The sequence below is a fragment of the Gopherus evgoodei genome, chromosome 2, assembly GCF_007399415.2.
Source record: "Gopherus evgoodei ecotype Sinaloan lineage chromosome 2, rGopEvg1_v1.p, whole genome shotgun sequence".
NCBI classification, from domain to species: Eukaryota; Metazoa; Chordata; order Testudines; family Testudinidae; genus Gopherus; species Gopherus evgoodei.
In genome coordinates this window covers 165,872,321-166,160,678 of record NC_044323.1, presented here as the reverse complement: position 1 = coordinate 166,160,678, position 288,358 = coordinate 165,872,321, and the positions used below count along the sequence as shown (strand labels likewise).

The following is a 288,358-nucleotide window of genomic DNA, read 5'->3' as shown; positions in this document are numbered from 1 at the left end:
TGTTTCCCTACTCTAAAAAGCCCAATAACCTAGAATCATAATGATCATACTGCACAATTTTACTGTTTGTTTTCAACTCCTCCCCTCCCCCCGCCCCCTTAGGTCCTCTGGATACACATTGTTTACTTTTATGGTAACAAAGGATTGTTTTATTAGTTTTGGTTCCACTTATAACCATAATTTGATGCACCAAAAGGAACTAGATAGTAATATTAAACTGAGCAGCTAATGTTGCTTTATTCCCTAATCAAAATAGCATGAATCAAATCTTCACATATAGTGGTAAGTCTTTAGGCTACAATTTAGCAACTCTAGTCATCAAGATTTTTTAAATTTAAACTAAAGTATTGGCTATTGATTTATTGTTAGTGTATTAGACTATCACAAATAGAAATTAAAAAAAGAAACTAACAAATGGGGGTCTGATTGGATCAATGGCGTTTACTTCCATGACACTGCTCAAAATGCAATTTGGGACAATAGATACTGAAAGGCATCACCATCTAATGGGACTAATGAAACGAGCCCGCGACCTCAGTTCAGTTCTCAGTGGACCATCTGCAAACACTATCAAAACTGGCACATGAGTGGCAAAGTTACTGCAGGGGTTGAGTTGACTATGCTACTAAATAGGGCTGATAATTCCAGTCCTCTAGCATCAATCACAAGCACTAAATAAACCTGAACATTACAAAACAAAACATCAGATCATGGACTACATGCTCTTTCATTACCCTGTTTCCTCCCCGCTTCTACAGACAGACATGGTTCTGAGACTGGGCACCATAGGAAGGGAACAGCTCACTTCACCACATGGCCTCCTGTCCCAGCAACCCCCAAAGAAGCCCTTTCATATGGCTACAGACCTGAGGATGGGGGGCAGGGCCGGCTCTAGGCACCAGCTTATCAAGCAGGTACTTGGGGCAGCCACTCTGGAGTGGGGCGGCAATTTCAAGGATTTGGCAGAGGGTCCCTCACTCCTGCTCGGAGCGAAGGACCTCTTGCTGAATTGCTGCAGATCGCGATCACGGCTTTTTTTTTTTTGGGGCAGTTTGGGGCAGCAAAACCCCTGGAGTCAGCCCTGCTGGGGGGGGCATGCCATGAATTTGCATATTTCTGCTGTCACCAACCTGAGGAGGAAACCAAAGCAAATGATTGCATCCAAAAAATCTGTAGGGACTTTGCACGGATCCCTCCTACGCACAATGGAAGGCCCACACAATGAAATTCTGGGGAGAAGTCAGTGGTCAGGCATGTACTTCTGCAATAGGTGTGCTGTCCAGGAGCCACCAGGCAGCAATGAGGAAGAGAGAGGACTCTATAGAAAGAAGATCCATACAAGCATCCTGTGATCTGCGTGTTTAGGAGGTAGGACCCCAATCTCTTCTATCTGAGGGAGGGCAAGCTCTCCTTTCATACCAAAGAAGAGTTTGGAAGAAAATCCACAAGTTCCACAGAGGCTAATGGGATCCTTTCGTTGTATTAAAGAGATATTGTCCATTTGACAGATATTTCTTTCTGAAGTTTTTGTATCACTCCTTGCTGCCAGGGACACTTGGGATTGCAAATCAGCAAGGAAAAATGCTTTCCTATATCTTTCAGGGTTTTTTTGGTTTTTTTTACCTTGTGCATTTGATAACATTTTGTGTATAGTCATTTTCAGTGATTCACTGGTAGCCAGCTAAGTCCTGAATTAAAGCCTATTGAAACCTTTCCATTGACTTCAGACCAAACCTCCAGTATGTCCCTTTCCCACTTGCAGAAAAGATCCTATAAAGACAGGCTTGCAAGCAGGAAATCCATTACAACTTTAAGGATTCAAATATCAAATAGGACACACTATTTAAAAGCGCTCCCTCAGAAATAGAATTTGTTAAAAAGTTACTCTATTTAAAAATCAAGTAGTGTCCCTTTAATCTTGCAACATCAGCTTCAAGACATTTCATTCAACTAAGTGTTTCAGACACTGTGTCTACATACTCCCCGATACCCAGAAGGGCTGTCTCTTGTATCCCCTGAGGCACTTGGGGAACAAGTGGCTGAGACATATTTAAATACATAATCCCTAGCTTTCCCAGAGTTCTTCCACTGGCTTCACAGCTTCCATCCTTGCATTAAAATTGGTAAAATATCATTAGAGGTGCCAGCATTAAGATATATGTACATGCACTGGTACATTTACATCAGCAATAGTGGTTAGCTGCCATATTTGCATTGTCACCTATGCATTATACACTGTGAGTTAAACATTTCAATGAAATCTAGCTCTTTTAGCAGCTGATCCTGGAAAGCACTGACATCCATGGTTGCACCATTGCACACTGTAATACTATGTTGTTTTTATTGGCATATGCTGAAATATGAGGAAATATGAAGGGAACTGGGGTGAAAATCTGTCTGGAGATTGGTCCTGCTTTGAGCAGGGGTTGGACTAGATGAGGCCTCTGAGTCCTTCCAACCCTGATTATGAAGGAAAAAAATTTTCTAGTGAGTGTATGGCCTTGGTGCCACTCAGGCGGAGTTAAGGGCTGCAACCTTGGCCACAGCTGGGCAGCACATAATTCCTTAGGTGTAGGAAAGCTCTGCGGTATGCCAGATTCAAGTGTGCACCTTTGTCTCAGTGTTGAGGAGGGAGCCCCTTTAGTTCTGCTGTGTCATTTCTTCCCTGGCATAAGGTCCACCCTGTGTCAGCACTGTCATTTAGACCTGCATGCCTGACAGTACTGATAAGTTACACTGGGACTGGCCCCTCAAGGCAGGGAGCTTTCTGACCACCAGATCCTCTCTCTACTGTGCTGAGCAGAGCTCTAGTGCAGCCAGGAATATTGCCCAAAATTTTAGGTTACCCTTTAAAAACATAAGCTTTACATTTTTAGAGGAGCGTTTTAAGCTCCTATGACTGGATATTTGGGCCCCCATTCTACAAGGGGATGTGCAATAGGGAAAGCGATGATGGGACTGTCTCCTGCTTACCAGGTTCATCACACTACGTTTCCAGGCTGCTTGGCTTTCTTTCTGCTTCTGTCTCTTGGTGCTGCTTCTCACGTCCCCCAGTCCCCTCTCGTACCCAAACATAGGTCAAATTTCTGAGTGCTTTGGATGTGTCTTTGTTTTGGCATGAGCCATGGTCCTGTGTTTAGAGTCAAGACCGCTTACCCATTTTATCCACCTGTTTAAAATGGCTTCTTTACATTTACCTGAACATAAGGTAGCATTTACATTCGATCCCTAACTAGATTTACCCCAACCAAAACGGATACTCTAGTAGTCCTATAGAAGTCAGGCTACCCATAGTGCTTATAAACATCAGCATATGCATAAGTCATTTGCCGGATCAGGGCCTCAGCTCAGTGTCCAGTTCAACTCCTTCAAAGTCAAAGAAAAAATTATCTCTGAGTTTATGGGAACTGATCACACTCCAGTAAATTGCTTGATTCTGAAAGGTATTCAGCCTCTGCAATTCCCATCCTAAACATCACTGAAGTCAGACCTAATTTATAAAAATAAAATTGCTTAAATATATTTAATGCAAAATAAGGGAGCCCTTGAAAGTACAATAGAAAACTTTGGTTAGGTTTTTTTTTTTCCTTTAAAATTAAGAATATTGGTGCTTTCATTCACTAATCTGAATATAAAACCTGACAAAAAGAAGTTTTATTCAATTTCAGCACAAGGTCTTTGGCTCTGTGACTCACAACGCACCTGAGGCAAGCATTTAAAAATGTAAATGTTATGTTCATTTGAATACAAAATAATTATCCAAAGCAGATGCTTAAAAGGCAAATTGCCATTTCTGTCTTCACATTTCCTTTTGTTCAAGTTTTTTTTTTAAAAGGCATAATTAGTTAAATGCCATTATGGTTGCAGAAGCATTACTAATGATGCCTGGTCCTGTTGCAAGAACTTTGCAGGTACTCCTCCCCCATCCAAACAAGGAGAATGTCTCCTTTCTTCACAAAACCAAATTAAATGGGCTTTCTGTGGAGAATATGGTAGCTCAGTCCACACTCGAAATGTGAGCTGCACTAGCCATTTTTTAAAAGCAAAATGATGATACTCAGCTCTTATATAGTACTTTTCAGCCATAGATTTCAAAGTGCTTACTATCTTTTAACGTATTTATCCTCAAACACCCTTTGAGATAGCCCTTTCCTATTTTACACATAGACAACTGAGGCATAGAATGACAAGTGACTTGTCCAAGAACACACACGAAGGCATGCAAAAAGGGATTAAACCTTCATCTCCATGGTTAGTATCCTAACCACTCGACCATATTTGATGTCTAGGGATAACCACTACTGACACACACATTTTTAAAACACAACTATCTTCATTTATACTACATGCTATTTTAAATAATGTGTGCGCTAGTCCATTTTCTAACAGAACACACTTTGCCAAACCTAGACCAGGTTTGCGAGGGTTGGGGTGATGTGTAGAATTCAACCTTCCCTATCATCTTGGGTTGAGTAATGTTCTTTGCATTGGCTGGAGATTTCAAAAGGATCTCTCTTTACCTTGCATTGCAGGTCTCTGGCTGCTTGGCACAGAGCTGCATTATGCAGTCTCTATTTTTTTCATGCTAGGTAGATCATAGAAATGTAGGCCTGGAAGAGTCCTCAACATCCTAATCGATCCCCACACACTAAGGTATATTTAATCCTGTCTCAGACGTAGCATTAGAAGAAATCTCTCTAAGAGAGACCACACACTTTCCAGGCATGAACATGAAGAACAGCAACTCTGAAGGAAGGCTGCAGGGCTGTGTTGAAAGCACAGAAGCCTCTGATTTGCTTAAAGAAGGCACGGGACATACATGGTCCTGCTCTCAATCTGTTTGTACGCCAACGCTTAATAGACTGGTATAGCAGTCTTGCTCAGAGATCCCCTGCTAACTCCTGTTGTGGCCTCGCTGCCTCCAAAACATCACACAACCAGTCCCTAAGGATTCAGTGGTGTAGCATGTCTTGTGGGACTCTCCACATTTAGGTTAATTTTATCTTTATTAAGCTATTGCATCCATACAATGTAATGATTCAAGCTTTTCCCTCAAGTAACAGAGAGGAATTGTGTTGACGTCAAGGGGCCAGAAACAGGATAGAGAAATACAAAATATATAGGGTGAGGAAGAATTGTGAGGGATTAGAAAGCAAGGAATGGGCATGTGAGAGGGAAGCATCATATGCACAAAAGAACAATGCAAAACAGTAAGAAAAGAGTAAAATCTAGTTATGTAAATTCAGGTAAGAATGAGCGTAATCAAATCTTATTCTCCAGGACATAAACTGATTTCACTGACTGCTGCAGGTAAAGTTCCCTTTCTACTGTCTTACATTTGCACCATTGCTCAATTGGCTAGATGCCATGTAGTGGTGGCTGGGAAAAAGGTTGCCTTCTGCTGCAGCACCTGGTACTGATCATTCCCAGAGTCAGGTTAAGAACTGTGGTTGTTGTTTTGTTTTTAATTTCCACTAAACTAAAAAATTGTTTTGGGTCAACCCAAAAAATATGCTGAAAAATATTTAAAAATTCGTAAAGTAAAAAAATGACTTCTAATTGAATGAAATATTTAATCTAGCCCAAAATTAGAGTGATTCGATTAAAAAATTAAAAAGGCTCAAATAAAATTGAAGAAAATTTTGAAGTCAGTCATTCAAATAGGAAAAAAAAGCAAAACATTTTGCTGCAGATTGTTAAAATGAAACTCCCTCCAACCCATCAAAACAAGTGACATTTTCATGAAAGTCACAGAATATTGTGGTTGACCTAAATCTGCATTTTTTGCCCAAAAAAGTTAGGTTTTTTTGCCAAGTGCTACTCAGGATATAGTAGTGGATGGAACAATGTTGTGATCCAATATGTCAGCTCTGCTATACTCCTGTAAATCCCCCTGTGGGGATCTGACAGAAGATCCAGTAGGTTCTTTCTACCAGGCAAGTGACCCCCCTCTTATTTTTCTTCTTCCTGATTGTGAGATAGAAATATACTGCTTACTGTCAAAAATCTATGGTCAAGGTGAAAGTTTGTCTCTGGCTCCAGGTATGTATGATTCATAGAGAGCAGAAAGTGTGGGCTGGACAACTGGTGGAGATATTACTTTAAGCATAATTTCTAATGCAAGACATTTAGGGCTCTATTTCCCATTTACATGCATACGTTTGCTCAGACCATTGTCTGGGCAGAGTTCCCAAAATATTCTTCATGACAGGTACAATTTTTGGCAGGTGAAACTTTTGAGACCCCGCCCCCCCATACCTCCTTTCTTTGAAAATGCTCAGCAGGAACAGACAACACCAACCCGTTACTGCACTCATAGCCATGAAATTGAGTGATGCAAAACACTTCAACATTTGGTCCTTAATTAGATTTGAACTAAGCATTAAAATGTTAATGTCAGGCCTAAACTTTTAAACTTAACAATGCATTTCTCTAGTTGAGAACTGAGGGTGGAGTATTTTACAAGAGATCCAAACTTCTCAATTCTAAGCATGTAGAGCAGTGTTTCTCAAACTTGAGACACCACTTGTTTAGGGAAAGCCCCTGGCGGTCCAGGCCGGTTTGTTTACCTGCCACATCTGCAAGTCCAGCCATTCTCAGCTCCCACTGGCTGCTGTTCGCTGCTCCAGGCCAATGGGAGCATCTGGAAGCGCCACGGGCTGAGGGACAAGTGGCATCCCAAGTCTGGGAAACACTGATGTAGAGAATACAGAGAATAATAATTTCTCTCAGGGTATTTATTTGTTTTCAGTCTATACGAAGTGAATAAGAAATGACAATGATAAATTAGAGATAGGCCAGTTTACAGAGTTCTCAAAGTCACAACTGTCGGAGAATGCTGGCAACAGACACCCTTTGGGGAATAACACAACAATATAATAGGAATTAGAAGCCGCTTAGCAGTTGACATTTGCAGACAGTTGTTTAGAGTGCCATGGGTAGGAGGACAGACATTATACTAACTTTCCACTGGACAGCTACCAACGGCAAGTTATGCACATTTTCCATTTTGTCCCAGGTGGTACTGACTGTGCTCATTTTCACCTCAGGGAATGAATGCCATATGGTAACAGGAAATCATTTCATTCCATCAAGGTACAGGTCTCCTGTGAAGCAAAAATACAATTAGAGATTCAGACAGTACTACGTGTACTGTATCAATACCATAGCAATGTCTAAGAAAGGCCAAAATACATATTTTCAGATCTGGCCCTGCAGTGAAGTTTGAAATGAGGGAGATACAAGAGATCTCAGTATTGGATATATAGTGGGAATAGTAGCATTATAGTCATTTCTGAGACACTGCTATGGACAGTCCACGGGAAAATAATTGGACACTGCTGATCCCTTAAGACATTCGAATTTGGTCTCTGCACACGTCTTTTCATTTCTGAAAATTAATACTAGTTTGGACAAAGTGATTTTAGGAAAGACAAAGACAAAAACAAACAAAAAAGATAAACAACCCAGTTAGGGGAGCTCCTTATGGAATATTCCAATCTGATTGTTGGAGACACTATCACCACCAGAAGGAACATTTTCAGGTATTCCTGATTGGGGTTAAATATTTGTAACGCCCTGCAGCTGGACTGAACAGTTCAGAGAGCTTGGCCTATGTCTCCTGTACTTAGCTGTGCACTGCCCATCAGATTCAAAGGAAGAATAATCAAAGCATGAAACATTCCAGTATGTGTATATATGAGAGAGAGAGACACACACAATGGAAATAAGAAGTTTCTCATTTAGGGAGGGATTTCAGATGTCAAAGTGGTCCGTGGATATTTTCACATATTTTTAAGCTGTTCTAAAAATAAGGATGGTACTTTGAAGGCTAATGCTGATGAAATTTAACTTTAAATGCCAAATATAAATAAAATACCATAGGACCAGATTATTTTTGGATTGTGGGGAGGGGAAGGATAGCAGGGAAATAAGGAACCTCTCTTTCCTTCCTTCCCCTAAACCTCCATTAACTAGTATGTGCAGCTTGCATAAGTGCCATCTACAAGTGTATTCCATATGCTCCCCAAAGAGGCCTGGAGTATGGAGTCATAGGTCCATCTCTCAATGGGCCAGTGACTATGTGTGGAGGGTGGGGAGGCAGCAGAGTATGCTGGGGTGTATAACAGTTTGTGTGCTGCACCTGTGCACAAGGGAGCTTCCAGGGGTAATCTGCCTTCTTGTGCTCTTTCTAGGGCAGTGCAGCTCAACCCCATCCTCAACATAGATTTCTGTTTCTGAGCCCACGTTTAGGGCTAAACTGGATTTCTCTCCTACTTTCTCATCCTGTTTGACACTAATGGAAGGAACAAAGCCAATTCACCTTCTTGTTTCAGGAAGCTTTGTGGCCTGTTGCCACTCTGTCAATCAGTAAGGATGCAGAATGGTTCATCTCCCGTGCCCAGCACCCTGAAGAGAGCAGCATGATGGAGCACACATTGAAGATGCAACGGATGATGTACATCAGCTCATTCCAGAAATAAATCTATGTAGATACAAAAATTAACTCAATTTTAATTCACTATCAAACCCAAAATATTTTAAAGAGGCCAACTTCTCCTTTATGTTACTGCAGGAATTTTAATGACTTTATGTTAATGCAGCTAAGGAGAATTTTGCCCAATTATTAAAAAACAAAACAAAACACAACAACGGGATTGAGTCTTATTTACAGTAAGGCTCCTTCATAGCACTCTGTCATTGTTAAGGGGGCTGTAAAGTGAAAATAAATGTCATGTACGTATATTCAATTTACACCCAAGTTCCATTCTATTGTCCAGACTTTCCTAATTTAAAAAAAAAAATTGTTTTTGTGTTTTTTTAGTCTGATGTTCTCACCCAGTCTTAAAAGAAACAAAGCCTGAAGAGGACTGTCTCTGTTCATGAACAATAAAATGCTCGCTTACTTATTTTCTGATATCTTCTACACGCTTTTATCAAGCCACGCCATGAGTAACAATCTCTTATGCATTCAAAAATAAGAAGGGAGTCTATAACACTGTTTCAAAAGCAATACTGACATTGTATTGATTTGCTATAACTGGAGCATGTGTAATCATATGTATTATAATTAAAAACAGAAGAAGGTTAGTGGTGTACTTGGTGCATTCTGGTATATAATGATTAGAAGCTAAAAACTGTCCTTTAGCCCTTTGGCTAAGAAGAATGACAGAACCAAGGCTAGTATGTTGCAGAGACAGAAACATTGATATTTGAATGGAAAGTCTAGTATCTATTATACTATGATGTGTGATAAACAAACGATTGTATCACATATATCAAAAGATTATTTATACTCATGATCTTCTGTTAAAACCATGCGTTGCACTGAAAAAATATTTTTGTATTGAAGCACTTCTAATTTAAGTTTAAAAAAAATTGCAAAAGGTTTATCCTTCAGCGTTACTCTTATTTTCCAAGTCTGGTAAGATTTGTCCAACACCAGATGGAAGCTTAAGTGAAATACATAATTAAATAAAATCTGAAATAACTTAACTATGGATCATAATGTCTACTGTAGTGACATGAGGAATTTGATTTCCAGCATAGATGCAAACAACAAATATGCCATCCAGCTAGAACAACAGGATACTAAAAGTCAACCTTTATGTCGTATGGAAGTTGATGGAACTTAAGCATATACTTAAACAGGTGCTTAAGTGTTTTCATGAATTGAGGCCTGTGATACTACTTCCTGATAATATAACAAATATCAGAGTACAGTGGCCTAAAGCGTAAAGAACTGGACTAGGACTCTGGATCCTATTCCAAGCTGTGCCCCATGCCTGCTGAGTCGACTTTGGCAAGTCACATCCTTGCTCTCTGCCTCAACTTCCCCATCTGCAAAGTGGGGATAATGCTACTCACCTCCCTTATAAAGCACTTTGAGATCTACTGATAAAAAGTGCTATGTAAGAGCTAGCACTATACTAAGCTAAGTGTTTCAATTTGAAGTTGGATCTGTACACCCAAATGATTAATGCATAATCATCTGGAAAAGTTGTTACTATTTATTCACCTCTATTTTAAACAAAGTGAGAGAGGAATTTTTAAGCTATGGATTTCTTTTTACTTCATTTGTGCACTTGTATCAGAGCCCTGACAATTCACTGTGTAACAGAACCCAAACACTACCATATTGTTGGTAACAGTTTGTGTGAGAAATTTGTTTACTAAAGGACAGTTTCCAAAGCAGCTTTGGTACAATAGCCTTCAGCCAACAAGTCCCCAGACATGGATTCCATGACATAATGGAACACCTCCTGGCATCTTGTTCAGATCTATTAGGTCAATCATTTGCATTTTAAGTAGAATCTAAATATGTATTGCCTCCAACAGACTGGAGCTGTTACAATTTACTTGGTCAAGAATGCCTTTTATAAGTACTCCCCAAATAGGCATTTACATTACCTGTATTTTTCAAAGTCCATGACTGGATATCTACTCAACAGATCATAATAGCATCCTAGCTGGGTGGGGGAAGAGAGTGTGTGTGGGTATGGGGGGGGTGTGTGGTTTGCAGGAGATTAATCTTGGTCTGGTTTTCCCCCTTGAGTCATCCATCTCCTCTGCCAGTAAGGTCTTCTTGATACCCCTGGAATCAGGTTTCTTGCAATCACCTGAGGAACCATTCAGACTCTGCAGTCAGGGCCTCTGCAGAGTTCAAACCACTGTAGGTGTTTCTCCAAAGCACGATGTAGTTCCTCTGTAATGCTACACTGTCTGGTAAAGTCCCTTGTCTGGCACCAGGTCTCCCCAGGGCTTGGTAGCTTGGAACCTCTTCCCTCCTGAAGTATCTTTCTCTTTCCCAGGTTCCCTTCCTAGTGAGATGTCTAATCAGCTCCCCTGAGAAGTTGCTTTCCTCAGGAGCTTTGTCTGTTTTCTAGGGCTTCCTGACTGAGCCCTTATAACTCTTTATTAGTCCAGTGTGCCGTAGCTAATTAATTGCTGCCCAGTCATCTAGGCAATTAACAATGCATAGGTGGAGTTGGGTTGACTCATTCTCTTTAGTGGAGCCTGTCACACCTAGGCTGGATACCTGAACCACAGACTAGCTCACCTGTGACAGGTTCCTTTAAATCTATCATGATGTATCTTTTGGCTGCACCTTTTAAAAAGAAAACAGGTAAAACCTGGAGCACATTACAACCAAATGAATGCAGGTGACACTGATATGTTGGAAAATACTATGCAGTCGGGCAATTCATTCATTAAGCTGTTACTCCCCCTTTAATTCACTACATTGGGCTAGGTAGTGCAATGAACTGATTAAACTCCATGCACTGGTTACTAATAGACAGAAACAAAAATGCTCAAGTATGCATCATAGGCCCTGGACTATTCTGCCTTAGCACAAAAGGTAAATGCTTTTGGAGTAGGAAGATCTGAGTTCTCTTCATGCTATTGCAGCAGCAAAGAATCCTGTGGCACCTTATAGAGTAACAGACATTTTGGAGCATGAGCTTTCGTGGGTGAATACCCACTTCCTCAGATGCATGCTATTGTTGGCAAAATGTTTATGGCTATGTTACAGATCACAGTGACAACTCTGAAATTCCCAGATAGCCACTGATTTGTTACACTGCTCCAACAAAAGTAATGCTACCTACCATATATGTGCTGCACAAGACTCAACCTTTGTTACCACTGCCACTGGGTTAATAGTTCATAACAAACATAAATGACCCTCTTTATTTTGTTCATAAATTGCGAAATTCACAGATTTAATCATTCTTCTAAATTGTTCACACACTTCAGAGCATTTGCAACTACTTCATTGTGAATATTCAGAATGTGAGCTACTAGTTACAAGTGCTATTAGTAATGTTTCTTCTGTTCCCTGATTTGATTAGTTTAGTGACCAATAGTTTGAATTTCAGATCAACATGAGAGTGGAATTAAAAATTCACACAGCTGTAGATTACTTATGAACTTAAACACAGGCTTTTAGCAAATGCTTGAGCACTCCAGCTTCAAATAATTTTTCATAAATATTTGTGCTAGTAATATTGTCCACTGGGGGTAAGTCCACCTCTGTGCAGAGAATCAACACAAGACAAATGCCACAATTAAGTGCTCTAAATAGATATGTGAAACTTTAGAGATATGTATGCCTTGTGCTGGCTTCCTGCACAGGGATGAATTTTGCCTTACAATGTTTATGGAAAGTGAATAGAAAAGGGACATGAGTGCAACTGAACCAAAATTGTTTACAATTATATGAATATTTTGCCAAAACTGTTTTGTTATGTTCTTCCTGTTCTAGTTATCACCCTCCTATCACTTAAACACACAGGGCCATACTCATCCATGGTGTAACACCAATTATTTCATAAAGGATGAAACTGGCATATACACTTTTAATATGGTGAATCTGGAAAAATAGAAGATACCAATATTTGTGTTTTTTGTACATTTTATGCATCATTTATATTAACTGTTTTTGTAATTATGCAGGTTACAAATATTTGCATAAAGTCATCCTCAGCCCATTAAAGAAATGAAGTTCAAAGCAGCATTTCCTAGGTTTCAGTTAATTTTGTTCCCATTTTGGCAGGACAGAAGCTGGCTATGTTTCAATGTTTCACACAGCTGTCCAATTAGAACTCCCCTGGAGTGATAGGCAGTAATTAAATATAAAGGGAGGTTAATGCTGAGCTTGGCAGTGCTCTCATTGATGGTAATAGATATGGGCAGCTCCATCACTCTTGAGGACAGATGTGATTTTTGGTCCCTTCAATTTTTCTGTGGGCATGTGCATTGATGCTACACTTTTCATTGACTATTTTAAACAGCACATTTATGTCCTCAAAAAAATTGAAGAGAGTTTAAGTTCTCAAATTAGCAAACAGTAATGCTGAGGGCCTATTAAATATGAGATAGCTGACTACAAATTGATCTAATTACTTAAAAGGTATTAGCAGGGAAAACACAAATGTATGTTTTAATATTGCTTAAAGAGATTCTTACCAGGCCAGCTGTATTGTGACTGAGTCTACGCCTTCAATTTAATTTTGAGAAATAGTGGTGCTGTGTGAGAAGTTGCACATGTAAAATGGAACTCACAAATTTTGAACACTGGGGTGGGGAAATACATTTTCCAGGAGTATTTTGATCTTACTTTGATCAAACTAAGCAGTTTTTTGTCAGCAACACACATCTTCATTGAGAGGAAGGGTCGGCTCGCCTCTGCAGTTGTGCACATGGGCATTTAGAAGCACAGTGTTTACAAACCGAACCCCAGGCATTTCAATTACCCCCACCAGCAGCTCACAAAGAGAATGCATCCAGCAGGCACAATGTCTTCTGAAGTTCTCTTAAGGTAGTAAAACTCTACACATCCCATTTTTAAGAGCCACTATCTAGTCCTTAGCCTACTGCTTTTCCCCCTCCTTCCACTAACTACCACTTAGTTTTCATCTCAATTAGCAGACAATTATTTATATATAATTTCTCCCGCTCAAGAGTTTCATCATTTTAGAGCAACTCTCTCTTAGGACTCTAGAGATACTAACCCTTTCGTATTGAAGCAAATGTGCAAAAGTCCCATTGACTTCCAAAAGATCGGACCCTGACAGCTAGTGTTATATTTTGTAGCATAACTATGATTTCTCTTGCAATATTCCTTCTATTTAAAAAGACAAAAGAAATAGACTAGGGTCTTGCTTTTCCTAGCAGAGTGGCAGAATATGGAAGGGAAGTGAAAGAGACTAGGGAACTTTAAAGTGACTTACTCTTCATCATCTTGCAGAAATTTTATTATTTTTTACTTAGAATCTATATTTTATTGGCTTGATTCACTACAAAATAGAGCATACGGAATACAATATAGAAGACAATGACAAAGGCAACGGTAGTGGTGGATTACTTAAAAAATCAACAACAGAGAAAATGCTCAAAAATAAAAACTATTTTTGGGTTTCATTTAATGTTGAGAAAAAATATACAACAAACAGGCTCTTTTGGCATTTTTTCTTACCTTTTTAGTTACTGTCAGCTCTGTATTCCCCACAATCCTACGAAGCTTCCCCCCGGAAGCTCCTGTGCTATTGTTCAGTACCTGATGGTGTAAAATAATTTATATGAGATGACAGACTACATAATCTAAATGCTTCCAACATTTTAGTCCTTGGGGTTTTATGGAGATGTGCCTCAAGTAGCAAAACATCCATTACTTGAAGTTAATTGTACCAAACACAGTATTCTATATTAAAGAAATAATGCTGCATTCTAAAGTCTCAAACTCATCAGAACTATTTTAAGTCTTCTTTTGCAACATTGTAATTTCTGTCTATCTTTATCATGAGGTACTCACTCACTGCAGGGGATGCCTCCTCCTGGCTGCTTTGGGGAATAGCTCTCTTGCAACTCCAACACCTCCCCCTCTGATCTCTCAATCTGTTGTCCTCTCTCACACTCTGAAACCCATCTCTCATTACCAGAATTGACTTCCTCTTCATGACTTGGCCCTCTGGCCAGACTGCTATGTGGTTTCCTCTTCCAGGGCATAGAGTCTCACTGGAACTGCTGCCCAAGCACTACCACTCCTTAAGTGGCTAGTAGGGGAACCCAGATCCACCCACTACTCTGAGTTCAGCTCAGGGACCCTACAATATACAGCCAAGGTCTTGCTGCTCTGTCCCAGGACTGTTTCCTACCCCATTTCCCACAGACTTTCTTCTCTACTCTTCTCAATACTCCCTTCCCGCAGGGCCAGGTCCTTTTCTTTCCTTGGGTTCCCTCCTTCCCTTTCTAATGAGCCACAAACCTCTTCACTATGGCCCACTTTCTGTTGCCAGTTTCCCAGTTTTATATTAGCTCAGACCACACTTGCTCATCTGAGCTTCATCTTTCAACCATGGAGTTGCTCTGCACATTGCCCCCACCCCAAGCGCCAGCTCAACTGCTCCTGTTGTCCAGGAACCGCTGCCAATGTGAGCTGAGGGTGCAGTACCTGTAGGTGCGGGCACCACAGAGTCATGTGGTCATGCTTCCTCTTAGGAGCTGGAGAGAGATGCTTACAGCTTCCTGGGGGCTGCCCAAGGTAAGTCCTGCCCAGAGCCTGCACTTAGCACCCCCTCCTGCACCCCAACCCCCCGTCCAAGCACAGAGTCCCCTCCAGCATCCCAAACCCCGGCCCCACCCCAGACTCTGCACCCCATCCATAACCCTCAGCCCCCCACACTCCAACCCCCTGCCTCAGACTAGTTCCCCCTTCTGCACCCTTAACCCTAATTTCTGGCCCCACCATGGAGCCCGCATCTCCCAGGCCAAAGCACATACCCCCTCGCACATCCCCACCTCCGCCTCAGCCCACAGCCCTCTCCCACACCCAAACCTAGTATCCCAGACTGGAGCTCTCTCCTGCACCCCAAACCCCTCATCTCCAGCCCCACCCCAGAGCCTGCTCCCCCATCCACAGCCCTCATCTCCTCCTGTACCCAACACCGTATTCCAGTCCATAGCCCCCTCCGGCACACCAAACCCCTCATCGCAGCCTCACCCCAGAACCCATACTCACAGCTAGAGCCCTGAGCTCACCCCCATCCCACACCTGAACCACATGCCCCATTCCAGATCCCCCTTCCACATCCTGAACCCGTCCCCACCCCAGAACCTGCACCACCAACCCAGAGCCCATTTCTGCACCACAAACCCTTCATCTCCAGCCAGACCCCAGAACCTGCACCCACATCCAGATCCCTCACCACCACTTCTCCCTGCACCCAACCCCCTGCCCTAGCCAGGTGAAAATGAGAGACAGAGCAATGGTGGGGGAGAGCAAGTGATGGAGGGAGTGTGGATCATGGCCTTGGAAAGAGGGTGGAGAAGGGATGGGGCAAGGGTATTCGGTTTTCTGCAAATAGAAAGTTGGCAACTCAGGGCTGGTGTGGGGTGAATACCCCATCATAATCTTTAAGTGACATTCTTCCTTTGATATATTGCATCATGTTGCATGAGTCATGCTGATTTACATGCAACAGGCAAAGAGAGAAGAACCCTTGCCCTCCCACATCCCTCTGAATTCTACATTTAAAGAAAGCAGCAACTTAGTAAGGGCCACATTCTAACAGAGTTATCACATTGAGTAACCTGACCTGCAAAGAGGCCTATTGCTTTCAGTGAGTCTCCTGGTGGAGTATGCCAATACTCAATGTGAGTAAGGTGCATCTACATGCTCAGTTAGCATTCAGCAGTCCAGGGTGTAAATCTACAGTGATCTAGTCTGCCAGGCAATAGTAACTGGTTGTGTGAACCTTGATATTGCACACTAAAATACTTTAGTGCGCTTTGACATACTTTTGTTTCAAACAGCAGTACATTATGATGCACACTGGATTTTTAATGCATGGTAGGTGGTCCAATGCATGACAGACTTATGCACTATACATTCACACCCCACTTTGCCACACACTATGTCTCCATGGAGACAAGCTGTTTGCATGACAGAATGTGAGCCCTAAATCAGGTACTCAGTAAACCGAGGTTCCTATAGTTAATATTTACATCTCTGGAGAGCATAGAATTTGATCTCCAAGTTGTCAATCGTTCACGTTAACTTGGTTACCCACATTTCCACCACACTTTTCAATGCACTTCTGGTGTTTAACTTTTTCTGTGTCCTCCATAGTTAGGGGGAGGGATAGCTCAGTGTTTTGAGCATTGCCCCCCTAACCCAGGGTTGTAAATTTAATCCTTGAGAGGGCCATTTGGGGATTTAGTTAGGGATTGGTCCTGCTTTGATCAGGGGGTTGGACTAGATGACCTCCTGAGGTCCCTTCCAATGCTAATAGTCTATGATTCTATTCCCTCGGGAGCTATTTTGTCTTGTAGCAAGGGCTGAAATATTCTCTTGGAGTAAGCATCTTGTGCTAAATAGATGTCTGATGCAACTCCAATGAAGTATGAATTTGGTCTCAGCACATCTCTTTCCTCAGTTGTGGCCATTCTCCACAGGAACAGTTTTCCTCAATAGTCTGAGTACCCCCACGTTGCAAATGGCTATTTTCAATGAATTTTAAAACATCAGTCAACTGAATACCTCAGCTGTGAGTCATTTACCTGAGATAACACAATCCATGACAGCTCACTATGGAGAAAGTAATGTGCATTTCCAGTGGCGTGCTGAAAATGTCTTATTGCTTGTTTATGTGTATGTTCTGGCGAGACAGGGAATAGCAAACTTAGAAACATAAAATATAAAACTTTTTTTTGGAACAATATTTTTGGTTCCTTATTCTGTGGCAGTAATTTCTCCATAATTTATAAACTAGTTGATCCTGAAAAAAATGATTGCAAAAATGGCACCAAAAGGTTCTTGTCCCTCAGTGACTTCCACATCAACTATACTCAGTTTACAGATAAAGTTTTTTCTAACTGCCAGCCCTGGAAATTCAACCTGGGGCCTGAGAATCAAGCTATTGATTCTTGGGCTGGCTCCATTATGCTCTCCATTATACACCTCTACGTTCATTCTAGGGCCCGTGGCAAAAGTCTTTGATACAAAAGTAACGGATGTTGCAAAACAAGTAAGAAAGCAGAAAAAGTGTGAGGCTGGTATTGTTATAAGGCAAGAGTTATCGTTCATAGGGTGCATTTTCTGTTCATCTCCATATTTTCAAATGTTTGTGTTCTTTAATTTTAACCTTAACTCTGAATTTCCTGTGATTTTTGTCTCTTTCTCAACATAACTACAACATTCTTGTGATTTTTTTTGTTCATTTTGTTTTCGTGGTTGCTGTGAAATGACTGATAAGTACTTTCCTAGTACGCTTCTCCTGTGGACAAGGATTGACTATGCTGATGGGAGAATCTTTCCCATTGGCACAGCTGCAACAATGCAGCTTTTTAAGTGTAGACCTGCTTTATATTTCGGCCTGTGGATTCCTTTATGTTTCTTGAACATCTTTAGGCACCTGCATATCTTTGCAAAATTGTCCTCAACAGCCAACATTTACAGTGCTTCCTCCTAGAATGTAGAATATTTACTTCTAAAATTGTCAAGGGCCTTCTGGATACCTTGTTTGGTGCATATGGAATGATTTTTTTTTCTTTTACTTTTCTAAATCAAGGAAGTTATAAACTTTATTGTTTTTATGTACCAGGAAAGAAAAGCTTTTATAAAAAAAACTTTGAATAAATATAGACCTCAGTTCAGGAAAGTACTTGCCTTAAAGCATATACTTAATTGGTGATCTTCCTGAAAACACCATCCTGGCTACCATGGATGTAGAAGCTCTTTACACCAATATTCCACAGGAGGTTGGACTACAAGCTGTCAGGAACAATATCCCTGATGAGTCCACAGCACATCTGGTGGCTAAGCTTTGTGACTTTGTCCTCACCCACAACCATTTCAGATTTGGGGACAACTTACACCTTCAAATCAGTGGCACTGTTATGAGTACCTGCATGGCCCCATAGTATGCCAACATTTTATGGCTGACATAGAACAACACTTCCTTAGCTCTCGTCCCCTAGCGCCCCTCCTCTATTCGTGCTACATTGATGACATCTTCATCATATGGACCCACAGAAAGGAGGCCCTTGAAGAATTCCACCTGGATTTCAACAATTTCCACCCCACCATCAATTAGTCCACACAAGAGATCCACTTTCTGGACACTACAATGCAAATAAGTGATGGTCACATAAACACCACCCTATACCAGAAACTACTGACCGCTATACTTACCTACATGCCTCCAGCTTCCATCCAGGACATATCACATGATCCATTGTCTACAGCGAAGCCCTAAGATACAATTGAATTTGCTCCAATCCCTCAGACAGAGACAAACACCCACAAGATCTTTATCAAGCATTCTTAAAACCACAGTACCCACCTGGGGAAGTTAGGAAACAGATTGACAGGGTGAGACAGGTACTCAGAAATCACCAACTACAGGACAGACCCAACAAGGAAAATAACAGAACACCATTGTCCATCACATACATCCCCCTGCTAAAAGCTCTCTGGCGCGTTATCAACGATCTACAACCTATCCGGAAAATGATCCCTCACTCTCACGGACCTTGGGAGGCAGGCCAGTTCTCGCTTACAGACAACCCCCCAACCTACACACCACACCACGGAAACACAAACCCAGAAACCAACCCCTGTAGCAAACCTTGTTGCCTACTCTGTCCCCATATCTACTCTAGTGACACCATCAGAGGACTCAACCACATCAGCCATACCATTAAGGGCTCATTTGCCTGCACATCTACTAATGTTATATATGCCATCATGTGCCAGCCCTTATGCCATGTACAAAAACATTGGCCAAACTGGACAGTCCCTTTCTAAAAGAATAAATGGACACAAATTGGACATCAGGAATGGTAACATACAAAAGCCAGTAGGTGAACATTTCAATCTCCCTGAACATTCTATGACAGATTTAAAAGTAACTATTCTTGAACAAAAAAAACTTCAGAAACAGACTTCAAAGCGAAGCAGCAGAACTAAAATTCATTTGGATATTTAATACCATTAATTTGGGCTTGAATAGGGACTGGGAGTGGCTGGCTCATTACAAAAGCAAGTTTGCCTCTCCTGGAATTGACACCTCCTCATCTATTATTGGGAGTGGACAACATCCATCCTGATTGAATTGGCCCTCTCAACACTGGTTCTCCACTTGTTAGGTACTCCCTTCTCTTCATGTGCCATTATATAATGCCTGCATCTGTAACTTTCACTCCATGCATCTGAAGAAGTGAGGTGTTTTTACCCACAAAAGCTTATGCCCAAATAAATCTGTTAGTCTTTAAGGTGCCACCAGACTCCTTGTTGTTTTTGTTTATACACACTAACACGGCTACCCCCTGATACCATATACTTAAGTGTTTTCCAGCACAGAGATTCTTTTCTGAATCTAGTCCATAGTGCAGTCTACTCATCTATAATGTTAGTTCTGGAAATAGTACAGTCTCATAACAGCATGTCAAAATATCTCTGGGCATGTAGACATTCGTCTGAAAGGCTGTGCTTCATTTAGACAAAGAGGTTTTGCTGCTACTTGGTTTTGATGAATACCAGGAGCTTTGGGGTCCGATAGAAGCCAAATCTCCAAGAGTGTGAAGCTGTTAGGGTCTGTTTGTATGTCAACAATTTATTTTCTTTTATATTTGTGCTTGGGATCTCCCCACTCCCTAGGGAGCCAATTATGGGGTAGAATGAAGTGAGAATTAGTCTTTCTATGATATTTTAGTTTTTTGTTGTGAAAATACTACAAAATCAGATTTTGACCCAATAAGTTATTGGGAAAAAAAAAGAAATACTGAGATAGTTGGGTTCTATTCAGGTTTACAAGAATATAGCCATTTTCAATTATATTTGGATTAACCTGAATACTGCTGCACTGGGCTTTACTGATGTTTCTGTGAATCTTGCATGCCAGTCCTAGAAGCAATGTAATATGAGACATGGGCTTTTCTCTGATCACTTTTACTAAGAGGTTCAGTAAAGTGCAATCAATCAGGAGGAACTTTCTGAAAGAAAGCAGCAGTTTATCTTGACCTCTAGAGTGGCTAAGAATTCCTTTTGCACTATCAAATGCTGTCACAAAGCTATTGTTGACAGACAGCGTAATGCCAGCTTCAAGATGCGCAACATTTCCAATTGTATATATTTGCATTCTTTTACAGCTTTGCATAGATTGCAATATGGATTTGTGGTGCATCTGTGTTTGAAAAATAGGTATTATGGCATGGAATACACAAGCCTAGTAAAAATCCCTTATGGCATATCTCAGCATGAAACAGTACACCCAGAATCTGCACGTTTACACTGTCATTTTATCTGTGGCTCTAAGTTGATCTAAAGCTTTTACATTTATAGTATTAAAATAGTAATTTGAAGCCAAATCCTGCTCACGTCACCCAGACTAATAATTATTTATTATGTTGTGTTGCAAGACTGTCTACAAGCCTCAATCAGGACTTCATTGTGCTAGGCACTGCACATAATAGATAGCCCAAGCCTGGAACAGTTCACAATCTAACTGTGATATGAGATACAATACAAGCCACACACCTGAGGTTTTGGGCTTGATGCAGGAATCACTTTCTGAAATTCTGCGGCCCGTGCTATGGAGGAGGTCAGACATGAACATAATGGCCCTTTCGAGCATTAAAAATCTATGAATCTATGGAACAGATTAATACCACATACAAAGGGAACACAAGGCTATAGTGAGACAATTATGACCAAATAAGAATCATAAATAGTCCCACTTACCTCAAAGTACTGCCTATCTGCATGAATAAATCAACCACAATTTGTCTCTTGCTGCTTTTCCATCAAGGACAGCTATACTTTCGAAAACCTTTGTTGGTGACAAAGGTAAAGGTGCCTTTTCTGACAGAACAAGTTGACCATAACTACATCTCCTGGCAGTGGAAATAGAGCTGTCAGGATATTTTATTTTTCCCCTTTGTCAGCCACTGTACTACATATGCAGCACTATTCAAAATGCTGCTCTAATGCTGAAGTTCCCATAGACCATTTGCTGGTGCTCCTGCTGCGGTGCATGTGGTGTGTTTTGTTTTGTTTTTTTGTTTTTTCTCTTAAAGGCTTCAAATCATTTCAAGCACTTACTGAATAAGGCCATAAAACAGATGTCACTTCTCAGGATTGCTTGAGCAGCAGATTTCCTTGCAGTTGTGAAAAATATGAATGGGAGAGAGAATATTCTGCTTCCTAGCCTTATCAAGAGGTTTCTTTCTGTTGTCATTTCACTTATTGTTTTACATAAGAACGGCCATACTGGGTGAGAACAAAGATCTATCAAGCCCAGTATCCTGTCTTCCGATAGTGGAAAATGCCAGGTGCCCCGGAGGGAATAAAGAGAACAGATAATCATCAAGTGATCCATCCCCCATTGTCCATTCCCAGCTTCTGGCAAACAGAGGCTAGGGACACCATCCCTGCCCATCCTGGCTAACAGCCATTGATGGGCCTATCCTCCATGAATTTATCTAGTTCTTTTTTGAACCTTGTTATAATCTTGACCTTCACAACAACTTCTGGCAATGAGTTCCACAGGTTGACTATGCATTGCATGAAAAAATACTTCCTTTTGTTTGTTTTAAACCTGCTGCCTATTAATTTCATTTGGTGGCCCCTCGTTCTTGTTTTATGAGGAGTAAATAACACTTCCTTATTTATTTTCTCCACACCAGTCATGATTTTATAGACCTCTATCATATCCCCCCTTAGTCGTCTCTTTTCCAAGCTGAAGAGTCCCTGTCTTATTAAACTCTCATTATACAGCAGCGGTTACATACCCCTAATCATTTCTGTTGCCCTTTTCTAAACCTTTACCAAGTCCAATACATATATACTTTTTGAGATGGGGCGACCACATCTCCGCACAGTATTCAAGATGTGACTGTACCATGGATTTATATAGAGGCAATATGATATTTTCTGTCTTCTTATCCATCCCTTTCATAAAGAATCCCAAATTTTGTTCGCTTTTTTGACTGTCACTGCATATTAAGAGGATGTTTTCAGAAAACTATCCACAAAGACTCCAAGATCACTTTTTTGAGTGGTAACAGCTAATTTAGACCCCATCATTTTATATTTAGAATTGGGATTATGCTTTCAAATGTGCATTACATTGCATTTATTAACATCAAATTTGATCTGACATTCTGTTTCCCAGTCATGCAGTTTTGAGAGATCTTTTTTGTAGCTCTTCGCAGTCTGCCTGGGACTTAACTATCTTGAGTAGTTTTGTATTATCTGCCAATTTTGCCACCTCACTGTTTACCCCTTTTTCCAGATCATTTATGAATATGTTTAATAGGATGGGGCCCAGTACAGACCCCTGGGAGACACCACTATTTACCTCTCTACATTCTGAAAACTGACCATTTATTCCTATCCTTTGTTTCATATCTTTCAATCAGTTATCAGTCCATGAGAGAACCTTCCTTCTTATCCCATGACTGCTTACTTTGCTTAAGAATCTTTGGTAAGGGACCTTGTCAAAGGCTTTCTGAAAGTCTAAGTACACTATATGCACTGGATCCCCCTGGTCCTCATGCTTTTTGACCCTCTAAAAAAATTCTAGTTGATTGGTGATTTTCTATTACAAAAACCATGTTGACTATTCCCCAACAAATTATGTTCATCTATGTATCTGACAATTTTGTTCTTTACTATAGTTTCGATCAGTTTGCCCAGTATGGAAGTCAGTCTCACCAGCCTGTAATTGCCCCGGAGTCACCTCTGGATCCCTATTTTAAATATTCATGTCACATTAGCTATCCTCCAATCATTTGGTACAGAAGCTCATTTAAATAATAGGTTACAGATGACAGTTAGTAGTCCTGCAATTTCATATTTGAGTTTCTTCAGAACTCTTGGGTGAACACCATCTAGTCCTGGTGACTTATTACTGTTTAGTTTATCAATTTGTTCCAAAACCTCCTCTAATCCACCTCCATCTAGGACAGTTCCACAGATTTGTCACCTAAAAAGAATGGATCAGGTTTGGGAATCTCCCTCACATCCTAAACCATGAAGACTGATGCAAAAAAATCATTTAGTTTCTCCGCAATGGCCTTATCATCTTTGAGAGCTCCTTTAGCATCTCGATTGCCCAGGAGCCCCACTGGTTATTTAGCAAACTTCCTGCTTCTGATGTACTTAATATTTTTTTTTTGCTATTACTTTTTGAGTCTTTGACTAGCAGCTCTTCAAATTCTTTTTTGGCCTTCCTAATTATATTTTTACACTTCATTTGCCAGAGTTTATGCTCCTTTCTACTTCCCTTATTAGGGTTTAACTTCCACTTTTTAAAGGGTGCCTTTTTGCCTCTTACTGCTTCTTTTACTTTGTTGTTTAGCCATGGTGGCACTTTTTTGTTTCTCTTACAATTTTTTTTTTTAAGTTGGGGTATACATTTAAGTTGAGCCTCTATCATGGTGTCCTTTAAAAGTTTCCTTGCAGCTTGCAGGAATTTTACTTTTGATGCTGTACCTTTTAATTTCTGTTTAAGTAACGTCCTCACATTTCTGTAGTTTCCCTTTCTGAAATTAAATGCCACAATGTTGGACTGCTGCGGTGCTTTCTCCACCACAGGGATGTTAAATTTAATTATATTATGGTCACTGTCACCAAGCGATCCAACTATATTCACCTCTTGGACCATATCCTGTGCTCCACTTAGGACTAAATCAGGAATTGCATCTCCTCTTGCAGGTTCCAGGACTAGCTGCTCTAAGAAGCAGTCATTTAAGATGTCAAGAAACTTTATTTTTGCATCCCTTCCTGAAGTGATATACCCATGTGCTCCTTTGCACCTGTCGGCTTTCCCCCCAGCCCTTAGTTTAAAAACTGCTCTATGACATTTTTTAATTTTAAGTGCCAGCAATCTGGTTCCATTTTGGTTTAGGTACAACCCATCCTTCCTGTATAGGATCCCCCTTTCCCCAAAGTTTCCCCAGTTCCTAATAGATCTAAACCGTTCCTCCCTACATCATCGTCTCATCCATGCACTGAGACCCTGCAGTTCTGTCTAACTGGCCCTGTGCGTGGAACCTGAATTTTTAAAATTCTCTTTAGCAGATTCGTTTTAACCCTACCCCGCCCCCCACACACACACACTCCGACAGAAAAAAAGGCTCTAAAGCTAGGTTGATAAGTGACTAAAATGTTATAAGAACAGTCTAATAGCACTGGGGGAAATATTCTGTCAGAGTGATCCAGTTATGTCTATTTAAGTTTTTCTAGATTATATTTTATCTTTTCCCTTTGTCCACTTTTCTTTCATTTTCTTCAATTTAATCTATTCACTTATTATTTTTTGGTCAAAACTGGTATACTAATGGATGGAGAAATGTTGTAGATTTTAGGTCATATTAAAAAGCTATGTAATAGATGTGGTTCAATGATGCCATAGAGACACCTAAAGGGTTCCTTTGGCCAGGATGAGATTCACATCACTGAGGGCCTGTCTAAAACCTCATGCAAATTTGAAAGATCACTTAGGTCCTGAAGATAAAATTCTCCTCTGTGCAGAGGGCAGGCACAACACCTATGCTCCACGTCATCACAAAATAAAGATTTTCCTTCTGTTTTTTTTTTAACTTACTACTCTTCTATTTTTCTCTTTGCTGCCATGCTAGCAATTGACTTGAAGCATGTTCCTTCTTCTTTGTAATCTGTGGCAAAACTATCATTCACTTCATTTTCAGCTGGAAAGATTCCTACTATACGTCTCTATTATCAGCTTCTACAAAGTGATGTCCTCATGTCAGTGCCTATTCTATGTAATCTTATTCAGTCTATTAAATATTTTTTTAATTATGAGAAGGGAAGTTGCTCTGCTTTCAAAAATGGGGAGGGGAATTTACATCCTCACACCATTTAAGGTAACATGCTCCTTTTGCATAGCCTCCCTTCACTGTTTAACACTTTACAAACAACTATTTATGATCCTTTTTTAATAGTGTATTAAAAGTTGCTGAAGATCTACTACCCGCTCTGTGTTGGCGAGTACGGATCATAGAGTGATGATGACCTGATGATGTATTATACTAATATATCATCGGTATGACAGTACTCTGATGGACGAGTAATACATCTTCCAAGGAAAGCTCCCAAATTAGGGGATGTCTGGAAAAACCTACTGTTTTTTCTAAATTTATTATTTAAAAGTTTTATAAATATTTTAAAAATTCAACTCAAGTTATCAATTTGGGCAGGCAACACTCTCAAACAAAGGTAGTGAACTTTGTATACTTTACCTGCCACAACCTTGAGATCTATTGATTCTACAGAACCTTACCTCAGAGATGACATAAAGCCATTCCCTTGACATGCAACGTAATGTGTTGCATGATGCAATAAATATCTCCCTATAGAATTTCCCTGGCAATTTAATAGATATGATAGATATTGGTAGATGTGTTAGATGTTTTTTAATATTCTGATACCATGGCAAATCTTTTTCTTTCTTCCTTCACATTCTTTTCCATTTCTACCACCTTTCAAGTATCTCTATTTACACCTTTTTGCATGTTGAAAATCAGACCAACCCAACAATTCTGTTTAGGGTCTTCTGTATTTACACTACTGCTAACTTCCTGGGTAAAACTGAAGTCAAGGGAAGTTTTTCCATTGACTTCAATGGGCCACAATTTCATTCTATAACTTAAGTAATTATCTGCATTGGATTAATTTCTGGTTTATACAAAGGTTACAGTTCTGTAGATAGATTTTTATTTAATCCTCTTTCCTATCCACTCAGAATTGAAATGATCTGTTCATAATGAGCTTTATGTTCTCATGCACGAATACATTGGGTAATATAATATTTTTTTTAAGAAGAAAGCCCCAGTGGTCTCAAAAGAGGATTTTTGCTAACTGATGGTACAGTTTGGCCCACTGAGCATATGTGCTGGCTTTCCTATGTGCTTCAGAATTTAGAAATGCTGAGAGATTGACATCTTCATCACAGGCCAAACTTGCCCACTTTACTCACATGAGTTATCCCATTGACTTCATTGTGAAACCAACATGATTTTCGTTTGCAAGTTTTTGAGTTTGTGAATATTAAGTAACTCAGATAATAATGCATGCATCCGACGAAGTGGGTATTCACGCACAAAAGCTCATGCTCCAAAACCTCTGTTAGTCTATAAGGTGCCACAGGATTCTTTGCTGCTTTTACAGATCCAGACTAACACGACTACCCCTCTGATACTCATGTAATAATACTAATCTGAAGGAAGGCTATACAAAGAGAGTAATTAAAAGGTCTCAGATGCTGGATTTAGGAGATTGAGGTTCAATTCTTAGTTCTAGTTCTGGCACAGATTTCTTTTGTGACCTTGGCTAAATCACTTTCTCATATGAGGCTCATACTATAATGACAAATGCCACAGAAAAGCTGCTACAAATAACTAAATAAAAATATATAGACTCCCTCTTTTAGAAACCAGAGGCTCAAGATACAATCATCATGATGATCTTCATCATTATCATTGTCCTCACTAAGAGATAAAAAAAGACATCAGCTGGCCAGATCCAGACCATGATAGTTAGTATAGACTACAGTAAATTAGTGTGAAAACAAAATGAGACCTTGGCTACAGGGGCTACTTTTTAATACTAGTAAAAAGTCAAGTACTTAGAAATTGTTGGTTACGGTCTCTCTCTTTATACTATTCATTTTGTTTGAAATACTGGTTAGGTTGTCTTTACATTCCTGCTTCACAGGAAGAAATCCTAATAAATCAGATTTGTTTTGTATTCATGTAAACTTAAACTCAAAGGGGATCATGTTGTAAAACACAGATGGTTCAATAAATCAAGCTGAAGAGAAATAAGTAAAACTGAAACTAGAAAAATATAATCCTACATATTCCAGTTGTACTGTTCAATAAGGTACTAACTGTAAGTTACTTTACAAAGCAATCATTATTTCAAATTATAATTGTATACAATAAAATAATTGATCAGCTTGATAGATGCAATATGTCTGTATTATTGTCTATCAGAAGAATAGGCATTTAGCAAATTATAAATGGAAATTCAAACCACATAGATCGAATATACTTCTTGCTAATCATCTTAACTAAAAACAGTTGCACCTATAATTCTAGCCTCTTACCTTATCAGATGTTATTATCTATTATCCTTATTAAATTTGTATTGCTGCAGCAAGCTTAAATTATTTAAGAGAAACCGTGCTTCATTTAGTTTAGCATCATTATTAAATTTAAAATCTCTTTAGCAGAACCAAAAATGGATGTAAAAATTCTCTAAGGAAAGTCACACATCATTTGAGAAATGATTCTTGAATAAGAACAATCAGTTCACTCTTTTAAATGAGTTCTGTGCTTAGATCTTGCATTTTCCCTTGTACTGATATGTCAGCTCTTCAGAAGATTTGTATTTTGCTTCTGAGTAACTAGAGCATGTGTAAGCCTTTATTTAACTAGAGCATGTGTAAGCTTGTTTGTTTGTTTCACATGGAACTTGATCCTGCAAGATGTTGAATGCTTCAAAGAAATGTTGAGCAACCTCCACTGCTGTTAAAGTCTTTGGAAGTTGGTGCACTTGATGCTTTTTAGATCAGCACTTTGCAGGGTCAAACCCATGGAGGAAGAATTTACATCTCCCCTATTGGCATATTAAAGATATGATGCTCAGGTTCAGTTTGGATAAATATCAACAAATTGAGATGCCTACCTAACTTATATAGACTTGTTGGGACAGCACATGTAGAACGGAAATTGTGCAAGAGTAGGGATGGTTGTGAGATTTCCAGCACTTGGGAATGGCCTTTCTCACCATATTTTATCATTCCTGGGTCTGATCTCAGACAAAAATAGACAAAATTTATTCCATTATCAGAACTTAAAAAAAGGTTCAATTTTAATTTTATTCTTAAAACATTGAAAAGAGAAGAGGATAATTGATTTTCCAAACCTATATCAATCTTCCTATTAAAGAATATGTCTTTTGTATGACAGAAGTTTCAGCTAATAAAATAATTTGCTGGTTATTCTCTTCTTCGTTCTCGCTTCTTCATCCTTGTGGGTGAACATTCCAAAGTCTGGACTTTTTCTTCCAATCTCTTTCACTGCTGGTCACCCTGACCCACTGATATCTGGTCACCCTTTTTGACTGATTCACTAATATGATGTATTACAGCCTCCATAACAAAACCACTCTTTGGTCTGACTTCGATTACTTTAGGATTTAATAAAATAATACAAGTCAGACCAACGAGATGTCTATTTGTGGAAGATGCAGTATGAAAATCATGTTACCTTTGATTATAAGAACAGGAAATTGTGTTTCATAGAAACAAGTTTCAGAGTAGCAGCCATGTTAGTCTGTGCATCTGAAGAAGTGAGCTGTAGCTCACAAATGTTCATGCTCAAATAAATTTGTTAGACTTTAAAGTGCCACAAGTACTCCTGTTCTTTTTGTTTCATAGAAGTAAATCCACATTATTCTACGTTTGAGCATTAAAATTGCCCTGTACAATAACTATGCAGGAGCAGATCCTTCTGTTAAAAATATTGTTAGCAGATACCATATTGTAATGATGTACACTCTGAGCCCCTCTTATTTGGCCCCTTGGCCCCTCTCCTCCATGAATCAGGGACACTTCAGTCTGGTGCCATACCCATGTTCTTTATTCATGATCAGTTTACCACCAACAGGTTCCAACTATATACAGGCTTTACAACTGCTTGGCCTACCACAGGCCTGGCCAGCAACAGACTAGGAGGATCCTACTCTTCTGAGCCTAACCTCCTGCTCTTAGTCTCCAACTCCGCCCCCCCTCCCCACGCACACACATGCTTCCTTCCAACCTTACAGCTCCTACTAAGGAAAATATAGGTGGTTCATAGGGTTACCAGGCAAACACAGGGTGGTTCACCAGCCCCAATCCATTCTCCCTGATTGGGGCTGGAGTGGCAGGAGCTGATTAAGGGCTTCTCCAGCAGCACCCTGCCACACATACAAAGAGGGCATACTCTCCTCTCATGACTGACTGTGAAGCAGTTGCTATGAAAAAAGAATATAACACATTTGCAATATTCACCACAGGAAGCAACATTAATAAGATTAATTGTAGTTATCCTGTAAATAAATACACTTCTCTGTTAAATATTAAGTTTCGTCTCTTCTGAATATTAAAAACAATATTAAGAGTATAAGATAAAAATTCAGATTAAAATAGTATGCAAAATTTTCCAAAGATGGATGTTGAGGAATGATTTTCTGTTTGATGTGTACAGTACCAGCATAATAGGACCTTAACCCATGATTGGAGTTCCTAGGGGCTACCACAGTTCAAATAAAAAAATGATCTAGAACAGGGATCAACAACCTTTGGCACGCAGCCTGCCAGGGTAAGCACCCCAACGGGCTGGGCCAGTTTGTTTACCTGCCACGTCAGCAGGTTCGACTGATCGCGGCTCACACTGGCCGCGGTTTGCCACTCCAGGCCAATGGGGAGTGCGGGAAGTGGCACGGGCCAAGGGATGTGCTATCACACTATCACTTCGAGCCATTTCCATAAGGAATTTTAGGACTCTTTTACACAATATTAAGAACTTGTATTGGTATTTGTGTATGTGTAGGGGAAGTGGGTGGGCAATAGCTATATATCTACATCTACATCCTTCTGTCTATAAAAGCCAGGATCCCTTAGTAACATGAGTCCAGCTATACAGGCCTCAAAGGGAGAGAACAAAATATGTTCTAGATCCTCAAGAAAAAAATTATTAAAATTGCTTTTCTATTTAAAAAAAATGAGATTTTAAAGCTCTATCACTTCATGACCTACAAGGTTAGAGATAGAAGATATATTCCATTGAAAAAACGCAGGCCATTTTCTACTTCCATTTTAATTATCTGACTACCTCCTAATAATGTTTTATATGCCAACACTCTTCTGGCCCCTCGATATGCAAATTCCATAGGCCCTGATACTCAGTTAGACTCATTGGGCAAAGTTTAGAGATGATGTATGAGAATGTGTAGGTTCCATGTTGATTTGTGATGTTACTTCAAGGGATTTCAACTGATTCTAATTTACACACAGAAGTACCTTTTCCAAATCATTTCACCACTGCTGATGACAAATCTTTCATTTTTGCACCTACATATGAGTTTCTCTCATTTATCAATAGCTATTTTAGTGCTGTGTTTCCTTGTTCACCTTCCTTACACAAATATAAATCCCCCATTGAAATCATTGGGAGTTGTATCCATGCAGCTGTAAGCAGAGTTGGGCTCTGCAACTGTTTTCCATCATAAATTGATGCCATCATTAAAAAAAAATTCAAAATGATTGAAAATAACAACCATTATTAACAAATTATTTGATTTGACAGTTTCTAGTCACAGAAGTTTAGATGTTCTGGCTAAAAAGCATTTTTCAAAAAAGAGCTATGCTTTTTGGACTGGATTTGGACTGGATTTCAGCAGCTTTTCTGGTTTTGTGAAAGCTGTGACCCGATTACTTTGCTGACATTCTGATACAAACCTAGAATAATAAGATACTGAGATTAACAGTTGATTTATACTACATCGACTAGGGAATCCAACATCAGATTTCAAGCCTGTTCCTGCATACTTTACATAGGCAACACATCTGTTGGCTGAAAGGGTCATACAATAGCCAAAAGTTTTACAGCTAGAAACACCTCTTAAAAACCCGCTTTCAGATAATCTTTAAAATTGAAATGAGGGACTGAGGCAGATTCCCAAATGCTGTTGGTTCCATATTCTCATGATTGCAACAAGAAATGCGTGCTCATTCACCAACCTAAGATGTGAGAGATGAATTTGTCACTCACTTTAGATCATATCCTGGGAAGATGTGGTCATGGTTTGAGCACATTATAGGAATGTAAGAATATTGGATCTTAACATTAAGATTCATAGAAAAATCATTATCGGTTTTTAGTTTGCATCACGTTAAAATACACATTCGGTTATATTACTGTGGAAATAATTTGAGTAATAACTTCAACTATTGCAGAGCTGTCACAGAGTTGGACCTCAAGAATAAATCCATTTATTACTCCACTTTTATGTGGTTTTCTCAGGAGTTTTCTTTTTGGATTATACAAAGATTGTGTGAAAATGTGTTCATGTGACCATAGCTGTCAGTAATCAGTAACATATATGGTAAAGACACAGTTTCTGAGCAACGTGTCTATGTTACATTGTGTTCAGTTGTATCAGGTAACAATGCGCTACTCAACCCAGCATAATTCAATGTTTATGTTGTTACTTATTATTTATAAATAATAAAAAAATCAGGACTCCAAACAGAGATCTCGGTCTGATAAGAATAGCTGAACAAATGTTGTTTAAAAAAATACAGTTTTGTGTTGTACATTCAAGTGTTCGCATCTCTACTTGCAAATTCCTTAATGTTCAAAATCAAGGACAAATTGCAACATTTGATTAAGCTTTTATATTGGCAATATTGATGGCTGTAATGTGCATTAAGGAAATCCTTTATCAGAGTCATGCATATTTTTCTGTACATTAGCATAGGAAAGATACGTAGAGATGAACTAATACCGATATTAATATTTAGCATTATTTGTGCAGTGTTAGCTTACAGTAGAACATCAGAGTTATGAACACCCTGGGAATGGAGGTTGTTCATAACTCTGAAATGTTCATAACTCTGAACAAAACATTATGGATGCTCTTTCAAAAGTTTACAACTGAGCACTGACTTACTATAGCTTTGAAATTTTACAGTGCAGAGGAAAAATGCTGCTTTTAACCATCTTAATTTAAACGAAACAAGCATAGAAAGTTTCCTTACTTTGTCAAATATCTTTTTTTAACTTTCCCTTTATTTTTGAGTAGCTTACGTTTAACATAGTACTGTACTGAATTTGTTCTTCTTTTTTTTTTGTCTCTGTTGCCTGATTGTGTACTTCCAGTTCAAAATGAGGTGTGTGGTTGTAACTCTTGTGTATGTAACTCTGAGGTTCGACTGTATATGACAAACCTGCATGGGTTCAGAAATTTTCTTCATTACATACAGAAAAAATGGAAGCTATTTCCCCAACACTCCTCTCTAGAGTGAAAACTGATTCTACTTATTTATGTATTACTCCTGAACAAACACAAGACTAAGATTGATCATTCTAGTGCTGCAGTATGTCAGCTATAATGTGTAAGACATAATTATTTGGAACTTATTTCACTGGACAAAGGGTCACAACTCAGTCATATTAACAGAGCCAAAATATAGTTTATGGGCTTCCTCAGGAGGGGTCACTCCCACAGTAACAGCTGCAGGGCTGCTCTTGAGTCATGCATCCCCCCATCTCTTGAAGACTCTGCACCAAGACTCTACACCATTGCTGTATTAGGCAGTTGACTTCTCTGTGTAAAGGGTAAGCTTTCAGCTGATTAACAAGCAGGAAGACAGTGAGAAGGAGACTGAGCACCACAGACACTGGAATGTATTGAAAGCAGCTCTAAAATGGGAGTGTCAGAAGGTAACAGGTGCCCCCTGGGGCAAATATAACCCCACCAACACCATCCTTCCATGAGAATCCCTTGTAATTACTACTGACCCTCAATCCATGAGCATCTTCTTTGAAGGTTCTGCCTGAGCCCTCCCAATCTTTAATAGTTTGAAAACACAGGAACCACAACACAAGGGAGGCAGGATCCAAGGAGTGAGTGGTTGGGGCATGAGTTTGCAACCTACTTCAGTATCTTTCTGATATGGGCTGTGGAGCAGCTGAAGAGCTGTTTGTACTCTCAACACACTGGTCTGACCATCCTCCAGATAGCTCAGGCCAGCAAAGAGTAACCACATGCAGGAATAAGAGGCCTGAGTGCTCCTTGTTCCAGTATCAGGACTGGCTGTAGGCACCAGCAAACCAAGCACGTGCTTAAGGAGGCACAGTTTCAGGGGCGGCATTCCGTCCAATTTTTTTTTTTGTTGTTGCTTCGGCAGCTGCGCTCTCGGAATTCTTTTTTTTTTTTTTCACTTGGGGTGGCAACAGACCTAGAGCTGGCCCTGTCCAGTATAACAGGGGCTTGGGACTCGCCCTCAAATACTATATTTAGGCTGATTCTGCAGACCTCTCACAGGCAATAATCACTACTTAAATCAATGGGAACTTCACTGTAGATTTTGAAAATATATTGTATCCATTCAGGCCCAACCTTCAGCCAGGCAAAGCCTGCCCTGTAAACAAGAGTAGCTTGGCCTATTCAGGGATTCCAGAATCCAGTATGAGCATTGTATAGATGAAGATATTCCCTCCTCACTGCTTCTGACTGCTCTTTCTGAGTGTATGCCAATAGAATAGCTGAATTTTACATAAATCATGTCTTTGGTTATATATTTTCTTATGTTCAAAAATTAGCATTTGGGTTTTTTGCCATTTGAAAATAAGAAATGGAAGGAAATAAAATTCAGTAGATCAACATGAGAAACAGGATCTTTCTGAAGGTTATTACTAGTGGGAGTGGCAAGAAAGTCAGGCTCTGCCTTACCACAAAGTAGTTGAAAATAGTTCCCTCAGAACAACCAAATTGGAATGGACTGTTCAATCAATATTAATGTATGTTATTCATCAGAGTTAATCGTTTGCTTTTTTCCCTTGTAGTGTTCAACACAGGTAGGTTTTTTCTTATCCTCAGTACGCACTTCATACTCCTGCGAGAATTCTGCACCACTGAGCAATGCAGAATTTTGCAGAAATTAATGCTGTGCATGCAGAATTTCCTTTCCCCTCCCTGAAATGGGCTGCAATGCTGCTAGCCATGACTAGGGTCCACTGTACCCAGTAGAGTCCAGCTTGCACATAGAAGACACTGCTGGGGGGAGTCTCCAGCATGCCCTGAGGGAAGGAGAGAGTGGCACGCAGGAAACTCTGTGCAAGCCTGGGACCGAGTGTCTGGCTGTTTCTCCCTTGGGGTCCCTTGGCTCGGGGAGTAGGGGGAGGAGAATGGGTGTCTGGGCAAGGGGGCTTCCTGCATCTGGAATCTGGGGAGGAGGGGTTTTGGGTGTGTTGCCTGGGGAGAGGGATTGTGGGTGTCTGTCCCCCCTGGCTGGGCTCTGGGTGAGTGGCAGAAGGGGCCAAAGAAACAGAAACTGGATTGTCATAGGGTTTTCTTTAAATCTCTACTCCCAGAAGAATTTTTGTGTGTGTCTGTATTGTTACAGACATACTTGTTGACAGATATTTTGAAATAAATTATCAAAATAATTGAAACTGGCATGATTATGTAGTGTTATTTTGACACATAAAATTTGCAGAATTTTGCAGAATTTTAAAATATTGAGCACAGAATTTTTACTTTGTTGGTGCAGAAGCCCACAGAAGTAACTTCAATACTTAGCAAAAGTTACAGAATTGGGAGATGGGCCAGGAAGAGGAATCAAAGACTGCATACATTTATGATTTTGCAAACTTCTTTGAAACTGATACAGTAAGATACAATTACATTAAGCTCAGTATCCTAAGTTTAGTGTTTGTGTTCTTCATTTTTATATTATCATCATGCTGTAATTTTGATGATGAAATCTTACATGGTCTGTTCACTGTGTGAAAACTAACCCAGTCTTCTTACAGAGACACTTTCTTGAACTTTAATATGATAAATTAGAATAATAAAACATTCAGAATGCTTTTTAGATGGATTGTTTGGCTTGTCTCTAAACTAAACTATGGACTCGTAACTTCTGTAGCTCTTTAAATAAAAATGACTGAACAAGTTTAATGGATGGCTAGTTGAGCTTCCTTTGGTCAAAAAGTTAGCCTAAACTTCTGGCTGTCATGCAACAATCCTTGTTTTTACTTCACTGCAATCCTATAATTCAGAAAGAAGAACATTGTTCAACTGGACAGAAATAGTGGGCTATGATCATGCATAATATAGACACAATAACTTGGTAGCTATACAGAAATGACCTGAAGCTGTATTTACTGCAATTTTGACTTTAATCCTGTGGAGTAGCATTCTAAATTGCTTAGAAATCTCAAAAAAAAAAAAGTCATTATAATTCATACAGAACCTTCATGTGGATATTTGCTTTTAATTATTCACTGTCTTTTACTATCAGCTCATGTTTTTAATTAAGATATGCATAATATATCAAATTTCACTAAGTGTCTTTCAAGAAGCTTTGATGATAATGCAGTACAATGCAATGGAAATTCTCTGGTTTTAACAACACCAAAATGACACTATTCTGGAAAATATTTTGGAGTGCTTGATTTATTTTGGGGGGAGAGCATATCTGAGTATTGATAATTAAGATGAAGATTCTCATTAACTGAAGCAAATGCTAAATGGCCCACGGGGGTGCATAAATAATAGGCTCACTAATAAATTGTAGTATACTGAAGGTGAGGAAAATAACTGGAACAATGCTTTTGCAGATTTACTAATTACAATAGCTTCCAGCAGTGCCATATCAACCTTCAAAAAACTATTTCCGAAAGTGTTTAAGAATAATTATAGCATTTTTAACTGGAATTGCTCAACCTGCTTATTAAAATAAAAATAAGCAAAGTAGCTGGTATAATTTTGTGGATTCCTGGTGGCTATCTACTTCACAACTGAAATAGCTCTTTCCTAAAAAGGCAGTACTTCTGAAAATGAAATCCATTAATATGCTTACATTTTATTCTAATCAAGTACAGCAGTTAGCAAGTGCTTTATTGTTACAGCAAGATGATTTTGCCATTATGAAATTTATCATTCAGGAAACAGTAGATCTCATCAGCACCTCTAGTCTTTTTGCAATGACAGCTCTAAAAAAACATCTAGAGTTGGTACAGATCTTTTTTACATAAGTAATTGCTGAACAGTATACAATTTAAGGTCATTTATCAAAGACATCTGAAATTATGTGACTGAAAACAATCATCTATCAGAGAACTTTTAAATAAGCTTTAACAAAGTTTGTAAGTAAGGTTTAGTGAGTGGAAATGGAATAAATGAGAAAGTACTAAGTTTGTTAGATGTAAACATTTAGCTTTTCCCCAACGTTGTCCCACACATTTAGTCTTACCTGACTGAAACATAATGTATATATCTGCAATATGTAATGTAGTTTTCAAAAATCTGATTATTAAGCATCACTGCATAATCATGAATGGAAGATTCAGACTGGTGCAAATGTATGCTTACAGTTATACCCTATGTATTACAAAACAGAAATAAACACTTTGGGAAATAATACAATTAAATACTCACACAGAGAAAAAAAATCACTATGTTCCAATAACTCTATGGTCATTGTCTCTTGATATGGTGTAACTAAAGTGACTACACAACCAAGATTCTCCCTTACCATTCCGGTATCCATAGACTCCAGCAACACCACTCAATCCATTCAAACACCATGGGTTAGAGAGCCCAGGCTACCCGATTCACTCTCCTAGGATTAGCTGGAAGTGCCACCATAACTATCCAGTGCACATCCCTTCCAGAAGTTTCAGATTCCCAGTCATCCAGGAATGCTAGCATATCCACTTACATAAAGGAGAGCAGAGAGGCAGGGTATGCAGCTTCATTGTACATTGGACAGCAAATGATTAGTAATTTATACTTGCCTCTAGTTCAACAAATATCAGTTCGCATATCACATGACAAAAATGTCAAGGGGTCAAGAGATATCTAATAAATCTCTTATCCCTATGCCCAAACAGCCTAGGTTCTGCATGCTGCATGGGCAGGAAGACTTCAAGAGACTCCAGCCCATAGTGGCAGAAGCAGTCAGGGCAAGAACTTTTCTTCAGGAGGATTTTCTTCAGGTTAGACTTTCTCTGTCCTGTGCTGACTGGCTGATGGTCCAGTCCTATGCTTCCCTTATAGTCTCTTCACCTCAATGTCATTCCTCTTACCATTTTCTCTCATACCCTGTTTCCTGGGCCTCCTTCCTTTCAATGTCCTTTCTCCTTTCCCTTTAGCTTATCCTCTCCTAACTAAACCCACAAAAAGAGAAAAGGAAAAAAATATTGCCATCATATTGTTCACTCTGCTTGTGTGTTCTACTCTATCCTCCACCCTCTGTGTCTGTCTTCTCTGTTTAGACTGTATGATCTTCTCTTTGTTCTGTATTAATGCAGCACCAAGCAAAGTAGGGTCCTGGTCCATGACTAGGGCTCCTAGGTATTACGGCAATTCAAATAAATCATCATCATCATCATCATCAGTGCACCACCTGCTGACAAATCTGGGGTCATTTTTCCAGCATGGAGCCTGGATCCCAAGGATACAAGAATCTTCTTTTAATCTGACCTGTCATCCTCCTAATATATAGTACAATAAATCACCTCATACCTGATGCAAACTATTGCAACAGTATATTATCATGAAATATATTATTATGCAAACAAACCTATGAAAATTTATATGCTCAGCTGGACAGATTAAGTTTCATGGAACTGCTGGCTAAGGTCTCCAAAACTTGGGGGAGGGGGAGCAGAGACATGAGGACTGAGTTAAAAGTGGTGTTGGAACCTGAACAGAAATTTTGCTGAGCTCCTAGAGTGGGATTTGTAAATTTATGTAGCATTGGTTTAACTCTTGAATGTACATGAATGGAAGTACTACCATAGAGTTCAATGCAGAAGAATTAAGCATATGTTGGGAGCTTTTGATTATCCTATCTCTCGTGCTTAGTACTCTCATGCTTAGTGTTAGCTTTCCTCGCTAATAACTTGTTTATCCACTCGCAACCAGTGTAACTCCATTGACGTCAATAGAGTTACACTGGTGTAATATCACAATCAGCACCTAAGCCTCATTTTGAAACAAGGATTCACTGTTAATGGGATATTTTAAAATATTTCATTGGTATTTCCATATAAATATAATTTTCAATTGGAAATTACACAAAGAAATGGAATCGCTATACAAAATCTATGTATCATTAATTAGCGAACAAAAGAACAACTGTGGCCTTGGCAGCTGGACAATTATTTCTCTCTGTGAATTCAGTAAAAGATAAGTACATTTCAGAACTATTTTTCCAAACAGGACGTGTTTTTGATAGGGAAGTTTTTCTATCACCAGTGTTTCCCAAATTCTTTTATGCCACATGTGTCCAAAGAATCTTTACACGCAGACAGATTGTAAGAAATGTCTCTCTCTGTGTCAGGATGTTATTTCAGGATTGTAAACTAACACAATGGATGTACATTACATATGAAGTAAAATGTTAACAAAGAGATGTGAAGGGAACACGGAAAGAGCACACATGAAAAACAAGCTACAAGCAGTTATCCTATCTCTGAAAACAGACAATGAACTTTTGCGGTATATATAGGAGGCAAAGAAGACATCCCACCTCATCTTGCTTGTTTACATTCATGAAAACGGGATCTCAGCCAACCTTGGTTGGAAACGTTTGGTTGGAAAGAGTTTGCGTGAAATAAAATTCTTTAGGCAGGAGGTTAACCTGATAGATAAGTTTACTCTCTAGAAAGCTTGTTATGATTTTGTTTTATATGTGACCTTTTGTTTTCAATATCCTTATTCACTATCTCCTGAATTTCTAGACTTTGATAATAAACTTATCCTTGTTTTCACTATACATATATATCAGTGTCATGGGGTTAGCAAAGTGTTGATCTTGAGTTGAATCTTGCAAGCAAGTGTGTATATTATTCCTTTAGGGACAGCAGATGTGGTATTTCTGTCAGTCAGTTCCACTGGAACCGAACGAGAACAAGAAAACCAGTTTGAACCAGTATTTTTACATGTACTGAGTCCAACTTTTACCATAATTTTGTTCTTCCTATTGAACCTGAACTTGCGGGAGGGAGGGAATATGTTACCACTTAAAATAAGGTACAGCATTTTTCAAGTTCAGTGTTTAACAAAAAAAAAAAGGCTGTGATTTTTTCCCATTATAAAACAAGACAACAAAATAACATATAGGCATGTGATTGCTACTAGAAAGGCCTGCCCCAGTATAATAAGATGAGAATGAAAGTAGGAGGCCAGCCCACAAGAGTAAAGAGGCAGAAATGAAGCTTAGGAGCTGCTTACACATGAGGATCATAAGACAAGACAGATGTGCTTCATAACTGGAGTCAGATGGAACTTTTGTGTACAGCTGGAGTAAGGACACACATGCTACAACTTTTCTCTTTTGCAGGGGTATTCTAGACTGGGAATGTCTACTCCTCTTGCCTTGGGAAGTGAGGCTTAAGAGAAAACAGGAATCATCAGGTCCCCTTTCTCTCTTTTTAACCTCATACTTAAGTCTCAAGGAGTGAGAGTTCCTTCCTCTTTGGTGGATTGCTCTAGGCTCCTTGAACTTTTCTCCACAGGCCAGTGGCTTCTCCCTAGTCCAACACTACTAGTGTATTAGCGAAGTAGTGGCAGTGGCAAGAAGTCTGAGAAACAGCTTGGAATTTGGAAAGGAGCAGTCTAGAGTCAGAACAAGCTCTGTGAAAGTCTGTAAGTTAAACAAACTCAAATGGATAGGTAATGACTCAAGATCACCCTTCTCTGAACAGCTTCTCAGACTTCTTGCTGCTACTTTGCTAAAACACAAACATACTTGATCAGATTCTGGAAATATGCAACTGGGCTGTGCTGCTGCCTTTGGCTAATTTATAAAAAATATATTTCTTCTGTGATTTATTACAGTGCTTGAGAATTAATCTTGGAAAGAAACCAACAGAAGCCCATAAGAAAGTTCTTCAGATATGACAGCGGACAAAAAATCAATTGGTTGAGTTGGGGAGACAGAATTCCATTGAATCATGTCACAGAATTATGCCACCAACCTGGAAAGGCACATTCAAGGACACCACCCTGAGGTGTATGCTGCACTTTCTTTAGGAAACAAAAAGAATTACAGAATAAAAATAATGAAGAACCACAATATGCATCCAATCCTGATGAATCTACACCCAAGAAGGCTCCTACAACAGAAGCTACTATGGACTCCTAATGATAACTAGGTGATCACAATAACAAATGATGAAGCTACTTTGCGCATTGGTTGACTAGAATTAGTCGCTGTAAATGGAAGACCATTTAATATAATGGAAAATTTAGAATTTCACAGAATTTTGGCCCCATTCTGGAAGGCCTGGGGATAATCATTTCACTGAATGCAGAAAATGTATGAGGCAAAGTTGCCATTGTAGCAGCCACCATTCAGGAGAGGATCAAAAAATAAATCAAAGGAAGACTAATTTCATTTTGCCACATGATTTGACTGGTTCTCTTTTAGGGATTAACGTTCAGTATATTGTTTCAGGACAAACTTCAGACTCTAGCACTGAAAGAAATCAAGGAAAGAAATTCCTCCTAATATTTAAATATTCTTAAAGTTGTTGGTATGTATGGCATATCGTATGCATATGGCAGGTGTATGATATATCACATGGCATGTATCCAACAGAAAATGAAGCAAACATGGTGAAAGCAGTGAAGGTAATAACTGAGGACCAGGACACTGAACATGAAGAAGAACAAATTCTGACCAGACACTGCTGCAGGTAGCAATGAACCAGGGCTTCTTTAAGAACCAGGCCTCAATTCAAGAAAGCATTACTATTCAGAAAAGCACTTCAACACATGCTTAACTTCAAGCAGCTGTTTAAGCCTCATCAAAGTCAATGAAAAGCAAAAGCACCTGCTTACATTTAGGATTGGGTCAGTAGGAATCAGGACTCTCTTGGGAGCCATTTCATTTTGTAAAGCAAAGAAAGATACCATAGAAATAATAGGCTAGATCGCCTTTTCTCTTTCTATTGCCTGTATCTCCCTTACCTACTGCTTTTCTGCTTGAGAGGGAGAACATTTGAGACCTCACTAATGATTGCAGAAAGAGTCCTGAACAGTGGCACATTATGAGCTCTGTATCTCTCCAAACATGGCCAAATCCTGGTCTACAGCATCCTCATGACAATTGCTCTGATGCCACAGGGACATTCAGTACTTAGATTTTGAGCATGATATAAATGCCTAGATTAGCACTCACCCAACATCTGCAGGCCCAGCATATAACTTGCTTTCTGCTGAAAACTCGACTTTCCTGCTGACGTACACTATACATAATTAACTGAGGTTTTTTTAGGTGTTGAAATACAGTACAAGTCTGTAAATGGACATGGTGTGGCTAGATCACTGGCTCCCAAATCTTTGCCATGGAAATGTGTACCATACTGATCAGTGCTCCTCTCATTTTGTGTGGTACAATCAGTGTGTTCAGCACTAGATCTGCTGCTGCACATAGATGTTTGTTTGTCCAAAACCAGATTATATCAGTGCTATTTGGAGTCTTCAGGAAAAAAAGAAAAAAAAAGATTTTGATTAGTTCCCATTGCAACAAGATAGCTTAATTTGAAGAGCTAGCTCAGTGCTGACTTTCAAAATAGCAGAGAAAGCAATTAATGTTAACTAAATTGAAGTGGCACCTGCTGTGCATGTTTTGAGCATGCCCTTTTTTCAGGCACTTAATTCAATTGGCCAAAATGAAAATATTTGATGATGTAGGAGGAGACGCATTTTGGAAACATATATATATTGCAAAATTCTACTTTTCCTGACAGTTATTTAAACACACTGGAATGGATCCTCAGCTGGTCTAAACTGACAAAGCTCCATTGACTTCATCAGAGCTAAGACAATTTACAACAGTTAAGTATCTGCCCCATTCATTTTAATAATGAATTGTAGGATTTGAGCTGGAGGAGGGGCAGCGGAATCTATGGAATTTTTGTCTTTGACTTCAATGGGAGAAGGAGAAATGAAGTTAAGAAGCTCTCAAGTGCAAATTGATCTGGGATATAACCACACTGAGTTCCATGGAGTGACTCAAAAGATGAACTTTGATCTAAGTTCTGCAGGCATATTATATTCTGCAAAATATGTTCCAGTTATAGTTACCTTTCTTGCAAAAAATGCCATTTTTTTAAAGTTTCTTTTTATATCTGTTTAATTAGCCAGTCTACATAGGTCACGGCAGGTCTCATCTAATGTTCATTTGCTTAAACACACATACATACACAGAGGATCAGCATTAATCCTTATCTGAAATTGCAACGCTTTAGCTCTAGCTAAATCTTTCTTTTTCTTTCTTTCTTCTTTTTTTTTTAATTGACTTCAAAGGTGAAATGTCATTGATATACTAAAAAATTAGGGTGTTTCTGATCATGGATTTACACACCTAGCCATACGTATTATAAAACTAGTTTATGCATATTGATTAAAATAATCTGATAGTGACACAAGGAGAGACTCACATATATGAACCATAAAGCAAATCTCTCAGTGCAAGGAATAGGCGTGAAGTTTAAATAACCTTAAATGTTAGATCTTGGGTGCAAACTTTTCCACTTGTTTACAGCCCAATGAACCAATATGAGCCACCATCTTGCAACACAAGGGTGGGAATGCAAGTCTGTGGGTCACTCATGTCTGAATTTTCTCTGTGCAACAGAAAGAAGTGATTTTTCTCTTCTTATGGACAATCCATTGCTAACATTCTGCTGTTGCACCATAAAATAAAAGCAATGGCCAACAACATGCAATGCCTTTATTTATATATACATTTATTTATTCTCTCAGACCAGAAATCGGCAATCTTTGGCATGCGGCCTGCCAGGATAAGCACTCTGGCAGGACAGGCCAGTTTGTTTACCTGCCGCGTCCACAGGTTAGGCCGATTGCAGCTCCCACTGGCCGCGGTTCGCCGCTCCAGGCCAACCAGAAAGTGGCACAGGCTGAGGGATGTGCTGGCTGCCGCTTCCCACCGCTTTCCTGGCAGATAAAAGTGTACAGAGCAGGTAACCACATGTTTATTCCATAATTACCTGGGAGGGGGGCTTTTACCATCTCCCCCTCTTTCTCCATCCAGGTCCCTCCAGCAAATCCATTGTCAGGATCTTACCATACCCAGGGGCTTCCACCAGCTCCTCCTCTTGCAATAGGGAGGCTTCAGGATCAGACTTTTAAACTCCTCATCCCCAGGGGATGAGTGAGACCGTGCTGACCCTTTTGAAGCAGTTTTCATCTCCCTCACTCCAAGTCATAAATCACAGTTTCCTTCATTCATTCATTCATTCAGCCAGACAAATACCACCCCTCCACCCTGCTTAAAGATGCAGGGCTGTCATTCTGTCACAAAAAGTGTTCTCCCATGGAAGAAAAAGAGACAGTGACTGTGTTGTGTGGGATGACAGTTCTATGTCTTTAGTTCATTCAACCAAAACTGCTCATGTGAATGTATTACACTGCATATTTATTAGAAGATTATGCAAGATTTTACTGAAAGGTTAGCTGTAGGAACATTTAGGAACGAATTGTACCCTCAATTACACTTGGGCAACCTACTGAAAACATCAACCAAGTTCACATTTCCTGGTGAAGCAATCATAAGTGTCTGCCCCAATTACATTATATTGGTAAAACTGAGGGCAGAATTGCCCCCAAACTCTCAGCTGGATATTAAAGATCCTAACCTGTTCAGCATCAGATTGCTGCTCTTGGTCCATGAAACCCATATGCAGCAGGTAAGTAAGGGCTAGTCTCCACTGGCAATGCTAAAGCTTTAACGTGGCTTGTGTGATCACGGCAGACCTCTGGGAGGGAGCTCTGACAGCGCTCTAAAAAACCTACCTCCCTGAGAGGTGTAGCTGTGCTCCCAGCACTGGTACACTGTTTACACTGGTGCTTTACAGTGCTGAAACTTGCTGCACTTGGTAGGGTATTTTTTCACAAAACAAAACTTCAGTGGATCCAAACATTTGACCATGTTACTAAACTGATGATCTGACTTTGCCAAAAAAATCACTATGAGCAGCTACCTACTATATTGAAGTGAATTCAGCCTGGATCCTGTAGGTCCAAATGTACAAATTATGCTGGTTAGACACCTAAAACTTTGTTTGTCCTATGAAAGGTCATTGAATTTAAATGGTTGGTTAAATGTTTCACTTTAATTTTCGGAACAGTTCCATTAGGTCTTAGAAGTCCTTTTATTTCTGTAAATTCAATTTGGGACTGAACTAATCAAGCTAAGCTAGCCACATCAAAAATCCAAAATATAAAAAGGATTAAAAAGAGGTCTGAAACCATCTTCTCTGCCCCTTAAGGACTGTGTGGGAGGATGGGATAATTTGTCTATCTCACTGCATTACCAAATCAGTGGTGATGGAATGAACTGCAGATTGATGATCATGTCTTTGAGCAGAACACTTTTATATTTAATTCTTTCATCAGTTTGTACTAGCTAATTATGTGTGAGGAGTTTTATTCTTTGCTTTCAATGACTTGCCAATGTGTGGGAAGACAGCACAGAAGAATGGAATACTTCTTTTTAATTGCTCTCAGCACTGAGCTCTCCTTTGGGCATAGCTGGGATCTGTGATAACTTGATTCTCATTGCCCCTGCCTATACACTCTAAGACAACCCAGTTAGAGAATACTAGTCTACTCTCCAGTTTGGTTTGCATGAATTCTTCAAGATACCAGTTCCATTATTAAAAACAGAGGTGATGATAAATTACTGGCAAGTTGGAAGCTTTGTCATCCACTTTGTTGCACATGGTGATCAGTGGACAGTGATGAACTGAAGTAATATAGAGGGTATATTCTCTATGGTAGATTTAAATTCATGGCCTAGAGTTCATAAGTGTTTTATATAAATAATTCTTGGCCTAATTTGCTGTGTTTGCAAATTATCTCTTCAGTGAGCCAGCTGCAGGAGCAGGCAGTAATGGCAAATGATACCTGAATCAAAATATTATAAAGTCTTACTCTAGCCTTCTATTTTCTATAAATTTTAATTTGGAAAAAATATAGCTCTCCCATGTTTAAAAGTCAGTTTAACAAGCTCTGAGTTCATTATAAATATTTTTGTAGCACCAAGAGAAGGAGGGTAATAACAATTTGTGTGTATAACTTATAGTGTTTTGGACCCTTGCTGCAGGTACATCACTTTATGTATCATATGTTGTGCAAATGTTGGTAGCTTACTCCCAGCCTCACTATTATTAGCCCATGAGGCATCCATTTAGCAAGGTGTGAAAGTCTGAAGGCATGAATTCTTTTCCTGTAGTGTCCATGTGGCAGATGTTTGCATGGACATGCTGTGTTCAACAGAAGGATGAATCAGTAAAAATACTATTGCATAAAGGTGTAGACTCCAATTATTCCAATAACATTGCTGTTCTTTAATATTTTTTGTTCATGAATGATACGTACTCTGATCATGGTTAAAATCTTCAAAAGTGCCTAAACTGACTTAGAAGGTTGAGATCCATTTTCAAAAAAGTGAACAAGCCAGTTAGGACCTAAGTCCCATTGGCTTTCAATTACATTTTGTCTCTTAAGTCATTTAGGTTCTTTTTGAAAATTGTACTCTTTATCTCTCAAGCCTTTTTCTTTTAGCATTTTAAAATGTCTGGCTATTATGAAACTAGTGCAGGCTTAGAACCTTAAGATTTCATCACACCTGAAGGAAAAATATCTTTCTTAAAGCAGGAATCCAATATTATTCACTGGAATTACCTAGTGCAGGGATTTGCAACCTTTGGCACATGTCCAGCACCCTGACAGGCCAGGCCAGTTTGTTTCCCTGCCACATCCTCATTTTTGGCCAATCGCGGCTCCCACTGGCCATGGCTCGCCTTTCCAGGCCAATGGGGGTGGCAGGAAGTGGCAGCCAGCATATCCCTCGGCCTGTGCCGCTTCCCACTGTCCCCATTGGTCTGGAGAGACGAACCGTGGCCAGTGGGAACTGTGATCGGCTGAACCTGCAGATGTAGCAGGTAAACAAATTGGCCCGGCCCACCAGGGTACTTACTCTGGTGGGCCGCATGCCAAAGGTTGCTGATCCCTGCAATACAGAATGGAAGAGGAATCATTGTGGGTAACACAATCTATTATTTTTTATTAGGAGCCCTTGTAGGCCACTGGCTAGCACTCAGCTGGAACCTGTAGCATATGTGCTAAGCAGATCTGGGGTGCAACCCCACCGATTCTTAGACCATGGCTTCCTACGGATGTGGCACATATGTCAGTGCAGTGTCCAGTATCCTTCTTTTCCAGTACTTGGGTATGAAGTGAGCATGTCCTCCAGAACTGAGCGCAGTAAGTAATCTACCTATTTTCTTTCTCTCTCCCATTTGCCCTTGCCTTTTGCATCAGGCCAGCACATTAAAAAAAAAAATAGACCAAAGTATCTATCGCAACTTTATAATGACAAAAAAGTAAGTAAACAAATATTTTTGACCCTTCAACACTTTCAAACAGTGACACAATGGAGGAATCCTTATAAAGTAACAGCCTTGAATTTATATCAACACATTTTAATTAGAGGCCTAATGAAATAATATTTTATCAAATTATGGTGGACTGAAACTTACAGGCTATGACAATTATAAAGAGTTAATTGAAATTTTGAAATTAGATTAAAGTATATTACATTTTATTGACAAAATAACAAATACAGCTGCTTGTTTATGAATGTTTAGGTAATTAATTCTTTGTAAAGAAATCAGTAGTCTATTAAGAAGTTTTGAGAGAACAAAGTTATCAGAAGTATTTCTGAAATTGCTCAAATAAAATGCTAATTACATCAGTTTGTATTATCAATTTATTAGTATTCAAAATGAAAGATACAGTGTCATTTTGTACTGGTATTACATGGAAGTTTATGTCGCTTGCCATGAAAAATCATGAGTAGCAAGAAGCATGTAAACTCTTTGATGGTATCCTAAATTGATTTAGGCCCTAATCCTAAACTCGGATGTGTGAAGGTGATCTTTTGCCTCAAGTTGTGTTAAGTACAGAACCAATATGGAAGAAACCTGTCCATTGGATGAGCTGTTTTGAAAATCCCACCCATCGGGCACTGAATAAGCGCTAGAGCTTAAATCCTGGTCCTGCTGAAGACAATGGCACAACTTCCATTGATGTCAGTAAGCCAGGATTTCACCCTAACAGTCTCCGTTCAAGTCAGTGGTAAAACTCCCATTGACTTCAATGAGATTAGAGTGGGTCCAACCCTGAGCACTTTGGAAATCTCACCCAGTATGTAGGGCAGGGCAGCAGAAAATAACTTGTGACTAAGAAAGTTTTTTTGGATATTCCAGGGCCTACATTCAGCAACTAACTTTTTATGCTTTTGTTTGTTTGTTTTTACACTTAAGTTTAGTTAAATTGTTCTCCAGCAAATTATTTTGGATTTAAATTAAAGTCGTTCTCCTCCTTTACTCCTGTGCTCCAAACCCATCATTTAAATTGGCCCATATAGAGACTATAGTGGTGAACTTTGGACATTTTAAATGTAACTGAAAAGCTTTTTGTATCTCAGTCAGCACCTTTGTTATTTATCCCATGACTGTGGCAGTTAGATGGATGCTAGGACAACTATCCTGCTGTGGTGTTAATCAGATGAGAAAGACCCTGCTGGGAGTTGTGGTAATTACACTGGGATAGCTCATCTCTTCTTGAACTCTCTCCAGGCCTTCATTTTTTTCCTAATAGCAACAGTGATGCTAATTAAAAACAGATGTTAATTATGTCAGTTTATCATGTCCCTCTTCCTTGACAAGTTAGTTTAATGGTAACTATCAATGAACAAGAACTCTATTGACATCTTTTTCGGTTCAGTGATTTCCTTCCCACTTTCGCTATTAACTAACTCAAGCTTTTCTATGGTAAGAAGACAGAAGATTTTCATATATATTCTCCTTGTTTACTGATATTCAGTGAGCATCTGCTTTCTGTCCACCTCCAGGGTGATTTACAAATCATTCTATTGTAATTATAAATAATTTGGAATTCAGATAACATATTTGCTGTATTTTTCTTCTTGTATAGCCAAGCTCAGAAGTTAGGCATAAGGCAGTGTAAGTAAAAAGCTCCTACACTCACTCACTGAGACTGCCTGTACATGTGTGTAAGGGAGTGTAAGTTGGCCTTTCAAAGATCCTATTGAAATCCTATTGCAGGTCCACTGCAGACTAAATATGTCTAACTTACATCACCTAACACATCACTTCTGAATTTGGCCCTTATTTTCCTGATGGCAATGGAATTTAGATTAGTCAAGGATCTTTTTTATTAGATCATCTACTACTGTTGATATTTATCACATGACACTCAGTTTTGCAGTCCTTATGTGAGCAAAACTCTCAATAATTTCAATAGTAGTTTTTGACTTAGTAAAGTATTCACAAACCATGCCAATGAAGACATTCTTTTGTTTTTGATATCAGAGCTTTCACTCTGGGGTTACCATTGTGACGGCTCATGTGAGAAATAGGTACAGAATCAGCTTCATATTTCTTGATTTAGGACAGGGATCAGCAACCTTTGGCCTGCGGCCTGCTAGGGTACGCACCCTGGTGGGTCGGTCTGGTTTCTTTACCTGCTGATTCTGCAGGTTCAGTCAATCACGGCTCCTACTGGCCATAATTTGCAGCTCCAGGCCAATGGGGACTGCGGGAAGCAGCATGGGCCGAAGGGTGAGCTCGCCACCACTTTCCACTGCCCCCATTGGCCTGGAGCAGCAAACCATGGCCAATGGGAGCCACGATCAGCTGAATCTGTGGACGCCACAGGTAAACAAACCAGCCCGGCCTGCCAGGGTGTTTACCCTAGCAGGCCACAGGCCAAAGGTTGCTGATCCCTGATTTAGGACATCAAAAGAATTTCTACAGTGACCAACTGAGATTTCACAAACACAGGAATAGGGATCTGATCTTATAGCTGTTGTTCACATGTTTAGTTCATTGGCTTCAGAGGAATTATTCTTATGAGTAATGACTTCAAGACTGGGTCCTATGGCCACCTAGGATGAATAATCAGCACAAGTGGATGAACTCTTTAAGATTAAAAGATCCTATTGAAATTTCAGGCAAATTTCTTGAGTATAGTCCTGTAATTAAAAATATGGAAAGAAAACCTCCAAGTTCTTTGTCCTTGTCATACACCAATTTCAGTATTCCAGCATTTGCATATTGTCTTTCAAGATGAAAGATTCCAGGGACCTTTACTCAAAATGTCCATCTTTCTTTCCATCTTCCAATTATCTCTACGCTGGTTATCACATATCCATCAACATTGAACAAATGTTTAATATAGGAAGTCCATACAATAAGGATTGAAACCCAAGGGGCAGTGTAGACAGGGGCTAATGCTGCTACACCAAATGTTTTTCATAAAATCTTTTATTAAGGCAAGAAGAAATAATTCTTACAAAAGATACCATAGATGTATTTTTTCCATAAGCCTCTGATTTATTTATCTTGAACTTTGTGTGTATGAGTAGCAGTGTTAGCCCCTATCCAAATTCCAATTTGGGTAAGTCTGCCCTGGGGTTTCAGTTAGATATCTTATGGCATGTACACTGTTAAGCAATGCAGATGGACAAACAAATAGACATTTCATGTAAAGTCTTTTGGATGAAAGATGCTGAATAAATGCTATGATGTTGTTTTTTGAGAAGGAAAAATAAACTGGAATCTTAGAGGTCTTTTGCCATTACAGAAAGGATACAAAAGTTGTGATTATGTGCAAATATGCAATACAGATGTTAATCCACCTTCCTAACATAAAGGTTTGCATTAGCATTTCATATTAATATCACTACCAGTTTTATGTAAATTTAGAGTCAGATTATTTTAAGATTTTCCTCAAATTATGTCAAATTCAACAATGTAAGTGAGCTGGGGCTTCAGAAGAACAGGCTATGCCCTTCAAAGAGAAAATCGGAAGTAAATAAGACTAGTTATTAAGAATAAACTTTTCAAAAGTGCCTAAATAATATAGAAATCGAAGCACTATTTTCAAAAACACCTAAATCCCATTGAAAGTCAGTGGGCCCTGCGCTCTTAAGTGACTTGGACACTTGTGAACATGAGACTCCAGTTTCTAAACCATTTAGATGCTTTTTAAAATGTTGTCGTAAAACTTTTTTCAAAAAGACACCATTTCTAATCTTTGACATCAGCTTCATTTTATTAGTATTTCAGTCCATATTTTAAAAAACAAACAACAAAAAAATGGAATGAAATACTGTTTTAATTGAAGCTAATGGAAAAACTTCCCTTGATTTCAATGGGATCAGGATTTCATACATGGAATCTGGTCCTTTATTACACTATATCAGTTTAACAATGCTATAATGTCATTGAAAGAAATAGCATTATACCAGTGTAAAACAGGGCTAGTGAATCAGACCTATGGTTGCCATCTGGGCACATATTTTTTTTTTACATACCATTGCTTTTTAACCATAGAATTTACATACATACATAGTGAAGCCAAGTCCAAATGTGTTTTAACATGTAGATATTATCCTTTGAGTGCTGAAATGGCAATGCACAAAAATCTTGAACACCTGGCACTCAAATTGAGACCCTGTCTGAAAATATCCCTTTAATATCAGTTAGTGTCCAATCAGCCTTAGCAAGTCACCTACAATCTTGCTGATTTTTTCACAGTTCAAGTAAGCATTGAGCACCAGCTTATTTTCAATTAACATGTCAAAGCTGAAGGTAAATCTTTGCCTGTAACAAAGTTGAGTTTTCCAGAAAGCAGCTCATCAGCATCTAAACAAGAACCATTTCTCAAACTTATTTTCAGGTATTTCAAGAGCCAAAGTCCATTCATGTTTGTTACAGGGAGGGTTGGTGTTTGTTTTTTGTTTGTTTTTTGGAAGACAGAATATATTGAGAAACAGATTCTAGCATGGTCACACTACATGCTCTTTAAGATTCCACTAATTGGAAATAAAATGCTTTTAGTGGATGTTGCTGCCACTGTCACCATTAAAACTTTTTTTTTTTTTAATCTTAGTTAAGTAGATAAAGTCTGCTCAGTGGATACAGTATCCCCTTCTACATCCCTATGCTTGCTATGAAAAATACCTTCCACACAGACAAGACAAATGATACCTTAATGAACACTCTTCTACAATCAATTATTTAAATGAAGCTGTATTATGACTCTGTAATGATCTATGCATTTATGAATCAACTTGAGGCCCTTCTGAATCTAAAGTTTCATTGGTATAAAATTGGCATCTAAATTCACCAGCCAATTTCCAAGGGTTAGTATGGTTGATATCTGTTCTTTCAGGTGATATTTGGTACAATCTTAGCACTTTTAATTAATAAATTGGTGAGAGTTGTTTGTGACTAATTTGCTATAACTAGTGACTATTTGCAGTAATATCTTTCCTGAAGAAAGTGTCAGCTGGCTGCTCCTGAAGCAGTTCTGCTACTGGAGCTCTGTCGGCTTTCCTCACAACTCCTTATCAAGTCAGAGAAGACAATTAGTTTGTTCCAAGCATGTAAGGCTAATAACTGTAAAGTCAGGGAAATATTTCTGACCTCTTTGTTATTTAACAATATTAGTATATGGTCAACTGTAAAATTTCAATCAGATATGCATCAAGGCATGAGTTATAGTATAATAATTCACACCTTATGCATTTAGTGGCATTCAGCCTATAGCCTTATCCCTAGCAATTCACATGGTGTGCCTTATTATACCATAACTCAAACCTAGACATGTTTTATTGTTTAAATAAAAGATTTACTATAATGCATTAATCTTTATCTAATAAATCATTATATCAATTTATCCAGGGTGTATGTTCATTTTTTACCTTATCCAAAGCCCATTTTACCCAGCTGGAGTCTTTCCATTGACTGTAATGTGCTTTGGATCAGATTCTTAGATTGTACATGTTATATGACCCATAAGGAATATGCTAAAATCCTACTTAAAAACAGTATTCTAACAATGGTAAACACAACAAAATATTAACAAATCATGGATTATTATATATATTTATCTGCACCATTCAGAATTAACAAGGCTGTACTATGCTCTATCATCGATTTCTGAGCATAGGAAAGCCCATCAATGATGTTTACACCATTTTCTGCTCAGTGTCATTTGTGACACACTATAGAGCTAATGATTAAAAATCAATATGATTGATTAAAAATCAATATGAGCCTTTTCATCAGCAACACCCATATTCAGAGCAATAACTATATCAGCCATGTTAGACACCTTCAAATTCAATGTTTGTATATTGCAAATTGTATCTTCTGAAAGGAACATGTTTCAGATTAATCTGTTTGACAACCCCAAAGCCAAAAAGTGGTTACTGATTATTTTTAAGAAACTGTAAAAAGGTTTATTTTTAAAATGATATGTTGAAGTTATGTGGACCCAGATTCTGACATGATATCCACAGGTGATATATGTATAAGATTATTTCAGCCAGAAACTGGTCAAGGAAGAAGTACTAAGTCTGAAAAGAGTTTAGTTATGGTGAGTTCATACAGTCAACATGACATGAGGTGAGTTACAGTATATTTCATACCCTTACCTCTCATTCATATAAGGGTATGAAATATACTGAAACTCACCTCATGTCATGTTGACTGTATGAACTCACCATAACTAAACTCTTTTCAGACTTAGTACTTCTTCCTTGACCAGTTTCTGGCTGAAACAATCTTATTTTGCCTGTCAAGGAAAATGCATGTTGGTCACATCCAGATCAGCTAACATGGTTGTTCCACACGTAAGGGTAGCATACTAAGGCTATGTCTGAACTGCACTTTCATCATTAAAACTTTTGTCACTTGGGGGGTGTAAAAACACACCCTTGTGAATGATAAACATTTCAACAATGAGCAGCACGAGTGTAGACAGCGCTTGGGGGTGGTTTTATTTTGTCATAAGGAGAGCTCTCTCCTTGTGACAAAGAGCTGCTACACAGCATACCTTAAACGGCACAGCTGCAGTGGCACAATGTAGCCAGACTAAGTAAGTGATGTTGTTCCGTTAATATAGACTACTATGAAATTTTCCACTCATGAGTTTGCATTCTCAAGAGAGCTAAATTTGGCTCTCAGTATTCATAATGGAATACCAACATTAACATCATTGTTTTTTTTATTATTATTGTTTAACTGTCCAAAGATTTAATGATAATGGAGCAACTAGTTACTTTCCATGGCTTTTAGTTTTATCAACACTGTGAACAGCTATTATAAAAAATGTTATGGTGGAAATTAAATCATAATGACTATCCTGAAAATGTATTTATCTAAAGGGGTGGCCATTACTATGATAGCCCTGAAAATATCTCCTACCCTATAAGATATTTCACTGTGAAACTTACCTCCCCATATCAAACACATGCAAGAAGACTCTGTATTAAAATAATGGGATTCTGGAGTTCAGCTCATGAAAACAAAGGAATTCAGACTTGATGCAGCAGCTCTTCCTGTCTGTGTCTAGATATTTCAGAGATACAAGCAGTGGACTATGTACATTACACATGCTACAATGCTAACGCAGGGCGTGACACTGAAATGGAACTCTCCAATTTGCCTTATCTCTTACTGTTATGAAGTAAAGTAAGACAAACAGTTTTAGGCCTATCCTGGGGTGTCTATGGCCTGGCCTACACTACGGGGTTAGGTCGAACTTAGCTGTGTTAGGTCAATTAAAAATGAATGTGTCCCCACAACCAACCAGGTTCTATCAACCTAAAAGGCTCTTAAAATTGACTTCTCTACTCCTACCTGGCGAGGGGAGTGGAGCTAAAATCGATTTTGCTGGGTTGAATTTCGGTCAGTGCAGATGCAAATCGACGGTATTGACCTCCAGGAGCTATCCCAGAGTGCTCCATTGTGGCCACTCTGGACAGCACTTTGAACTCTGATGCACTAGCCAGGTACACAGGAAAAGCCCTGGAAACTTTTAAATTTCATTTCCTGTTTGGTCAGCATGGCGAAGTCAGCGGTACAGGTGACCATGCAGTCCCCCCGGAATCGTAGAGCACTCCCCATATCATCTCTATCCCTGAGGTTATCACAGATTAAAAAGCGAAAAAAACGCAGTTGTGATGACATGTTTTCCGAGCTCATGCAGTCTTCCCGCACTGACAGGGCACAGCTTAATGCATGGAGGCATTCAGTAGCAGAGGCCAGGAAAAAATTAAATGAGTGCAAAGAGAGGAGGCAGGATGCAATGCTGAGGTTAATGGGGGAGCAAACGGACATGATGAAGTGTCTGTTGGGGGAGCAAATGGACATGATGAAGTGTCTGTTGGAGCTGCAGGAAAGCCAACAAGACCACAGACCCCCGCTGCATCCACTGTATAACCACCTATCCTATTCCCCATGTTGCATAGCATTCTCACCAAGACAGCCAAGAACACAGGGGGGAAGGTTCCAAGCACCCAGCCACTCCACTGCAGAGGATGGCTCAAGCAACAGAAGGCTGTCATTCAAATAGTTTGATTTTTAGTGTGGCTACAACAAGCAATGTGGCCTTGTCCTTTCTTACTCCTCCACCCCACCCAGGCTACCTTGTCTGTTAGCTCTTTTTTTTTTAATTAATAAAAAAAGAATGCATGGTTTAAAAACAATAGTTACTTTATTTCAAACGGGGAAGAGTGGTTGGCTTAAAGGGAATTAAAATCAACAAAGAGAGTAGGTTTGCATCAAGGAGAAACACATACAACTGTCACACCGAAGCCTGGCCAATCATGAAACTGGTTTTCAAAGCCTCTCTGATGTGCAGTGCACCTTGCTGTGCTGTTCTAATTGCCCTGGTGTCTGGCGCGAAATGTTTGTCTGCCGTTGCTTTCACAGAGGCAGGGGCAACTGATGACATACTCAAAACCACCTGCGACAATGTTTTTGCCCCATCAGGCATTGGGAGCTTAACCAGAGTTCGAATGGGTGTCGGAGACAGTGGGATAGCTACCCACAGTGTACCACTCCGTAAGTCAATGCTAGCCACGGTAGTGAGGACACACTATATCGACTTAATGCACTTAGTGTGGATTTATGCAATAGACTGTATAAAATCAATTTCTAAAAATTAACTTCTATAAAATTGACCTAATTTCATAGTGTAGACATACCTTATGTCTACATTTCTCTATTTCAATAAGCATATATTGATTTATTTTGGCTATTTATTATATAAAAATACAACAGAGATCATTATTATTTTTAAGACAGTAGAATCTAGAGGCTCCACCTGTGATTGTAGTCCCCATTGTATGAGGCACTTTATAAACACTTGGCAAGACACAGTCTCTACCTTAAAAAGATTACAATTTAAACAAAGAGCAGGAAAAGATATAGAAAGCCTCTGCATGATTCCTGTATTCACACTCTACACAATATTGTAATAATCTTTGTACAATATATGCACTGTGAGGCATCATTTGAAAACTAATAACTCACTGGTCAATAATATGGTAAAATGTATGTAGCAGCATTATATGTAAAGTTATGAACGTAAACTGAAATTATAATGAAAAGTGTTTACCAGACAAATCTGGGGATCAGGTAAACCTGTTTCTCAAAGATAAAGAACAAGCAGACACCTCTTGCCAAGTGTCATCAAACTTAACTGGCAATCACCTGTCAAGTGGTCATTCTTTGGCAAGGAAGGGGAGCAGTAAGAGATGGATTTGCATTTTGTAAAACAAAAACAAGGAACCTATTTCACCATGAGGCTCCATCCTCCCAGCTGCAAGGAACTTTATCTAGGGGTAATTACAGGAAAATGCATTCCACAGGGTGACTGGATTATAAAAGTGAGGGCAAAAACACCCAGATATACTCTCTCTCTTTCTCACCCGCCCATCCCTCCCCAAAAAGACAAAGGAACCAGCCCTTTGGAGTTGGAGAACTTGAGAATTTGGTCAGCTATGTTGCTGGGAAAACGTGGCAAGAATTTTATCTTGAAACATGTCTAATTTGTTAAATGTTAGTTACTAGAAAGAATTTTATCTTTATTTCTCTTTACCATTTTTGACTTTAATGCCTTATACTTAAACTCACTTAAAATGTATCTCTTTCTAGATAAATAAATTTGTCCTATTCCTTAATCAAAACTAATCCAGTGTTGTGTTTAAACTGAATTGTTTGGTAATTCCAATTAAAGTAGCAAACTGTTGTACATTGACCTCTTAGATGGGCAACAAACCTCTAATCAGATGCCAGAGGTGTCATGAATATAATAGGCATATTTTGTTGTTTTCAACTGATATAGCTTTATTAATTTAGGACCTGCACCAATTTAAATCAGTGGAGGATCTAGCCTATCATGCCATCCATTAAACGTATATAGAATCATAGAACCATAGAATATTAGGGTTAGAAGAGACCTCAGGAGGTCATCTAGTCCAATCCCCTGCTCATAGCAGGACCAACACCAAATAAATAATGCCAACCAGGGCTTTGTCAAGCCAGGCCTTAAAAACCACTAAGGATGGAGATTCCACCATGTCTCTAGGTAACCCATTCCAGTGCTTTACTGCCTTCCTAGTGAAATAGTGTTTCCTAATATCCAACCGAGACCTCCCGCACTGCAACTTGAGACCATTGCTTCTTGTTCTGTCATCTGCCACCCCTGAGAACAGTCGAGCTCCATGTTCTTTGGAACCCCCCTTCAGGTAGTTGAAGCCTGCTATCAAATCCTCCCTCAGTCTTCTCTTCTGCAGACTACATAACCTCAGTTCCCTCAGCCTCTCCTTGTAAGTCATGTGCCCCAACCCCCTAATAATTTTTGTTGCCTTCCACTGGACTCTCTTCAATTTGTCCACATCCTTTCTGTAGTGGGGGGACCAAAACTGGACAAAATACTCTAGGTTTGGCCTCACTAGTGCTGAATGGAAGGGAATAATCACTTCCCTTGATCTGCTGGCAATGCTTCTACTAATACAGTCCAATATGCTGTTAGCCTTCTTGGCAACAAGGGCACACTACTGACTCATATCCAGATTCTTGTCCACTGTAATCCCCAGGTCCTTTTCTGCAGAACTGCTGCTTAGCCAGTCGATCCCCAGCCTGTAGCAGTGCATGGGATTCTTCTGTCCTAAGTGCAGGAATCTGTGCTTGTCCTTGTTGAGCCTCATCAGATTTCTTTTAGTCCAATCCTCCAATTTGTCTAGGTCACTCCGGACCCTATGCCTACCCTACAGCATATCTACCTCTCCCCTCAGTTTAGTGTCATCTGCGAACTTGCTGAGGATGCAGTCCATCCCATCATTCAGATCATTAATAAAGATGTTGAACAAAACTGGCCCCAGGACCAGTCCCTGGGGCACTCCACTTGATACTGGTTACCAATTAGACATCGAGCCATTGATCACTACCCGTTAAGCCCAACAACCTAGTCAGCTTTCTATCCACCTTATAGTCCATTCATCCAGTCCATACATCTTTAACTTGCTGGAAAGAATACTGTAGGAGACCATATCAAAAGCTTTGCTGAAGTCAAGTATATCACACCCACCACTTTCCCCATATCCACAAAGCCAGTCATCTCATCATAGAAGGCAATCAGGTTGGTTAGGCATGACTTGCCCTTGGTGAATCCATGCTGACTGTTTCTGATCACCTTCCTCTCCTCCAAGAGTTTCAAAATGGATTGCTTGAGGACCTGCTCTATGATTTTGCTGGAGACTGAAGTAAGGCTGATCAGTCTGTAGTTCCCCAGGTTCTCTTTCTTCCTTTTTTTAAATATGGGCACTATGTTTGCCTTTTTCCAATCATCCTGACCTCCTCTGTTTGCCATGAATTTTCAAAGTAATGGCCAATGGCTCTGAAATCACATCAGCAGACTCCCTCAGCAACCTCGGATGCATTAGATCTGGACCCATGGACTTGTGCATGTTCAGCTTTTCTAAATAGTCCTTACATAATCTCTTTTTTCCTCAAAAATAAAAGTCTATAGTGTATTCCAAAAAGTTCATGTTCCTACCAAACATACTGTGCTGCATTATCATCTATTCAGGAGTAATATAAGAGATACTTAAAAAAATTGCTATAAACATGTAAGAACACATTTCAGCTTCCCTCTAAAATTATGAGATACTGTTTAATGGTGAGATTTCCAAAGGCATAAAGGGTGCTCATGCATTGAACTCCCACTGACTATCAGGATCTGCCCTTTGGGGTTTTGAAAATATTACCTTATATTTCCAGGGTTCTTCTGGTAGACTTTTGGGAACAGTGGCTACATGGCTAGAGTGAGACCACAAGCATAGGCAAGCAAAGATCTTGGGACTGAACAACTCAATGGGTAGATGTATCTTAAATAATAAGGTGTTCTGGGTGATTAATCAGTCATCAGTCTCAGCAGTGAGATTATTTCTTTTCCTATTAGTCTCTGGCTGCTTTACAAATAGTTGGTCACCTTCCCCAAGATCAGATGGTGTATCTTTTCTTAAAGTATATTTTGCAGTATCTTGGTCTTTTGCGTGTTTTATCATTTATTTGTCCTGTGGTGGCTTAGACAGAGAAACTTAAAGCAATGTTGTTTTCAATGCCATTGGTCAATGCATCTGGTGTAGATCAATAACATCGTAAGAACTGGCACAATAGCACTCATTTTAGTGGTACTATCTCTTGGACATTGTGCTGATTTTTAAAATCTATTTATGAAAGCTGTCCCTTAATCTCTCAACCATTTTGTTTATCTGTGTATGACACTGAAGTATTCCACAAACAAATTAAACTCCTGACTAGAACTTAGTGGAAAAAAGGAATATCTTCCTGTGAAAAAAAATTGTGGTTTTGAAAATAAAATCAGAAAATCATTCTGATGAAACAATTTTGACCAGCTCTACTCCTGTGCCCAAAAATAGGAGCCCAGAATCTGATTGGCCTTTCTTGGAAATGCTTTGAGCCAGTTTGTCAGACTTCTTATTTTGCACCACTAAAGTTGGCATAGCCAACCAATGCCGCTGCCCCTTGCAGACACTAGTGTTGTGAATGTGGCCATGGGAAGTGTTTCTGGGTAGAGTTGGAATGGAATGGAACTACCATCTGCTGGAATAGCCGTACAAATGAAAGCAGCCAAAGGTTTTTTGGGTTTTTTTTTTGTAAGACAGATTCTGGTTGCCCATGGTATGCACAAGTCACCTCCCCTCAGTTAGCTTCTATATCAAGCAGAGCCTAGTCAGATGTGAGGATCTATAACACCATTCACTAGCTGATGTTAATATTGTAGTAAAGGGTGAGTGAATTAAGCATTCATCAGTAATTACTAAGGGTAGTTATTTGCCATGGGGAAAAAAGTAGATCACTCTCCCATAATCCACTATGCGAAACATATAAAGCCAGATCCTCAGGATCAGCAAAAATGTACAGAACAAAAGATGGGGGTGATGTGAAAAGGTGGCACAACTTGATCCTGGAGCTGTAATGTGCATTTTATACTCCCCACACTGTAGTCCAGAACCCAGCGGACTTCCCCATTCCTTGCAGCATTAAGTTGTCTTTTATCAGAAACACTAGAACATTCATGAGAACTTTATTATGACTCTGACTGAGCAAGGTACTTAAGCATATTTTTAAATTTATGAACACGGAAGCCAATGGAACACTGACATGCTAAAAAATAGGCATGTTTTAAATATCTTGCCCGAATTGGGTTCAGAGTTTTGTCTGCCCGTTTAGATAGTTTAATATGCCCATCACCATGGCCTCCGTTCTCAGTGCATTGTTTCAAACACAAGAATGTTGCTACAGAGCTCATCACATTATTGTCAGCATTATTGTCAGGCAACCTTTTGTCATGCTGTATGAATGGAAACTCTGGTGTTGTGTCTGGATGATGGGTGTTCAACTTGTTGGATAACCTTGCTAAAGTCTGATTTTGGTAAGCGTGCAACTCTATAAAAGCATTCATCATCAAACTGGCTGAAATTGGAGTAGTATGATGGTCATAGAATATCAGGGTTGGAAGGAACCTCAGGAGGTCATCTAGTCCAACCCCCTGCTCAAAACAGGATTGAACCCTAGACAGGTTTTTACCCCTCTTCTTTAAATGGGCCCCTCAAGGATTGAACTCACAACCCCAGGTTTAGGAGGCCAATATTCAAACCACTGAGCTATTCTTTCATCTTTAATAGAAACTCACATCCACACATGTGAGTTGTGCAGCTATTTCTTGTTCTTTGTGGACCACTATAGTTACAAATACTCATGGGGTAGATCTCTGCACTTCTGTTCTAGCCTCCAAAATTCCTCCTCTATCAGATTTCGGCTAGGAAAGGCAATTTTTCTATGTTATAAGGTACAGAAATCATTGTCTGAGTGAAAGGTTGACAAAGAAGGTAGTCTTTTAGCATACCTAAGCCATGAAATGTGATGTCATGCTTAGCTAGCAGACTATTAATTTTATCAAACCTCATGGAGTTTTGGTAAATGATTACATTTGCCAGTTTTGCCAAAGGATATTGGTGATAGTATAGTCAAGCATCTTTCCATATAATCTTTTTGAGAGTAATGCACACTTTCTCCCTTTTTTGTTTTGAATAAATCCAGTCTTCTGGTAGCAACTCCTTGTTTCCATGCACTCAATCACTTTTGGTGGTCAGAAGTTTAGTTTTTTTTGTTTATAATATTCTATTTAGAACCAGTTTATTCTTGTATGAAGTTTGAGATAGCTTTAATCTACAAGATTTACAGTTTCCCAAAAGCACAAACTGTCTCCTTGTGTCTACTAATTGCACAGTCGTTTTGGGGCTGGCAGTCCAATTTGATGGATTGTGTATATGAAAGTTTCATCCTTTTCTTAATCTGATATATTTTGATCAGACTTCAAATCAGTTTCCAGTACACGATGAAATTTTTGAAAATCTGCTTTCTGTTTGACTGCATCTTCTCTGAAGTTCTGGAATTAGAAGATTTGTGATAATGACATCATGTATCACATTGATTCTTGCTCTCACATACATAGTCACAAATGCCAAAGAGGTTATTCCTTCTACATGACACGCTCCTTTGTGAGTACATAGTTGACCACACAATAGCAAGTCTCTTCTGACATTAGTAATGACTAATCAACGAATTGTCTTTTTTTGGTTTAATTTGCATCTGTAATAAGAAACTCAGTATTTCTTGGCCAGGTAAAAGACACATCCAATCTTATATTATGAAAATTTCACAAGGGGCATTTCTGTTCTTAGTCTTTTTAACAACAGTTTGGTGGATGTGAATTGCTTAAGCTCATCATCTATATCAGGGATCGGCAACCTTTAGCATGCGGCCTGCCAGAGAAATCCGCTAGCAGGCCAGGACGGTTTGTTTACCTGCAACATCTGCATGTTCAGCTGATTGCAGCTCCCACTGACTGCGGTTCATCATTCCAGGCCAATGGGGCTGTGGGAAGTGGTGACCAGCACGTTGCTTCCCACAGCCCCTTGATGGGCCGCGTAACAAAGGTTGCTGATCCCTGATCTATATGTTGGACTTTTCATGTTTAGGCTATTGTCTTCGGATAGTTAACACAGTTATTTCTTGATTCGGCAGTGTGTTACCTTTTAGATCTAAAGATCTGTCATGTTAAATTCTATTTTGGTAAAAATATGTATATATACATTTAGGTCTTACTGAAAGACCTGTTTATATCTCCTGGCATGTCATCAGATACCTCATATAGTTTTGGTCCCAAGCAAATAGCAGAAAATGTCCCTTTTTACAGTCTTTAGTGGTGTCATTGGCTTCTAATGGTCAAATTTTCCAAGTCACTGATGCCATAATTCAGAGACAATTGATGCATCAAACTGAGTGAATGAAGGTATTAGCTTTATATGTTACTCTGTACTTTTTATGTCCTTTATATGTCCTTCAGGACCCAAAAAGCTCTTCCTAAGCTCAATAACTTGTCTCTCTCACCAGCAGAAGTTGGTCCAATACAAGATATTAAATCAACCACTTTCTAATATCCTGGATTCAACATGGCTACAACAACAATGCATACAGCTCTGTAATATTGTTCCTCTTGGATAAAATTTCGTTAGTGCAGAGGGCAAGAATTCAGGGCCTTTTTACAATGTGATGATTTTTTCATCCTTGAGCCAAATTCTGGATTCAGATTCACAGATGCAAATTTAGAGTTTCTCCTGTGAAGTCAATGGAAATACTGTGCTCCACAAATTTACATTGACATAAGTGAATGTAAAACCTGTCTGTGACATCAAAAGCTACATATATGAAAAGGCAATTGATCTCCCTTGACCCGACAAGTTTTGAGAAGAATTGCTGTTTATGTGCAGTGTTATCTTGTCGTTGGCGCAGACCAAAAAGTATAAATTATGACAATGTCTTCTTTGCTGGCAGTTACGCTCTGGTTACCTAGTAACTACTCCAGTGTTGCCTAGCGCTCTGTTTTGTTTATATCCAGTTAATTGTTTCTGTATGGCAAGGTGACTTCTTCTATAGGGTAATGGAAGGTCCCTATGTTCTTTATCAAGCAACTTTGTTTGTAATTAGTAAAATAGGACTTTTTGTTTCTTGGCTGGTTTATATATTTTGGAATCGCTTTGAAGCAGGAGAGATAGAGGTCACTTAATAGTTGGTGTTTCTTGTTGGGTTCATTATGGCAATATTATTTGTTTGATTTGCATGAGTTCCCTGCAAGGTGTTAGCAAGTTGGTTTGATTTCTAGAGGCTATATTTTTCTGATATCTTTATTGCCAGTTGTTAAATCCTTGACTGATATTTCAGTTCAGAAGGCCTATGAGTATGTTGCTTTTCTTCATGACACATCATAAGGAATTGGCTGGTGCATAAGTATAATGGTATCTTCTAATCAATATAATAAGAATTTCCCTGCTGTGTGTCACTGGCCATCTACTGCTAGCAGTGAACAAGGAAATGAGCTTTTGAAACAGTACCACCAGTATGCCAGTGTGAAGTTCCAGGTATCTATAATATGCAGCATGCTATTCCTGGTGTTCATAGATTTGCTGCAACATCCTTATTTATTATATGAATATATTGTTGATGTACTTGCAGTTTGCATTGTCTTCGCAGAAGCTGTTTTGAACACATATCCCTTTAAGATGTCCACTAAAGATTACATGAAGACTCCTGGTCAAAATTATTCCGCATATATAGGGACAAATTATCTCTCCCTAGTGATGCTGCACTGAATTGAAACATATTCTTCAATTCAATGGAGGGACACCAAAGATAATTTAATCCATACTGGCATTCATTAATCCTTTATAAACACTACAGAGAATTCTCCCAACTACTTTCCATGCATGTTTGTATGTCCTTTCATCAGTAATGATCACTAACATGATCTTCAGGGACAGAGATTTCATATTGGGAAGCACATGAGGTCCTGAATGATAGAAATCTGAACCATCAGGAATCTTTGCCCAAATCTCGAAGTGAGACCAAGATGAACCTTTCCTGCAGGTCAGTGTAGTACAGATAAATAATTCCCTTTAATATTTTTTTTCCTTCTGCAACCTACATTTACTGATTCTGACAAAGAATGGGAGTGAAACTGCCAAAATTCTTTATGGTACCTCTGACTTGAACAGAAGGAGTAATTACCAGCCACCTCCTGAGAGAGTGTTTTCTTCTGGGATGTCCTACACATTTCCCAATCGATAGGGATAGCTTGCAATAAGCATCCAAATCCTTATGGTGCTCATCTGAAGCAAATTACTGAACCTGCAGTGGTTTATCCATTGCTAATGAGAGAATTAAATCAATACATTTGTATGTATACCACAAAGGATATTGGCAAAATCCTGGTCACATTAAAGTCAATGGCAAAATTATCATTGTCTTCAGTCTGGCCAGGAATTCACCCATTGTACAAAATCAAATACTGAATAACAAGATATGTGGACCAAATTATATTGCTACCAGTTGTCCATACTAAAAGTTCAGCATGACAATAAAGTGGACTCTACAAAAGGAGAAGTTTGGAGTACAGAGCTTTAAATAAAACTCAGAAGGGTTTGCAATTGGAACTTTCCTATCTCAGCTTAGAAGCTATTTGTGGAACATATATGTACAAAATTAAAAAACAAAACAAAATAAAAAGTCTTAGTGGTTCGCCAAGACCAAATCTTAACACTTTGAGCAAAATTCAGGTCTTTGCTCTTCTCACAAAGTATCACTTCCAGGTGTAAATGAAGCAAGATTTTGGCCCTGTCATTGTATCTAATCATAAATAAAGCTTTTTCTTCATTCTTCCTACATCAGTGATTTTCTGTCATTTATCATAACCTTGCTAACTCCATTATTCAAGACTTTGGCATTTTGATCCATCTGTCCTCAGTCAGCTTCAATAGATTAATTATTGTAATCCTCAGCCACCCAGGTTTTTCTAAACATTCCAAAATTTCATTTTTTAGCCTTTAAGCTATTTCATTAACCTGGCCTTTAATATTTATTCTATCCTATTTTTAGTTATATCAATCTATATTCACCATACTGCATATATATGCGAGGCCTATTCTTCTAATTATTTGGTAATAATATTGCTTCATCTTCAGATCTCTTTCATCAAACCAGTTTGACTCCACTAGATCAAAGACTTTTAGCAACTGTATGCCTTTGCAATGCCCTTCCACATGAGATGAGTAACAGTGGGTTGACTGTATTTTCCAGTCAAAATTAAAAACCCATTCGTTCAGCTTGACTTATGCTTAGCGACAGCTCTGTGTATTTCTCACTATGCAGTGAATACATGAAGGACACGGTAAAAGGATGCATTGAATTATATTCCTTTGTATGGTAAATGTGATTGGAGTAATTACCAGTGTCCGAGTTTTTATCCTTTTTTCATTAAAGCTGTTACTATGCCAGTGATGGAGATAAATAATACAAGGTTTTTATTAGTGTCTGTCTTAGTTAAAATGTGAATGGCACAAAGAGCAAGCAGACAGCAAAAAATACAAAATAAATAAAACATTAACACTTTTCTCTAAAAAAGAAAAGAACTGGTGTAAATGTCACTAATGAAGAAAGAATAAAGGAGATTTTAATTATCTCGGGGTCCTTAAATGTAGAATGAAAAAGGAAATTGGATGTTTGACCGAAAAGGTAGAAATCAGACAAATCAAACACTGTTTTATGCAGTGAAACTATATGACTTAAAAAAAAAAGAAGAAGAGCTAGCTACATCAAAAGAGATTAGACTGTGTGGTCAGACTTTGAATATGAGGTGCCAGACCAGGTGTAATTTGTTTCTAAGCTGTTTGATTGCAGCATAGGTGGTTTAAATTTCATTTGTTTGAACCAGCCCCAGCCAGATCAGTGTATTCTCAACTTGCGTGTCTGATTCCTGGAATGTATTACCTTCTCTGGTGCTAAGTACACTTTGTATATCACCTACAATAATGCAAAGTATTGCATATTGCCACAAAGTGGATCCATTGAAAGGCTATACCTATTTTACTTTTAAAAGTCAAGAACCTATTTTGCTCTGTTTTTAATTTTGAGAAGGATTCTACAGATCAGGAACTGGCTATAGAGCTGCTTTTCTCTTGATTACCCCGTTGAAATGTATCTCATGTCAGTAATAAACAGAAATAAATGCCATCAATTGGTAGCTGCTTTTGTGAAATTTCTTGGTGGTCTCAAACATTTATTACTGAGTAAGCATTCACATGACAAAAAGCACCATTGTCATTGTATCCAATCCAGATTCTTGGCCAGGACTTTGGAACAAATGAAGGAGATACTTTTCCCAGAGTCTTGTATTAGTCTTGTATTGGACAGTTTAATCAGGGATACCCTCAGTGCAGGACGATGAATAAAGCTCATAGCTATGTATCTCATTGTAAGATCTTACTCCCTTAATTTAAAGATGGAGACATAACACCCTTAGCAGAGAGAACCAATGATAGAATGAGCATCAATTTCCACTTCCAGAAATCATCTTACCAGAATGAGATTGAAGCAGGTTTGCCAGATACTCTGTGTTGTACCTGCTCCATTGATAAATCAATGTCTTTGATCCCATGGCTGTCATGTGGGCACCACCATATTCACTCAAAATATTTTTACAAATGTGACTCATTTTTCTTGAGTATTATGTTATTTCTGGGTCATCACTGGTATCCAGGCCCAATTTGCTAAACATTACTAACTCAGCATTTGTTCAACTGTTGGGTAAACTTGAAGGGCCAATTGACACTACTCTGGCAGTGTAAAGTGATTTTAAAGTGGAAATAAATGATATCTACAGCCACTTTTCACTGCTAGTGTTGTGTAAAGAGACCTCACTGTAGATAAGAATTCAGGACTAAGTAAATGGACACAAAGAGGCATGAAAAGAGCCACAAAAGCATTAAATAGGTTATTCAGTACTTATGTATATGGTTGATTTTTCATCATCTCTGATCTACTGTATATGAAAAACAATGTTTCCAGTGATTTTATTTTATTAAACTGACAGTAGTCGGTCTGATTCAGTAGTTCATGCCTATTCAGCCTAACATATACTGAAGGAAGTGTCTCATTTTCATAGGTCTCAGCTATAATAGAATATCTAAACATATCTATGAGGTATTTTTATTTATATCATTCTATTTCCAAATTTGTATTTAGGCAACCACTTAAGCAGGCTGATTTTTGGAAGTGCTGAACACCTAAAGCTCCTATTGGGAGCTATGAGTTCTCAGAACCTCTGAAACCAGACTATTTTCATAGGAATCTAAATCCCACTGTACAGCACACACACACACACACACACACACCCCGCTGGCTAACCCAAAGGAGTAAATTCAAGAGAATATTCCTCTATGGAGACCATGCTTAAGTCCAACACATAGAAGAAGAAAACGAATTTTATGGTGTCAATCAAACCACCACTGAGAAACAAATTTTTATTGTCATTGTCTCTGAGAGCTAGTATCTGGGTTTTTCCCAAACCCACAGTGTATTTTAGTGATAGCCATACAACACAATTCTCATAATTTCATATGCCCTAATGGTATACATATTTAGATAGAACCATGGCTTTTAGTGGATCATAACCTTTCCCCTGCTACTTCACATGGCATGCTTTATATGCAAGATCACAATTATATATAAATGAGGAATACAGGTTGACAGGGCACTCCCCCAAGGTATAGAATGTCACATGTCTAATCCACTCCTTTCACTTGTGATTTTGCCAGGGAAGGACAGATTTAAAATGCAGTCGCAGCGAGAGTGGAGTCCTACTGCATTACTGCATATGAGATGTGCTGAATCATTACACTGTGCAATTCCCAGGTCACATCCCCTTCCCAGGTAATGCTGCCTACCTTTGGACCTGTGCTGATTATATGCAGGCTTCTAAATGGAACAGATGTTGTGGCTGCTTTTTCTGTCTGCAGCTGCTTTTTGGGCTCAGTTCCTGCTCTGGTGAGCCTGAGGTTATATCAGGAAAAGCTGAATGCAACTCTATACCTGCAGTTATGTATCTGAGGGAGGGACAAATGGAAAATCACACAGATTGCGGTCTTGCATCAGTTTTAGCAAAGGAGATGCATTTTCTCTGATAGAGGTCTTAATAGAACAAGGGAAAGCTGCAAAGGCTTCTTGGAGTCTTCAGAGCTACAGAATTCCACCTGTCCGAAAACTTAGGGCTGAGACAAACCTGTGACTGAAAAAAAGCTTCCCTTAACTCAAGTCAAAGAGCTTTCAACACTTAAGTCTAGGCCATAGGCACCTGACTGCAGAGAAACTCATAGACTCACAGACTTTAAGGTCAGAAGGGACCATTATGATCATCTAGTCTGACCTCCTGCACAATTCAGGCCAACTCCATATAAAGGGCAAAGGAAGGGTAGGATCTTTGGTGAGGTTCCATTTGTTGTTCTTCTCTATATTAATGCACTGCCATACTGTACTTTGAGAACTGTACATCTGGTTTCCAAAACTCTTGTTCATCTCCAAGACATGCATATCCATTACAGGTCTTCTCTGGTTTAGTATTTCATGTGTTCCAGTGGCCAAGTCTACACTACAGACTTATATTGGTATAACTACATTTCTCAGGGGTGTGAAAAATCTACCTCCCTGAGCAACATAGTTCTACTGACCTAACCTACAGTGTGCACCGTGCTATGTCGGCAGAAGGGCTTCTCCCATCAACATAGCTGCCACCTCTCGCAGAGGTGATTTAACTATGCCGACAGGAGAAGCTGTCTCGTCAGTGTAGGATCATCTTCACTTAAGCACTACAGCGCCGCAGTTGTATCGGTGCAGATGCGCTGATGCAGCATTTTAAGTGTAGACCTACCTATGAGAGAGAAACTGGTGGTGTGAAATGTTTTTCATCCTTAATTTATGTTCTGACAAACATAATGGCCTGCAGACATTTGGATCTGCACTATAGAGATATTTCCATCAGTGTTGGAGGGATTTTGCACATTGGATCCAGAAAAGAAAAAGTCTGGATCTAATACATGCTTCATTAGAATAGACACCTGTCCTACTAGAAAGCAGTAACACTTTGTACTTATATACAACCTTTTGTTGAAGGATCTTAAACCACTTTACAAATGTGGGCCAAGATTTTCAAAAGTGACCAGTGGTTTGGGCACCTCAGCTATTGGGAAACTCACCTTGAGAAGAATCTGATTTTCAGATAATGCTCAATTAGTCCATCCTACTCCTTCTAAAAATCAGACCCTTTTAAATCATCTCAAATTGAGAAACCAAAAATTGAGGCATCATAAGTCACTAGGCAGTTCTGAAAAATCTTAGCTGCTAGATATTATCAAACCCAAGATAATGATATGGAAAATGAAGAGCCAAAAGGTTAGGTAATTTGCCCAAGGTAATGCAGGATTGACTGATGGAGTCCTAATCCCCTACTTTAACAACTACACTATGTTCCTTCTCTGCATAAAAACAGAGCCATAAAATCCCGCTGAAGAAATGGAACCCACCAGTTCATAACTGTTTATAAATACTGACACTGGAAATAAATAAATAAATAAAATAACCCTGTACTACTCCCGATTCATTTGCATGATCCATTGGCCAGCTGGTATGAGAAGCATCATTAATGAAGCGTGAGATTTCATGCTGTTTGTCCACCCAGCAGGAGATTCACTTCACCTTATGGTGATTCTCTTTTAGTAGCTTCTAAAGCCAGGAAAGTCCATGTGTTACAAACACATTAAAAGTAAGATATATATATATTACTTGGATATCGCTAACAACTATCATACCATTTGTAAGAATGACTGCTTTCAAAAGAGCATTGCCCTATGAAATAAAGTACAGAGCCACGCACTGTGAAGGGAAAAATGTAAAATCAAAAGAGGTTTGTAACAGCTATTTTTCAGAAAATTCTCTCTGTGATAAGAAATCTGCACTGGAAACAATTAGATTTTACATATTAAGTCACTACCAGATGGCACCAAAAGCATTTAAAAATAATTTTAAAGAACTATTTTCTACACAGATGAATGTATATGAATGCATGTGAATATGTATGTCAGACTGAGTTTTTAACCATGCCGCCATAAATTTTATATACTCTTCTAGTGTTCTCATTAAATTTACTAATAAGAATTATCTGCTACCTTTGTGCTGCAGATATAACATAATGATCAAGGTCAAATAGCAAATCTGACCCACAAGACCCCTACTTTCTGCATCTCTGCCTTGCAACAGACTGGATTTTCTGTGGTAGGTTCAGATAAATTACAGAATGGAAGATTTTGTTGAATTAAATATGAAAATGAACAATACAATCACAACTAAAATTTAACATATATTTCATAACTCCTCCAAACTTCAATTTTCAAGATGCTGCTGCAGAGTTGAGTATTGAAACTGCATACCTGAATTACAGAAATTGTCAGAGGAAGCTGGTGGCTTTGGTATTTGGGGGACAGACAGCTGGAACTTTCCAAATCTGGGGAAGATGTGGGAGGCAGTTTGCATTTGTCAGATAAACATATTAGTTGGATATTATAAGGATCAGAAGTGAAGCATTTAAATCATCCTAAGCATGCTTTTGTGTAAACAGTCTACTAAAATGAATAGGACAGTTCACACTTCTTAGAACTAGTGTGTCAGTCTGTCTGCAGACTTAGGAATACATCACTGCATTGGTTTACACTTGTTTCACTGCACTCGGAGTGCAGGGTGCTCAGTATAAATTACAGTGACATAGAGGACTATACTGGTAATAGTAACAGGTGTTATATATACACAGAAAAGCGGAAAAGGGACAGCAAGAGAGAAACCCTAAAACTCTTTAGAAAGCAAATGTATATAGAAGTGGAGATTTAAATAGCCTTGTTTAAATGTGGAACTATTCGTGCCACTGATATGGAGAATGGGCATCCTTTAGCTCCCCAACAATGAAGCCCCAGCCTCACAGTGGTGGCTGATGCAGAATCAGGTGGACAGGGCAGGATATCACTTAAGCTGAACCTCATTCCACCCTTTCACCAAAAGCCAAAATTGTGCAGTTTTTTTTTCCCACTCCCCCTATCTCCCACTGTGGGATTTTTCAGGAGGTGTGATTTGGCCCTAAAGTTCAAATTGGAACAAAAATAAATCTGGGGACTTAGGCATAATTGGCTGACATTAAGAAAAGGAAAGTTTAGTTCAATTACTTAAAAATACAGAAAATACAAATCATTTTAATGGAATACTAATAACCCACAAGTATTTCATACCTTTCACATACAGGGAGTATGGGCTAATTGGCACATTAAGCCACAGTTCTGCCATTGCAGGTGCTATGAGGTCACACTACCAAAAAAGCAGCTCAAAAGCATAATGCTGCACAACTAGCAATGAGAGTGTGGCATATACTTCCCTTTATGGCCTGTCATAGTCCCACCTCCTCCCCGTCTACACAGGCTAGGGCTAATGATCCTGCTAGCCATGCTGCATCTTTGCAATCCTACTGTGCCTGATCTTTGCACTAGAGGTGCAATGGAGGAACTGGGTCCCTGAGTCCTTAATTTCCTTTGCACAACCAGGCAGGGGGTGGATGCAGTCTGGCTCTGTGTTTATAGGTTTCACTCACTCAACAGTTTTTTGCTCCAACAACTCTACATCAATATTGCAACAGGTTTTAAAAGGAAAGAGGAACAATAACTTCTTCAATTGAAACATCAGGGGAAAAGAAGTGGAATCTGGAATTTGAATTCGGCGTTTGACCAGGATGGAAAGGTTAATTTAACACCCCTGTTATTGTGAAAAGTGGCCTGAAATCTTAAATGAGATCTTGGTTTACTCCTCCTTAAACTGCTCTAAGAATACATATAGGTTACTCATGCTATGGTTACCATAATACTAGATTAGCCAGTGAATAATGCTTTCTTTGGGTTATTTTGCAATCAGGCACTAAAACAGAAAAGATTTGAAGTAAATTGGAAACACTTTATAATAAGTAGACATTAACTAATGGTATATAGTAATGATAAAGTCATTCCTATGGAATTACATGCTACATCCAAAAGAATGCATTATGTATAATATTAATACAATACATATAAAATGAAATAATAATGATGTGCCACCTACTTAATTTGAGTGATTAAGTGGGAAAAAGGGTGCTGTAGAAGTGTTTTGTTTGTTTTTTTAATTATTATTATAAAGATTTATCATCACAAAAAAAGTAAAAGAAAGAATATATTGGAGTTGATGAGAATCATTTGGTGAGGTGGGGAAGTCCCCTAAAATCCAGAGCCTCCTTAAAATGGTTTGTTCTTGCTGTGAATGCTTTTGAAATAATGTAGACACTGGACATTTTGTTGTAATGATTTAAAAGTTAAGCAATCACTTTAAAAGTACATCTGAATTTAAAAAAAAAACTGAATCCATGCAAAACTATTGATTTAAAAGTGTAATTTCCAAAATCTACCCAAATGACAGACCAATAAGATCTTGCACATAAATAAAATCCTTAATAAGGGTCCTTTTGTATATGTTTTCTGCTATCTAACTCTGGTCTAGATTCAGAGCTGGATTAAAGCACAGGCAAAATAGGTCCATTCCTAAGGTCCTGAATCTTGGAATCACGTGTTTATGCCAGGCTACATCTTCACTACCCACCGTATCTGCGGGTAGCAATCAATTTCTCGGGGATTGATATATCGCGTCTCATCTAGACGCGGTATATAGATCCCCGAACGAGTTCCTATCGATTCCGGAACTCCACCAACCCAAACAGCGGTAGTGGAGTCGACATGGGGAGCCACGGACTTCGATCCCGCTCTATGAGGACAGTAGGTAATTCGATCTAAGATACTTCGACTTCAGCTACGTTATTCATGTAGCTGAAGTTGCGTATCTTAGATCGATTTCCCCCCATAGTGTAGGCCAGCCCTCAGAGTCTCAGACTACATCTACTCTTGGAGCTGGGACTGTGATTCTCAATTTGAGTAAACATACTCGTGCTAGCTCTGATCAAGCTAGTGCACTATAACAGTAAAATAGTCATGGTAGCATGGGCCATGGCAAGTGGCAGCATGGGCTAGGCACCTCAAGTACACACTCACAGGGTTTAGGCGGGCATGGCCGGCTCCAGGGGTTTTGTCACCCCAAGTAGCCAAAAAAAAAAAAAGCCGAGATCACGATCACATTCGCGATCTGCGGCAATTCAGTGGGAGGTCCTTTGCTCCGACCGGGAGAGAGGGAACCTCCGCCGAATTGCCGCCAAATAGCTGGACCTGCCGCCCCTCTCCGGAGTGGCCGCTCCAAGCACCTGCTTGCTAAGCTGGTGCCTGGAGCTGGCCCTGTGGGCAGCTTTGTACTCAGAGTGGCTACCACATGCCACTCCCCATTCTACTGTGGCTGTGCTACCATTTTTAGCATGTTAGCTTGATGCAAGCTAGAGAATCACACCTCTCTCTAAGTGTAGACATAGCTCCAGTTTCCACTTAAAATACTGAGAAAATACTTTGAGCCATTACAGCTTGAAGAAAAGTTTGAAACCGTGATCTGAGTGTAACTGATGCAGTAATGACTACCTGAGTCTGCAGAAAGCCTGAAACAAGAGCTCGAAGAGCTCTGAATTGTTCCATGCAACTTCCCAGGTTTTAACATCCATTGCTCGTGGGGGCCCTGCTGGGTTCACCCCAGCACAGAACTGAGTGTGAGGCAGGAAGGTGAGATTGCAGTGGGACTGCTCACTCACCATCCAAACAGATACAATCCGTCTGGCAGGACAAGTACTGGGGGCCTCCCTACTTCTTTGGAAGAGCAGACAAGGGAACTCCTGTCCCTGCTGCTCACATGAGGAGCAAGTCCCTGCTATCATTGGGGATGAGGGTGAAAAGTGGGCCATGTGCCTGTCTGGGAAGGGAGTGGCCACCCTACCAATACCACCACTCCAAGTCAGAGGGCTCCATGCTATGGTACACATAAGGTCCTACATTGCCTAGATTGTCTCTCTCATGGAAAAAAAAGTAAAGAAAGAGACAAATAGGAGACAAAATCTCCATGCTACGGCTACGCTGAGTTTTCCTGGCACTCTCCATGCGGTGAGAGTCCGTAGAAGAATGCAGATTTCTGAAGCTGCATCCTCTTTCAGTCCTGCTGATCATATGTCTTTGGGGAACCCCTGCTTTGCAGCACTAGGAACATCCCATAGCAATGGGTGCTGCTCAGAACCCTTCATTGATGTTACCCTGAGGAAGGTAATACTGACGGAGTTTGGACTTGATCATCTCCCACGCAGGTATCCCATACAAAAATCCAGCAGCAGAGCAAGGGGATGATGTTGTGGAGAAAGCAATTTCCCAGCTTGGTCCTTCAAAACTATAGAAGGGTGTTTATAGAGAGTTGGGGGCTTGGATTATCTTGGACTCTGATCCCTCAATGAGCCCCAAGCAGGTGGATCACTGCTCTGGATACACTTCTTAACCTCAGTGTGGTTCCACTTGGGCATGGTGCTCCACTTGTGGAGAACTCCTTGTAAATTCAGGATCTAGGCCACTACAAAGAACACTAAAAAAATCTAACTAATCACTAAATATTTAGTATATTTATGTCCATTTTCAAGGATATTTTTCCCAGTGAGTTCAGATAGATTTAACAATTCATGTAGAACAGTTTCCCCTTTAATATCCTTTATTGATTTTGCAATAATTATATTTCTAGATATTTATTTTACCATTGCCCCTTGTGTAGGAGATTTAAACTTTAATTTAATTTGCATATGAATTTAAAGCATATAATCTAGAAATAGCATAATAAAAATGTGATTTTAATTACATAAATTTTCTTCCTTTACTGAAAGGTTATTTTATTTTTTTCCACTTATTTTCATTTATAAGAGAAAAAGAGCAAAGAAGTCTGTAGGGAGAAATCCCCTATTTTTTCTCTATTGGCCTTTTGCCCTAAAACCCAGTGTCAGGGTGCCATCTTTCAGTCTGAAAAGGTTATATCGCTTCCTGTGATAGGTCAGATTATAGTTCCATATCAGCCAAGAAGTTGCCCATGAGCTGCTTGAGAGACTGCCTACTTCCTTAGTATCCCCACACCATAGGCCTGTGCATAGGTGACCAAACCCTAAAGTTGTGTGACTACATCAGAATGTCAGCTTTCTTTTTTTTTTTTAAATGAACAAAGTTTCTAAATGTTATGGCTGTGGGAAAAAAAGCTTGAAAATGAGACTTGAACATAAACAATACAGTGACATCCCAGCTCAGAGAACTCTGGACCAAGGGCCCAATCCTGCATGCACTTATTACTGAGAACATGATATATGTTACACACGCTCCCGAACACACGCCCCTATATTAGAAGAACATTATTAAGATTGCAGAGTCAAACACTCAAAAGTTGAGAAAATGCCAGAATGAAGGTTTCCTGTGCAAACTGAATTCAGCCCCCATGTATCCATTATGAAACATTCTTTAATTTCATTATCACATACTGATTTTCTTCTGGACACTCGCCAGCCTTCAATCCTTGTATTCCTCCTTACTTCCCCAATTTCCTTGTCCCAATCTACTCCCCCTGCTTCCCCAACTCCTCTCAGGTCACACTCTTGTCCCCTCTGCATTCGATTCAAGTGGCTTCCTTCTCCTCTCTGCCTGGGCAACAGGAATGGGGCATTGAAAGCACAGAGGAGAGAGTCTCATATTATCAGTTGGCCAACAGCAGCCAAGAATTGTCACTGCAGGGACAGTCCTGCTGAACACTGCACTAGACCATGCTTAGTGTCCACAGAATCTTTGAAGTATTAAATTATAGGGCTCTAGCAAGTCTTTACTGAGCATGCACAAACTGTAATTTTTCAAAGGCTTACAACTTGGCCAATTTGGGGCAGATATTAATAGGAACAGCAAAAGGCACATCCCTGGTACAAAGACCATTCCCCTGCCAAATTACAAGTCTCTGCTCCAAAGAATGGGGCTGCCAAAGCTTCTCAAAGAAAAAAATCAGCAGAATTTTTAACATAGGCAAAACAATGAATTTTTCCCTAGCCTTCTGCTTTGAACCAGCTGGCTTGTTTTGGCTGAAATTTTCCTGAGAAATTTAGCCTGAAACTTATACATATACAGACATACATTGAACTGTTGAGATGTTTATGTGTGCAGGGACTGTGGTGAGGTGGCTTCCCTCTCTACTAGGTGGTTCCAAATTGTTACAACCTGTGTGGAGACAGGCATTCATCCAGGAATCTCTTGAACACACACCTCTCTTTCAATGCCTTAATTTGGATGTAAAGAATCCTATTGTCATTGCAAAGCACACACAGTGGGGGTATGGCATACATTCAAGATGCCTGCAAGGAACTCTATTTCCATCAGCTACAGTTTTACAGCTCCTTCAGCCTCTCCTCCTTAGGTCCAGATTAAAACATTCCCTTTGGGCCCTGGCCTAATTGTATATGCAGGAGGCTCATAGACACCATATACACATGCTACTTCCTGGGCTCCCAGTCCCAGTAGTTTCTCTGTAGCAGCAGCAGCAAATGCCCCTTCTGCAGTCTGCAACTTCTCTCCTGCAATGGCAATCATATCTCCCAATCAGGGGATTGTTAGCAACACAGGATGGATATTCTGCCAAATGACTAGCCAAACAGGGCTTGGAGTGGTGGTGGGCAGAAAGGCCAGTGTTTCCTTTTTTCTGACCCTTAGCCAGGGAAGGTTCAGGTTAGGGCCAGACTTCACAACACTGGGTGGAGAAGGAATAAAATAAATCTCTAGTAATAATGTGTACAGGTGCCCTGGCAAGCCCCTGCACAAATTAAGCACTGGGTCTAGGTAAGAGTCCCAGGATCTGCTTCAATAGGGGATCCTCTAGTGCCCTTTGTGGAATATCTCTGCCTGCCCCAGGAGGACAGACAAGCTCTCTTGCAATGGCACAGTTGACTGAGAAAGAATCATAGACTGTCTCAGCACAAAGATTCATAGGCTATGCCCACAGACCTACACGGGCAAGTGCAGAAAGAGTGATGACATCCTTGTGAGGAACTGAAAAAATGCATATTTTTCATAATGAATATTATTTGTCACTCAAGTATCAGAGGGGTAGTCATGTTAGTCTGTACCCAGAAAACAACAAGGAGTCCAGCAGCACCTTAAAGACTAACAGATTTATTTGGGCATAAGCTTTTGTGAGTAAAAATCCCACTTCTTCAGATGTGTATTGTTGCTTGATGGAATCAGGGCAGACTCCAGCATTTTTGCCGCCTCAAGCAGAGAAAAAACAAAAACAAAAAAAGGCGATTGGCGGCACTTTGGCGGTAGCTCTACTGTCACCGCTTCATTCTTCGTCAGCAGGTCCTTCCCTCCGAGAGGGACTGATGGACCACCGCCGAATTGCCGCCAAAGAGCGGGACACGCTGCCCCTTTCCGTTGGCCACTCCAAGCACTTGCTTGCTGTGCTGGTGTCTGGATCCGGCCCTGGACGGAATGCATAGTTAAACTCAAGAGGCTGTAAGGTAGTTATTAAAGCATCCAAGAAAGGTAAACCAAAGACATAAGTTTAAAAAGGTGGTCCTGGCAGGAAGGGAAGGGGACAGTGATCAGAGATGCTGGCCAGGAAGTGTCAGTGAAAAGGCTGTATTCAGTGTTGTTGCTCCCAGGATATTAGAGAGAAAAGGTGGAGAGGTAATATCTTTTATTGGACCAACTTCTGTTGGGGAGAGAGACAAGCAGGCCCGGCGCTAGGGGTTTGAGCGCCCTAGGCAGACAGGAATTTTGCCGCCCCGCCTAATTTGCTTCAGTCTTCTCACAAAAAATAACAAGTAACCAGATGATTAGCAAAGTTACCATAGATAATACATGGGAAGGAATGCAGATCAGGATAAGTAAAGAATACATCAGAGATCTTCTGGCCAATTTGAATAAATTCAAATCAGTGGGAAATGATGCTATTCATCCAAGCATACTAAAGGAATTAGCTGAAGAATCTCAGCGCCACTGTCAATAACATTGGTAAACTCATTGTCAAGGTTCCTTCACCACTCTGAACTTTAGGGTACAGATGTGGGGACCTGCATGGACACTTCTAAGCTTAATTACAAGCTTAGATCTGGATTTCACTGCCACCACCTGCAAGTACTACTTTTTTCGCTGGGTAGTCTTGAGAAACTTCACCAATTCCCTGGTGAACGCAGATCCAAACCCCTTGGATCTTAAAACAAGGAGAAATTAACCAACCCCCCTCCTTTCTCCCACCAACTCCTGGTGGATCCAGATCCAACTCCCTTGGATCTAAAAAACAAGGCAAAATCAATCAGGTATTAAGAAAAAGGCTTTTAAGTAAAGAAAAGAAAGGTAAAAGAAAACCCTCTGGGAGAGATTAGCATACCAGCTACTCTCACAAACAACAGATTCAAAACACAGAGGATGTTCCTCTGGGCACAAATTTTGTTACACAAAAAAATACCCAAATACCCAATTTTGATAATTCCCTAATGGTACCAAGACAAGTTACAAAGAAAATAAACATAAACCTATTTATCCCTTTCTAAAACTTACTACTCTGATAAGAGGCTGGTTCCTTTATCTTTTTCACTCGGCTGAAACTGAAACTCTAAACAAAGGAAAACTTCTCTCCTTCCTTTTGAAACATCTTGTTCCCCCATTGGTTCCTCTGGTCAGGTGTCAGCTAGGCTAAGTGAACTTCTTAACCCTTTACAGGTAAAAAAGGCATTAACCCTTAACTATCTGTTTCTGACACTCATGGATAACATGAGATGTCATAGAAGACTGGAGAGGGGTTAACTTAGTGCCCATCTTGAAAAAGAAGAAAAAGAAGGAGCCGGGGAAATATAGAGCAGTCTGCCTGAATTTGATACCTGGGAAGCTACCAGAGTAATGTATACAATATTCAATTTTCAAATACCCGGAGGATGAAGGGATAATCACTAGCAGCCAGCATGGATTTACCAAGGACAACTCATTCCGAACAAGCTTAATTTCCTTCTTTGGCAGGGTAAATTGTTTGGTGGATAGGGAGAATGCAGTGCACATAATATATCTGGACTTTAGCAAGACTTTTGGTCCAATCCCGCATGACATTCAGATATGTAAGGAGAAATGATGGCTTGATGGAACTACCATGAAGTGGATATATAATTGATTAAACAACTGCAATTAAAGGAATGAGGACAGATTGGAAGAGGGTCTCACATAGGGTTCCATAGAGATCAGTTCTGGGTTCAGTGTTGTTTAATATTCTTATTAATGACCTGGATGTGTAGGAATAGAGAGCATACTGACCAAATTTGCAGATGACACAAAAGGGGCGGAGGAGGGGCGGGGAGGAAGGGTTGGCAACACTTTAGAGGATAGAGGTAAAATTCAGAGGGATCTTGATTAATTGGAGAACTGGGATATGTACAAGAAAATGAAATTCAACATAGACAAATGTATCATGCTACACTTTGGAAAGAAAAAAACAAATGCACAAATACAGAATGGAGGATAACTGGCTTGGGAGCAGCACTGGTGAGAACTCGGATTCGTGGTGGATTACAACCTCAACATGAGTCAGCAAGGTGACGCTGTTGCAAAAAAGCAAATGCAATTTTAGGTGGCCTTAACAGAGGCATTAACAACAAATCCTGCATCTTGGGGTTTAAAGTAGATGATCCTTGCAGTCCCTTCTAACCCTATTATTCCGTGATTCTACCTGAGCTGGGGCACTCTTTCCCAGGTGAAGTGCAGACATACCGAACGATGCACAGCACCAGCATCAGGGAGCTGAGTGCCCCTGCTCCCCTGCCTCTGAAGCCCAGAGCACCACCTGCCCAGCTTCCTGCTCTGGCTGATTCTTTTACAGAACTGCAGGTGTCTTCTGCTCTGAAGGAGAAACAGCCCTTCCACCATCCCTGAAATGACACAGCTTTTGTCAGTCATCTCACTCCCTGCCAAGCCTGGCTCCACTTCTGCCTCTGAGCTCTGACGGGGCTGGGCCAGAGGAGGAATGAGGCTTGGGATACCCCAATCTCACACCCTCTCCCCATACAGAGGAAATATTATAGGAGTGGAAACATAGATCAGGCCTCACAATATTTCCACTTCAGGGACACTAGCCCCCACAGTCCCATCTCCCCGCAGATCCAACCTCAATTTAATTAGTCACAGTTGGTACCTAGAGTCTGTAACCCAGCATCTAGTTTGAGATGAGAGAATTGTGGAATTCTGCTCCAGGAAAGGTAAAGACCCAAGGCCTAATATCTGTGGGGGATACACTCAGAGACATCCCAAGAAGGGACAGTGTGTCTAGTATAGTAACTGCGACTATAGTAACCCAGCTAGGGCCTTGCTGTAGGGATGCATGAACCTGGGGTAGGCAAATTTGGGTTCTGATCCCTCAGGTTAACTGTTCAGTATAGACATAAGTGTCTTTAGGAGGCTAAGTTGCACTTTCAAAATGACTTAGGCACTTATTCTTCTAAGTCCCAGTGATCACCTAAGTGTCTACATTCCGCCTCTCTTGGTCACTCACTCTCCCGCACCCTCACTCACTTTCACTGGTCTGGGGTGTGGGAGGGGGTCAGAGCCTCAGCTGGAGGTGGGAGTGATGGGGTGGGGCTGTTAATAAGCGGTTTGGGGTGCCAGAAAGGGCTTCAGACTGGGGGCGTAGAGTGGAGGGATTTGGAGTGCAGCAGGGAACTGCGGGTTGAGACAGGGGGTTGGGGTGTGGGAGGGGGTGAGGGGTCAGACTCGGGGTGCAGGCTTTGGGGTGGGGCCAGGGACAAGGCGTTTTGGCTACAGGATGGGTCTCCAGGATGGGGGACGGGGCCGAGGGATTCAGAGTGCGGGAGGGGGCTGCAGGAGGGGGCTGTGGGAGGGAGTGAGGGCGCCGGCTGGAGGTGCAGGCTCTGGGGTGGTGCTGTGGATGAGCAATTTGGGGTGCAGGAGGGGGCTCTGGGTTTGAGGGGGCAACTCAGAGCTGAGTCAGGGCATTGGGGCACAGACTTATCTCGGGTGGCTCCTGGTCAGCGGTGCAGTGGGGCTACAGAACAGTCCCTGCCTGTCCTGTCTCTGTGCTGTGCCCAGGAAGTGGCCAGCAAGTCTGTTGCCTAGGCGGGGTGCCAGGAGGCTGCATGCGCTGCTCTTGTCCACTGGTACTGCCTCCACAGCTCCCTCCGTGGCCTCCCCCAGTTCCCTCTGCAGTTCCTGACCAATGGGAGTATAAAGCTGATGCTCGGGATGGAGGCAGTGAGCGGAGTCCCCTGGCCCCTCCAACTACTAGTTGGACCTGTTGGCTGTCTCTGGGGCTCAGTGCGGAGACAGGATAGGCAGGGATTACCCTGCTTTAGCCCTGCAACACCATTGACTGTACTTTTAATGGCCCAGTTGGCAGTCCTTACCAGAGCCACCAGGGTCCCTTTCCAATTGGGCCTTTCAGTTGAAAACCAGACAGCTGGCAATTCTACACTTGGGGCTCCTTTGGCTGACGGAGGGGGCAATGGGTCACAGGGCTCAAGACACGACAGGAGGGGCAGAGCTGGGGCTAGCCTCCCCGAAGGGGACTCCACCACCTGTCCATGGTGCTTAGCAAGTGAGTGCAGTTTATAATGATCCCCTCAATCAGGTCATGTGATGCACAGTTCTGCTGCCCTTTAATCATACAGTAACAACATTTTCTTACCCCTGCATTCAATATTAAAGTGAATTATAACCCCAAATCAGCCAAAACTGATAACTTTGGCAAAATATGTCTATCTGCCGAACACCAAAGCAGAGTAGGGTCATCTATGCAAATACGGTCTGCTCCTTACTTCTTTTCCCCCAGTAGATCAGTAGATGTCAGGGGAGAGCTCATTTATACCCTGCTTACGTTACAAAGCTTTCAAAAGGGGATTTTAAAATCTTTGTGTTCTATTTGCTATTTAGTTTAAAGTGTTCTGAGACACATTGATTAAATAAAAAAGGACAAATCCCCCTAATTACATTCATAGATAAAATGTGAATTGTAAGACATTTTGAACTTTGCTTTAAATACTGCATATTAAAAGAAGGAGCAAATGGTCATTTTGATTGTGGTTCTTTCCTCTGAACAATGATGGACCTAAATTCATGTTAATTTATTCCTGTGTAAACTTAATACCCAGATAAATTAAGTATGTGTCCTCAGACTACAATTTTCCATTTAAATTTTGATCTACATGAACATTCATTGATGTCACTTGTACATATTCTGCTAATTCAGTGAATCATGCTCAGTCTACTTAACACTGGAGTACAGACAATGTTCCCTAAGAAGAGAAAATTGCTTAAAACTCAAATTTAATTTAACAAAACTTCTGAAAAGAAACAGTAAGTGGACGCATATCTGCTATCATGAAAGTATGCAGATTAATGAATTAAACAATAACAACCTCCTACTTTCCTTATGTAGGTACCTAAATAACACCAGCTAAATTTGAAAATATATGCAGCAAATGCTTATATACAGAAGCCAAAATCCTGGTTTTCTTGAAGTCACTAGCCGCACTCTGTTTTGATTTGACAGGAGGTGACACAGAAACAACTATTTGCATAAAAATCTATGTGATTGCATGTCTTTGTTCCTGTTTGCATGCATAAGTTGCTGATTTGCATATACAAATAAAGGTTCTACAGTTGCTTGCATATTTTTATGGGTACAGTTTAGGCACCTGCATTTGAAAATGTGGCCTAAGGAATCTATTTGAAAAAGTTGGAAGAAGGAAGGTACAGTAGATGATCCAGGATCCCATTTTCTCTTAATGCTCCTACATCTTGCAACCCCTGTGTGAACTTCATTATTGCTGCCCTTAAGAAAACAGAAGCTGAGCTCTCTTTGTTGTGGGATGGCTACTGTGATTGTGGCTGAAATTGCCCTCAGCATTTGGTTTGTTTCATCTGAGGTCATGCTGATATTAGCGACTGAATCAGTGGCAAGTTTGTGCTGCATGAGAAAATACTGCAGCTGAAGAGGAAAAGCAATAAAATGTCACTACTGCAGTGCCAAGAATGACAGTAGGGGGTTCTCATGCTCTGACATTGGTCTTTTGATCACTAATGCCAGCAGGAAGGAAAGGGACCTCCTGAGACAAAAAGACCTAAGTCAAAAAGTTCTACCTAACCTATTAGTATGCTTCCATGTTTTTTAGAGAGAGGGCTGTGCTTTATGAAGATAGCTAGGAGGGTACACTAAAAGAGTTCTCACTGACATCTAGACTTCTGAAGGTACAACTGGGAAGAAATTAAAGTATGAACTGTGGAATGGTATGTGGAAGAGTCCCATTAGCAGCAGAAACAGTGTGCTTCTGTTGCAGCAGGTGATGGAAGCTGCAGATGGAGCAATATGTGCAAGGTGATCCAGCCACTGACAAGCTAGAGGAGGTCTGTTGGAGGCTCCTGTGAGGCCCTGTTAAAAGAACCAGAGCTTGTGCCCCAGGAAGGAGAATCTCAACTTTCATGTTTTTTAATTAAAAAATGTAAGTTTCTAGCTCTGTTCTTTGAGGAGAGAGACTTGAAAATAAATGTGAAGTGATGTCAGTGAAACTGATGTGAAGTGATTGCTAAGCTTGAAAGGAACAGACCGACCTTTTTTTTATTATTATTTTTATTTTTTCCCCAAGCAGGAGACTTGGGAGACCTAAATATTCCAGAATAAAAGCTTACATAACATCATAACATACAATTTAAGTTTGGGCTGTACCACATCCACAACAAGTCTTGTTAATGCTCCCCAAAATTCTGAGGATGCAGAGTGGTGGTGTTACCTCAATTTCCCTAGAAACCAACCCATGGTTACACTTATATTGGTTTTATTAAATGTCACTACTGGATCAAACAGAAAAGAGATGGAACTAATTCATGCATGCACATATTCATTGCATTCATAGCTGCATGCATTCACACACTCACGCAGGCGGAGAGTTACCGGGGACAGCAGAGGAAGCTGAGAAGCTGAAGCATAGTAGATCTGGTGTGTCTGCCTGCAGTCACGGATGCGGGCCGGCAAGCACATCAAGAAGCAGGGGGCTTGTGTACATGCCTTCTTCCTTTTGCTGGAACTGGGTGGTTCCTGTCATGTATGCTGAGTTTTCCTTTTGTGTCCGTCATGGAGAAGCATTCTCAGACCTTGATCCTTTCATGCATACCAGGTTCTTCTTCTCTTTACAGCACCCCGTGTTTGCTTTCTCAGGGCAGATTACATCAGACACATCTGTCTCTGGGCTCTTTTATCCTTGCAGTTTCTCTCCACCCAGTCCCACATACACTCCCTTGTTCACACTCCCTTATCTCCCACACACACTCTCTTGTTCACACTCTCCCTGATTGCGTGATGGAATATTGCAAAGCTTGAAGGTTATACAAGTGGCAACTGAAAAGGTTATAAAGCTTGCTGAAGTTACAATATGTAAAAGGCTATTTTAACATTGACTAAAAGTTACAAAGTTTGCAAAAGGTTACAGAACTTAATGATCATACTAGCAATGACTGAAAAGTTACAAATCTTACAATCGTATTCTATTGGATTGAGTGGAGGCTTTACACAACAGGTGTGATAATGATGGCAAGGCCAGATAAAGAGACCTCCTCAGGAGTGCATTCTTATACACAGGTACAAACAAGTTACACATCAATCCAGACAAATTGAGGTACAACCCCTTTATGTATTAGGGTGCCACCTCTCACCTGATACATGTTGGTTTGAACAAAACAACTTTATTCATCATATTATCCTTTTGACCCTGTCTTTGGGACGGGTCAGCATGTTCCTTGTTATCTGTGTGGAATGTACTAGTATCAGAGTGTTCTTGGTACCATCCTGGCACATGTTTATATCTTTAGTGTACAGAACCTTTTAAGTATGTGTGTTTTTGCAACATCAGCCCTCTTCTTGCCAGACTATGAGCAGGACCTACCTCTTGCTCACAGCTTAACTTTGCTTTATGTTAAGGAAATCTTGACCATTACTTTAGTTCAGGCCTTAGGCCTCACACTGGGCCTCTGATACAAGGATTTATGTTTCAGGGCCTCATCTTACCACAGTCACTAATGTAACTTCCAAAGTGTTCCTCTGAAGACCCACAGCTGCCATGCAAATATTGACCCAGATCCACCCTCTTTGGCTTGTGCGTGCTTACAGGATCACTTCCCATAGTGGCACTGATGCAGAATGAAAATAAGATTAAAAGACTGGAGAACAGAGTCCAAGTATAGTGAAACTCTGCAAGTATTAGGCCTCTCAGCTAAAGCTTAATTCAGTCATCATAAGTCAATGGAAACATTGCCATTGAGTTCAGGGGATTTGAACAAGCTCTAAGAGAAAGTAAAGACAATGTACCAGATTCTTGCTCCTTGCTCTGTCTACTAGAGCTTGTTAAAAAAACAAAACAAAACAAACAGAAAAAAAAAAACACCACTTGTTCTTCAAGGAAAATTTTGAAATGAATTCATTTATTTTCACATTTCCCATGATTGTTATTAAAAGAAGTAAAAAAAATAAAGGAAAAATTGTGTTCAGACATCTATTATTCCCCTTTCCTCTTCCTTATTTCCTCTCCTCTTTTCCAGGGGGAGAAAAGTGGGAGAGGACAGAAACAGGGGAAAAAGGAGAGAAATGGGTGACCAAAAAATGAAAAACTATTCTTCACAAACATTTTCATTTAAACATCATACAAAAATAAAAATAAAAACCCTCTTTCCACAAAAAAACAAAACAAAACAAAACTGAAAAAAAATTTCAATTGAAAATTTTCAACCAGTTTTATTGTCAATTTTGAAAGCCAGAAAGTTGGTATAACCAGCTACCTGGGAATTTCACCTGTGGGAGAAGAATCTGTGTGTGGTGTATGCAAGGAGCAAGGCTTTAGTTCTATAGCTGTTCCTGTTTGCCAGAATGATTTGTTGGGACTGTGGGTAAAAACGGTTCAAATCAGGGCAGCCCTTTGACTACTCTAACTTACATCAGGAAAACACTGATTCCTGGTAGATCCCAGAATTTGAGGACCACGCATTTGGACTATGGCTAAGTTTGCCTCCCACCCAGTTTGGATGCAGCTTAAAATCTATATCCATGTATTTTGTTAGTAATATATACAAAGAATCTGTGGACTGAATGCAGCTGTAGTGAGACAAAAATATAAAGTCTATAGCACTATGACAAGAACTTCCAGAAGCTAGGCGGCCTGCAGGAATCTCAAAGGAATTAATTATTCTGAGATATAACCACTATATACTTTTTTTTAACTCTGTCACTGAAAGAGTGTATAACAATGTGAAATGTAGAAAAGAAACTTTTGTTCAAAAATTATATATTGCATATTTTCCAAGATTGAAGTAAACACTCTAACCCTGGTTTCTTGTTGCCCTGCAGGTCGTATAGTCATTTACACCTGTATAAAATGGATAGAAAAATCTATCTAATTAGAATGAGACTTTTTTAAACCTATTCTGCACTTACATTGCAATGGTGTAAAGGACTACAGAAGCTGCAGGACAATGGAGCATCTGTCCCACTCATCTGAGGTTGCATAGGATAATTTTTCATTAAAAGAAAAAAAAAACATCTCTGCAAAGAGCAGGTAAGACTCTCTTGTATTTCCCAAACTTCAGGGACACATTCAGTGAAAGGTATGTTCATTCGAACAGGTTAAAAAATCAAAATGATTTTTTGAAGGAAAATGTAGTTTCAGTAAAAATCACAATTTTCTTTTGGAAAGTTTCAATTTTGCTGAAATTTGATTTTTTTGAAAGGAAGTTGAAAACAATATTTTGTTTCAGGTCCATTTGACCTTAATTGAAATATTTTCGTTGTTGAATTGACCTGAAATATTTTGCCTCAAGTCAATGCAACATTATATTGCATATTCCAATGGTGCTGTTTTGTCTTATGAGGTCTGTAGTTCAGGCACCTTATCTTCCATGGGCAAGGCTCCCTGACCAGGCTACACCTTTCATGATACAGTTCAGAATCTTCTCAGATGAGTTGCATGCTGCAAAATGGGAAATGTAGTCTGGCATGGGATTCTTGCTTATAGAGGTGAATGGGGGCATCAGGTACTCAAACTACAACTCCCAAGAAACAATGTGTTACCAAAAAGAAAGCAGTTTCATATTGAACTGACTGTTTCAGGTTTGGGGAAGTTCATTGCTTTGTGCTATACCGGATGTCAGGCTAGATGATCTCAATCTAGTGTTGGAATCTATGAAAACAAACTGAAATTTAACATTTTGATTTGGGAATATTTCAATGTTTCATTTCAATTGAAAATGCCAAGACAAAATGTTTCATCATTTTTTTTTCAGAACATTTGCTCTATAAAATGTTTGCTAGTTCAGCTTTTCATCCTTGATTGACATGAAAGCAAATATTAACATATTGGAAATTTTGGTTCTAATGTTCATCTTTCTGCTTAGCCTATCCTTTACCTTCATTGCCATAAGTATGATATGGCAATCAACATATGGGACAGAATCTATGAGTCCATCTTTACATGAGTGTTAATAGAATGCTGAAGTCAGAATTATGCAGTTACTTCAAAAGAGAATTAAAGTCATGGAACAAGGTGCAATTCATACATCTCTTTAGCTTTCGAGGCATGAGGTATCTTCACAGGCTAGACCCAGAGAGTGACTGGTTGCAGAGAACTATTAGTGAGTTTTATGGATATAATTATTTATGTTATTCTACTTAAACCAAATAAATAAAAGAACAACTATCCAGGGTCCAAGAGGCCATTGCTGTCATTTCAAAAAAACAATTTACAAAATTTTCACAAAACTCATAGCAGCACATTTCCTATTCCACACACATTCATGCACCTAAAAAGGTCCACTTCTGTGAGAGATTCTACTGGTTCCAGAGATATTTCCCACTTATAATAGTGAAGAATTCCATTTGAAATGTTGAAATCTTTCAGCGCATCTGCTTTATTAACCCCAAGACAGCAAAACACGTAATGAACAAACATCTCATCATTCAGATTCAACAAAAATACACCACAATCACTTCTGCCTTCCCCAGAGATGGGCTCAAATAGAATTATGTGCATCTCACATAGCCATTCCATAAGAATGAAATAAATATATCTCTGATGCAACTGATCAGCCTAAACCTAAGACCTGGTGCTGGGGCCACCGTCTCTCATGCATCTGTTGCAGGCAATTAGTACACCTGGGTGTGTGGATGTAAGGAAGAGGAATGTAGTTAATCAGTCTATTGTTGCTCAATATAGAAATATCATTATAAAATCCTACTAAACTGTTGACAGTAAACGATTCTCCTTCACAGGTCTTGGGACACCGTCATATTCCTTTTGTCTCTGAGGGCAGACTGTCAAGACGTGCCTCACTGAAACTTAACCTCAAACCACGGGAGGCAATGACTGGTCAAGGACTTGGGGAAAGTGTATTCCAAACATCAGATTCAAAGTGTTCCCAGTAGAGCTGTATGAAAAGTAATTATCTACACATTATGATTTATTATTCTTATTCTTGTTGTTATTACTATTATTATTCAATGAAATGGAAATTTTTGAAAGAAATAAAAAACTGAAAATGTTTGGATTTAGCAACTGAAAACCAAAATGTGTGGGGAGGAAAGGAGATTGAGGGAGTTCAGGTTCTCAACAAAAACTTTAAGAATTTATATGAAAATGAAAAATGTTCATCATTTTTAGGGATTTTTTTTCCTGACCAGATCTAGCAGCTAAGTCCTATGATATAACATGGCCATGGAATCCTGAACTGAATTAGAAAAATCATCATCTATAAAGATTTACATTTCAACCAATCCCCCTTTGGCATATGTTGCACCAAACTTCACCTGAAACCAACTGCCCCTAAATCAATTTTCTAGCATCATCCAGCTATATCTCAATTATACATTCAAAATTGAGATTGTCATCATTTATCAAAACATGGAAAATTGATGATATCAGAATCATTGACCAACCCAAACTGAAGGCCAAGAGCCTTTTCTGATCAGTTGCATCAGAGATATATTTATTTCATTCTCTCCCCCTCTCCTTAGGAACCTACCACCATTTCAGCAGGACGAGCAGAGTCTGGAGGAGTGACAATACAACTTCTATCTAATTCTCATAGCTATCTTCCTGAAAGAAAAATTGTTGAGTCCTGGGATGGGGATGTGAGCAAAAGGGAATAAAAGCCAGAAAAATGCACCATCAACTAGTATTTATACAAGTAAAAGATATTCTAGTATATTCAAAATAATTTGAGATAGAAAAGTATTATTCTAAAATCAGTTTATTGTATGACAGTGAAGTCCTAAACCCCAGGTGTACTGATAGTAATAACATCCTATACTTATTTAAATAAATGGGCTTCTTCCTCTAATCACCCTGACCTGAGACAACTAATAGCTGTAAACCCTCTTAATTACTTTCTAGGATAGGATTACTCTCACCTGACTGAGTAAACTGACATTTTAAATTCCTTCTTACAATATAAAAGAATGTGTTATATTCAGTTCCACATTCCTAATGTCCCAGTGCTTGGCAAAACCATATTGTGGATTTTATTCAAAAACACTAAGAGAGGTGTGTAGGCAGATATCCCTAGATGCAGAAATAGTGAGGATTTTACTTTCAAAGCCTACGTCTACACTACAGCATAAAATCAAAATAACTAAAACCGGTTTTATAAAACCGATATTATAAAATTGATTTTATGCGTCCACACTAGGGCACATTAATTCAATGGTGTGCGCCCATGGTCCGAGGCTAGCGTCGATTTCTGGAGTGGTACACTGTGGGTAGCTACTGTAAAATGATGAGGCCAATAACTTCGATTTCCATCCACACTAACCCTAAATAAATATAGTAATGTTGATTTTAACGTTACTCCTCTCGTTGGGGAGGAGTACAGAAATCGATTTTAAGAGCCTTTAAAATCAATTTAAAGTGTGTTGTAGTGTGGACGGGTACAGCGTTAAATCGATTTAATGCTGTTTACATCGATTTAACTGCGTAGTGTGGACCAGGCCAATGAGGCAAGGAAGCTTGTGCAACCTTACTTTTCTTGAGAAATGTAGTAATACAGATGCCATTTGGACTTGTGTCAAATTCATTTGCTGGTGTACAAACCTTGCCCCAAGCTATTTTATATCTTTAGATTCACATTTTCAGTGAAAAATCACACATTGGCTTCAGAGATTAGCTCTGTTAAATGAACATGCTGTGATACAATTCCTGAGACTATTGTAGTGGAGATGTAACTGTTAATGTCAACAAAAGTTGAGAGAGGGCACAATCTTGTTACAGATGCTAGAATTGTTTAACACAGGATATAGTCCATGTGAGTGTTCAAATGTCTCCAAATAACTCGTCAGTGAACTTCAATACTGACAAGACACCCCTGTAATTATAGAAATATGCATCGATGAGTGATATTCTTTCATGTTGTATTCTTTTTCCACTCAGAAATTAAAGACTTAGGGCCCCAATCTGACAAGCACTTATACCACTACACACAAGAGATTAGTCTCATTGAAGTCACAGGAACTACCTCTGTTTGTAACAATGAGAATGTGAATAAGTAGTTGCAGGATTGAGACCTAAAAATTCATTTTAAACAGTTAGGTACATATCAAAATTAGTAGTCTTCTATCCTCTTTCCCTGGTTTCTGATCCTATAAATCAATCCAGTCATATTTCACTGGCAGGGCTTCTCTGTTGATTTAAACTTCTTAACAGTAAAATCTATTGGTCTCACAGGAAAACTGACTCCTGATGAAATCCCTGTAGGAAAGAGTCAATTATTCACAAAAAAAGAGTTCTCTCCAGATAAAAACTTGTAATACTAATACTACTAGCATCATGGATATCCCCTGCAGTAATATATAATTCACAGTCTGTCAAGATTCTTTCCCCACTTTGAACTTTAGAGTACAAAAGTGGGGACTTGCATGAACACTTCTAAGCTTAATTACTAGCTTAGATCTGGTAACTCTGCCACCAGCCAGAATTTAGTGTCTGGCACACTTCCTGTTCCCCCAAAACCTACCCTGGGGAACACAGATCAAAACCCCTTGGAACTTAAAACAAGGAGAAATTAACCATCCCCCCTACTTTTCCCCCCTACCAATTCCTGGTGAGTTCAGACCCAATCCCCTTGGATCTTAAAACAAGGAAAATCAATCAGATTCTTAAAAAGAAAGCTTTAATTAAAGAAAGAAAAAAATAAAAATTATCTCTGTAAAATCAGGATGGAAAATGCTTTACAAGGTACTCAGATTCATAGAGACCAGAGGGACCCCCCCCAGCCTTAGATTCAAAGTTACAGCAAACAGAGGTAAAAATCCTTCTAGCAAAAGAAACATTTACAAGTTGAGAAAACAAACATAAGTCTAATCCGCCTTGCCTGGCTATTACTTACAATTTTAACACATGAAAGACTGATTCAGAAAGATTTGGAGCGCCTGGATGTATGTCTGGTCCCTCTTAGTCCCAAGAGTGAACAACGAACAAAACAAAAAGCACAAACAAAGACTTCCCTCCACCAAGATTTGAAAGTATCTTGTCCCCCTATTGGTCCTCTGGTCAGGTGTCAGCCAGGTTTACTGAGCTTCTTAACCCTTTACAGGTAAAAGAGACATTAACTCTTAACCATCTGTTTATGACAGAGTCAAAAATTATGATAAAATGGAGTTAAGATTGAGAGTACATAAGAGTGGCCATTACTGGGTCAGACCAAAGGTCCATCCAGCCCAGTATTCTGTCTTCCGACAGTGGCCAGTGCCAGGTGCCACAGAGGAAATGAACAGAACAGGTAATAATAAAGTGATACACCACCTGTCACCCATTCCCAGCTTCTGGCAAACAGAAGCTAGGGACACCATCCCTGCCCATCCTGGCTAATAGCCATTGATGGACCGATCCTCCATGAATTAATCTAGTTCTATTTTTGAACCCTGTCATAGTTGACATAGTACACATCACTATGTGGGTAAGAATAAAATAAAAGCAAACAAAGAGTAAATTAGGGTTTAACATAAAATAAAATAAAAATACAAGGATGTTGTAATTAGAGCCTGATATTTTTATTCCCCTACAATTTTAACCCAGGAATAACTTAACAGTAGCCACAAAATAAATAAATACAGTTTAAAAATAAAATGGCCATATAATCAGGTCCTTAAAAATATACTGTCATTTTGTAAACCATAATAACATGAAAGGACTCCATGCTCATAAAACTAAACAGGCTCATTATTAAAGAACTATTCCCCGAGATGCTACAACTGCAGCTATCATTCTTGCTATATGCAGACAGACTGGTTTTGTGGTGTGGTATCACCTCCAAATACTTCCCTACTGCAACCAAGTTCCATCTGATATACTGTGAAATATTAAAACTGTGAACTGACTTTTTAAACAGGGATGGTTGAAAAAGTTCCCTAACACCACCTTTTTATTTTTCAGTAGAAAATTAAGGGTTTTGATACAACTGCAATTTTAATGGAAATTTTCTACTTTCCTAGAAGATTTTTGATTTTGCTTTTTTAAAAACAAAAAAACTGAAAACTGAAACATTTTAGAGCAAAAAAGAATGACCATCTTTGTTTTTTAATGAAAACTTTTTTCTTTGTTTTTTCCACAGAACACAGTTTATGACCATCTCTACTTTCAAGAGTAAAAAAACCCCACAATTTACAAAATGTATTTTTAAACAAAGAGGTTTTGTTTTTTGTTTTGATTATTTATTTTATATTAGTGTGTTTTTATTAGAATCAGCATAGCTTCAAATATGCATAACTCTCTAAATATACTTATCGGCTGAGAACAAACCTACCAAAATTCAGCCTAAAAAGTAAGACATTAAAAGTTATAAGCAGCTAAAAATGACTTCTTAGCTTGGAAATGTTTGTAGAATTAAAACAATAGGGATTAGTGTGCCTATTATGTATATACACACAAACACATATATAATTAATACACATAAAACTTTGTTCTGAGGCACTTAGTGTTACTGCCCATACAACACACCTCACAAACCTGCAAAAGTAAGAAAATAAATCACATAACATTTCATTCCTTCCTCTCCTCTATCCACTGGCATATATCTTCCCATTACCACAACTGCCATTCACCACAGACACAATGCAATCTTAACTCTATCCCCCTTTGCCCTTTACCAGATTATTTTCCCGCTGAACTAGTCGTTATGGATGACTGCTGTAGTAGCTGGTTGCATCAGGAAAGGGTAGTTTGGTCCAGTACGAAGCACAGTAGGAGAGTGACACAGTGTGATGGAAGGCTGGTAATCCCCAGGGAGGCAGAGCTAACATTGTGGTGCATAGTCTGTGGTGTACTGTAGTGGGCATATTTCTCTATGCACCAAAGGGTTTGGAGCTCATTCCAATTTTCTGTGGGAAAATGCTCCCTGTGCTCCTCTTGGGTCATTGCAGTTCCACATCACTCACAATCCAGGGCTGGGCCTACAAGGTGCAAATTAGTTCTCTGTGAGTAGTCACACTGAAATCAATGCTATTACTTAGATGGTAACATACTATCCTGTACAGAGGGTAGAGGGTATGGCTACGTGGCAACTATGGGGTGTGATTTGTGAGTGGGAGCCACAATCGGCTGAACCTGCAGAAGCAGCAGGTAAACACACCAGCCTGGCCCGCCAGGGGTTTCCCTGAACAAGCAGTGGACCGGCTTTGAGAACCACTGGCCTACCTTACACCATGACATCTTCGGATGCTCCCCCAGCTGTTGTTTGAAGGATGCCACCTGATTAGTTAAGGCACAAGTAGAAAGACTTATTTTTTATTACAAAATATAAAAAGAAAAGAAAAGCCTTGAACACTTTTCACTGAGGGATCTAACAATGTGATGTCTCATTGCATACAACATTCTTCAGTCTCTCTTACTAGCATATATTTCTTCTTTTGAAGCTCATACTGTGTCAAAATGCTGCTTTGTGTATTAAGAGCTAATAATTCATAATATATTCCTGTGTGAGAAGAGTGCACTTTCACATTACCTTGAACAAGTAATTAGATTGAAAGTGATGATAATGACACATTCACAACAGTAGTATTAAAAAAAGGAAAATGGACTAGTCTTTCAGTGGTACAGAAAAAGCTTGTAATTACTTTGCCATAACCAGTAGGTTTGAATAATAAATGCTACTATTACAAAGTGAACTTCACAAGCTATTTTTAATTTTAAACATAACTTTTATTAAAAACATATAGCAATGGACAGTGTTCCAACACTGATTTTTTTTCCATCCTACTTTATAAAATATTACATTACACCCTTTTTCTTCCATGCTGATGCTTCAAACAGAAGGCAAGGCTTTTTGTTTGTTTCTTTGTTTTTTATTTATTTACAGCCTGAAGCTACATAAACTTGAACTCATCAGATTTCCAAGTTAAGCATGGATAAGCCAGCTCATTTTGGGGTGGGTGAATAAGCTGATGTTTAGACAACACTTATATTCAAGGTGTCTCAATTAAATCCTTCAGAGGGTTGCAGTAGACCTCTAAATAAAAATATTCAGATAGGAATATCTGATTTTTCACTGCTCATTCCTGTTGCTTTTCCAGGATGCTGTTGAAAGTCTTCCAATGACCATTCTAGAAGAAAGGTCTTAGCATCGACCAGAGCTCCTTTCCTAGATACTTGTAGAAACAGGGAGATCCAATAAGAATTTCCATTCCTTTGGAGGGGATCTGTGATAGCTCTCACTGTCCTGTTGTGTAGTTCCTGGAAAAGAAGCTGAGATGGGCAAATTTTCTCCTTCTCCCAAGTGTCTAAAAGAAGTGGAGAGCTTGTGTGGTGGCTGATGAAAAGTGCATAGCCACTGAGGCAGAGTTATGAATGCATAATCAACACTCCACTTTTATTCCTATGATTCTAACTAGGCAGAAAAATAAAAGCATGAGGTATTCATTCCTTTGTGTATCAGCTGATATCATCTGTTTCCATCTAGATGGCTGAATATTGCCAATAATCTACAAATATATTTTATTTCTCAAATTGTGAAGTCTGTACTTGGATTGTGACCTCTTAGCAGATAACAGGGAGCTGTGGAATAGAAGAAAGGGAGAATATGATAGGTAGGAGACTGAGGCAAAAGGGAGGGAAATATAGTGGAAGGAAATATAGTGGACTAGTAGAGGACAGGAGATGATTTGAGGACTTCAATAGCTCAGACATAGGTTAGGGGTTTGATACAGGAGTGGGTGGGTGAGATTCTGTAGCCTGCATTTTGCAGGAGGTCAGGCTAGAGCAGTAGTTCTCAAATTGTTGTACTGGTGACCCCTTTCACATAGCAAGCCTCTGAGTGCGACCCCCTTACACATTAAAACACATTAAAATATATTGAATACCATTATAAATGCTGTAGGCAAACCAGGGTTTGAGATGGAGGCTGACAGCTCGCAACTCTCCATGTAATAACCTCACAACCCCCAGAGGGGTCTTGACCCACAGTTTGGGACCCCCTGGACTAGATGATCATAATGGTCCCTTCTGACCTTAAAGTCTATGATTCCATGGTTCTCTGAATGGGGAAAAATGAAGGGAATGTGAGTGGGGCAATCAACTGTTCTGTCTAGCAAGGGAGGGAGATAGGCAGGATAGTAGAGTAGTTCTGAACACTCTAGGGGATAGGTTCGGGAAATTGAATGCCCTCCTTGAAATTCAGAAGGCCAACATTTGTGTGTGTTTTTAAGTTTGAATTTTGAATCTGAGAGGATCACACAGATATTGGGGCAGGTGGATTCCCATTAAAGGTGAAAAAGAATCATAAGGCAGGTAAGAAATGATGGGATGTATTATCTTTATTTAAACCTCATGATTTTTAAGACAATTGTAATTTTTTTGAGTCTAACTCATAATTTTTGGACATGTAGGGTTGGCAATACTGTGTGTGTGTGTGTGCGCTATACAAGTATATGGTCTACATTTTCAAAAGTGACAGGTGAGTTTGGTGCCCGACCCATGACACCTGAGTGTGAGTGCTCAGTAGCTTCTGAAAATCAGTTCTCTTTTAAAGGGTCTCAAGGGTCTCAAGATGAATCTGCCACCCAAATGACACACTATACATTTGGTGTATACAACCACATAACACAATACATTTCATGTATTTTTACTCTCCAAATACAACAAAAGTCAGTTAAAAATGCATATAAGTAGGTGATTATGATTCTTTTTTGTGAGAAGGGGAAGTGTGTCAGAGTTATCTTTGAGAAGCTGGATTACTGTCTGGGCTGAATTAACCTATCAAGTAGTTATTTAATGTCTGTGAAATGGTAATGTGCCAAAGACTGCATGCTTCTCAGGAGATCTTGATTTGGACTTTATCACCACAAACAACTTTAGGCAACTTCACACAAAGTGAACAGCAAGGATTTATGTTCCCTTTACACAAGCTACTATTATATATTTTAAGAAAAATATTAAAAGCATGTATTATTTTTCATTAGGCTAACGCATGACATTCTGGTTTAAGAATATGGTAATCCATTGGTCAAAGCAAATCAGTGACGCAAAAAATATAATCAAATTCTTTACTGATCATCTAGCCACAGACCTATCTAATAAGATGGGTGAGCTAACACCAGTTTCATTTTTCAGAGGCCAATTTTTGGATCCAGGGCAAAAAAAGCTACCCACATACTGGTCAGCAGTGAGAGAACTATTTATTATCTGAAATCATAATCCCCAGGTCTCAAAGGCTTGATTCCAACCTATGTTTTCCCATGATTTAGAGACTATTACCCAGTCAGCACAGATTGTAGACCATTGACTCTGCCTAGATGTTCTCACTCCATAGTATTCCATTGATGGTTTTGTGATATCTGGTACACCAGCAGATGCAATCTAAGACAAGATACAATTGTGTTGCTCTGGCCAACTCAGCTAGGAGTCTATCTAGAACTGAGCTCATAAGGATTCCACCTTATTTACCTGTGGTAGCATCTTGGTTTTCCAATCCAAAATTTTATCTGCACACTTGCTGCCTGGATAATACAACAACCACCAATAGATTGTCTCCTGGCATGTACTTAGTCCTTCACTTGATCTTCATGGATCAGATAAGACACTGTTGACATCTTCTCTAGTCTTGAGATTGTAGATGAGCATCTCTCCAATAACTAGATGTGACTGGGGGTACGTATATGCAAGTCATTTGGTTGAGATTCAATCTAGATAAAACTGAGGTACCTCGGTGAGCTAGCAGAGCAACTAAAGGATTTGGCTGAGGTTACATTGGCCTGAGGGTAGACAAAGTGAGACAAAGGGAGAATTCAGGATACTGCAGAAGAGGAGAAGGTAGTGTGAGAAACTGTTCAAATTTTTTTTATATTCTACAATCACAACAGAGCATATTTTACGAAGATAATAATATACTGTACTCAGTGTACCAAAAATATTAAACAATATAGTTAAAATATACAGTACTGTTTTTCTCCAAAGGACTCCAATGCATTCAAGTGCTGTGATACATTGTGGCAGGACTTTACGGATTGTTTCTGTTTGGAAAGTTATTAGTGGTTTGAAATATATTCCCTGTATTTGTACTGCAGACTGGATTCTGACAACATGTCTACCAGACAAATGATTATCAAATCATTCCAGACATTAGTGACCCTTCCGCACAACAGTTATAGCTTACCAGGTGTCACTATTACAGTACAGACTCTTCAGAGTCCAACAAACTGCAGACTATGCAGGAAATTCTTTTAATTCATATGATCTCCTCTTTATCTGCCCACAAACTTTTTTCGTATATAAAATCTCCAATTACCCACTAAAGACCAGCAAAATGGTACTTCTGGCCTAGCTGCCTTGGAAGCACCTAAAGGCCCACCTGTATTTTGCATAGGAAGGAGGCTGAGAACAAAGGAATAAGAGGAGAGGAAGACTCATGATAGATAATCAGGGTGAAAATGGGCTAATGATTGGATCTGTGTATTGTATTGCATTGTATTCTGTTCAAAGACAGATATTCATGCATTGTTACATTTGAGAAGTTAAACATACAAAAAGAACAAATATATACATTTGTTTTGCTTTTGGTTTCAGAACTTTCTTGCAAGTCAAGTTTTACCAGACACATTTTTTTTTTTTACATTTGAATTATAAGAGAAACCTCTCAAAAGTAGGGCTTATAATGGACATTCTGACAAGCCTTTAGTAGCCTATAGTAGTTCAAATGGAATCACTATACTTACTACAAGTTATTCTTTGTTTCCTAGATGCTAAGCTGCAAGGGAATCTAACCTGAAGACTTCTTTTTTTTCTACAGCAACCTCTGCTCTATGTTTGACTTAGCTTGAGAGAATTGAAAAGAATTCACTATATTAACAATCCATGCACTAAATGGCTAGGTTTATGCTTGAGGTAATGCAACAATTTTTATACATATAGTGAAGACAGTTTCGTAGTAGTGACTGGATAAAATTGTCATTGAAGCTTAGTAACAAAAGACCTCATTCAACATTTAGGAACAATAATCTTTATTTAAAGGCTTAATATCTTTAACTGAATTGACCACAATATATTTTTGCTTTAGAAATTATAGGCTTAATACCCAGAAATGGCATGGACTCGTAGCAAATGATAGAAATTGTTGTTCCATTACTTGTGGAATATTTAGAATAATTGCTGATGAAATGTGGAAAAAATGAGGGGAAAATTGTTGCTGACGGCTTCCCTGTTGTAACATGTTATTTTGTGTTAGCTATCACTTATTCTTATATGCTACCCAAAGCTTTTGAGTAAGGTGCTTTTTTGTTTCAATTCGCCCTACTGCTACAGCACATGTAGTTAAAATTTTCAGTTTTGTTCTTTATTTTGTTCCCAAGCATTTGTCTGTCTTTTTCAAGGGATGTGAAGAACAAATAAGCTCAGTAATTATAGTACAGACTTGTTTATTTAGATTGCAGTTTCTTTGGGCTTGGGCTGTTTCTTACTATGTATTTGTATAATGTTAAGAACTATGGGGCCTTCACCTCAGTGGGAATGTCTGGGTGCTATTGTAATATAAATAATAATAAGTAATCAGCACAAAATAAGAAGAAAAATAAGAAATGGCAAGAAATGGGGAAACTACTAGGCTCTGAGCATCCATCTATGGGCACTGTGGTTTGCAACTGCCCAAATTGTGCTTCAAAATGCAAACAGCTGGGGTGCATTATCATTGCTGTAGCAGCCTCAGTAAAGAGACAAAGTAATTTGGCCTCTGCATATAAAGCTGAGAAGAGCAGTGCTGGAGGACAACAATGCAGCATTTCCAGGTCTCTCATGGATAGCTGACATAGGCAACAAAACAGGGTTTTCTAACCTCTGTGGTTATTTAGGGAAAATTCATGCATGTAAGTATAGGTGTCCATTGGATCCTACTGTTGATAAAAGAATTATTATTAAACGGGCAAGCTGCACAGTACTGGAGTACTGACTGATGTGTGAGAGAACAGAAGGCACATATCAGTTCTCATTCTTCCATTCTCCCAGTGCCAGGAGAAATGTGGCCACAATTAAGCTGCTGACAGCTTGCAATGCTTGATCTCAGATCAGCAGCATGGTCAATTGGATAGAGCAACTAGGCTGGGAGCCTAGACCTGGTCTCTTTGCCTAGCCCCATCAGTGATCTCCTGGATGACCTTTGAGATAATTTGAGACTTCTCTGCATCTTTGTTTCCCCTCCCACCTTTTGTCTGTCTTGTGGATTTAAACTTTAGGCTCATTGGGATGGGAACAATATGGCCCCAGTTCAGAGGAGGCCTCTCTGTGCTACCCCAATATAAATAAATAATCATAATAAAGGTCAGCACTGAGGATTCAGGTACATGTTAAAGATCATGATTGGCATCATACAAACCTGTGGATAGATTTTCTATATGTTAAGCAACCATGTTGTTTTGTCTCTGTCAGCCATCTTTGGGAGCACCTAACAGTGTACTGCACTACTGTAGCTGGCCCTTCTCCTGCGAGATGCAAGACAACTATCTGCTCCTATTACAGTCATTGGAAGTTGTGTGTGCTCAATAGCTCTTGGGATCTGGCAACTGTTAATGTATTTTATATTGCTTCCACTATATTGTACACACGGTACGGACCACAAAACTGCTGTACCTCAGACTGGGACCAGGATGATCTGGTCTCAGATTTAGATTGCCTAATATATGTTCCTCTCACTTTTCTTTTTCACCTCTTTATTTTTACCCCTCTGTTAAATTGTCTTCCCTTCTGAAATCTCTTTCCCTCTTCTTTCCAATTTCAAAAGCATTTACATGATGACAGAATATGACCACAGTTTTTAACTGCATTTTAGTAAATAGTCTATGGTGTAATTAACTTTGCTTTAAGGAAGTTTGATATGTGTATGGATACACTAATAGTGACAATGGTTCTGGATTTTCCATTAACCTTCTGGAAAATATTGAGGTCTCAAATATGTTGGAGTTCAATTGTATATTTATAAAATCACTATTCTGATATTCATAAAGGATGACTGAGATCATTAAATAGGTATTAAATATGGTAATCTCCTCTCAAATTATCCTGCTGGGGTTAGATTAATTGCTTTCAAAATGTCTATTGTTCCAAAAATTAATTACATATGGCTTGATTCCTCATTAAGGAAAACACCTATTAGAGCCAAGAGGAGATGGCTGGGGGTAAAGATGAGAGGATTGGGCTCTACACTGGGCTTGATTCTGTGCAAAACAGGGACACTGAACTGCACAAATTTAAAAAATGATGTTATGGGAAAGAATTGGAGCACAGGATTACCCCAACTGCATTAATGAGAGTGATCCTACATAAACACTAAGTTACTCCTGCCTAGTAGCAGAATTCAGCCATAAGGATCATTGACTCCATATAGCGAAATCAATAGCAACACTCCTTTTGGCTTGAATGGGTCAGGACTGAACTCTGGAAAGGGAAAACACAGCAAAGCATTTTAATTCCATCTGGAGATAACCCATAAACCCATGTCTCCTCAGACAAACTCATTCTCTCTCCATGTTTCATCCTTCTGTACCCTTCAAGTAAACATACTAGTAACCCCAAAAATTCAAAAATCAGGATTCAGGGCCCAAAATATTCTGAGGTTGACTTAAAAATCATGATAAATTTTAAACAAATAGTAAAACATCCATTTTTTTTACATTATTTCCATTCTGATTTTTGAGACTTTAGGGTGCATTTGGGTCACATTTTCCAGCTTTTCTTCACAACTATTAAGAAGAGGAACTAACTAAAATATGAAAAAAAATGCCTAATCATTTGACCACAGGAACGAGGGCTTTATTAAAAAAACAACAAAACAACAACAACAACAACAACAACAGCAACAACACTTCAAATGCCACAAGACTCACAATAAAATCACCAGAGTTGGCAACATTCAATATGAGAGCGAATTAACAGTGGTTTTGACATATACTACCACTGCAGGGTGGAGGACTTCATCCAACTAATCTTCTTACTGACATACAGGAGTTGCACTTGCAATGGTAGTGAAGAAAAACAGCGTTCTGCACTTGGAAGATTATACATCTGTATTGATTCTTTACATACTTAGCAGCCGGAAGCCAAACAGAAGAGGGCTGGGCAGGTACTGGACAGAGGACCTTATTCCCCAGTAGATTGAATCTTGTGTAGTTATTCCTCCTCCCCCCAAGCAAAGTGGGGGTTAAATGCTATTAATTTGATTTGGTAGCATTTTTATTTGCACTTTGTACAAAGCACAGCAGAGTCAGGCCCAGCAGGTCTGCAGTGATACAAACAGAGACAAAGTCGCTTTAGGGATAATACTGTTTCCCTTAGATTGATAAAGTTCCTTGATTGCTTGATTTCAGACAAAAACATTTTTTTTTTGCCATTCTTTACCATTGTCACATGACATACACCAAGAGAAGACTTTCAAGATCAAGTCTATGAAGTCATGGCAGATGAAGGTTTCCATGTGTATTCAAATGTTTATCCAAACTGAATCTCTAAACTTTTTTCTTGAACTTTCATAAACCTTATGTTTGCAATGTTATTATTGCCATGTCAGTCCCAGCATAGAGATACAGAGTGGGTGAGGTAAGCTTGAAAGCTTGTCACTCTCATTAACAGATGATGGCCCAGTAAAAGGTATTACCTCACCTACCTTGTCTCTCTAAAACCTACCTGTCAGATTCAATTAAATTTGAACGGATTCAACCATTCCTGAATATAAGGACCTTGAACTAGATTTTCAAAAGTATTTAGGAGTCTAAAGATACAGATAGGCGTCTAGTGGAATTTATAAAAGATGCCTAACCTGGTTAGGTGGCTAACTCCTATTGACTTTCAATGGGAATTAAGTGCCTAAACTGTTTAGTCATTTTTCTAAATCCCACCATGTACATATCTGCATCTTTAGGCTCCTAAATACTTTTTTTTGTAAATCTGGCCCTCTATTCTATAGCTAATATAGTTGCATAATACCCAGGGAGACCTGATCATGTATTGGGATACACAAAACTGTGGTTCACCTACCTTGGATACAAACCATTGGGTTCACTATTTCCAATGAGCAAAGCAGGCTACATGAGAGAGCAGTGAACATCTCACATACTGTGTTGGGCTGCCCAGGACTTTTGCTGAGTATTTACACAGTCCCTCCCTACTATGCCCTGAACATTAGGAAAATGCGACTTCTTGGAGTAGAGAATGGATTCAGAAACCTCGAATCAAATTATATTATTAACTATGTTGTACATGACAAATAACATTTTAATGAAGTTCTTTCAGCCCTATAGCAGGAGCAAATGTCTTTACAGTTTTCTCGTCTGAGGTCTGAGGTCAGGGAATGAAATGGCACTAATTATATCCAGCTTTAATGAAACTGAGCTCTCAGAAAGTCAGTAAATACAGAGTTAAAGTACAGAGAACTCAGTCTGAACTCTACATACTTATGCATATGCCTTTATATTAACTTTCTCTTTTTAGCTTTATATTTGCCGTACCATTCAATGTCTTTTCTGATATAGCATAAATATAGTACACCAACTACATGCAACATGTTGTATCTCCGTCCATGTTTTGGAACAATCAATAATAGTGAAATGATAGAAATTATTAGAGTTTAGTTTGCTTAAAACTCTGTACCATTGTCTGTTTTAAATAGTTGGAACTTTAAAACTGCTTTACTGAGCCTGTTGAAAATTGGCTCCTATTTACATATCATATATGTTATTTTTAATCTATTTGTAACTTTTTCTTTTGAGATATACAGTTTCTGATGGGAACATATGGGAAGATTTTTCTTCTGCACATATGTACCTAAAAAAAATGGCAAGTAGTTGCATGCCAACTATCTATCTCTGGGCTGACACTGAAGATTTAGGTTGTCTCAAGAAAATTATGAGAAACAAAAGATGCATGTGTACATTGGGGATAACTGTTGGAATCAAAATTGGAACTTAATCTTAGCAATTACAGTCACTGCTGTGTCTCTGATAATCCAAATACATTAAAGTTGTAGACTTACCAGCCTGACACCAACTGGTCCTGTGGCATATTGTTATGTATGATTTACATTTTATGTTTGCTTTGTTTTAAGCTGGTAAATGTTGCGTGGTTCTTTTATAACATTAAGTAATCATCTTTACCATGAGCTGACCTTGCTCCTGCTTCCTCCCCATCCTATCATGCTACTTTCAGGAGTTTGTAAACGGTTTCAGTACTGTAACTCCCACTCTGAGACTGGAATGGGGGTTGCTTTTTGCATAGATGTGCAACGGGGTCTGCTGGTTTCTTATTTTCTCTTTTTTTTTTGCCCCTCTCCTTCTCTCCCCTCCTTTCCCTTGAGTACAACACAGAGGGCCAGCCAAAATCAAGCACTTGTCAAGTCCGATTTAGCAGTGTTCTGTCAATCTTAGAGAGGGAGAAGTCATGTTCCCCTTAATTTCTAAATCACTTAATGCTTTTTACAGGAAGAGACCAGAAGCCTTGGAGAAAAGCTAGGAGAAGAGCTAATTGTTTTCTCTTGATATGATTGACTAGGAGACTATATGGAAGAGCTTACATGCAATTTTTAAATTAATGGTGATAACTCAATCTGGTTTCCTTATGCTTCACAGAGCTTTATGGACTTTGGTCAAAATGTACAGTGCTTGAATGAAAAACAGTTGATCAGTTTTGCTCTTGCAAGTCTGAAGAAAGCTGTTATTCATGTGCTTCTTAAGTGTTCCATTCTCAGAATTTTCTGCAATTTTTCCTCTATTAGAGGAACTTTAGAGATACCTTATACAATATCTCTTAACACTGAGCCTACTAAAAAGCTCATGAACTGCACCCTATATATGGAAAAATGTTACTAGCAATGACTAACCTGATTTTCCCAACAGATCTCAGGATAACTGTGGGAATGCAGAACCATGGACTCTGCCTCCCCATGGGTTATTCCATTCAACATTCCAGAGGGGAAGCTAGAGTAAATACTTTTGTGTCTCAAGGTCATGTTGTGTCCCATTGTGCTCCTCTGTTGCTATATACACAGGAAGGAGTGATCTGGCAACTGGGATGAACTATGGATTAAAATAAGTGCTTCCCTTAAAAAAAAAAGTTTGCATTTCATCATCATAGAATCATAGGACTGGAAGAGACATTGAGAGGTCATCTAGTCCAGTCCCCTGCAATCATGGCAGAACTAAGTATTATCTAGACCAGTGTTCCCCAAACTTGGGATGCCTCTTGTTTAGGGAAAACCCCTGGCGGGCCAGGCCAGTTTGTTTACCTGCTGCGTCCGTGGGTCTGGCTGATTGCAGCTCCCACTGACTGTGGTTCTCTGCTCCAGCCCAATGGGAGCTGTTGGAAGCGACGCAGGCTGAGGGATTGGTTTGACATGATTTGTTCTTGACAAAACCATGCTAACTGTTACTTATCTCCTTATTATATTCCAGGTGTTTGCAAACTGATTGATTAATTATTTGTCCCATTATCTTGCCAGGTACTGAAATTAAGCTCACTGGTCTGTAATTCCCAAATTGTCCTTAATTCCCTTTTTATATATTGGTACTATATTTTCCCTTTTCCAGTCCTTTGCAATCTCTGTCATTTTTCATGACTTTTCGAAGATAATGCTAATGGCTCAGATATCTCCTCAGTCAGTTCCTTGAGTATTCTAGGATGTATTTCATAAGGCCCTGCTGACTTGAAGACATCTATCTTGCCTAAGGAATTTTTAACTTGTTCCTTCCCAATTTTAGTCTCTGATCCGACCTCATTTTCACTGGCATTCACTATGTTAGATGTCCAATCGGAACTAACTTTATTTGATGAAAACTGAAATTAAAAAAAAAGCATTTAGTACTTCTGCCATTTCCACATTTTCTGGTATTGTTCCTCCTTCCCCCTCATTGAATAATGGGCCAACCTGGGTTTTGGTCTTCCTCTTGCTTCTAATATACTTGTAGAAATTTTCTTGTCATCCATTCTAGCTAGTTTAATTTTGTTTTGTGCCTTGCCTTTGTAATTTTGTCTCAACATGCTTGTGTTATTTATTTATATTCATCCTTTGTAATTTGACCTAGTTTCCATATTTTGTAGGGCTCTTTTTTGGGTTTCGGATAATTGAAGATCTCCTGTTTAAATCAGGGTGGTCTCCTGCCATACTTCCTACCTTTCCTACGCAGTGAGATATTTTGTTCTTGTGCCCTTAATAATGTCTCTCTGAAAAACTGAACTGTTTTCCCCATTACATCTGCTTCCCATGGGATCTTACCATACCTTGCCATATCTTGTCTTACCTTGCTTCCCATAGGACCATGGCAAATACCAATTAGATGTGGTCTTTGTGTAGCTGAAATGGCCAAAAGCTTCTGTGATCATGAGATTAAAATAACTAATGAAACCACATGATAGGGCTATTCTGGTATCCTGCATGTTGGTAGAAAATGTAAAATTGGTGCATTAATTTGAATTTAGATTTGCCAAAGCAAGTAAATATAAATAACACACCAAGAGACTAATAAATTAGGAGTAAAAAATGATTGAACACAAACCTTTTTAACATAGCAGACAGCCTGATTCTGCATGGTGGTTTGTGCTCTCCACTCCCGCTGAAGTCAGCAGACACTCAGAGCCTCACAGGACTAGGCTTATTATGAGTTTTTACTACGGTCTCCAACAAACAAAGCTCAGTATGCTTTCTATTTAAAAAGAAGAAGAAAAAAGACTTGATTCCAGAAAGGCTTCACAAAGCAACTTCTGTGAAATACGGCCTGGCTTGAAATCAAAGCAAATCCTGCTGCACCCCTTGGTACACATTCTACTTTCCTATGTATATTGCTGCTGACTACTCTTCCAAGGAGAAACCTATTTTTTCTGCCTCCTGGGGTATTTTTCAACAAGTTATAGCACTCACATAGATTCTGCTCTTGCTTGCTCTTCTTTTATATCAATATGGAAGTCCTCCAAAACCTTTTCCTTCTTGTCTTCCTGATTGATACTTATCCCCTTTATGGTATATTTTATAAAGCTTTTTAGCATGTGTATCGTCATAGTATGATGTTCGTATTAGAAATTGTCTATTTTTTTTAGTGTATAGCATTTTTCCGTATAGAGGTTATTTTGCTGTATTTTGAAAAATAAAAATATATGAGAAAGAACAGGCTAATATAAACTGTGTTGTTTGTTTTACTCAGAGCTTAAATATGGCACCCTTTGAGAACCAGCCTTTCCCACCTGAGCACTGCATGCCTGGTATTGAGTTGGGCTATGGATGTCTTTAGCCAAGGGGCTAGATCCTCAGCTAGGGTTGAGGAGCACTTTGTGGAGTTGAATGGGAGGAGGATACAGACATGCCCTTGGGGCTTCTCTGCATGAGGCTAGTCTAGCACAGGTTAGTATACTCCCAAAAGGTATAAAGAATGCTGAGTAAAAAGCAGCCCTGCCTACCCTTGCCAAGCATGTCCCTGTTGGCAACCTGTACAGGGGTCACACAGGAGCCAATATGATGGTTCTACACCTCCAAGCATCCTGGCATTCAGGGAAAATCTCACACATGCTGGAGCCACCAAGCTTAGGGCTGCTTGTGCTAGTGGAGCATCAAAAGCACATGGCATATGGCCCCAAACCGGGGCCAAGATGTCCTATCCTGCTTTGCTATTGACTGAACACATAATTCCGTGTAACTAGTGAAGACAAGAATCCTATCACCTAACTTTTTTCAGTATTTCTACTGTTAATTAAAGCAGACAAAGCATGAGATAAAAGTGCTTATTAAAACTTTCCTTGTTTTCTACATGTTTAGTCAAGATATATCAATTGTTTTTTTGTTTTCACCTTTGCTTTCAAAATAATAGGCCAAAATCTGCCTTCTGTTACACACATGAACGCACTTACTTCAGTGGAGTTGTATGTGTGCACATCATAGTGTGCATATCACAGAGTAGAAATTAGCTAATTTAGGGCCCAGCTCAATTACCATTGAAGTTAATGGAAAGACTGTCACTGATTTTGATATGGATTGGATCAGGTCCTTAAGAATTTCAAATGGGATGTCTGACAGTGAAATGGGTCATTAGAAGCAGCCTGCTGTAAACATAGACTTGATGATTCTCAGTCAATGGGGGTGGGTGGGTGATATTAAGGAAGAATCTATTCATAAGTAAATTATTCTTTGTTCTTTAAAGCACTCAGTTTGGCTGGTTGATCTACACAGGAACATGAGACATAGGACCTGAAGGGATCTCCTGTGTCATCAACTTCAGCCCCCTGCTATCATATCAACCCCATCATATAATCCCATTCATAGATTTAACAAGCTCCATTTTAAGACTCTGTTTTAAGACTAAGACTAGCCCTCACTACCCCTACTCCTCTAATAGTAAGAAACTTTCTCATTCCCAGCCTAAGTGTATTCATGGCCAGTCTATACCCATTTGTTCTTGTGTCAACATTGTCGTTTAGCTTAAATAGCACAGCCCCCTCCCTGGTGTTTACCCCCTGATATATTTATTGAGAGCAACTGTATTCCCTCATAGCCTTCATTTTGCTAGGCTAAATAAGTCAAGCTCTTCCATGGTCCTCTCATAAAATAGGCACTCCATTGTCCTGACCATCCTAGCAGTCATTCTCTGCACCTGATCCAGTCTGAATTCATCTTTCCTGAACATGGGTGACCAAAACTGTATACAGTATTCCAAATGAGGTCTTACCAGTGCCTTGTACAGTAATCAATATCCCTACATCTACAGGAAATACTTCTCCTGATACATTCTAGGATTGCTTTGGCTTGTTCATTTTATGTATTTATTTATTTATTTTAAACAGCTGCACCACACTGTTGCCTGACAGTTATTCTGAGTTCTACTAATACACCCAGGTTTTTCTGGTCCTCAGGTGTACAACTGAGTACCATTCTATTGTACCACAATGAGCCCCTGGCTTACAGCAGAAGTTCTCATTGCTAGTCCCTTAATGCATGACCTTGACATTTGGACTATTAAATTTAATTTAATTTCTATTACTCCAGTCCTATAGGTCATCAGATTTGCCCTATATAATATTCTGCTCCTCCTCTGTATTGTCATCTTAACTCTGCTCTTTATTTTAGTAAAGTTTCTCTGCAGTGATGAGCAGATTTTTTCTCCTTGAAAAATCCAAACCAATAACCCAAATACTATTTCACAAGTATGAACTGGTGTCAGTACTTATATATGAGTAGAGCCCTACCAAATTCATAGCCAAGAAAAGTGTGTCACAGACCATAAATCTGGTCTCTTCCCCATGATATCTGGTCTTTTGTGTCCTTTTATCCTATACTATACAGATTTCATGGGAGTGACCAGCATTTCTCAAATTGTGGGCCCTGACTCAAAAAGGAGTTGTATGGAGGTTGCAACGTTATTTTAGAGGGGTCATGTTATTGCCACCCTTACTTCTGTGCTGCCTTCAGTGCTTGGTGACAGGAGAGCAGTGGGCTGTTGGCCGGGGGCCCAGCTCTGAAGGCAGCACCCCACTAGGAGCAGTACAGAAATAAGGGTCGCAATAACATACCATGCCATCCTTACTTCTGTGCTGCTGCTGGCTGCAGCTCGGCCTTCAGAGCTGGGCTCCCAACCAGCAGCAGCCACTGCTCTCCAGCTGCCTGGCTATGAAGGCAGTATTGCTGCCAGGAGCAACACAGAAGTAAGGATGGCAATACCGCAATCCCCCTTACAATACCTTGCAACCCCCACACAAATCCTTTTTGGACCCTACTATCACAACACTGTGAAATTTCACATTTAAATAGCTGAAATCATGAAATGTATGATTTTTAAATTCCTATTACCGTGCAATTGACCAAAATGGACTGTGAATTTGGTAGAGCCCTACATAGGAGGTACTTTTGCATCTCTGCATTTGAAACACAAGTACACTTCTAAATTAGCCAAAGAGTAGGAACATAGGCCTTTTGTGCTGTGTCAGTGGTGCTCCCCATAGACATTTGGCTATTCCGCTGTTGCCCTACACCATCCCCACACACCCTGTGAAAGGTATATTTGCAGTGTGGATGGACCATATTCTGCACCAATGATCCTGACCAGTAACAGTCCTTAAGAGGCCATTACAAGTTAATAGTCATCATGACTTGTGACAGTGACTGAAATAACCCCCAGCTGTCTCTGGCTGAAGCCACTGGCTGCCCAAGGGATAAGGGAGTAAAAAGATTGGATGCAGAGATGGGGTTTATATTTATATTTCCATTAGTTCTGTGGTCTATTGACGCTATTATCTGATGCTTCAGACGTAGGTGCAAACCAATCAGAACATATCTAGCTAAACATGTACTGCTATACAGTGGGGGAGGTAGGAAGTGGGGAACAGAGATTTCTTCCTGTCCCCTGTAGGTAATCAGACGGCACTGTGAAGCAGGAAATTTGTTTATCCTTAGCTGGCAGAACTATATATCAGTAATTGTGCTAAAACTCTTAACCATGACAAGTGAAACATTCTTAATAATGTGGCATTATATGCATTTGAGGTACAATAACACTCCCATCATTTACTAATCTCTGTAAATGAATCTAATGCTGTAAACTTGGGAATAGATGGGGGACCTTCTTCACCTTCTTCTTCTTTCAACTTCAAATCTTTTGTCCCTGCACTGGCACCACATAATATCAAATTCTTCAGTGTTTGTGTGTGCACAAATGGCATTGAATCACAACGATAGATAATGTGGGTACATCTTTTCTCCAGATGATTTACAGGTTACAGACATGCCTCCACCTTTATTATTAAAACTGAAAACAGATTAAACTGGACTGATTAACTGAGACTTCAAACCAGGAGGCTCATTCTCTCAAAAGGGGGTCTTTGACAAAGCCCTCCTTTCGGTAGCCTCCCACTGCATTCACTTGCAAATCACTGTATGCCTGACAAAGCCTGCACTCCCCCCAGCCCCAAACCTTCTCATGTTGAGCACTGCGGCTCCATCAGCAGCAATATCTCTCTGTGTGAGGGATGTTTCTTATTAATCATGGGCACTGAATGGAAACCAATCAGATAGAGAGTCCCTTTGGCTTCAGCTCCCTGCCTGCCTGAGTTAAAAGTGATTCTGGGAGAGAGGGAGCCCCAGTTAGATGCAAGTACATCCAGCAGTGGAGATACTATAACAGGCAGCAGAGGGAAAGCAGGCAGAGAAGCAGCACTGAGCAGTGCATCACAGAGCCAAGCTAGATTCACTTTACATTGGTGAATAAGGTAAGAGGATTAACTTACTTTAGCCTTGAAATTACTGGCAGCTAAAAGTGGAAACTTTTCTTTAAAAGAATTTGTTCAAAGCAGTAGTGATCCTTGATTGTTACCTTTTCTGTTCAGGTTTGGTTTATTTTATTTTCTGGAATAAGGGGGGGAGGAGAGGGATTTTAAGATGTTATAAAAAAATATTGTAATAGACTACTGAAAGTTGAAACACAAAACTTGCAATGCCTGGTTAATTTTCTTGAATATTATAACATATACATAGAGACTGCTTTATGTATATTAGGAAGCTTTATGCTATTATACGGTGTCAACATACAGGAAGTTCTATTTTATTTGCATTTTAACAGTATATCCTAACATTTTTAAGCAGGGTATTCTCTCTCCTTTTCTGAGTGTTAGCTGCAATCCCCCCTATCTTTGACTTCTATTTTTATTGAAAGGTTACAGTCAGAATTATTTCTAAATACAAGGATAAACAAGAAGCAAGTTTTAGCCATTGATTTGAGTGAGAAAAATCCCTATCTCTATAGAGCAATCTATATCTCTATATGTAGTTGATACAGCAGAAAAAAATGACAGTCAGTTAAAATGACTGTTAGCATAAGGTTCAGGGACCTGGAGAGGTAAAAGTAATGCTCCTTGGGATATTCTGAGCAGCAAGTCAAAGACAGCCAGCTTAAACTATAAGGCTACTTCCAGAAGTGCTAACTAACTACCTAGCCAACATGATATTTAGAAACAGCAAACTGGATAGAAACCAAGGCAGAAAGAATGAACGGCACAGTTGATATTTTGACTTCAAAGTAACCTGCAGAATGCAATTATCTGATAAACAACATTTTTTACACATACAAGAAACATGCAATCACATCAATTCAATTTCAGTGAGCATACAAGTCTCAAACAAAGAATGATGAATACTAATGTTAAGGAAATCAATATTCCTTGCAATAATGTAGTAGTGTGAATACCGTAGCAATGTGCATACTGTACCAATTTATCCTCTTGCAGACAGTTGAAGATAATGAGTCAGGATAATAGAATAGGAGCTCCTTTAGGGTAATATCCTTTTGCAGCAGACAAGTTTACAACCAGGAGTCCAATCCTGCTCCTAGTAAAGTCAGTAGCAAAACTGCAGTTGACTTTAATATGAGCAAGTTCACGCCCCAGAGCAATGTACTTTACTTCAAGTTTCTTATGACACAGGTAAGCCATGCACTTAAAATAGCTTAGCTAGTAGGGTCAAACATCTTCCCTATTAATGATACTGGTCATAATAGTGGAGTTTGTTGAGGACAGGTGTGGGTTTTTTTTTGCCCCTATAAAGGATATTAATTAAATTTTAAACATGAATAGATATACAATTAAACATTTAGACCTTGTGCTTTACATTTTGTTGTTGCTATTTAGAACCTCATCAGGTGGAATGTAGTAAATGTAATAAATGTGCATTTGGTGCTATACATGGAGATATGGCATTTCAATATATGGTACTGCCATGTGGATTTACAATCTAGTAGTTTGGATTCAAGGTGGGATTACATAACATATTGCCACCTACTGTAATGTTTTATTAGCAATAATATAAGACTTTTACATAAAGAGGCATGTTATGCAGTCAAACAATTATAACAAAAACATGTCCCTTAAAAGATGAATAATGCTCATCTTAAATGAGAAAAGCATGTCTGTTCTATTTAATATTGTAAACCACCAAAGTTATACCCAATATAGTTATCACATCTCTGTTTTTCTCTTGATATGTTTGGACCAGACAAATATTATTTCAATAATCACAGTTAACTGTTATACATTTGGGTGCATGAAGGGATAACACCTATTATTATTTTAATAAAGGCTATAATAGGGATATTAATAAAATGCAATGTGTATTATATAGGTACAAAAAGAAACTGAAAGACAAAATACAGTGTGGCAATATAATATCCTAGTCTCTGTACATTTTATGTTAAGACTCCTTCATGTTTTCTGCACAGAAGCTTTATAACTTGCCTGGTGAATTGGCCATTATGAATAAAGACCAAAATTCCAGATATCCAGACTGCAGGATAACAGCTTATTTATAGAGGTGTGCATAGTTTTTTCATCTGAATGCTTGTCAACAAGGATGTTAGTTATGTTGGGCTGGCAGAAATACTCCATGATAATTAGATCAACCAATGAGAATAATTTAGTTCCCCAATTTAGGTGCCAAACAGAAAGTAATTACTTAACTCAGACCGCATTCATAAGGCTATGAATAGATCCAAACAACTTACTAGTAACATCTGATTGTGTCTGGAAATCCTTAAAAATTGAAATGGTTTCTGAAAACCTAGTCAGCCACTAGGTCACAGGTATTGAGCTGGCAAAAACTGTATGATGTGGGTGTGGTAAATAATATGGTTCAAAATTTCCTCTGAAGATCAGTTTGTTCAGGACATGAAACGTGGTAGATTAATTTCAGTTCCATCTGATGAATACTGCCAACAACTGGCATGATATGACCCTTAAAGGCACATTATTTCTGGTATTTTGCTTTGATTCTAGGAGGACACAAAAGTTGTAGCAGCTGTTTTAAAATACAGAACGGCTATCCTGTCTTTATTTCTTCCTAATCAAGCTTCTGCCAAGTGCTCAGTGATGTGGTATGTCCTTATTGGAAATAAACACTCTGTTATGTTCAAAGAGTCATTGTGTAAAAATTCTCACAGTTCATGAAGAAACCTTGTGCTCATGGAAAATCAGCTGAACAAGCCTGGAATTGGGATAGTATTGTATTAATTCCCCATTTCCTCAGTGTGTACTACTTTTAACTGTAGGATGCTACTGAAACAAAAACCTACACAAAGATGTTTCTACTCTCATCAGAGTGCCTTCTGAATTTCTAGGGCTTGCAGCAGGTGATATATGCAAATGGTATCTGGAGTAGCACAAATATTTGAACATGAATAGGGATGTCTGAATGGAAACTGACTGCATTTTGTGTGTGTGAGTTTATGAAAAGTAATTTTGGGAAACTAAAACCCAGATTCCCTCCAAAGGAAGAAATAAAGTGAAGGGAAATGACTCACAAATCTGAACAAACAGAATAAGAGGAGAAGCAGTCATTCCTTTCACATTTAAACAAATATCAAAATGATAGCAAATTTTGCTGTAGGATAAAAATAACAGATTATTGTGTTGTCGTTCAGGGATCGATAGTGGTAAAAAGATCTATACTTAAAGTCCTCTCACATTAGAAGCCCACTATATTTTTGTCTTGAGTGACTAAACAAGAAAGTACCATTTTGATCAGATGACTGTTCATGTCAATTCTAATGGACCTAAGCTCTGCTCCTTGGGATTCCATGGAATTTAATGAGAATTTTATCGCTGACTTCAATAAAGGGAGGATAAGGGCCACAGAAAATACTATGTATATATAGGTACAGCTTAGAAGAAAGTTCAAGACTGAGAAAGTGCTAGAGACAAATAATTGTTCAATCCTGTATGGAAAGGAGTGGCATGTCTCATTTTCTAATAATAATAGAGAGGAAGAATTATTCAGTGTTTATGACACTAGCCTAAGATTTGGGAAATCCAGGCTCAGTTCCCTGCTCTGCCGCAGACTTCCTGTGACAGTTCAGGCAAGTTTCTGTGCCTCAATTCACCATCTGTACAATGGGGATAGTAGCATTTTTCTACTCAAAGAGTTGTTGTGAGAATAAATACTGATAGATTGTGACGTGCATTGAGATCTATTAGTGAAAAGTACTATAAGTTTATTATACTGACTTAGCTCTTATATAGAACTTTTCATCCATGTATCTCAAGGGGCCTGACAAAACAAGAGAAGTAGCACTATCCCCATGTTACAGGTGGGAAGACTGACACACCAGAAGCTAAACTGACTTGGTCAAGATTACACAGCAAGTCAGCGGCAGAGTTAGGAATGCAAGCAGCATCTCCACTCCAATATCTTATCCATTACAACATTGCCTTTACATGATAAAAATCTTCTCTTTAATTATTATATTGTCTCTTATGAAATCTATTATTTCAAAACAATGTTTCTATAGCAGCAATATGGGAATGCACAGCAACTTCCCACGCATGACACAGTATGTATTCTGAAACCAGTGAAATGCAGCTTCCTATTTAGATTTCATACATTTTGCTAACAGGGTATCTAGAATATAAGGGACATCTTGCATTTTAGACCCAATTTTCCCTGTCCCAAACATGGCATCATTGTGGCTTTGTTGTTATAAACTACTGATTTCAAAAATGCCAAATTATAAAGACTCAAATGTGTGAGTGTACATTTGTCGGCTATTAAATGTTATCCACATTGTTCTGACCCCACAGTTCTTACTCAAAGGAAGAAAAAAAACATATGTCATTGTACAGAGACCCAAATTTTCTCTCAGACACATAAAATATTTGTAAATGGCTCATTTAAGCACCTGGAAGAAGAGCTGTTGAAGTCTGCACAGTGGTCTAACACCACTGAAAGAGAAAAAAAGTATAGGTAATGTATCCATGTTTGTTAAAGGAAAATGAAGTTATCATTAACTATACCAGTAGACCTTCTCAATATTATTCTTAGGGGCAAATACTCAGCTGGTACAAATCATAATAGTTCCATTGAAGCCAACTGACATCAGTTTACACCAGCTGAGTATCTGCCTCTCAGTATCTATGCCATCTGACAGTTTATACAGGCGTATTTCATTTATCCCATTAGTTTTGGAAATTGAAAATCAATTTCACGGGTAATGAGTTGATCCAAAACCCCACATTTTCTGCTGATGAATAACACACTTTTTGGCATGTCTTAACAATAAAAAATCAGTGAGTCTGAGAGTATAACTGTTCATAAACACAAATTAAAAGGCATACCTTGTATCAGACTCTAAAATCTTCATATCAAATTATCAGCATAGTTAATATCTTCCATTTTCCCCCTTTCTCCATCATTCAATATGTTATTCACCTCTTGATGAGGAGGTGAAAGCCATTCATCCATTACATCTGATTTGAGATAAAAGACATAATGCCTAGATATTATGAAAGCAAATTGGATTATTTTAAAATCCAGCATTTTCATATTATGATATGATCAGAAGGTGCTAGTCAACTGGTGAGATATAAATTTAATGAATTAACATAATCCCAGGTCATGGGTGGAACTTGTCATTCTTATTGAGCCAAGCATGGTTCAGGCAACATCCTGGAAGGAATGATTAAAAAAAATCAAGTTTAGGTGAAAGTAGGCACCAGACTAAAATAGGTTTCCTTAGTATTTTAGAATGCGACTTCTGTCAAACAGTGAATCTATTTACTTATTCATGCTGCTCTTCATCATAATTTGGTAAAGCGAATATCCCATTTGATATTATCAACACATGCTCGCTTTCTTGCTTCCTTTCCTTCTCATCTACCTGTTTTGTCTGTTTATTTGAATGTGTCATCAATGAAACCTGTGGAAATCAATCTGACCTTGCATTACCCATAGCCTCTTGTAAAACCTGTTTTTTCAAAAGCAGGTTTCTATAATCTTATTTATCAGAAGGCAATATAGAGATTCTGCCAGATTCTTCAGCACTTTCTTGCATTGAGTAGGATTTAGTAATCAGAGTAGTCCCGCTGAAGCCAATAGAATTACCTTTGTGAGTACAGACCAGACATTGTAAGAAAGAGTTGCAGAATCTGGCTGTTTAAAATGACCTCTCATTGACTAGAATAATGCACGATCCTGTCACATGGAGTAATAATAAATATCACATTGTGGAAGATATTTTTCCCCTTTTTTTCAATATCTGAAATAAGTCTAACCTTTATATCCCTATGCAAAATAAAATAAAATAAATAAATAATCCACAAATTATATGAGCCTGAAGGAAATAATCAGTGCAAGACAATAATGTTTATTTCTGATCCTTTTTTATTATATTCATTATTATTATTATTTAGAATCTATATTGTGGTTAGTGCGTAGGAGCCCAAGTCAAGGAGCAAGACACTATTGTGCTAGGCACAAAGCCAAAAGATGGTCCTCTGCCCCAAAGAGTTTACAATCTATGTGAGACACCTCATATTTCATGTCTAAAACACATTTTTGGTGACATTTATATCTTTCTGTAGAAGGCAGTGTGGCCCAGTGGATTCCCAACCTTGTCACTTCTTTTGTAAAACAATTTGAGTTCTATAGGCATAGCATGTTAGAAAGAGCTAGAAATCTATTTTTTTTTATTATTTTTATTATTATTAACAAGACAAGGAACACACATCACTTCAAAACAGTGGTTCTCAAACATTTTCATAGCATGGATCACATTTTAATACTGAGATTGCTTCAGGCATCACCTACCCTTTCATTCACAATCCCCCAGGTACCTCCTTCCTATCCATGGTATCATAACATCCCTGTGGCAAACATGCAACTGTCAACATGTCAAAGGAATATTAACAAAAGTATTAAATATACTTTTAGCTGCCTTTTAATATAATTTAGTATCTGGGAATAAGGACAGGTAGCACCGGCCACATGTGAGCAGGCAACTTTCTGCAAAGCACCTGCAAGTGCTCCATGACCCACCAGAGAACAAGAGACCACAGTTTGAGAACTTCTGCTTTAATGTGATTATTCAGTAATGGCAAAAGTGTCCCTTTTGGGGGTTGCAAGGTTGATGAGAAGGGGTCTGTCAGCACCAGAGATTCATTATTTATTTGGAACTCAATACAACACAAGGATGCTTGTCTTGGCTTCTAAGCACCCTTTGCCATTAATTAAAATATTAATGAACATTAGTGCAAATATGCCATTCAAGAATCATTACAAAACCTAACAAGCACTACATTCTGTCTTGCCTCACCATATACCAGGGTTTCTCAAAAAGGGGTCATCGCTTGTGTAGGAAAAGCCCTTGGAGGGCCAGGCCAGTGTGTTTACCTGCCCCGTCTGCATGTCCATCCGCGGCGCCTCTGCTTCCAGCAGCTCCCATTGGCCCAGAGCAGCGATCGATCCACTGCCAGGGGGATCCGCGATCGGCCGGACCTGTGGATGGGGCAGGTAAACACACCGGCCTGGCCTGCCAGGGGCTTTCCCTACACAAGCGGTGAAAACTGCTTGAGTAACCCTGCCATATACCCTACACCACATCATAATCATCAGTCTACGCACACATTAGTGAATTATCCTTTCCCATCTGGAGATCAGTGATTGAGCCCAAATTATGGCACATCCTAATAACTAGTGGGCATTAGCACATTACCAAAATGCCACACAATTTGATGTAATTCTTAAAAAGATGAATCTAGGTAAATAATGGCTCAACAGTGGGCTATCAAAGTTGCTATAAATCAGGACTGAAACACCTTGGCATTCGAGTGCAAACCCCTGCCAACATCGTCTCTAGTCACTGCTACTTTCCCTTTTACAAAAAACAAATTAATGGCTACATTTGAACAAGATATGTCCCAAATAAGAGCCTACGCACTAGTTAGCAGCCCCATATTGCATATGCCACTCAGGTATTTTGTGGCTAGACAGACACACCAATTTTAGATAACAATAGTTTTCCCTGAAACCCATTGATTTTTAAATGATTTGTTTGAAAATTACTTGTAGGTTGAAATGTACCCAATGGCTCTCCAGATATTCCATTGTGCTCTAACACAGGTTATCGGCTATCTTTAACTCCTTGCAAAGCTGCACAAAAATGGCTGATAGCACCATGTTAGTGATGTTCTCAAGTTATAAAGACAAAATCTGTACTGTAATGACCCTAAACACTTCCTTGCAGATGGAAAAAGGCATCTGTATGGTTTTTAAATTCTTAACCAAGAGCAGTATTTATGCTCAAAGTTTACATTTTGTCTGGGATTGAATTAAGGCATAGGCACCATAGGCCCAAGCCTAAAGTCCTATTTATTATGATGGAAAATGAGAGTTTCTTTCTTTCTTTCTTTCTTTCTTTCTTTCTTTCTTTCTTTCTTTCTTTCTTTCTTTCTTTCTAAGTAAATTCCTTGCTTCATGGTTTTGAAGAAAAACTTGAAAAATATGAACCAAATGTAACCAATGCAGTAACATCTGCTTAGACTGCAGACAGCCTGATACAACAGCTCTGAGAAGCACGAACTGATGCACATATCTCAATAGGGTGTTATCTCCAAGATCTACTGCCCTGGAGGGCCATGCCAGCACTGTCCCTACAGGGAACTCTACACGGGGCAGGAGAAGAAGAGAGCATTGGGTACTTCTTCACCCACCAAAACATATACATCCAGGCTACTTCAGTAAATAATAAGAGGCCCACCTCTTCCATTCACAAAGGGAGGAAGGGGCCCTGGTACCTCTCCTAAAGGGACAGGAGAGTACCATGCCACTGTCTCCTAAGAGTACCTTCGCACTGCCACTCCAGGAGTATGAGAGCAGCTCTGCAGGGGTAAAGCCACAGGAGGCCTCAAATTGTCCTGTGCCTATGGTCCTGGATTACCTTAATCCAGCCCTGATTTCGGTGCAGTACTATGGAATGCTGCACTATTGTAGGGGCTAAGTGATCCACTATTGAAAGCTTAACAGCTAGACAGTTTGTCTACACAGTGTTTGCATCAGTAGTGCCTGAGCCTCTGCTTTATAAAGTATGAAAGCTGCTATGTAAAACATTCTATTAAGGGATATAAGTAAGGGGAAGATTGCTGCAGTAATGGAAAATAAATGAGCCAAATAAATTTTCTGCTCCCCTCACCTCAAGTTGATTAGCACAAATTAAATTTCATGCTAGTCAGCCTGAGCAGTTAGTAGGAAAGAAATCAATCCTGAACTTCTGGTGACTGTGGTAAAAATATGTTTGTAATGTATGCATGGCATGTAAACCATGCATGTACTTGCATCATAATCCACTGGCATGACAAAATCCCTATGGAATATATCCTAGCCAGGATCAGACTATGGTGAGATGGCTAGTTGTTTTGGGCTAAGGGAAAAATCTGCTTGCTACCTCAGGTGTGCAGCCTTGAGCAGCAAGCCCAGACTAATAAATATCAAAGAGGAAATCCCAGGGGAATAGCTGCTCTGCACACACTATCAGTGCAAAAGGAGAAAGTTTAAAAGATTAATAACACAATTTGTTAATAATAATACCTAGTTCTTATATAGCACTTTTAATCAGTAAATCTCAAAGCCCTTTACAAAGAAGGTCAGGATTATGATCCCCCATTTCATACATGAGGAAATTGTGTCCCTAAGAGCATCTCAATGCCAGATGATACTGTTGTCATGATATTTACCCCAAAGATGGTATGTAATATATCATGTATAAACTAATAAATCACTGATTATTAATATTCTTGTGTGATGTATGTATGGTTAACCCACAAAAATCTTTACAGATGTGCTGGAAATATGAGACTAAAATGTTTTTAAACCTGACACTTTGCGGGGGGGGAGGAGGCTGATAATCAGATTTTCTCCAGCCAAATAAAAGAGGCCAATACCGCAGAAGCATATATTTTAAAGGTTTACTGGACTAGAGAGAGAGAGATCGCAAACCCCTAGAGGAGAGGTTCCCAATTTGGTTCACGACTTGTTCATGGTAAGCCCCTGGCAGGCTGCAAGACATTTTTTTTACTTGAGCATCCGCAGGTACGGCTGCTCGCCACTCCCTGTGGTGCACCGTTTGCTGTTCCTGGCCAGAGAGATCTGCGGGAAGGGGCGCAGGCTGGGCCACTGCTTCCCGCAGCTCCTATTGGCTGGGAATGGTGAACTGCGGCCACTGGGACCCACGAGCGGCCGTACCTGTGGGCAATCAATTAACCAAAGCTTTTTGCGGCTTGACAGGGGCTTACCCCGAATAAGCCATGAACCAAGTTTGGGAACCCCTACCCTAGAGTTAGCTACCTCTTGAGGAAACAAAGAAACCAGCACTATCATTCTCTAAGGGTGGATCCTGGCTGGAATAGCCAGCCATGCTGGAGAAGCTGCTGTAAGTAGGGAAGACATCTTGAACAAGAACTAGAGCCAATTAAGTTAAGTTTTAATCTTAGAAGCACATTTTAGTTTCATTTGTTTGTAACCATTTTTATATTTATTCTTTCTACATGGTATCACTTAATCCTATGCCTTTTTTGTTAATAAACTTGTTCTACTTTTTTGATAAACCACTCGGTGTTTTGTTTGAAGTGGAGGGTTTGTGAATCCCAGCTAATAAACTGTTGTATACAGTCTCTTTAAGGGTGCTGGAAATTCGATAAAGGTTTGCGAGAGAGGCTGAGTACTGCAAACAGATGTCTGGGAAATTTGTGAATTAGAGTTCCCTGACTGTTACCTGCTAGGCAAGGTTTGGATGGGCAGAGTCCTGAAGAGTTTGCTGGCAAGGCAGACAAGATGATGTCTCAGGAAACTGATACATAGTTTAGCAACAGCAAAGCTGGCACTTGCTGAGGTGGTAACACAGTGGCTCACAGGTCTGGGAATCACTAGCACAGAAACTGAGGCACAGAGAGGCAACTTGCCCCCAAAAATATAGTAGACCAAGTGCTGGAGCTAGGAATAGAACCCAGTCTTCTGCCAGTCCAGTTCTGTATCCTTTATGCCATACTGCTTGGTCAATAATTGGACTGAATATATCCTGACTCATCACAGCTAGCACATCATCTACTCCAACCAATAGGTTAGTTCTGAATCTGTTTCTTAGAGAGGTACCAGTGACTCAGGCTCACTCTAAAGAACAATGATGCAGTATGGATATACCTGAAAAGGTTCAGAGATAAGCATCATTAATTCTCCAATTTCATATCATCTCTGCGAAACAACAGGTATTTGCTAAATCCCTATCTGAAGAAGAGTGAATTCCTTCCACTTCATTTCCTCGAGGGGCCAGTCAGGCAGACTGGTCTCTTCTTGTGGTGAATTACAAATCTACTGCCTACACCTTGGTGCACCCAGAGCCAGAAATGTCTGTGTTATTTTCTACTGAAATGCCCTTTTAAAATTTGAATGCAAATGTTAGCAAATGACCAAGACAATCTCTAATATTTTGGTGGTCCTGGGAAGAAAGGAGGGAGAATAGTAACCCATGCAATGTTGTTTTTTTTAATAATGTATTTTATTTTTCTGTGACTCCTCCCAATTAATTGCAATTAGATTTTTCTATGTAATAAAAACAAGGCAGGTGACATTAATTGTGTTCCTATTTGGCAAATGTTTCCATCACAAAACACACCACTGGACTGTGGGAATATCAGCAGAGATCAATACACAAATAGACCTGCTAAAACTGGTCCACAGAGATCAAGACTGAGACATGATGAATAGCGTAGGAAGCTATTAAAGCTGGTATCTGTGCTATACTATATCTTGTTCCCTGGGTAAATAGAGGATTATAGGCATTAATAATAAAAAGCTATCCACTACCATCTGCATTTACCAACAGTCATTTTCTTATGTGCAGCTAAAAGACAATCACACATTCCTCAGTCAAAGATACAAGGTAGGAACACATCACCCCAAAGAAATGTCGATGTCCAGGAACAATGTCATATCCTTGTCCTTCGGCTGACCCCACAGCAGGCTACATACACAATGAGGAGCAGTCTGCACCCCCCTACACACACACATCCAGCAACTCATCGAGGGACTGATCTTTATTGAACTCCCTCTGGGTCAATACATTTCCTAAATATTGTGCCATTTAGGAACAGACATATATGAGTTATAAAGCCTATTTTGTAAAAATAGTGACGTGTTAGCAATGTAAAACATAACTACATCATCTGCTATTAAATCTGTGCTCAGAGATAGAGGTGGGTGGGGTAGGCTGTGAGGACCACCAGGTGTTTTGTGCTGGTTATAAAGAGCATGGTTTGTCAAAGTGTAGATTAGCAAGCTTCTGCCATGTTGCATTTATCCCCACTGAGAATAACTGGCTGATGAAAAATAATAATCCTTTAATATCAAAAGCATTGCCCTTTCTTGAAATCAAAAGTAATTGACTTTTATACATTGGGAAACAAAGCCAGAGAGCCCTTTTCTGCTAAAATGGTGTAAATGGTGTAGAGAAAACAAAAGTAAAATTTTAGGAATTTGCATCGGAAAGAAACTGCTAGTAACTGGGATTATCATTATCAAGTGTTAAGTGAATATAAAAATGCATAGTGAGACCACTTGGTTTTACTGCTCAGAGTATGGTAACAGCCTGCATTAGGGATTAAAATTTGAAAAAAATTGTAGGTGATTAAATGTATACTGCAGGTCTTATCTCATATAGTCAAAATATAAATAATAAACTAGAACAATTTAAAGATTTGTTTTACTAAATCAGTTGCACCAAAGACACACAGTAGATTTGTTTAAATCATGAGGAAATCCCAGGTATTACTCCCTGAAGGAGGAAAAAAAATCTAGTTACACTGAAAGACCAAATCTTCAGTCGTAAGTATATTTGGTGAATTTAAAGTTATTAAGTCAGTCAGTGAAATAAATGAGTAGGGTCATGCAATAGTGGATAATAGGAAAAAAAAATTGTCTGCATACAAAGAAGCAAAGTAGCACCAAAAAGCATTTGCAGCTTTCAACAGAGGAAAGCATCCAACAGTTTCAGGTAAACCACATTTGCTATGCAATAAGAGTTACAATGTGAAGATAAACACTGATAAGCTATTGTTCAAAATGTATTTGCTTATTTCCTCCCCCCAAAATGTGGAGAACTAAAATTTCTCAAAACGATGATACCTGAGGGAAAGCTGGAGATAAAGAAAGAAATAAAAATGTCTAGTGATGATCAGCATCATTTCATATTGGATTAATGGTTGTTGATAATGTAATTTTAAAAATAATTAAATTAACTTCCACGCAGCATAGGAAAAGGAATGCACACCTCATCCATGAAGGTCATTTGGGTATGGGCATATGCAAGAGAGAACCAGAGGAATACATTAATGAGTCCATATGAATAAACAGATTGCAGATATGTCTATGAAATATTCAGTATGTCACATATTGATCACAACAATTTAAAGGACTTTTATATCTTCACCAAGTACCATACAGCCTTTGTGATGAGATTTTCTTAATGAAACAATGATTCATTATATGAAATGTATCTCTGTGATGCAGGATTTCTGAAAAAGTGCTTTCAGATCATGATCCTCAAATAGATGATGCAGAAAAGCTATTACAATTGGACAGCAAACCCATTTGCCTCTTGGGATGTGAATAACCCAGTGAGAATATGACAAAGAAGCAAGCAGGATCTTCACAAGTACTGCTCAAAGAATATTCTCTTGGTCTGCAGATGAGAAGCAACCACCTAAAGGACATACAAGTCACTTTGACCATGTTACCCATCTCTTTAAATTCCTCCTCTGGCGCCTCATTTTCTTCTGCATCAAACATAATCTACTTGTTTTCACTTTCAAGGCCCTTCAGTGTCATACTTCCTCTCACCTCTCATTCACTATTCAGTTATCAACGATTGCCTCTGATTGTACCTATGATGTCAGCCTCCATTGCCCACTTGTTAAATTTTCAACTAAGTACCTTGATGCTTTCTCCCATGATATCTCACAAGTTTGGGATGTGTTTCCCATAAACATCCACAAAGCTACCTCATTAATGATCTTGAAATCCTTTCTCAAAACTCTCCTTTGCCATAAAGCCTACATAATAACATAAGAATCGCCATGCTGGATCAGACCAAAGGTCCATCTAGCCAAGTATCCTATCTTCCGACGGTGGCCAATGCCAGGTAGCCCAGAGGGAATGAACAAGTAATCATCAAGTGATCCATTTCCTGCTGTCATTCCCATTTTCTGGAAAACAGAGGCTAGAGACACCATCCCTGCCCATCCTGTCTAATAGCCATTGATGGATCTACCCTCCATGGATTTATCTAGTTCTTGGGTCTTGGCCTCTTATAATCTTGGCCTTCACAACATCCTCTGGCAAAGAGGATCACAGGTTTACTGTGTGTTGTGTGAAGAAATAATTCTTTCTGTCTATTAATAATGCTGTCTAGTGATTCCATTTTGTGACCCCTAGTTCTTGTGTTATGAGAAGGAGTAAATAACACTTCCTTATTTATTTTGTACACACTAGTCATGATTTTATAGACCTTAATCATATCCCCCCCCTTAGTCGTCTCTTTTCCACGCTGAAAAGTCCCAGTCTTATTAATCTCTCCTCATGCAGAAGCCGTTCCACACCCTTAAGCACTTTTGTTGCCCTTTTCTGAACCTTTTCCAATTCCAATATATATTTTTGGAGATGGAGCAACCACATCTGCATGCAGTATTCAAGATGTGGGCGTACCACAGATTTATGTAGAGGCAATACGATATTTTCTGTCTTATTATCTATTCCTTTCTTAATAATTCCCAATATTCTATTCACTTTTTTGACTGCTACTGCACATTGAGTGGATGTTTTCAGAGAACTATCCACAATGACTTAAAGATCTCTTTCTTGAGTAGGAACAGATAATTCAGACATCATCATTTTATATGTATAGTTGGGATTATGTTTTCCAATGTGCATTACTTTGCATTTATCAATATGGAATTTCATCTGCCATGTTGTTGTCCACTCACTCAGTTTTGAGAGATCCTTTTACAGCTCTTTGCAGTCTTCCGGGGACTTAAATAACTTGAGAAGTTTTATATCATCTGCACATTTTACCACCTCACTATTTACCCCTTATTCCAGATCATTTATGAATATGTTGAATAGGACTGGGCCCGGTACGGATCCTGGGGGACACCACTATTTACCTCTCTCCATTTTGAAAACTGACCGTTTATTCCTACCCTTTGTTTCTCATCTTTTAACCAGTTACCAATCCATGAGAGGACCTTCCTGCTTATTCCATGACTGCTTACTTTGCTTAAGAGCCTTTGGTGAGGGATCTGGTCAAGGGCTTTCTGACAACCTAAGTACAGTATATCCACTGGATCACCTTGTCCATGTGCTTGTTGACCACCTCAAAGAATTCTAGTATTTTGGTGAGGCGTGATTTCCCTTTACAAAAATCCTGTTGACTCTTACCCAACAAATTATGTCCATCTATGTATCTGACTATTTTGTTCCTTACAGTTAATTCAGTGATGTAATCCACTCTATAGTGGTAAAATAATCAGGAGACCTTCCACATGGAGGGTCAGATTGTCCCCTCTCAGGATAAAGGGCAGAGGAATGATCCCAGTAAGGGAAATTTCTGTAAGTATTTCCTCATGGGGATCTCTCACATTGTCCTTTGAGGAAGAGGGGCACAGCTTCTGTCTTCACCCAAGAAAAGGGTGGGGGTCCCCAGCACAAACCTTGTGCATCTGTGGGAAGCCATGACCATCAATGTAAAGGTCATGTGTTTCTACACTGGTTTGGGCTCCTGGCAGGGGTCTCCCACCTCCCTGGCAGTGAAGCTCCACCTTCAGGGACTCTTCCTAGGCTGTAGAAACCTCCTCCTAAAATTGAAACGTATTAAAACGGGAGGGGGAGAGGCGCTAATATCTTTTTTTTAGGTGAGGTACACACATGACTAGAGGACTGACAACATGTGTCACCACTCCCAACCTCATCCCATCAACTCCTCCCCCTCCAACAATGCAGATCCCAGACATTCATTAAGGATTTCACTAGTTTCCATGTAAAAAGAAGGTATGCATGTGAAGGCCTCCCTCTTCATATGGATCTAGTGAGGTATGAGCCACCTCACTAGATCCATATGAAGAGGGAGGCCTTCACATGCACATGCACAGCCAACTCAGAGAGATGAATGGCACTGATGGATGTGGTCAGCTTGCTGTTCTGATTTTTAAGAGGGGACTCAATATTGTATCATGTTAATATTAGAGTTGCTCATTCTGCAATAGTTTTTCTTCTGGTAACTTGGCTTTCTGGCCAGGTCCCCATTTAGCCCACCACCTCTGGGGTTACAGAGTCCAAGACCACTGTCCAAATGCCATCTCCAGAAAGTGGTCAGCCAAACTCTGTGCCAGTGGTGAATGCAGGTCCACCTGCTGTACTTGATTTGGGCCCAGGAACCCTATGAGCCGGCAGTCCTCTTCTGCTCAGTGCCTGTCTCTCTTGCTATGTCCCTGGGCTCCTGACTACCCAGAATCTCTCTTGAGAATGTAGTGTTGGTAGGAAGCTTCAAAAAGTCAAAAACAGACTCCAAAGTGAAGCTGCAGAACTGGAATTAATTTGCAGACAGGATACCCTCATATTAGGCCTGAATAAAGACTGGGAATGTTTGGGTTATTACAAAACCTAAACCTAATTTCCTGAATACTAATTTATTCTTACTGTTACTCACACCTTCTTGTCAACTGTCTGTAATGGGCCACTCTCTTACCACTTCAAAAGTTATTTTTCCTCCCTTGGTATCCTGCTGTTAATTTATTTATCTTGTTGATTGACCTCACTTGGTAAAGCAACCCCCATCTTTTCATATATTTATACCTGCTCCTGTATTTTCCACTCCATTTATCTGATGAAGTGGGTTCTAGCCCACTAAAGCTTATGCCCAAATAAATGTGTTAGTCTCTAAGCTACCACACGGACTCCTCATTGTTTGTCTGTGAACTGTTGTTTTTATCAAACACACCATGCAGCACCATGGAAGACCTTTAAAATGATATGTAAATATATTGTAAGAGAATCAGGAATGAGTGATGTACAAACCAGCCAGAGTTTGCTTCTCAAATAAATTTTTAAACCAAACCTACATTGTAATTCATCAGTTTTCAAAAGGGGCAACCAAATGTCCAATTGACAACTCAGGGGTCCATCCTGTCACCACCCCCTCTTTTGTTAAAAGTTGCAGGATACCTTTTCTTATCTATAGGGGTATTCTGGAGGTCACTAAAAGTAGGAGTAGCTCTTAGGAGAGAACAAAGGGAATCTCCTGAAGAAGTTAAGGAAGTACTATACATCTATCTACTTTTTTAGTGTATTCCTAAAAGGCAGACACCATTGTTTACTGGCATCCTAGCTGAAAGAACAATCCTGGCTTATGTTTGGTAAATTTCTCAGAGTGTGGGTAGAGATTTGTGGATACAATTTGCCTCAAAGTAAAGTCTCATTTTAGAAATAATAATACTTGATACTTCTGTAGCACCTTCCATCCAAAAAAATCTAACAGTGCTCTGTAAATATATATATATTATATATATATATATTTGGCCCCACAACCACCACCACCTCTGGTATTATTTTTCTCCATTTCAGAGAAGGGGAACTGAGGCAGAAAGAGACAAAGTGACTTTTTCAAAGTCACATAAGAGGAGTCTGGCGTAGTCCAGAAAACCAGAAAGAGCTTTTGACTCCCAGTCCTCTGTCTTATAATAAGATAATGGATATTTTTTCCTTTCATTCAAGTGTGTTTGACATTCAATGTGACTTTTTCACACAATTCTAGTTAAAACCACTAGATCAATGAACTGGTTAAATTATTAGTACTGTGTTGCTTGTCTATATAAATACATAAGAACAAAAACATCAAAGCAAAATGAATGTTTACACTGAAAATACAACAAAAACAGTATGCAAGTATACAGGCACATAAAATTGAAAAATAAAGCATAATGCTATGGCTCCCCCTTTTGGATAGCAGATATCTAGTATTTATTTGTAAGAAAACTCCGTATATTCTCAGCACCAAAACATTATACAAGCATCTAAGTTTTCCTGAAATACTATTTAATGACTGTGGAAGACAGAGTGAATAAAACACATGTTTTTATAACAGTTTCTTGTAAAATGTAATCATAATGCACACAGAATTTGGGCACTGAATAAAAATAGACATGCTTTTGCCACTTAGTGTTTTGACTACATTTTCCATGAAATGCTTTAAAATATTAGTACATGGTAGCAACTGTAAAAACTGAAAAGTAACAGATCCTATTTTTCCAACGAGGTCTGTGTTGTATTTCAAAATAAGAGTGTCAAGGGAATATATATGGGGAAACATTTTTCACTAACTTACCTTTCAGACCAATATATATAAGTCTATTAAAAAAGGCAAATTTTCTCCCTCTCTTAATATTTTGTCTTATCTACATCACTAAAACATAAATCAACTGGAGATTTTTGGGGGTGACGGGAAGGAGGCGAATACAGGTTTGATAAAATGTGGCCAGGTCCAAAGGCCCCTGAAGTTTCAAAGAGTTCTGAGTCAGTCCCTTGAAGAATTACATTAAAAGACTGCTTGCTACTTAGCATGAATACTTATTATTGTAAAATAAATGGCCATTTAGAAAGGAAAAAAAGTCAAAATGAAGTTAGAACTTAATAATTTAAACTAAGGGCCAATTTCTGGCCTCAGTGAAGTAAGAATATGAGCTCCCATTTACCTCAAGTCTTCACCCTAATATTGTGACAGAACTACCAAAGCATAGAAATAAAAGGGCCTAATTTGATCCTTAACTTGCATTTTGGGTTCCTAGGCTTTGCAGCACACCACCAGACTCCTGCAATAAATATCTAAACATAGTTATACATATAAGATGGTTCACTAGATTCAATTTTCTAAATTTCCAACTTTCTAGTGCTGTGTGTGAACTAGGAATGTGAATTTTTTTGGCAAAAATTTTATATGAAAAATTTGACCTTGTTTCTCATCAAAAATTTCAACCAGCCTGAGTGTCAACTAAAATATTGGTGTTACTTTCTCTTTGAACTTTTCCACTTCTGCTTTCTGATTATTCTTATAGAAAATGTGTGTATGTACATAAAAAGACACACCTTCTCTACAGCATGTTAAAAGATCTGTGTAGCACTGTTTATTATCCAGATATCAGACCACACTACTGAACATTTAAACTGAACATTTAAAGGTCATATTATTAAAGAATGTTATAGATTTATATCTTTTACTTTTACAACATTACATCATTATGATTATGTCACTATATCATTACCTTCACTTTATTGCATTAATAATTCAAGAGACATTAGCCAACAGGGCAATAACATTTCAATATACTTTATTATTTATTACTAATTATTTAATAGTAATATTTATTACAAAATGTTATGTCATCCACTATTGTGATCAGGCAGCTTAAGGTATTTTCTCTGCCATGAACAGCTGCTTCTAGTTAGTTCACTCAAGTCCTTTAGTCCTCAGCTTGGAGACTCCTATTTAGGAACAATTAACGCTCTTTTGGGACAACTGCAGTAAAAGCATTTCAATAGCTTCTACTGCTTAACCCCTGCCTGAAATCATTATATTCTATAGTGACATCAGGATTTGATGCAGCAGAAATGGTTAGGATGTCACAGAGGATGGGGACATCACCCAGGTACTGCACATAAAAATATCCCTTCCCATGGAAAGCAAGGAAAGAGATAATCTGTCTTAACATAATTGTCTCTTGTACTTACCTATGTATTCCCCTGATACTTCTATCTCTTTGTACAAGGCTAATTACTCTATGATGTTTTAGGCCTGGTTTACACTTAAAAACTCTAGCAACCTAGACACATTGGTCAGGGAAGTGAAAAATTTCACTCTCAGGTCAACCTAACCCCTGGCCTACCAAGCTATCATGTCTCAGAGAGGTGGCTTAACTACACTGATGGAAAAACCTTCATGATGTAGGAAGAGTCCACGCTATGGTGCCACAGTGGCAGCATCATAGCTGTGCCACTGTAGTGGCTATAGCGTAGACATGCTCTGAGAGTAGCTAAATGGGCCAAAACCACAGCTAAAGATTAGTGTGATGGAGCAGGATTCTGACATGATGCCTGTAATGAGGCGGCCTGGCTCCCCACCGCTGCAGGGAGGGACGGGTCTCTACAGACTCCAAAGTGGGCAGAGTCGCTGGAGCCTGCGCCCGCCCTCCAGAGGACAAGGCGCAGGGCAGGAAGTATAAAAGCCCAGCCCCAGGGCTCAGAAGCTGCCTGGCCAACGGAGAGGCAAGATGCTGATGCCCTAGCTCCTGCTGGGTGACTCCTGCCACCTGCGACCGACCCGAGGACTGGCCATATCTGTGGAGACTGGACGCTGGAAGAGCCCTTAAGTCTACCGGTACAAAGGGACCCCGAGGAGCTGTCCAGTTTATTGCTCGCTCAGTATCCCGAGGAGCCCATGGTGTGGGACGCTGTGGAAGACGCCGCTGAGACACAAGTACCAGTAGAGGGGGAGGTTGGAAGTAGCCTGGTGGCAACCAGCTCTAGTCTGGCTGCAGCACACCCAGAGCCAATGTCAGTGTGTTGCGGCCAGGATCCCCACTGACAGAGCAGCAGGCTGCCTGCTGCTGTTAGGGCCCCGGGCTGGCACGCAGAGGAGTGGGCAGGCTTGCGTCCCCCCTGCCACCCAACTCACGACTCGCAGTCTCCCCCTCGCCCCGACGCTCAGGCCCAGGAGCCTGGACTTCTTAAACTACTGAACTGTTTGCTCAGCCCCTGTGGATCTGAGCCCCTGAACTATTGTTTGTTGCTCCGCCCTGATTTAGGGCCTGGGCTTAATGTACTGAACTGTTTGCTCAGCCTCTGCCTCAGGGTCTGAGCCCTGAACTGTGGTTTTCTGCTCCACCCTGATTTAGGGCCTGGGCTTAACATACTGAACTGTTTGCTCAGCCCCTGCCTGTGGATCTGAGCCCTGAACTGTGGTTTGCCGCCTCGCCCTGATTTAGGGCCTGGGCTTAAACTATTGAACTGTTTGCTCAGCCCCGGCCTGAGGGTCTGAGCCCTGAACTATTGTTTGTTGTCCCGCCCCGACCTAGGGCCTAGGCCTCTAATACAAGACTATTGGCTCAGCCCCTGCCTGAGGGCCTGAGCTCCTGGCCGTTTCCTGACCCACCAGGCTAATTCACCAATGCATCGGACTCATGTAGTGAGGCGGCCTGGCTCCCAGCCACCCCAAGGAGGGGCGAACCCCCAACAGTGGAAGTTTACAATGCCTTTAACCTGCTATGCTGGTGATCCGTGGATGTGTGAATGCTCATAGCCTGGGGGGATGCTGTGTTGTGTAAGTGCTCTTCATCACTGGTAGATCACCCTGACTTTGATCCTCTCTGGGTGAATTAAGATGGTTTTGGGTCTCAGTCATGCTGGTGAGATGGAGCAAAGCAGCTGCACTGCACTGGGGAATGTGGCCCTGTTTTCCAAAGTGTGTCAGAGAAACCAAACAGGGTTTAACGCAGTCATTGTCTTTGTTTTTTATTGTATTTGACTCTGGAGGGCAGTGAGAGGCAGGAAGACAGATAAATCTTGAATGACACCACTAAATTAGTGGAGGTACTCTGGATTCGTACGGGTAAAACAGATCAGAAGTTCTATAATAGCGTAGTGGAGATCAGAACCTGAGCTGGAAGTTCAGACTGAAGTACGAGAACCTTCAAATCTGGCCCAGGAGGGCAATGGCCAACATTTGTTTTCAGTTGTCATGTAAAGCCTATTTGGTGGTCTAGATGAAAGAGGTAGTAGTCTCAGTCCCGCTGCTAGTGAGCAAATGTCCAAATCATAAAAAGATATCAGTGCAAGTAAATGCAGTCTCAGCAGCGAGGTCAAGGATTAAATGGATAAGAAGACTGATATATTGCCTCACCCCTAGAATTAATCCCACCTGGCCAAAGTTAGAGCGTAACTCTCTACACAGGTTTTTATAAGGTCATCCATCACCGTGGCATATGAGAAATTGACGGGGCAGTGTAAGAAGCTTGCACTAGTGGGACCAGTGCTATGCCTATGGCTAAATAGAGAACTTCATTGTTCAGAGTTACCAATTTGGCACTTTCAGTAGGAACTAGATTAAACAAACATCTGAACTTGTATAGCTGAATTATAAAAGCTGGCAGCAAGGAGTGTGAGAAAAGCTGAAACAACCTGTACCACAGGAGTACAAGCAGTACTATTATTAACACTGTCTGTGATAAGGATTTGCTGAGGTACTGTAATTTTCTTTTATGAACTACTGTCGGTGATAGTTGTAGGCTATTACAAGTTTTCCTCTTTGTAACTCGCTTTTAACAAAGAAAAGAAAATGCACAAGTCATCAGAACAATTATTACGAAGATGATTTAATTCACATTTGAATTTGGAAGGGAGTTATGATAAAGATTCATTCTGGACAAACATAAGGACACACAAAATCTCAACCTCATATTTATATAGACATTCCCTACACTATTGCTGTAAGTGTCAGTAAGTGTGTTGGGTTCTTGGAACTATAGGGCCAAATCTTCCACTTTGGCTGATGTCTATTAGCATACATGAGGCAAGTGGGGAAAAAAGTAACTTTAAACACATGGGACTGCCTGAGGCCAAGTCAGCTCCAGGCACAGCTTAGAGCAACCTCATGTAAGAATTTATAGACTATGAACAAGTCATCTCTTTAACTTCTCTCTGTTAAGCTAAATATATTGAGCTCCTTACATCTTTCATAATAAGGCAAGATTTCCATCCTTTAATCATTCTCAGGGCTCTTTTCTGATTCTTCTCTTAATTTATTAAAACTATTCTTGAATTGTGGACACCAGAACTGGACACACAATTTTGGTAAAGGTGACAACAGTGTGAAATACAGAGGTTAAATAACCTCCTTATTCCTGCTCAAGACTACCCTGTTTATACTTCCAATAATCACATTAGCCCCTTTGACCATAACGTTGCATCAGGAGCTCATGTTCAGCTGATGATTCAACACTGATCCCTGGGTCTTTTCCAGAGTCTCTTTTTCCCAGGATACAATCCACCATCCACTAAATGTGGCCTACATTCTTTGTTCCTAGTTGTATGATTTTACATTGGTCATACTGGAAAACACATTGCTTGCTTGGGCCCAGTTTATCAAGCAATCCAGATTGCTCACTCTGTATCAATAACCTGACCTCCCCATTATTTACCACTGCCCCAATATTTGTGTCATCTGCAAACTTTATCAGTAAAGATTTAATTTTTTTCCAAGTCATTGACAAAAATGTTAAACAGCATAGCATAGGACCAAGAACCTTTCCCATCCCACAAAGAACACACCTATTCGATGATTCCCCGTTTACAATTAAATGTTTGAGACCTGTCATTTAGTCAGCTTTTAATCCATGTAATGTGTACCATGTTGATTTTGTATTAACATGGTTTCTCAATCAAAATGTTATGTGGTCCCAAGTCCAAATGCCTTAAAGAAGTGTAAGTATGTTACATCAGCACTACTATCCACTAAATATGTAATCTCAACCATAAAAGATGTCAAGTGAGTTTGACAAGATCTATTTTCCCCAAACCCATGCTGATTGGCATTAATTATATTACCCTCTTTTAATTCTTTATTGATTGAGTCCTTTACCAGCTGTTCCATTATTTTGCTTTGGATCAATGGCAGGGTGACAGCGTATAATTACCCAGCATTCTCTGGTCACACTATATGCCAGAGGAGAGGATGGCACAGAGCCAGCTTCACCAAATCTATATCCCAGACTGGAAGGCAAGAGATAGGTGAAATCTGAAGCTGCCCTGGTAGGGCTAATTTCCTGCACATTTGTATCACCAGAAGGGACTAGACTAAGGTGGGGAAGAACAAGTGTCAAGATCTGGAAAACACACACACAATGAAATAAATTTAGTAACATTTTAACAACACTTGAGCTCCGAAAATACAGTGTTGCCATAGATGACTCTTACTGCTTCATGCATACAGGCTGACTTGGACAGACAGATCTGGAAAATAGTGCTCTGTACCTCTAGATGCTGCTCTGTTTTGTATTCTGGCAGATGGAATGTTATGATTAGATCACTATACAGATACAAAATTTATATCCACAATTGATCTGTGATCCGCCAACATGGTCTGCGGATATCTGTGGATATAAAGCAGATATCCGCAGATTTGCAAGTCTCAAGCTATGCTGTTTGTTAGGCACAAAAATGCCTTACATAATGCAGGGTATCGATATCAAAGTGCAGACAACCAGCTTATGATTGATAAGACCTGTCATGTCAAGTAAAAGTGATATTTCTAAAGAGGAAGTAATAAGAAAAGGATGGGGGAGGGAACCTCTTCTGTTGATGCAACATTTCTTTTTCCTCTTTGTTCTGAAAACTGTTCCGTAAACACCATAAAGCTGTTGAATTTGTAAATAAAGTATGGTATACAAATGTTGGGCTGCCTAATTATATGATAAGAGTGAAATGTGTTCCCTGTGGAGTTTAATCAACACCGAAAGATCAAAGGAGGACAGTCAAAAGACCTTGCTTTAAAGGTTTAAAAGTGGTACATTTTTAATTTCCCCTCATGTTGATGAAAAGGTGACCCTGTAAAAAGGATTGCTAATGGGAGTTAAGGGTCTTTTTTAAAGAAATGAGGGCCTCCCTTCTGTGATTCAGCAGGCTGCTGCCTCAAGAACAGTTATTTTAAATTATTCTTTTTAACTTAATGTAACCCCATCTCTCTCACACAGCAGATCTCTGTAAAGTCTGTGTCAGTAACTACTGGGTTTCATTCACTAACACTCTCAGAGTAGGGTAAAACTGTGTCCTCCCACTCCTCAGAAGGAATTCACTGTTGGGAAGGGAAGATGGTGTTTTCACCGCCACACTCTTCTAAGGATTATGCCAGTGGACAGAAAGCCCTTGCCCATGGGAACTATTCAGATATGAATCAGCATATCCTCCTGCCATCTCTACTCACATATGGGGCTATAGTGGCTCAGTGGAGCAGGGACTGAACTGCTGCAAGTTCCCTCCAGGGGGTGGTCTAGCAGCAAGGGTCTGAAATCTTGTATAAGCAAAAAGAAGTCAGCATATTCTATGGCTGAACCTAGCCCAGTATCTCCACCTAGAGTGTCTCAAGGACTTGTGGTATTTTTAAATATAATGCTAACTCTGTCTAATTTCAATAATAAGATAAATATTTATTTTAATAACCCATTCATTATGGATTTATTTGCCTATAGATGTGGCTATAGACATTAATTCAATAGACTTTCTAATATTTCAACACAGTGCTGCGTTCACAATAGAGGGCAAATTTTTCAAAAAAGAGTTCATCTCCCATTTAAGTACCAAAGTAAGGGGACGTCTATTTAAAACAGTTCAGCAGCACATTGAGTACTGAACTCCTTTGAAAACCTGGCCCAAAGTGTCACAAGTAAAGAGTGAGAGATTCCGCTCACCTCAGAACAACATAGCACGTGTTAGACCCAGTGTCATATCCCCGCTCTGCCTGATCTGGGGCAGGAGCTTGAACCAGGATCTATCATATCCCAGCTGAGTGTCCTAACCAGCAAACTATCAGGATCAGGACTCTCAGTCTTTTCTGTTGAAGCTCTTCCACTTTATATAACTAATTAAATAGCCCCTGGGCCAGAGAGAAGGATTGGCTCTATAGCCCAAGTTCAAGTCCCTGCATCTCCCAAGGAAGTACTTAGCTATCAGGGTAGGTTTCACACTATTAAAACACTTTTGTTTTCTGATGAATTGGCATTTTCTGAATAAAAACTATTTTGTCAGAAAATTACTGACCAGGTCTCGTCACAAAGGGTGCTACTGATGCTGATTGTTCTTAAAAATCTGGCCCTTGTTGAGGTACCTAAATAGAACAGAGCTCTTCTGAAAAGCTGGTCTCAACTGTAGGTGCTGAGCACTTGAAAATCTGGTCTTTAATTATTTGGAATCATTTGTTCATTAATCCCCTTTCCACAGAAGTAAATGGCAATATTTCCACTAACTCCACTGGGTATAACACTAGCTCATTAATACTCACCGTCTATGATAACCACCATTAAATCTATTTAAATTCTACTTTTCTGTCTCCCTAAAGCCCCCAAAGAATTCTGCGAATGCCATTAGATTTGGCTCATGTCAGCTAGGCTTCTTAGTGCACACACTTTAATTGATTATTTTTCCCCCTTTTTGTTCTTGTTAGTATTTTCTCCATCCTTTATATTTTGGAGAAAAGAAAAAAGATACGACACACACTCCACATGAAATCTACAAATATCTTGCTCTTTAAAAGTCATACTGATCTCAGATCTAATTCTACAGCCTTTACTCATGTTAGTAGTTTCACTGAAGTCAAAGCCAGGGATTACTCACATGAGTAAGGGCTACAAAATAAGGCCCACACTGCAGTGTATTCTGTATAAAATATGTGTCCGAGCTTTGCAGTTTCTTTGAACCTTTACGAACAAGAAGTACATCATTTTTAAGTAAAGACTTAGGAGAGACTGTCTAGTGCTTCTACTGCAGATAAATATGCACTACTTTTAGTCAGCTCAGATATGATGGACCATACTTATGCATCTATATTCCATTATTTTTATCTTTTCATTTGGAATGGAACTTTATTTCAGTGACAACAAATGAAACAAACTATTCAGCATGCTCTATTGTAAAGTTGCCGAAGGTTAGAATAGACGCATATCATGCTTGTGAGTGACTGTGCAGCACTAATTAAATACATTACCATGGTGATTGCTATAGTAACATTTAAATTGGCATCATTGCTAACAAATCCCTGCTATTGATCCCAGCAGGCCTTATTTCACAGTATGCTTCAAGAATCTAAATAGAATGTTTTACATTCAAAAGACTTTAAGAAATACCATTTTTTTCCAATTGCTAGTGTATTAAGGAGAATTATGTCTTTCATATGAAGGTAATTCATTTACCTGGAACCCCCTTAGGAGTTGATATCAGACTCATTCACGGCAGGGGAAGATTTTAATGATTTCAGGTTACTTCCACAGACCTCTCAAACAGCAAAAAGCATTCATTTTCTGCCATTCAGGATCATCAGATGTAACTGGTTTGCAACCTGAGGAAAGGATGCAGGTCACAATATGTGCATTCAAGTGTTTATATGAATAGCGTGTCCTAAATAATGTCTTTAACTCATATGTAACTAAGGAAATAATGTGTTTTCCATTGTGTAAAAGAAAGGCTAGATAGACTAGATTGACTAGATGGTGGAGAAGGCCCAAGCAACAGATGCTGGATATATGCTGTAATATAGTATCTGACCCAACACATTTCACAAGTTAGAAAGAAAACAAATAAAACCTTTCCTTCTAGTCTTACTCCATGCCTCACTGCTCATATTGAAAATCAAAGAGGGTTTTTCCATTGTTTTCAGTGGGGACAGGATTGATCCCATCATTATAACAAATTTAACTCTACAGACAATGCATACATCTACAATATTATCACACACAATGGAAAAAGTTAGATCCATGGTTCATTAGCTCCCAAAACACAAGCCTCTGTACTGATTGTGATGAAAGAGTTTGGCTACAGTACAAGACCTATTGCCCAGTAAGCAAGCCCAGTGAACCACTCACTAGAGGGCAGCACCACGTAGAAAGCCAGTTCACTACAGTATTTAACACCTGCCCTGATTGGAATAAAATGTGGGAGCAGATAGTCTTTCCATTATATCCTCTGTTAAAGAATTACTGCTTAGCAGGACAGAATTCCTCATTGCAAAAATCCCTAGAGCTGCTGTCTTTAACCTTGCTCCTGGGTAGAGCTTGCTGTTGACTTCAACCTACACACTAGCTAGCTGAGTAGGTTAGACATATCCATTGGCCCATGGTTCTGCCTTGGAGATAGTATGTATTGGCTGATGTCCAGTTTCTAGTGTTTTCTTGAGCATATAGTATGTAGATTTGGGAGGAATGATTATGCAATTCTAGAAGCCTTGAACTTGCTAATTAAACAGAAAGCAGATTCTGTTGTCAGAGATGTGAATGTATGGGGGTTCAATTAACAACAGGAAAAAGCACAAATATAATAGAGCATATTGAGAAAGACATGAAAAAATAAAGAGACAAGGTGGATGAAGCAATATATTTTATTGGATCAACTTCTGGGCCAGCTTTCAAGCTAAACAGAGCTCTCTTCAGCTCTAGGAAAGCTGAAGAAGATCTCTCTGTAGCTTAAAAGCTTGTCTCTTTCACTAAATTTTTCCACCAAAAGATATTTCCTCAGCCACCTTGTCTCCTTAATATTCTGGGAACAACATTTCTACAACAACACTGAAACATTTGAAACAAATGAAAAAAATATAATTAAGCATTGTAAGTAAGACATAGCAGAAGGTAAAATGTACTTCCTAGATTTTGTCAAGAACATTTTTGTTCAAAAGTTGATCAGAAACAAATTTAATGTTGTATATTGATGTTGTTGTTTAATGAAGATACATCCAAATATGTGTTTTCACTGCAGGGTATTTGGAGTTGCTCACGGAGCTAGGTGAGAAACAATTTGCCCTTCCTGAAAACATTTTTGAGATTTCAGTAAATGTCCTGCTGCACATCAGGATGAAACTGAGAACTTAAAAAAATAAAAAATTGTGAAAAACAAGAGAGACCCACTCCAGACTAGCAAATAATCTGCGGGACTCAGCTGTGATGTGAGAGACTCACACTTAAGTCCCTGCTTCAAAACAGAAAGATGAATATGGATTGCCCACTTCCCAGGTGAGTGCCCTGTGCACTGGCCTATTGGCTAATCTGGGCTCACTTGCTGTGGTTTTGATCCCCCAAAAAAGTACATCCTGGACCTGAGAAACCCCCCCAATTTGAGTTTCAACAAATGAAACATTTCTTGCAAAGTTTTGTGGTTTCAATAAATTGGGATTTTCTGATGAGAAACAGTTTATTTGAAAAAAATCAAACCGGCACTAGTTGCTGATAACTAAAACTAAACATAGATGAGCTTGTCATTTAAAACAAAATAAATAAACTCCATTAGATTTGAGATAGGTGAGTCTGAATTATAAGGTAACACACTATCTATTACAGGACACATTCTTCACTTAACAAATTGGGAATTTACAGGTGTCAAATTAACCACAGAAGAGCTCTTCCATGGTTCTCCGAACTCAATAGGAACATGCTGAGAATAACAGGAGAAAAAAGTGAGATATTGAATACACCTAGAGAATTCAAACAAAACATGTTCTCTAATTTATGCCAAGATCTATGTACATGCACGGTTTTATGCAAATCAGAGTTCATTCACTGTGTGCTTTAATTCTTCAATTAAAAAAAGGAATGAAGAAAATTAGAATTTCCCTGCATTATAAATATTTCTGCATAAATTAGGCACCTATTAAAATGTTTTATTTTTTGATTTAAAAACATGATGCTAGAGAGTGATAAATATTCCAAGCCTTCACTTCTTTCTCAGATAAATCTCTGATTGAAGTTACTAAAATACACCAAAGCTTTGATCTTGCTTCAGGATCCCTGTGTCAATGCAGAGCCTCACTGACATAAACTGGACTCCCCACAGATGCAAGGATCTGTACTAGCCAGGCATGGTGACGAATCAAGTCTAACTTTCTAATCATTAAAGTCTCCAAATTTTCCACTGAAACTGTTTGTTGACAGAAAGTTTGTTTTCAACTATATTCATTGGTTTGTGAAAAGTGTCTACTTTCTGCAGAACATTTTAACTTCTCAAAAACACAGACACCTGAAAAACAAAACAAACACAAAATTATGGCTGAAAACCACAACTCTGATTCAGAATTGGTGCCACTGTGCCTCACTGAAGTTCAGGTGCCTCATTCTCCTTTTGGGGCAGGGTCCCCAGACAGACCACATCTCCCATGATGCATCATTGTCATGGAACTCTCATAATGGAGTGCAGCTGTTCAGAAAAAATAAAAACCATATAGCTGCATGGGAGTTGTAGTCCCGCTAGGGAGCCCTGCCCATGGAAGAGAATGACACCGTGGATCATCTGAAGGAGAACTCCCATGGGGCACCTCAGTGGTATTTGCAAATCAAACATTTTGGCCTTCAACTGAAAAAATTCAGCTTTTGGCCAGATTTTCAGGGTTTTCTGTGGAAAAATTAAACTAAAGTGACTTTTTCCTCTTTTTTGATTTTGTTTCTCCATGGAGTGTGTTGGGAGAGACATTTTCAGATCAGCTTTACTCCAAATGCAAAATGACTCCAGTGAGATTTTCAGGCATAGATATCTTACAGAATTCATCTAGTAAATATAATTCATCCCAGTTCAGGGGACCTGCAGGAGGCCCTTTGCTTCATTTAGGCTCCTCTGAACAAATCCTGCATGCAGTTGTATATCACAGTAAGTCCCTTGGTAGAGGAACTTTATAAGCAAAGGCAGGATTTAGGTGGTGGGTACACAGGAGGCATGCGTATTTGTCCACTGCAAATCTTAGCTTCTCTGGAACCACTGTGCAGAGGGGGAAGGTGGGGATAGTAGGTAGGGGCAGGTAGGGGCAAAGCCAAGGTGAGCCATGTGACTGAGTAAATTGAAATCTTTGTTTCTGCGTGGCTTCTCCCTAAGGATCATAGCAGCAGCTAGGGACTGGCTCTGTGATTTAGAACCCAGCTAAACATTGTGCCTAAATAACCAGAGACTGATTAAGTTTTAAGATCAAGAAACATATCACCTGATTCAATAATTATTTGTGCATGAAATCATACTGGGGAAAAAGAGGGAGAGAAAAGAGGACAGAGAAGACTTCAAGAGACTGATATTAAAATTAGATTAATTTGTATGTGTGATTACCTCAGTGACAAACTAAAATCCAGTGATTGTACAAATGATTGGCCTTTTGTGTGTGCACTTTTCTGATTTGCAAGCACAGATGTGGCAACCGCATGTGCAAGTTAGGAATGCAGTTTTAACAACCAGGCTGTAAATATATTCTAACACAATATAGTGACCCAGATATTATTACAATTCACCCAGAAAGTTTTGTCCATTTCACAGGTCCTTTAAAATAGAAATACAACCTTTCAAGAGTTTTGTTCTGGTGAAACAAGAGAGACGTCAACCCCGGCAGCGTCCTTGCTAAAGCCGCAAACAATGAGGACTTGCTACAGCTTGTCATTTCTGTTCTGGACCTGTATGCTTCATGTGGTTCACATGACACCATCCCCCAAAAGGACTATCAAGTATTCACAAAATGGAAGGATATTGGTGTTGTCACAGGATGATGGGAAAACCCTGCACCGCAGCAAACGTGGCTGGATGTGGAATCAGTTTTTCTTGCTGGAGGAGTACACTGGTTCAGATACTCAGTATGTGGGCAAGGTAAGCTTTGCATTTAAAAAACCACAGACAGTTGACCAATCTGACAAGTGATGTTTTGCACAGTTCTTCTTACTTGATTTTTTATATAAAACAGGTGGTCTTATTTTCTCATCAGCACTAAAGCAAAGCACACGTAATGTATTATAGTTTGAACAAGAAGGATTAGGAACTGGGAGGTGGGATGTTGTGATAAAACGGGAACACTTCAACCTAAACATTACTAATTCCTGGTTAGACAAACACACATTTGTGGGAGTGTTTCAATCACTGTATCATTTCAAGTCTATGTTCAGTTGTCAAGGATAAATATTACAAGAGAGAATTAAAAGATTGGCTGTCATTGAGAAACCTATCTTTTGTGATATTTGCAATTATGCAGAGATATATTCTCCACTAGATGAACACAAAATTCCATTTGTTAATAATGAAAATTTTATCCTTGCACAGTGGAGAAACTATATTATTAAGAATGGTGGTTGAGAAAAGAAAAGATCTTCAGCCTTTTTCCAGCAAACAAACTCTAATCTTTACTTAACGATCTGAAAAAAAAAAGTGAGCCCTCTTCCAGCTGTGAGCTCCAACAGCATCCCTGAATTCTAACTGCATCTTTGTGACTCCAAGTTGGCCTCTTGCCTTTCCTGGTGAAACTTACATCAAGGAGTCTCAGATTTACAGCCTTTGCTGTGCCTCACCATCTGCCCTGATGGTCCCTGTTTTTTGGCAAGGCCTTCACAAAAAGAGAAATCTCTGTCTTGGAAAACCATTTAGAAAACCAGTAAGTAGGAAACTGCAGCAAAATCTGATGTCAGTCACATAGGTATGGATACAAAGTAATTTGATTGACTTTGATAGAGTTATGAAAGTATAAATCAAGAATAACTGAGATCAGAATGCGAATCTCTCTCTTTTTAAAAAAGAAAATGTATCTATGAAGGAAGGGACAACTTTGTTGAATCTACAGCAGATGATATGCCCATCTCACCCTGTCATGCATTCCTTCAATGCCCCAAATTCCCACTGACTTTCAGGAATGCACTGCTGGACCCATAAAGACACACCCCAGCCTTAAGACCTGAGATTGTTTCATGATCTGACAATGTACACAATTGGCCGTGATTCTGCTCTCAGTGTAAAACAGGGGCAATTGCATTTCAGTCAGTTATGTTATAAAAATGGTGTGAGAGGTGTAGCAGGCCCAAAGTGTGATAAACAGGAAAGTCATCTAACGTTTTTTTTTGTTTGTTTGTTTTGTTTTGTAAACAACTCAGAGAGCAGTATCTGTTTTGAGAAAAGCCTAAGTCTCAGTTTAGTATTCTCTATCTGAATCTGATGGCAGTTAGCGAATTGTGTTACCTATCAGGAGAGAACACTTTTATTCAGACTCATGGGGACGAGTGAGTAGCAAGAATTTCTAGCCAGCCCTTCTTTAATATGGACAGACTCAGACTGAAGGACTCTTAGAGTAAAATAATAACGTTGTACTAGAAAGAAAATGAAATGAATTCAGAAACTCTTATTGTAAGTACACTTGCTAGAGGATCTGATAGCTGACAAAAATTTGTACTTATTTTGCTCTATAGTGGATTCAATTTCTGATAAGTCCCAATAAGTAATGTAGAACTACATTAGTATATTTTGCCTATGACATAACAGTGTGTTACTAGAAATTTGCTGGGACTGGATTACTTGGCTGTGCTACCAGCTTGCATGTGAAAGATGTCTATAAATTTAACGTTTAATGCATCACACAAAGGTGAGCATTATGCGTTGGTGTCACTTAAAATTTTGACCTGACTTATATCTGTGGATCCCCATTTACTTTTAGTGCGGCACCAACTAACACCAATTTTGTATCATCACTTCTGAACACACTTGCACCATATTCCACAGTAGCTTTCAAGTGCTTCAATGAGTCTCGATTACTGGGATTCCTCTGGAACACATGGAACTTCTCGTGCCACTTCTTTAAAAGTGATGAGAGAGTGTTTGTTCACAAGAAGACTTGCAAAGAGAAAATGTGCTATGAGTACTGGCATGAAGCTCTATTTGCATAAGGTGTCACATCAGAAGTGCTTCCACGGCCATCTCATAAAAGCCATCTGTGGCTTGGGAGTTGGAAGAGGAAGAAGGGAAGTTTTGGCAGAGAAGTAGGGCATGCATTAGAGAAACGTAACTGCTGGGTATCTTGTAAGCAAAAAAATTACTCTCACTGTTTTTTGTTTCTCTCCCCTCCCCCCCCAAAAAATATTGCCCAAATATTCTTATCTGTAAGGCCTAAAATAACTAAGCTAAAATCTTACAGGCTTCAGCTTACAGGTCTTGTGTTTCAGTCTTCTTTACTTAGATACTTTCTCCATAATTATCCCTTCTAACTAATGATCAATCTTATACTTCTATAATCTTACAATTTAACTCTATTTAGCACACAATGATTATATATGACATAATATGTGAGTTAATCATAACATCACACAATAAATTAACAATAAACTAAAGTCATTGGCTACAACTGCTGCACTAAAGCAAAATATAGTCAAACCCATCTCTTCACACAGGCACTGCAGTGAATATATGCAAGTTATGTAACAGAATCAGAAGCCGTGTTATTTGCCACATCACATAGAGGGCATCACATCATATCACACAAGAATCAGGCCTAATCTTTCACTCATTGAAGTTAATGGGAATGTTGCTATTGACTCCAGTACGTGAAAGATGGATCCCATATTATGCAATATCAAGTGAGAGAATTCAGGACAAGAACTCTGCCAAAAGCAACAGGAGCATTAGCAGCAATATGTCACTCGTAGAAGCATGACAAAAACATATGAACTCCCCTCTCCACCATCCTGTGACTAGTCAAGAGCATTCACTGCATCCTCAGTATTCAAAATCCCTTCATCCCAATCCTGCTTTCACCACTCAAAATGTATTTATTATACTGATACAGCACTATGGTTTGCCACTACCATACAGTCACATAGAATCTGTGTTGGTGGTGTCCTTCTTATGTCTACTTCCTAGAAAATGTATGTGGCTTAATCATACATTCTTGGCTCACGTAGACCACTTGCAACTTCAGAGCTATGAGAACCTCTCTTGTTCACTGTATTCACTGGTAACCAGGAAATGTAGTTATTAATGGGACACTGTTTAATATTAACACAGCAGAGGAATCCCAAGTCATTTCAGAGATCTGACAATACACTTGGTGGTTAGAACCAAGCAAGAACACAATTATTACAAGCTGTTTGTAACAATAACTATGTTAAATCTTGACTGCAGTGACAGGAAATAGATATGGGTCAATTCAATCAACATACTTGTTCTATGTAATGTTGTTTATAGGATGGATCACAAACACAACAGTTACCCAAATTTCCCTATCCTTAAACCTAGTCCTGAGGCTATTAAATAAGATAATTGTATGCTAAAAGATCATGCATGTCCTACCAATTATTATTATATTGCTTTTGTCAATGTCAATGGAGAATGGTGATATGTGATAGAAAAACAAGATCAGTAAATTCAGTTAACATAATTGGCAGATATTGTTGAAAAGGATACATATATGTCATATTTAATACAGCTAGCCAAAACCAGAGCACTGGGTAAACTAAAAAGATAGGAGACACAGACCATAGTGTATCTTTCACAAGTAGAACACATATGCCACATGCAATTATTTTGTATCAATTGACAAGAGAAAATTGAATGTAAATCTTCAGTCAATATATCTCCCATGTGTCTCTCTCCCCTTTCCTACACACTTAGTCAGAAAAGGACCCATATATATATATATATTTCAATCTGGAATCTACATATTTAGGCAAATATAACACTTGTCCATTGACAAAAAAAAGTTTAAAATGTCCTAAAATACTCTAGGCTCACTCCTCTCTCACTTTCTCTCCTGAGCTTCCAGTTCCTTTGCCCTTGAAAGGATCAAAGGCAGACTAAACTAACCTTGCCCTTCTCTGTATTCTTCTTCATATCAATTATATTATGGTAGTGCCTAGAGGCTGCTGCTGAGATCTGGGCCTCATTGTACTAGGCAGTGTACAAACACATAGGGAGAGGCAGCTTTTCCCAAAAACAATTTACAATCTAAATAGGCAAAGGTAAGGCAAGCAGAGTCACAGAGCTGCTTAAAGTCTAGGCCATCCAAACTGGGAATAGAAACATTAACGTGTCACTTAAAGTGACCAGTCACACAGAATGACTAACTAGTATCTAATACTGAGTAATCCACAATCTTAAATTTGTTAAATATTTGTCAATAATGAGAAAAGCTGTCAAATTCATTTGACAATTCTCAAACACAATAGTAATGAATTGTTCACAATGAGTTATTCATCCAGCTATGTGTATACTTGGGATAGATTTCCTTGTAAGAATCCTAACACAAACACCTTTAGAAGTGAGGGGGTCAATTATTTTTTGTGAATTATTGTGGGGACAATAAAAATATTGAATACAAATCACACTCATTGGGTCCACAGGTCTCAAGGTCTCCTTTGCCCTCTACAAGGAAGGACCAAGTATCCCCAGAACTCAGTTCCACACCCCCACACCCTATATATATGCAAGGGTAGAGAGAGAGCAGATCCCTTGACTTCTCTGCAGGGATTATGGAAATTGCACTGCAACTATTATGAAGTTCTATTTAATTTAGCAAGGATCAAATTGATAGGGTTCTATAGAATCTACTCTGAAACCTACAGAATTTTAACAGAGAATCCGATCCGTTCTATAGTGGATTTTTAACCATTCTATAGAATTCCATGAGACATAAGTCTCATAGGGCAGACAAAAAGGACCTAGAGAAAGAATCTCTTTCTCTATTAAATTCTAAACAACTTGTTCATAAAGAAAGTAAAATAGTCAGGAGGAGACTGCTGCACATATTGCTGCCAAAAGCATTTCATGTGAACTTTACCCACCACCCACTACTGCCTAAGAGAAGAAGAACATGTCTAGATTTAGCCAAATCTCCCCAGAAAACATTAAAACAAACTCGAAAGCATGCATCCAATAAAAAAATTAAGTGCCTGTAAGGACTATATTCTTTCAGAAAAGGCAAAGCTAAGGTAAATGAAACCAGGCTATGATGAGATAGCCTGTTAGTGATAATTACCTACATTTTCTAAAGACAATACTGAATTCAGGTTCCTCAGTTTTTGGGCAGCCAACTTCACAGCCCTTTTCATAAAGTTATGGAGACCCAACCTCTTAAATATCAAATCCCTAATAAAGGAGCCTCTAGGTGGCCAAACATTCCAACAATGAAAACCACTAGTAGTTCTCGAAATGTTGTCTATTATGACTCACTGTAGCCAAGGCAGCTTCATCCTGACCACCACCTGGTGGCTATAGGGTACTCTGCAGTGTCTTGCTAATAACTTCTCCCTCAGCATATGTCTACGCTGCCATTAGACACCTGCAGCTGACCTGTGCCAGCTGACTCAGGCTCCTGCAGCTCAGGCTAAGAGGCAGTTTAACTGTGGCATAGATATTTGGGCTCAGGGTCCAGCTTGAGCTCTGAGACCATCCCACCTCACATGATCCTAGGCCCAGGCTCCAGCCTGAGCCCAAACATCGACATAGCAATTAAACAGCTGTTTAGCCCAAGTCAGCTGGCATGGGCCAGTCATGGGTTTTTAATTTCAGTGTAGACATACCCTCAAAGGGCTCCATACATAAACTCAGTGTAGGTTTGTCTTGTGCATTCATCACCCTTTCTCAGAATTCATTCACATAAATAAAGCTCTGAAATAGAACTCAGTCTCAAATCAAAATCCATCAGTTTTACCCTCTTGTCGAGTCACTCATGTCTGTAGGAAAACCCCATGATGTGGGTCTTCCTGCTGGAGTCTCTTTCCTTCCAGCAGTCTCCAAGTCACCCTATTTCCAGGCCTTGTTGCATCTGGCCTTTCCTGTTTTGGCAGGGCAGTCCCTGGCTGGAGTCTCAAGTTTCTCACCCTGACTTCTAGCCCTCTGGTATCACAGTCATCCCTGCAGGAGCCTTTCTTACTATCTGCAATTTCCTACATTTTCATGTTCATTTCCATTTCCCCCTTTCCTTCTCCTCTCTCCCCCCCTTACTGCAGTCACATGCTGCACTTCACAGGGAATTTTCTGTCTCTGGTGGGTTAGCCCCAGGCTCTCCAGCCCTAACAATACATTTCTGTGATTTTTTCAAAGGCATAAAACATTTCCAGTCTTGTTAAGGACACAGCTTGTATTGATGCTTAACCAACTATATTGTCTCAACTTGAGAGTTAAAATACCTTAATAGATCAAGGACATTGGCTTGCAAAATAAAAGACAGCTACTTAGCAGATAATGAGTGAGGTTCTTGATGATTTCTATTAGAAGCCTTATAAATTGTACGATTAAAATCACTCCCTAAAATCTATTATAAGATGGAAAGTGGATGAATCAGGCTTCACTTTACCTTAATATAAAATATCAACCCAACCAACACATACTGAATCCCTGGCTAAGAAAACCCTCTTCTCTTCATTCAGTTAACCAGTCATTTTGATTCATGATATTTGCATGGATCCCTTATTTAAAAACAAAACATAGTAACCCCCCTTAGAAATTAACTTTCTTTTGCAACAGATATTCAAACACAACCATTCTTTACTTTATGTCTCTGCACTTGTTAGCATTCAGAGATCCACAAGTAAGATGGCTTTCAATAGTAGCACTCATTACAAGACAAAGAGGAGAGACAAGGCAGAAGGAACTACAGAAGACAAAGCAAAATGTTTCATTAGGTTACTAACCCCCCAGCATTGCTGTTATATAAGGTCTCTCTTTCTCTCTCTCTCTTACACACACACACACACACACACACACACACACACACACACACTCTCTTCAGACATCAGTTTCTGCATTTTTTAATCTTTTTTTCTTATGTAATTCAGCTGTAGAGGGTTTCCTCTTACTATACAGCAAAACAGATTAGGATCTGGAAATTTTCTTTCACATCAACTCCACAATTCCCTTTGGTTGCATTAAGAAAACAATTAGTATTTTCCAGGATATATTCTCTCTTAATATGCTGAGTAGCAGAGAGATAGAACACAGAGTCACTGATGGCATCATCACACCATCACTTCCATTAGACTTCAGCCATAGAGCTGAAGCAGGGAGCTCCAGACTGATCAGAAATGAGAGGCTGCTGGCACTGAGGGTATAACACAATGCTGGGTGTCTAACACCACCTGAAGGGATGAACTGAAAAACAACTTCATTTTGCCAAGTAGAATTTTAAAATGCGCCCCCCCAACCTCAAAAACAAGATGAATCCTTTTTTGCAGTGATGTCATCACTCAATTTGTTTTTAAAGATCTCTTTTCTCTGTTGGATTTCATTTCACGCTCTACAGACTGACCTGTAACATCTATATTGCTTATCCTGAGCTACCATTACACATCAGGACTCAATTTGTGGGGCATTTGCCCTAGTATCTACCATATCTCTCACTGTAAAATCATTGTCACCCTTTCCTGGGATGGATACATGTGAAACATTCTCAGGAGCATCTGTACTCATCCTGATACCTATTGGTTGTTGGACTTAGTTTGTGGGTGCTGGGTGGTGTTGATGGTCTTTGATATACAGGAGGTTACCCTACTTGATCTGGTGCTGCGTTCTGGCTTTAAACTCTATGACTGAACCTCACTCCAAAACACACTTGTCGTTAAACTCACGTGCATCTTCAGTACTGTGCACAGATATAAGTTTCCTAGAAGCTGCCTATTTCTTCCCCTGATATTGGTTACCAATGGGCCAGACTTCCAGGCCACTATTCAGTTGAGCCAACACCAACGTAATCACACTTATCAAGCTTATAGTTTAGAAAATGTTTAAATATTTAAAAAACACAATTCAATCTCATGAAGTCTTCCTGGTGAAAGTTCATAACATATTTAACCTAATGTGCACTACAATCCAATGGCATCTTTTTACACAGAAGCTGTCAAAAAGTTTTTAAACAATGTTTTTTTCATTGAAAAATAGCCTTTTTTCTTAAAACAAAATTTGACAATTCTAAGGAAATAATTCAGGGCTTTTTTAAATTAAACCAGAAATGAAAAAAGGTAATAGTCCCCCCACTCCTCTTCCATTGCCATCCTCCATTTTTCCCCCACCTGCAACTGAATACAACAGAACTTTTTTTTGGGGGGGGGGGTTGTATGTTTTATTATTGCTTTCTTTTGTTTCTGCAGTTTTCCTTTTACAACTGTGCAACCTTTCACAAGTTCCAGAATGGCCAAACAAGCCAAGTATAATTCAGGTTATATTGCACGCAGTGGCAAAACAGGAAAAAGAAATAAAAGGCATGGGTGGAAGAAAAAAAGTGGGGAAAAGGCAGGGGAACAGGCACAGGGAAAAAGTATGAAAATGAAAATTGTCTCTGTTTTTCATAAAAAATAAAAATGAAAACATAGTGCTATTTAAACAGCTGCAGTACAAATATGTCTTCAAAAATATTTGAATTTTTTATTTTCTTTTTCAACTTGTTCTGTTTTTAAGTGAACAGTTAGCCTCACCATAAGTAGCCAGATCAATAGCCTGCTGTTAGTTACCTCCCAAATGATGCTACGCTGGAACTTGGAAATATTTACCTTAACAACTGATAAGGAAAAAGGTAGACCATGAACAAAGGAATGTTAGTTTGCAACATTCTCCTCCTCAATTACTTTATTAGCTAAACTCAAGAAACCATGAATAGGTTTGCTCATTTGAGAATCATGATTGCTCAAGAATCTTAGAGCATATGTGTTTATTTATTGACAGTGAGCTGGGGTTTCTACAGACAATACTTCATTGACACATTTCCTGGAAGTAAGGTCTTTAAAACCACAGCTGTGCTCTAAATCTTAGGGCTTTCATTCAAAAGCGGTGGCTTTTCCTGACTGCCAGAATGGCCAGGAGCTGAAAACTAAAATCCAGATAAGAGCTGTTTTTTTTTTTAAATAGAACATTTTATAAAAATTCCAATGCCTTGATAAGCACATTAAAAACAAACAATTTTTCACAAAACCAAATACATATTTTTTATTATTTTGCAAAAGTAATTTTATGTACATTTCAAAAAACCTGAAAATGTTTGAAGTGCTTTAGTCCCTACCATTCATGTATTTATGCACGTTCTTAACTTCATACTCATGAGTATTCTCATTGCCTCAATGGGACTATTCACATGCATAAAGATGACATGTCCATTGGCTAGGGAACCAGGCTAGAATTAGGGAGACTTGAGTTCAATTTCCTGCTCTGCCACAGACTTCCTAGGTGACCTTGGGTATGTAGTTTAGTCTCTCTGTGACTCAGTTCCCCATCTGTACAATGGGGTTAATAGTGCTTCCCTACATCATCAGGGTACTGTGAGGATAAATACATTAAATAGCTTGAGATGTTCAATTACTGCAGTGTTGGGGTGAGAAGTATGTAAGTTAGAGAGATACTTATGTGTTTGCAAGATTGGAAGCAAAGTCCACTAAACCACACATGGGAAACAAAAGAAACCCCAAAAATATTACAGAAGAAAAAAATGTAATTAAACAAATATACAGCAAAAGGAAAAGAAAAGAAAAGCCGAAGACAACTCAATTGTTGCTCAACCCAGCCTCCTTCTCAAACACTTTCATATTCCCAAACAAGGCAGGGATATTTTACTTAAATTGTAAGACTCAGGCAGACACCAACTTTTTCTTATCTGTTTGTACTGCACCTAGCACAATGAGTTCCTGATCCATGGCTGGGGCTCCTGGGTACTACTGCAATAGAAATAAGAAATGATAATAATGTAAAGGTGTATGTGTCTGAGAGAAACCCAGGGATATCTGTATGCACAGTTGTATGGATATCTGGGTGGTGTGGGGAAGGAAGATGTGTGTCTGATCTAGTAAGTTTTCTTAAGAATTTGGCAAAACTGATATCACTGTCTTTATCCATGTACATGATATAAACTGCGCATGTAACAAACAAATTTATCATGCAATTTTGATGTTCCTCCGTCCTCTGCCCACCACTCCATCTCCCCTGGGGCTTATTCTAATAGCCCAAGTCCCTGGGCAGCTATAGCCAGGCACCTTTAAAGATAACAAATCAATAAATCCCAAAAAACTTTCTCCCTTTCCACCCAAAAAATGGTGAATTTTCCCCTAAATAATTACACTCACCAGAGGCCTCATATGGGTCATACTCTGAATTAGACCAGATTTTCTTTCCATCAAAATGCTCCAGCTTTATCACTTATTCCTGCAAGTTTAAGCCACTGGAAATGAGAGTTAGCCTGCGGAAATTTCCAGATGTATCATTTGCCTCTTACCAGGCACTCATATGCCATATATAAAAAAGGGGGGCAAAAGGCATTTCCTGAGATGCTTTCCACATTGCATTATATTTAATCACATTGATTACATCGTTGTAGAGATGCTGAAAGGGGGAAGCATTTTGACTGTATTGTGGTTTCCTAATATCTGCCAATCTAGTGATAAAATGAATGCGAAACCTATCAGAGCAAATCAATATGTAACTACCTAGAAAGGGCAATTTAACTGTCTGTATCAGCTGGTGGTATTATGCAACTTCTTTTCTCTCCCAGGAAGGCTTTATGTATAGTCACCTTGAAGGGAAAAAAGGGGAGCTGTCAACAAGCAACTGTCAAGAATATAAAATCTTTTTCTTTGCCTCCCTGTACACGTTTGATACATCAAATCCTGTCCATTATATGAATCACTGCACTAAAAACAGAAGTGTAGTGAGTCTCAAAGAATGATATGATATGTCTAGCCAATTTATACTGTACACCAATCAGCAGAGCAATCTGTAATCTCTAATCAATTCTTATAGGTATGCATTGCTACAGTCAAAGGGTTGCTTTATATGTAGACTTGGCAGATTTTTTTTTTTATAATTTCAACAGATAAAATTGATATTTATTTTTAAGCTTTTTTGTTTATTGATTTAAATTTTCACAGTTATGCAACATTGTGGATTTTAAGCTTTTTATTTTTATTGATGTAAATTTCCACAGTAAGGTGAAGTTATGGAGTGAATCAGACAACAGAGGAAGTGAGACAATAATTATTTAATGACAGTAGACAAAGCTTTATAGTCATTACAACACAAACTATCAATCACACACCTATAAATATATACAAACTAAATATCCTTAAATCCAAATCTAATGAATTCTCAAGCAGCATTTTTCTTACTTCGCCTATCTGGTAATTTTTGATTATCACCGATGGAAAAAAAAATATCTTTTTTTAGTGGGGGAGGATTTACAGTGAAATTGACATTTACCAACATTTACCACAAAAAATCTAATCCTCCCAAGCCTATTTATATGTATTGCAATGGCAAACAGATTTAGTGTGAGCAAAATTATATTCTCAGCTACACCAGTCCAAATTGGAAGAAAATGCTGAAGTCCCTCCTTTCTGTTTTCATACTACATAGTGGTAAAATGAGTTAGAAAAAACTCTTTAACCTCTCATAAACAGCTATATTTTTAACATGCCATGAGTTATGAGCCCCTCCCTTGATTAATTTACTTCAGATCTCATGGAAAAACTCAACCTCAAAATTAGAGCTCATATACTAATATGGAAGCAAAGATTCCTTTTGTGTGTGTGTGTGTGATTTGAGAGAGGGGACTAATGTCAGGATTATACTGGAAACTGAGTTTCAGCCTTAACTGTGCATCAACTTTCTTTACATGTTCTCCATTTACATGCATGAATTTCAACTGTATGGGGGGGTGGCATCAACTTATAGATTTACATTGGCTAACACTTTCCATAAAAAGAAAAGAAAAAGAAAAAAAAAACCTTATTTGGAAAAGCTCTTACAGATCCATAATTTTAAGGACGACTTTGAAATTTGGCATCGGGATAGTCCTGGGGTCAAAGAGGTGCCTTTTGCTGGACTCCCGTAAATCCTCTGTTTGAGCTGAGTTACACAAAGTTAGTCCTTTAGCTCAAGCAGAGGCTTATGCTGCAGTGTTCAGATTTAGAGTTCAAACCCTTTAGGGTTCCTGATGCATTGTCTTACTATCCTTGTACTTACAACTTGGAAACAGGAGATTAGAAAGCCTGGAGATAGAGAGATCCCTCTCAGAGCCGAGAGGGCTACCGAACCCAGACAAAGAACAAAGAACAAAGAACTCACACCCAAACTTCCCTCCACCCAGTTTTGAAAGTATTTTGTCTCCTGATTGGTCCTCTGGTCAGGTGTTTCAGGTCACTGTTTGTTAACCCTTTTATAGGTGAAAGAGAAGGAAGGAGGGGTGTATTAGTGTTGCACATAATCCAAGTTAGTTTTGACTTTTTTTCTTCTTCAAAAAAAAATAACCCTAAGAAATTACAAACAAAAATTATTTTAAAATAAAATTATTCAAATTGTAAAACTAAGCACTCAAAAGTTAGGAAATGAAGGATTTAAGGTTGTCTGTGAAATCTTATGTTGGTCTCTTTCTGCATATGCCTCATGATACATGATCACAAATGACTTTTTCCGCAGGATCCTGCTCTTATACAGTGCTTAGGAATGAATCAAGTTTGTACAGTGAATGAAGCTGTTATCTTTAGGATCAATTCCTTATTCATGCTAGAAATTGAGGTAGCTATAAAGAAAGAGACTGCAGCAAAAGCAGGGATGATCTTGTGGTTAAGGCAGGTGAACGCCACTGAAGATAATGCATTTCTATTCCTAACTGTACAACACAGTTCCTCTGTGATGCTGAACAAGTCACCAAAGTTTTCAACACAAATTGCATGTTCCTCATTTTCAGGGTGCCCAACTTGAGATCCCTGAGCCCTAAATTTTAGAAACTTGCAATGACAGCTGAAGTGAATGAGAACTGTGAATGGATACTAAGCCCTTCTACCAGTAAGTCAGTTTAGTCTGGGGAAATGTGCGCTGTCTTGGGAGTCAAGATGTCCAGATTTCTAATTCTAGCTCTACCACTGATTCAATGTCTGACATCAGACAAATCGCTATCTCTCTGTCTCAGTTTTCTCATCAGTAAAAACTGAAGATACTACTACTTACTCATCCACCTCAATGGAATAGTAATGATGTGTGTACCTACAAGATGCTAACTACTCAAGAAATCAGGCTCTAGGTTTCTCAACATGGGGTTAAATCAATAAGTCACTGAAAATTAAAGTGTTTTTCCCCCAGTATTGCCCTTCACTCAGCTCTGAGCTGTCCTCCCTCTACCCTCTCTACATCCACCCTCAGTCCCAAGCTGTTATGCAGAGAGGTGGTCAGGCTGAAGAGCACCATCCCTGCCAGGGGCCAGGCAGTTGTGGAAGCCTCAGACCTCCTCCTCCTCCTGCATCTTCACTTCCCTAGGAAACATCATAAGCTTGGATCCAATCCTCCAACCCTCCCTGAGACTGGGGTTTTCTGGTGCCCCATGCTTTCCTTCTCCCTGGAGGCTCGGGCTGCTCGGTTCCCATGGGTATCAGAAGGAATGCAAAGGTGTGGGGAGTGGGGGGGGGGGCAAGCAAGTGCATGGACTCTGTCATAACTTTCCTACTCAGATCTGAACCTTAGAGTTCAGAACATGAGAAGCTAGCATGAAACCTCCAAACTTAATTACCAGCTTGGATCTGATATCGCTGCCACAAGCCAGAAGATTCCAGTCTGGCTCACTCTGGTCTCCCCAAAACCTTCCCTGGGGGGACCCCAAGACTCAGATGCCCTGAGTCTCACCACAAAGGGAAATAACCCACTTCCCTTCCCCCTCTTTACCTGCTCCCAGATTTCCCCGCCCTGGGTACTCTAGGAGATTCCCTGCTTTAAGTCCTTGAAACACCGCACCGAGAAATCAAATATTTCTCTCCCCTCACCCAGAGGTTATGCAAATTCAGGCTTAGTAAATCTAACACAAAGAGATTCTCTCTTCCCCCCTGTCTTCTTCCTCCCACCAATTCCCTGGTGAGCTGCAGACTCAATCCCCTTGAGCCCCCACTAAAAAAAAATCCAACAGGTCTTAAAAAGAAAGCTTTATATAAAAAGAAAGAAAAAGACATAAAAATGTTCTCTGTATCAAGGTGACAATATACAGGGTTAATTGCTTAAAAGAAAAAATGAATAAACAGCCTTATCCAAACAGAATACAATTTAACACATTCCAGCAACTACACACATGTAAAAACAAAAAAACAATATAAACCTATTGTCTTACTATCCTTGTACTTACAACTTGGAAACAGAAGATTAGAAAGCCTGGAGATAGAGAGATCCCTCTCAGAGCCGAGAGGGCTACCGAACCCAGACAAAGAACAAAGAACTCACACCCAAACTTCCCTCCACCCAGTTTTGAAAGTATTTTGTCTCCTGATTGGTCCTCTGGTCAGGTGTTTCAGGTCACTGTTTGTTAACCCTTTTATAGGTGAACGAGACATTAACCCTTAGCTATCTGTTTATTACACGCCCCCCAAATTGCAGACAGTGGGGAACCTCACTGGTGGCGATTTCTTCCTAGAACTTTAAAATAAACAGATTTATACAACACATGCACCTTTACAAGACTACAAGACTTTTACATATGAAGGAGAATTTTTTAACAAGTGTATTCTGGGAAACTCTCATGGGAGAGTGCATCAGCTACTTTGTTAGAAGCCCCTGAAATGTGCTGAATTTCAAAATCAAAATCTTGGAGAGCTAAACTCCAATGAAGAAGTTTCTTGTTGTTCCCCTTGGCAGTATGAAGCCACTTTAGCACAGCATGGTCAGTTTGTAGCTGGAATCGCCGTCCCCAAACATATGGGGATATCTTTTCCAGGGGGTACACAATGGCACAGCATTCCTTTTCATTGACTGACCAGTGACTTTCCCTCTCAGACAGTTTCTTGCTGAGAAACACGACAGGATGGAAGTTGTGATCCTTTGCTTCCTGCATGAGAACTGCTTCTATACCACGTTCAGATGCATCGGTGGTTACTAGGAATGATTTGTCAAAGTCCGGGGCCCTTAGCACCGGGTCAGACATGAGCATCACCTTAAGTTGGGTAAAGGCCTTCTGACACTCATTAGTCCACTTAACTGTATTTGGCTGGGTCTTTTTGGTCAGGTTGGTCAGTGAGGCAGTGATTTGGCTGTAGTGTGGTACAAATCGCCTGTAATACCCAGCCAAGCCTAAGAAGGATTGGACCTGTTTCTTTGCCTTTGGGACAGGCCATTTTTGGATAGCATCCACCTTGGCCTGTAGGGGCTTTATGGTTCCTTGACACACCTGGTGTCCCAGGTAAGTCACTCTGTTTTGGCCTATTTGACACTTTTTGGCCTTAACAGTTAGTCCTGCCTGCCTGATGCGCTCAAAGACCTTTTCCAGGTGTTTTAGGTGTTCGGCCCAGGAGTCAGAAAAAATGGCCACATCATCGAGGTAGGGTACTGCATATTCGCCCAGTCCTGCTAGTAGACCATCTACCAGCCTCTGGAAGGTGGCGGGCGCATTTCGCAGCCCGAAAGGAAGCACATTAAATTCATACACCCCTGCATGGGTGATGAATGCTGACCTTTCCTTGGCAGGTTTATTTAGCGGTACTTGCCAGTACCCCTTGGTTAAGTCTATTGTAGAGATGAACTGGGCACGTCCCAACTTCTCCAATAGTTCATCGGTGCGTGGCATTGGATAGTTGTCCGGACAAGTTACCGCATTTAGCTTACGATAGTCCACGCAAAAGCGTATTTCCCCATCTGGTTTGGATACCAGAACCACTGGAGATGCCCATGCACTGGTAGATAAGTGTATTATACCCATCTGTAGCATGTTCTGGATCTCCCGTTCTATAGCAGCTTGGGCGTGAGGAGACACTTGGTAGCGTGGTGTTCTAATGGGGTGAGCATTACCTGTGTCAATGGAGTGGTATGCCCATTCAGTCCATCCTGGGGTGGCTGAGAACAATGGGGCAAAGCTAGTGCACAGCTCCTTGATTTGTTGCCGCTGCAGATGTTCCAGGGTGGTTGAGAGGGTCACCTCTTCCATGCCACCGTCTTTTTTCCCTTCATAGTAGACACCTTCAGGCCACTCAGCGTCATCTCCCTGGACTGTAAACTGACAAACCTGTAAGTCTCTGGAATAGAAAGGCTTGAGAGAATTAACATGGTACACTCTGGGTTTTAGAGAGGAATTGGGAAATGCTATGAAGTAGTTAACAGCTCCCAGGCGCTCTTGGACCGTGAATGGCCCTTCCCATGATGCTTCCATCTTATGGGCCTGTTGCGCCTTCAAGACCATAACCTGGTCTCCTACCTTGAAGAAACGTTCTCTGGTATGTTTGTCATACCAGGCCCTTTACTCTTCCTGAGCATTTTTTAGGTTTTCTTTAGCAAGCGCTAAAGAGTGTCGGAGGGTGCTTTGTAGGTTGCTTACAAAGTCCAGAATGTTAGTTCCTGGAGAAAGCGTAAACCCCTCCCATTGCTGCTTCACCAACTGTAATGGCCCCTTAACCTCATGGCCATACACAAGTTCAAATGGTAAAAATCCTAAACTGGGATGTGGTACAGCCCTGTAGGCAAAAAGCAACTGCTGCAACACTAGGTCCCAATTATTGGAGTATTCGTTGACGAATTTACGTATCATGGCCCCCAAAGTTCCATTAAACCTTTCGACCAGGCCATTGGTTTGATGGTGGTACGGGGTGGCAACCAAGTGATTCATCCCATGAGTTTCCCACAGTTCTATCATGGTCCCTGCCAGGAAATTAGATCCTGAATCTGTAAGGATGTTGGAGGGCTAACCTACCCTGGCAAAAATGTCAGTTAGGGCCTGGCACACAGCTTTAGCCCTGGCGTTGCCTAGAGCTACTGCTTCCGGCCATCGGGTAGCAAAGTCCACGAAAGTCAGTATGTACTGCTTTCCTCTGGGGGTCTTTTTTGGGAAAGGACCCAGAATATCCACAGTTACTCCCTGAAACGGGACCTCAATTATGGGGAGTGGCTGGAGAGGGGCCTTGACCTGGTTTTGGGGCTTTCCCACCCTTTGGCATACCTCACAAGACCGGACATACTTGGCAACATCCTTGCCCATCCCCTCCCAGTGGAAGGACTTCCCCAACCGGTCTTTGGTTCTGTTCACCCCAGCATGGCCACTGGGATGATCATGGGCTAAGCTTAAGAGCTTTTCCCTGTACTTAGTTGGAACCACCAACTGTTTTTGCGGATGCCAGTCTTCCTGGTGTCCACCAGAAAGAGTCTCCTTGTATAAAAGTCCTTGTTCTACAATAAACCGGGATCGATTAGAAGAGCTGAGAGGCGGTGGGGTGCTCCGTGCCGCCGCCCAAGCTTTCTGAAGGCTGTCATCTGCTTCCTGCTCAGTCTGGAACTGTTCCCTTGAAGCTGGAGACACCAGTTCTTCCGTAGACTGGGGACTTGGGCTTGGTCCCTCCTGAAGTGATGTAGGTGATACGGTTGTTTCCGTTGCTGGTGAGCTGCTTTCCACTGGTGCACCAGGGGTTATTTCAGGCTCTGGCTGAGCCTCTTCAGTATGGTTGTCTGTTGCTTCTGCCAGTTCTGGCTCGCTCACGCCTTCTGGCGGTGAGGTTGAAGATTTGGTTGCGATTGCTGGTGCTGGTGCTGGTTTTGGGGGCTTTTTCAGTTCCGGGCATGGGACTGGAGGTGCTGTGGCTGTTTCCGTTGTGGGCAGGGTATCCGAGTCCACTACCTCTGTCTGGGTCTCTGGTAACACAGACGGGTTTCCTGTGGATGGCTCAGGAACAGGAATGGGTCTGGAAGCTTGCCTGGTTTGGCTACGTGTAACCATTCCCAATCTCTTGGCTCGCTTCACCTGGTTGGCCAAATCTTCCCCCAGAAGCATGGGGATGGAATAATTGTCATAGACTGCAAAAGTCCACCTTCCTGAGCAGCCTTTGTACTGGACAGGCAGTTCAGCTGTAGGCAAGTCTACAGCTTGTGACATGAAGGGGTAAATTGTCACTTGGGCCTTTGGCAGCAAAGAATCCTGTGGCACCTTATAGACTAACAGACGTTTTGGAGCATGAGCTTTCGTGGGTGAATACTCACTTCCTCAGATGCATGCATCATGGGCATGCATCTGAGGAAGTGGGTATTCACCCACGAAAGCTCATGCTCCAAAACATCTGTTAGTCTATAAGGTGCCACAGGATTCTTTGCTGCTTTTACAGATCCAGACTAACACGGCTACCCTCTGATACTTGGGCCTTTGGGTTGATGAATTTGGGGTTGACGAAGGATTGGTGGATAGCTGACACTTGTGCCCCCGTGTCTCTCCACGCAGTAACCTTCTTTCCGCCCACTCTCAAAGTTTCCCTTCGCTCCAAGGGTATTTGAGAGGCATCTGGGCCTGGGGATCTTTGGTGTGATGGTGGTGTAATGAACTGCACTCGGTTGGGGTTCTTTGGGCAGCTGGCCTTTATATGTCCCAGTTTATTACACTTAAAGCATCTTCCAGCTGACTGGTCACTGGGTCGAGGTGGGTTACTGGAGACTGGTGAGGTGGAAGAATAGGATGTCTGTGGCTTTCTTTGGGTTGTAGGTGGGGTCTTGGGTTGCCCTCGGTGGTAGGGTTTATTGTCGGTGTGCCCCCTGGGGTATTCGCTCCCCTTGACAGTAGCTTTTTTGCTTACTGCCACTTCCATCCATTTGGCTCCAATCTCCCCCGCCTTGGTGAGATTTTTGGGTTTTCCATCTTATATGTACCGTGTTATGTCCTCAGGAACACCATCCAAGAACTGCTCCATTTGTATGAGGAGGTGCAGTTGGTCCAAGGATTTAACATTGTTTCCTGATATCCAGGCCTCATAATTTTTCCCAATGTAGTAGGCTTGTCTGGGAAATGACACATCTGGTTTCCACTTTTGGGGTCTGAAACGCCGATGGGCATGATCCGGGGTTATCCCCATTCTGAATCTGGCCTTGGTTTGAAACAGTTTATAATCGTTCATTCTGTCCTTTGGCATTTCAGCCGCCACCTCTGCTAAGGGTCCACTGAGCTGTGACCTCAGCTCTACCATGTACTGGTCTGCAGGGATGCTGTACCCAAGACAGGCCCTTTCAAAATTTTCTAAGAAGGCCTCAGTGTCATCACCTGCCTTGTAGGTGGGAAATTTCCTGTGTTGTGGAACAATCATTGGCGCAGGGTTGTTAGGATTGGCTGGAGCATCCTGCCTGGCCCGCACCAAGTCCATTTCTTTCTCTTTTTTTCCCTCTCTTCACTCTGTTTTTGTTGTTTTTCCAGTTCTCGGTGGTGGGCTGCATCTTTGGCTTCTCGTTCTCTTTTATGGGCTGCCAGTTTGATGTTTTCTTCCCTTTCTTTCAGCTCCACTTCTTTTTCTCTTTTTTCCATTTGTCGCCTGTGTTCTGGTTATTTGATGTGTGCCTCTGCCCCCATTTTTGCCTTGGAAGTCATGGTTCCTGTTTTCTTGTGTTGGGGTGCCCTCTGGTGTTTATTGTTTGAACTGCTGGCTCTCTGTTGTCTCCTGGGGTTTGCCTAGCAACAGTGCCTCTTTTTTTTCTTCCTCTAGCTAATCTTTTGAATGTAAAGTAAACCAGAAAACCCACTTTATTTGCATGTGTGTTGTGCTGGGTACTTGACTCTCAATCGGAGGGCTATAGTTTAACAAAAGACCCTTTGTCAACCTTAATAGTTCCTTGCTTAATATGCAAGCCAAACTGCAACCAGAGAACAGAAAAAAAAATTCTCTCTGGCTCTTTTTAAAATCACTCTTTCTCTCTACATAAAAGCCCTAGCAGAGAAAAAGAAAATAATATTCCTACTGGCTTCTGGATCTTATCTTTCCACACCACTGCCACTCATGTCATAACTTTCCTATTCAGATCTGAACCTTAGAGTTCAGAACATGAGAAGCTAGCATGAAACCTCCAAACTTAATTACCAGCTTGGATTTGATATCGCTGCCACCAGCCAGAAGATTCCAGTGTCTGGCTCACTCTGGTCTCCCCAAAACCTTCCCTGGGAGGATCCCAAGACTCAGATGCCCTGAGTCTCACCACAAAGGGAAATGACCCACTTCCCTTCCCCCTCTTTACCTCCTCCCAGATTTCCCCACCCTGGGTACTCTAGGAGATTCCCTGCTTCAAGTCCTTGAAACACCGCATCGAGAAATCAAATATTTCTCTCCCCTCACCCAGAGGTTATGCAAATTCAGGCTTAGTAAATCCAACACAAAGAGATTCTCTCTTCCCCTCGTCTTCTTCCTCCCACCAATTCCCTGGTGAGCTGCAGACTCAATCCCCTTGAGCCCCCACTAAAAAAAAATCCAACAGGTCTTAAAAAGAAAGCTTTATATAAAAAGAAAGAAAAAGGCATAAAAATGGTCTCTGTATCAAGGTGACAATATACAGGGTTAATTGCTTAAAAGAAAAAAATGAATAAACAGCCTTATCCAAACAGAATACAATTTAACACATTCCAGCAACTACACACGTAAATACAAAAAAACAATATAAACCTATTGTCTTACGATGCTTGTACTTACAACTTGGAAACAGAAGATTAGAAAGCTTGGAGATAGAGAGATCCCTCTCAGAGCCGAGAGGGCTACCGAACCCAGACAAAGAACAAAGAACTCACACCCAAACTTCCCTCCACCCAGTTTTGAAAGTATTTTGTCTCCTGATTGGTCCTCTGGTCAGGTATTTCAGGTCACTGTTTGTTAACCCTTTTATAGGTGAACGAGACATTAACCCTTAGCTATCTGTTTATGACAGACTCACAACACCCATGACAGCGAGGCAGCTGGGCCAAATTTATAGCTCCACTCAGGCAGGGCTGGCTCCAGGGGTTTTGCCACCCCAAGCAGCTAAAAAAGAAAAAAGAAAAAAAGCCACGATCGTGATCTGTGGCAATTCAGTGGGAGGTCCTTTGCTCCGAACAGGAGTGAGGGACCCTCCGCAGAATTGCCGCCGAATACCTGAACATGTCGCCCCGCTCCGGAGTGGCCGCCCCAAGCACCTCCTTGCTAAGCTGGTGCCTGGAGCTGGCCCTGCACTCAGGGGGCAAGTGGGGTCCCCTACCTTCCACATATTGTACCCCTGCTAATAGAGGCAGCAAGATATGCCTGTAAAGCACAGATGTTCTCCTGGGTATTATGTCTTTATGAGATATTCTGAGACCATATATCCCTAAATACCCATCTGTCAAAGAATTCTTAAGTTGTTCAATATATTAACACTGCTCTGTGAAAGGCAAAGTGATCTAACAGAACCTGTTAAAGAAACTGAATCCCAGGCAAAAGTCATAATTAGCACACAGTTCTGGTTGAAAGAATCTGAGACTCGCTTCAGCTGGAAAATCCCTAAGAACACTGTAAATGTTTGAAAGACTGCAAATTCAACACACCAGTCTCCATGACATGTTCATGGCTTTAGATTTAGTGGGCTGTTCTGTCCAAGCTTCTAACCATCGTCCAGCTAGAGAGGGGTTCTAGGAGGAGAATAAAGCAAGAGAGTGCATCTGAGACGGTGTGACTGCAGTGTCTGATTCCCTCATCAGTGTGCTGAGAGCACTGAGGGAAAAAGTAGACAAATCTTTTATGTAGTTTTATTTGCAAAGCACTATTTAAAAAATCTTTAGTGAACAATACTTCAAAATGTTTTGTAAAAGCAGCAAAAAGTCCTGTGGCACCTAATAGACTAACAGACATATTGAAGCATGAGTTTTCGTGGGTGAATTTCCAGGGGCAGGTATATATATATGCAAGCAAGAAGCAGGCTAGAGATAACAAGGTTTTGAGGGTTCAATAATAATAAAAAAAAAACACCACCACCACACATCAAGTGCTCTCTCTCTCTCTCTCTCTCTCTCTCTCTCTCTTCCTCTTCCACTAGCACTGGTGAACTGTCCCAAATGTTATAGTGGAACTTTGTTTTGATTTGTTTTTTAAAGCAATCACTGTATTTTTCACTCAGAAACTCTTGTACAATATATGATGTTCTGTTAATTAGGATTACAACTACTATAAAAATGACATATTTTTAACTATGGGGTCTGCTGCTGTTAGAATACTTTTTAAAGCAGTTTAATCTAGATTCTATTCCTCCTTATGCATCTTTGATGGAGCTGTTTACTGTGTTTCAATCAGTTACACCTGTGCAAACCTATTATTGGCAGTCAGCTTACATGAGTGACACTGAAGGCCAGATATGACCTGCAGAACCTTTAGTACTGGTTCTGAAGAACGGGGAGGAAAGAACTCAGTTTGGTTAGGCCTTCAGTGCCAATAATAGATTTGAAAAGTGAAACTCATTGAAACACAGTAAACAAGTCTGCTGATGATGCACAAGAAAAAACAGAATCCAATTCACACTCTTGGGTGTTTTGGCTCTGCAAGGATAATTGGATTAAACTATATTAAAAACTTATTTCCAGTTTGCAGAGCTAGCAGTTCAGGAAAAAAAAATCTCCTTGGTTATCAACTGAGCATGTTTCATATGGAAATCATTGAGAATCAATAAATATAGATCCCAATCGCATCACCTTTGGGGCCGGTTTTCAGGATAGAGCCACACTGGAAGAAAAATACATTAAAAATATTTCATGGCTAGCTAACTGCTAGAGCTCTGTGACATTTTCTGGATGACTAGTTTATTTGCCAAAAACTGCAATTTGGTTGACCTGAAACTGTGAAATAGATGAAAATTCACCAAATAGTTTCAACCATTTTCCCTTCAGCTAGATTCTAAGGGGATTTTGGCACTGTTCACATAATGGGGGGAAAAGGGAGTGGCCTCCTTATAACTTTTAGACAAGTGATTAGGGCACCCACCCAGGATTTGGGAGACCTATGTTTAATTCACACCTCTGCCTGCTGTGAAGAAGTGATTTGAACTTGAGACTCCCATCTAAAAGTGTCCTAACACCGGACTATAGGACACTGATGTGTGTAGTCTGATAAGAGCTTCTCTCAATCTTCCACGCTGTACAAAATGGTTGAATAATCATTGGATCAGAGAGTGAGAATGATTCTCTAGCCCTGTGCTTAGAGCACTCACCTGGCATTTGGGAGACGCAAATTCAAATCAATGCTTCAATGAATATTTAATTTAGAGCATTTGTGGACAATTTGGTCATTCATAGAAAAGTAGGAGTGGGTGGATGGTTTGGAAATAATCTGAATTAGAATCTTCTGGGCTAAATGTAAATATTATACATTTCGTTCAGAAGACAGAGATTAATATTCATAGTCTCAGATTCTAAAACCAGAAGGGATCATCTAGTCTAACCTGCTGTATATCTCAGGCTATAGAATTTCACCCACTTACGCATGTATTGAGCTCAATAACTTGTGTTTGACTAAACATATCTTCCAGAAAGACATCTAGTCTTGATTTGAAGACATAAAATTTAACCCTTCGCCCCCCTCCACACACACACTTGTACAGTTTGCCCTCAGGAATGAAGTCCTTCATGGAACCCTTATGATTCATATATCTGAATGCCACCAGCGACCACTGTGGACTTTTAGTCTGGCCCCCAGAATAACACAGGCTGTAGAACTTCACCTAGTAATTCCTGCATTGGAGGAATCTTTTAGAAAGATATTTTAAATGTTCTCAATTTAAAATATCCATGTGATGATGAATTTACCACATCCCTTAGTTACCTGTTTCAATCATTGATTAAAGTGACTGTTTGATGCTGTGTCATGATGTGATTATTTCAGAACTGTGAAGATACCTGGGGATAATTCTGATGCCTGATAAACTTGGATTCAAAGAATTGGGACAAGCAAATCAAAATCTATACTGTCTCACAAAATACTGTGATGAGGTAGTACAGTAGATTTGGGGACCACAACCCAGGGATATATCCATGGAATAGATTAAAGAGGAGAAAACCCTGTGCTTTAGGATCTAATTCTCAGAGTATAGGGAAAAGCAACGAGCCTGCCACATCGCCAAGGTTGGCCCAGAGGCCCTGCAACCTGGAGTGCAGGTGACAGGACAGGGCCAGCTGAATGGAGAAGCTGGAGGCTAAGGAAAATCCTGATCTCCAGAATGCCATCCCCAGAGCGTAGAAAGGAGAAAGTGGCCTCAGCAAGTGAGTTCACCAAATGTTGTGGACATCAGAACTCAGAAATTACTGAGTAGGCCCTTCAGCCAGTCCTAATAGAATGGAAATTTACCCCTCCCCTAGCAGCACCACCATCACTGGCACCTTCAAGCAGGAATTGCCAGCACATTTCACAGTACAGTATTCTAGAGAATTTGTAACAATAGGATGCTGTACACAAGAACCATATGCTGGAAAACAGAAGATAAGAAACGTAAATGTCATTTCCTTTTTTTAATATACAGTCACTTAGGTTACCATCACACACAGACTAGAGATGTTTAATTAAGAAGTTAGTGCTGATGTCACAAATTCAGATCAGGTAAATATATTACCATTTAGTACATACATAAAACTTTTGCTTAAACACGTAGGAATAGGAAATTAAACCAAACCAGATGCTGCTGTAATCCAGACTGAAGACATACTGCAGTTATTAAGCTGCCTTTAGACTTTTAAATTAGTTAAAATGTTAATGTAGTAGAATATTGGCTGCTGCTGCAGTATCATTGTCTGTTTTAAATTTCAAGGGCAGTTATAAAATCTTACAGTGGGAACATTGGCTTATTTCCTACTTGTCACTAGATCTCAAGCTATTTTCTGTGAGGTCTCTGGATTGGCTCTGGGATCACAAACTATTATTTCAACTGTATGTTATCTGTATTTGTGATGGCAATTTAATTAGTCTCTCTTGATTTGTGGACCATGTCTCTCTCCTTTTCTATCACCACCTTCTCTGTCACGTTCATATGCAGATTTACCCTGAAAATAAGAATGTGAACAACCAGAGAGGAGTATTGGGTAGTGGTTATGTCAGCGGCCTGAGAGTTGTGATCATTGAGGACCATCTAGTCTCTCTACCAATGCAAAAATATATGAACTTGTTTGAAAATCTGTGCTAGGGAGCATCCACATTAAACTCGTTGACCACACCACTTGATTGCAAACAATCCCCTTGTGGTTTGAATATGAAGATGCTATAGAGTCCATGGCTTTAGGGATATCCTGGACTGGTGAACACCAAATGCAGTCTGCTTAGCTGCCTTTTCCCCCCTACATCCACAACACTAAATGTCTTAACTTTCAGATGATCTAATATAATTTCATATTAAGTGAATTTCTAAATCTTAACTGTACTAAACAAAGTTTTAAATCTGGAACTATATACTTATCATAACTCTTTTTCCCTAACCACAAGGAAAGCAACACTATAAAGGTAGACTAAGGGTATGCCTACACAATGGAGACTATACTGGCACAGCTAGATATGCATATCTATACCAGCTTAGCCATGCGATGCAGAAGGTTATTTTTTTTCTCTCTCTCTTTCTGTGTAGGAACACCACATCCTTGAATGAAATTAACTATGTGAAAGGAAACCCTCTTATGTTAACAGCATACATCTACACTGTGAGTTATGTTGACATAGTTACATATCACACAGAGAAATGCAGGTGGTGTGACCTAGTGATTAGAACAAGAGACTGACCTAGCAGCAGAGCAAAATAAGAGGGCAGAACCAGAGGCACGGTCAGGAGAGAAGCCAGTGGTAGGAGTCAGAAGTTCTGAGGAAGGTAGGGAGGATGGCTAGAGCACAGCAGACAAGGGTTGGAGCAAGAGCTGGTCAGGAAGCAGGTCTGACACAGTTATGGTCATAGAATGAATTAAGTTGCTACTATGCTACTGTTGCTACAATGCTTAAATGGTGATTTTTTTTTGGCCCTTCTGTCAAATCAAGGAGGATTTATTGGGGCCACCTGAGTTCATTGTTTTTCTAGGCAACCAGACCTGGAGCCTACTGACTTCATGACATTACACTGGTCAGGAGTGTGTTTTTCATACTCCTGACTGACATAGCTGTGCCAATATAATTGTTCAGTGTAGACCAAGCCTAAAACATCCTCCAAAGCAATTCAGAAAAGTTTGTATGCTAAAAATTTGATTTATGGACTGAACTTTAAATGTACCGGGAGCTAGGAGGCTGAATACAATGCGTTTTTGGGAGGAAAGAAATAGTTTTTCATCTGAATTGCCTGGCCTCTTTCAAATACATAAATTGTACATGAAGTATAAATGAGCAGAGATGCGCTGAGATGACTGAGTTGAGGGTTCAGCAATACCTAAATTACTGGCATACTTTGTATGAAAAGACAAAACTAAATCCATTGTTGGTTTGGGCTTTAGCTTCATTTTTCACAGTATATTTTTCAGTTTCCAAGTTTCCCCTACTGACGTGATAGATTCAACCCAACATAATAATCTCCTTTTATGCTTCAATTATTTATTGCTTTGCTTCCTTGACCAGGAAGAGAATAAAATAAACTGCATGCAAATCCCAAGCTCCTTTTCACAAATGATCTTATCAGAGCACACAATAAAACACACCGAGAACTGCCAGAATTCATAAAAAGACCATCCAAGCCAGCCCTTATGTTAAACTATATGTCAGAACACACAAAATCTTATCCTCCGCATTGGGCAAATAAGGGTAAAATCATACAGCAAACCAGATTTTATGGTAAAATACAGTGGAACGTAACAGAGGTGAAAGTAATAAGGCTCCATTGCAATTACTCTACAAAACTAAGGAATTAAATAAGGAGTGATGCCCTATTGAAAGGATCTCATAACACTCCTGTAGAGCACTACAGAAGGGTTATAGTTCTCTCAATAATTTTGTACAATAAATAAAAACTGTGGAAAAGTTGTAGCTTTCTATTACAAGACATTTTTTTTTCATAGAGAAGCCTCAAGCATTATTGTTATACATTGAGAAGCAAGTAGTAAAGGTAGATGAGCTGTAACCATTGCTGAAACACAAAAAGGAGCATCCAGGAAGTGTAGGATCACACAGACAACCAGTTCACAGTACTAACAATATAAAGAGAGGAAAAGGTGATAAACCATCTGACCATGCAACAAAGAATCCTGTGGCACGCATCCAATGAAGTGGGTATTCACCCATGAAAGCTCATGCTCCAAAACATCTGTTAGTCTATAAGGTGCCACAGGATTCTTTGCTGCTTTTACAGATCCAGACTAACACGGCTACCCCTCTGATACTTGACATCTGCCCATATTAACAAAAATGCATTTTTGAACATGTAGTAAACTGACTTTATTTCTAGCTTATTCTTATATCACCCTCGATCCCCAAAAGCACCTTCACATCCACTCGGAGTTGTATCTAATCCAGTACTTTCTCCAGTCCAACCTAAGCCCAGAATCCTCTAAGTACCTTCCCTCCCTGCCAACAAAGTTCCCCAGACTGACTCACCACTCATCATCTTTGGAAAGAGAATCATGGCGGTTTTCAACCTCTTAATCTCTCTTTAGCAGCTTCCTCCTATTGTATCTTAGGGAGATGAAGGGGATCATATGTTCCCCAACCATAAAGTTGAGCAGAGGGGTTCATAGGCTCCTCCTTTCCCCCTAAGGCAGCACAGTCTTCTCTCAGTTGCACCCATCACTGCTCCACAGTGAACATTGCTAAAGAAATCAACAGGTTCATGAGAGAACCGTATGGGTTCAGCAAATCCCACAGAGCCTGGGAGCATGGAGAGGGTGAAGGCCACCATAATACTTTCTAAAAAGTATCTAACAGTAAATAGGGGCAGAGTGTGAATGGAGTGGGAATAGCCTGGGGTCTGGCAGTGGGGAAGAACTGTATGGGTGGAAGCAAATGAGATGGGGCCCGGAGGATCCAAAATTAGGGCTTGGGATGAAGACAGTGCAAGAATAGCGTATTTTAAAATAATTACTGCATGCAGGCAGAGTGCAAAGCTTTCAAAACTAGTTGTATACTGCAATATCTGCCACCGTGCAGAATGTGTCTACTGCTCTCTTTGTGCACCCTCCTCCCCCTTCTCTCTTTCCTTCAGCAGCACCAAGATTTCTGCTTCTCACCTCATTTCACAGAAGAGCAGATCTCTCTTCTAAACTCCCATGACTAAATCAAGGTTCTCTCTCTCTCTCTATTTGTCCATGACAATGTCTTTAGCCACAAGTGGCTCCTTTGGATGGGTTGGGTCCTTCTTTCCCTTTTCAGCTATGACAGGAGTTGAACAGAAATGAATTGCAGATGACATGTTCAGATTCAGGTGAAGTGTGGCAATTTTGGATTCAGGTAAGTATTTGTACATCTAGCTATATAATTTGTCTGTGTCTAGTAGAAGCTTAGATCCTGGTTCTCGTATCACTTGCATTGATTTTAAGCCAGCATAACTCCATGAGTTACTCCTCAGTTACACAGACATAAATGAGCTGATAATCAGGTCCTTACTGTACAGTTTAGATACATCTAAAATATGGAGGGTGAAATTTCAGTAAGGGGAAAACAGGCAGAATACCTCCATGCTCTCCTCTAATTATTTCCTCTTCAACAGCAACCTTCTGTAGTCATATTGCTTTCTTCTACTTTCTACACCCTGACTTCTCCTTCTGCCATATCATGCCTACAGCACACTAGGATTACTTCTCCTCCTTCAACAGTGTCAACTCCCTTTCTATCCACCCATTGTAAGGCAAGTATTTTTTTAAATTCTTGCATACTAATATTGCATACATAACCATAAATATTGCTGGTGTCCAGACTCTTAAAAGCCACATAACTAATGCAATTAGCAGTTGTTAGAGAGGGAATGTGGCATTAATATGAGGCGAACTGCTGAGATCTTTCTGCTCAAATTTATATTAGAAATAGTAATATCCCTAGTAAGATGTTACTGACTAGAGTCAGCTACATATGGATTTTTTCTGGAAGCAACACCTTTTTTATATATTAGAATGGCACATGAATTTCCCATGTTGCAGAACCAGATAGAAGAGAAAATATAATTTGAAGTGTATGCTTATCCCATTTCAGTGGGAACGGAGTGTAGTTTCAGGGGGGATTTCCATTTCCATATTTTCAAAGCTTGCTCAATTATTCTCTCATATAATTCCCACCACCACAAATGTTTTTGTGTCTAACAATCAGCAAGAGAAATGACACTGAGGATGCATCCAAGTAGCCATGTAGGAGACCTGCAGAAAAATATTTGTATAAGAGTAAGAATAATATTAATAGAAACAGAACAGGATCCTTAAAGTGCATTATCTGAGCTATGTCTTCATTCGGATATATTTCAAATTCAGACATATTTCAAACAGTGTGTTGCATATTTCACAAATTGGTAAAGACATTTGGTATCAGGAGTGAATGTTATCTACTCTACAATTTGTCTTATCTGTTTTCTTTTTAAGTATTTTGAAGCTCCCTGCAGAACTGAAAGTTAAAGTTAGTCACAGAGATTCTAAAACCTACAGTTTATGATATTAAAAGTTAGACCCCTGGCAATTAAATTATTAGTCAATATGGTGTTTTCAATTACTAAAAACACTGGCTCGTGAAAAAGGAGCATGTAGAAGTAAATAAAGCTATATATTCCTACAGGGAGAAATTTCTACTGCTGATAAATGGCAGAGCTGAATGTTTTGTGAAATGTTAGTTACTTTAAATATAATATAATATATATATAGAGATATATAGTTTGTATGTATTAGGGGCCTTTTTTTGTTTGGTTTTTATGAACATCCCACACACCCCCAAATTTGCAAAAGTTTCTGATTTATACATATGTATATATGGAATGACATTTGCCTTGAGGTCAACACTATTCTTGTTGACATAAATGGGAGCAGGACTGAGCTAATTATTTTCTTCTTATTATTATTATTTGGTTTTAGTAGTAAATGAATATCTTAATAATAGCTTGACAATATATTGTGTCTGTAATACATACATATTTCAAATCATATTTGTATGTGTCCCACTGTGGGCTTCCTTTAGTGTAACTGAATCTTGAAATGTTGTAGAAGTATTTTCGATTTCAAATTTTAAATATTTAAATACTTTTGTAGAAGAGAAGCAATAGTATGATAGTAGATTAGTAAAAATTAAATGATAGGACATTGGTGTAATTGTATTTATAACGATTCAGTTGGCTATAAAGATGTACAGTACTGTATGGAACCACTCTAACAAAAATAATGCAGCACATTTTGCATTTAGATGATAATGGTGCCACTGCTCCATTTTACAAAGTAAGTATTTTATTTCAGCGAGGAAACCAGAAAACTGCTAAATAAAAACAACACAATGGAATGTCTAAAACTATCATACTGCAAGTTTCCTATGCATTATATCATAGGCAAATGAATTTTCCTGCAGTTTTTAATACAAGTAGAAAGATTTGTACATTTGCTAGAAAACAAGGATGCACTATGTTGTGATAGTGTTGCATATTATACTTCCAATAGTGTTACTGACAGAGCAATGACAATGGGATATGGAACCTTTTATCACTGGCTGCCAGTTCAAACATAGCTCACAATCAGTAATGTCTGGACATCAAATACTGCCTGGTAGTCGACATGAAATGCGCAGATTGTCTCCACACAATTCCTAGTGGGCAGGTGGTCTCTAAAACCAAAATCACTATTGAAACTGATTGACAGCTTTGTGACCAGTTTCAGACGAGAGGTCAAGGATACTTAACTGTTATGGAGAGGTTAAAGTACATTGAAGAGGCAGCATGAGCAAACTTTAAAAGTCCCTGTTAATTCTATAAGCGATAAAAGAACAGATAGAGGACTTTACCATCCAGGATGGCTGAAACTTTCATGAACATTGTACTAAGTTTAAAAAGGAAAAAAAAATTGCAATGTTCCAGTTGTTGTTGTTTTAAAATGGGTTTTGTGCAAAGGAATAGTTAATTTCATTTAATCTTTCCTTAAATAATGTTTTTGACTATTGAAAAGTTTAGTTTGTTGTAAATACTTCATGTGATATTTCTAAGAGCTGAATCATAAAATAAACAGAGCTGGTTGAAATCTGGAATTTCTATTCTGTCGGAAATTCTGACATTTCCAAATTTGTTTTCATTTGCAATTATAATGAAAACAAAAACAAGCAAAAACAAACAAAAAATCCTGCAAAATATATTGTTCAAATTGTGTGTGTTTGTTTCAGATCAAAACATTCTATTTCAGTAAAATCAAAATGTTTCATTCTAAATGAAACATTTTGATTGATTTGAAATGCAACATTTAAATAAAAGATTAAAAAAATCTCATTTGAAATGAAAAATCAAAACATTCCATTCTGATAAGGTTGAAATAGAACATTTTCATCTTATTCAAATTATTTTTTTTCTAAACAAAATCACTGAAGTTAACACATTCCCACAAAAGATATATATTTCAAGAAAATGGCATTTTCAAATGGAAAAATATATTGTTGGAAAATGATGGAACTACTATAAAAATAACGTAACAGCTCATAATTAGAGCTATAAGAAACATAAAAAAATAAAATGTACAACCAGGTAAAATTATTTTGCTTTTGGGGCTTTGTATGGAATATAAAACTATCTTACTGTTTCCTAGAAATATTTCACTGTGTTTCTGAATTTTAGCATCAAGTTCCTATGCTCCATAAGAAAAGTCTAAAGCAGTGATGAGCATTCCTCAAAAATGTTCTCAGTTGAGGTGTAATGTAATCATCCAAGAGCCCATGGATTTTTATACAAAGTATATACAAACGATCTAAATTTCTTCCTTCTCTATCAGTAGGCTAGCATTCTCACAATAATGATCTATACAGAGCATCTGAAGATTGAGAAAATAATATTTTGCCTGCATATTACCTTCTGCTGTGACCCTCTTTAGATTTTATCTACTAGGGAGAGTTCAAGAGTGGAATTGGAAACCCCTAAAAAATACTTTGTTGCTCCCTGATGTGGTGATACTGTTGCAGAGTCCAGTGTTACTGGATGTTCTGTATTTTATGCAAGGTATAAGGCAGAGATTCAGATGACATCGGGCCATTAAAAACTCCATGATACTTTTTACAAGAAGAGAAATATTAAATAAATAAAATCTGCAATTGAGTAATTCCATTCTCTCTATTTAAATACCCTCATGCAGTCTCACAGGGATGTTTTATCTGTAGAGCTGCCTGGGAAAGAGACTTCCAGGTCCACAAAAAAAGTCATTTTTTTTTAATTTGTTTTTCCAAATTAGTACAAATCTCTAAAAACTTTTTTTTTGTGTGGATCTGTAAGTCCATAATATTTTATTTTAGGAACACCAAAACCTTCCCATAGCGGAAACATTTTGATGTTTCCAAAATGACACATGTTCTCTGGGTTTCCAGGCTCCTCAGGATCCTAGTAACTGGAGCTCCCAGACTTTTCAACTTCACAGTTTCCTGCCAGGCAGGTAGCCGAGAAGATAAGGACCCTGGAAGCAACAGGAACCACCAGCTTCCAACCTCCACACCACAAGGTCTGCCAAGAAACTAAATAGGGGGACGAGTGGATCAGAATCCATGCAGGTGTCCATCAGTTTCAATTTGGCAAACTGGCATTTATTGAGTGTGAACAATGCGTTGAGCTTTATGCAAACATACAGGAAGACATTCTCTTCTCCAGGGGCCTTACAGTCTCAATTAGATACAGGCAAAGCAGTGCAATATACCTTCTACAAAGACTGATGGTCAAAACATCAAGTGGGCTCTATGCACTGTCCCTTCTAGTCTGTTTTTTGTTTTTAATTAAAAATTAATTTACCACTGGTGGATCATCAAAGAAAAGAGTCATGTAAGAAATGTATGTCAAGAAGGGATGTGAATGAGGAGAGGAAAGTCACATGGAGAACAATGGGCCAAATCCAACTCTGACTTTCCATTGACTTTAGAAGGAGTTGGATGGTGCCCAGGCAAAAGGAGTGGATTCCCAGGGTTGAGAACAACATAGAAGATAAGAAGATGAAAGTGGGCATTTTCTAGTTCATATGCTGTTATACAGTATCATTGTCCACTAATTTAACAGCTGCAGATATTCAGTGCAGGAGGTGGGTGAAGCAATCTTTCAGTATCAAGATTGTATATCACTTCCTGTTTGAAAAGGACTGTAATGAAAAGCATTTTTTAAATTTGAGTTTTTATTATTAGCTTGACTTAAAACATTTACAAGGCAAGATACAGTATAAACTTCTTTTTAATATGAATGATTTCAAAAGTGACTGAAAGCAGAGCTATATGGCAAAGCATACAAAGATAAAAAATGCTTAAGCCACACTGAAAGGACTCTGCAAATGAAGAGCATATACTGTGTAGAAAATCTTACTATTTAGATCTTTGAATAAGAATTAAAGCTTCCATTGACATGGTGATATAAGTGCCAGATGCAGCTAGGCAGCACAGAAGATTGAAATGACTTCAGTGACTTTATTGACTTCAGTGGGATTGCATTCACTTATGTCAGGGTTGAATTTGGCCCTAAGGATGTTGAGGATTCATCAGTGATGTAATTAAAATAATTGTCCTTAACTAAAAAAAAACAGTGAAAAATAATATTTTGAAAGGCACAAAGTACGTAAGCTTAATGAAAGCCTAGGGTGAAATACTGTCTCCACTGAATTCAGCAGCAAAACTTGCATTGACTTTAATAGAGCCAAGATTTCATCTCTAACTTGAAAGCTTTCCACAGGTAGAACTCCTTTTGAAGTCAGTGGGAGCTCCAGAGGTGAAAGTAAGCTGGTCCGGTCCAACATACTGGCAAGAGCCGGTATGTCGTGCTGGACTGGACTGGCTTCTCTGGCGGTGATTTAAAGGTCCCAGGGCTCCAGCCACTGCGGAGAGCCCTGGGCCGGTTAAATCACTGCCAGAGCTCCGGCAGTGCTCAGGTGGGGATTTAAAGGGCCCGGAGCTCTAACCCCTGCAGGGAGCTCTGGGCCCTTTAAAGCACTGCCCAAGCCCCACTGACCAGCAGCCAGAGCCTCTGGTCTTTTAAATCGCTATCAGAGCCCAAGGCCTCCTGCAGCCAGGTCTGGGTGGGGATTTAAAGGGCTCAGTGCTCCTGCTGGAGCCCTGGGCCCTTTAAAGTGCCACCAAAGCCAGGCTGCTGGAGATCCATCAGGCAGGTTCTGGCAGGGATTTAAAGGGCCCAGCACGCCCCGCAGCAGCTGGAGCCTCTGGCCCTTTAAATTGCTGCTGGAGCCCTGGGGCTCCTGCAGCCTGGTTCAAGCGGGGATATAAAGGGCCCAGGGCTTCCCGCAGTGGCAGGAGCACTGGGCCCTTTAAATCCTGTCCGAGCACTGCCGCCCTGGGCTCCTGAAGTGATTTAAAGGACCCAGAGCTCTGTGGCGGCTGGAACCCTAGGCCCTTTAATTTGCCCCTGACACCTGGGGCTTCCAGCTGCCTCTGCAGCTGGGAGCTCTGGGGTGATTTAAAGGCCCTGGGGCTCCCAGCCACAGCGGGAGACCCAGGACCTTTAAATCTTGAAAGGCCCCGTCTCTTCCAGTTGAGGCCATGCCCCTGCTTAGGACTCCGGTGTACCAGTAAGTCCTTTAACTTACTTTCACCCCTGGGGAGCTCCACATACAGAATGCTTTTAGAATCAGGCCCAACATATATTGTATACAGTCAGATGCAAGATCAGGCCCCAAACAGATAAGTAGTCCTATTAGGTCTGAACTAATGTACACATATTCAATAGCCTCGGAATTCCAAACAAATCCAATTAAACACCTACCAGAAAAAAATCACTAAACAAGTTACCTGGATTTACGTCAGCAGTTATATACTTTGGACAGTGCACAGATACAAAAAAGAGAAGAAACAAGGGACAATGACAGAAATTATATCCAAAATATGCCAAGTATGTTAATTTATTAATGCATGAAAACTGAGTGTGCAAGTTCCACATATGTAGCTGCAGTCAACATTATGGATAAAATAAGATGACAGTGCCCATGGAAATAGCACTTGATGACCTGTTTGTTATAAATGTTTCTGATTTATTTAACACCAACCTGCTTTACTTTAACCTAGGTATTCAGATAAATCCATTTCATTCTTGAAATAAAAGTCATCATGACCAGTTTTTTAAAATTATCTTTATGCATTGCATTTCTTTATACTCCACATGCAGTGGATACCAAAATACCAGAACAGCATTTGGGCCTTGCGTGTGCATGTGTGTGCGCAAAGGCACAAATCCAAATACCACATGAGTATTTTGAGATACTGTATGTTGTGTATATATATAGGTTTCACTGTTGAGCCAATGCTACATTTATACTATAGCTCATATCCTGCTTCATTTGCTCATGTAAGATGTTCCATTATACAGACCGAATCGTACTTCCCTTGATGTAATTGCAGGATCAGGCACTATGGGTGTAATCCTGGCCCCCTGGATGTCAGTGGTAAAACTTCCATTGATTGTAGTTGGGTGAAGATTTCACTCTATCCCATGTAAACCTTAGGAATGTTAGTAGCCATTAACTACAGTAGTGCAACCAATGGTTTGAAGTATAGTATAGGTCAGATACAGGTGGCATTAGCATTGTCCTCACACCATAACTATTTCATCCAGCTGCCCTACAGTAAACACTGATAGTATGAGTAACATGAACAGGTTTGGGCCCTTGGAAGAGGGGAAAAAATAGGTACATAATGCAGAATTCAGTACAGTGACCCTTTATATCAATAACTCCATCTTTTAGCATTTTATTCCTCATTTTGGCAAGAACCCAGCCAGTCAGAGTATTAAGAAGATGTAACAGCACAAGATGCAGAGACAGGAACTGTTAGAGCAAGAGTGGTAGTATGAACATATCAGCAGAAAAATAAATAGTATTGAGGAAATTTTCTGGAACTAGATCTTGAAGAACATCTACCTGAAGAACACCTACTTATAACATAGTGTTTTTTTTAGGTTGATGAGTGCCTGTTTAAAAATGGACAGAAGGAATCTTTCTTTTAATGTGGCTTTGTCTAACCAAAATAATATTGTGGCACATCAAGTTATCAAATCCTGGTCAGATGCCAATAGGATGGAACATAGTTGGGATTTCTTGATGATGAAAACTGTGCTGATTACACATCACAGATGTCCTTAAAAATGAAAAGTATTTCCATGTATTACGAGGATGAGAAGAATAAAAATAAAAAAATTAGCCATGTGGCATCCCTTTAATTTTAACAGGAAGAGAGCTGCTAAACTCCATGTAATGCTCTGAAAGTTTACCCCCTAGTGTTCTTGAAAATTGTTTCTTGTATACAGAGGGGACGAGGGGGCGTGGGAAGGGAGTAAATAATTAACTGAGATAGATTAACCTCAAGAAAAAATTGGAATAGAACTGTAAGGTTCTTCACTTAGAACTGTTACATGTGCTTCTGGGAATTTCAGAAAGCTCTAATCCTTAAAGCCGATCTGTTCATCACTGGTATAAAGCAATTGGTTCTATTCTACACATAAATACTTATTTTATCTTACAAAAAGGACTTGAGATTTTTAGATGTCTCTTATCTTCAATAAGGAGACTTCTCTGGGTTTCTGGACAGACTGTTAAAAGACAGGTCATTTTTATTATCATTGGGTTATTATAAATGTTACTGTATTATCTTCTACATCCCCTTGTGTCCTTATGAATTTGTTTAGAGATATTTTATGTGTGACTGAGTCTCAAATTTGTAATTTTTCCAACAGTGAGACAGAAGATAACCACTGCTGACCCCAATTACAGTCAAGATTTGTACAGACTTATTCATATATGCTGAATGATTTGGTCTGTAATAACAATACATATATTTATAGAATTCTTCTTTTCTACCTCCCTGAAGCTACACACTGACCAAGATAAAGGAGATGGAAATTTAAAATACATATTAACAGGAGATGGGGCTGGCAGTCTGTTCATTATAGATGAAAATACAGGAGATATTCATGCTGCAAAGAAATTGGACCGAGAAGAAAAGTCCCTGTATGTGCTACGTGCCAAGGCTGTAGACAGAAAGACTGGAAGACAAGTGGAGCCGGAATCTGAATTTATCATTAAAATCCATGATATCAATGACAATGAACCAAAATTTACAAAGGACATGTACACTGCCAGTGTTCCTGAAATGTCTGGAGTAGGTAGGTATAACTTATCCTTATATAAACTATAAAAGGGCTTTTGGGGATTCAAGAACAAAAGTCACTCCTCCTGAGGAGAGCTGAGAGATTATTATTTATATTTAAATAATAGTACAAGCTTCTGTGACTATCCATTCAATAACGCCTGTGGCCAGGAACATACCACTACTGATCAAAAACCTGGTTTTGCTTATTTGTTTCATTTTCATCCACTTTTTATGCCTTTTTCCACACCACCGGCTTCTGTATGGCTGTTTTAAACTCGTCACAGCCAAATGGGAATTTATACACAATGGTCTTATCAGCTACTACCAGCTACTTTTGCAACACTTCAAAATACCACTTCTGTAACATGTCCAACCGGTGTTTGTATAGGAATATTAGCATTCAAATCAATTGGACATTTCTGCATCTTTACACATAACAATCTGTAAATATATAAGTAAAGAAATCATTTATGTATCAAAATATGTTCTTATTAATATCTCAACCTCATTTTGCTCATTCCCACCCCCACAAAAACATTCTACCTGGCTCTCTGTGTCGAGATATAAAACATATAGGAGGCGGGAGGGAGAAAGGAAAGAATGACCATTTCAGTCTAAGGAGATTTTTCTAAATGCAATAAATGTTTTACAGCTATTCACAATGGCAGCATTGAAAAGCTAAACATGAAGTGCTTGTAGGTAGTAGGATGAGGAATATGTTCTCAAAGGAAAATAATTCTCTGTGCTTTAGCTATTATCGACCAGCATGCCACTATAAGCATTCATCAGAAGCTGTCATAATTACCTAAGAGTCTAATTGTTTCTCAAAGAGATGGTCTCTCCAACAGAGACAAGTGGATATAAAGCACACATGCGAAGTGGGGCAACTGGTTGTTGTGGATTTGTCTGTTGCTTAATCACTGTGATTTAATGTTATGATCTGCTGTATCAGTTCTGCAAAATGGCATCGGTGAGTGTGACAATAAAGTACCAATATGCATTTCTGACAGATACATATGTTCTCAAAATAACTTCAAGAAACTCATCATTGTCCTTGGCAGCAGTAGCACAAGTATGAAAACATTACACCAAACTTCATTTTGTTGACATGAAAGGCAAATTCCTGCATTAGTTTATGAGCTATAAAGAACACAAATAATGGTTCTCTTAAAGAGATATGGAAAATAGGGATTAAAAATAATTATTTAAAATTATGAGGTGAAGTTTATTTTAATAAAAGTCTGTAAAGAAAAAGCTTTTGAGAATGTATCTATAGTTTTTCACTTAAAGTTTATTTCTAAAGAAAGAGCTGCACTGGAATAGTTCGGCATCAAAAACGAAATGCCCAGTTCTGATCTCATGTACATCAATACAGCCCCATTAGAGTCAGGAGGGAATGTTAGAGAACAGAATTGGATCCAGTTTCTTGGCAGTGGAGGCTGCTGCCTGTGAAATGTCCAGAGACTATGGTGGTGATGGTAATATAAATTTATATGGCTACAGTAGCTAGAGCTCAGAGAATGGCTCTGACAGAACGAGCACAGGGGAGTTTGGCAGTAAGGGTAGTAGGTTGCTTAATTAGTTGTTTGTAGACAGAAGTAAAATCAGTTGAAAACAGATAAACAGTTTATTGTGCAGAATGCCTGACCACTTGACTTGTGTCCGAATGACATACGTGTATGACTAGTGTAAGCAGACCCTGGCCCTTAGAGCCCCACTACTGTATGGCATCTTGAGGCCAGAGCTGATTGATGGGATGTACAGACAGAGGCCAGATTCTGAAGACACTGAACAGAAACACCCTACACAAGGCACAACTTAGAACAGTTTTCTCTATTCCTCTTGCTCAGAAAGCAGATGGCAGATTGAGAAGGGACCTGTGTGGGTTGAATGGATAAACTTCCTTAGATGGGATATGTTTTCCAGGAGACTGGAGTACACTTGTGAGATTTAGACAGGCTGTGATGGTATGGAATTTGATCATTCAAAATACTGTCAGCAGGCAATGTGGTGATCATGAAAACCATTCAGTGAATAGCATATTAGGTGTGAAAGTCATGGATCTTTTGAAAGAACTTGGGTTGTTTAGCTTACCAAAAACAAGGCTGAAAGGGATGATGTTTGCTTTCCATAAAGAACGTCATGGGGGTAAGCACCGGGGAGGGAAAGGAACTATTTAAGCTAAAGGACTAAAATGGCATAAGAACAAATGAGTATAAACAGTCCATGAATACATTTAGGCTGGAAATTAGAAGGTTCTAACCATCAGAGGAGTGAGATTCTGGAACAGCCTCCCGGTAGCTGTAGTGGGGTCAAACAGCATAACTTGTTTTAAGATATCAGAGGGGTAGCCGTGTTAGTCTGGATCTGTAAAAGCAGCAAAGAATCCTCTGGCACCTTATAGACTAACAGACGTTTTGGAGCATGAGCTTTCGTGGGTGAATACCAACTTCATCAGATGCATGTAGTGGAAATTTCCAGGGGCAAGTATATATATATGCAGGCAAGCTAGAGATAATGAGGTAGTTCAATCAGGGAGGATGAGGCCCTGTTCTAGCAGTTGAGGTGTGAAAACCAAGGGAGGAGAAACTGGTTTTGTAATTGGCAAGCCATTCACAGCCTTTGTTTAATCCTGAGCTGATGGTGTCAAATTTGCAGATGAGCTGAAGCTCAGCAGTTTCTCTTTGAAGTCTGGTCCTGAAGTTTTTTTGCTGCAGGATGGCCACCTTAAGGTCTGCTATAGTGTGGCCAGGGAGGTTGAAGTGTTCTCCTACAGGTTTTTGTATATTGCCATTCCTAATATCTGATTTGTGTCCATTTATCCTTTTCTATAGAGACTGTCCAGTTTGGCCGATGTACATAGCAGAGGGGCATTGCTGGCATATGATGGCGTATATTACATTGGTGGATGTGCAGGTGAATGAACCAGTGATGGTGTGGCTGATCTGGTTAGGTCCTGTGATGGTGTCGCTGGTGTAGATATGTGGGCAGGGTTGGCATCGAGGTTTGTTGCATGGCTTGGTTCCTGAGCTGGAGTTACTATGGTGCAGTGTGCAGTTGCTGGTGAGAATATGTTTCAGGTTGGCAGGTTGCCTGTGGGCAAGGACTGGCCTGCCACCCAAGGCCTGTGAAAGTGTGGGATCATTGTCCAGGATGGGTTGTAGATCCCTGATGATGCGTTGGAGAGGTTTTAGCTGGGACTGTATGTGATGGCCAGTGGAGTCCTGTTGGTTTCTTTCTTGGGTTTGTCTTGCAATAGGAGGCTTCTGGGTACACGTCTGGCTCTGTTGATCTGTTTCCTTATTTCCTCGTGCGGGTATTGTAGTTTTGAGAATGCTTGGTGGAGATTTTGTAGGTATTGGTCTCTGCCTGAGGGGTTAGAGCAGATGCGGTTGTACCTCAGTGCTTGGCTGTAGACAATGGATCGTGTGATGTGCCCGGGATGGAAGCTGGAGACATGAAGGTAGGCATAGCGGTCTGTAGGTTTTTGGTATAGGGTGGTGGTAATGTGACCATCACTTATTTGCACCGTGGTGTCTAGGAATTGGCCTCCTGTGTAGACTGGTCCAGGCTGAGATTGATGGTGGGGTGGAAGCTGTTGAAATCGTGGTGGAATTTTTCCAGAGACTCCTTACCATGGGTCCAGATGGTGAAGATGTCTTCAATGTAGCGTAGGTAGAGAAGGGGCGTGAGTGGACGCGAGCTGAGGAAGCGTTGGTCCAGGTCGGCCATAAAAATATTGGCATATTGTGGGGCCATGCGAGTGCCCATAGCGGTGCCACTGATCTGGAGATATATATTGTCATCAAATTTGAAATAATTGTGTGTGAAGATAAAGACACAGAGCTCAGCAGCCAGTTGTGCTGTGGCATCATCAGGGATACTGTTCCTGACAGGTTGTATTCCATCTGTGTGGGGGATGTTCGTGTAGAGAGCCTCTACATCCATGGTGGCTAGGATGGTGTTTTCTGGAAGGTCACCAATGCTTTGTAGTTTCCTCAGGAAATCAGTGGTGTCATGGAGATAGCTGGGAGTGCTGGTGGCATAGGGTCTGAGTAGAGAGTCCACATATCCAGACAGTCCTTCAGTGAGAGTGCCAATGCCCGAGATGATGGGGCATCCAGGATTTCCGGGTTTGTGGATCTTGGGTAGTAGATAGAATAACCCTGGTCGGGGCTCTAAGGGTATGTTGATTTGTTCCGGTGTTAGCGTAGGGAGTGTCCTGAGTAGATGTTGCAGTTTCTTAGTGTATTCCTCGGTGGGATCTGAGGGAAGTGGCCTGTAGAATTTGGTGTTGGAGAGTTGTCTGGCAGCCTTCTTTTGGTAGTCAGACCTGTTCATGATGACAACAGCACCTCCTTTATCAGCCTCTTTGATGATAATGTCTGGGTGGTTTCTGAGGCTGTGGATGGCATTGCGTTCTGCACGACTTAGGTTATGAGGCAAGCGATGTTGTTTTTCCACAATTTCTGCCTGTGCACGTCGGTGGAAGCATTCATTGTAGAGGTCCAGACTGTCATTTCGACCCTCAGGAGGAGGGTGGAGTTTTTCTTCTTGTGCTGTTGGTGAGAGGGTACCTGTGTATCAGTGTGCTGTTCAGTGTTGTCCTGAAAGTATTCTTTGAGTCGGAGATGGCGAAAGTAGGCTTCCAGATCGCCACAGAACTATATCATGTTGGTGGGGGTGGCAGGGCAGAAAGAGAGTCCCCGAGATAGGACAGACTTTTCTTCTGGGCTGAGTGTGTAGTTGGATAGATTGACGATATTGCTGGGTGGGTTGAGGGTACCAAGGTTGTGGCCCCATGAGACAGGTAGGAGTTTAGACAGCTTATAGTCTTTTTTCCTTTGTAGAGAGGTGAAGTGAGTAATGTAGATCTCCTGTCTTATTTTAGTGAAGTCCGTTTGTATGGAAGTTTGGTTATTGATGAGAGTCTCCAGGTTGGAGAGCTCTTTTTTTAAGTTTTTCTGTTTGCTGTATAGGATGCTGATCAGGTGGTTCCTTAGTTTTTTTGATAGAGTATGGCATAATCTCTCACTGTGGTCTGTGTAGTATGTAGATAGCAGTGGATTTTTTACCTTTAGTCCATTTGGTATGATGTCCATCTGTTTATTAGAAATGGCATTATTAGAAATGGCAATATACAAAAACCTGTAGGAGAACACTTCAACCTCCCTGGCCACACTATAGCAGACCTTAAGGTGGCCATCGTGCAGCAAAAAAACTTCAGGACCAGACTTCAAAGAGAAACTGCTGAGCTTCAGTTCATCTGCATATTTGACACCATCAGCTCAGGATTAAACAAAGACTGTGAATGGCTTGCCAATTACAAAACCAGTTTCTCCTCCCTTGGTTTTCACACCTCAACTGCTAGAACAGGGCCTCATCCTCCCTGATTGAACTACCTCATTATCTCTAGCTTGCCTGCATATATATATATACCTGCCCCTGGAAATTTCCACTACATACATCTGACGAAGTTGGTATTCACCCACGAAAGCTCATGCTCCAAAACGTCTGTTAGTCTATAAAGTGTCACAGGATTCTTTGCTTGTTTTAAGATGGAGCTTAATAAATTTATGAATGGAATTATATGATGAGGCTGTCTGAGATGGCAGGAGACTGATTTGAGGACCCTAGAAGTCCCTCCTAGTCCTATGTTCCTATCTAGTTAAATCAAGTTACATAAATTTAAGCCAATTAATAGCTCAGAGACAGAAAAGGCATAAGAAAAAACAAACAAACAAGGGATAATGAAAGAAAGCATAGCCAAAATATAGAAGGTATGTTAATACATAAATACATGAAAACCGACTGTGCAACTAGAAATGGCACAGATCCCACCTATATGGCTAGGGTCTATATTGCATGTGAGCTGAACTGAGTAACCAGTGCATTATGGAAATGCCATTAAGTAGGAATGACCTCTTTGCAATTCAATGTCTAGGATTTACTGGTTACCTATATTCTTTCCTTTTTATCTCTCAATGCAGACCAATCCATTTTTTTCTTGAAATAACATTTGTCATATTCACATCAAAACACTATTTTATTATCCATATACATTTGAGTTAATTTATTTCTCACATTCAATATCTCAACTAGCTGTGGTAGGTACATCCTGGGTGTCAGTGAATTAGAGAAGTGTAAAAGAGAAATCTTGAAAGCTAAATTTAGATCAGAAAGTAGGCTGAAGTCCAGGGGCTCTGCTGTAGATTTCTTTGAAATGTGTCTGGTTCCAAGTATACAGCCAAATTCAAAGTCACAGTGTGTTGGTCAGAAGATGATGTTTGAATTTATCAGGCACTGATCTGGGAACTTTGTGGCAGAGATAATGCTAAAGTTTTGATGGAAAATAGTTGTGTAAACTAGGAAGTGGGGAGAAAACACCAACTATCAAGGAACACTCAAGTCAGACAGAGATCAGTTAGGGATGCCAATATTACTAAGGTAACTCTGCATCAGATAGTAAAGAGGAGGATAGGAAATATAGCTGATATGGAGAAAGAACAAGATGAGATCTTCAAAGAGGTACATTTTATAAATGAGTAAGTTAGTCAAAAACAAAGAGCAATTTCTCATTGAAATCAACTTCTATACTGAAGGACTGGAGTGTTGTAACTATATTTTTAAATAATATTAGGATGAAATATAGGAATTACAGACCAGTGAGTCTTCCTTCAGTACTTCCTTCAGTAATATGTAAATAAGTTCAAATAAGAATTTAAAAGAGTTATAAAACACCTAGTCTAATATGATGCAATAGGGACAAGCTAGCCAATTTTGGTAAAGGCAAATCTAAATAAAATGCTTGGATACCTAAGTAATGGGACAGAAAATGAAAACTGAAGCTCTGAAAAATGTATCATAATCACACTATAAATCAACGGTTGTCAAAACAATGAGGATTAATTTTTGGTCCCAAGGAAGTCAAAGGGAGTTTTTCCATTGATTTCAATAGGGCCATGATTTCATCCCTTCAATATTCTATTCTGATCAGCCAGTCTCAGTAGAGACTACTGCAGAAAGAAGAATTCAGCGATGGGTGATGAAAATGATCAGAGGCTTGGAGATAATTCTACATGTAGAGAAACTGAAAAGATTGTATCTCCAATGGGGACAGGACTTCACACTAGGGCTGTTCAGTTTATATAGTAGATGCTGAATGGATATGAAATAATGAATGACTTAGAGCAGATAAATTGAGTGATGCTATTTAACCTTTCTCATAATGCAAAAGCAAAGGGAAACATACATTGAAAGGAAGAAATGTAAAGGATAAGATGAATATATATTTATTTGAACAGACTAGAAATTAAACTGTGGAATCCACTGAGCACCAGTGGCTTATAGGTGCTGAAAAGAAACTTCCCCTAAGGAAGTTGTCCATTATGGGGATTTTTGCACCGTGCTCTGAACCACTGACTACTGGCTGCAGTCAGAGATAGTACACCAGATTGGAAGGAACAATTGCCTGATCTCGTATGGCAATTCCTATATTCCAAAGGACACAAAGGACTGATGTTGTCCTTTTTAGGATGAAGTATTCAGCTCCTACATAGAAGGAGGTGGTTATTCTTTGCACTACATTGGAAAGTGGAAATATTACAAGAAAAGTATCATGTGAAGCACCCAAATGTTTAAAAAAACCTGTAGTACCTTCCAACCTGAATAATCAAAGGGTTTATTAAACAGGGCTGTGCAACCATTTAGGCAACCTAGGCGGTCGCCTAGGGCACTAGGATTTGGGGAGGCGCTATTTTCTTCGGCAGCAACCGCAGCGGCCAGATTTTCAGCCTCCCTGGTCGCCACCAGCATTTAGGCGGAGGGAGATGGGGCAGGGGAGCACAAGGAGGGCCACCTGCAGCAAGTAAGGGGGGGACCATCGTGCAGGGGAACTCCCAGCCCAGCTCACCCCTGCCCTGCTTAGGTGCCGCAAGCCTGGGAAGCGGAAGAAGTGAAGTAGTGACGGCGTGTTCGGGGAGGAGGCAGAGCAGGGGTGGGCTGGGGTGTGTGGGGGTGCCTCGGGGGGGGAGCTGCCATGGGAGAGGGATCAGGGCGAGGGCACGGAGTGGGGAGGGAGGGCGCATGGTGGAAGTTTCGCCTAGGGCGCAAAACATCCTTGCACCGGCCCTGTTATTAAATATACACTGATAAACTGAAAATAAACTCAGCAACATCATTTCAACTGAGGCTTTTCAGGAACAATCTATAAAGGAAAAGGTAAAATGTATGTTATACTGGTGTATATATTTATATCTAGTCTACTATCTCCTTACCTTTCACCATCACAAATAAAAGTTTTGTTTATTAAAGGAAAGGCCAGCATGAAAGTGACTTTTCTGAAGTTTTAAAAGAAAGTGTTAAATTTGAAGGAAGTTGTGAAAAGAAGAGTTAGTAGTAGAATTGGTTGGAAACAAATCTGTCTTGAACTAGGTCAATATTACACACTTCTCTACCTGCCCTCTTAATGTCAGCAGGAAAGGTTTTCTAGACTTCCCTCACTCACCAATCTCCAATATACAGTTGGTAAACATCCTTTACAATATATTTTTTAATCTTCAAATTGACTTCATTTTCATAGTAAGAATAGGTGTAATATAAAGTCAAACCACATTCATTTATTTGTCAACTCCTTGTTTCAGTCAGATTGAACAGATGCAACTAAGGGCTGTGTGCTCTCTCTCTCTTTTTACATGCATGTAGCCACACCCACACTCAGATAAACAGGAGGGATGATGGTTTCAAAAATAGTATTATCACTGTTCACCACTTCATAACCTCCTTGGAAAGACAGACTTTATGTCAACACTACAAAGCTTTTAGCGACACAGCGTAGCTCCTGTTTGTTGGCAGGAGAGAACCCTGCTGCAACAAAAAATTCTATCCCCAACAAGAGGTGTTAGCTTTGTTGGTAGGAGAGCGTTCCTGTGGACAAAGCACTGTTTACACTGGTGCTTTTTGTAGGCAAACATTTTGTCTTTCAGGGGGGTGGTTTTTTAACATCTCTGAATGACAAAAGATTTGTCTTTCACTTGCCAGTGTAGACAAAGCCTAAGTACCATACATCCTAATGGCTTTCAATGAGACTACACTGAAATGTTTGCGTCAGAGTATTCTCATCAGCTTTCTTCTGCATTGTGTCATCATAGCTACCAATAACTCAGGGGACACTGGTTATTTCACATCTGAAACTCTTATAGGAAAAGCTACAGTGACAACAGACTTTGCATATGATAAACCTCATGTTTTCTATTTCTAAGTTTGCTTAATAGTCAATAAGAATGAATTTAAGGATTTGTGTAAAATTTAGCATAGGAATGCATCTCATCTTTGAAATTCCATCAAGGAATACTTATATTTTTATGCTATATGGAACAATTTTCCCCAGTCTCAGCTGCAAGAGGGCAAAGAATAAGGATGAGCCTCATGGCCTTATTATGCTCTACAAAACTCATTTCTATTAGATTAAGAATCTGGGAGTGTTAGCTGACAAAATATGCTCTGGTTAAAGGGGAAAATAAAGTGTGCTTAGCTTTGAGTTAGCATGAAAAAAAAAGCAACCAGAGAGCCGACAAACAATGATTTTTTCATACAGTGATATGAAAAAATTACCACATTCTGTGGTAAGAGATAACTTTTGCACTCCAAACACTCACACTGCACAGTACAGATACCATCGATAGAATATTTTGTACAGTACTATGACCCATTTTGTAAGAATTAGGTTTCAGTTTGTATTTGCAACTTTAAATGAGTTTCAAATCCACTATATAGTGTCAAAATCTGGTTTTCTCAATTATGTGTATATAATATATTTATATTTAAATTGTTTCTGTTTTTTTTTAAATTAAGGAATCTTTAGTATTGAATATAAATCTTTCTTAGAGAGAAATTTTAACATTTTCACAGAAAGGAAAATGACAGTTCTGTGCTCAATATTTTTTAAAAAATATCAAGGTAAGAAAGCAAAATATCACCATTTTCATAAATGTGCAAAACAAGTAAAAGTGTTTTTTTTTTTCCAGGGCTCTGAGTACTTTTTGGTATTGATACAGTTCTAGGAGTAACTCTTTCTACACAATAACTTAATACTTCATGTTCATCAGTAATTTATATGGGACTCATTGCTAATATTATGTACTAAATTTGATGAAGAATGTTTTTAGTTGGGGAAATCTCCATTTTTCAGGTTATGGGTTTTTTTTTTCATTTTACTGGGAAAAATCCACTGAAGCTTTGTTATTCACTTCTTTAGTCCCATTTATATTCTCAAATTATGCTTATTTCTTCCTGAATTATAATTATTTTAAATAATTTATACAGTGACATATGCAATGTGAATAGCACTTTACTGACAAAATGACATGTCTCTGCCATAAGGAGTTTATAGCCTTGGGCTTTGATCCTGTAGGTTCTGTGCAGACAGACTCTTTTCCATTAAATTTAGTGGGATTTTGTGCAGGCGCAAAGATCCTTCTGCATGGATTTGATTGTACGGACAAGGTCTTAATTGTTTGTACAGATTTTATGTACACTTATGCCTATCTTTTTTTCCTACTGAAAAACTAAAAGGGCTTTTGAGCTACAATAATTAGACATGCTAAATGATATCAAAATGGAGAATTTGGGGACATTAGGAGACAGATCATGCAACACATGGGTAAATCCACAAGAAGGTAGATTTACAATTCCCAAATTATCGCATCCCAAGGAACTATTGACGCATGGAAGGGCCTGAGGTCATGGCTCTCAAATTACAAAACACTTACATTCACAGACAAATCACATAACTGTCTGGACATATATAGATAGCTTGGGAAGCCAGAGAAGATCAGATTGGTCGAGCATTGACTATGCATTTTTCACATACAGGAACTTTTGCAGGTTTTGGGGGTAGAGACTTAGGGCTTCTCTTCACTACATTAGTAAATTGACCTAAATTACGCTACTCCGACTATGTGAATAATGTAGCTGGACTCAACATAGCTTAGATTGACTTACCCCAGTGTCTTCACTGCACTCCATTGACAGGAGACGCTCTCCGGTTAACTTCCTTTACTCTTGTCAGAGAGTTGGAGTACCAGGGTTGACCAGAGAGCGCTTTACTGTTGATTTACTGGTCTTAAGTAGACCCGCTAAATCGATATCTGCTGCATCTATTGCAGCAGCGTTCATCTCTCCGTGGTGAAGACAAGCCCTTAAACAATAAATGCTTCTTCACCCCTTTCTTGTACTTATCCCTAAAACTAGTAATTACATTCCCAAAAGGAAACTGGAGCATTTAGCTGAAAGTGATTAATTTCTATCTATTTTCTTTTATTTTTATGTATATCTTTGATATTTATTTAATATATTTGCTATTTTTTCTGATTAACCTTTACCAGCATTATGCAAGAGACATTCCCTCTCCTGCCAGCGATCCTTCATTTTAGTAAAGATCTCTGTGTAAGATTTGGATTGAGACCAAGTGGCAGAATAAGTTACAGTATGTTCAAATCTGACCTCTACTTGATAGACATACAGATAGGAGCTTTAGAAAGTGAAAAAAAATGACAATTGCCTATTTTCTGTCTGAAAACTGATTTTCCTTAAGGGTGAAATTGACCAAAAATGACTCAGGTATTTTTTTTTTCTCTCTGGTACCAAAGAGTACTAGAAATAATTTTACCAGTTTCTTTGGGGGTATGAATATTATTGCATAGCTCTACTTGTTACAAATATATATATACACATACACCAACATATAACACATATATAATATTAAAATAATATATTTCATTCCTGTGGCACCTTTCTTCTTGTAGAACTTTACTAATTTTATATAAACATGAATCATTTCACTCACCATTGGATTCTAAGCATCTCTGATGCAGAAGGACAGCAACCATATGGAAAACTAGTGCAGCAGAGGAGGGGGGATGGAACTTGGCTAGTAATATTGGAGTAAGCCCTCATCTCCCCAAAATAATGTGGGAACTTTAATATGCACACAAGTACAGGACCTTAGTTTTTATAATGTCTTATTTGAAAGAACACAGTGCACTCAGTGCCCATTCTATATCCCTCAGAGAGATAAAGGGCCAAGCCAACACTCCTGAGATTCAAATCACAGGTTCTAACTAATCCAAATCATTCAGACCTGAAACGCAGAATCTCTTAGCCACCTGTAGGCTTAGCTAACAGCTAACAGCTTAGCAGGTGAGGGGACACAGGAGGTGAAGTATGGTAACTAATAACCAGGTGTCATTCCCATAAACAGGGCAGATTTCAAAGAAGTGCCCAGGGAGTTAGATGCTCATCAGCACATCCCAGCTGATATTAGTGAGAGGCACTTAGTTATATCACCTTTTGCCATGATGAAAACTTTCCCCTAATAACTTATTCCACGGAACCAGAAGGATGTGAGAAAAATATATAACTTTGTAACCTTCCTTTCCAGTACATTTAAATGGCATTTGTAATCTGTTCCAAAGGTCAGGGAACTAGCTTAGAATTTGGGAGACTAGAGTTCAAGTCCCTGCTTTGCTACAGATGCCCTCTGTAAACTTGGGCAAGTCACTTACCCTCTCTGTGCCTCAGCTTCTGATAGAACTTCCCTAACTCACAGCAGTGTTGTGAGGATTAATACATTGCAGACTGTGAGGTCCTCACATACTAAGATAGATTCAATCCTAGCAAGTGTACAAATTTCCAGCCATGACTGATGACAAATGTGTGGTTTCTCTCTTTTTCTCCCCCACATAATATATTGTAATACCATTTGTGTGGCTATCTTATTGGATCAATTTTATTTACAATTATTTCTGCCTATAAAAGAGAAAGTGTTTCTGTAGCTGACTAGCTCAGATCTTTACATTCATGTTAAAAGTGCTTTTATCACACTTATACTCAGAAATTGTTTGATGTATCCATTTTCCTCCCTTTTACTTGAGTATTTGTTAAACATAGAACTCTAACTTCTGGACAAAAGTATGATCAGCTTGAAGTCCACACATCAGCACTTTTCACTCACACCTAATGCTGACACTGCAGAGGGATACTAGGGGATACATTCCACACTGTTAGCAATGCCATCCTTTGGATAAGATGTTAAATCAAGGTTCCTTCTCTCCCTTTCTGATTGATACAGAGGTAAAAATCCCATAGGTACTCTGAAAATAGTAAGGGACAGATTCATTGTTCTGGCCAATGTTTTCTCTTGCACTATAGACACGTTTTAAGGTCCAAGACTGTGATCTGTTATCAGCACCATAACAAATATGGTTTTCCTTATATAATAATTGCACTTCAACTAGTTAACCCGTTGTTTCACAAGGTGTTTCAAATAATGGCTCCAGTGAAGCTTGTTCAAGGGGAGATATATGCCAGAGGGGTGAGAGTGTAAGGAGCAATTTACCTACCCCCAATGCAATGTAACCATGCAGAGAACAGCCATTACTGGGCTGCAGATGCTGGAGATTGCAATTGTTGGGATCAGTTACCACTGCCTGCAGTGCTAATCACTCATGTCTGAGAGAGGCATATGTGAGTCATACCCCATCGAACAGCAACAACAGGACCATTCAAGAAATACAACAGGATAGAAAGACACCATGCTGTCTAGGGGCGCTTGGAAATATTACACCAATAACAAAATGTCTCCCTCTCTGGAGCACAGAGTCTTCCCCTTTCCTAGTACTCCACACCACATAAATTCATAATTTAGCCCTAGAGGACAGAAAAACACTTTATGAAACTTAATTCTAACCTGCTTCAAAGTTTACTTTGGAAACATTCCTTTCTGCATGGGGCTCCCTGCATTTTGATTCAGCAGCAGTTGGTAGTAGGTTTCTGGCACAAACTGGAACTGATTAGTCCAATTTTAAATATATTTGAATACAAAAACTAATTCCAAAAAAAGATAAAAACACATTTATATTAGGTATACACACATGCACACACACACGTGTATATATTCATTAATTATAGTTCACATTTTATTCTCCATCCTTCAAAGCCTGGGGCAAATCTTGCAATCCTTACTTAGGCAAAACTTCCACTGGAGTCAAATGGAAACTAAAGTTTCTCAGCCATTTTGAAAAATAATGCCACTTATTTTGGGTGCCTGAGTATGAATTTCAGTGGCTAACTTTAGGTATCCAAGTTTGAAAATGTCAGGCCTATTGTCTAACAGCATGTTAAAATGAAGCATATCAAATGGGTCTGTTTTGTAAGCAGAATACAAACGCAATCTCCTTCCACCAGACTTCGCCTACAATTAGAATATTTCCAAAGCGTGCAAATAAGATCCGTTTTTTAGTGCAGTGCAAAACAATATGCTATAGCTTATTTGAATACAATATAAATTAACATAATGAAGCATCACACACAATACGGCATAGACAAAGATGCTTTGAACACAATGTTCAGTGTTCAGTGATGATAAAGGACACATCAAATAGACTAATCACAGTATAGAAACAAAGAGCCAAGATTCTGACATCCTCACTTAAGTTGAGTAGAATGTTTTTTTTCAATAGCAGTCTCATTGATTGCTACTCAGAGAGTAAGGTGCTATGTGGTTTTAGTGATGGTGTCAGAATCTGGCAGCAGGTCTGCTGCAACAAAACCATGCTGACCTAACTGTAGTAAGCATTGGAAAGGAAAATCTCTCCCCATAGTCCATCTTGCTCTTTTTCCTAATGCAGACATTAAAATGGCTTTGAAAGTAAGGGGAAAATCTGAAAGTCTTTACATTGCTGGGTTTTCTGTTGCTAGATTAGCCTGTTTTCATTTTTAAAACAGTTTTAGTTTAGCACACTCTTTAATTTTATTTAATATAATAGTTTTCCACAATGAAGCGTGCAGAGACAAAACCAATATAGGAGTAAATTTAGTAAATAGATTGTAGGAATGCAGCAAAATAATTATTGCACGAATATGCTTCTATGGTCTTTAGTGATGGTGATTCAGCATGCGTTCCATAAAACAGTGAAATTTCCCCCTTGTCTATAGTACGGTGCACCGTCTTCCTAGAATCAGAGTCAGAAAGGTAAAAAAGGGCTCACTTGGATCATCTGGTCTGACCCCCCACAGCTTATCTGAAGGAGTACTTGCTATATTATTCTCAATAATGTTTTATCTATCCTATTCCTGAGCATCTGCAGTTAGAGTGCTTCCACCATTTCTTTTGGCAGTTCATTCAAGGGGCCTGTATCTTTCACACTTAACAGGTCAAACACAGAGGTGCTGGGCATCTGAAACTCCCCATAAAATCTGTAGGAAATTCAAGTGCTCAGTATTAAATCTGAGTAAAACTTTTTGCCCAAAACATTTTCCCCCCAAAAAGCAGATTAGATTCATCTGAGTCACTTTTGCTGAATTTTACAATCAAAAAATGTCCTTCCCCCAAAAAAACTGAAATGTTTTGTTTTGACATTTTCAAAATGAAACATTTGATTTTCTGACTCAAAGTGACTTTTCTTTTCAAAATTTACTGCAAATCTGTCTTCAAAATAAAAATGGAACATTTTGGTTTGGGTCAAACACAACATTTCATTGAACCTGAAATGCATTCAGCCCCTCAGTTTTGGGGTCAACACAAAATATTATTATTATTATTATTATTATTATTATTATTTGGAAAGGCCCACAATCCAAAAAATGCAATCTCTATTCAAAATATCTCAGGATTTAGCCCAAGAACCACTTGTTTGCACAGCTTAATGTTCCCATCTCTTACAGCTCTGAATAAATTCTATTCTTTCATTTATATTGTATACACTCTGTAATCATGTTCTCCCTTGAGTTTTCTCTTTTTGAGATCATGCGTCAAACTCCTAATCCCAACTCCACTGATATTTATATAGTCACATCAGGAATGAATCTGATCCTAAATAATTAGTGTCTGTAATTTCATCCTTGTATCTGCTTTGTTGGCAGAAATTTTATTGTCTTTAGCTTTTCTATACTGTTCTTATGACATGAGACATAAATGGCTCATATTTTATAATAGCACTACATGACCAAAATTCCAACTGAGGTTGCATCAAGCCTATCTAGAGCAGCATTATTGCTGATGGAAAAAATGTCAATGGGAAATTTTTTCTCTGTCAGAAAATGCTGATTAATTAAAATCAAAACATTCTGTGGGAACCTGTTGATTTTGATGAAACGTCATTTAAAACAATCTAAACAAATGGTTCTGATATGATCTAAATGTTCCATTCTGTTTCTGGTTAGAGGTTATCAGAACTTATTGCAACAAAACATTTGAATTTATGTATTGAAATAACTTTTTGTTTCAAAGTTTATTTTAGATTAGATTATTTATATTATATTATACATTATAACTGAAAATAAAAACGTCAAAAACGTAACAAAACATTTTGATTTTCTCAAAACTAAATATTTCAACTGACCCAAAACAAACACAAAAAAATTAATTTTGCAGAAAATTTCAAAATTCTTTGATTTGTTCCAATTCAGAATTAACACAAATTTCAAAATTGTGAAAATCCTTCAAAATGGAAATTCCAGTTCCCATACAGCTCTGAATGTGACATTGCTGGCTTTCATGTGCTCACCCTGTCTCTGAATCCAAGAATAGTAGTGGCTTTTTTCACAACCATGGCAATCTCCAAAAGCATATTTAGTTTACTATGTGACCTCATATCAAAATATTTCTCAAATCAATTTTCAGCTAGCTGTCTCTATTAACCTCCTATCTATATATATAAAAGGTGCTTTGAGATTAAGAACAAGTGTGATCAAGCCCTTTGAGAATAAGAATGTTGCACATTGTACAATAGTTGTGCGTGTGTTAAAACATTTTAAATACCTGCCACCCAAATATAATTTGTTTTGTCAAAATACCTGCCAACTTGAAGCGTTCACGGATGCATGCAAATGCAGTGTATAAAATATCAAGGTTGCCAGTAATTCACAGATTTTCAAGACCTTCCTGTTACAAGGCTGTCCCAATCATAACTACTTCACTCAGCCCCACGGCAAATGTTAAATAGTGCATGACAAATAGTGCAATGTACTGGAGAAGCAAATCAGAAGGTTCATTGCCTCATAACACCCATATAATAATCCAAACCTCTTTAATATAGCAGATTGGGTAAGGGCAGTTCAGCACAGGAAGAGTCTTTATAGTTCAAGCACAGGACTGGGAAACCAGGAACTCCTGGGCACATGGATGACATTTTCAAAAGAGCCTAAATGATTTAAGGGACTAAGTCTTATTTTCAAAGTGACTAAGGCACTCAGAGTAAAAGTCTCACAGACGTACAATGAGACTTACTGTATGTCTACACAGGAGCTGTAAGTGTAATTTCCAACTTGGGTAGACAGACCAGTGCTAGCTTTAACCAAGCAAATGTACTAAAAATAGCAGTGTAGCTCATTTGAAACTCTAGGTATGTATTCAGGGCAGCTATTCTGTTCCTGCTGCCCATGCAGCCATGGCTATGCTACAATTTTTAGCATGCTAGCTTGACTGGAGCTAGCACTGATATGTCTATCCGAGCTGGAAATTACACTTCCAGCTCTAGTTTAGACATACTTTTAGACTATGTCTACAGTATGAGTTGTGGTGTGATTCCCAGCTCTCGTACATACCCTTACATTAACTCAACGACAGCTAGTGTGAATATGTGTACATGAGCTAGGCATCACATTACTGCCTCATAGCGTACACGTAGCATTAGACTCCTGAGTTTAAAAGTAACTGTTAAAAATTACATTTAGGCACTTTTGAAAAATGTTATCCAGCTCTTGATTCTGACACTGATTCACTATGTGCTCTTTGTGGGTATTCATCCATGAAAGCTCATGCTCCAATACTTCTGTTAGTCTATAAGGTGCCACAGGACTCTGTTGCTTTTTATGTGCCCTTCGGTAAGTATGTCAGACCCACATTTTCAAATGTTAGTACCTAAACAAGATTTTCATTATTTATAATATGGTAGTGCCTAGAGGCCACAACCAATACTGGGCCCCTATTGTGCTAGACACTGTAGAAGCACAAAGGGAGAGAGATCTTTGCCTCAAAGAGTTTATAGCCTAAATAAACAAGACAGATGAATGATGGGATGGGAAACAGAGATGAAATAACGTGTTCAAGCCCATTCAGCAGTTTTATGACAGGATTGCCTGTCCCGCAATCAATAGGTGGCTTGATTTGCTTTTGCACTGAGTACCCCCATCTCTCAGTGGGAGATAATATATGTGGACCATTAGCAGGACTGAAGCCAAAGTTTGTAAAGACTTTTGATGATAAAATGTCTAAATCTAATAGTAGGGTGAGTTCTTAGAATGATTGCTTACTTAAAATTCTATTCCAATCATCTAGGCTCAATAGTAGCTAACTATTTTGTTCTTTTGAAAAAACAAACCTTAGTGTGGCTGGTATAATTTCACAATGCAGATGACCAGGATAACCATGGAATTTGCTGCATCGCCTTTTGCTTCAGACTTTGGATTTCTCTTTCAAATTACAGCTCTTTATTATCTTTTCCACAGACAAAGTCCACAGTATCTAACTACTACAGCAGCAAAATGCTTTCATGAATCACGCATTAAATTAATGTAAATTTTAGTTCCCAATAACATCTTTATTTACAGCAGTCACATAGAAAATGACTATTTGCCACAGTTATATTAATGTTTACAGAACCAGGCTTTATCAACACACAAACATGAGTTTTCTCAGCTGACTAAAATGTCCTCACATCAAACAAATGTAAGGCCAGTCTGGTGTCCTAATAATAGTGCAAGATATTTGCACTGCCATGTTAGAGATTCAGGGCTGATTTCTGATTACAGTGTGTCATATCCTGGGTTGCTAAAGGCTTGGGGCACTGCAGAGATCATTATTTATTCTTATGAGAGTAGAATCTAGAGGCTACAATGAAGATTGAGGCCCTATTGTACTAGCTGCTTTTCAAACACATAGAAGGAGTCGACAATCTTTCAGTCTTCACAGTCTAAACAGAGCAATAAGACAAAGGATAAGAGAAGCAACAGGCATAGAGAAGAAAACTGTATTTCCCAAGGTCATACAACAGGTCTGTGATAGAATCAGGAGTAGAATGCAGTTCCCATCTAGGGCACAGTCCCAGCCTGGACTATGCTACTTTCCTTCTCAAGGACTAAGCATCCAAGCCCTGAGATGGAAAGGGTTTTCTGCATTCTATTTCTCTCAACAGTGACCCTTTTTGTTGATGTAAGTGAAGGAACTATGGGTCACCAAAAAGCTTCCATCTTGTCTTTGTTAGTTAAACAAACTGGACCGGGGAGGCTCCAGGCACCAGTGCAACAAGCGCGTGCCTGGGGCCGTGGGGCGGGGGAGGGAGACTGTTGGTTGCCATGAAGGCAGCAGTCAGACTGCCTTCATAGGCGCATCTGCAGGAGGTAGCTGGTCCTGAGGTTTCAATGGCAATTCAGCAGTGGGTATGCCAAAGGCACAGGACCGGTGGACCTCCTGCAGGAATACTGCCCAAACTGCGTTACCAGCGGACATCCCGCAGGCGTGCCACCAAAAGCCGCCTTTCTGCCATGCTTGAGGCGGCAAAATACATAGAGCCACCCCTGATTTCATGCCCCACTGATGGCAGATTTTGGCAACAGACCATGAGTATCCCTATAGGCTCCACCACACACACCTCACTGCTGCCTGCACAGAAGGGTACAACCAGAGTAAAGATGACATATGCAAGAAACCCATCATTGTGCTGATTGCCAGTTGCTATTTCAGTCTTTTGGGACCATTGGCAGCTAGTGTAACTTAGAACTGCATCTCGTCTGCTTGTAAATATTTACAGCACATTGAACAAAAATGAAAAAATACTCATATAGTTATAGTTATTTTTTTTTTTTGGAAGACCCATCATGATTTTATATTGTCTCTCTTTAATTACTGAAAAAAGGCCCAAATGTGATGCTTTAATTTGACTACTTTCCTTCTCTGATTGTCTCATCATTGGTATGGTATGGGCTATGCTAGAAGTGCTTCCCAGGCTGTACCTACTGGGAGGACAAGGGATGAGGAGCCAGTCTCCAGAAAGGATAAACACACATGGAAATGTACGCACACCGATTCAAACTACATCATTCTGTTTTTTCTAGCTCTTTGTTCCCTCCATAATGTTTTTTAAATTCTCCAGCAGGGCATCAGATGCATAATTACCACCAAACAAAAACTAAAGTTATTGTAGCAAAGTACTGAACAGCAGGAAGGCAAGGCTTAGGAGTGTTATTCAGTTTTAGCCATTCTTTCTCAGTTAGACTTTATACCATTATTTTACCATTGTAAATTAATTATATTTAGTGGCAAGAGCATTTACTCCACACAGTATTTCAGACAGATTAAATATACAGCAGCTAAGTCATATTACATCTGTCTATGTGATAAGATTGTCTTATGGTCCTTCAGTTTGAGTCCTTGTAATGCAATTGAGAATAGCATTTCATTTCACCATACAAAAGAAAGCTTTGGGGAGAAAAAAAGAAAAGTGAAAACACCTAGGATATGCTAGAAAGGACGAGAATTATATCATCCTTACATTTACAAAATATATGTATATATACACAATACTGCCTTCATAGTAGTGGTGGGAGATTTATGCTATTAGAATGGATTATAGGTTTTGCGGGGGAAAGTGGGTTGCTTTTGTGACAGGAGGCAGGGTTGTATTGTGCAATGGTTATTTATGTTTTGCATGTAGGTTCCTGATTAGAGCTGACCCAAAAAAGAGGAATCCCTTTTTGCCACATAATGTGCACTTTTCAATAAAAGAAATGTCCCAAAATGGGTCAAAATGTCAAAGATACAAAATTTTTCACAAGAAAGGTTTTATTCTGTTTTAAGGCTTTTATTTTATTTGTTTGCTTTCTGGCTGCTGTAGAGGCCACTCAGCCCTCCAGTCTGGGATATTGTAATTCACTTTTCCTAAGTAGACAATTAGTTCACAAGGAAGCAGCAGCTGATACCATTGTGCAAACTGGCCGCTGCTCAATATACAAGTCGAAGAAAGCATATTTCACCAGTATTCCACAAACTGAACTAGAACCCCATTTTGTATCAGATCCGAGTCAAGGTTCTGATACTGGTCTACAAAACTCTGAGCAGAATAAGGTTACAATTCCTTCTGCAAATTCCCCATTTGGTTGTGACTATCCCAATGACCAAGAGAGCAAAAATAAACTCAAAAGAGATATAAGGTGAAGTTTCTCAACACAAGCCAGACCTCACCTCTGGGTCACCTTCCCTAAGGAAATCATCTTCAAGCTATACTCCAAGGTTTACCTTTTCACCAAAGATTCCCCAATACCCAAATTTGATGAACAAGGTAAATATGTGTTTAAAGTTTCTGACTACAATTTAACACAAAGTACATCAGAGAGTTATTCATCCTCTTGAATAAGGTTTTTCTTTTCTACAGTTCTTATTTAACTCCTAGATGCCACAGTAGAAAGCATAGAGGGATGCAAATCAGTTGATAGCTGGGAATGCGTTCTATCCACACAGCCTGAACTGACATCTGGATCTTACCTTGTAACTGGGGCAGGAGGAGGTGGGTAGGGGTAAAGCACCAAACTTCCTTCAACAAAGGGTCATATTAGCTGCTGTGGTGGCATAGGCCTTATTTTAATTGTTTAATTCAGCATCTGATGAGACCAGTTACATTCTACATATGTCTGCGAAAGACTATTATTCACCTTGTGGATTACTTTATCCACAGACTGTATGGATGCTATCATAATCTTCTCTCCTTTACTGATACAGTTATCCTTAAATGCCCCCTACCTCTGCATTATTCTTACAGCTCACCTTGGTTTACAGATGACCTTTGACAGATTTAGCAGGTAAAGAGAAATCTAAAGAGCGTGGGGCAGAAATTCTCCTCAGAATTTCACTGATTGTGACATAAAGTATTTTTATAATTTTACTACTTGGTTTTGTTGCAGAGGAAGAAATAACCCGTCTTCTACCATGTCACCCACAATGCCCTAACCAGTAGGTTATGTTGCCAAATCACAAATGGTAAACAGAGTTGAACCTTACAAGACCCAGTAATAGTATCTGACCTGCTTACCTTCCCATATGGGGGTACCATAGGGTTCTGCTCTGTCATTCCCTTTATTTAATGTATATGTGAAGCCCTGAAAAGAATTACAAAACACCTCTGTTCCATCAATCCCAGATAATGTGGGTGATCATTTTCCCAATGTCTAGTCAAGACAGGTGCTTTGCTGGAAGGTAGTTGACTAAAGCTCAATCTAGATGAGACAGAAGATGGGGAAAAACAACTAAAGGAAATGAGAGAGGTGATATCTCCCCTTTTATGGATGGAGTGTGCCCACACCTTTTCTCATTGAGGATCTGGAGACCATACAAGATATCCAAAAAGAAGATGTGTCCAAAAGGGTGTTTTTCTCCATCTGCAGTTGGCAAAGAGTTAATGATTTACTTAATGATTTTTGACTCACTGAATTTATCCATGCATTTGTTACCACCACCACCCTTCTCACCCCCACAGCCTTCCCCCCCTCAACACCCAAAAGGATTACTGATCTGCTCAGAAACAACAGTTAGTGACAAACATTATGTTCCTTTTATAGTACTTAGCAGTGCTTTGCACAGAAGCCACTTTATACCTGGGTTTCGCAGGCTTTTAAATCTTAATCTGTGTCCAGTTCAATGTATTGGTTGTATAAAGCTATTTATGGCATGGGTCCTCTGTATCTCAGAGACCACCTCATCATTGTGGCCACCATTTGAGATCAGCTGAGATGTTCCATTTGAGAGTTGAGAGCAGGAGTGGCTCTAGGTATTTTGCCGCCCCAAGCACGGCAGGCAGGCTGCCTTCGGCGGCTTGCCTGCGGGAGGTCCCAGGTCCCGCGGATTCAGCAACATGCTGGTGGGAGGTCCGCCAAAGCCGTAGGACCAGCGGACCCTCCGCAGACATGCCACCGAAGGCAACCTGCCTGCCGCCTTGCGGCAACCAGCAGAGCGCCCCCTGTGGCTTGCCGCCCCAAGCACATGCTTAGAGTGCTGGTACCTGGAGCCGCCCCTAGTTGAGAGCAAAGTGTTTTCAGAGGACAATCCTCAGATTGTGGATTTGCTGCCCCCTTGATCAATAAACTCATGTTGTGTTGGTCTTTCAGATCATGCATCAAGGCCTATCCGTTTACCCAGGCTTTTTCTGAAGGATGGGCTTAAGGGAGGCTTATTTTGTTTTGTTTTAATTCTGAGTAAAATGTGTTGTTTAAAATTTTATTTTAATTTAGCATGGCAAAGGAATTATTTTGCTGGCAACAGTTAACACTGGATTAGTCTGATGTATTCTGTGCAGGTTTTGACTGTTCTATGCATCTAGTCATTAAATATATTTTATAAATAGGAAAAAAAATGTATACATCAGTCTTATGATCTAAATTATCTCTTTTCAAATGACAGATTCTTTGTTTTGCTCCTATTCAGGAACTTCTGTTATCCAAGTGACAGCTACAGATGCTGATGATGCCAACTATGGAAACAGTGCCAAAGTAGTGTATAGCATCCTCCAGGGACAACCATATTTCTCAGTGGACCCAGAGACAGGTCAGCAACCCTTTTTGTCTTACTTGTCATAATTACAGAAATACACACAGAGATCAAGATCCTTCTCACTCAAGTATTTATACCCAGTTTTATAAAAATACTAATTAAATTGTTCAAGTACTGTTTAATATATTCCAAAACTCAGAATGAACATGGACTATCTATCTGGTTTTAAGCAGAAGACCCCCTTGATTTCTGCTTGAAAACTGATGGTGTGATATGGCCCCATACTCTTAAGGCAGCACCATAAAATGTAAGTTTTATTTTCTTAAAGTAGTAGGAATAGGGAGGTATTTTATATCTGTTTTTGGCACGGGTGAGACCACTACTGGAATACTGTGTCCAGTTTTGGGGTCCATGTTGAGGGTTTAGAGAAGAGCCCTGCAAACGACTACAAGATTGGGAAATGTAACTTATAGTGAAAGACTCAAGGAGCTCAATGTATTTAGCTTAACAGAGAGAAGTTTAAGGGGTGACTTGATCACAGTCTATACTAATCTACTTGGGTTCAGAAATCTGATAATACAGGGCTCGTCAATCTATCAGACAAAGGTATAATAGAATCCAGTGGCTGGAAGTTTAAGCTAAACAAATTCAGACTGGAAACATGGCACAAAAAATAATAGTGAAGGTAATTTACTAACAGAACAATTTATCAAGAGTTGTGGTGGGATCTTCCTCAAAAAAATGTTTAACTAGAAGATTCTAGAAGTTACGTTCTAGTTCTGCCACAGCTAGTGGACCTAAAATGGGAATTAATTTATAGAAACCCAGTGACCTGTGTTATGCAGGAGGTCAAACTAGATGATCTCAGTGGTCTCTTCTGAAGAAGTTAAAACCTGTGAATCTATGGAAGTTTGAAACAGTGAATCCAGGATAATACAGAATTCTGCCCTGTTAATGAAAAAGTGGTATAATGCAGAGACTATTCCAGGGTTGGAGTGAATAACCTTATCAAAATAATAGCCAGGGAAATTAGCTGAATAGCTTTCATTAATGTAACAAACCTAACATTTTTTTGTCATCAAAAGGATAATTATACGGATTTAGCACAGTCCAAACACTGAATCATGCACTACTATATTTCTCTCTGTTCTTGCAATCACATTAAATCAGTCATGGATTAAAAGCCTTATTTGAATACACCTTCAATTTTATTTGTTTGCCTGGGATTAACATCTGTACAACATATTTTACATAAATCCATTTTAAAACTCAGAGATTAAAGTGTTTTTTTTTCTCCCCTCTTATTCTTTTATCCAAGGAATAATCAAAACTGCTTTACCAGACATGAGCAGAGAAAATAGGGAGCAGTACCAAGTGGTCATCCAGGCCAAGGACATGGGAGGCCAGATGGGAGGATTATCAGGGACCACTACGGTGAACATCACACTGACTGATGTCAACGACAATCCGCCTCGATTCCCCCAGAGTATGAAACCTTTAATAGTTCTTCTGTGTTTCAAAACGCTTCTTTAAAATTGTTTAACCATCACCATCTGGGATACTTTTCTTTCACATCTACAGCTGCACTGCTGTGTCTGCTTATGCTTCAGCTTTGTCAAAGCACATGGGAGTCTACTTTAAAAAAAATACAAACTTCCTTAGCAGAATAAACTTACTTCCCAAACCCTTAAAATAAGTTCAACAGGAGCCAATAACCCATAGTAATTGCAATGTTATACTTGAAACAATGTATAGTTACAGCAAATGTATTGTAAAATACAAGGTCAGCTTTTCAGAATAGCTCAGTATGAAATCCACTTGGGCATCTAAATAAGTGGCCTGGTTTGCCAATCCTCATAATGGGCGTTTCAAAAATCTGCCCCTACTTGCATGCGTTGAGTAATTTTGATAATCTGGCCCATATTTTACATGATTATATTTTTGAAAGAAAACCCTTTAGGCTGCAAAACTGGCAACCAAGGAAAAGTGGGATGGTGCAGGGGATGTGCAATGTGATGTCCCTTTAATCCTAGACTACTTGTTTAAATCTGATCTCAAACTGATTAGCAATCAAAAGTTGTTAAAAGCAGCACTTGATGACTGCTTGGTAAGCTAATGAAAAGAATTCACAGTTTCAGTTCGGTATCTGCTAGGAAAATATCCACATTATTCAATTACTATTGCCTTTGGCTCTGATTGGGATCCTTGCTTGCACTCTCATCAGACATACCAAAGACTGAACAAACATCAAGACTGATTTAGAGACCACTTTTCTGGATTTATGGAAACTTGTAAGGCACTCAGATACCAAGGTGATGAATACAAGCAAAATAACTAGTCACCCAATCCAGAATGGATTATTATCTTATGAGTTTGCTGACCTAATGACCAGCTTTACAGAGCAAGCTCAGGCCACTTCTTTCTAAACAAAACACTCCCATTTGATTTTAACAGGTTCTGATAAAAAAAACCAACAACACACAATAGCATATGGTCCATGATGTTTTCAGACTGGAGGTGTTGAATCCAAAGATGAGGTATAGTTCTTTTCACTGAATTACACACTTGGACATGGAGTTGCAATCTAAAAATAAAGGTTAAGTAATAGTAAATAGCTGTAATGTAACTTTGACATCTAAAATCCTGGAGCCTTTGTTCCTGCTGGTAGTCTGCAAGGTTAGTAAAGGACCAGTCTAAAGTCTATTGAAATCAGTAGGAGTCTTTATGCTTACTTGAATGGGCTTTGGATCAGGCTCTTAATTAGAATGAAAGTCAGACCAGTGAAGAGGCCACATACAAGGCCCTATGCAGTGCACTGCTTAAACTTCACTGAAACACAGAAGGTGATATGGAAGGCTTTATCTGGGCTGGACACACTGGGGTGATTGTAACATTGCTAATGACCAGTCCCCTTTCTTGCCTTGCTTCCCAGGATGCTGGTTTCTTGCTCCTCCTACAAAGCAAGACATGAATGGAAAATCTACAGGTTTTTATTCCTCCTCACTCAGTCATGAACTGCAGCACATTTCCAAGGAGACTGATTCTGAAAATCTTTGCCTAGCCTCCTCCTCTACCCAATTACCTCCGTTTATGTGAGGCTATAGGATACAGGGAAATTAGGCCCAAAGGGGAGGAAGAATTTGCATGTAAAAGAGACAGGAATGAACTCCAAAAGCTTGAAGAATAATTTGATTTATTGAAGGGGCTAGAAAGAAGGAAAACTGACAGACTCTAGCAGGAAGCCACTGTGACTTGGACTAAGTATGTAAGGATTGGTTTTTAAAAGGTACAGTGGCCCCCACATAACTAGTAGACCTGAGCCATGAACAATATAAATGATAGGAAGGACAAGAGCCTTACAGAATTGTACCATGTGCTCATGAAAAAATGGACACTTCGGGAACTGAATTATACCCTAAACCAAGCTGATTAGCTTATATGCTGACAATATGCAGGTCACTGACATTATCTCAATTACAGTGATGGCTTTCAGAATAAAACTCACCCAAAGAAGGCATTGCCCTGGTATTTCTGGACTTCTCACATCAGGGAAAAACTGAAGTGTCATGACAAAGTTTGTGCTTATAGGATTTCTGGCTCAGTTGCCAGGATGAAAAGTTTAGATAAGCCTACAAATGGAAAAGGTCAGCCTTTGGAAGGCTGGTTGTCATTAGGTCTAACTTCTAAACAGTTTTCAGCTTGTTGTAAGAGAGTAACATGAATTTTGCAGTCTCACTGGTTGCAGCCCACCGCTAATTTTTCAATTATAGGGTTGATTTTCTAAGCACCAATACAATTCACCATCATACTATATCACCCATTTTTTTCACAAATCTCTAAATATAAGACATTTCCATTAGTCAGAGATCATGATATAGGTGCATGACACTGGGCATAGAGACTCACTCAACCTGCTTTAGGCCACACAAGGATCTGTTATGATCAGTGTACTTGGGAAAACTCAGAAACTGCTCTCTCACTGTGCCCCAAAATGGATGAGAGGGTAGAGAAGGGCTATGGATACATGAGGGAAGAACTAGTCACATCAAGTGACATAGGCTGTATGTGCTATAGGCTGGTGTAGTTTGTACAGTCTGTCTGTTCGTTAAACCACTCAAATAGGGATTGTACCTTCTTCAGGCACACTGCCCTCCCCAAGGTTGTGTTGGTCAGGCAAGGCTTCACAATATATCCTACATGGGTACCAGTTTATAATTGCTACAAGTGGCATGATGCTAGTAACTAAGTAAGCTGTACACATGACAGATAACAAATATTCAACAAATTGGCATGCAAAATGTCTGCAAACTTCTCAGACCTACTTCTTACTAGTAAGTATTTGCCAACACTGTTTTAAGAATTATTTTAATCCTGTATCTTGTGAATTGAAGTTCACGTTATATTTCCTGATTGTGATTATCAAGGGACTCATGTAATATTATTCCTGTTCTGCAGGAGCATAACTTTATAGTTAGTCTTTTGGTGCACTTGCTGGGAAAAGAGACATTTAAAATTTACCTTCTGTACTAAGATGTGCAAGGTTAAAATTCCTTTGTCAATAGCATCCAGGCTAGTAAAACCTGATTCCACAAGCATTAACAGAAATCAGGGATGAAATGTGTCCAAAGTGAATTAATTCAAAAATCTGAACACATTTGTACAACTTTCATACAGTTCAAGCAGTTAGCAGGAATATTAAATATTACATATCTCAAATGCTTTTTGCAATATATTGTATTATGTGTTTCCATGAAAAACTTATATCTCACATAAAACACACTTAAAGCTGTTTAAGGCAATTTCAGAATAGAAAACCTTGTCTATTGTATTTTAGTTTCTTCCTCAGATCTATTCTGTTTTATAAACTGTGGTTCCTAGAAAAAAAAATAACTGACGGTATCATTGAAAAAAAATATGTAGAAGATAGACAAAATAAATAAAGCCATTAACTACTCAGGGTCACAATCACTGCTGTATTATCGTACTTCTATCTATGTTCCTTTCATCTGAAGTACAAAAGAAAAAGTGTATAAAGAATACAGTACTAAGTGCCTTTGAAGTGTCACACTTTCATAAAAAAAAAAGCAAAACTTTTCATTGAGAGTCAAGCCGTTTTTGTTTTAAAGTTTACTCCTGATGACTAAGAGCACTTTTCTTAGAATGTTTCAACTTTCAAGGCAAGTTAAAAAAAAATCTAGGGGAAACAAATGGCATTTATTATTTAGAAAGATGAATGACTAAAAAAAGTTTGATTTAACTTTTCCAGGTACTTACCAATTCAGCTCGCCTGAGTCTGCATCGCTTGGGACTCCTCTCGGCAGAATAAAAGCCAATGACCTCGATGTGGGTGAAAATGCTGCGACTGAGTATAGCATTTCCAATGGGGATGGCTCAGACGTGTTTGATATCATCACTGACGAGGACACACAGGAAGGGATTATAACCATCAAAAAGGTTTATTTTTGCTCTCTCTCTTTATACTACACTTAACACTCCAGGTAGTTTTTTTCTTTCCTCAAGGGGGAGGGAAAAGGAAAGTCTCAACTGGGGTCACCTGCTGAGAAGCTGTATTGGTTTTGTTGTCCTCTTTCTTCATCAGCTATTGTTATTCCCAAGGCTTGGGGGAATTTACTTCGCATGTCACTTGACATAAAGCAATATTCTCAAGAGCTGCTGTCTATCAAAGACACACTCTCACAAACAATAGTTTTGAATCAGAGGGGTAGCCGTGTTAGTCTGGATCTGTAAAAGCAGCAAAGAATCCTGTGGCACCTTATAGACTAACAGACGTTTTGGAGCATGAGCTTTCGTGGGTGAATACCCACTTCGTCAGATGCATGTAGTGGAAATTTCCAGGGGCAGGTATATATATGCAAGCAGGCTAGAGATAATAAGGTTAGTTCAATCAGGGAGGATGAGGCCCTGTTCTAGCAGTTGAGGTGTGAAAACCAAGGAAGGAGAAACTGGTTTTGTAATTGGCAAGCCATTCACAGTCTTTGTTTAATCCTGAGCTGATGGTGTCAAATTTGCAGATGAACTGAAGCTCAGCAGTTTCTCTTTGAAGTCTGGTCCTGAAGATTTTTTGCTGCAGGATGGCCACCTTAAGGTCTGCTATAGTGTGGCCAGGGAGGTTGAAGTGTTCTCCTACAGGTTTTTGTATATTGCCATTCCTAATATCTGATTTATGTCCATTTATCCTTTTCTGTAGAGAATGTCCAGTTTGGCCGATGTACATAGCAGAGGGGCATTGCTGGCATATGATGGCGTATATTACATTGGTGGATGTGCAGGTGAATGAACCGGTGATGGTGTGGCTGATCTGGTTAGGTCCTGTGATGGTGTCGCTGGTGTAGATATGTGGGCAGAGTTGGCATTGAGGTTTGTTGCATGGCTTGGTTCCTGAGCTGGAGTTACTATGGTGCGGTGTGCAGTTACTGGTGAGAATATGTTTCAGGTTGTCAGGTTGTTTGTGGGCGACGACTGGCCTGCCACCCAAGGCCTGTGAAAATGTGGGTCATTGTCCAGGATGGGTTGTAGATCCCTGATAATGCGTTGGAGGGGTTTTAGCTGGGGACTGTATGTGATGGCCAGTGGAGTCCTGTTGGTTTCTTTCTTGGGTTTGTGTTGCAGTAGGAGGCTTCTGGTACACATCTGGCTCTGTTGATCTGTTTCCTTATTTCCTCGTGCGGGTATTGTAGTTTTGAGAATGCTTGGTGGAGATTTTGTAGGTGTTGGTCTCTGTCTGAGGGGTTAGAGCAGATATGGTTGTACCTCAGTGCTTGGCTGTAGACAATGGATCGTGTGATGTGCCCAGGATGGAAGCTGGAGGCATGAAGGTAGGCATAGCAGTCGGTAGGTTTTCAGTATAGGGTGGTGTTAAGGTGACCATCACTTATTTGCACTGTGGTGTCTAGGAAGTGGAGATTGGTCCAGGCTGAGGTTGATGGTGGGGTAGAAGCTGTTGAAATTGTGGTGGAATTTTTCCAGAGTCTCCTTCCCATGGGTCCAGATGATGAAGATGTCGTCAATGTAACGTAGGTCTGACTACCAAAAGGAGGCCGCCAGACAACTCTCCAATACCAAATTCTACAGGCCACTTCCCTCAGATCCCACTGAGGAATACACTAAGAAACTGCACCATCTACTCAGGATATTCCCTACACTAACACCCGAAAAAATCAACATACCCTTAGAGCCCCGACCAGGGTTATTCTATCTGCTACCCAAGATCCACAAACCCGGAAATCCTGGACGCCCCATCATCTCAGGCATTGGCACTCTCACTGAAGGACTGTCTGGATATGTGGACTCTCTACTCAGACCCTATGCCACCAGCACTCCCAGCTACCTCCGTGACATCACTGATTTCCTGAGGAAACTACAATTCATTGGTGACCTTCCAGAAAACACCATCCTAGCCACCATGGATGTAGAGACTCTCTACAGAAACATCCCACACACAGATGGAATACAAGCTGTCAGGAACAGTATCCCCGATGATGCCACAGCACAACTGGCTGCTGAGCTCTGTGCCTTTATTCTCACACACAGCTATTTCAAATTTGATGACAATATATATCTCCAGATCAGTGGCACCGCTATGGGCAACCGCATGGCCCCACAATATGCCAATATTTTTATGGCCGACCTGGAACAACGCTTTCTCAGCTCTCGTCCACTCACGCCCCTTCTGTACCTACGTTACATTGATGACCAGTTTCTCCTCCCTTGGTTTTCACACCTCAACTGCTAGAACAGGGCCTCATCCTCCCTGATTGAACTAACCTTATTATCTCTAGCCTGCTTGCATATATATACCTGCCCCTGGAAATTTCCACTACATGCATCTGACGAAGTGGGTATTCACCCACAAAAGCTCATGCTCCAAAACTTCTGTTAGTCTATAAGGTGCCACAGAATTGTTTTGAAGTAGAACCATGAGAACATGGAGGGGTTTATTATCTGAACTCTGCAGTGTGGTCCGCAAGGGGTTGAAGTGAACAAGTTTGATGAACTCACACCTTTAAAGAGAACTAACTCAGTATAGATAGCCTGTTCTCCTGTAGCCTTCCTGTCTCTCCAATGAGGAGTCTCTTTTCTAGAGGTGCAAGGAAGGTTCAGCTCAAACTTCTAGCCAGGGCCGGCTCTAGGCAGCAGCGCTCCAAGCATGTGCTTGGGTGGCACTTTCCAAGGGGCATTCCAGCTTCTTTTTTTTTTGGCTTGGGGTGCAAAAAGCCAGAAGCCAGCTCTGAGCGGAGGTGAGCTGCAGTGGTGAGGGGCAAGGGGAGAACCGCAGGAAGTAACCTTGTGGGGAGGAACTGTTCCCCCACAAGCTCACCTCCACGCCACTTGCCACCTGCTCCCCCGAGTGCGCCGCCGCTCCGCTTCTCCCCCCTCCCTCCCAGGCTTGCCGCATGAATCAGCTGTTTTGTGGCAAGCCTGGGAGGGAGGGGGAGAAGCAGAGCAGCGGTGGCACATTCAGGGGAGCAGGTGGAGTGGAGGTGAGCTGCAGCGGTGGGGGGCACGGGGAGGGTGGCAAGAAGTAACCCTGGGGGCGGCAGAGGAACTGCTCCCTCAAGCTCACTTCTGTCTCCTCCCCCAAGCGCGGCGCTGGTCTGCTTCTCAGGAGAGAGGAATAGGAGGGGAAATGTGGCACGCCCGGAGGAAGAGGCGGGGCCGGTGATTTGGGGAAGGGGTTGGAATGGGGCAAGGAAGGGACAAGGTTGGGGCAGGGCTGGGGGAGGGCTGCGGGGAAATTTTTTTGCTTGGGGCCACAAAAATCTTGGAGCCGGCTCTGTCTCCAGCCTACTTGAAATCTGCCGTTTCCATCATACCTTGACAGTTACATGACATGTCAGTAGGTACCCTCGGATAAAAGGAATATACAAAACTTGAATTCATAGACAATCTGTGATTCTTTAGGGCTTAAAATTGGCCAGATAAGCATATTGAAAACTATTTTGATGTTATCTGAATACACATTTTAGGCTGTAGCACTACTTTGGGTTTGTCCGTGAGACACATCATATGGGGTAACTCCTGATACTTTCCATTACAGCCATTAGCCTCAATTATTTTTCTACTGAACATGTGAACTTCTATAAATATGAATAAAACTTTAAAACCCAAACCTTGCATGAACATAAATCCAAACTCATTTAAGCTTCATCAGCTGAGAACCTTTGCAAAGTGGTTCCAATAAAAAATTGGCAGTCTCATTTTGAAAATAAAATCAGTTGACAAAAAATGGAAAAATTATAAGTTATTTTCACATTTTTATGCAAAATAGAGCTGAACACATGTGGCCTGGGCTACTTTAATTACAGTACTTCCTAAATTTGAGTGCTTGATTTTGCAACCTTAACTTATTTTAATGTAATTTTTTGGAATATAACTAATAATTGATTCAAAGTTAAAACTGGAGCTAGAACAATTCATTCTTATTTTATTTTGATACAACAATATGCTGGATATCATAGTCAAGATCTTTGAAAAACTCAGACCCAAATAATTCATTCTATTGCACTTCTGATTGAGTCAGTACTTGATTATAAATACAGTTTTATAAATCATGTTTATGGGGGATATTTGCATTAGAATCCTATAAAAATTATATACATCTTTGTAAGAGAGGAAATACAGAATAGAATATAAATGATAAAACCAAGCTAGCCACTATCATAGTGATGTAATTATTAATGGACACACTAGTTATTCTCCTAGCTAAACCAACCTAATGTTTGGCAAACAAATAAAACCTTTAAAGAAAACCCACATCACCCATACTAAAACCATTTCTCTTCTTTTTTCTGCCCTTCTTCCAAGTTTCATCTCAAATTTGATGTACCAGATTGCCATTAGACAAGATTTTTCCCATGGTATTCTTAATACTGGCCATAATAAGGAAATTCAAAAATACACTCATGAGAAAGCTCTAGCTCTAATATTCTGGATTGATTGTTCCAAAAAAGAATTTCATATAAATTGAGGCTGAACATCCAAGACTTTGGAAGCTTATCCCAAATGATGATGCCTTTGAGATTTGCCCATCACTAATATTAATCCCCTTTGCAAGATTTCAATATGGAAAATGTTCACTATTGTGTGTTGTGGCAAGGCACCTTCTCAGTCTCCCCAGCCTCTGCTGCTTTTAGCCCTGGTGAGACAGGCTTGGGTAATGTGGTCCCCTTGTAACACAGGGGAAGTCTGCTCCCCGTATCTCCACCAGTCCTGTTTACAGTATTTTTATTCTCTTGTGGGAGAGAGTACTGCCTCCCCTCCTGGTGAGGCTCGCTGTCTTGCTGCTCCAACACTCCTGGCAGCAAGGCTCCTTCTCTCTCTGCTCTGCCCCCTCCTTCCTCCCCAGGGAAGGGTTTAAAAAGGTCTCAGGCCTCCCTAAGTTGGAATCAGCTGATCCTAATTAAACTCAGGTAGCTCCCCCTCAACTGATTCTAATTGCTACCTTGGTAACCCTTTCTCAGCTGAACCTGATTGACCTGTAGTTGCCTCCCAGTTGATAAGGAGGAGGGCCTTTTAACCCTCTGGGACTGATTCCTGCCCCTCCCTTGCAGCTGTCTGTCCTGAGTTTATCACAGTGTGTAGAGTATAGCAGATTTCAATTGCTTTGAAACATAACAATTTTCAAGTATGTCAAAGGTTGTTACAAGGAGGAGGAAGAAAAATTGTTTTTCTTAACCTCTGAGGATAGGACAAGAAGCAATGCGCTTAAATTGCAGCATGGGACGTTTAAATTGGACATTAGGAAAAACTTCCTAACTGTCAGTGTGGTTAAGCACTGGAATAAATTGCCTACAGAGGTTGTGGAATATCCATCATTAGAGATTTTTAAGACCAGGTTAGACAAATACCTGTCAGGAATGGTCTAGATAATTGGTCCTGCAACGAGTGCAGGGGACAGGACTAGATGACATCTCGAGGTTCCTTCCAGTTCTATGAAAGGAGAAAGTGACTTTACCAACTACCTAATCACTATTACCAAGCTACATTTTGCATAATAAATTAAAGAATCCCCTGTCCTGTACCTTAGTCATCTATAATTGGCTCTATAGTGCTGTGACTGATGAATTGCGTATCTCAATGTAGGAACCCTGTGCGGTCTCTCAGATAGGATTAAGGTTGCTAATGCGGTCCCTGATAACTCCTGCCCTTCTTATTATAGTGATGTAATTTTTTTTTACATTTCTTGTAAACTGACCCCACTTTTTTATTCTTTGCTCCCTAGCAGTTGGATTTTGAGAACAGGATGCTGTATTCCTTAAGAGTGGAGGCAGCCAACACTCATCCTGACCCACGCTTTTTCCACTTGGGGCCATTTAAGGACACAGCTCTCGTCAAAGTTTCTGTGGAAGATGTAGATGAACCTCCAATATTCAGCAGGAGCTCTTATATAATAGAAGTAGATGAAGATGCCAAGGAGGGAACTATCATCGGGCAAGTGATAGCTCAAGATCCAGATACCACCAAAAATGCAATAAAGTAAATATCAGTTCATGCACGGTGTAAAATGCATTAGATGTAGATGCTCATTTCATCTTTTTCTCAAAATGCAGTAAAGCAAATGGTACATGGTCTGATCCTGAGAAGTAAATAGCAGCTTTAATTCCAAATGAGCTCAGTGACAGTAGAGGACACAAATGAGCTAAGTGACAGTTAAGGGCACTGAGCACATTACAGGATCAGATCTACAGTGATCAAGTGGAAATAAATTGAGCAATCAAATATCTGTGGAGAACTGGTGACGGCAAGCAGACTTAATACATCACAGTATGTCTTTTCAAATGGAAAAGTATGGGGGTCAGCAGGGCCGGCGCTTCCATTTAGGCGGCCTAGGCAATCGCCTAGGGTGCCAGGATTATTGGGGGGCGGCATTTTACGGGGGGGGCAGCAGGTGGCTCTGGTGGACCTGCCGCAGTCGTGACTGCGGAGGGTCTCCTGGTCCCGCGGCTCCAGTGAACCTCCCGCAGGCACAGCTGCGGCAGCTCTACCGGAGCCATGGACCAGCGGACCCTCTCCGCAGGCACAACTGCGGCAGGTCCACCGGAGCCGCGGGACCAGCGCGCGGGGCGGCGAAATGGCCATGTGCCTAGGGCGCTAAAAACACTAGCGCCGTCCTGGGGGTCTGGCAAAAGGAAGTGTATAAGCCTGATTATAACAAACTCACATTGCTTTGCAGAACTCTCACTTATATCATTCGCAGGGCAATGCTATTTTACTTTATTTGTCCCTATTGGCAAGCTTATATAAGATGTTCAAGACAGTGTATTTCTATTGGATGAATGTGCATCTCTGCTGGTCAATGGCACTCAGCATTCTGCATCACACCTTGCAACAGGCTCAATCAATGAAAAAATCCCCTAGAGATATACTGTCTACCATGTTCTACTTCTTAAATATTTAATGATCAACATTTGCACAGCATATCAAATAAGAAATTACTGTGAGAAACTCATAACAATTAGGAGGTAAATGTTTGGTGCTGTGCTACTGCCGTAACTGTTAGCGCATCTGCTATTATTGTCTAAACTGAGATGCATATCACTGACCATTTGTACATTAGTGCATAGACCATGTAAATGTTTGTGAAACCTGCTTCAGCTACATTTCTGATTGAAAGTGAGATAACTCTGAATTATTTACTTTCTCAAAGTTCGCATTTTGGGGGAAAATAATATCATCAAGCAAACTGTGCATACACTCTTCATTCAACTGGTTTGTGATTAATGGTCACTAGCTCACTAGATCAGAGGATGACTATAAGTGTAAGTTATTCTTTTTTGGAAGGAAAAGAGAGATCAACAAATGCAATGTATCATTAATACTGGGTTATAGTCTTTTCAGCATTTTCAGATCTAAAAGCCAAAATTTTAAAAAAAGTATTTTTTAGTGATTTTCTGCCCATCCTGAGAAAAATCAAAGGTGCCTGGTCTTCAGCAAGTGGATGCTCAATGGTTATTGAAATTAAGTCCCTGTGATGGTGTCTGAGGTTTGAGCACTCAAAAAACTGAAGCATCCAAAATCTCTAATCATTCGTGAAAATCTTAACAAAGACAATTCAGTCCAAGTTAACTCACTATCCTTCAGAATTTATTATATTTCTGGGCTAAAATATATTTTGAAAAATGACTCATACTGAATAGCTTCCTATACAGGTGTGTTATCCTTCTATCCTATTTAAGACCAGTGCCATGAAACTGACATTGTATGGGCTATGCTAAGCATATGGAGTTTACACCCCATCATTCAGAAACAGCTAAAGTCTTAAATAACTTTAACTTGGTATTTACCGTACTCTGCACTAGTTATTCCCTATAGTAAGTACAGGGAACCTTACCATACTTCAAATGTTAAGGTAGCCTTACCTAAGTTAAAACTGGAAGCATTTAATGGTGGTTAATAAGCAAAACTGGAAAATATAATAGAAGAAGGTGATACACACTTGTATTATATCTTGACAGATATTCTGTGGATCGACACACTGACCTCGACAGAATATTCAACATCTATTCAGGAAATGGGTCTATATTCATCTCAAAGCCACTTGATCGGGAAGAAACCCCCTGGCACAATATCACTGTTATAGCAACTGAAATCAGTGAGTTGGAGATGGCTTATCTGAAGAGAATGTTAGAACACAGAAATTTGGAAATTCTTTAACAAATTTCCATTTTAAATGTTTTTACCAGATTCACCCTTGTCTGTCTTTAAAAATTACAGCCAAGCACATCATTTGCTAACTACAAGCCAGAAAACTCAACAGGGGTAACTTTTAATATAAAGCTTATTTCATGATTTACTTACTTTTTTCCCATATTAAAAAAAAAATCAGAGCTCCACTTCAGCTGTATATAAGAGGACAAAGTCAACATAACTGGCTTCCTGAGGATTTCCCTTGCATAAATTGGTAGAGAGCTAACATAGTGATTCTACATTGCTCCCTCAGGCTCTAGGAGAGGGGAAATTTATAAGAAAATGAGGGCATGGTTAGAGCATTCCAGCAATCCCAGACTGTCAGAATGGTCCTTTGGGGCCATGGGCAGACATTAGATTGGCCTTCAGGCTGCTCTAATTTACGCCAGGGATCAATCCAGCTGCAGTCACAACCAGAGTCCTGTAAAGTTAGTATATTACCTTTCCCCCCAGGCAGAAAAGAAAATTTGACCTTGTATCTTCCATAGGACCACACCACAGTTTAGTGATGGGCTCTATGACACTATTTTTCTCCTCCTTGCAACTTCTTCCTTTTTTTGGGGAAGCAGTGAGATTGACATTGTGTGGGCTGTGATGAGCGTATTGGATACACAGACTATCTTTTAGAATGAGCCACCCCATTTTTTTTTTAAGAAAGCTATTTTCTCCAAACACTGACCCAACTGCCAATATTTCCTTCACTTTATTTATCCCATTGACTATGATTTGACCTAGGAGGTTACTTGCAGTGGCACATTAACGACGAAGGCGTCAGATACATTCTTCCTGCCTTTGTAGTTAGACAGGGCTTTGAATTGATCCAGAAAATTTATCTATCCCTCCTGGATTACCTTCAGCAACTCCATTTTAGGACACAGATTGAAGAAAATAAGCACGTATATACTCACTGCTGTTTGGAATACATTGACAAACCAGACACCTTGGATAATTTAAAATTCTGTTTTCAACAGCAAATCAATTTAGACTGAGGTAGTTTTGCCTTAATATAACATTTTTCTTTTTAAAATAATGTAATGGGTTTCAAATATGAGTCTTAACTATATTAAATTATGTACCAGTAGAAAACTGAACATAATTGTAAAGATATGAGCATTTCTTATATGTTTTGGGGGTGGAGGAGAAGTAGATAAAATAGGCTTGATAATTTTACTTCTCTTTACTGTAAATCTTTCCAGTCCTTATATTCCATAGCTAAATTATAAATTATTTTCTTGTTCCAGATAATCCTAAACAAAGTAGCCAGATACCTGTCTTCATAAGGATTTTAGACATAAATGATCATGCACCAGAATTTGCCAAATATTATGAAACTTTTGTTTGTGAAAATGCAAAAGCAGGACAGGTAAATGCATATTTACTCTACTAGCAAATTTATGCCTGTGTCTTCTGTTGCTGTTTTTTATTTATTTCTAGAGTTATTCACAACAGAGGCTAACATCTCCATGACAATCCTGATTTGCACGGATGAAAAATAATGCATAATAAATCCTCCTATTGTATTTCCAAATTCAATAGATGTTTCAGGTGGATAAGGAATGCAAGATTTGGCTCTAATATAATAAATACACGATATTTTATTTTTAGGTAATGATTTAATAGTCTTCATCACAAAACTCTTTTTATAGAAGGAGTTATGGATAAGTCACTAAAATTTCATATGTTTAGCTAATTCTTCTTGATTGCATGCTTGCAAAGCATTATATGATCTATTGATAACTTGAAATAGGCAAAAACCCAATTTTGGAAACCTCACATATTTCTGGTCCTTGCCAGAATCAAGAAATTGTGATATGGAACTATAATTTTAAAGCTATAAAGATATGTCAACTTTCTCAGACCTTGGTTAAGATTCAGTTTGGGTTAGATTTGAATTTGTGCAAAGGTCCAGGATGGCTCTTGCTTTATGCAAAGTGAATCCACACATCCTTTTTATAAACTAAAACAGATTTAAAGAGGAAGCAATTTACTAGCTTGGAGAAAAGAGAAGAAAAGTTCCAGGTACACAGTGCAGCAAAACACACATATGGATATACTGAAATATTCTATTACTATTGTAAATATTACAATCTTTTATTTATTATGGATGTTTCCAGCATTGTTGTAGCTATGGTGGTCTCAGGATATTAGGAAAACGTGGGTGAGGTATCTTTTATTGCATCAACTTCTATGTTTATGTAGTGGTCAGAGAGTTATACATGTGAGTCCTTTGAGGATGATGTTTTGTTTCTTGAATTTACTCAAAGTATATATCACTGTTAAGCTTTTCTTCCTTTATCCTCATGTTGCGGAGATTCCATTTCAGATGGCAAAATTCATTAACTTGAAGTGTTGTTGTAGTTGTGTTGCTCCCAAGACATTAGCGAGACAAGGTGAGTAAGGTGCTATTTTTTATTGGACCAATTTCATCACACACTGCCATGTACTAGAAAGAAGAAAAAAATCAGGAAATATACCCCAGGATCATTCAAGTAAACTAAAACAATTTTCAAAATAGAAGTTGGTCCAATAAAAGATATTACCTCACCCATCTTGTCTCTCTATTTATCATGGGATCAGCTGACATTTCAGTTTTCACATTTCTGTTCACAGAGTTACGCCTTCACTATAAACATTCACTCTGCGTGAAAACATTGCATTAAAAGTATCTCAGTATGGAATGGATTTCTAAGGAATTAAAAGTTAAGGGCTAGACTGTATTCAGAAGCAGAAGCCCATGATAGAAAAAGTTTAGAGCCCTCTTGGGGAAGAACTGTATGTGTAGGTTTCCCCTTATAAACTAGGGAACTCCAGGAAGTACAGATCAAGTGTAAAGTAGCAATTGAAACAGAAAATACATTTCAATGTTATTTTAGAAAAGGAAAGAAAAAAAAGAGGTGGCAGATGTGCAGCCAATGGCTCAACTGAGTCACATTCTATTCACCTTCTTGACCCAATGTCACCAATTGTACGAGTTAGTCCGTGAGGTAGAAAGATAATATAACATACTTTGACTGAAATTGCCTTGGTTTGTATACAAGGCCCTCATTGCCAATATGATTCCTTTTCATACACATCTTTTCATTACTTTTGATGCACATAATACAGTCAAATCATAGAATCATATCATAGAATCATAGAATGTCAGGGTTGGAAGGGATCTCAGGAGGTCATCTAGTCCACCTCCTGCTCAAAGCAGGATCAATCCCCAACTAAATCATCCCAGCTAGGGCTCTGTCAAGCCTGACCTTAAACATCTCTAAGGAAGGAAATTCCACCCCCTCTCTAGGTAATCCATTCCAGTGCTTCACCACCCTCCTAGTGAAAAAGTTATTCCTAATATCCAACCTAAACTTTCCCCACTGCAACTTGACACCATTACTCCTTGTTCTGTCATCTTCTACCACTGAGAACAGTCTAGATCCATCCTCTTTGGAACCCCCATTTGATACGTAGTTGAAAGCAGCTGTCAAATCCCCCCTCATTCTTCTCTTCTGCAGACTAAACCATTCCAGTTCCCTCAGCCTCTCCTCATAAGTCATGTGCTCCAGCCCCCTAATCATTTTTGTTGCCCTCTGCTGGACTCTTTCCAATTTTTCCACATCCTTCTTGTAATGTGGGGTCCAAAACTGGACACAGTACTCCAGATGAGGTCTCACCAATGTCGAATAGAGGGGAATGATCACGTCCCTCGATCTGCTAGCAATGCTCCTACTTATGCAGCCCAAAATGCAGTTAGCCTTCTTGGCAACAAGGGCACACTATTGACTCATATCCAGCTTCTCATCCACTATAAACCCTAGGTCCTTTTCTGCAGAACTGCTGCCTAGCCATTCAGTCCCTAATCTGTAGCAGTGCCTGGGATTCTTCTAGCCTAAGCGCAGGACTCTGCGCTTGTCCTTGTTGAACCTCATCAGATTTCTTTTGGCCCAAGCCTCTAATTCTCAAGGTCCCTCTGTATCGTATCCCTACCCTCCAGCATATCTACCACTCCTCCCAGTTTAGTCTCATCTGCAAACTTGTTGAGGTTGCAGTTCACCCCATCCTCCAGATCATTAATGATCAGGGGTCAGCAACCTTTCAGAAGTGGAGTGCCGAGTCTTCATTTAATCACTCTAATTTATGGTTTTGCATGCCAGTAATACATTAATGTTTTTAGAAGGTCTTTTTCTATAGGTATATAATATATAACTAAACTATTGTTGTATATAAAGTAAATAAGGTTTCTAATTTTAAATGAAGCTTCTTAAATATTTTAAATTAAAATGCAGAGCCCCTCGGACTGGTGACCAGGACCTGGGCAGTGTGAGTGCCACTGAAAATCAGCTCATGTGCCGCCTTCGGCACGCATGCCATAGGTTGCCTATCCCTGATATATACAGTAACAGCAATACTAAATGAAATGAAAATAGTGGTAGGAATTATAACAGATAATGAAATAAACACATGAAACACTCAGTCTAATGGAGCACCTCATCATAAAATAATGTGATGTTTATAATTAAGATACAATGTCTTCACCACTGTGACATAAATTTTCATGCGTGACTAAGGTTTGAGACCTATGTGATGAGCTTAGAAATTTCATCCAATTACTGTTTATTGTAGTTTTATTTTGGGGGTATGAACACAAACAAGTTCCAACCGGACTGGCAACTTGGCATGTCCTCTTAAATGATATCTTTCCAAACTCTGGGTAGTCCTGTACATTTTGTGGAATTTCAAATATATGGAATACTCATTAATGCACAAATTGCAATTTAGTTTCCCAACTAACTGTGTATGTGTAATTCACAACACCTGGCCATTCTTTGGGTGTAAATTAGGGCTGGGATCTTCAAAGCAACCTATAGGACTTAGGTGTCCAACTCTTACTGACTTTCCATGGGAGTTAGTTGACTAACTGCCTACATTTTCATTTGCCTTTTGATTCTTCAAGTTCATATTCTGCAATAATACGTTAGAGACAAATATTTTGCATTTCGCAGTTGATTTATCTACTTGATCACTCCTCTTCAGAAACCTTAGATAAACTGGAGTAAAGGTTGAAAATAATTTATCACTTAACAAAAAGTTTAAGCCTTCAAAGAGAAGGCTGGTTTTAAATTGCTGTTGTGTCCACAAACACAAGTATTAGAAAATCTAGATATTCTAATTGAGACACTACTTATCTTGCTCCCCCCCCGCAAAAAAAAAATATGTTCAGTCTATTAGAAATTACAATAAAGCTCATTTAATGTCATTAAAATAATCTTAACTCTGCCACTGCATTACCTGATTGACAAGAATGAGAAATTTTGAGACAATGTGATTCTCAAGGAGCATAAATGACTAAAGCAGTGTCACTCAAGCTGTATCTACATAGATACTTTTATCCCTTGTATACACTTTTGTTTTATTATTTTATTATTTCCTCCATTTTGTTTCTGGCCCTCAGATCTTTCTCTATTATCTATATTTAAGTGCTCAAAGATTTGACTTGGCTTTGGGTAACATCTGTGTGGATTCCAGTTAGTCAACATTCTTCCCATTACATCCCCACCAAATTTTACTTTGATAAAAATGAAGAGAGCAGGGTTAGAGAAAACATGCATTTTAAAAAAGTAGCTGACAGAGGCCCATTAGTTAATCTGGCATTTAGCTATTCAGATGCTCCTTCCAAATAGCATGAGCTCAGCAATTATGATATAATTCCAGAAATTATTTTGCCCAAATGGCAAATTCAGTACTAATGCTACAGACATTAGCTGCATCAAATATCATTCCCTGAAGTACTGCCTCCTACTCGTTACATATGCAGGGATGTGATATTTGCAGGTTTCCGTGGCTGCAGGCAAGTAGGAGATTCAAGTAAAAAATTTCAAACATGGATATCCAAAGTTTGGCACCCAAATTCATATTTAGGCACTTATGTAAAGTTGGCTTCATTGGGAGTTGCAAGTGCTCAACACCTTTAAAAATCAAGTCACCTTTAATTAGATGTCTGAATATAATTATGGGATTTAAATGCACATATGTGAACATTTTGGACATATAGTATTTATATTCCAGATAGGCTCGTTTCATTGCTTATTTTAATGTACTGTACAATACAATTATTGTACAATAGTGCATGATGTACAATATATTATAATATACTATTACTCATTTCGTACTATTCCACCTTATTTTAGAGCTCACCGAAAGCAGCCAACCTGTTCGAATTATAATTGTTTCCCGTTGCATCACATCAGTGCATTTAACGCAGATGATCACAGCATGAGGGCTAGACAGAGAAGATAAATATATTTAGTTAAATTTAAGAATTTTTTTTAATTGAGTTTAGCTATTAATCACACCACTTTCTAAATCTCATTCACTTCAGGAAGCAGCCAGAAATATCAATTATTCCTTCTCATTGCCAGCTTACAATACCCGTGTTCAATGTCAGCCAGTATTAAAGGGTAGACTGTGGCATTTATGATGCAGCTGTGTGGGGAGATGGGGAGAGCAGTATTGAGTTGCAACATCCCAGGGGCGGCAGTGATGAGAGAGTCTATTGAGGAAGGGCATCATCTCTATAAATTTTTTTTTCACATGGCAATATACCCTCTGCTTCATCATTAGGTTGGGTTCCAGATCTGTTCCACAGACTTGTAATGTGGGCTAAGGTGGGAGCAGCGGGGTCCTGGCCCCAACTCATCTTTGTCCTCTTTTAAGTGTCGCTTTCTCTGCGATGGAGCTCCAGAAGCACAAGGACTGCTATTGTGGAAGGCTCTTGTGCAAGGGTCTCTCACAACCTTGTTCTATGAGCTGATTAAGAGCAGTGCACGATCCTGACCTGAACTAGGGGCAGAGTCAGGTGATTCTCTCCATGGAAGCCAGGGAGTTTTACTTTAATAGAACATGAAACAATGACTGCAAAATTCAACTCTAGGATATCAGTTCATCCAACTCCCTATGTTTGCTGAGACCACATTAACAATAGTGATCAACAACTAGACTGTTTTGCTCATTGGTGCTATAGTTTCTCTGCCATTGATGAGCTCCCAAACATCAGAACATGGATAGAGCTCATCTTATTTGGGAAGATGATAATTTTTCCTTTTATTTTTCTGTATTTTCTCCACAGGTTGGGAAGGAGCAGGGAAAGGCATAATTGTCATGACACCATTGCTAAATATTGATCATGCATTGTTGTACAGACCTGTAGCTGAATTATGGGTAGGCATCCATTGACTTAGTTGAGTGATATATTAAAATTCTGCAATCCTTTTAAACACAGGAAGAGGGGAAAGGTTTTTTAACCTCTGACATGCTGGTAATTATCTCTGGGGTAAGAGCCAACTTCTAACGAGTAAACCATTTGCCTTCAGAATGCATCAAATGACAGATATTTTAGAAAGATTTCCTAAGAAGGACAGTCCCTCCTAGATTCTTATACATCTTCATCTTTCCAACCTACCATTGTGATTGATCACTGATATACACAGATTGTTCCTTTAACACTTACCCCTTTGGGGATAGTGGAGTCACATCATCCCAAGAGGAGCATGGTAGGAAAGTCTCTTTGTGCTCTCCTTCCTATGCATTCAGCAAAGTCCAATGACAATCTCCCCCTCAGCATATTTTTCATAGTTTATCATGGATTTAGGAGATGATTTTTGGGGAAGCCCCTTGATAAAATATATGCAGCACATAACTAGACTAACATATTTCAGAAAATGATAATACAGTGATCTAAGGTTTGTGATTTGTGATATTCACTCCTAGGCCTTGTCTACACTAGTGGTGACATCCAGGGTACATGTAATCACATGACACAATGAAAAGCAGACTGTGTGCACACTGCACTCTGTAGTGACAACATGCCAGTAAAAGGCTCTGGTGGTGACAGTGGGAGACAGCAGGGAAAGTCTTTGTTAACAGGATGGTAGTGGGACCCTACATTGCTAAAAATAGCACTGTAGATGTGGGAGGCGCTGCTTGGGTATGTAGAGAGCCATGTCGGGTATATACCCAATGGTTCTGGCATGTTTTTACTCACCTAAACAGTGTTTCACCATCTACACTGCTATTTATACTCGTGCTAGGAAGGCAGGCAGTGTGTGTACTTTATATGCCACTGTAACTATAGACATAGCCCTAGACTGAAGCAAATAAAAAATTGCTCAATCAGGGGACTAGTAACATTTTTGATGTTTGATATCTCACACACACAATGAGTGAAACAGACAATAGTGTAGACATTTGAAAAGCCATCTAGCATTATGTGATATCTATGCTTATTTCAGGCAAGTCACAAATTGCCAGATTTTAAAGCTCAAATCATTCATCTGAATTCAAAGCTACACTCCAATCAGCTTGTTCTGCAGCAGAACAAAAGCAAAATTCTGAAACCATGACAGTTAAGCATCCCCGGGTTAACAATACATTATCATTATTGCAAAGTACAAAACTTATGCTGTAAGTTAATTGTGTTGTTTGAAAACTCCAAGGAAGGGACTGTTTAAACAAATTAGCCTCCCTGAACTCCTCAGGAATCTCCCTGGTTTCATAGCGAGTGACATCACAGCTGCCTTATGCAAAGGGAATGAAAACTGCCGTTTTCAAAGAAAGGTGTCGTTTCATAATGACAATCAATATATATTGACAGTGACATATTGAAAAGGAGTGTGTGTGGCAGATTGCCAAGCATCTCATGGACATGTTGGTTGTTTCAAGTCTTTGTTAAAATATCATGGTAAATATATTTTCCCCAAACATTTTGCAATATCTTCTGTCCCATCCCATTCCCTTCATGAAGATTCATACAAAAGACTTACTTGGATTTTTATAAAGGATTTTCCGTTCTGCCTTTAAGAGAATCTTCTAAAGCATGCTGAGATACTTACAAATCACCAGTCTGGACCAATGAGGAGAAAACACCGTAGCATCCAAATCATTTGCAATATATGAGAAAGAGATGGCACTCTGTGAAAGATACATCAACAAGGGCTGAATAAACAGGGGTGCTGGAACAATCTGTATAGTTGGGGTGCTGAGAGCCATTGAACCAAACTCTTAATCCTGTATATAATGGAAACCACTTCAAGGCAGGGTGTGGTGCAGCACCCTTAATTCCAGCACCTACGCAACTGTGGAACCCCACCTCACATCTGTGAGCATTTACTCATGGGGTGTCCCTCTGACTTCAGTGGAAATAAGACCCAGATCCTCAAAGTTATGAAATCACATAGAGACCTAAATACCTTCAAGGATCTGGGCCTGAGTGCTCACCAACATGAAGAAAGGTTGCACTGCTTGGCCTACATTGTTTAAACAGCTATAAAACTACTCTGTGTTGCATATAAAAGTGAAGTGTTTGTATGGACACTCCAGGTTTACATTATCAGCATTTGAAAAGCTGAGTGATCTCCTCAAGAATGGGAATTTATCCTATAAATCCCAATGAGCTGTCTCACACTGATTCTCCTAAGAAAGGTAGAATTACTGACAGTAATGCTGAATTTTTTCAATCCGAGTTCATTCACAAGAGCATCTAAACAAAAAGGAATATATTTTTTCAATAGGTCTAAAATCACATTTGATTTGAGTTAAAGTCACTTTCTTGAAAAAATAATCTCTCATAAATCTTACAATGTCAGATATCTCTGAAGTCTCTGTGAAGCGTGAGTACAACTCCAAATTCAGAACTGTTTCAAAATGGAAAAGCATGTATTTCATTTGACACCACAAACTTTACATAGCAAAACATCATGTCCTAGTTTTTACAGTATCACTACCACACCAAAAATCAGAATGGCTAAGTCTCTTTAATTTCTACATCTAGGATTGACTTTAGTTTCTTTTATTCATGATTTTTAGATCTACAAAAGCTAACTTCATAATATTTCTATTTTTTTCTTTGTTTGTTTTTGTTTTGATTTATTCACCCTTTGGAAAACTTTGCCAGTAATTTTTTTCCCCTTTATTCTTCCATCTTTTCAAGAAGCCAATACCTTTAACAGGTAATAAGGGTTTGTTTGTTTTTTCATTTCTGCAGCCTTATTTTCACAATAAATTTTCAGTGTAATTAGGTTCCTCTGTTTCTGCCACAGCTGCCCACTCTTCATATTATTTGCACTTGAAAGGAATCATATGTGGATCTTACAAACATCTCACTGACTACATCTCGAAAAGCCACAGGATCCTCAGTTACAATGCTTTGGTAGCTATTCTAGCTGGGTATTTTCTCTCTGGATGTAATTCTTGGACAAATATCTGCACATATTCTAATTCTTTCTCTTCTACCTGATGTTCTTATTCTCACATTGTCCTTCAGACCTCTACAAAAATGCAGGAGGAAATTTTTTTCCCGATTGATTTGATGCTCTGCTAGCCTTCCCCCATAAGGCATTTCTGCTATAATGGCACCGGAATTGTAGACTTTGGCGACATGGGGCTTAAATGTTGTAGCTATCTAAATCCATGCCTATACTATCATATCCACCATTGCTACTGCTAGTAGTAGTGGTACCAACACTGGGAATATTTAGAGAAAAAAGTGCTAGTGGAATTACAAATTCAGTGACATGCCAACAGAGCTCCTTTGCAAAGAGTGTGAACTTGGCCAAATGTATTTTAAAAGTTCCCCAAGTGTCAGGATCCTACTTGCTTTCAAAATGTAGAGATCTTAATGTGTACTTGAGAGCCTCATTCAGTTTAAGAAATATTGCATAATCCTGCTTTAACTATATTCTGTTCATCATGAAGGAAGATGACATTCATGAATTCCCTCACAGATTCTGCTCTGATGACAGGAAACCATAAAGACTCTGATTCTGATCTTCCCAACACTAGTGTAAATGAGGAATAATGCCAAGGAAGTTGAGGAGCCAAATTCTCATTTACACCTAATTTAATCTACTGACTATAATTAAATTACTCCAGATCCAACTATTCATCTAGTGTTTTACTATATTTTGTTGCTGTATTGTCAGAAGTGTTTAAGATAGGTCCCAAACATGAGAGATGCAGAATAACTATATAGAATATTGAATGAGTGTGTTCAATTCTCATTGAAATTAATATTCAAAAAGGTGTTTTAAGGGAACTCTGCTTAACTCAATTGTTACAAAAGCTTAAGATAGTGTTATTTAGCAGTTACTGCTTTTGCTTGGACAGTTAATGCTATGCATGTGCTCTGAAAATCTCAGCAAAACAAGCTGCATGCATAAACCCTTTGATAACAAACCCCTTTGAAGTCAGGGAAGTGGAAGATGCCCAGGACAGTGGAGACATTTAGCATCTCAAATGAGGCACTCAGCACACCGCAATATCATAAAAAGCAGGTCCATCTTCACAGCAGGTGCTAGAGGAGCTCTCTGCTCATGAGTAAAGTGGTAAGGAGAGTTCTCTGCTGAGACATTCTGGATTCCTGCTGCAAATCCTTTCTCTGGGAAACCCACCCACTCACTCATGCCACTGGGCTATCCTGACACCTGATTAAGCCCAAATCTTCTACTTTTGGATGGAGCCACAACTCTGGCAGCCAGGGCAGTAGCAACAAAGAACGTGGCCCCCTCCGAACATATGTCCGGGGCCCCTTACAATGCAGAAACTGGAATGCGGTATTTATTTTATACAATATACAGAGTTCATATTATGTATACATATGCTTACAGTGTACATGTATTCTGTATTTACGCAAATCGCTTCTTTCGAGCCTTGTTCTCCGCAAATTGGTTAATCAATGCGTCATTGTCCAGAGATCTGGCAATCTTGTTCTCGACTGAGATAACTGCAAGTGCAGAAAGCCTGTCATCTGTCATGGTTGAGCACAGGATATTCTTGATCAGTTTCATTCTGCTGAAGCTCCTTTCAGCATCAGCGACAGTAACTGGTGTGGTCAGAAGAATTCTGATGCAAATGCAAAGATTCGGATATATCCCCTGAAGGCTGTTCTTGTATATGTACGTTAAAAAATTGTTTGCCGTGACAAGTCCTCTCTCTTTCTCGATGACATAAATAAAACAATTCAATTCCATTATGAGTTCGTTGGCATCAATGTCTCCCATTTTTCTTTCAAAATTTTTGCTGTGATTCTCCAGTTCATTTTCTCTGTGACACTGCTTCAGGCTGTTAGCATTGTACAGAAATCCAAACAACTCCACGAGTTGGTCAAATCGCGACAAAACAGAAGATATGGCCTGATTAGTGAGAACAAGAAAGAACTGCGATTTGAATTTTTCTTCGGCAGAAAGACGACTCGAATCATCAGCACATTCGTAATCAAACATTCTCTTCTTACATCGCACCCTGGTTTCTAGAAACACCTGCTCAATACCCATATGCTCCACTATTTAATGTGCATTTGTGACCACAGAGTTATATCCTGTATTTCGATAGTCTTCCAAAACCTTCATTGTAGCACCGACTTCTGCCTGCAGTACGTCAATTGACACATCTGGTGACTGAATTAATTTGCTGGTTTTATTGACGTGAAATAGTATATCGTACCACGTGTACACAGTCAGAACAAAAGGCCACGTAGTAACATGGCCTAAAAGCACACCGGCTTCTGTTGCTGTATTGCCATCTTTCTTTTCAAGCGCATATTCTCACAAAGATGACAAAGCATTGCACAATTCTTCAAGGTGATAACGCAATGGCTTCACAGCATCAATTCTCGACGCCCAACGAGTGTCCGATAACCCTTTAACAGATATTGGCATATGTTCTTGACGTATATCCCAACGTGAAGGTGAAGAAGAAAAGTTAACGTATATTCTGTTAATCAGACCGAAAAAGTCAACGGCATATTTCGATGACTTTGCCACGTCTGAGATCACAAGATTCCAAGTGTGAGATCAACATGGTACATACAAGGCACGGTCATTTATTTCTAGCATGCGGGCTTGAACTCCTTTATTCTTTCCTCTCATATTTGCGCCGTTATCATAAGCTTGGCTTCTCATGTCAGCAATGTCTATTCCTAAGTTGTTTGCCTTTTCAAGAAACGCTTCCAATAAGCCCTCGCCAGTTATATCATGAACATTAAGAAAACCAACAAACGCTTCACGAATATTGACACCATCTTCACCGTTGCATTCAACAAAGTGTAACACCACAGACATCTGTTCTTCATGTGACACGTCGGGAGTACAGTCCAAAATAACTGAATAATATTTTGCTTTTTTAAGCTGCGCTATGTTGGCCTCTTGAATGTTACTGGCAACAAGTTGAATCAGCTCGTTTTGGATCTGTGGACTGAGATACTGAATATGTGTCTCTGCCTTCTTAAACCTCTGTAAAAGTTCACTGAGGACAGTATCATACTTTGCAAGCAATTCAAACAGTCCCAAAAAGTTGCCATTCGAAGGATCGCCGAGCTTTTCATTACTTCCTCGAAATGCCAAGTTTCTTTCGGGCAAGAAAATAATGACATCAACCATGCGTTTGACAACATTTCTCCAGAAATCTCTTTCAGAAAAGCCAGCAATTCGAGTTGGTCAATAGATGTACGGTTTACTATGCCTGACCGAAGGTCAAACCATTTCACCATACAGTCTTGATGACCTTTGCCTGTTTCATGCTGCTGAAGTCTTTTTGACAGTGCTTTCCAAGCAGATGTTCCACGACGTAGCGGTATGTCGCCAGTGCCAAATAATTTACAACAAAAACAAAAAATGGCATCTTTCTGAACTGAGTACATTAACCATGAACGTCTTATTTTCTTGCCATTTGCCATGGTTCGATAGAAATGTGTACTTGTGAACCTCCGTCTTTCCTCATTAAATGGAAATTCATAACTTTCATTCTGCTGCGGTGGGCCACGTGCAACAATGTCACACACTTGCCTGTCCGATATTATAGATGTCCAATCTCCTGGATCATCAGTCAGTGGTTCAGATTCAGATACTTCTTTCCCGGCAGCAGCTGGAATATCTGTCACAGTTTGTTTGGTAGAACAACTGGCTTCACCTTTGACCTCACTTGAAGCACTTCTGAATATTTCTGGATACGATTCGTCGCTGCTAGCGCTGTCCATTTCATGTGCCTGTACCTGTACGTTGGATTGCAGCACAAAATACGTTGACAACTTTGGAATTTTCTCAAGTTCCTTCTCGGCATCTTTTGCTGCCTTTTGTTTACTAGCTCCGCTCTTATACATTCTCTTAGACATCACAAAGCATGCTTCTGCGTTGGAAACGATAAAAAACTAAACAACTACATTAATAACATTTATCCGCCGACAGCCATTATGAACGCAAATACACATTCTTTGAATGGGTCCAACTAAAATTCGAAACTGACCGACAGACAACTGATGTAGCCAATAGCATTATGATGTATCATAATGACTTCATGGTTTTGTCAGTAAAACCGACATGGATTGTGCAATAGCGTCAATAAATGTCACTTACCTAGTTATATCTTACATTTTTTTTGCCACTTTTAGGGGCCCCCTTCCTTGCGGGGCTCCCTCTGTGCTGCTACACCTCTGCCGGCAGCAGCACAGTGCAAAACATGCTGGATTTCTGTGGCACTACAATAGTTAGTGAATGTGACCAATCCAGCAGTCATTTTTACTGTACATATGAATTATCACAGTTTATACATAGTAAATGTAATGACATCACTTTATAACTGCACAATGCTTAATATAGCATCGGTACTGAACTCACTCTTCCTTACTGTGTTTGCTTTCCCAGTTTTAGCAACTTTACCTTCTTTAGCCATATCAATGCAATCAACATCTTAAATTAGTCTGAAAAACACTAGAGTACTTACTTGTTTCTTTTTTTTTTTTAATTACTTTTAATGTGGCAGGGGAGCAGAGCCGGTGCTAGGAATAAACAGGCTAAGCAATTGTTTGGAGCCTCGAGCAGCTCAAGGGGCTCCCATTTCCTTTTTATTATAAGAACTTTCCTATTTTAGTATTGGGGCAGAAAGGGGCAAAATATTCTTGTTTAAGGCCTCTGCAGGGGAGTCTTCTGCATTCCAGAAGTAACATTTTCCCCCCCTTTATGCATGCTGGCTCCCATGGCCCTATGACAGTGCTACTATCTTCCCCTCACAACTGGACTTGACTGTCCTCTATTTTCCACCAGTGCCATTCCATAACTAGAGGTGTCCATTTAGGGTGATGCAAGGCATTTCTCCCGCTCTCCTCCCCCCCGGCCCCAACAGCTGAGAATTCTGCTTCTGCAAAGTTCTTACTGTATCTCCAGGAGAAAAAGATTCAGACTAGGAACTGAACCCAAGTAGCTGCTAATGTTGTGTAAGGGCATGAGAGGAGGTTGTATTGGTCAGAGGGCACCCTTCACACAGCAACACAGGGCACTGAGAACTAATCAGAACAGAGAGCTGCCTGCAGCAGCGAGGAGCAAGCCCTTGTTTGTGTGTTATTAGGTGGATGTGAAGTTAAAAATGAAAGAGCTGATTTGTTTAACAGAAGCTCTCCTTGTGTTGATATGAGACCACCACATAGCACACTAACACTTGGACACTGCTTCTTCAAATATAATTGCATTGGGTGTTTTCCAATATGTTATAAGAAAATGCTGTCTTATTTTTTAAAAAATAAAAAAAAACCATTAAGAACATAATACTTTGTTTTCCTTATAGCTGGTACAGACTGTTAGTGCTGTGGACAAAGATGAGCCTCCTCGAGGCCACAAATTCTTCTTTGAGTTGGTGCCAGAATTTGCAGTTCATCCCAACTTCTCTGTTGTCGACAACAAAGGTAAACAACTCTGCTCCTGCATGTCATAGGCTTGCCAACTTTGGTTGGATGAATTCCTGGAGGTTTCATCACATGATATTATCTTTAATTAAAGATTAATCTTTAATTCCCAGAGATTCCAGGGCAATCCTGCAGGGTTGGTAACTCTAGCATGCCATCTCACTGTTTTCCACCATGCTAGAGACTACATCACACTGTCACATACAGTTATTCTGCTCCTCCATTTCAGATAACACAGCAGGGATTCTGACTAGAAGAAATGGATATAGCCGTAGTAAAATGAGTACCTATCTCCTGCCAGTCTTAATATTCGACAATGACTATCCAATCCAGAGTAGCACCGGCACGCTGACAATTCGAGTGTGTGCCTGCGATAGCCGGGGGAATATGCAGTCCTGTAATGCTGAGGCTTTGCTCCTTTCAGCTGGCCTCAGCACAGGTGCTTTGATTGCCATTCTCCTCTGCATCATTATACTGTTAGGTAAGTGATCCTTGTGACCTATATATAATTTAATATACATGTGCTAGTCACTGCTTTATTGCCTGCTGTCACTCTACAAAGCCCTTGATTCAGGTGACTATAGAAAAGCCTTAATATGGACATTTTCCACACTAACTACCTTGTAATAGGAGGGTTTGAATGTGGACTGTAAGTCATTACAACTACTCAAAAAAAAGCTGAAAACAAGGATTAAAATGTCACTATTTTACTAAGAAGTGATATGAGGCAAATAGTAATGTAGGTCTAGATTATGTTACCCTTACTCAGGCAGAGTATTATCTTACCTGACAAGTAGTCCCCATTTAATGAAGTTGAGTAATGTACCACTCAACAGAGTACAGATGACAGAATTTGGCTCCTAATAATACAAAATTAATAATTACACCAGTTATTAAGTCATTTATAGTTTCTATATTTTAAAACCATGTGCATAGAAAATATAACAGAGAAGCTATATACATAGTAACATTTTTAATGTTTGCAAGTGGAAGGGGGTGGGGCAGGTGACTGGTGGTGGGCATGGAAGAGGGAAGAACAGGGAGAGAGAGAAGGGACAACCTCAAGAACACTGGGAGATATGCAGAGATTTAGGATGAAGACTGGTGAGGTGTGGTTAGGGAGATGAAGACGGCGGCTGCCAGGTTTGACAACTGGAGAAAATGCTGAGGAAGCAGGCACAGGAAGTTGGTAAATCAGCACGAATGCCATGCACAGCTTACGTAAGAGGCACTGAGCACCTGACTGTGAAAGATACTAATTCATGGCAACCTTTGGAAGCATAACAATAAGGGGCTTGCCCTCATAAATGTATCTGGCTCTTTCAAGTGAAGTTCTTAAGCATACTTGAGTCTACAAGCCAGTATTCCTGACTGACAACAAGGGAAAACTGAAAAAAAAATCTAAAAATGGCTGCTGCCCACACAAAGAAACTATATAGAACAGAACTGTAGAGCTGTCTCCATTCAGTGGATCACATTTAAGCATATAGCTCCTGTTCATGTTCTTTCTGTTCTTAGCATGCCCTCTCTGCCCTTTACTCACCAGTGCTCAGGTTATTGCTCACCTGTGCTCATGTAAAAGTTGGCTCATATCACTGAGCACAAGTGTAACCTACTTCTTAGCATGAGTTAGGCATCCATTTCTACATCTGATTCACAGATGACTTTACTGTGCTGTAACTCCTAGTTACTGGTCTCAGTCTTTTAGTTCCTGTTGTAGAGGCTCACACTTCAGCTTCAATCACTTCATCTAAAGGTGAAAATTGCCATACTAGTATTTCTTGCAGCACGATCAGTTGTTTAAATAAGTGGCTGTTAGTACAGACTTAGATTCCAAATCCTGAAGCCACTGAAGTCACTAAAAGTTTTGTTATTAATGACTGTAGGTTCTTAGGGCAATTTTTAAAAAAAAAAGTCTAAGTGACTTAGGGCTCCTAAGCCCTATTTTCAAAAGTGAATTAGGCACCTAGAACTCTAAGGGCTGGTCTACCCTACAGCTGCAAGTCAATGTAAGCTATGCAATTTGAGCCTAAATCATATTGACGTAGCTCAGATCTACTTACTGTGGGGTCCACATTATGCTACATTGATGGGAAATGCTCTCCTGTGGACATTGCTTCATTGCACAGGAGTGCAAAAATCGATGGGAGAGTGCTCTCCCATCAATTGAGCATGTCTTCACTAGACCCTCTAAATTGATGCCATTCCATAGATTGCAGCAGCACCAGTTTAGCTCCATTGTGAAGACAAACCCTAAGTCTCTCTGAAAGTCAATGGGATTTAGGCCACGTATAAACTAGGAGAGCTTTGCAGGTATAGATATACCAGCGTACTATTCCAACAAAGCGCTCCTAGTGTGGATACAGCTACACTAGAGTAACCCCACTTTTACTAGTGTAGCTTTTTTCAGTCCCTATCTCCCAAGTGAAATAAGCTATACCAGCAAAAAGTGTGATTTTTTGTGTCTTTTGTCACAAGGGATCACACCTATTCATGCCAACATAGCTATGGTGATTAGATATTGTTAGACACATATCATATGAACAAGAACTGGCCAATCAAGCATGTGAGAGAGAAAATGTTTGATGCCACCTCAGAGCACTTCCCTCCACAGCCAATGTTCCATCTCTGGCATTGGGCATCTTTGATGCTTCAGAGGAAGGAGATTAAAATAAAATAAAATAAAATAAAACCTCTCAGAATATATTGGAGAAAAAAATCCCTTCCTGATCCCTGCAGATGGCTGGCTGAAACCCTAAAGCATGAGATTTTGGGAATGTAAGTCAAACTGGATGTGAGCCCCAGGGCTGCTGACCCCTGACCCCTACCATCACAAGCAATCTATTATACAATCACACTCATAATTGTCCAGCTCTCACCTAAAACTAAATTAAGTTGTTTGCCCCCACAACTCCTATTGGGAGGTTGTTCCAGAACCTCAGTCCTCAGTCCTCTGATTGTTAGAAACTTTCTTCTGATTTCCATCCTGAATTTGTTCATGGCCAGTTTACATCCATTTGTTCTTCTATCAACCTACCTACTGCCTCTCAAGGGGGTGCATTTACTACAGTGATTCCATTGCTGTAGCAAGTATCTATACTATAGTGCTACAGCAGCACAGGTGTAGCCATACCCTCACTTATGAAAATGTTACCCCTAATGTCTGCATGGCAAGCAGCACAGAACAGAAATGAAACAAACTAAACATTATTAGGGACTATGGTCAAAGAAACCTCCTCTCTAGTGTGAAACTACAAAATGACAAACATGAAAAACAGGATTTTGCTTGACACTGAAAATGCAAATCCTAATCAATAACACAATTCCTTAACTTTAACCTAACTTTAAAATTAGGTATTTGTACTTCTTATATCTGAATCAAGATATAAGTTTATTATTGTTCAATAGTAGTTTTTCCCTATTTTCCAAACATCCTCTCTAAGTTATAAAATTATTTGTCCATTGCAAATGTGCATTAACTCCATTTGTGCTAACTATCTTGTCCATCTCATTATTTAGGCTAATACTGCAGCTCATCATCTATTTGTTTTCAGTTTTAGTTGTGCTGTTTGCAGCACTGAAGAGGCAGAAAAAGAAAGAGCCCTTGATCATCTCAAAGGATGATGTCCGGGACAATATTGTGACTTACAATGATGAAGGAGGTGGGGAAGAGGATACCCAGGCTTTTGACATTGGAACACTAAGGAATCCAGAAGCAAGAGAAGAAAGTAAGATGAGAAGAGATGTTATACCAGAAACTATATTTCAGATAAGGAGGACTGCACCTCTGTGGGAAAACATTGATGTCCAAGATTTTATTCAACGAAGGCTAAAGGAAAATGATTTAGACCCAACCGCACCCCCTTACGATTCACTAGCGACATACGCCTATGAAGGGAATGATTCTATAGCAAATTCACTTAGCTCTTTGGAATCACTTACTATGGATGGCAACCAAGATTATGATTACCTTAGTGACTGGGGACCTCGATTTAAAAAGCTGGCAGACATGTATGGTGGAGATGACAGTGACCGAGACTGAAAAAGTAATCTGTGACTTGGTCAGTGTTAGTGGAGGTAATGTCTATGTTACTAGATAAAGTGGCCTACACTCTCTTACTTGGAAAAAATACAAAAAATAGGTGTTGTCTTAGTAAGAGTTTGCTTAATCAATAAGTCAACGTAAATTCATATGATTGATTTAAATATAAAAATAAAATCTATACTTCACCCTTTCTGCCTAAAAACCCCTGAAGGAATATTCTCAACGACAATGAGAAGACACTAAAATAAGGCTTTTTGTGCCTTTAATAATAAATAGATGGAAAACTTACACTTTTTTTTTCATTGCCTTGCATCACATTTATTACTAGCTCGGAGATTGTGCACCTGTGTTGTAACATAATCTGAAAAAAGTATACCTTAAAAAAAGGAATTAATATTACTGCCATATTTATTGAGTTAAAGAATGTCTGTGTTGATTCATCATGATATTTTTATATATGTATATTATATTTTTGTATTTTTATTAAATAAATTAGTATTTATAAAACATTATTTCATTTACTTTGCCAGTCATAAATTACCGAACAGGAGGAATCGTATGCTGTATGGATTTTTTTTTTTAAATAACATCTTTACATCAGAATGGCTGTACTGTAAAATGAAGAGAAGAAAAAATATATGAATGTGTTTCTCTTTGACAGAGGTACAGTGTAGAAAAAAATAAAAAGCAAATTTTCTGGGTAAGTCCAAACACAGGCGATTATAATAAATGTAGTCTGCCTTCACTCTGGGCTGTTCAAAGGCATCAACATATAGTTTCGCTGTGATTCCACCCTCCCGCATCCCCATTTACTGGCAGTTGGCCAATAAAAGAATTAAATGCATGAATTACATAGGACTGAAGAAACCATGAAGGTTTGTTCCAGTAGATATGCTATGTGGGGGGGAGAAATTTACTGTGCTGCTTATATTTTGATGAGAAAGCAAATGTCAGCAATCCAGGAAAGTCTGCTGCACGCTAATCTTTTTTTCTTTTTTCCCCCCTCCTCTCTCTCTCTTTCTCTTTTTTAAAGGCCATTTTAAGGCTAATAATGCTTTTTAAAAAAAAAAACTGAAGGGTAGTTAGCAGGAAGAAAAAAAAACCCTTAATAGTCTTAAAAGATTTCAGTGTAGTTTTTCTTCAGATAAAATAGCCTAGCAAATTGCATGGAATATATTTTTACCACCTGGAACAGATTTACACATTTCATAAATCTATGGCTAATACTGTGCAATCACTTTTTAAGCAATGGAAATTTTTCATTGACATCACAGGATGACATGACCTTATATTAGGGTGGAACTGATTGCAACACAATAATTAAGGTTGCAGCAAAGGTTTCAATTTAGAAGGAGTTTTAAATCTTCATTTCATTACAAAAATCATAAAATGGCAAAAAGCAAAACAAAGAATATAAACTTTGTGTAGCATTTGAATTTTTCAACATGATTTGATGATTAGTGAGTACATACAGAGAAAGTACTAAGCGTTCCAAAATCACTGTGTTTTTAAACTTTCAATGGAATGCCTCCATTTATTTTTGGATGTCTTTTCCAAGAAATCTGAAGCCTTCTGGGCTTTGCCTCACATGTGACAATTTCCAGAGTAGTAGCATTTTTGCACAGAGTTTATTTTGAACATTTGAAAATAGCTGCAAATATATGCACCAAGACAAGCCTGCATTGAAGACAGAACTGCCATTGTCATACAGATTAACATGTGGAACTTTGACATGCCAGAGAACCTCACCAAATACTGCTGTCACTTCAGGGAAATTCTCTGGACTACCAGGCCAGAAGTTCAAATCTCTTTTCTCCCATTTATATTTCTGTGCACTTCAACACCCTCATACTGACCAAGACTATGAACTCCAACCTAGAAGGCAGTCAAGTATGTGCCATTGCTGCATCTACCCACACCATACACAAGTATGTTAACAATAAGATTACACAGAGTCACTTCAGGAACAGCTGCAAACAGAATCCAGACCCAAATTTTATTTACTCAGCCATGTTGCTTTTCAGAGTCTTTGTTCCAAAATGTGCCTGATTTGGTTATCATATCTGTAATCACTACACTGTACTCCCCTCCCATACCAAGGGAAAGAATTCAGGATCCCTAATCTCCATTTTTCTGCTTCTATTCAGCAAATAACTGTGTAATCCACAGGAAATATGTGTCAAGTGCACATTAGTGGCTGTTCTACATTAAGGTTACTCCTGTGTCTCAAATCTAAAGACGGAACTGGTAGATCAGAAATTGCAGGGTTCAAAGCCTGCTGATGAATCAAATGGAGGGACTGTTATAGTTGTATGTAGTAGCACTATATACTCCAAATTCATCAAACTTACATTTAGATGTAAAATTGTAAAGGCAACCACAGCAACATTAAGGCAGAAAAACTTCCCAAAGGCATGGAACAGGAGAACCACATCTGTTGGCATAAGAGGTCAGTGTTGAGGTTCATAGTCAATTTGATGAAGTTGGGTACACACCTATTAGAAAGGGAAATGGGAGCATAAAGTTGGAGTATAAGCAATATGGAATTAGCAAGAAATGTAGGATGTTTTCCCCTTAACTTCTAGTCTCTAGGATTTTAAAGATTTTGTGTTGGTGCTATGTATCGCAAAGCAAATTTAAGTCACTAGAGAAAGATTTTGTTTGTATCAAGTCTGAACGTTTTGCTCAAGAAAACCTCCCATTGACTTTGAAGGAAATTTTACCAGTCAGTGGGTAAAGTGCATCAAAAATAAAAGGGAGAGCTCATCAGTTTTGTCTTACTGTAAGGAAGCAGGACATTGGCAGTATTGCCTAGTGGTCACAGTTGAGCTGACGTCCACATGTCAGCAACAATAGTCTCCGTGCAGGGCTTGGAGGAATCACTATAGCTGGGTTCAATAAGCAAGAGTTGGGATCAAAATCAGGCTTCAATCAGAGACCAGAGATAGTAGCAGGCTAGAGTCAGGAGGTAAGAGTCAGGGTTATGCTGGGATCAGAGACCAGAAGATGAGGTGCGGTCTCGAGTCGCAGTAGGTGCAAAGTCTGTCTTGATGCCCAGACAACTTCTGGGGGCACCCTCCAGAGTTAAATAGGATGGTTGGCCAATCAGAGGGCTGCAGGGTACTGTCAGTCTGGGTCCCTTGGACGATATTTCCTGTGTTGCTTATTCTCTCTGGTTGTGACTCTGCATGGCTTCAGGTGGCACTGTGGGAAAGTCAGCCATCCCAAGCTCTGCATATCCAGCTTCTAATCCCTAAATACTTACATTACTCTCCTCTCCAAGCACATCCTTCCTCCTGGCGGGCACTGGGCCTGGTTTATCCAGGTGTTGTTGATGAAACCTTGTTACCAGGTCAGGGGCATGTACCTAGACATTAACAGTGGGTTCCCAGGAGTATTCTTCAGGCCTATAGCCCTCCCGCTCAATTAGGTAGTAGAGTCTCCCACTGTGCACTTTAGAAATGAGGATAGCAAGGACTATCTATACCTCATGCCTTTGGACCTGGACTGGCATGGGAGGCTGTTGGAACCAATCAGGAAAGGGGTCCTCTATGTAAGGCTTCAGGAGGGATACATGGAAAACAGGATATACCTTAAGGGATTAAGAGAGCTGCAACTTAAAGCAAGGGTTGATTTGCTGATAGGGTAGATTTGCTGACAAATCTGGAATTGTGCAAAGAACTAGTAGTCTAACTCGAGGAACAGCCTGTTTGTACGGAGGTGTTTTGCTGCAGTCTAGACCTTTTGACCTACAATGAGAGTGTGGACTTCCAGGCATTGATAGTCTGCATATCACTTGTAGTCCCAATTCATGTCTTAAGTTCCTCCTGTATATGGTGAATTCATTGGATCCAGTCAGCAGCTGCTGGGTTCAGGGATGCTGCGGACAAGGCTGGGTGGACTCCATAATTTGTGAAGAAGGGACTGTGCCCCACGGAGGTGTGGTCGGCATTATTGTATTATAACTTGGCATACGGAAGGAGAGGGAACCAGTTATCTTGGTGATAGTTGACAAAAGCACCATAGGTATTGCTCTAATACTTGGTTCACTCTTTGCCCATCTACCTGGTGGTGGTACACGGAGGACATAAAAGCACAAACAATTAGCCAGAGTAGTTCATGTCAGAACTGCTGGCCTTGGTCTGAGGTGATATGGTCTCAAAGCCTATGAAGATAGATCACATGAACCACTAGAAGTTGAGCTATTGTTGCAGCAGAGGGCAGGCTGTGTTTTGGTCAGTTGGTCTACAACATTCAAGACTACTGCGTGGCCATCAGACTCAAAGAGTTCCGGTACAAAGGCCAGGGTGATAGAGGCTCAGGGTCCAGGTGGGATCTTCAAGGATACTAAGGCTTTGGGGAGCTTAGAACAGGGCGTGCATGCATGCACACAGGTTTCAATGTGGATTTTGGCTCAGATATAGGGCCACTGAAGAAACAGGAAGCCATGCAAAAAAGTATTAAGGCAGCCAAAGTGACCTGCAACTAAGTGCCAAGGCAGAGATGAAGCACTTCTAGCAAGGGGTGCCTTGGTGGAACATATATGCAACCAACAAGGTAGGTAATCCCATCATGTGTGGAACAGTCTATTTTTGTTCTGGATCTTGTTTACTCAGGCTCTTCCATTATCCGCTGCACTAACAGGTCACCCCACAAAGTGGATGGGATTAGATCAAGCAGGACTTGGTGTATTCTAGCACTAAGGAAGTTTTGACATTTTAGGAGACAGGGTGGTTCTTAGTTAGGTCTCCTCACCCTCTTGATAGTATTCTCTCTTCTGGAATAAGGTATCACCTTTCCCACTCCCAGTTCCCGCGCAATAGGTTGATTTAATTATGAGTAGTTCCTTATCTAACATCTCATAATTCTATTTGGCAGGGCTAAGTTTTCAGCAGTAGTAGACACAGGGGTGCAACACTTTGACCATGCTTCTGAGATACTATGGCTCCAATAGCTACATAGGAGGCATTGCCTGTGCTAGGGCCAGATGTGCTACAATGGGAGAGGTGAACTTCAGGTGTCCAGACAAATCTGACAGCTTCATGGAGGAGGTTGTTCACCAAGGTTATATGCCCTGAGAAGTCTGGAATGAACTGCTGGTAAAAATTCACAAAGCCCAGAGGCGTTCTGTAACTCCCGGGGGTCCTGGGCACTGCCCAGCTGTAGATGGGCTCTGCCTTCTGGGGTCCATCTTGACACCCTTTGGGGAAAGAATGCAACCCAAGAATTCTCAGGTCAAAAGCACATTTTTTTCCAATTTCACGAACACACCATATTTCCATAGTCTTTCCAGATAGAACAAATGTGGAAACAATGGTGCTCAGGATTATCTGAAAACTCAAATATGTCATAAAGATAGAAGACTACATACAAATCCAGAATATGTCTAAATACATTGTTCACAAAGTGTTGAAAAGTTCCAGGAGCTTTGGTCAGCCTGAATGGCATTACTAAATATTCAAAGTGTCCATAGCAGGTTCAAAAGGCAGTCTTCCATTCTTCTCCTGCCCTGATGCACCCTGAAGGTCCAGTTTGATTAAAATTCTGGTAGACCACATACAATCTAGTAACTCTGAGATTAAGGGTGGGGGATATTGATTTTGGACTGTCACCTGGTTTACAGCTTGACTGTATATGCAACAGTGAAGCTTTCAGTCCTTCCTAATGAAAAGGACCGGAGAGGGGAGGTGGAGTGCTGGATGAAACCCTTGGCCAGGTTTCCCTGGATGTACGCAAGAAAGGCTGCTAATTCTGGCTCAGACATCATATAAATACATCCATATGGATCTTCACTCTCAGTTACAGGTCCATGGATCAGTCGTAATCATGCTGTAGCGTGTCTGCATTTTTCATTTAAAAAAATGTCTGCATATTTCCAATACTCTCCAGGGAGATGGGGACTCAGGCTTGGAAGTGACTTCTTTTAGCTAGCCATCACCATCTGATGTTCCCCCACAGGCACTGTTGCTTCTGATTGGCTGTAAGAGCCAGCACCAGACAGATGAGACCAGCTGCACACACACACAACTGGCAATGTTCAGAAAGGAAGATGTTCCTCTCTTCACAGAAGGAAATGCAAGAGTCATGCTGCTCCAGCCGAGTGATGCTAAGAATTAGGGGGAAGTGTGGAGAACGTAGTCCTGGAATTAACCAGTGCCCACTGAGGGGGAATCATCTTGGTCCCATCCATGGAACATAACTTTTTTCATACTTGTAAGTGTGGGAGGACCTGCATCTTCTAGACCAAATTCCTTTGCAGGGCTGGGGGGAAGTTCCATAGTGTAGTGCCCTGATGCTGCTCTGACTGCCCCTCTTCCCTCCCACAGTCTGGGCTTACACATTTCCCAATTCCTTGTGGGTCAAGGTCCACAACCGGCAAGAACAGTGTTTTCCAAACTGGGGCCGCCGCTTGTGTAGGGAAAGCCCCTGGCAGGCATGGCTGGTTTGTTTACCTGCCCCGTCCACAGGTCCAGCCAATCGTGGCTCCCACTGGCAGTGGTTTGCTGCTCCAGGCCAATGGGAGCTGCTGGAAGTGGCGGCCAGTACGTCCCTCTGCCTGTGCCGCTTTCAGCAGCCTCCTTTGGCCTGGAGTGGTGAATCGCGAATAGTGGGAACCACGATCGGCTGGACCTGTGGATGAGACAGGTAAACAAACTGGCCCAGCCTGCCAAGGGCTTTCTCTACACAAGCGGCGGCCCCCATTTGAGAAACACTGGGCAAGAGCAATGGCACGTCCTGGTGCTACACAATAAAAGCATAGGTTATTGTGCCCTTGCCACTCCTTTTCTTCCAGGGTCAAGCACCAGTGGCCCAAATTAACCGGCATTGGTTCATGCTGTGACCCTGGAGTTTTTGTGTAGAGTGTGAGTGAAATGGTGGCAGGATGCCCCTCCTCTCCTCCTTTCACTCACACAGACAGTTGTCAGTGCAGAAGAGAAGTTAGTGAAAGCATCCAAGTGGGTCAGGGTCGCAGCGAAGGCTAGCTCTTCCCTTACTTCCTCACTGAGTCCACATCAAAAATGATGCAGTTAGGCTGCCTCATTCCACTCAATGTCATCCATGACTTGACAGAACTGGACAGCGTATGAGGCAGCTGGTCCTTGTCCTTGCTGGAGCCTTCATAATGTGGCTTCCACTGAACAAGCACAATGAAGGTCATAAAAAAATTGTGGAAAATGCTTTCATGAAGACATTCCAGTCCACTAACACTGGGCTGTCCTAGTCCAGCCTGGGCCCAGTCAAGCTCTTCGTCAGCTAGCAAACTGCTCACTAGTTCCACCATGGAGCCTGGTTGGTGGGATACATTTGAGGGCAGAGCAGGAAAAGGAGAACCCCCTGAACTTCTGGTGGTTCTCATCAAAACATTCAGATTGTGAGGGTACTATGAGGCCCGGTTCAGAGGACAGTGGCCCAACTCAATCGTGGAGCATGGAATTTTCTTCCTGGGACCATGGTAGCTGCAAGCTGAGTATCTGGTTTTCCATTAGGAGTTGCAACATTTGGGATCTCAGCAGATGACTCTTGGTTTGGAGTTGTGCAATCCACTCCTACAGATCTGGTGCCCCATTGGGTCCAGTGGGTGATGGTGACACTTCTTTTCCATATCCCTGTTAAGATGTGCCTGAGGAGGGGTTCAGAATTGGAGCTGCGCAAACTGTAAGAGACTGGGGAGTGGGCAGTTTGGCTTAGTAGTCACAGCTGGATTGGAGTCCACATATCAGGAACAGCAGTCTTTGAGCAGGGGTCTGAGGAATTGCTAGACACTGATTAAATAAGAAAGAGTCGGGGTCAAAATCAAGCCGGGGTCAGAGACTGGAGATAAGAGACAGTACCAGGCTGGAATCAGGGTCAGAGTCATTCAAGAGGTAGAGACTGGAGATCAGCCAAGAGTCAGGCTAGGATTGGAGATCAAAGCTCTGGACACGAGGTGAGGTCTGCAGTCACAGAAGACTCAAAGTCTGTGTTGTTGGCCAGGAAATTTCCTGAGGCATCGTCCAGGGTTAAATAGGATGTTTGGCCTTGGGGCACTGTCACTCCAAGTTCCTGAGGAAGTGTTTCCTCCTGTAGGAAATATCTGCTGGTCCAGGCTCTGAAGATACAGGTTTTAGTCCCTGCATTCGTACATAGATGTTGTCACTTATTTAAATTGAGAGAAAGGGAACTGGTGGAGGAGACAGATTGATTGTCTGTTAAAGAAGAAGACTGGATCAGATAACTCTGGTAAGACATCTCTTCTTCTATGATAGGTGCTGCTGCCCCACCTACAATACCTTGGGAAAACTAGGAACCCCATAAACTCCTGAATCAGGCACCAGCTTTTCCTGTTGTATCTTTAGATTCCCCTGCCTCATATGTCCTCACCATATCAGCCAAGGAGAGGGAGCTCTACACTCCATTTTTACCAGAGGAATAAAGCTGTGTTGTTCCATTCTTTCCCCTTATTTTAACCCCCGCCTTCAGGATGCATCCTAACCAACACAGGACTTGGCTGTATGGGCCCAGTCCTGTGTCACTGAAATCAGTGGAGGGTTTTAACATTGACCTGAACAGAGCAAAACTGAGACCTACAAGAACTACATAAAGAAGATTCTCTCAGCAGTTTTCTTCTCCTTTGAGTGACGGGGTGGAGAGAGAGAGAAAGAATTGGGAGAATGCACTAAAGGGTGTATGTGTGTGGAAATCAGAAACAATTCAATCTTCCCCCTTTTCTTGAAATTTCAAAGTATGAAATAATTCAGCCAACTCTTAGAAGAAGAAGAAGAAGAAGAAGGCAGTTGTGTATTCTGGATAGGAGAGTGGCACCAGCAATTTTTCAGAGAATAAAGCAAGTTAGTAGTTTGTGTGTATGTATGCATGTGTATATTTTATATACAATGGTTAATCAAAAGGAAATATTGGGGTCACTATTGAGGAAAGATGATTTCTAGGCTGAAAGGAACAGCAAAACACAACATATGTTCAGCTAAGTATATACTAGAGATGTGAGGAAGGGAGGTGGTTCCATGTTTAGTTTATTGAATAATGGCCTGTCAGTATATGGAATATATTACCCTTTCCAAGTTTCCTCTGATTAATTGTGTCTTAAACTAGAGATGGGTCTGAAACCAGAACCTCCAGCTAGGGGCAAGTTGGGATTTGCAACTTCACTATAATTTCACAGAAATCCAAAGAGGAAAAAGTTTCTTGTCCAGCTTCAATTATGTTTCTGCAGATGTGCCACTCTTCAGCAGCAAATAGATTTTCATGATAGCCCCATGGACTCAAAAATAGGTACATTCCCAGTTATTGTTCATTTTGCCTTGAAATTCTGCACAGCTCTAGTCATAACATATTAATTTACCCTAGTCATGCTTTGAATAAACATAGTTCCAAATGCACTTGCTTTTAGAGCTGATGTGCCAAGTATTTCTTCCTTTTCCTCTTACGGTAGAATGACAAGCTGTGTAAAGTGATCCTTCACGAACCCTGATTTGTGGATTTTCTGGTGGGTGTAAAATGATAATAGTGCCATTCATTAGGGTTTTCTCCTTCAATTTTCTGTTAGATTTACTCATAGCCACTTAGATTGCATTAGAATCAGTTTATTATCCCTTACAGCAAATCAAGAATTGCTATTGACCAGTACAAGATCCAATTATTTAAAAAATATATATATTGCCAAGGACCACAACCAAAAATAAGATTAGAGGAGGAATTGGAAGTGGGAGGATTTTCATGGAGAATGCAGTCAATGGTTTTAGTAGCTAGAAGTATGGTGTTAGAGGCTCTTATCAGTGAAAAAGACTGCAGTGGAGAATACAGCAAGTGAAAGGCAAGTGTTGGGAAGTCATGTTAGACATTTTTGTCACTGAGGGGAATAGAACATTATTTCAGCTGTTGGGAGGGGGACACAGACTGCTTGTTGCTAGGACCAAGCATGATAGTTTTGTATCTGGGAAAGTGTTAGTTTGGAGATGCCCATCCCTTCCTCCCCTAACTACTAACTTTACTTTCAGCCAATCTCTAGTTGCCCCACAGCATCCAGATATCCCACAGCTATATCCACACCTATCATCAGCCCCCTGATGCTTCTGAGTTTAGCCTTATTTTGGTGTCTTGCAACTGAACTGATATGTGTTCAAATGCCCATCCAGAAACTTTTAATTCCAGAGAGAGTGTGTGAGAGACAGAGATGGGCAGTTTTTCAGATATATCTCAGAATATAGCAACTCAGCAGCAACAATGAAGCACTATGCTGCAACTCACTCAGAAGCAGCTTGGTCCTGAGTTAATCTTTAAGACAGAGAGGATGACATTGGGGCAGAAGGGGAACATAGTGGAACAATACCAAGTTGTGGAACTCCACATCAGCTGGTCCTCAATCCTTGTAAAAATAGTCATTTTTGTCATGATTTCTTCCCTATTTTTTTTCATTTAACCTCCAGATGAGAAATTATCTTCTCAATGTAGAACAAATACCAAGTTCCTAAGGGTGCCAAGCTTGTAATTTTATAATAAACCTACAGGACTAAACCCCGCCCACTGTTGTATGGATGTATAGAGAGAAAACAGCACATGAAGAGGCTTCCTCCCATTTCTCCCGTACAACTGAAAGGCTTGTTTCAACTTAGTACTCAAGAAGGAGTATAGAATGTGCATCTGTCAGTGTACCATCATCCTCAGGGGCTGGCCTGCCAGCTAAAGGACAAGAACAAACTCCTTCACCTAGTAGTGCATATTCTGTCCTCTACCACATGCTAAGAAGGAACTTGGATCTCTTCCAAAGGAATAGCTGTGTGCTTTTCTCTGCATGGTATGGCTGACTGCCCTCAGCCATTCTGTCCTGTGGTGCCAGAATATTTGATACTGGTGTGTGGCCAGCACTGCACTGTTTTGCAGACAACCTTTATATAGCACTGCCAGTAAGGGGGAGATTTTACCTATAGTAATTAACTTCCAAGTTCACTGACTTGCTGATCATACCAACACAGAGCATTATGTGATTTTGTCATAAAATTTTGCAATGCAGTTTGTTACAGGAAGCAATAACCTCCTCCTAATGCAATTATTCCCCTTCCCTCCCCACCATCAATCTCCAGTTTGTATAAACCCTCTTTCAGAAGGGTCTTAAGTTTGGTTGTAAATATTAACTCAGGTCTGGAAATTTGGCACAAGGTTTCTTAATTCACTTTAAGTATGTATTTTACCATATTAAAAAAATAAAGGTTTAGGGTATTTAAACTGGATGGACATATACAAATTAGAAATTGATGTAATTAATCCCATATGAAAGATTTTTATAAAATTGAGTGGGTTCTGCAGATGCTTAATAGTATTCTGCCCTATATTCTGTATTCTATAGAAATTTTGTTACAGAATTTAAGCAAGTGATCCTTTTTATAGTTTTTAAATGATTGTACCAAAGTACTATGCATCTAAATTAAATTATATATGCTAATTCAAAGCACCTATGGAAGGTTTATACATTTCTACAAAGTATTCTTTGTAGAATTATTTTCCATACAGGACATAATGTACTTTTCGGTCCAAGTGTCAGTATAATTCAAAAATATTTTGATATTTAATATAAAATAATATAATATAAAATATTATAAGTATTTAATACATAAAACATTTACAATGGTCTGTATCTTCATTTAGAAGCTGAGTCTTTCTCATTCACCTTTACTGTGAAAGCCACAGAGAAAAACAATTACATTTAGGAGAAAGCACTCTTGATTTGAAACTGATCTCCATCAGGGGCAAGAAGGTGCACACAAACTATGCTGGTGGAAACCATAAATGTACATGGAAAAATAGAAATAATTAAATCTAATCAAAGTGGTGGCTGCTAAATGAAGAGATAAGGTATTTTACACCAAAGAAGAGGCTACTACATATTTATTAAACCTATAATATATATCTATTCTAAATACATTTTATTATCTAATTGAATGATACTTAACCTGTAGCTCTAAGGTCACGCTCAGTTCTTTAGAGCACCACACATAGCTCTTGTGAACTCAGTAGGTTTGATCATAGCAACCTGATGTCTTATCACAGGAGAACTCTAATCATTGTATGGCAAGGAAGAAGAGTGAGGAATCTTGAATTTACAGGCCTGTTCCCCCAGGCATCCAAAGAGAAAGGGAGAGGGCAAGAACCTTCCCTCCCTGCGACCAGTAAGTAAGAAAGAGATAAGAAGAAGAAACATGCATACCCCACTGAGGCAAAGTCAAGGTGCAAACTTCACCATTATAGAAGTGCCTGACCTGCAGTGTTTGAGCCTGTAGCTATACTGTTCCAAAGTTAGGTTTTATTCAGATCTTGGATTTCAGTCCAGCTATCAGGAAAGCTGGGATGTGAATCCAGACTCATGACTTTTCAAAGTTCAGAGATGCTCGGATCTGGAGTCCTGGTGTGGGCAATTTTCTAATTACAGCCATGTCAAACAATAATGCCATAATGATCATGTAGCTCTCTGCAACTCCATTCAATAACAATATAATTCTTTAGCATTACAAGGTAGAGTATGGGGCAACTGAACTATATTAATATGAATATGAATTTTTCCCAAAATTAAATCTCCTTGATATAACCTATTTAGTTTCTATTATAAGAAAAGTGATGGTCCAGTAGTTAGGCACTGGCTTGAGACTTGGTAGATCCATGTTCAATTCCCGGCTCCACCACAGACTTCCTGTGGGGCTTTGGGCAAGTTGTTTAGCCTCTCTGTGCCTCAGTTCCCCATCTGTAAAGTGAGTGAGAATAGTAGCACTGCATTACCTCCCTGGGGCTGGTTGAAGATAAATACATTATAAGGTGCTCAGATACTATGAGGCCACACAATTATCTAAGATAAATAATTTTTATTTCTAAAAGGTCAACATATTATTGTACGTAAAACATTTAACACTCTCATGGGGTATCTATGTAGCACCACAGTATCACATAGGAGCAACACTGTCACCTCAAAGCTGGCAATTATGCCTGGAATCTCTGAATGTACAGGATGTGATTCACCATCAGTGTGTACCTTGTGCAGTCATTTACATCTGTATAAAGCAGGTGCAAAGTGCTATTGTTCTGATTTGGTAGTACATTACTCTTGCTTTCCACAGGATTCAGGATGATGGGCAGTCAAGCCTACAGTCATGTTGTGGTAGCACCAAGAAGCTTGTTGCTTGTGGACTTTGCTACTGCTTTTGCTTTTAATCCTTCTTTGTTCAAGTGAATAACAAACGATGTATACATTAGACTAGGCAAGCAAATGTCCTCTCATTTCTTTCCTGACATGGAAATAGTGTACTTTGTCAGTCCAAACTTTTCTGCTCTTCTTAGAAGTCAGGGCAGTATTATGCTATATAAAGGCTAGGTCTACACTGAGCCGGGGGGTCGACCTAATATGATATACAACTTCAGCTATGTGAATAGTGTAGCTGAAGTAAGCGTATCTTAGGTCAATTTACTTGGCGTGAGGATGGCAGCGAGTCAACCGCTGCTGCTCCCCCATCGCCTCCACTACCGCCTCTCGCCGCGGTGGAATTCCAGAGTCAACAGTAGAGCGACTGGGGATCGATTTTATCATGTCTACAGTAGACGCAATAAATTGATCCTCGATAGATAGATCACTACCCACCGGTTTGGTGGGTAGTGTAGTCATACTCAAAGTATCACCGTAGGATACTCTATGACAATTACGTTATCTCATTACTTGTTACCACAGTGTGTAACATTGCACTCTCATTACATGTGTAACAGTCCTATTTATTGCTCTTGTTCTTATACAATTAGTCCAATTTGCTTCTGTGTAAAATCTGCAAGAAGTAATTCCAATGAGGTAGGGTGTCATGTTAATACATGTGAGAGGAGAGCCAAGCCCAATACTTTTTAATACATATATGTACATTACTACACTCTTCTAACTCAAACACGTTGCTCGTTTTATTTTAGAATTTGCTGGATTGTTTTTCCTTTCTGAGCTCAGGAACAGCTGGCATGGAAGTGAAAAGAGCAGTGTCTTATAGCAAATAGTCCCCGGGAAACAGAACATGTAACTCTTCTAGAGAGGCTCTTTCTCCAGCTGTGGAATTAACATGGCCTGCCAGAGAGTTGCCTAGATGCACATAACTCAGCAGGTAAACAGAATAGGACTCCCTCTAGCGAATTTCATATGTCTAAGGAGCCTGGGGGATTGGAGTCTGTGGGAAAGAAGGCAGTAGACAGGAAAGGCATAGTGGGAGCTGGACTGAGGGGCTCGCTGAGGAAATCTAGTTATTGATTGGAGCTATGAAAACAAGCTAGATAGCTTCCCCCCTCGCCTTTATCTGAAGCTCTATCTGTACATACAAGTTTATGATAGACTAAAAAAATTGATGATGATGATGATGATAATAGAGTAGAACAAATGGACATGTTTTAAATGAAAAAAAACTAGTGAAAAATAAAGGATTAACTAGGTGTAGATATTGCACATTATTGGTATCTGGGTAACATGCACAATATACAGTAACAGCAGAAAGGTTTGCTCAGTCAGAGGTATTCCCAATGTGTTTAATATATGGTATCTTATACTTCCCCCATTACTTTGGAGGGTTAACAAGGGAAGTGGTGGATTCTCCATCTCTTGAAGTCTTCCTTTCAAAAATATCATATCTTTCTGGAAGATATGTTTTATCCAAACACAGGTCAGACTAGATGAGCAAATTATCCCTTCTGGCCCCAAAATCTAGAAAAAAAACAAACAGATTTTTTCCCCTGATATGGATGCTTTATTCTTTTGTATTTGTAATTGACCTATGTCTCTATAGTCAGAGAGACAAATGTTTCAACCAAAGGGACGCATTTATTAAATTAATTAGGGGGTGCAATTTAACCTAAGAACTCCCATTGACCTTGCTAATGTAAAGTAACCCAGTAAATATATCTGATCTATGTGGAAGTTATATAATTCAGAATCCACTAACATAGTTTATTTGGTTGTTAGAGAGGAGCAGAGGAAAGAATTATTGCAAACCTAATAAAACAGTCCACAAGTATATAGCCTGGCTTCTTGGACTGTCTACTAGTTCCAGGATTTGGCCCCTTGAAATTCCTTAGGGTCAGATTCTGCCTGATCCTTTCATGGGTGCAATGTATGTGCATGTGGGGAGATGGAAGGAGGCGATGTGGAGAAGATTGAAAGAAACACCTTCTCTTCACCTTCCTTTCAAGGCTTGCTAAAGGGCCAAGCAGAACTGCAGGCCCTAGACTTGGGAAAGTTAAAGATTGCTGTGTCTCTGCTCCACCAGGGACCCCCAGCACCTCAAAGGATTGGGAAGGAGAGAAAATCATGTTCCTTCTCTCCTCTCTGCACAGACCCACAAAGCAGAACAGTGCACAGTGAGGCTGAAGCTGCAGTGACTACTACAAAAGGAAGCAGCACTAGGCAAGCTTCCTCTAAATGTCAGGGAACTCATTGGTGCTTTCTTTTTGGCCATGCACAGTACCTTTTAACTCTGGATTTTGCCTGAACCTAATTATTAGTTAGCAGCAGAGGCAAATTCCTTAATGAATATATCTAGATCATTTGCAGAGGTAAGTAGAAATTCTGAACCTTTGAGCAATTGGCAAATTATTATTAAGTGTACTTTGGTGAGCTGATTATTCTGATAGCCAAGTGGAGATCTGTTTAGAATTTTCCTGGGAAGCTGGGGATGAGGAAGGGAATAAGTTATCCGCTCGTGGTTTGTGAGTGAGAGAAAAGGAAGTGGTGGAGCTGAGGCAGGTATAATAGCCAAGGTTCAGCAATCCCAGCAAAGAAAGACTAAGAGCAGAGAGCTAACAAAATACCCAGAACAAGACACAGAGCAGCTACTGGTTAAACCACAGCATAGCTGAGTGATCATCTATACATTGCATTTTGCCTTTTTCTCTTTTTTCCCAAATAGCTTATGAATACTTAATTGCAAATATTCAATATTTGAACTTTTACATTAGTGCTGTGTTGGGCACTTACCATAACTGACATGGTATTATTTCTGATTGGATGACTTGTGCAATGGTATTTCAGTTTCCTGAAAACCTTCATATGCGGATTTTAGATAATAAAGTATCCCTGTGCATGTGCATGTGCGCAGAATTCATTTCCCCTGCAGATTTCTTTGCTCCCCTACAGAAAAAATGACTTCTGACGGGGAAGAAAGGGAAGCCACAAAAGCAGTTGTGCCTCTCCCCAGCAGCTCTGGTAGGTTGGTTCAGGCACGCAGGCAGCCAATAGAGACATAAATCGTGGCCGGGGGAGGGAGCTGGGCAGTCATACATGTGAGAGAGAGACACTCTATCCCTCTCACTTGCTACTGTGGCATGCTAGGCATGGACTGGCAGGACTTCGGGGTGTTTCTGAGGAGGTATGAGTGGGGCAGGTTCTGTTCCCTTAGGCAGAGCAGAATGTAGCAGCCTGCCTGCTTAGTGAATTGTTCCCATTGTCTTTGTGAATTCTCCCAGGAGTATAAAACAGGTGTAAAAGTTTTAAGGTTCATTTACATTGCCAGAGTGGTATAAAGGACAGTATGGCCTTATAAATACTTATAAATAGGTGCTTTAGTGATTAGAACTGGTCTAAATGTTTGGGCTGAAAAAAATTTCCTATCAAAATGTGCTGCATGACCTGTCTGCTACTAACCTTTCTGGAGAGAGTCAGTAGCCAATAAAAATTGTGAGTTTGATTCCCCAGCCCTCATTTGCTCTTCAGTTGCCTCTGAAGTAACACTGAGCATATGGATACATATATTTGTTGACTAATAACTAGAAATAAAGGGTCAAACCTAGATACGATATATTAGGCAAGGGGGTTGGGGATTTTCTCCAATGCTCCCCACTCCCATTCTCCATCTACTATACTGTAGTTTCAATAAATTACCAAAATAATTGGAACCAGTGTGATTATACTGATTATTCTGATAACTAAAAATGTAGAATTTTGCAGAATTTTAAAATATTGTCATAAGAATTTTTATTTTTTTGGCACAGAATTCCCTCAGGAATATATATTGCATTTTAAATGTTTTTGTAGAATAAGTTGGCACTTGCAGAAGCAGCTGGAAATGATAAGAGACATATCATATGACATGCCAGCTCTCTACAAACCTTCAAGTAGCACTCATCACTGTTCTGTAGACCTGTGACAGTGTGCTGGCTAGGAAACCCTAAGCCAGACCTCTGTCATGTCAGCTCCAATCAGAAAAGGGGTATTGGAGCTGGCTGAGTAAGCCCAGGCCTAAGCGGCAAATGGGGAACAGCTGCCAGCCTCATTAGCCAGGGGCTACCTAAAGGCTGACAGGAAGGAGGCCAAGGGGAGAGGAAAGGGAGGAGCCAAGGAGTTAGAGGCCACTCTCCCCTGCTGGATGCAGAAGCTAGCAGTCCCTGAGGCTGTAAGCCTGACGCTGTCTGTAGCTACAAAGTGGTGGGACTTTCCATTGTAAATAAAAAGCATTGGTGATTGCACCAAAGTAGAGGTCTGTCTGGTTTGTGAGTGCAGAAATGGCAGAAGATTGAGAGGCCCACCTGCGCCCTGTTACAAGACCACACATTATAAACCATTGGAATAAATCACAAAGGGAGGATACATCAAGACAAAAATGGAAGGATCAAATGGACTAGATATTGATAAGCATGAAAAGATAATAGAAGAAGCTAGCAAGAGAAAAAAGGGAAGAAATGAAGCATTTATCAAATTGTAAATGAATATTGTGGCCTTCAGGAGAGGGGATGATCAGATGGAGGAAAAGAGTAAAGATAGACAATTGTCTGTCCAATCAAAAGCAGATCCTTGTATCTGAATCCCTCCCAATGATTTCGTTCCAGGTAAGATCCAAAACTGAAAGGGATAGATTTCAGGATCTGGTTTCATGGCTCACAAGATGGTAGAAGTTTCATAAAACCAACTCATCTTGTAAGATCTGTATCACCTACATTCAAAATATGATTATACTGCTTCCCAAGATAGCTTTTTGACTAGCTTATGCATTTAAAAAAATCCCTTGCTAGTTATACCAAGCTACTTTTTGGTATAATTCCTTCTCCCCAAATGCTGATCTTGTTATATTGTTGTCACTGCTGGAAATTCATTCTAAGTCTGATATATAACTGTAAAAAATGGTGGTTCTATATTTCTAATCTGTCAATAACTTCATGTTCATATCAAGTCAGTTTATTAGTAAAAGGATTATTTTGATTTTTACCAGTGCTCAAACTCAGCATGGAATCAGAAGGTCAAGCTGTGTTGTTGAGTGGTTGTTGTTGTTTTGGTTTTTTTGGGGTGGGGGTGTGTGAGGGGTAATCGTTTGGTTTTTTTGCTCATGCATTGCCAACAGTATTTCTGAAATTAGAATTTAGTTTCATTTATTTATTCTTTACTTCAATGTATTAAAAAGTTTAAAAATAAAACTCCTAGAACTTCAGTTCATTGTGTGAACTGAAAAATAATCTAGTCCATGCTTTCTGTATGGGCTCTGAAATGCTAAGAGCGGTAAAAACAAATATTTTTAAAGAGTCACTTTTCACAGTAGAACCGTATTTTCAAGTGCATTAAGAAACATTGCAAAAGACCAGAGGAAGAGACTCCAAATAAAAGAGTAGGTCTTCCTGAGGTATCCCATCAAAATTTGTGAAAAATGTAGGATTATCTATGAATACAATGATATTAAGAAAGGGAAAACTTCGATTAAGTATGAGGGAAAAAACAACATCCTATCAGTGAGATCTGTTAGACAGTGGAATAGTCTCTAAGGAACAAGAGTGGAAATCCCATTATAATTAAACTAGGGAATCCCTAATGCAATTAAAACTAAATTGGACAGAGCACTAGCAACCACCTAGTACAGAACAGTCCTGATAAGGCAGGAGGGTAATACAGAGCTCCCAGAAGTCCTTTTCAACAACTAATATTAATGACACCACATAGTTCTAAAAGGAGATTCTTTTTAGGAAATGCTATTGAGGGACATGGCCCTGATCCTGTCTGGATTCTGTGCAGACAGACGCCTACACTTGTATGAAGCCACTGTGAATTTCTCTTTGCAGAGCCCTAGTTTACTACTAATACTACATAAGCAAAAGCCGTGTGCGTAAATGCCAGATTTACAATCCTGCTGTGCTTTTTATGCATTTGTTTTCAAAAAGAAATGTTTATGCTAATATAGTGAAATGCTTGAATCAGCCCAGCATGTGGTATTTATATGTTTTCCTGCATTTCCAAGAAACATAAAAATATGGTATTTCATAGGTCCTAATTTCAGCATTATGCTGCAGAAATTACAAGAAAATTTGATTATATTTGACCATTATTAGACATGGCGTTCAATGAATCAACTGTTATCAGTGTACTTTTAATGTATGTTTCTCTGGATGTAATAAAAGGAAAACAAATCACTTATATGTCAGATACGGAAATTTAAATCTCAGTGTACACAATCTGTCTTATGCACACATAAATCAATATTAGCATTCCCTGGTGGACCTTCACTTTATTCATTCTGAATTTCTTTATATCATGAACTTTTGATGTATTTTGATATGTTGCTATTATTGTACCTGGAAGCTTAGATAAAAACAAAAATAATATGAAAAAAAATAGCACTTTGTACTATGTAGGCAAAGAGCTATTACTGGCTTCCAGCACTTTGGCCTGCTCTGGTTCCCTGAGTGGGACCTCTGCCATCTTGCCCAATACATTGAACAAGGGACCTCCAGAGCTAAAAGTTTGTGAACTGCTATAGCTTGAGATAAAGAGTCATGGCTCCCTAACTAGGGCTGTAGCAGATTCATATCCTCTATCAACTGGGAATAGTGCGGGAACTGTAACACACACTCACCAGTAGGTTATACAGGCATAGGTCTTGTCTCCTCTGCCACCCAGTAATGGTCCCATACTGAAAACTGGCGGTGGAAGGGATAAGATAACATCTACAGGATCATTTATAAAGCTCCATGAGGATGTGGGATAAAATCCTCCCTCTGTTGCCTTCACCCTGGTTACATCCTTTAGCTGCTCCTTCCTTACTTGTGAATCCCCAAATTCATAATGCCACCACCTTCCATAGCGTAGGAAAGGAGGAGAAACAGGTATGGCCCTATGTTGTTTGCTGGTCAGGGCAGAAAATGTTTTCAGCACCCCATGAGTGGATTGGGGGGAGGGAAGGGAGGAGAATGACTAGCTAATCAGCAGAGAGAAAAAAAAACTATGGGTGAGCAACTGAGCAGCACAAGCATGTGTCCTCCTGCCCCAGTAACAGGCCCAGAGGAAGCAGCAATTTCCAGCAGTTTCCTCTTCTAACCAACCTAGGGCATAAATCAGCTGGATACTAACCCTCTTGCTCACTAAAGAGGAGGGTCTGATCTGACTTTTGACATAGTTAGCATTCAGCATTGTCCTTCCTCATGATTTTATCAGAAGTCTCATGATACTTGATTTTTTTTAAATCCTCTTCTCTTGTAGAGCTGTGATTATGGCTTAGCTTTGTATGTAAGAGAGATCAAATTTTTATTGACATTCATAAAAAATTGACAATAAAAGTACAGAAAGATAAATAACTTACAGTTTGTTTATATTTCCAAATAACTCATGCTTCACAGAATCGTCAATAGAATTTAAGGAAAGCGTACATTTCTAGGTTTCATGGTGCACAAGACAGCTTGAAAATACAAACCCATGAAGGCTCAAAAAGGAAAAGGCAAATAAAAAGAACTCAACTTTTATTGTTTTAAAATTCTCATAATGTCTACGCAAAACACATGATCGGGGGGACAAACTCAGGATTTTGAAAACAGAGAGGCAGTAATCGGTAAGCATAAATAATAAAGTTGTAAGATGAACTAATTTCAGAAAAAATTGCATTTTGTCAAAATCTCAATTTTTGAAGGAACGTGTCAATTTTGATAAAATTTCATTTAGAAACAAATCAAAATAAAGAATTATTGATAATATTTGTAATGTCAAAACAACATCTTTGGAGTGGAGCGTTTGGATTTTTCACTCAGAAATGACTTCTCACTGCAAAATTTATTTCATATGATAAAAAATATTTAAATTTTAAGTCAAAATTAAAATGAAACATTTGTCCTTTAAACAAAACATTTAATGGACCCCAACTGATATTTATTTTCAAAAACCTTTTCATTTCATTGGAAATTTCCATATTGGCACTTTGTTCTGATTTGGAGCCAGAATTTTCCATGGAATTGAAATTCTGGTCCCCAACCAGCTCTAGTTATAAGTAAGACTAAGATTTTGTCATGGATATTTTTTGTAAAAGTCACAGACAGATCATGGGCAAAAAAGAGAAATTAATGGAAGCTGTGACCCGTCCGTAACTTTTACTAAAAATATCCATGACAAAATGGGAATCTGCAGATCCCCACATCATCTGAGGCAGGACAGCTGCACAGGGGCTAGTAGCCACCTGCAGCAACTGGGAGCTGGCGAGGTACCTCTACTACCTGCAACTCCAGGGGTCCCCCTGCTGCCTGTGGAGGCTGGGAGCTGTGGGGTGCCCATGGTGGCTTAGAGGTCTGGGGGCTGCTAGAGGCAGCTGGGGTACCCTACAACTTCCTGCTCCGACAGGTGGCTGGGAATCCTGCAGCTCTCGACCACTACACGGTGAAGTCATGGAGGTCGCTCAAAGTCAAGGATTCTGTGACTTCTGCAACCTCTGTGACTAAATCGTAGCCTTAGTTGTAAGTAACTGGGAAATCATTTTCAAGCATTATTTTTTTAGTTGAGTCTAATGAAGCTGGGTCCTGTTTTTTACATCCCAGTGCACAATCCATCTGTTCATCTGAATGGCATGGGATACTGCTGGAAAAACTTGTATGGAGGAGATTATATGGTCTCATTGAAATACTGGGCATATTTATTTAAGAAAGAAATATTGTACTTATATCAGGAACAGGACAAAAATGTGGGTGGGGAAATATTGTTCATTTTATGATTTTATCATTTTCCCCACAATTTTTACTACATTCTGCAAATTGTAACCTGTTATTAAAAAATATCCACCCTAAGGATGAAATACGTATCAACATTTTGAAAAATGCTACTGCCCTGTTACCATGTCCTGCCAGTGAACTCTGTAGCCAAACAATAAAAACAGTAAATAGGAATTTGCCCCTCCTAACCCATGTCACTCCAAAAAAGTAACTTCAAAGCTACCTGTACTTTGGATCATTGCTAAGAGAACACTAGAACAACTACTTGTCACCTCACATCAATGGAAAACGAGAGTGCTGTTTTGCACACACGTGAGAAAGACAGAGAAAAATGAGGAATAAAAACAAGTTTGCAATAATATATCAGATTGACAAAACAGGCTGCCAGAAAGATAACAAAAGGGGCACTATTTCTGACATCACTAGCAGAGGAAAATGGAGACATAGTGAACATATTGACCAGTTGTTCCTAGGAAAAGGTTCAGAAATAGAACAGGAATTGAAATGTTAGTTGATATCATTACTAAAAAAGAAAATTGCTATCCTTCTTTACTGAACTAGTGATGATAATACCAATGGCTGTGTTAATGCAGAAACTTAATTTAATAATGGCAGTGGGACAATAAAAAAATCTATAAAGGTAAATAAAGGAGTGGAGGAAGAGAAGCTGCTGTTCCTAACAGCTGCTTTGGAACAAACTAAAATAGCAGAGCATTCCAAAACTGAGATGTATCACTTAAAAGTTACAGGGGAGCTTGTGTTGTATGGAGCTTTAAAAAAATGTTGATTGTGTGTGGTAGCTGCATCCCTAAGGTTTAGAACCTTCTTTGTGACCGAATTAAAAGGACTTAGCAGCTGATGCAGCTAGATTTGGAAGTTGGAGAGTGAATATAGGACTGGGAGAGGAAGGCTGGATGCAACTTGTAATAAAAAAGACTCTCAAGGTGCTAACATGATGCACTTTTGCAGTTACTTTATTTCTGTTGTTATTCTAATCCAAATAAAGTCACTGTACTTCAATATAAAGGCATATTCGGCTTGTGGGTTTTAGAAGATATAACGGTCTTCCTTCCACATGGCCCTGTAGGGAATAGGGAGTGGCAACTTCCATACTGCCACATCATATTGCAGCAAACTGAGTGATCACTTCTCAACTCTTTTTAGAAGTGAAGCACAAAATAGGCCCCATTATCCTCTCATATTGGTGTAAATCAGAAGTAGCTGTATTGGATCCAGTGGAGGAAATCTTAGGAGCATTAGTTCCAACATTTTAGTGCTGATACAATGCAGTTAACTTGCTTTGGTTAGCATGTGGTAGGCGGACAAATTAGGGAAATAGTCCTCTGAGGGGGCATCATGCCAGTTGAGGGTAAAATTCCAGAGCTGTGGAAATGGCTGTATAATTATGGGAGGTTTAGTGAAAATGAGATGGGCAGATTGTCTGTGGTCTGGCTCTGAAAGTGATTTATATTTGCCTATGCACAGTTGATGCAGTATAAATTTTGACTCAAATAGATTAATTGGGGTAAGATTTTGAATGGGGCATATGAATGCAATGAGTTGGATCTTCATAAGATTTGGTAAGCTTACTTTGCTTTCCAGTAAATATGAACCATGGTTGTGTGCAGCTGCAGGTACTAGCATCTTTTCTAAAATAGAACACATTGAACCTTACGTTTTTAAGTCCATTACTTTAGACCAGGAGACAAAGTGTATACATTTCTAAATCTTAACTGTCTGTACATCTCTAGTAATATAGAAAATATAATATGGTAACACCAATTCAATGTTTAATTGTTAGAATAAGATTATTCATGCTAACATTATTTAATATCAATCTGGGTATTGTATTTTCACAGTGGTTAGATGACAGTAATTGTAGTTTGAAAAACTTGGTTTGATTATATTGGGTTGATCTCACTATTGGTCTTCTGAAGAGCTGTTTTTATTTCTCAGTTTCTAAAATTTCTTCACAAGTATAAAGTAAGATGATAATCTACATTTTTTCTTTATTAATCTCATTTCTCATTTTTAAATTACATTAAAATATGCACAACTGTTGTCATTAAGACATCAGTGTAATGATTATCAGTTGTGCTCACTGAATAACTAATTATTTAGAAATAATGTTAAAAGATATTTAAATGTAAATATATATCATCTGGAAGGGTTATCTGAATCCCTGCAAAACTTTACTATAAAATTCTGCCATCATTCAGCTAGAATTAATTGTACTACATAGCTTGTTGTTAATTCACATGTGAGAAATATAATGAATTAATGTAAAGTTTTCACTTTTGCATTAGTGAAGGAAGATTTATTAAAGATGTGTTCTGTGAAGTCTTCATGCTGTCATTTGAGATGAATATAAATGTGTTACTAAAACTATTTTCTTTCATACGTGTGTTCTATAATGTCAAAATGCACTATAATAAAGGTCAGTGTTTATATTAATATCAGTTAATGGTAGACAAATCTGAATTCAAGCTCTCTGTGAAAAGGATTCTGGTACCTTTGGATGTTGGAAAAGACTTGTAGGCTGCGAGATGGAACAGTAACTTTTTGTTAGCTTTTTAGTCAAAATCATAATTCTTTCATCCTTTCTGTATTACTGCCAAAAGCTTTTCATTAAACCATTGAAAATAATGATTCTGGATCAGTGCAATGTCACTCTCAGCTATAGCTCATTCTAGAGGCAGTATTTCCAGTAAATATATTCTCTGTCACAGAGCATCAGAGTAGCCATGGATAACATATGTAGAGGGAAATACATATGGGAGGATATTTACAACTGTTCGTTAAATATAGCTAAGAGTAAAACTACCTTTTGCAGTTACAGTCCTTTAAGAAATTAATAAAAGCACTCTACAACTACTGTGTGTTCACTTGCCAGGATCTTAAAACTCTTTGGTATGCTTACTTTAAAAATGTTTCTAATACCAGTGATCACATCGTTTTTTTTTCATTAAAATGTATGACTAAAACAATCTGATTTATTATTATAACACATTTGGGCCCCGCCTAGAGTGGGAAAAGGAGTCATTCAAGGTTTTGAAAGTTTTATAAAATTGAGTAACAACAATATAAATGTGAGTTATTATTAAACCAGAGTAAAGATGACGAGAAGGAAGACAGACACGGAAACATGGAAGATCATGAATTAAGCAATCTTAGCACAAAAGGAGGATCCAAAACTGGAAATGGGGAATAAAAGGTTAGATTACTAGGAAACATAATCATGCAATGGATTGCTATGCAGGCAGTGCAGGAGTGCAGTGCAATATTGTCAAACAGTGGAAAGAGGTCAAAGAGTCTTCATTAACAGAAAGTGAGAGGTCATCAACCACATTGGGGAAGTTTCCATGGTAGCCACAGCAAATTCCAAACTGAACTGGATCAAGAACACCCTTTTGAGAAGTAATTGGACACATTAGAGGTAGTTCCTCTTCAATAAGAAAGGAAAAGATATAATGACTGCACCACAACTGAATCAGGAGGGAGGGGGGAAACACGTTGTCGACTGACTCATTCCCTGGCAATGTAAGGTGGAAGATTTTAAAAGTTGCAAGACCTGGAATTAGGAGCCCCTTCTCCAGGCTGCGAGCAAGGCAGCATCTACCCTTCCTCTCCTCACGTGCAAATATAAGGTTGTGTTAGGACCTGTTGTGGACATTGCACTAGTCTCTCTTTTTTAAGGGGTCTGGGGAGGAATTTTGCCTTCGCAATCATATTGGCTTAGGTGGAATGGGGGTTTTTCATCTTCCTCACAGCAAGTGCCACGGAGGACCTATTATCGTAAGGAGGAAAGGGGATTATGCTGTATGTCGCAACTTATTTTGTAAGTGTGGAGTGGATGTCCAGTGCAAGTACTCCATAGGGACGGCATCCAGTGACCAAATAAATGGCCTGCTAAAGGACATAAAAGGAAATGCTGGTTAAAGGAATGGAATGGGGGCTTGAGGGGGAGGGTCAGGGCTCCTATGATTGGTATGGCAGTAAGCCCCCCTTTCTTATAGCTCACCTTAACCCTTGTATGAAGGTGGGGATAGTAAGGTCCAAACCATGGATTGGCTGGGGGACCTGGATGGAAAATGAAGGGGAGCTAGTGGAATCCCCAGATAGTTATTTGAATGAAGTGCCTGCACTGTACACTTTTATCCAACAGGTAGCCCAAGATATCTAATAATAAAGTTGCAGACTGATTTTCACGTGTCTCCTGTCCTTTTGGTATAGCTAGACAATATTTTAAATGTCAAGAAAGAGCTTTTAAGTATATGATAAACAATAGCTGATTTTACAGAACTGGGGGAGTGCCAGAGAATCAGGTTTGTAGAGAATGATGACTCTGTGTTTAGGAAGTAAAAATGGGCAACCAGGACCAAACAATGAGAGTGAAGAATATTAAGAGAAGAGGTAATTATCTTATTTTGGGGGATTTTAGGAATTTCATGGTAGGGCAAGGAAAGTGAAGAAGAAAGGAGCAGTGGATGCACATTGGGAATGGTGTTTGTGGAGAAAAAGTCATTCTAAATTAAAGAAATCCTAAATTGAAGCAAACACCTTGTCCTAGACTGTAAGGACACTATATGCTAGGTTAGGGATCGGCAACCTTTAGCACACAGCCGGCTTGGGTAAGCACCCTGGTGGGCTGGGCCAATTTGTTTACCTGCTGCGTCTGCAGATTCGGCTGATCATGGCTCCCACTGGCCATGGTTTGCCGCTCCAGGCCAACGGGGACTGCGGGAAGTGGTGTGGGCCGAGGGATGTGCTGGCCACCACTTCCCACAGCCCCCATTGGCCTGAAGTGGTGAACTGCGGCCAGTGAGAGCCGCGATCGGCCAAACCTGCGGACGCAGCAGGTAAAAAAAACTGGCCTGGTCCACTAGGGTGCTTACCCAAGCTGGCTGTTGCCAAAGATTGCCGATCCCTGTGCTAGGTCAATGGTGATGGGAATTGTATATGGAATTTCATGGAAGAGGAAGAGAGGATCACCAGTATTTGGAAAAGAAGAAAAAGTATAAACTGGGTTTTGCAGTCTAAAAGGAATCCCGGTGATTATTCTGATAACATTTGCCACAGCAGATATGTGATGGCAGTACTTTCATGATGTCAAATTACTCCAGGTTACTGGAAATGTGGGCATTAATGGGTACTGTAATTTATGAGTCAGTATGGATAGTTAAAAATAGCTAATTTGAATTTCACCTTATAATTAGCGCACTGTTCTAAAGTATTAATGTACAGCAAATTTAATATTTACTTTCAAAAGTTCAAAGTCAAGATGTCAAAAACATGCCTTAGGTGTCACATTCAAGTAGGTTCATTATGCCCTTAATTAAAAGAAGTAGTATATAGGAAATGCAGGATTATTAGTAAAATATCGTGGGAATGCTTTCAAATATGTAATAACATAATTACTTTTCCTCACTTCATAGAATCATAAAAGGTTAGCATTGGAACAGATCTCAGGAGGTCATCTAGTCCAATCTCCTGCTCAAAGGAGGACCAATCCCAACTAAATCATTCCAGCCAGGGCTTTGTCAAACTGAGCCTTAAAAACCTCTAAGGATGGAGATTCCACCACCTCTCTAGGTAACCCATTCCAGTGCTTCATCACCCACCTAGTGAAATCGTTTTTCCTAATATCCAATCTAGTCCTCCCTCACTGCAACTTGAATCATTGCTCCTTGTTCTGTCATCTGCCACCACTGAGAAAAGCCGATCTCCATCCTCTTTGAAGTATGCATTCTGTATTTACTTACTAATATAAGTCATGATATAAAGCCTTCTGTGTAATTAGCATTATTATTGATTAGATGAAGAAATTACAGTAAAATGGATGAAAAAATCTGCTGAACTACGGAAGCCATGAATAAAAGAATGAATGCAGACAGCAACAATTTAATAAGCAATATAACAAAAAAGAACTAGCATGTATAAATACTACACAACAGGGACACATTTTCTGGACTAGCTGTAAACCTGCCCACTAGCAGCAATTTTACAGATGTGTTTGTGTTAAATCATGATTGACATTAGAAAGAGCAGTTTAACTCGGTAAGCATACATATGGTGTTATGCTGTTAGATGTTATTGTTTTAATGAATTATGTTGTTTTACTTTATAGATAAGGGAAACTACACATTGGTATAGTCTTAATATTCTACTTTTATACCCGTGTTATAATATAACACCATGACAGAACTATAAACCAGCATATAAACAACATACAATTTTAAATAAAAAAGATTTTTAGAAGGCTGACAAGACACAAGAATGAATTCCCAACACACATTTCTGTTATATGCTGTAAACAATTTTGATGATTACTGTGATTCTCAAGTACTCTCCAGTTATATCTCAAGCCACTAAATTGGCAGAAGTTTGTTGTTGTCACACTGTCATTCAACTGAACTAATCATTTAGTTTGCTAAAAAGCAGCCATCAAAAATATGTTATTGAGAAAACAATGCTGAGTGCTACATTTCGTATGCATAATCTAGAAAATGCATGTCGTGTATGTGTGTTGGTGGGGGGGTATTTTAAACACAAAAATTGCACAAGATGTAAAGAAAATCACTCTCCAATCCAAAAAACAATGAACATATGAGCATCTGTGTTTGCTTTATACATTGCCTAACAAAAATCATAGATTTGTTAAAACAATTTTGCACATTGGGTGGTACTAGAATGACGCTAGAGATTACTATTGGTACATAGTATCAGAGGGTAGCCGTGTTAGTCTGGATCTGTAAAAGCAGCAAGGAATCCTGTGGCACCTTATAGACTAACAGACGTTTTGGAGCATGAGCTTTCGTGGGTGAATACCCACTTCCTCAGATGCATGTAATGGAAATATCCAGGGGCAGGTATATATATGTGTGCTAGCAAGCAAGCTAGAGATAACGAGGTCAGTTCAATCAGGGAGGATGAGGCCCTGTTCTAGCAGTTGAGGTGTGAAAACCAAGAGAGGAGAAACTGGTTCTGTAATTGGCAAGCCATTCACAGTCTTTGTTCAATCCTGAGCTAATGGTGTCAAATTTGCAGATGAACTGAAGCTCAGCAGTTTCTCTTTGAAGTCTGGTCCTGAAGTTTTTTTGCTGCAGGATGGCCACCTTAAGGTCTGCTATAGTGTGGCCAGGGAGGTTGAAGTGCTCTCCTACAGGTTTTTGTATATTGCCATTCCTAATGTCTGATTTGTGTCCATTTATCCTTTTCCGTAGAGACTGTCCAGTTTGGCCGATGTACATAGCAGAGGGGCATTGCTGGCATATGATGGCGTATATTACATTGGTGGATGTGCAGGTGAATGAACCAGTGATGGTGTGGCTGATCTGGTTAGGTCCTGTGATGGTGTCGCTGGTGTAGATATGTAGGCAGAGTTGGCATCGAGGTTTGTTGCATGGATTGGTTCCTGAGCAAGAGTTATTATGGTGTGGTGTGCAGTTACTGGTGAGAATATGTTTCAGGTTGGCAGGTTGTCTGTGGGCAAGGATTGGCCTGCCACCCAAGGCCTGTGAAAGTGTGGGATCATTGTCCAGGATGGGTTGTAGATCCTTGATGATGCATTGGAGGGGTTTTAGCTGGGGGCTGTATGTGATGGCCAGTGGAGTCCTGTTGGTTTCTCTCTTGGGTTTGTCTTGCAGTAGGAGGCTTCTGGGTACACGTCTGGCTCTGTTGATCTGTTTCCTTATTTCCTCGTGCGGGTATTGTAGTTTTGAGAATGCTTGGTGGAGATTTTGTAGGTGTTGGTCTCTGTCTGAGGGGTTAGAGCAGATGCGGTTGTACCTCAGTGCTTGGCTGTAGACAATGGATCGTGTGATGTGAATGGATCGTGAAGTCTGTCCTATCTCGGGGACTCTCTTTCTGCCCTGCCACCCCCACCAACATGATACAGTTCTGTGGCGATCTGGAAGCCTACTTTCGCCGTCTCCGACTCAAAGAATACTTCCAGGACAACACTCAACAGTGCACTGATACACGGGTGCCCTTTCACCAACAGCACAAGAAAAAGAACTCCACATGGACTCCTCCTGAGGGTCAAAATGACAGCCTGGACCTATACATTGAATGCTTCCGCCGGCGTGCACAGGCAGAAATCGTGCAACAACAACATCGCTTGCCTCATAACCTAAGTCGTGCAGAACGCAATGCCATCCACAGCCTCAGAAACCACCCTGACATTATCATCAAAGAGGCTGATAAAGGAGGTGCCGTTGTCATCATGAACAGGTCTGACTATCAAAAGGAGGCAGCCAGACAACTCTCCAATACCAAATTCTACAGGCCACTTCCCTCAGATCCCACTGAGGAATACACTAAGAAACTACAGCATCTACTCAGGACACTCCCTACACTAACACCAGAAGAAATCAACATACCCCTAGAGCCCCGACCAGGGTTATTCTATCTACTACCCAAGATCCTGGAAATCCTGGACGCCCCATCATCTCGGGCATTGGCACTCTCACTGAAGGACTATCTGGATATATGGACTCTCTACTTAGACCCTATGCCACCAGCACTCCCAGCTATCTCCGCAACACCACTGATTTCCTGAGGAAACTACAATGCATTGGTGACCTCCCAGAAAACACCATCCTAGCCACCATGGATGTAGAGGCTCTCTACACAAACATCCCACACACAGATGGAATACAAGCTGTCAGGAACACTATCCCTGATGATGCCACAGCACAACTGGCTGCTGAGCTCTGTGCCTTTATACTTACACACAACTATTTCAAATTTGATGACAATATATATCTCCAGATCAGTGGCACTGCTATGGGCACCCGCATGGCCCCACAATATGCCAATATCTTCATGGCCGACCTGGAACAACGCTTCCTCAGCTCTCGTCCACTCACACCCCTTCTCTATCTACGCTACATTGATGACATCTTCATCATCAGGACCCATGGGAAGGAGACTCTGGAAAAATTCCACCATGATTTCAATAGCTTCCACCCCACCATCAACCTCAGCCTGGACCAATCTACACGGGAGGTCCACTTTCTTGACACCACGGTGCAAATAAGTGATGGTCACATTAACACCACCCTATATCGAAAACCCACCGACCGCTATGCCTACCTTCATGCCTCCAGCTTCCATCCTGGGCACATCACACGATCCATTGTCTACAGCCAAGCACTGAGGTACAACCGCATCTGCTCTAACCCCTCAGACAGAGACCAACACCTACAAAATCTCCACCAAGCATTCTCAAAACTACAATACCCGCACGAGGAAATAAGGAAACAGATCAACAGAGCCAGACGTGTACCCAGAAGCCTCCTACTGCAAGACAAACCCAAGAGAGAAACCAACAGGACTCCACTGGCCATCACATACAGCCCCCAGCTAAAACCCCTCCAATGCATCATCAAGGATCTACAACCCATCCTGGACAATGATCCCACACTTTCACAGGCCTTGGGTGGCAGGCCAATCCTTGCCCACAGACAACCTGCCAACCTGAAACATATTCTCACCAGTAACTGCACACCACACCATAATAACTCTTGCTCAGGAACCAATCCATGCAACAAACTTCGATGCCAACTCTGCCTACATATCTACACCAGCGACACCATCACAGGACCTAACCAGATCAGCCACACCATCACTGGTTCATTCACCTGCACATCCACCAATGTAATATACGCCATCATATGCCAGCAATGCCCCTCTGCTATGTACATCGGCCAAACTGGACAGTCTCTACGGAAAAGGATAAATGGACACAAATCAGACATTAGGAATGGCAATATACAAAAACCTGTAGGAGAGCACTTCAACCTCCCTGGCCACACTATAGCAGACCTTAAGGTGGCCATCCTGCAGCAAAAAAACTTCAGGACCAGACTTCAAAGAGAAACTGCTGAGCTTCAGTTCATCTGCAAATTTGACACCATCAGCTCAGGATTGAACAAAGACTGTGAATGGCTTGCCAATTACAGAACCAGTTTCTCCTCTCTTGGTTTTCACACCTCAACTGCTAGAACAGGGCCTCATCCTCCCTGATTGAACTGACCTCGTTATCTCTAGCTTGCTTGCTAGCACACATATATATACCTGCCCCTGGATATTTCCATTACATGCATCTGAGGAAGTGGGTATTCACCCACGAAAGCTCATGCTCCAAAACGTCTGTTAGTCTATAAGGTGCCACAGGATTCCTTGCTGCTTTTATTGGTACATAGATATTTTTTGTCCTATCTACTTCTTTTGTTAAGGATTTGTTTAATTGAAGAAGACTCCGCTAACATGAGAAATAAATGGATGTACTTTGTTATTTCAGATTTCTCCATATAATCCATCTTTGTAAACATGGACTGACGATGACTGGCAAATTTATAAGCATACCCAATGATCAAATCAATGCTGACCATGTGGCCAATAGTATTCCAGATCTGATTTAAACAGAAATAATAAATTATAGCAATAATTAGGTTACGGCAGTCTGTCTTTTAGGTAGACCTTGCTTTCACTATGGGCACTTCCAGCCCATTCTCTCACATTCAGCAAACTCTGTATGAATTGCTTATGTGGACTCCATTAATGTAGCATTTGAGCACCTCATGATCTTCAGCGCATGGAAGGAAAGAATTATCCCTATTGCGCAGATGGAAAACTGAGGAGTAAAAGGGTGAGGTGACTTTTCCAAGATAATACAGGAAATCTATGGTGAATAAGAGACTTGAATATAAGTTCCTCAGCTCCTAGGCCAGTGCCCTACCCACTTGGCAGTCCTTTGTCTAGAATCTGAAGGTAACTGTTTTCACACCATTTCATTTCATTATTTGAATTGGTGTGCCCACCCTATAACCAATAGAGATTTGTTTATTTTCTCTTAACCATTGATCCTTTATTCAAAAATATGGAGGTTTTCAGCCTCCTAGTTCCAATGTTTGTGGTATTTAAAGCTAAAGTTAAAAATAGAAAAAAATGTCACCAAACCTTATAGCATTATACAAGTGAGACAGGTGACATGGTCAAATGATTTGTTGAAAATAATTTAGTCAATCAATCAGTGTAACCCTGCTTGTCATTCTTGACTGAATCTTGACTACTGCAAATGTATTTCTAAGCATTCATGGAGGATTAAATTTAGCATCATGCAAAAGGCTGATACAAGGTCTGAGGAATAATACCATGATCACAACGCTCTTATAAAGTGCTTTTCAACAGTAAAACTCAAAATGCTTTACAAAGTATCATTATATAAATAGGGAAACTGAGGTATAGGGAGGTGAAGTAGTCACCACGCTGGCTAGAAGCAGAGCCAGGGATGGAATCCAGAACTCCCAAGTGCCATTCCACTACTCTATCTACTAGGCCTGTGTCTATGACAGTGAATTTCACAACCAATAGTTTGGATGAACAATTTTCAGCCTGTAGATAATCACAATCCTTTTACTTTGAGTATTCTTTATTTATGTTACATGATTTATTTTGAAATTTGCTTTTCATTATATATGAACAATCACCTAAGTCTCCTAGCTTTGGTTCTGCTTCCTGGTTGAATGACCAACTTTTTTTTAACCCAGAGAAATGAATAGAGAACAAAGATTAACCAAGAATAAATAACAGAAGTGATCTTATTCATTTACATATGCCTTCAGTTTTTATCTTAATACATGTGTTTAAATGAGCGATAGCCATTCCCCAAGTGTTTGAATAAAATCCTCTTTGTTCAGATGTTCATTGGGGAACAGAAGAGCAGGAAAAGAGGCATGAACATGGCTGAACTGAGCAGCCATTCAGAATTCAGATGAATGTTCATACACTGTTTTTCTAGTATCTGACAAGCTCTAACAGGCAGGTTATATTAATATTAGAGGAATGTATACTTCCTGTTTTAAAGTTGGTCAGTGCTATATTGGCAGCACTGTATGTAGGATGAGTTTGTTTTCTGTATAACAGTGCTGTGTAACTGCAGATGTAAATTACAGTGAAAAATCCAACATTAAATAGAATGCTAACATTGCAAAGTCAAGCATTTTAATAATAGGAAATGCCATAATTAAGGTTGCTTGTGCAACCCTAATTTGGTGCTGTTGTGTGTATGCATTATGATACAATCTTTAAATACATGAATTATCAGAAGCAAGAGCATATGTCTTTGAAATTATATCCAAATGATGACTGGACCAAATTCATCCCGGATGTAACACCCCGGGCTTCAGGGGAAGAAGGGATTTTGCCCAGTAATTAGATAAATGGTTTTAACAGAATTAGAGGGGTTCCTTAGTATGCAATTAAGCTTTCTAGCAGTTTTGGACAGTTGGCCTCTGAGCAACAATGCTGGTTATTCCACAGAAACCTCTCCTGTGGCTTGACAGACCTGCTATATCAGCCAGCTCTCCAGCTACCTTTTGGATCAGTATTTAAGTATTGAATATTTAAACTCAAAATCCACCTACCTGTTTACCAGGGCCGGCCCACAATATTTTGGCACCATGTCCCCTCACTTGGGCCAAAACTCTGAAAGGTCTCAATTCTGCTTTCTTCCTGTTCTGCTCCTCTCATGATACTGCTCTGCTACCTACTCCAATAAAGGAGAACTAACAACTTCAAATGTCTTGTTCAAAAAATGTTAAGTAACACTTAACTTTCAAACACCTGAACAGCAAATGTAACTTTTCTTGTCTGCATAGTAAACACTGGCATTTTTATCTGTTTGAAAAATTAAAGTGGTGCTTTCTGTGCCTTCCTGGCTGCAAAGATTTGAACTGCTTCCTGAAGGTCCATAGTCTGGGCCAGCTCATGTGCTGTTGAGATGGTTGCAAGGCTGACCAGCCTCTCCTGTGTCATTGTGAAGCATAGATGTGTTTTTATTAAGATCAGCTTGGAGAAGCTGCGTTCTCCACTGGCAACTGTTACAGGAAGTGTTAGAAGTATGTGCAGAGTAACAAAAGCATTTGGAAAGAGGGTGGTCATCTTATTTCTGCACATATATTCCAGAACAGCGTTTGGAGTTAATCCTGCTGAAATGTATCTTGAAAGGGCTTTCAGTTCATCACCTAAATCACTCGCATCAATATCATGCATATCATCACATGTCAACACTGTCTCTAGTGCCCTGCATTGCTGGTGTAGGTCTTCTTCAGGTATGGTGAGGAGTTCTGGAATATCATACAACATCTCAAATATACTGCTGTGTTCCTTAAGCTGCATGAAACGTTCTTCAACTGACTATTGCACAATCTAGCACCTGGTTAAAGAATTCAACTTTGAATTGTTGTTTGGGGTCTCTTGGGATTATCCCATCCCTTGTAATCAAAATGTTTTCTTCTTCAGTGACTCTTGTATTCTTGAATGGGTAGGAAAATAGCTTCAGTTTGAAGTTCCTCTGTCAACTTCTGTGCACTTTTCTGAATGTTTTGAAATCTCTCATCTGACTGGTAAGACTGTAGGTATGACTTTGCTTTGTCCAGTTGTTTCATTGCTTCAGATATATCAAGGTCAATACCTCGAAGTATCTTTCTTACAACATTTATTTCAAACAGTATGTCATGCTACAACATTAAGCCACACAGAAATTTGAAGTTATGTATGTTTCTGGTGATTCCATTTCCCTCTGCCACTGTTCTCCCACAAACAGTTCCTGTCATAGCATTATCCTCCATAATAGCAACTATGGCATCATCTATCTTCCCAGTTTGGTGTTTGATAGGCTTTATCGCCTCCACTCAACTTTCCCATCATGTGGCACTCATTGGTTTCAGTGTCTGAGAGGATATTCCCAGATGTTGCTTCAAAATTTGCCATTGATGAGCTGTTGCAGAGAAAAATGCATAGATGCTTTGAATTACATTAAAAAATTCAGCAGCTTCACTAGAAGCTGATGCTGCATCACTGACCACCAAGTTCAATGAATGAAAACTGCAAGGGACAAAAAAAGCTTAAGGGTTTAACTCCCGGATCTGTGTCTGCACTCCTCTGTTCTTTCCTCTCATGTTGGCACCATTATCGCAGCCCTAACCCATCATGTTAGCTATTGCAATTCCTGTATCTTCCAGCTTTTTAAGAGGCACATTTGTTGTACCAGCTCCTGTAGTATCATCAATGTCAATACATTCTAGAAAATACTCTCTGACGGTTACCATTGCAGGGACATTTTCACTAGGTTCTGTTGTTGTTACAAAACACACCATTAAAGTCATCTGTTCCATATGTCTGATGTCAGGGGTAGAGTGCAGAATAACAGTAATATCTTGCTGACTTCAGATTTGCCACAATCTTCTGTTTGACTTTTGTTGCCAGTAACTGTGTGATCTCATTTTGAATTGCTTTTTCCAACTTAGTGATGTGTTTCCCTTTGTCTGTTTAACTAGTACTCTCATTTTAAGTTTGTGGGGTTTACTGTTAGATTCAGTTACAGCCTTTGGTCAGCAACTGGCCATTTAATATGTTGGCATATTTTGTCTCACGGTGTTATTCTTCCATTGATATGGCAGTTCAGGACATAGCTCTTCCAGCTTGTCAGTTTTAATTTCAGAGCAAATTCATACAGATGTGTGTGTTCACCTTATTTCAGTTCCCTTGCAGCTAGTGAAAGGGTCTCTGTGTGAAGGCTGCATGAGGCTTAGCGCAAATGGTAGAACATGTAGGGATAAAGTTAGAAAGGCCAAAAGCCAGTAGAGTTTTCCCTTGCAAAGGGAATTAAAACCAATAGTAAAAGGTTCTACAGCCATATGAATAAGATGAAAACAAAGAAAGAAGAAGTGGGACTGCTAAACACTAAGGATGGAGTGGAGGTTAAGGATAATCTAGGCATGGCACAATATCTAAACAAATACTTTGCCTCAATCTTTAATGAGGCTAATGAGGAGCTTCAAGATAATGGTAAGATGACAAATAGGAATGAGGATATGGAGGTAGATATTAACACCAAGAAGCCAAAATCGAACAGCTTAATGGGATGAATTCAGGAGGCTCAGATAATCTTCGTCCAAAAATATTAAAGGAATTGGCACATGAAATTGCAAGCCCATTAGCAAGAATTTTTAATGAATCTGTAAACTCACGGGTTGTACCATATGACTGGAGAATTGCTAACATAGTTCCTATCTTTAAGAAAGGGAAAAAATGTGATCTGGGCAACTACAGGCCTGTCAGTTTGACATCTGTAGTAAGCAAGGTCTTGGAAAAAATTTTGAAAGAAAAAGTAGTCAAGGACATTGAAGTCAATGGTAATTGGGACAAAATACAACATGGTTTTACAAAAGGTAGATCGTGCCAAGCCAACCTAATCTCCTTCTTTGAGAAGGTAACAGATTTTTTAGACAAAGGATACACAGTGGATCTAATTTACCTTGATTTCAGTAAGGCATTTGATACATTTCCACATGGGGAATTATTAGCTAAATTGGAAAAGATGGAGATCAATATGAAAATTGAAAGGTGGATAAGGAACTGGTTAAAGGGGAGACTACAACGAGTCATACTGAAAGGTGAATTGTCAGGATGGAGGGAGTTTACTAGTGGAGTTCCTCAGGGATCAGTTTTGGGACCAATCTCATTTAATCTTTTTATTACTGACCTTGGCACAAAAAGTGGGAATGTGCTAATAAAGTTTGCGGATGACACAAAGCTGGAAGGTATTGCTAATACAGAGAAGGACCGGGATATCATACAGGAAGATCTGGATGATCTTATAAACTGGAGTAATAGTAATAGGATGAAATTTAATAGTAAAAAATGCAAAGTCATGCATTTAGGGATTAATAACAAGAACTATTGTTATAAGCTGGAGAGGCATCAGTTGGAAGTAACAGAGGAGAAGGATCTCAGAGTATTGGTTGATCACAGGATGACTATGAGCTGCCAATGTGATATGGCTATGAAAAAAGCTAATGCGGTCTTGGGATGCATCAGACGAGGTATTTCCAGTAGAGGTAAGGAGGTGTTAGTACCATTATACAAGGCACTGTTGAGACCTCATATGGAATACTATGTGCAGTTCTGGTCTCCCATGTTTAAGAAGGATGAATTCAAACTGGAACAAGTTCAGAGAAGGACTACTGGGATGATCTGAGGAATGGAAAACCTGTCATATGAAAGGAGACTCAAAGAGCTTGGCTTGTTTAGCCTAACCAAAAGAAGGCTGAGGGGAAATATGATTGCTTTCTATAAATATATCAGAGGAATAATACCAGGGAGGGAGAGGAATTATTTAAACTCAGTATCAATGTGGACACAAGAACAAATGGATATAAACTGGCTATCAGGAAGTTTAGACTTGAAATTAGACGAAGGTTTCTAACCATCAGAGGAGTGAAATTCTGGGAGTAGTAGGGGCAAAAGACATATCTGGCTTCAAGACTAAGCTTGATAAATTTATGAAGGGGATGGTATAATGGGATAGCCTAATTTTGACAATGAATTTGTCTTTGACTACTAGTGGTAAATATGCCCAATGGCTTGTGATGGGATGTGAGGTGGGGTTGGATCTGAGTTACTACAGAGAATTCTTTCCTGGGTGTCTGGCTGGTGAGTCTTGCCCACATGCTCAGGGTTTAGCTGATTGCCATATTTAGGGGTTGGGAAGGAATTTTCCTCCAGGGCAGATTGGCACAAGCCCTGGGGGGGGTTCGCCTTCCTTTGCAGCATGGGGCATGGGTCACGGGTCACTTGCTGGACTTCCTGGAAGGTTCTCTGCACCTTGAAGTCTTTAAACCATGATTTGAGGACTTCAGTGGCTCAGACACAGGTTTGATACAGGAGTGGGTGGGCGAGATTCTGTGGCCTGTGTTGTGCAGGAGGTCAGACTAGATGATCATAATGGTCCCTTCTGACCTTAAAATCTATTATTCTATGACCACATGCTATTATTCCCATAGGACCCCAGCCTCATTCAGTGCCATTGGATGGATGGTGCTCAATGAATAGGTAGCTGTTCAATATTTTGTTTTAGCCCCATCATACAACGTGTAACCCATTGTAGTATTTACTGAATATCCTTCCTACCCTCCTCTGAATATAGAATTATTAAGTTCCTCTCCATAGCACTCATCACTATATGAGATCGATCTGGCACATCCAGCTGATACTGTTATTCATACATTTCTCCAGAGTAGAAAAACAAAACCTTCAGGGTCCATGGGACAAATAACATACAGTGCATATTATATATTTCTGCATCAATGGAATACCAGTTGCACTATACCTTATGTTTAGAAATGACCTTGCCATAAGGCTTCACATGTACATTAGAGCTAAAACAGACTATTGAGGGAGTCTGTGTGCTGCAGAGAGATGATTATTGGATATTTTAACAGTTATTCGGGGGAAACTAAGACCGGAATGATTGTCCTTCAGCTCCAATACACGTTTCAAACACTTGAGCTGCAGGATAACTCCCACAGTTGCTTGCAGTAGCAAGTTCCTTGTTCTTTATATTTACATTTATTAGAGAATATTGTTATTGAAAACATACAAACTACTCTGGTGTTACCCTCACTTCTTAAAATGTACACGTTATGTCCAGTCTGAATTTATCTAGTTTTAACTTCCAGCCATTGGATTATGTTATACTTTTATCTGCTAGATTGACGAGCTCATTATTAAATATTTATTCCCCACGTAGGTACATATAGACTGTAACCGAATCACAGATTAACCTTCTCCATGTTCAGCTAAATAAATTGACCTCCTAGAGTCTATCACTATTAAAGCATGTTTTCTAATTCTTTAATCATTCTCGCGTCTCTTCTCTGAACCATTTCCAATTTCTCAACATCCTTCTTGAATTGTGGACACCAGAGCAGGACACAGAATTCCACCAGCAGTTGCATAAATGCCAAATAAAGGGACAAAATAATCTCTCTAACATCTACCAAGATTCATCCCAGGCCAGCAATAGTCCTTTTGGCCACAGTGTAGCACTGGGAGGTCATTGTCAGCTGATTATCTTCCATGATCTGCAATTCTTTTTCAGAGTCACTGTGTCCCAGAATATAATTCCCCATTGTGTAAGTATGACCTATATTCTTTGATCCTAGATACATGTATACATTTACATTTAGCTATAAAAATACAAACAATGTTAAAACAAACACCATAAAGAAGTCTAAGTATATTACATCATCACTACTACCCTTATCACCAAACTTAAAAAAAAAATCAACTTGGTTTAACAGGATCTATTTTCCAGTGTGATTGAAATGGTTATTACAACCTCTGTCTCTAACAACTGCAGTGATTTTCTTACATTAACATGAAATCACATCTCATATGAAAATTGTCTGGGATTTCACAGTGATCAAGTATTTTTTTTTCCTTGCCACTGTCCTCATGCTAAGAAAATGCTAAACATTTCAAAACTTTATAATAGCTAGCAAATTGTAGAGAAATTATATGAAGAAACACCATGGATTTGTCAAGCATTTTCTTTCTCACTTAGGCATTTCAGAATAAATATTTATTTTGTAATGGGTTTTGCCACATTATTCAACCAAATCCACGTATTGTACAAGGGCTGGGGAGGGAGCTCTCTCTTGTTTTTTGCAACAATTAATTAAAAAAGAGTTCTGTAATGTCAAACATTCCCTTGCGATTTTCTATTTGGTGCATGGGCTAGCCACTCAAGTACATACACAGAGTTCCAGGCAAGCTTGTATAGCCCGAGCTGTTGCGGCTTCATTAATATTGTTCATCGAGCTAGCTAAATTCCAGCTACTTGGAATATGTCTGCATATGTTGCAGTTATACCGCTGATTGCACTATAACTGTACCCTAAGACTGGCAAGCATTATATATCTCCATCCCTAATTTATTCTGCAAATTGAGCTCAGCCATCCTGTCCCTTCTCTCCTGTCCTTTGCTCTCTATGCATATTCACAGGATGGTGGCTGGATGAGCTAGGTTTGATTGGGAGGGTGAGGTGGGTAACCTGGATGGTAGCCTCGTTGCCCCTCCTGATTAATAGTATATCACCTTCATGTCAGGCATGCCTAAGGTTTCTTCTTTGACTTTTATGGGCTGGGAAGTAGTTGTCACCTGCCTTAAGCTAAGGTGGAAGAGGAGCAAAGAGCCATGTAGGCTGCCCTCTGACTGAAGAGAGATTTTGCATTCCACTCAACCACATCTGTAGGAACAGGGCATACAACAAACACTTAGTTCTTATCTTTGGGAGATCATATTGGCATTTAGTGTATGATGTTGTTGTTGTTGCTACAGTAACTTATCGCCATGCTTTCTTCTCTGTTCAGGTCAAGCCAGAATTCATTTCAGGTTTCCACATGGTTCAACTATTTATGCCACAACTTTTGGGGTGGACTTTGTCTTCTCAGGGGGTATATTTATTGGGCTTTTTGGTGGGAAGATAGGTAGAAAGAAACATCTCCTCAGAAACGTGTGATTCAGTGTGCAGCCGACAGAGGAACTCATTGACAGAGATTACCCCTAGTTTCTCTCATTGGCAACTTGAACACTCATTATGTCAAATGGCATGGCTTGGTACAAGCTGCATGCACAAGGCTGCATGAGCTAGAGTGTCTCTCTGGTCTATGAGCCCGTGGGAGAAGGGGTGTGGTCAGGCTCTGCACAGTCTATACAGACTATATTAATTCATCTCCTTTATACCTCGTTAGTTTATTTAATAGAGTTATACCATAAATTAACTCTACCTTGTGAGGTGTCTTTTGGGGGAATAACCTGGACAATAGGTGAGATTTCTTATTTAGAGAGCTGGTACTTTACTGTTTGTCTTTCACATTTACTTCTTTAGTGTAATATTATTGTTGAGAGATTTAGAACTTTACAATAACTTTTCAAGGCAAATCTAGGTATTACCAGGCTAGGTCTGCTAGCAGGAAACATACACTCAACTATTATTCTGTGTCCCTTGTGAATGCCACATCTCCTGCAGACTTCAATGGGAGTTATAGGTGTGCAAGGAATGCAGGATAAGGCTTTTAAATACAATATGCAGCAATTGTACAAGCCCCACAAGGCATCTAGAATATAAAAAGTCTTTTAAACAGGATTATATTGAGATTGAATTAACTTTTTTAAAGTGCCTGGTAATTGCTACATAGTTCATAAGTGCTTTGGGATCCTTCAGGATAAAAGTAACTATATTTAAATGTAAGAATATTAAAGAGAAGGGAAAGGAAAGCTAACAACACACTCATAAATGGTCCAATCTTGTGAGCGGCTGAGCCCCTCTTTTGAGGGCACTCTACACTTTGCGGACAGCATTCCTCATAATTCAGGTTTCAGCCCTTAATTATCTAAAAATTCTAAGGGTCTCCAGGCATAAGTGTTTCTCATCTTCATATTCTAGTGAGTCTAAACCCCAAAACAAATTTCACACTAAAAGGTATAAAGTTGCTTTTAATTAACAGTACTTCAGAACTCTGACTATGGAGACAATTTATTCTTATGCCTCAAGTTTATCTCACTTCATAACTAGTTAAACATAGACCTGAAATCATACCACTTTTATCTCTTTGTAAATGTATATATCTGCAGCTGTCAACAGGTTGGGGTGCTGAGGGCACCAGAAAGAGACAGATTCCGACCAGCCACTATCATCTGAGTAGGGATATGTCTACAATGCAAGTGCTGCAGTATAGCTACTTGCTACTGCCATGGAAAGGGTTTCTCTAGTACTATAGTAAAACTACCCCCTCAAAAGACAGTATCTAGGTCAACAGAATAATTCCTCCATTGACTAACGGTGTCTATGGTGGGGGTTAGGTCAACCTGAATATGTTGCACTGGGAGTGGTATTTTTCACAGTCCTGAGCCATGTAGATTAACGTAAGTTTTGGGAGTAGATCAGGCTAGGACATGGATGAATCATGACCATCAGGTGGCACCCTGCAGCCACCACAGTAGTTGTAGGACTCAGTACCACTGGGCCATGAGGGAGATAGGAGAAGGGGAATACCGGAGAGGACATTTGAATGGGAAGTTGGAGAAGACCAGGAAGATCCCAGGTAGGGTGTTGGTAGAAGGAGAAGTACTCAGGAAAGATCCTGGTATGTAGAAGTGTTGGAGTGCAAGGGAAGAGAATACTGGCATGGCAACCTGAAAATACCTGGAAGCTGGAGATAGCCATGGTTATAGCAAAGGCTATAACAGAATGGAGTTTCAGCGGAGGGTTGACTTGACTGTTTTGGTGAGGGAGAATTCATTTTGACAGTGAGGGAAATGTGATCTGGTGATTAATTTATTATTACCTGTCTGTGTGTATTTAAAGTGGCCCCTCCTGGAGTACCCTCCAGTGGCAGGCTTGGGCAGAAGCAGCATACCTACCTCATTTCTCTTGGTACCTATCCCAAAGACTCCATGACATTCTCTCTTGACTCAACAATAGCCTCCTTGGGGCCAGTTTATTTCTAAAACATAACACAAATAGTCCATAACAAAGGTCCCAAAACATAGCCCAGTTATCACACTGCACATGCTCCTTAAAACCCCACATCTAGTCCCTCAACATAGCACACAATGCATGCTCTTTATCAATCCTCTCCTGTCCTTTTTCCAGAACAGAAACCCCAGCCATTCCTGATGGAGTGCAACCTCATTCTTCACAGCAGGAAACACCTACACCTCCTGCTTCTCTTCTGGGAGTTTATCTTCACCAAGTGAACATTCTCCACTCACCCTGGCCCTTAGTCTTCTCCACCCAGGAGACATAAGAGGGTAAACTCCTCCACTACTCCCCTGCGTTCAGCCCTCTCTGGACCTTGACTCCTGGTGATGCCAGCCAGGAAATGCCTCTTGCTGTTTTCCTGCTTTCAGTCTTCCCACAGGACTTATCTACTCTGTCCTGGCTCTGACAGCTCTCATCTGCCATCTGTCACTCCCAGTCAGCTCTCATCTGAGCGTTCCCTGACCGAACCCTCCACTGTCTCAGTTTCTTCCCATTCCTATGGCCCAGGTGCCTTTTTTCAACCCTGGCTGGGAACCTGTCTGCTGCTGAGTCACATGCGCACTAGTCTCTTCCTTCTTAAATGGCCAGTGCCACCCTGTGACAGGGTGAGACACATTAGTTCTCAATTGGGGGAAAACTGATAGTGAGGCAATATGCAGAAATATGTTACAGTGAGAGGGAACTGATTGTGACTTGGGTGGAGAGATAGATTATATAGATTCTCTCTGCATGGACAACGAAAATTGACCTCTATAGCGAATTTTCTGTCAGCTTCATGCAGAAGGAGTTTGGATTTATTTTAAAGTACGAGAACATGGCTATTTGTCCTTTATGAAGAAAAAAAAGGTTAAAATTAAAATGTAGAGCAAATTTAATCCAACAGCACTCCTTAAAGCAAAAGGAGAGAGAAAGAAACAAGCTCAGATAATAGCTCCCTAATTTTGTTGGTAATTCTGAATGGTTTAGAAGTGGGAAAGTATTTGGATCTTAAATTCAGAAGCACACTTGTATTTATAAAACTGGAGGAACATTTTGAGCTGTCAAGTGCCACTGAATGAGCCTCTTGTGACATTGTATGCAACATTTAAAAAACCCTTTGGAACATCCCTGAAAGTCACATACAATTCTTGCCTGAAGGCAAGGGGTGTACTGCTGTTGCTTTTAATGTCACAATCTATGAAGTCCAAGTTACCTATCAACACTTATATTGTATAACCCTGCCATACTTCACTGAAATGTTAAGCTTTCAGCACTTTCACTTACAATATGATAATGAGAAGCATCTGAGCACTAAAGCTGGTACATTTGTCTTTCAGACGATATCATAGTTTAATTAAATATTCCCCCTCCTGAACTGACTACTTTCTAATTAGCAATAAAATAAATGTGAAGATGGGTAATAATGTGAACCAGATGGACAACTGAAAACATACCTTTGCTCCTTCTTTCCTTGCTGCTATTTACTTGTTAGGCCAAACCACGTGTGCTTCCCTGCCTTTGTTCCTTTTCCACCCTATGAAAATGTCAGGACATCTGCTTTGATGTTTCCAAACAGGGTCCTTCAAGCCTCTTTAAAATCTCTCTCTATAGTTTTATAAAGCCTTTAAAAATCGAAATGTTTTAATGGCTTTCTAAAATATAAAAGGCTTTTAAAATTTTATATTCACAGGGCTCACCCTCTCACATCTCTCTTCAAGAGTGTTATGAAAACCATGCCAAATGTCCCTTCACTTAGTATCACCTTCCTAAAAATCACACACTTCCTGCATCAGCAGAAATAAGACTTTGTTTAATAAAGAACACCTTGAATGCTTTGCCATTGGGAAGTACACTTTGGATGTCAAACATTTTGATTTTATTAACATTATCTGATAATGCTGTATGGATTGTTTTTATTTTTATGATAGCAATTATAGGCTTCTAGATGGCATTTTGCTTTCTTAAATAATATTTATAGCTTTTAGAAAGATGTTAATGGAAGGAGCAATTGAGAACATTCTGGGAAATGCTAAAAGATAGTAGCATTAATATTCTAAGCTAGAATAATTATGATGGAATTGCTCTCTTAATATATCCACCTACTTGCATTTGAATTATGCATTTAAGTGCATTTTGTTACCAAAAAACAATTAGAGACTATATTCAAAAAGATTCACATCTCAGTGGTAGGGTCGATTTTTAAGTGTAAAATGCTTAAAGTAACCTTCCTGTGCAATATGTAAGACTGAGGCATTCAGATTAGATAACTCATGAAATGCAAAAATGTGGAAAAATTAAAAGATTGTTAAAAAGTTATGCATATTCCTCAATTCAAAACTTACCACAATGCTTTAAGAAAAGGACAAATGTCAGGCTAATAGGTATGTGTCTGATATAACAGGAACCATTCTCATCCTATAGGTTGCATCCTTCACAAAGGATCATGACCTGACACAAAGGAGTCACAATGACTCTGTAATGGAGTATATAAACTTCACACTAGCATGGAAGGGATTAAGAAGTTGCTTTGGGGCTCGCGTTCTCAAAAACCCTCCCACATGCACCTGGCTTTTCTTTACCTTTCTTTTTCTTAACCCTGTTTGCTGACTGTATGCAGTTTTGTGGTTTTACCTGGGACCACAAGAGGGGATGAGACAGTTGAAAGGCCTCAGACAGAGGGTTAAGTGCTAGTCCACTAGAAAGATACCTCACAGCACTGTCTGGAGTGGGAGCAGGGTGAAGTAATTGAACTCACAGGTATGCACTGCCTATGGAGGCTAAAGGGGGTGCCCTACCACAGACAGATTGGTTGACAATTGGTGGAGAATGCAGGCATATTGATCATCCCTGGGATAAGGGGAACAGATATTGCTTAAGAATGGATCTGGATTGATTATTAAAGTAGGTTATGGAGAACCAACAGCAACAGGCTGCCCAATAGCAGCAACATCTGCAACAGTTGTTACAGCAGCTGGCCACCAAACAGCAGCAGCCAATGGTGCAACATCAGCACTCATAGGAGGGGGACATCTGCAGGCCAAGTGTCAACAAGATCCAAGTGCTGAGACACTAGCCAATGTTCATGATGAATAAATGTGCTTCTTTGGTCTGTTGGCAATTCATGCCAAGATTTGCCTCCATTGCAGACCCATTTATTGACCTCTTGAAGAATAGATGTCTTAGGAAGGTCACGTGGTCAGAGGCCTGTGATAAGGCCTTCAAGAGTTTGCATGGAGTGTTTATATCTAGAGCCTACCTTTTTAAATCTGGACCTTTCAAAACAATTTATCCTGAAAACTGATGCCTCAGATAGAGGACTAGAGGCAGTCCTTTCACAGGAGATTGAGAGAGAAGAACATTTGGTACTTTATATAAGCTGGAAGCTGTTTCCTGGAGAAAAGATATGCTCTTTCACAGAGAAGGAAGAGCTGGTGGTAAAATGGGCAGTGGACTCCCTACAGCATTATTTCCGGGACAACCACTAAAGTGGTTGTCCCGGAAATAATGACAACCTTTAGTCACAGGGCTCACTCTGCTCAGGTGCCTGCACACTATGAAAGACACTAACCAGCAGATAATATACCAGGTGTTGTGTATTTCGTTGTCGTGGTAATAAAATCTTGTGTTGCTGTGGCAACTGAGTTAGATTATTAGGAGATAGCCCAGCCAGTTTTGTCTGGCTGCTGATAAACGCTGTGTGTGGCAATAAATGGCTGTTACAAGGTTCACAGCTCTGTGTCTCCAGTAATTTCTTCCTAAAACTGTTGCCCCAGGGATATAACATTGGGACCTGTCATTATAGTTTCCAAGTGCTTCACTGGGCTGGGAAGGATGACTTTATTTTCATGAGAAACAGTAGCACCCAATCCTGAAGATAATATCTTTGCCACTGAACCTCATGTTACTATTGAAGGGGTTAATGAGCTACTTTGGGTTGGCATGGCTCTGGCCCACCACACCCGCATATGCTAGGATTGCAGGGGGATTTAAAAAGGAAGGAACTCCACTCAGGTCAGAAAGAGGGTGCACATCCCTGAACTGAAGAGTAAAAAAAGACTTGCTTTGGAACCCCAGTAGATTCTGAAGGATTCCTCTGAAGTAAGAGAGACTCATTTCCTGGAGAGAGCTGCTTACAGGTTTTTCTTTAACTTACTTTCTTTTTTTTTTTTTGATTCCCATTTGCTGACCGCAGCCTGTTTTGTGGTCTCACCTGGGACCCCGAGAGGAGATAAAATGGTCAAGAGGTCTTGGAAATAGGGTTGAGCACTATAGCCCAACAGAAAGACACCCCACTGCACCCACTTGAGTGTGGGGGTTACTGGACCCACATTCACTCACTCTCCTTACAGCCTAAAGGGAGCACTCTATCACAGACAGTTTCATGACAGATCTCTTCCTCTTTTCTTTCTAGAGAAGTGGGAGAGTATAAACTAGTGTTGGCCATGGAAATGGTAAGGGTAACACGTTCCTGAGAATTAGCTATTTGAAAACTGTCTCTCCAATGTATTTGACCTTGTGTCTAATCAAATGCAACCATGATGTAACTTCATTAGCTTCAATGGAGTTTACACTGAGATGAATTTGAACCAGTGAGACTGGTTTAGAGCATGATACATCTTCATGTTTCACCATCACCCTCTCGGTAGTGAAGAGATGATTCTGTGGTATAAAACATGAAAAAGGAGAATGAAGGAATTAGATAGAAACTGCCTGAAGGAGAAAATTAAAAACCATTATAGCAGTATGGAGGTCTCTCAAGAATACTCTGTTAGGAGCTCTAACGTTATGCATCAGGATTACATTAAATTTTCACAAAGAACCAAAAATCCACCTGAAATCCAGGTGGATTCAAGAATTTGTGTATAAACAAACATCAGCCTGGATTCATGACCACAGTGTCCCCTAAGGCAATTTAGCTTATCAAAGAAAAGAGTAAGAGGTGACTTGATCATGGTGTATCAGTATTTACACAGGTAGAAAACATCAGGTATTAGAGGGCTTTTTAATAAGACACACGAAGGCATAACTGGATCAAATGCCTAGTGGAAAAAAGATTAATTACCTTACTGTTGAGAATTTATCAAAGAGTAATTAATCATTAGAACATATCACCAAGAGATGGGATACATTCTCCATCTCTTGGAGCCTTACTGTGATTAATGAATGTCTTTCTCAAATATATGTTCTAGTTCAACTACATGCTATTAGGTTTAAGAGTATTCTCATATATGGCAGGTAAGGATAATTCTATTGCCTGTGTTATAAAGGAGGTTAGATTCGATGATTGTAATAGTCCTTTCTGGCCTTGAAATCTATGAATGATTTGCAAAAATGGACTAAGGTTCATTTTCCAAACATCCATCACATCTCTGCCCTCTCAATAAGTGCTCCCATCCTCCTTCAATCACCTCCTATATCTGAACCCTGGAACTGCCTCTAACCTTGACTCAGCTCTTTCTCCCCTAGTTTTCTAGAAGTGTCAATTGGCCATTCACTATCAGCTTCTGTGGTATACCCTAATTCTCCCAAGAACAGAAATAGGATGCACTGCCCCAACACGGAACAGCAGGAGCAGGGGTATATTTCCAATTCCACACCATCTGCCAACTATCCTTTAAGCACAAAAAGCTCAGAGATGGGCCAGAGTCACTAAGATGGGACAACCTGTAATTCCTAGCATCTAACTGGTAAGGAAACTATAGCGGATTATAGGTCACATACCCCTCATGTTCTGTGACACTTCTTGGGGCATCTAGGACCGTGGTTCGCTCTGCTAGCCTCCTGCCTCTAGTGAAAGTGAATCTTTCTTATGGTAGTTTGATGTCAGCTCTCATACACTGCCAGCCCTTCAGCCACTCAAGCACTCTCCTCTGGGATCTGCCATCTCCCACTTTGCCTTGCAACCGCAGGTAAACACTTGGTATATCCCTAGTCCCTGAACACCTCAGAAGCATCCTCTTGTCATGTCCAGCCCCTGTCAGCACAATAATTACCAGGTTTGCTACTCACAAAGGAATAGTAACACACATCAGCCTGATTGATTCAACTGAGTATCAGCTCTAATATAACAAAGCATTGTAATCTACTTATGCTGAAAACAAACGAAAATTGTGTTAATGAAAGTAAAGATTTTAAGAGAAAGTGAACAAGGGTAATAAGAACAGGTTACAAATAAAGCAAAAGCATGACATGCTTTTACTAGACTAAAATGTAACTTTCGCAGGCTATAATCCTTTCATTAAAAGTCTCATTTAAACTTTGACTGAAAACTAGCAAGCTCTGCAGAAAAAGATACAAAACATTCATCTGTCACTTCCCGTCTGCCAAGCGTGTTGCTCAATGAAATAGATACCAGAATGGTCTTTTGCTTTTCCTTATGTTTCCCAGAGTTAATTGTCTTTGTTACCAGATACAGTCTGACCCCCTAGAGTTCACACTTTGGTGTGCTCTCCTGTGTTGATTTCACATCCCACTGCAGGTCAACATTTGTAAATGGTGTTTCCATTGTGTTGCCTTACAATGCTTAATTCATCTAGGCAGACAGATAAATCAACATTCCTTTGTCTAGGAAAAACTGGTTTGTCAACTCTGCCTGGGGGACAGAGCCTAAAATATATTTTCAATATGTACATAAAACTTTTTAAATATCAACCATACATGCATCATACATCAACTGAGGATCAGTATGACATAAATTGCCATTAAATACCTTACATGACCCTTCGTGGGTAAATACTATGAAAAGAGTTTGGTAGATGTAGTGAGCTTGTTAGTCCTGATAAGAGTTGCTGTTACAGAATAGCGAATCCTTTGCCAGTTGGCACTGAGGGTTTCTTAGGGTCACATCCTCACAGCAGAGCTGTGTCATAGGAGATTGAGTGTTTGCATGCTACTGCTGCCATGTGAATGTGTGCACATTATTCTCAATAGATAGTCAGCAACTGCAATGGCAGTAAGAAGAACAGGGAGTACTTGTGGCACCTTAGAGATTAACTAATTTATTTGAGCATAAACTTTCATGGGCTTAAACCCACTTCATCGGGTGCATGTATTTTGCTGCCCCAAGCACAGCAGTCAGGCGGCTTTCGGCGGCATGCCTGAGGGATGTCTGGCAGTCCCTCGCCTTCAGTGTACCCGCTACTGAATTTCTGCTGAAGCCACGGGACCAGTGGACCTCCTGCAGGCATGCTGCCGAAGGCAGCCTGACTGCCACCCTCATGACGACCGACAGGCCACCCCTCGAGGCTTGCCGCCCCAGGCACATGCTTGGTGTGCTGGTGCCTGAAACCACCCCGCCAATTAAGTGGGTTTTAGCCCACGAAAGCTTATGCTCAGATAAATTAGTTAGTCTCCAAAGTGCCACAAGTACTCCCTGTTCTTTTTGCTGATACAGACTAACACTGCTACTACTCTGAAACCTGTAATGGCAGAGTCTGCCTGTTCCTGTTGTCGCATGTGTGGGTTAATGCACTGGGCTGTTCTGGGAGTCAACGTACCAGACCATATAAATCACTGTTCTCTTAATACAACACAACAGTATCTGCATTGCTTTTCTTTACCTTTTATTTCTTAATAAAAATTATGGACAATGAAGAAACTCACATCCTTTACATTTGTTTGAGAAATTCCTGAACATAATGGCTTGTAACATCATGGGATATTGATACTGATACCATAGAGGATCTCCTCTTGGTCATTTCTCATTTCTGTAGGATTTGTCTTAAATAGTTCGGGGCCAATAATGGTAACATTTGCAGTGTTCTTCTGAATTGCTGTCCATCTTTGAGGACTAAGCCTTGATTTTCTCTTTGTATACTGAGATTAACACTTTATCCTTTGCTTCATTTTCTACAAGCCTGCAATGACACCAGCAATATAGAAAGTGAGAGTGATAGATTTTAGCTCATCAAAGTTGACAGCATCAAGATTCTGAGTATAAACAGCCTCTATTAAAAGAGTTCTCTTCTTTTTTACTAAGAAACCAACTATTATTTGTCACTAGTAACACAGAAATGATGGCTGCTTTGTTGCTGAACATACAAAGGTGACTATCCTCTCCTCAATAGGTGAAGTAACTCCCACTAAAAATCACTGAGACTTATGCAGAGTCTAATGGATTCATTGTAAGACTAGCTCCATATCTTACTTTGCTCATAGAAGAAGAAATCCTTTGTGTTCATTTTTTTTTAAATGAAAATCCACTTTTAACACAGTGTCTGGTCCAACCTCGATCAGATGCTGGAATTACAGACATTCTCTTTGTGTTTAACAAAATGCAGCTGACATGCTTTAAAAAAAAAATACAGAAAATAGTACTGTCTTTTCTGTATATGTTTTTTCTATGAATGAAGACTAGACATGACCATTATAGATATTCAGTACAATTTATTTTATTAATTTATTAAAAGGGATGGGATTAGAAATGTCCTTAATTTGGTAAAACAAAAATGAGAATTATGCAGCATGAAATTTAGCAATGGTAAATTAGTTTGAATGTCAAGAGCATTTTCCCTTTAATGATCTGTATTTGATGAAGAACTCTCTACCAAAAGAAGCCCTATTCAGAATTCATTAAAAAGTTGGGCTGGACAAAGCATATGAAAATATACAGACCATAGTGATCAATTTAGCTTTGGAAGTGAGACACAGTAGATGGCCTAGTAAGTCCTTCCCTTCTCCAATGTTTACAATCGTATAATCCAGTGGTTCCCAAACTTGTTCCTCCGCTAGTGCGGGGAAGGCCCCTGGTGGTCCAGGCCAGTTTGTGTGCCTGACACGTCCACAGGTCCGGCTGATCGCAGCTCCCAGTGGCTCCATCAGCAGTTTGCTGCTCCAGGTCAATGGGAGCTGCTGGAAGCGGCGGCCAGTATGTCCCTTGGCCCACACCACTTCCAGCCGCTCCCATGGGCCTGGAGCAGTGAACCGTGGCCACTGGGAGCCGCGATCACCCGGACATACAGACACTGCAGGTACACAAACCGGGGTTTTCCCTGCACAAGCAGCGGAACAAGTTTGGGAACCACTGGTAAAATCCATCTATTTTCCCTTTTAAGAATCCAACTCCACATTTCAAAGTTTAATAAAGGATGAAATAAAATGAAAAAACAGACTGAAGAAGTTCAAACATTTATTAATTTAAAAGAACAAGGAGTACCTGTGGCACCTTAGAGACTAACACATTTATTTTGGCATAAGCTTTCATAGGCTAAAACCCACTTAATCAAATGGATGAAGTGGAAAATACAGTAGGAAGATACACACACAGAGCACACGAAAAAATGGCGGTTGCCATACTAACTCTAATGAGACTAATCAATTAAGGAAGGATCTAGAACCTATCCTGAAGGATGATCCCTCACTCTCACAGATCTTGGGACACAGGCCAGTCTTCTCTTACAGACAGCCCCCACCTGAAGCAAATACTCACCAGCAATTATACACCACACAAAAAAAACACCAACCCAGGAACTGAAGCCTGCAACAAACCCCAGTGCCACCTCTGTCCACATATCTATTCAAGGGACCCATCACAGGACATAATCACATCAGCCACAGCATCAGAG

General features: G+C 39.7%; 1 protein-coding gene across 1 annotated transcript; it reads left to right on the top strand.

Annotated features, from left to right (window-relative positions):
* The first annotated feature begins 110,266 nt into the window (after nt 1–110,266).
* Nucleotides 110,267–235,872, top strand: CDH9 (cadherin 9). Its single transcript, XM_030552226.1, has 12 exons — nt 110,267–110,422; nt 141,105–141,428; nt 178,199–178,493; nt 201,951–202,070; nt 203,335–203,502; nt 207,283–207,470; nt 213,259–213,512; nt 215,492–215,628; nt 216,965–217,086; nt 231,312–231,429; nt 231,659–231,910; nt 234,984–235,872. The coding sequence occupies exons 2-12, from the start codon at nt 141,201–141,203 to the stop codon at nt 235,469–235,471; spliced, it is 2,370 nt and encodes a 789-aa protein (XP_030408086.1). The 5' UTR covers nt 110,267–110,422; nt 141,105–141,200; the 3' UTR covers nt 235,472–235,872.
* Nucleotides 235,873–288,358: the final 52,486 nt, after the last annotated feature.

Excerpts from the sequence above, each read along its gene's own strand:
- CDH9 (XM_030552226.1), top strand. The coding sequence starts at position 141,201 with ATGAGGACTTGCTACAGCTTGTCATTTCTGTTCTGGACCTGTATGCTT. Across the intron at positions 141,429-178,198 it reads ATACTCAGTATGTGGGCAAG|CTACACACTGACCAAGATAA; the intron begins GTAAGCTTTGCA and ends ACCTCCCTGAAG. Across the intron at positions 231,430-231,658 it reads CTCTGTTGTCGACAACAAAG|ATAACACAGCAGGGATTCTG; the intron begins GTAAACAACTCT and ends CCTCCATTTCAG.